This window comes from Colletotrichum fioriniae, assembly GCF_027942845.1.
Source record: "Colletotrichum fioriniae strain IMI 355084 chromosome Unknown scaffold_3, whole genome shotgun sequence".
NCBI lineage: Eukaryota > Fungi > Ascomycota > Sordariomycetes > Glomerellales > Glomerellaceae > Colletotrichum > Colletotrichum fioriniae.
In genome coordinates this window covers 3,296,646-3,564,196 of record NW_027076839.1, presented here as the reverse complement: position 1 = coordinate 3,564,196, position 267,551 = coordinate 3,296,646, and the positions used below count along the sequence as shown (strand labels likewise).

Sequence of the window (267,551 nt, the reverse complement as noted above, 5' to 3'; positions counted from 1 at the left end):
TGCCCGCTGTTCGCCAGTCCACTGGTCGCGCGGCGGCTTATGACTTTGCCGAGATTGACGGCAATGCTGGCCAACCCCATCATGGCAAGCCGATGGTCGAGCTCCAAAGCTAGTGGGACAATTGTGCTCGACCACCGATGACGCATCATGTGAGGGACTTCCCCGTGCGCCCGCGGGGCACTTGGCTTGATGCAACGACCTTTTTCTTCTCCTAAGCGACATCCGACGCGATATTGGTTGCGACTGCGGCGGGTTACATAATACCACGATTGCGAACACAGCTGGACAACAGGTCCGGCCTTGAGACGCAACGACTGATCGACCGCCGGCAACTCTTTTTACACAATGTTTTAGACCGCCCGCGCGGTCTGTTGACGACACTGGACGACTTGACGATACCAATGACTGGTTTCTTACTCAGCCTTTCACTACTTTTCGGTTGGCCCTAGTCGATTTTGTTCTTTTTTTCTCTTTACTACGCGGCCAGGTTGTTTTGGCGTTGGAGGAAGGTTCCTCTAGAGGGCAAGGCAAAGAAACCTTGCAGACGATGGGCGTGGCTTCCAGGAGCAACATACCAGAACCGAAACCAAAAGCAAGCGCGATACGTGGAGGTGTGGCATAGATGAACAGGCACAAACTATGATGACTGCCTAAGGGAGGGTTTGGGACAAGGCAATAACTTGTGTATGACTTATAATTCTTTGGCAAAGGGGGTGGGATTTGCATTTTCTATGTACTGTTACAGTTCAGCTAGAGGATCAGCTGAGATGGCCACAATGGATGGCGGCGTCACGGTAGTTGGGTCAGTAAGAAGGCAATGAATATCTTGACAGTACTTTTGGTCCATTGATCGAGTGTGTTGACTGTGATGAAGGCCACTGCTTGTAAACATTGGCTGGACGCACGAGTAGATATCACATTAGCACTCCCATCCTAAGTTAGTAACTTACATGGGACGTTGAAGTCATCCAATACCAGCAATTGTCGACATTGAAGATAGGTACAGCTCCCTTCCCTAACTGACGGCAGCTTTGATTGGATAGTTCGTCAAGCTGCCCAGCGTGCGCACGCCAGCTAAGGTATAGGTACCTTACCTCACGACGTACCTTGGTATGGAAGCTTGAGGTGCCCCACTCGCTTACACTACCTTAGAAGCTGGTGGCTGGTTCTCCATGTGGCACTTGCACCATGGGGTAGCTCCGCAGTGCGCCAGGCACTTTATTGGCCAACAGCTCAATTGACGAGGCCGTGGCCGCGGTGCGAGGGAGGTCCCTTTTTTCTCCAAGGCATCGGTGGATCGATTGCTGTGAGGCCACCTTGCTGTTGTCGCCTCCCAGTCTTAGACTGTCCAGTCTGCCTCTGTTTCCCATTGCTGAATCACCCACCTCACGCACACTTTTATTTCCCGCCTACACTACCGTACCTGTCCAACCTGACACCTCAGCGCAGACGCACGCGATCTGAGTTGAATTGGGTTTGCCCCAGCCCCCCTTCCATCTGTCTCCATCTCCATCTTCCGTCTAACACTTCCCATCTTCCTTCTTACCTCCCTCCTCCTTCCCCTTCCTCCCCCACTCCAGTCAACTTTGCTTGCGATCGTTGAATTGGTCACGTCGCATCCAGTTGATTGCACCTCGTCGTCACTACAATGGTTTACCTCAAGTCCTCGCTCTTGGCCCTTTTGGCCCTGCCCATCTCCGGCGTCTTCGCTGCCGAGGAGGCCCCTGTATGTAATGTCCTCGACATCTGGAGCTCCCCTGACGCTCATTGCTAACCATCACCAGGTCGACACCGACGTTGTTCCTCCAACCCTCAAGGCTGACATCGAGACCACCTTCCCCGATGCCGACATCTTTGGCGTGAAGATCGTCAATGGCCACCCCACCAAGGCCTTGATCGAGTTCACCAACAATGAGGATGCGCCGATTCAGGTCGCCATGGTTGGCGGTACCCTGTCTTCCACTCAGGAGCTCCCCGAGGACTCCCTCCCCAGTGACAGCATCATCCGCAACCTGACCGCTGCGCGCTACGACCTGACCATCGAGGCCGGCGACAAGAAGGCTGTTCCCTACTCCTTCGCTCTCGATGCCAACCCCCAGGATGTTCTCCTCCAGCTTATTGCTGTCGTGAGCAACTCCAAGGGCGACATCTTCCAGGTCCAGGCTTACAACTCCACCGCCGCCATTGTCGAGCCCCCTACCAGCATCTTCGATCCCCAGATGTAAGTTCTATGACCAGGGCGCCGCCATTGAGGTACGATGACAACCGCTGACAACTCCTGTAGCATCTTCCTCTACCTCTTCCTGTCTGGTGCCTTCGCTGGTACTCTGTACTTTGTCTACAAGACCTGGATCGAAGCCCTCTTCCCCCAGGCTAAGAAGGCCAAGTCCTCCAAGAAGGCGCGCACTGTCAGTGTCACCGTGCCTTTGGCCGAGGCCGACACCACTGGTGTTGCCTCCTCGACTGGCAAGAGCTACGACGAGAGCTGGATCCCCGACCACCACATTAACCGCCCTGTCGCCAAGCGCGTCAAGAGCGGTGCCAGTGGCAAGCTCAAGAAGGGCGAGTAGGAACGTAGTACCTCTACGAAGCGAGCCGCCTAAGAGTGTGGATGCGTTGGACAAGACAGCAACAATGCAATCACAGATTGGCAACCCTGAAGAACCCAACAAGCTGGGAAAGAGCTTATCGGATGTTCACATTGAGTTGATGTTGGAGAAGGAAAAACAAAAGTACTGTACAATAGCTGCATACAAGGCAAGAAGCCGATGTTGGCGACTCCTGTAGGAAATACTGGAACTTTGTTATCGCCTTGAAGATCCATTTGCGAACAACATGTGAACGGCATCTTGAATGTCTCTCATCAATTGACGTCATTTTACTCGCAAAGCAACGACAACAAGGGAAGGATAGGCTGCCAAGAGCTTGTTGCAAACCATTGTACGTAAACCAAGCTTTGTGAGAATTGTGTTCGCCTATAAGCTTGCCAACTCTCAGCATAGATGTGTTACTCTCAATCACTTGGACAAGGAAAAGCAAGTCTACCTTGAGTGATCCGACCTGAGACGCGTCCAATTGAGGTTTCAGGACCCAGATCTTACCTCAATACGGTCAGAACTCTGATTAATTGCGCCAGAGCAGGGACTGGAGTATTCTTGTTCATGGAACCAGTGGAAAGTGCCATCGTGACTCGCAATCTTTTTGAATACCAAAATACAATGTTTTGGGAGAGTTTGGGCCATTGCTAGATTATCTCATTAAATCTAGATGCATCTGCATGGTTCTTGGTGCAAGAGCTTTCAGTCTAAAGTTGGGTGGTCCTGGACTCCTGGGAGGCACCTACCCCAGAAGCGGGTAACTACCTTTGGTGCTCAACGAACCTAAGGTGGTAGCTTCCCCATGAGCGCGAGAGTGACGCGCAAACGCGCTTTCCACCCACAAGGGTCGCTTCTACGGTATGTGCATCGGACCTTAATTGCACATTTGGAACTTGCTCCTTCTTCTCTCCTTCACACTTCACTCTCTCCCAGACTTTCTCGCGAACCCCATTCTCTTCGATCATCGCAGAGAAGAATTGTACAGTACGTCGAGGGGCTTTTTCACGACCTTTGATTTCTTGCGTAATTTTTCCCCACATTTTTCTTCTTCTTCGCAAATAACTTTCGTTCGACATACACAATCTACAATGGCGCCAACCGTTGAGGAACCCGTAAAGCGCGGCCGCGGCAGGCCCCCCAAAGCCGATGGACAGAAGAAGACTCCATACGTCCCTACGGGACGTCCTCGTGGACGCCCAAAAGGCAGCGGAGGTGTGAAGAAGACGGTCGCACCCACCACCACTGGCACCAAGACGCGCGGAAGACCCAAGAAGGCCGATGACGCGACTGCAGCTACCCCCAAGAAGTCTGCTACACCCAAGAAGGCTACACCAAAGTCTGCCGGCGCTGGCGGTCGCCGTGGCCGCCCTCGCAAGTCTGACGCCGCCGCCACACCCAAGGCCGAGTCTGCGAAGAAGGGCAAGGCTGCCAAAGAGGAGTTGCCCGCTGACTCCGACTCTGAGGACGGAGAGGAAGGTTAGCTCAAGATCTCTTTCCCCCCGGCTCGTGTACGAGTATGAACGTCAGCTCACTAATACATGAAGCACAGGAAACTAAGGAAGACGCCGCGATGAAGTCGCCCTCCGACGCCGCGGACTCTGCCGAAGAGGTGCGTCCCTGGCTGCCATCGAGAATGATACGAGGAATATTCGGCTGACCACGAAATTTTAAATCCACAGTAACACGACGGACGAAAGGGGAAGACCTTTTTGCTACATTTCGCACGGAATCTTGGGATTTTTCGTCTGGCGGACACTGGGGAAAACACAAGAGGGCGTTTGGGGTATCGCTTCCAATTTGTTTAGTGGACATGGTGTCGATGATGGTCCCGGTTCTCTCCCGCCTGCAGACCGCGCGATACGCGAGACCCTGACCGTTACTGATATACCATGCTTTTTGCTGAATACGAGACTATTTCGTCTCCACCCTTCTATGGTTGTTGTGAAGGCGCAACCCTCCATCTCTGGGCCGAGATTGTTGTGCTGCTCCACGCTTTGCTTTTTCTCATCCCCCTATCCCCCCCTCGTTGCGCTACTGTGTATCGCATTGGTTGTCTAACCGTCTTTATTCCTTTTTCCACTCAACGAATTCTTCTGAGAGGTGCTCCTTCAGCTTTGCAAACTGGTTTTTGAAGTTGGTATTGCACCTCCAGCAAACCAGGTCCCTTTTCATGAGGTAGCCCTCGTGGCCGGGATGACGCCTGGGATCGTCCGGGGCCAGTGGGAAATCGGCAACATCGACCAGAAAAGGGGTATTGAAGGAGTTGTAGTGCTTTCGATGCTTCAAGCACACGGAATACATGTCTCGCGAAAGTACGTGGACGTGCAGATGGTTCATGCTCGGATGCGCATGTATCCCGGTAATGATCTCGCCGTGCCAGTCACGGCCCTTGGGTAGCTCGGCGCCTATCGGCTCCACGCGTCCGTCGAGGACGGCTTCTCGCTCTGCCTCGGCCTTGCTGTCCTTTGCGAATCGCCGTTGTAGCTCTTTGGCTACAAGGTCCTTCAGCTTCAAGACCTCTTGTTGTACCGTCGCTAGGAAGTTGGGGTCGTCAAAGGCTTCGAACGGGTGGAGGAGGGTGTGCTTGGGGGATCGAGGGAGTAACAGCGTGTGGACGCTAGCTTTCGGGTACAGGTCGTTGATGGCGACGAAATCGTCATTGTGGTAGATTACTCGCGAGGCCGGGAAGGTGGATGGGTTCTCGATATATACGCCGAGGCCATCGCGGCTTGTGTGAGGGGGCTTATTGCGAGACGAAGAAGCCTTGGGGGGTTCTGGGGTCGATTCGGGCTTGCGCTTTCGTGTCATGAGCTCTGCGACTTGGGGGCGCGCAAAGATTAGAATGCATGCGAGGTCTGGGGGAAAGTTTGTATAAGATAGCTTACAGGCATTTCGCGGCTGTGCGGTTGTGGCGGCGGTCCCTTGGATCTCACCTTTCGTGATGGCGTCTTCGGGATCCGAGTCTGTGCCTGCCATGTCTATCTTGCTGGTGGGAAGTTGGAAAGCTGGGCGTGGGAGGAGGCTTTGCGTGTCGCCCAGAGTGTGCACTGTGTTCAATGAGCCATTCTTTGTTATGAACTACTGTGGTCACAAGGATTCCGTAGCTTAAAAGCTGCTACTAGCGCTCACGCTGCGACCAAAGGCTGTCTACCTTGAGTACGGCAATAAATGCGAATGTGAATGTGCATCAGGCAGATTGGAGATGCGGCTGGACCCTTCAGAGCTTCAGAGGGACGACGACCTGGAGTTGGGGTTCATTATAATCGAGGTACCCACAGCGGGGAGCTGCAGGAGGAGCCGTGCCCCTCCATCCAGTGCCAGCCGCAACAACGTCAAGGTCGCTGAGTGGCCACTGCAAACCGCCTCTGCAACCGCTAACGGCAAGTGGCTTTCTGCAACTGGACTCCAACAACCAACCCAATCGACCTGGGAAATCCACGGGCAAATAAAATTTCCTGGGTGCTTTCAGTGACATCGCAACGAGCTCAGTCGACGCCGCCCCATCCAGTTGATCTGAGGTGGCTCACGATCAACCGACTGCTTTCTCGTCTTCACCGCCGACAGGGTTTTCCATGGCTCAGACTTGCCCTTAGACAAACACCTCGATACGCCACCAAACCATGGCACCGCCTAAGAAAGGCAAAGCAAAGGACAAGGCCGCCGCGCCAGCCCCAGCGGCGCAAGCAGCCGCATCGTCGTCCAAAGATGGCTCCAAAGGCAAGAAGACTGGCGGTCTATCGCTCATGGAGCAGGCCGCCGGCCCAGCTGCCAATAAGCCTACCGTCAAACAGATCATTGGCGGGTCGTCATGGACCGGAAAGCTGCCGCAGAACCTCTTCAATGAGTACTGCCAGAAGCAGCAGTGGGAGAAGCCCGTCTACGACATGCGCAAGACCCCGGAGGGGTATGCCTGCTTCATCACCCTCAGCGCAAAGGACCCAAAGACGAAGGAGCTCATGACCCTGGACTCGTTCAAGATTGCGCCGGATTTCAAGCATCTGCTCACCAGGCCGACTGCCCTGGAGGCGAGACATGCCGCGGCCACGTATGCCCTCTTTAGGGTGTGCAGCATGCAGAACAAGCACATGGTGCTGCCGCCCGACTACAAGTCCATGTGGAAAGATTTCCAGGAAATCAAGAAGCAGGACGTCAAAGATGGAAAAGCGTGGATGTACGACGCGGACCCGTTCAAGACTCTCATGGAGAGGAAGGACACCAAGGCCGCGGCTGAGAAGAAACGCAAGGAGGCGGAGGCGGCCAAGGAGAAGGCGAAGTCCATGCCTGGCGCATCTGGGTTGGCCGGCGCAAACGCTATGAAGGGCTGGGTGACGGCGCCAAAGATTGAGATGGGCAAGCGTTCACGAACCCAGGTCGAGGCGCTGGTTCAAAAGTATGTTGTTTGGAACCCAAACAAGATTCAAATACCAGCGGCTCAGAAGAAGGCGATTGTCGACGAGCTCAGCAAGCTGGGATTCCGACGAAGTCACGTTGAGGAGGCCACAGAGATCTGCAAGGATCGTGAAGAGACGCTCGAGTGGCTGTTGATTCACGTTCCCGAGGACGATCTGCCACGATGGGCACTACCGGAGAGCTATGCGGCGGGCATCTCAGTCGCTTCCATGGACCTCAAGAAAGAGGCCGTCATTAAGCGTCTCTCGGAATCGGGTTACGCCCTCGACCTGTGCGCCCGCGTCCTCGAAGAGGCTGGCGGCAGCGAAGGCCGGGCAGCCGAGCTCCTTCAGCTCCGTCTATTGGGACAAGTATCAGGAGACGAGTCGCGGTCAACTGCGGAAGATCTTCTTCCCCCAGGTGTCTCTGCTGATGAGCTGTGGGAAGATGAGGTTTCTGCGATGGAATCTTCTTTCGGCGACCTCTTCAAGAAAACATCAGCGGACATCATCCAAGTAAAGCTTGAAAAGGTCAAGAATGCAGGGAAGCCGGTAGAGGCCGCCGTTCAGGTTCGCAAGACGCCGAATTACCCTGCTCAGCTCAACTTTGCCGTTGTGGCACCTCTTCCGGCACAGATTAAGCTGTCGATAATCAAGCAGACGATTGGGTATCTGGACGACTCTTACTGGGAGGAGCCCATGAAGGTCTTTGTTGCCATTGACTGGATCCAGCAAAATATCAACGACATCATTGAACGGCCCGGGAAACTGTTGGATATTTCAGCAGTAGCCTCCACAGCGTCCGAGGTACCCAACGAAGCCCGGTCGCAGAGAGCCTCGAACAAATCCCAGAGAGCTCCTAAGCCAATCTCGTGGACACCTGATGAACGATCACGAGACGATTGGTTGAGAAGAACGGAGGACCCGGCTTGGGAGAAGATGATGTCGAAGCGTCAAAAGTTACCTGCGTGGCAGGTTCGTGACAAAATTGTTCAAACCGTCGAACATAACCACGTCACCATCATCAGTGGTGAAACTGGTTCCGGAAAGTCAACGCAGTCGATGCAGTTCATTCTGGACGACTTATACAACAGAGGCCTGGGCAAGTGTGTCAACATGCTGGTGACACAGCCCAGGAGAATTTCCGCGCTTGGTTTGGCCGACCGTGTGGCCGAGGAACGGTGTAGCAGAGTCGGAGACGAAATCGGTTACGCTATCCGCGGCGAGAACCGTAGAAGCAACAACACAAAGATCACATTCGTGACGACTGGTGTGCTACTGAGAAGGTTGCAGACTTCTGGTGGAAAGATTGAAGACGTTGCGGCGTCGCTGGCAGACGTCAGTCACATTGTCATCGATGAAGTGCACGAGCGTAGTCTGGATACAGACTTTCTTCTGACCATTGTCAGGGAGGTTATGAAGACGAGGAAGAACCTCTTGAAGCTGGTGCTCATGAGTGCCACGCTTGATGCCGCATCTTTCAACTACTACTTCACCTCACAAGGCTTGGATGTCGGCATGGTGGAGATTGCTGGAAGAACGTACCCTGTTGATGATTTCTACCTAGACGATATTATCAACATGACGGGCTTCAGAGGTGACATGATTGATGGGGATGGCGGACGAGGCGACGCCATGGGCAAGGTGATTCAAAAGCTGGGCCATCGCATCAATTACGACCTTCTAGCAGAGATCGTACGGGAGATTGACGCGGATCTGTCTCATACGGGCAAGTCGGGCGGAATTCTTATCTTCTTACCCGGAGTGGCCGAGATCAACAGGGCGTGCGGCGTTCTGCGGTCTTTCTCCTCGTTACACGTTCTGCCTCTGCATGCCTCATTGGAGACCAAAGAGCAAAAACGGGTCTTTGCCAGTCCACCGCATGGCAAGAGAAAGATTGTTGTTGCCACCAACGTGGCGGAGACTTCAATCACAATTGATGACATTGTGGCCGTTATCGATAGCGGCAAGGTGAAGGAGACTACATACGACCCCGTGAACAACATGAGGAAGTTGGAGGAGAACTGGGCTTCTCGAGCAGCGTGTAAGCAACGGCGTGGTCGTGCTGGCAGAGTGCAAGCCGGCAAGTGCTACAAGTTGTACACTAAGAACCTCGAGCAACAGATGGCTGAGCGGCCGGACCCGGAAATCAGAAGAGTACCGCTAGAGCAGATGTGTCTGTCCGTACGGGCCATGGGTGTGAGGAATGTGGCCGGGTTCCTCTCCCAATCGCCTACGCCGCCTGATAGCACAGCCGTTGATGGCGCAATCAAGCTCTTGCGCAGAATGGGTGCATTGGACGGAGACGAAATGACGGCACTGGGTCAACAACTAGCCATGATCCCCGCCGATTTGCGATGCGCAAAACTCATGGTGTATGGTGCCATCTTTGGCTGCTTGGACGACTCGGTCACCATTGCCGCCATTCTCAGCACCCGCAGTCCGTTCATGTCGCCTCCGGATAAGCGCGACCAGGCCAAGGACGCGCGCATGAAATTTTCAAACGGAGACGGCGACCTGCTCACCGATCTCGAGGCTTTCAAGCAGTGGGACGAGATGCGCGGCGACGGGGTGGGACAGCGGCAGCTTCGCAACTTTTGCGACGACAACTTCCTCTCGTGGCTTACGCTCAATGACATATCGGCAACACGAATGCAGTACTATTCTGCCCTCGCTGAAATCGGTATCGTCGAGACGAGCAAGTCCGGCGCCGCTCAGAGCCAAAGCAAATCCGGCATGACGCTTCTCCGCGCGATCACGGCTTCGGCGTTCAACCCGCAGATTGCGCGAATCCAGTACCCCGACAAGAAGTTCACCAGCACGGTTTCCGGTGCCAAGGAGTTGGATCCGGAGGCGCGGTTAATCAAGTACTTTGCTCAGGAGCAGGGCCGAGTGTTTGTGCATCCCAGCAGTACGCTCTTTGGCAGTCAGGGGTTCACTGGTAACGCCTCGTTCATGTCGTACTTTACTATGATTTCCACCAGCAAGACATTCATTCGAGATCTCACACGTAAGTTTCTATTGACAACATCAAAGGCGAAGATGACCGTGCTGATTCTGAAATAGCTTTCAACGCCTACACTTTGCTGTTGTTCTCCGGTGCCATCAGTCTAGATACGCTGGGAAGAGGACTGGTCGTCGACGAATGGGTGCGCCTTCGAGGCTGGGCGCGGCTGGGAGTCTTGGTGTCGAGGCTCAGGGGCATGGTCGATGACGTGATTGCGATGAAGATTGAGAATCCCGGGTTGGATCTCACAGACAACGAGGTGATCAAGCTGGTTGCGAAGCTGATAGAGCTGGACGGACTAGACGCATGATAGAACGGACGGTATGCCGTACTTTTTTGTGGATTATTATGCTGGCGCAAATATGGAGGGGCAAAAATAGAGTGAGCAACGCAACACACCACACGTCATTGCGTTCCCACATTTTTATTTTATTTTATCTCGAGTACCTTATTCAAGCAGAGCCGATGTTGGGATGTTCATTCCACGCAAAAGACGCGGCCGAAGCAAGGCCGCGTACAATGGCTGGCCGCGTTGTCCATTACTCAGGCTTGATGTTATATCGTAAGTGCCCGTCTTGAAAACTCTTCATTTGCCGCGATGAGACATGGTAGTTGTCTGAAATACGGTGGATTACGAACGTCTCGGGTTCGGTGTGGTCTGAAACTGGACGATTTTCTGCTGCAACCCCACTTCCAGGTGGTTCAATATAGGTGAGGTTACTTAGTCATTCGACGGCTTTTACCCGTCACGTACGTTTCCTCTACCTTGCTCTCAACAATACCAGTTTCCTTGAAATGAATTCTTTCAGAGTGAGATATGGCTGTCAACGGGCATCAAACCTTTCACGACATGTGGATGAGGTTACGGGTAGTGTGGAGTGGGCTGCGTCTGCCCGGAATGGATAGGTGCATAGAGTTCGCGGCGATCGGCGGCCGGGGGCTGCGGGGCCGGGGTGGGACGCGGGGTAGGTAGCTAGCTCGGCACGCACGCAGGGCAGGTGCAACGACCTCGAGGTGGCCCCCCCAAATCTGCAACGGACTCTGTTCGCAACAAAGCAACAACCCATAGCTCGTGCGTGCGTCAATCCCTCTCCCTCTCAACAGGGCGCCTGGCTTTTGCTCCCCAAAAACCCTTGCAGCCTCCGGACTTTTCACGCCTGCACAACGACGCCGGTGTTGCAACTTACCCCCCCGAGACTTTCTGTTCCGAATGGCTTCGACTTGTCGGCTGTACTATTGAACTTTGTCGACCTCATTTCCCATTTGTCGATTGTAACGCCTGACGTGCCTCAAGTGAGCCGATAGAATGAAATCCACGACACCGCGCGCGAAATGGACCTCCCTGGTCTCGATGCTGGCGCCGCGCATGGTCCTGGCGGCATTGCAGCCTCCGTTTATCGATCCGAGTAGCCTCCCTGACACGCCGGTCTTTAGGGGACCTTGGGAACGATACATAAAAGCACCAGCGGACAAGACCCATATCGTTCCGCATCGTATATGGGATGTGGAAGGGAACATTACGACATCGGGGCTGGAGGCCGTGGAGGTCGGTGTCGACGCGGGACGTACGTTCCAACACGGCATCACTATTGGGCCTGGCGGGATGTTGACGCTTGAGTTTGAGGAGAACATTGCTGGACGGTACAATTCTGTGCCCGCTGCCCTTTAGAGCGCACCTCCCCTGGCTAATCAATGGCTGCTTGACAGTGTATGCTTCGATGTGTCGTCCACCGGAAACGACCCCGAAATCTCCCTGGCGTACTCCGAGTCTTCATTATATGCCGGACCGCAGCCGGACACCACGACCGAGAAGTTAGACCGAGACCTGCCATTACATTTTGAATTTGACGATAGGACCGGCACAGTCTGCGTAGGCAAGGACTTCATACGAGGCGGCTTCAAGTACCTCACATTGACGATGCCGGAATACCCTGTCCTGACAGATGATCGCTTCGTGGAGATACCCCGGCCCCAAGGTCAGGCAGTGCTAGGAGAAGATGAGAAACAAGTGTCTCTTGAAGGAGCTACCGATAGAGACCCGTACAAGAAGCCTTGGGTTATGCTCAAGGGCCTCTGGGTAAACTGCACCGCCTTTCCCTCGCAGTCGAATGGTCGTGCGTATTCGGGCTACTTCCACAGCTCGAGCGACATGCTCAATCGTATCTGGTATGCCGGCGCGTATACTCTCCAACTCTCGACAATCGACCCTCGAGAAGGCTCGGCCATCATCGACTACAACCGCGACTGGGACCACAACGAGTCGCCGACGGGTTCTTGGTACTCCAACTTCACAGTCGCAAACGGCACGGCTGTCACGACCGATGGCGCAAAGCGCGATCGCGTTGTTTGGCCCGGCGACATGTTCATTGCGGTACCCGGTATTGCGGTCAGCACGTATGACATGGTAGCTGTCCGTAATGCCCTCAACGTACTGTTCGACCATCAGTACGCGGACGGATCGTTGCCATGGGCCGGCCCGCCATTGGGTCTTCACGACGAGTTCAGTGATACATACCACCTGCACACTCTGCTGGGCGCCTACAACTATGTCAAGTACTCTGGCGACTTGGACTGGCTGGCAGAACGCTGGCCGGCCTACATAAAGGCTCTCAACGTCAGCATCGACAAGGTCGACCACACCGGCCTTCTCCACGTCACCAGCGCCGCAGACTGGCTGCGCCCAGGTATGACGGGCCACAACCTCGAAGCCAGCGCGATCCTCAGCGCTGTCTTAGAGAAGAGCATCAAACTAGCAGAGTGGCTCCACGACGACAGCCCCGCGGCACGTCCGCGAGGAGTCTGGTCGGGCGTGCGCCGCGCTCTCAACGCCGGCATCCAGCAACTCTACTGCGGAGACACCGGTCTGTACTCGGACAATATTGGCCGGCGCAGCTGTCGCGGCCCCGAGCACACCGACCCCCAAGACGGCAACAGCTGGGCCCTCATCTCCGGTGCTACGCCGCGCTCCCGACGTGCGGTCGTATCCGAGAGACTACGATCCCGCTGGGGCAAGTACGGCGCCCCCGCGGTTGAGTTCCCCAACGTCATCTCGCCCTTCGTCTCCTCCTTTGAGCTCCTCGCCCATGCTGCGGCTGACGAGCACGACTCCGCCGTCGAGCTGATGCTCCTCGAGTGGTCTTACCTCCTCGACGGGCCGGGCTTCACGAACAGCACGCTAGTCGAGGGCTTCATGGTCGACGGCGGTTTACAGTATCCAGCCTACAGGTCCGCAGCCCGCAATTCTCACTGCCACGGCTGGTCCTCGGGTCCCACGAGCGCCCTTACGTCTGAGATTCTGGGGATCCAGCTCCTCGCGCCTGCCGGTGGAGAGTGGACCGTCCGCCCGCACCTTACAAAGTGGCTCAGCTTCGCGAGAGGAGGGTTCGCGACGGCCCAGGGCGTCTTTGAAGTCAAGCTCACCCGTGTCGTCACGTCGACATCCTCGGCGGCAACGAACCAGCAGAAGCGGCGGAGGGGTCAGATCGTCGAGATTACCGCCCCAGGGTTCACCAACGGGACATTCGAGTGGAGTTCTGCCTCGCTCAAAGTTGACGTTGAGGGTGGCAAGACGATGGCCTGGATCGCGTGGGAAGACGACGGGTCGGGCGTCGTCGTGGAGCAGCTCGATGTGGCGTTGGGCAGAATCGAGGCGTCTAGTGAAGAGGAATGGCACCGTCAGAGCTTCATATACCGCGACGATGTCCGGTTGGTCTTTGATGAAGCGTGGGCGCCGCCGCAGATGGTTGAGAGGGAGGCCGGTGTGGTTGACTGGGATGCGCTGGAAGCAAACTACGTCAAGTCCCTGCGTGAGGTGTCGTGAGATGATGGTTCATGAGAGAGGAAGCATGCTCTCTGTACAAGTACGTTTTGCTTTGGTTCTTTCCTCGCGAGGGAGGAAGAACCCCCTTCTATCTGTACCATGTTAGGCTTGATGAGGTACGGGTCACGACGGACGGATGGACTTAATGTGCGTATGAAACTGGGAAATCGGCAAAGGTCACTGGCGTTTCTGTACAGTATCTGTGGCTTCTCTTTTTTGTGATGCCGATAGTTTTGATTATTTGGCATCTACTTTAGGTAACTTTGAAGTACCTCTTGTGAAATGAATGATGCAGATGCGAGCCTGCACTGCTGCTTCTTTCTGAAGAAAATGACATGATCCAACCCAAACTCCTATCCACCTCAGTGAGTGTGAGAATTCTGCCTTACTTTTTCCCTGTCTAAATCCAATTTGCTGTCCAACGCTTTGAAGATTATCCCTATCTTAAAGAAAGCCATTCCTATGCTCTCGTTACATCTCAGTAAGGAATGGAGGGGTATCGATACACTTTTCCGACTCGTTGATGAGAGATAAATCCCGAACCCCAGAAACACACGACCGCGAACAACAGCATGATGGTGATGCTACAACGATAAAACTCTTCATCTCTAGTAGAGCAGCTCGCCGCTGTCGACCATGCGAGAGAACTTATCCTCAGGGTCGACAAAGTGATACTCCTCGCCGCGAACGACGCGGTCGACCTCCTCCCTGACAAACGGGAACACGTCCTTCCACGCGTTGCGGCCAATCCAGCAGTCGAGGTGTCCGTACCCGGGGACGACACGACGGCGATACTGGAGCCCGCCGCCGGGCCCGTCGCCGCCGTGCGAGCCGAACGTGTCGCAGAGGATCTCGTACGTGCGCTCCGTCGCTTCGGGCGTCAGCACGGCGTTGTCCCGGCCGACGAAGAGCATGACGGGGACGCCGCGGAGGCGGCGAATGTTGTCCGGCGTCGTGAGCGGGCGGAAGAGCGGGCCGTTTGTCATGACGTGGCCCTCGGAGCCTTGCTTCATGAGGAGCTGGAGCTGCGTCATGTTGACGCCGCCGAAGAAGCGGTCGATTTGGCGGTGCGTCGCCTCGTTGAGGTTATTGTGATTCCAGCAGCGGCCGAAGACGAGGGTGCAGCGGTGGCAGCTGGCGTTGTTGCAGATTTCCTTGCGCTCTTCGGGGTATAGCCTTAGGGCCTCGTTGAGGGCGCGCTGGAGGAAGCTGTCGTCCTTGGCTGTGCTGCAGGAGAACCAGTTGCCGAGGACCATCTTGTATAGCTTGTCCATGGGGATGGGGCCTACCATGACCTTTGCCATGTTGAGGGGCGCCCAGATCGGGTTCATGAAGACTTGGCTGCAGGTGATGCCGTGGACCCAGTTGGAGGGGATGGTGCCGTCCAGGAGACCGGTGGAGAAGGCGACGCTGCCCATGCAGTGGGCGATGCAGTAGACCTTGTTCTCCTTGGAGTTGCCGTCGGCGTACTTTTCGCGGATGTACTCGATGCAGGCCCGCAGGTCCAGGCGGGCATCGTAGGTTGTCCAGTTGTTCTGGGCAACCATGAGCTGGCCGATGCGGTGGACGGCGATGAAGACGCGGTACCCTGCGCGGGTGAAGTAGTTGACCGCATTGTACTTGATCGTGGGCAGGGCGTAGATCTGGTGATCGACTGCAGCACCGGGGATCATGAAGAGGTTCTTGGTCTCAATGCTCGGGTTGGTCGGCTCCCACATGTGCATGCGCGTCTTGACGCCGTCCCGCGCAACAATGACGAAGGATGCCTTGGGAGGAGTGTCGTTGACATACCCGTTGTAGGTGACGCTGGGATATTGGAGGGGGGTGAAGGGCGCCAGGAAGAGGGAGAGCGACTTGCGAGTAAAGTAGGTGAGGAAGCTCGCCGCGCTGTAAGCCTTCTTGATGAGACTGCTTCCCGTGGGAGTCATGGTCATGATCTGAGAGACAAAGTCGGCGAACTGGATGTGCATGATGCCCTTGGCGACGACCTTTCCGCGGCGCCACGGCTCGTCACAGTCGTGGACGGCCTCTAGGTCGCGATTGTGCTCAGTGATGGTCACATAAAGCGTACTCGTCGCCTTCCAGAACTGCCAAGGGGCCAGGGCGACGGACGAATCGACAACCTTGTATCCATGGAAGTGGTACTTCTCGCCGTGGATGCCTCGGAGGTCAAAGTCGTACGTCATGTTGCGAGTTCCCGGTGCCTTCTGGTCGAGAATAAAGAGGTTGAAGTCACCTCTCTGGACCATAAAGGGAGAACCGCGGAGAGAGGGACAGACAAAGGTACCCGTTAGCATGGCAGAGTGGTCGGGCTCCTTGATCATGGACTTCGTGTTGAAGGCCTGAACACTGAGGAAGAATCTGGCGCTCTCGCAAAGACTCTTGGCTGCTCGGTAGGCCAACTCGTAGGTGGCCCGCTTATCAGTCACGAGCCCATCGTCGCGGTGTACGAAGCCAGACATGACTTCGGTGAAGCCGAATCCTCCAGCCTTGGACTGGTCGGCATGGCGGATGAGTGAGCTTGCCTCGTCAATTCTCTTGATCTCGACTTCAGTCTCTGCCGTCTCGTGGGATTCTTTGGGGGCAAACTGAGGCTCCCCAAAGAGGTCCAGGATACCGTTCTCGTTGGGGTGAATCTTGAGGTTTCTCCTGTGGATGTGAGCGTCGACGGAACGCTCGGCCAGGGCTGTGATCGTAGCGAAGGGGTTGACACCAATGGCACCGGGAATGACGGAGGCATCAGTGATGATGAACCCAGGGTGGGTCTCGTCGTCGTCTCCGGCGAATACCTCACCAACATCGTTGGTGACACCGGTAGCGCCGGTATCATCGCGGGCCATACAAGCTCCACTGAGAGTTTCGTCAGAATAGTTCACAACTGGATCAACGTCAAACTTACCCGATAGGATGAACGGTCACTTGCTGACCTCCCATCAGGGCATCGAAAGGGTTCTTGACAAAGGTTCCACCCATGGCCTGTGTGGCCTTTGCCAGCAAGTCGTTGAGTTTGCGAACGTGGTCGCTGCGGCCAACCCCGAGGAACTCAAGAACCGGCTTATCATCCTTGAGCGTAAGCATGGCCTGGCTGCTGTCATGAGACATGACCAGATAGACCTGAGTGTTATCCATCGATCCGCCCTGGCGATACGCGCCAAACAGATGGCTTGAGTACCGAGCAAAGGCGGAGCGGACCTTCTCCTGGAACGGCTCTCCAGTGGCTTCAATGCTTCCAGGCATCATCTCCAACAATGTCTGAAGGAACGGTGTCAGAGAACGAGGAATGGCTCCCTCTTGGATAACATATCCGTCAAGAGGGTTCTCGTGTCCCTCACGATCATCAATCACGGAGTTGATGGTAGGTCCGATGGGGTTATACGGGTTCGGGAAGGGCTTCCCGATGGCGTTCGCCTCCTCGTCCATATTATATCTGAGATCGCGATCAGCTGCATATTTCTCATAGTAGCAAGGTCCAAACTTACCCAAAGGCTAGCATATCGCCATTGCCGCTCATGTTTTCGCCGACGCGGGGACTCAGGGGCAATCCCATCTCCTTGCTACGGAGGAGGATCTCAGTGCTACCAATAGCACCGGCACCGAGGAAGACGCACTCCTTCGCGTGCACCCACATCAAGTCTCCGTGGAGATTGGCCTTGAAGTGACCTCGGTTCCGGCCGTGCCAGGCGAAGAAAATGAGGTAACCTCCGATGCGCGGGTCGGCCTTCTTGATGAAACGAACTTCGCTCTCGCAGAACATCTCTGCGCCCCAGTTCCAGGCATCGGCCAGGTAAGTCACCAATGTAGTTGTCTTGGAGCCATCATTGACACCGGTGCAGTCCTGGCCGGTCAAAGCTGATGGGGACATCTCAACACCAGTACTGTTGGGACCGTTGCGGAACCTTGTTGTTTGAGGGACCATCTTGAACTTGTCGGACATGCCAAGAGCGGCGGCCTGCTTCTTGAAGAGGTTGACTTTGGGTAGTTCAGGCCAGTCGTCTGGGTACTGGGTTGGCTCAAGAACATCGCGAGCTCTTTGATAGACTGAGTGACTACGTGTCAGTGATGTGACAAAGATTGATACCAAATGCTATAGGTTGATTGACTTACACTTCTCCAGACATTTTGGGTTTTCCCTGATGGACTTGGGCCAGATAGGCATAGACAAAGTGGCCTCGTTCGCTTCTAGAAAGACGTTGGCGTTCATCAGACTCGTGCCACCCAGGCCTGTCATCAATTAGCAACAGATTCTCAAACCCAAGTGGGAGAGAAGTAGTTACCATTGCCAACGATAGCGTTCAACCCCTTTCCGAAGATCAAGTGGTACATGCCAGTCGGGTCACCCCTTTCCACGGTTGTGCTGGGTAGCCAACCAGGAGCAAACTCGCCGGAAACGTGTACCTCGTCAAAGGCGTCGAGAACGCCAGTAGGATATTCACCAGGCCATTTCTCCTGTCCTCGCTCAAGTACACATACAGACTGGCGCTTGCCATTGGCATCTTGGCAACGGGCGAGGCGGGATGCGGCGACAGCACCGCCGTACCCTGAACCAATGACAACGACATCATAGCTGCTGCGCATCAGCTCGACCGGCTTGGATATGCGAGGATATTGTCTTCGAGCATCGTCGGCATATGTGCGGATGTTGGCGTAGCTCCTTGATCTAGGGGCGTTATCTTCTTCGTGGATTCCGAAAGTCGGAATTCTGTGAGATTTGCTGTATCTGATACCATTGGATGGGGGTTCCTCTTGATAGGATTTTGAAGACGCTGTCTGCGGGCGTGAGTCTGTTGAAGCAGGCGAGAAGCCGGCATATCTTGGTGTCGAGCCGTTGTGGCCGTTGTGACCATTGGTGCCGTTGCTGTCCAAGTGGTATCCATTGGCTTTGGACACATTAATATGGCTGGGACCGGACTCAGTGCCGTTTTTGAGGCTCTCTGTAGTAGCCATTGGAGCCATGTGTGTGGCGCCTCTAGCGCTGGTAAATCCAAGCGTGGATAAGGTCAGGGTATACAAGACTCAAAAGCAAGTTGACGAGCAAGTGTGAGAGTACCGAGAAAGACTCTGCTGGTTAGGAAATGCCGCCAAGATACTGGGTTGATGTGGTTGGTGAGTGAGTATGGTCTGAGGATAAGAGGGGCTTCGCCGGACTCTATATAGCAACAAAACAGAGAAGTAGACACACGCTTCAAGGCTGAGAAGATGAATGCGGATAACGAGCGCAGAATGAAAGGCGGAAGAGAGAAATGGGCATCACAGAGAAGATGTAAGAATGCTTCATTGGGGGATCCACGGCGGGCCAAGCAGAGGGAGATGCGCCGCTGCGAACTATTCCTAGTAAGAAATCCCACACTAGTCTATGTAGATACCTAGACAGAGAACCCACCCCAGTCAGACCAGGAGGGAACACCACCGTGGATGACCGGGGTCCTGGGAACATCCTTGCCGACAGGCACATGGGGATACTAAGTCACTAGGTGCATTGGGTGCGCTACGAACGAACGAGCCCGTCGAGCCGGCAAGGACCAGTGCCGGATCCGTCATCGATTGCAAGTGTGGAGGGCATACTGCACGAGAAGAAAAGGTGACTGTTGATTTCGAGCTGAAGCCAAACCAACACGAACATCTCAGAGAATGCATTGGCAGCATGTGAACTATGGTAACTACACTCCGAAGTCGAAATTAGCAAACTGAGCCAAGCCAGGGCCAACATAGTTCGATATCTCTGCTATCTGGTGTCTCGGGCCCAGGGCACGAATCCGAATTCATTCATGCTTGCACTTAAGTTGGAGCGAGCCGGTCTAATGAGGCTGGCTGGAAAGCCGGGGCTTGAGACTGAAATCCGGGCCCGGGTTTATCAGGCTCTGAGTAGGCAAAAAGACAGACAATAAGGGAAAGCAACAGAGAAGACCGCAGTCTCGGCACGAGCTGAGGTCCTGAAGCCGGGCAGCAGAAGATGGGGGATGGAGTGAGGGTGAGACTGAGGGCTCAGCGCCATGTTTCTCGAGGTGTGAGTGGGTGGTTGCGCCGGCGCAATAGAATGCAGAGCTGCAGATGTGCAGAAGGCGTTGCCGAAAATAAGAGTAGCGTCGTGCGGATAGTAATCGGAGTAGGATTGTACTGCGTAGAGGAGGAGGGCTGATGGAGAGTCGGGCTGTGACAATCACTTCTTAGTGTGCAGCAACTATTGCAGAAGATGCGAGACGGCATGAGTCTATTGGCCGGACCGAGTCTGTCATGACCAGAAAAGAAAGAAGCTGCCTCTTGATGTACATTGTATTGGGTGGTGCCATTGGTGTCGTTGATGGGGTTGGATTGGGCGAGCTGAATGCTAGGAGCAGTACCTACCTACCCTACCTACCTCGGTGGACAGGAGGGAAAAGTGAGAACAAGATACGTATGCGTACTCCGTACTCACGCTGAAAAAGAATACCTCACTACCTTACCTTAGGTACCTTGTCCAGGCTCAGGCTAGCGGAAAGATGGATCCTGAATGGCCGGTAAAGACATGTCTCTTGGGTCGCTCTTTGCGTGTGCGCAAACGGGCCAATGAAATTGGTCAAAAGTTGTCTCCCCTTCGGCTTTAGCCAGGCGGCCGTTCCCAGTGGGAGGGACTTGAAGGAATACGTACCGTGCCGTCGATTTCTCCACCCGACGGAGTGGTTGCCCGTTTGGAATTTGACCTGAGTGAGTCCCGTCCTTTGCACCCTTGCCCCGCTTATCTTCAACTGGCAGCCACTCCAGGGCTCAGCCGAAAGGAACTTCCGCTTGGCACGTGCGTCAAGTATCTTTTTTCCCAGACCAGAACAGACCACCCTTCCCGAACAATCAATGATTGCCTAAAGCATCCTGGGGTTAAGGATGAATTCAGCAACAGGGAAATGCTACCATGAATTGAACTTTACCCTTGACTGACCCCAGGCAGCCACAATCGACATCAAGGCCCCGGTCACAGAACTTTTCAGACCCCTTCTAAACATGACAACCGCAACCGTTGATGTTGCACGCTTTGCGGCTCAATTCTCCTTCAAGACATGAGTAAGATGGTAAAGTTTTACAGACAACAACAGATCCAGGCAATTCAGATGTTCTCAATTAAGTCAGCGCAAGTCTGAATTGGAGCAAAATCGGCTCCCGAGCCGCCCGTCCCCCCACATGAAAGCTGAGACAATCGAGTGGTGGACTTGACTAGCCTGGTCTCAGTCCGTTCCGTTCATTCAAAGAATGAGATAGCCATTTAAACAGAGACCTGCCAAAGTCTTGTGCGACAGGATCGCCTTACGAGACTAGTCCGTGTCCCTACCCAGATGTGTTGGTGCAAGGTGAATTCGACATGACAGGGGTCGGGACCTCGGCTGGACATTGTCCACGATAGGGCAAGGATTTTCATGCTACCAAGCCTTGGCCTTGATGAACATGAGGTATTGTCCTCTTCGTCTCCTTTTGCATCTTCTGCAAAAGTTTGCCGACTCAGAATTTCATACTAGACAATGACGATGTAGAAGTGCATGCGCCGCAGAAAAGCATTATATGAGGCGAAGTACGAGAATAGGCAAGACTAACATTGGCTATATGCAGCTTTTTCTCCGGTCGCTAGCATAGTCATTGGGAAGGTTTGCCTACTTCATTCATGTAATTGAGGATGCAAAACAATGATTGATGCCTGACATGCGCCGGCCACTGACATGCTCGATGGGGTTGGCATGCGGTTCGAGGTGACAGAGCAAAGGGCAGTGAACCGGATTCCAGCATCAAATTGCACTGACCGGAATTGAGGCCTCTGTACGGAGTATCGAGTGGGTGACGAAGTCCGAGGCTCCTAATGCCACAATCTCTGCCCACATGTCTCGTCTGACTGTGTTCTAATCCATGATCAATGTCACCAATAGTCCCCGGTAACTGACTGCGTAATTTGGTAGCCCGTAAGCTCGCACCAACAACGCGGGCCTGCGGCAAGGGCCCGTAGTGGATCCTGGTCCGGCCCCCCTGCGGGAAGGTGGTCGCTGCGCCATCCGCTACTGCCCCGCTAATGCCATCCCGACTCGGCGGGCCCCACTCATAGCCCATCGGTGCCTTCCGAGTCTCATCAGATGTACGGAATACATGTATCATGGCCGACCAATCTTTCCAATCAGAGTGCCCCCGACACCCCAAGGCAACCGTCAGGCTGAGCTGTGCCTCTTTCATCTTACATCCAGCTTTGCGGTCGAGTTGCATCATTCGTCTCGGTCATCTCCAGCTCCGTATTGCTGCGTGCCTCGTCTGCCTCGTCATTGGTAGATCGATAAGACATCAACGGTCAGCAATCGTGCGATGAAACATATGCCAGGGCCGAGTCTCCCGTCATTGTCCAATATCAATTTGGCAGTCCACAAGTCAGCCTTTCAACTCTTGGGTAGGGCTGAGTTCACTGCCCACGCGATTGCAGGCTTACTAGGCAGGTACATCAGACGGCCGCTGCTGCAGGGGTCAACCCATCAGCGTCTGGCCAATGCGCCGTAACGACTTACAACGACGTCGGTGGCCTCGTCGCTCGCCAGTTTGTGCGTCGCCGTGGCCCGATGGCATGATGCAAGGCCCGATCGACAGAAGCGAGTGTCAGAGCGACGCATACCCAGGACAGCGAAAGACCAACTTCCTCCGTTCTGTGCAGCTCAGTTCCTACGGCTGCAGTACGCATCATGGTCGCAAGACGCGAGATGCACTGGAAATGGTACGTTACGATGCACCTCGTCCAGAGACACATTTCTTACGTCCGTTAAAAACGCCTTCTTCAACAAATCCACCACTGGAAACACGCGGTATTTATAAAATGACGTTAAATAAAACACCATCAACATGTTGTGCTGCGCGGGATGTTGCCTGTGGTCGAATCAACGTTATCGTTGAATCGTTCCACAGCAGGTGAAATCCCCGGAAACTTCTCTTTCCAGCACTCACATTATCCCTATCTGAGGTACCTTGGGGAAACACAATGGACATCGACGATAATTGTTGGTGCTTCTCGATATCTATTTGGTCAACGTCAGCTCAGCGATGCGGGTCTGGCGCACGCAGCCCATCTCTCGCCTTGTCAGTGTCACCCAGACCACCTAGGGTCGGCGGAGGCATTCTATATCATGTCTTACCTTGAACGAAACGAGTCGCCGACCATGCGTCGAAATCAAGGTCTCAAGCCACAACCGAAGGCCATTCACCCGTCGTTGCACTGCCAGATTCAGATGGATGGATGCTTCGCAGCCAGCAACGTTGTCCTGGCACTCAAAGTATCGATTATTGACAGCCAGAACGCAAATTCGGGCCGTCTTGCTCTCGTCGAGCATGGTGTTCAACTCTTCAAGCATGTCATCGAGCTTCGGCCCCTACGGCCCACGGCGGAAATATGCCGCTACGAGGTTGCCCGAGAGACCCTCAGACGTGCCTGGTATATGAGGTCGACCTATCAGAGTATACTCATATCGCTAAAGCAAGATCTCACATGGTGATCATCTTTGAGTGAATAGAACGACTTTACTGGCTTTTGTCAGATGGAAGAAATATCAACGGCACACGAACCGGCTCCTTGCCGCAATTGAAAGTGGCTTGATGGTGTTCACACTGGTCTCAGCATCTTCTCTCGTCAGCACCTTCTCTTCACACCCATTCAGACTTCCGCCCTTCCCACTAAAGTGGCGCTCTCTGAAGGATTCGGCTTATTCGAATCCTTTAGTCGGCACTTGGAAAGATGGCTCTTAAAGTATACCAGTCTGTTGAGATTTCTGCTCCTACTTCACCGAGGCCATTCATCACTTAAAGAAAAAGTAGTTTGCTTATCAAAAAAAGTAATTGGTATTGATTTAACTCAGGTATCCCTGCCGCCAACGCCAGCTCCGAAATACAAATAGACGTTACACCGAATTTCAAGGTCATCACTACGTCTGCCCATCGTCCTTAGACGTGGTTGCCGCCACTCGCACCAACTTTTCGTTTTCCTCTTCCGAATTGCCGGTTGAGAACGCTTAGTTCCACCAGTCACCCTGGTCGTGCATGGCACGGGCAACCTTGACGAAACCGGCAATGTTGCTACCAGCGACCAAGCTGGGAAGCTCAGTCTCACCACCCTTGACGTACTCCTTGGCGGTGTTGAGGCCGTTGAAGAAGGCAGCGGTCATGATGTCCTTGAGCTTCTGGTCGACCTCCTCGCGGGTCCAGCTCAGGCGCTGGCTGTTCTGGGCCATCTCAAGGCCAGAGACGGCGACACCACCGCAGTTGGCAGCCTTTCCGGGAGCGTACCAGATGGCCTCGCCGCCCTTCTCCTTGCGCTGAGCCTCGAAAACGTCGATGGCCTCCTGGGTGCAGCCCATGTTGGAGCCCTCGGCGATGGCAATGCAGCCGGCGGCAATGAGAGCCTCGGCCTCCTCCTTGGAGACCTCGTTCTGGGTCGCGGAAGGCAGAGCAATGTCGACCTTGCCAACGTGGGTCCAGGGACGGGCACCCTTGATGTACATGAAGGAGCCCTTGTGGTCGAACTCAGTGAGAGACTTGCGCTGGACCTTGAGGTCGGCAATGTTCTCAATCTGCTCGGGGGTGAAGGCAGCGTCACCCTCGGCGACGAGGCAGCCCTGGGAATCGGACAGAGAGACAACGGTGGCACCGAGCTCGATGCACTTGAGAGCAGCGTACTGGGCGACGTTGCCGGAACCAGAGATGGCGACACGCTTGCCAGCGAAAGAGCCCTTGTTGGCGTACTTGAGCATCTGCTCGACGTAGTAGACAACACCGTATCCAGTGGCCTCGGGGCGGATCAAGCTACCACCCCAGGTAAGGCCCTTTCCGGTGAGGACACCCTCGAACTTGTTGCGCTCCTGGCGGTAGGTACCGAACAACCAGCCAATTTCGCGGCCAGAGACACCGATATCACCGGCGGGGACGTCGGTGTCGGCGCCAATGTGCTTGCTGAGCTGGCGCATGAAGGAGACGCAGAAGCGACGGATCTCGTTGTCGCTCTTGCCCTTGGGGTCGAAGTCGGAACCACCCTTGCCACCACCCATGTTGAGGCCGGTCAAGGCATTCTTGAAGATCTGCTCGAATCCGAGGAACTTGAGGACCGACAGGTTGACGGTGGGGTGGAATCTCAGACCTCCCTTGTAGGGACCGAGGGCCGAGTTGAACTGAACGCGGTATCCGCGGTTGACCTGGAGCTTGCCCTTGTCATCCTCCCAGACGACGCGGAACTGGATAACGCGCTCGGGGATAGAGACGACCTCGAGGGCGGTTCTGTACTCGGGGTTCTGGGTGAAGAGGGAGGAGTTCTCGAGGGTGCTGACAAGCTCTATAGATGGTGTTAGTCTTGTTGTTGGATGTGATGTGTAAGAATGGTTGTAGATGGCCACATACCGTTGTAAGCCTGCTGGAACTCGGGCTCGGTGGGAAGGTTAGACATTTTGACGGTTTAAAGGTATGTTGTATATATAAATGGTGCTTCAAGGTTGTGTCTCTGAGAGGTGAGTTCCTAGTTCGTCTGGCAGAGAGAGAAGCTGATGAAGTTCCAAGTCGAGAAGATGGGGGAGAGAGGTGCGCCCGCAAGATTATATACAAATCTGAGAACCCCGTCGATCGAAACGAGAGCCAAATCGAATCGAGTAAGAGCTCACAGGCTGGCAACGGCGAAGCGTGTCGTTGCCCCATGTCCCCCCCGGTCATCTACTCCTCCAAGCTTCGGGAGCCCCTTCATGGTGAAGGTAGATGCAGGCGGGGACCAGGGACTAGCGTGAGAGCAAGACATGTCCGGCTCGGCCGTGGGGGGCGTGGACGGTGGAAAAGAGAGAGATAGGACTCCTGCTCTCTCTCGCCTCTCCTCTCACGTCTGAAGCGCGTTCATTCGGCGCCAGACCGACAATTTGTCGTGTCCCATAGCTAACAGGAAATGAAAAAGGGCTCGGGTGAAACCCACGCGGGTTGACGTAAAAAAGACTCAGCGAGCCTAGGCTGGATAGAGTGCCGGGACCGGGCCCGGGTTTTCACGCTATGTGGCCGGCGGGGTCCTCTCGAGGTCCCTTCATGCAGCTCTCTGATTTGCTGCCGAGTGTCAATTATTCACGGCCATCACAAAGAGACAAGAGGGTTTGCGCTGCCGCGCGAGCGGTTGCGATCCCGGAGGCGGCGAGGCGAGCAGGCATCTGCTGGGGCGGAAACCAGTAGTCCGCAACTGAACTGCAGGGGCGCAGGGGTCTCAGGGATGGCCCGGACACTCCATTGTTCGGGAGAGGGAAGAAGACATGCCCTGGAATGCGTGAATGTCCTCCATCGACAAGCCCGGCGCGCGTGTCCTAAACAGGCCAGAACCTGGGGGACGTCATCCAACAATTGCAGCCCATGCCCGCGACCACCCCCCACCGCTGGCACATGCTTCCGCATGCACAGATTTCTTCTGTGTCTTGCCCTGCTTCTTGATCTGTCACTGGGAACAAGAGACCCCGTCAAATGTTGCTGTCATTGGAAATGTCCTTGCATGCTGTGGCGTGCCACTTGGGACAAGAGCCGAACTGTAGTCCTATCGAGCGTCTCTTATTGGTTGCCCTGGTGTCGAGATACAGCAAGGTAGATCAAATCTTCAAGTTTTTCTCAGTTCCTTCTAGCTTTGCGACGCTAGAAGCCCATCTGTCCCTTCCCTATTCGTACACTCTCTCCAAATCGTCGATGCTGGTGCGGCAGCGCTGATGGCGGCACTAGAGAATTATCTGGGAAAGGGAAAGGGGGCTTGTCACAATTTGGCCCATGACGCAGCAGGCGTCATGTCTTGCATATACCCATGGGGGTGGGTGGTGGTTTGTTTCTTTCGTTTCTCCATTATGCCACTCGAAGGTTCAGAGATAAGGAAAAATCGAGAGACGAGGATTTGCGACAGGTTCGACACATGTGAATTGATCATTGCAATTCGTAAGGTGTGGTGAGTGGTTGGGACTGGCACCCAGGACCACACAGAAGCAGGCTAGCATGAACGGGAGATAGATTGACAAGAAAGAAAGTGTCCGAAGAACGGCGCGTCGAATTGCAGTTCCGCGATCGGAAGTGAACTGAAAGTGCAATGTACGTGAGTGAGTGAGTGTGTGTGTGTGTGTGTGTGTGTGTGTGTGTGTGTGTGTGTGTGTGTGTGTGTGTGTGTGTGCGACAACGAAGACGGCGACGGCTGGGCTGCCGTCGGTGTAGTAGTGAGTGAGTGGTGCAGCGCTGCAGTGGTGACAGACTGAGCTGACATGCGAAAATGCTCAGCCGATGGAGTCGGAAAGTGCGACGCAACCCGATACAATGCGCTCCTGTCCTCGCATACCTTGTCCTTACCCCGCCGACGTCGCCCCTCCATGTTGGGTTGGGTTTCTGCCCCTCGCTTCTGAACTCCCGATTCCCGAACCCGCTGTCGCGTGTTTTTGTTTTTTTTGTCGTCTCTCCTTGGACTAGAGTTCGAGGTAGACCAGTCCCCTGAAGACAACCTAGGCAGGGGTTTCTTTCCTCCGGTGGTTCTCCGGGGCCATCTTATTCTTTGCCGCCGTTGCTGGAGGAAAAAAAAAGGAGGGGTTAAATATGCATCCATCCGTACTATTTCGAAATCTCATCTCGGAGCTGAGTTGTCTGAGGTAGTTCGGTTCGCAGCCTTACGGTGCGTTGGATCGCTTGGACTGTGTTGACAACTTGACGGAAAGAGCAATCCTCGAGTCTCATTCGATGGTGCATGCGTTACATTCCAAAGTCAACAAAACCACCACCGCAAACAGTTCAGGGATTTTGCAGCTCCGCTATGGAGGATGCTTTATTACACACAGAGAACAGAGGGTTTGCTCGGCACGTACGTAATAAGATGGCTCTGTGAATAATGCAAACCACGGTATTGGTTACCAAGATGGCAATTTGTAGTTGGTAATATGACAAGCCCAGCTGCATCGTTACTAGAAAGCTTAACCTGTTTGGTGCATCTTTTATCTATATTGATAGATCTCGCAGCTATTGATATCACGAACTCTCGAAACCACATACAATACACCTCTGGTTGAGAACCTTTGTGTGCACCTTGGTAGGTATGCCGACGGGAGAAGAAGCACAGTCAAAACTCCTCGGCGTAACACAGTAAAACCAAGAGAGATTGATAACCTTGATCCAAAAAAGAATAGCGAAGAGGGGGAAAAAAAAAAAGTCCCGCGTGGAGAATCCCAGCCAGCTTCAATCCAAACCCCGACCCGAGCGGATGACCGACCGACTGCGGCGACAACATCTAGGGAGTAATAGAGACAGACCAGGAGTGGGAGTCTAGAGTCTAGGACGACGTGTTTCCATCCATCTGCCCATCTCATCTCATCTCATCTCATCTGCCCCCTCCCCTCCCGAAGCGCTCCCAACCAGTCCCCGCCGCCGCCGCCACCAAAACCGCCGATCCAGCAGCTGGGTAAGGCGGCCTGAACCTGGCTCGCCGTGTTTGCCTGGGCAATGGTATGAGAGACAGTGAGTGGCACGCACCAAAAAGAGGGCGGCGGCTGCTCCCCCAGTTCTCACGTCCCGCTCATTCAGAGAGCAGCCGCCGCCCTTCCGCTGCCGGCGGCGCCCGGGGCGACCGACCGTCCTAACGAACGAACCACAGCGCTTGCCCAGCGGTGCCCAATTCTCTTTTACTCAATTCACACACACAACCAGAACTCCCTCACTCGTCGCCTGCCAACCTCCATACTCCGTACACATCTCCGATTCCCACAACGGAACTTGCCCATGGATCGAGACACTTTTTTCGGTGGAATAATGCCGCAATCTAAGCTCATCTCTCTTGCTTTCTCCTCGTATTATGGCCATATTGGGACTACATACAGGACCACTCCTCCCGATTTTTCCCGACGTATGGAGGATGCTTCTCCGTCTTTTTGAATATCATGTTGCATCTTGTTTCTCCTCCGTACCCTTCCTTAGCTTACTATGTTAGACCCATTCCCTGCCTCCTTGTGCGGAATTCGAAATTCTCTTGGAACCCATATGGAGACCAATGAAGAAAAATAAAACAAAACGAGCAAACGCCGTGAAACGCCTACCCCGAAATAACATATCTGCCTGCGTAAACCTGTACACCTCCACCCTGCCGCTGCATCTGCAGCTGCAGAATCTCAAGGTCGGCTCTTGGGAAAAGAAAAGCTTAGCGTCGTGAACCCCCCATCCATACCCCCTCCATGTTCTAGGTATCCCACTTCTTGGCACGCCTTCTACCAAATGGCCGCCTGGTCAAAGTCGAACCTCTTCAGCTCCTTCCCTGCATCTTCCAAGTCCTTCTTCGCCTTCATACGCATGTAGAAGATGGGGCAGTCCTTGCTACTACAAATCACTTCGCAGTGCATGCTGCCCTGACACCGCTGGCACTGGGTCCAGAGCCGGCCGAACCGCACCTCGAGATCCGACGTCTTGTCCAGTGTCTTCTTATACAATTCGCCGACCCGAGGCGCGCAATCCGAGCACACTGCCCCCGCGCTCTCCTCCTTGCCTCGGAGTGGTTTCTTGCATCCCATGCATGTTTGCGTCTTCTTTGCAAACTTCATCAGACCTCCGACGGCCGGCGCCGATACTGCAATCGTGCGCGTATGCGCTCCCGTAAGCAGCGAGTTCGCCTTGGTCTCACCCAGAATGGGCTCGAAGATTCTGCCCAAAGGCTTCGCGAGCTGGTTATCGAGGTAGTAGCGCGTGTCGATCGGTACGTTGTTCTCAAGGACGTAGATGGGATCCTCGGATTTCTCGTAATTCTTTGCGCCTGCCGCACCCTTGATCATCACGTAGGCAACTCGATCACCTAGACCTGGTGCCGAGCCTGCATCACGCTTCTTCATTCTCTGAGCCAGCTCAACATGAGCCTGTTTGGCTGCGTAATCGTCTTTGGTGAGCGCCTTCGTAATGACCAACTTCGACATATCAACCTTGTTTTGCAACAAGTCCGCAATCGTGTCTTTGACGTAGCTGAAAGTAAAGGTTAATCAACATGGTTCAGTAATCAGACGGTGCAAACTTACTCTTGCGCTCCCTGGACATCTTGGTCGATGAGCATCATTCGAAGCACCTTCTCAATGACGGTTTGTACAAGCAGACAATTGTCTCGTCGAACCGTCTCAATACCCTTCGTATCCATCTTGTCGTACTTATTGGGATTTGTCCAGTATAGGCCAGCGTACCGTTTCTTGTTGATAAGCAGGTATGGGTAGTACACCTTTTCGAACTCCAACTTGATCGGCTTGACGAACTTGGAAGAGACGAAGCTAGCAGCTTCTTCGCCAAACTTCATGGCCTCGGGAAGGTCCTTGGTGCCAAACTTGACCATGACAGAGTCAGTGTCACCATAAATGACCTGAGCGTCATGTGTGTATCCATTGGCAATACAGTACTTCTTCTCAACCTCCTCCTTGGTCTTCATAATCATCTGTCGACCAAAGGCTGTTGTGCTACTGGCGATCTCGAGACAAGGCAGCTTGCCAGTTGTCGCACCCGTGAGTCCGTAGACGGAGTTTGCACTGATCTTTAAAGCCAGTTGTCGACCGTTCAGCACTGCCTTCTTGAAAGGATCTGTTTCTCCAGCCAATTCACGCTTGGCCTGCTTTCTTGCAGTCAAAAGTTCCTCGAGAATCTGAGCAAGAAGACCCTTCCTTTGTTTGATGGTAACAAAGGTGTCGCCGTTCGGGGTGACGATGTAGTCATCGTCTTTCTTCAGATCAAACTTTTCGATGGCCTTCTTGTTGACCAGCGTTGTATAACATAGGTTGTGGGCCTGCATGATACTCGGGTACAGTGAAGCGAAATCGAGGGTTGCGATAGGCACGTCGTAGTATCCTCGGGTCGGCTCGATGACCGTGGCACCTTCATACTGCTCATCGCTACCCTCAGACCTCATATTGGGAATAACCAGCTTTTGCTCGAGGGCTTTACGGAAAAGCTGACTGATGAATTTAACCTGCTGTCCTCTGGAAAGCAGAAAGTTGAACGGAATACCCGTGACTCTCGCCATCTCGGTGTAGTTTTCAAGACAAGATAGCTTGTCCATGAGCCGCTGCGGGAGGTATGCGTCCTTCAGACAGTAGAGGGCGAGACGTCGACGTGACTCGGGGGTACCGTTGAACAACTCTGTGATCATGGTGTAGTGGACATCCTCCTTTTGCTCTCCCAAAAATTGGGAGCACACAGAGTTAAGCGTGTAACTTCGAAGGTGGTGGTCGCGTTGGACAAGCTGCAGTAAGTCGAGTTGCAACCGTCCGTTGGTGTTGGTAGCCTTGCTGTCGCGGTTACCCATCTGTTTACTGGAGAAGTTTGTCTCCTTGGCTCTGGAAGGGATGCTAGGGATTCGAGACCAGTACTCGAATCCTCCAACCTTCAATGCCTTCGCTCTGTCGAGAAGGTATGGAAAATCAAAGTTGGCAATGTTGTATCCGATAATGATATCTGGGTCGACTTTGATGAGGAACTTCTGCCACTCGCTGAGCATCTTCTCCTCCTTTTCAAACTCGAGAATCTGCGTGGCGACGATAGGACTGGTTGTGTCTAAGCAGAATACGTTCCGCACGAAGGGCTTCTTCTCTCCGTATCTTGTCACAACGTTCGCAATCTGGATGACGGGGTCGTGTGTCGCCTCTGGGAAGATGCCCTTACGTCCAGCGCACTCGATATCGAACGACATGATTCTCAGAGGAGCCATCTTGGACCATTCTCCCACCGGCTTGTGAGCGATCAGGTCGAGGTAATTGATCTCGGCTTCGATTTGGCAGTTCGATTGTCGTTGAGACTGGTGCAAGACCTGATATTTTGATGCGGGGGCTTCAACCCAAGACATTCCGAAAATCTAGCAGAAAAATATTAGCTTCGTCGAAATAGTCGATACCAGAGCAACATACCTTGCAGTCAACCATAAAACGGAGGACGTATTGAATGTTGTCGAATGTCATGATGCCACCATCCATGCCCTTCCACAGACCCTTCCAGTTGGCATTGCCCGACTCAATCGTTGTCCGAACTCTGGCGATGAACTTAGGGTCCATGACAGTGACCTTGAGATAGGGGCTCTTGACATTTCCTTGGAAACCATAAATGTTTTCCCTCATCAGGAAAGCCACTGAGTGGATACAAGGCTGGTGCTGTGCTACTTGTGACTCGAGATAGGCCTTGAAGGCATTGCAGTCTTCGGGTCGGAACGCCACCGGGGCAGCGACATAGAGGTAGTGTTTGAAGTCCGTGACATGCAACATCACTGAGTGGCCTTGCTCGGTAACACCAAACAGCTTAACTGTTGCTCGACCGCCATGTAAACTGCCCTCCTCGGCCTCGATTTGCTGGAAGGTCAGGTTGTCCCTGGCCGGGTTGAAGTCGACAAGCGGAGGTCGCTCCCATGCTTGGTCCTTTTCGGTATTGTTCTGCTTGAGTTCAGAGATATCCTGGCTCAACTTCTCGAGGACTTCTGATTCGAAGGCGCTCTTGGGTTGACTAGAGCCCGGGAGGTTCTTCGCATTCTTCTGGGATCCGACATGGCGGGCGGGTGAGGACGAGAACCCTTCGACTTTGCGTTTCTTGAGGGACGATGGCGTCGACGGGATGTTGCGGCGGGTGCTTGGTGTCTCCCCAAGCACACGCTTTTGAGGCAGCACTGTAGCCATTGTGGTGATCTGGCTGTGGTGGAAGAGTTGTGCAGAGTGAATCAACCAGACCTCATAGTCGGGTGGATTTGGGGGATTTGGGGGGTCGTTAGGTTGTTGCTATGGGATGGAACTTTCAGAAACCCATTAACGCGAAGACGCGCTTGACGTGATTGACGTCGACGTGACTTGACCCACTCTAAAGTGGCTGATGGAAGGCGCGAGCTGATGACTAAGGCAAGTGCACTTGGGTGTCTGAGACGCGACGTTAACGCCAAAGACGGGAGGTGCAGGAGAGCGGGTACTTACCAGTTTATCTCCACTCAAGTTCAGGTACGCCCTCCAATATCCATAGTAGTACCTGAGGTAACGTAGACCGTGGACACGCTGAGGAACGGGACAAAGTTGGGAAATAAGCTCACCTTCTGGTTTATTCGATTGTTTGTTTACTAGGGTGCCTTTCCAGCATTTGTTGTCACTACAACACACTCATCATTCGGATTTCTTTGCCCTCGGTCTTTATTTTCTAACTTGAGCGATGCAATGATGTTTATAATGGTAAAACCTAATGACCGGAGTATGGTCGGAAGTTTATCACGAGGGACAATGTTGATGAATAATTCCTCGCAAAACCAACTCTTGATACTTACTGAATAAGGCTAAGCTACATGTGAATATCAAGTTGTCTATAACTACAAGATGTTGGAAGCTTCTATACACGACAATATGCCTCCAGAGATGACTGGTTACCTGTTATTGCATTCTACACATGGTCCCGGTTAGCTATCATGAACTCGACAATATTAGCGGTTCAAATAGAATAACAGAGCGACACACAATCTCGCGAGGCAAATAGTCGCTCTTATTCCTTTGTGAAGAAATAGGAGAAAGAGAGACGAGTTTGCTTGCAGCTGTCTTCAGATATCCATTCTGAGAGGCATCAACGGCGGTTTGTCACGACCGCTCAGCTAAGCCATGCAAATAGGATTCATCAAGAGATTGCTAAGAAACATCGTGGTCGTGAAAAAAAAGACAAGCAAACTTACTCTCAGTCAACATCCGAAACATCTGCTTTGGCGTGGTAGGACAGCAATTTGACGTAAGGCGACGTAACGGGGTATCTTGGTATTGCGTCTGTGAGCGGGACCGTGGCGACTCACTTACTTTCTCATCAGCACAGGCAAGTCATTAGACACACAGGAAACCATGGGGAAAGAGCATTCATTTATGTATTCATATTAGGACCGGGTCAGGTTTTAAATACGTAAACCTCGTGCAGCCCATCGAATGATATGTGCGGGGTAAACCAGGGGCGACAACACAACGTCCGAGGACGATGCGACTATGTGATGCCGAGACGGTTGGTCGGTCAGCGGCAGCGAATAGAAAGAACCCTGGTAAACCCCCGCAGCGCTATGTGTGTGGCTCTACCTGTGAAGACGATGTGTCTCTGTTGGACGTATGGGAGAGGATCCTTCCTTCTTTTTTTCATAAAATACCCATCGTGAACCGGACGCCGTCGCTGAGCAATGCAAATCATGAACCACCCTTGCCAAAGTCCATAAACCAGTGCAATGCAAACTCTCGTAGCATTAATTCGGTCGTTCCTCCTATGATGTCAACTCATCATGATGAAGTGATCTTGAAGTTGTCAAGCTCGCACCAGTTGTTTACAGGCTTTTTGTAAGTTAGCAGATGATCGTCAGCATGTGTTATCATATAACTTACAATACAACTGAGGTACTTGCACCAGCTGCAAGTGTTGTGGTAGATGTAGAAGTTATTAAGCAGGACAATGAAGACGATGATGACGGTCAGCAAGAAGCCAGCTCTGACCAACCACCATGCCCACCAGAGTGGCTTCCTGCCCTTGAAGAAACCGATGGGATTCTTCAGGAACGGAGGCGGGCCACCTTGATTGGGGGTGAGGTGCATTGACGCGTATGACGGATCCTCAGCGCCAAGTCTCCGTCTCAAGGAATTGGGCGAGTGCAAGACGCAGATGCCGAGCGCAAGACCCATCAGGAAGCCACCGATGTGGGCAAAGTTGTCGAGTCCTGGCAGGAGACCCAGTACGAAAGAGATGACTACATCCAACATGATGAACATCAGGTCCTTCACAGGGCTGCGGCGGTCTTTCCAGGAGTACAGGAGATCGAGCAGGGTAAGAGCGATGACGCCGAAGAGGGCGCCTGAAGCACCCGTCGACGCAGCCATAACACCGGCATAGTTTGCTCCCATGACGTTGCCGAATATACCTGCGCTTACATAGACCAAGAAGAAGCGAATCGAGCCGATAGCTATCTCCATCTCTTTTCCTATCGTCATTTGCAGAAGCAGGTTGAAGCCAATATGGATGAGGCCTGCGTGCAGAAAGATGGGCGTGATGAAGCGGAACCACTGGTTAGGTTCCGGTGACTGGTTGATGTCGGTATAGGTTGGCTCCGGCACACCTCCAAAGCCACACAAATCGCCGAGGCCGCACTGGTTCGAGGGGTTGCTGGCATCGCTCGAGGTCGAGTTCGGGCAAGGCCAGGTGATGGGCTGGCCGAGATCCTGGATACCCTTGACGTTGTGCATGCAAGCAACGTAGCGAGCACCCATGTTGATCATCACGTAGGTCGAAGGTCCAATCATAGGATTGAACGAGGGCTTGGTCATGATGGGCGAACCAGTGAGTTGAGCTGTGTTCCGTTAGTACATATGCTGTCAAATTTGACTTGCTGATTCGGCTTACCATTCTTCACAATCTCAGCGATGAAGACCGCAACCTGAACCAACGTGAAAATGTAAACCACCCACGGAATGCCCTTTCTGTCGGCACCGAACATGCCCAGCTGACCGAATCCAACCTTGTTCTTGTCGCGGCGACTCTTTGAGCGACGAGATCCCGCAGGTGCATCGTAAACATGGTCATTCTCGTTCATCTCCACATCCTTGTGCGGCTGCGTCGGCTGCCGGCTTTGCAGGGGAATTTCGTCGGCCACATTTTGTCTGCTCGAGTCTGGAGAAGTAGAATGACCGTAGTACGCGGTGTCCGGCTGGGCATAGGGATTCTGTTGGTGGGGATCGTGGCTGTTGTAGGCCGCCTGGCCGTGGCCTGTGTAGGCGGTGTTTACTGTGTTCATCGTGTTCATGCGTTGGGGTTGCATGTTGTTGGTAGTCTGAGGATGAGGGCTCTGGGGGTTTCCGTTGTGGCGAAATCCGTCCTGTGTTGAGTCTACGGGATAGACATGATCGTCAAAGACGCTTTCGAAAGGGGATACGGTATTGGCGCGTGGTGGTGGTGGTTGACTGGCGCCGGGCGCGGGAGGTATTGAGCTGTAGGGAGGAGCGGGTGTTGAACTGGTTGAGGGAATGTTGTTGTAGGCAGCACCGCCGTAATAGGGAGCAGGCGAGGGAGAAGCTCCTGGAGGGGGTAGCGGTTTGTTCTGGTAATAGTCGTTGGCGGCCATGATGTGTGCTGGGTCGGCGAATGCCAATTACGAAGGGATTGGAATTAAGTGAGACCAGGGGAATGGGAATCTGGGCGAGGTCTCGTCCTTTTCTGAGAGTCGAAATCTCGCTTGGAGTGGCTGAACTAGGTAGGCTGAGGCGGGCAGCGAAGGCAGGCAAGGCAGGCAAGGCGAATCGGACTAGTGCGAGATGGAGAATGGCTCAGGTACCGACCGGAAAGGGATGGGACGCGGAGAAATGTGACAGCGGGAGTGTTGAAATGAGGTGTGTGTCGTAACGTAGTCGGGGGGTCGTGGATATTTGTTCGATGCAGCGTTTTGGCGTGGATCGATGAGCCCGAGCTAAGCCTGGAAGACGGATGGAGTGATTGAGTTGAGGTATGGATACAGTGCAGGGTGTCCGTGAGCGCGGTGGGTCGGTAACAAGCAAATTAAGCCCGACTTAGCCAGCCTCTCTGAATGAGACCAAGGTAACCGGAGTAAGCTGAAGCTGAGAGGGCAAAGCCGCAAAGGAGAAGTGAGAAGAAGGTCGTAAAGTAATTGCAGGTTTCCCTCCAAGCGCGCGGTAGGCGAATTATGAATTAGCGGACTGGGAGAATGCCTGTGCACTCAACCTGAGCTACACTACTTCGGATGACCGGGTGAGTAGAAGATGGTTTGGGTGTTTGGGTGTTTGAGTGTCGGAGCGCAGAAAGGAGAGTTCAGTTCCTGTGTGACACCTAAGGGGTTATAGGGGGCAGAACGAGTGAAGGGAGTGCCACCTTAGGCTCGTATGTCGTCGGTCGAGGGATGGATCTAGTAACAGGAGCAGGACACGTTCTCACGACACGAAGGGGGGGGATGCGAGGAGGTTATTTCTTTTAAACAGCCCAGCTTTCAAACGCAAGCCTTCCTGGTCTTGTTTCTGTTTTCTGCCCAAGCCCGCCAAGTGGGAGGCAGAGTACCTTGCGGCCTGCGCTGCACCAACAACTACACCGGGTTGGATCCATAGGTACGTAAGATACAGAGGAGGAACAGCAATGTGGTTGGCAGCGAAGAGGACCCAAAACACTGCCCGCCTCTCAGACTCGAGGCCTCTCGTGAATGAGTGGATCACGGTGACGGGGAGTGTGTGGGAGGGAGGTGGCCCAGTGAGAGGTGAAGAGGGGGATGCACAATGGCACACCACCAAACGGGAGTCTGAGCAGGGTGCAGTAGGCTTGCAGTAGTTCCGGCTTTGAGGCTGTGTCAGCAACGCCAGCCTTCTTTTTCTGCATCTTCCACTCTGACCTGAGTCTTTTCCCCGCCAAAGGGGACCGTCGCCAGTCATACATACCTACCTTACGGTACCTGTGTTCGTACGAAGTATCCGTACATCTAAGGTACGCATCGGACATTTAAGCCTGAGGTAAGGTGAGCAAGAAGCATGATAAGGTAGCGAGTCACCGTGCCTTCTCAGGGCCTCCTTCCATTGCCTTACGAGGCACGATGCCTACGGAGTACAAAGGCCAAAAGTGACAAGGCGGCTGCCATTCAGCAGCGCATGTGCATTAGCACACTGGCGGCCCTTTGTGGCAGCGGCACACGTCGCGGTACGAAGACTCGTGGCTGCACCTCTGAGTTGTGCTATGTTTGGAACGGAGACCCACAAGTTTCAGATAGTTGCGTAACCCAGCCTGCCGACCCCCGGCGTGGCAGGTGAGCTGTGAGGTAACTCGACCAGACGGGACCCTTCGTGCCTTCTTCCAACGTCCTTTCTTGCCTGTGTATTCGTACCTACTCCGTAGAATGTATCCGTAAGGTACCTTTCCACTAATTCCAACTGGGCTCGGAACAGAGCCACATCTCAACCGAGGTCGATATGCCCGCCACATCTCTTCTTCTTGAGCTCTTCCATAAGCCTCTCGCCTCTGTTCTGCGGGCTTCACGGCAGCCTACTTTGGGATACATCTATCAACCTCAGACAGCAAGCCATCCATCCACCTCACTCGCTGATCCGCTTAGGGAAGGCAGGATGACATGATGATCAACTGTCAGCACTCGAAACCTTGAAAGCCCGCCCCAGCAGCTTTTTGCAATCCTTCCGATGAAGTGCCCTATGGCCAACGACTGCCGATCCATGCAGTGCATGCAGACGACGGGCAGCATCCTGGCAGCCTGGCTCCGACACTCGCTCCGTAGGACGGCCACAACCCCAAGCCTTCAAGAGTCATGACCCTGGAAACCCTCGGCGATTCCACAGCGTTGGGGGAGCAACACCAGCATGAGGTGTTCATTCCATTATTTCCATCCCATCGACATCAACGCCAACTGCCTTGCCGCCATCCGACAAGGACCGGCCTGGCGGGGCACGAAAACCTTCCAGTTTCTAATCGGCCTCTCCTTGGAATAAATGGCAAGAACCCATCCCGGATATCCGGGGTCCCCAATAAAGCTCTCCAATGTGCCTTATTGATGGACCCCAAGGACATGACCGACCGGAATGTGGATTTCGCAACACCCGCTATAGAGCGCCTTCCTAAAGAATCTGCCCGACACCGTGGGTTCGTTGCTTCTCAGCCTCCTTGCGCTCGACTCTTCCTGGTCAACATCGTGGCACCTTTTCATCATTTCAAGCCTAACTACGCGTTCACGAGGATTTGGTACAAGAACAGAGAAGACAGACACAGGATGGCCTTCCAGCAATACCCGCTGTTGTGATAACGGAACTGATGCATGTCAGCTGAGCTTCCAACAGTTGCTGACATTCAATTACATCGTCTTTGCGACAGTTTGGACGAAAAACCTGTGCCAGATCGTCAGCTCACCTACGACGGTTGCGCACTGCGCAGGTTTGGGGCACTTACGACAAATGGTGGCTTAGAAAATGGTTACTCGTGGGGGCAAGCCACATCCACTATCGGAGACAGAAACACGAGAAAGCGCCCAAGCCCATGAGATGACGTACTCGGGCAACATTCGAATCCTCTTTTAAAATCTTTCTCGTGCTTTCCTCTTGCGAAGGAGGTGACGCTGGATTTGACAGCACCCTGCCAGTCGTTTTGGCATTCCCCGAGCCAGCCCTATCCAGAATGCTGGCTCAGGCTGGAATCATTGTCCGTGCGCTGTCGGAGATTGGGGGTCCTTTCGCCGTGCGTGCGGCGCGACTGAGGTCCCTATGATGGCGCCTCCATGACCGTTACGACGCCACACGCTATCACGTGTCGATAAGATAACAGAAGGAAAAAAGACCCCTGGTTTTATCAACTTTTTTTCTTTTTTCCTTCGCTTGGGGGAGCTTTAATTAGCAAGAGGGTCGTTGCGCAGAGTCTCCAGAGTCCTTCAATTGCGCGAAAGATTGCCTGTAGCAAGCTGAAGATCCAATTCACACTATCTTTCGGAACTATGAGCAAGAGAATCCAAAATGCGGATTCCGACTCCGACATGGAGGACGGTGGCGCCAAGCTCAATGCACCCACGGTTCGCCCGACTCCCCGAGTCTTCAGCTGTCATGATTCTAACCCCCACCTTAGGAGAAATCAACCGATGCCATGGATGTAGATGTCCCACCAACTCCTGCCGACAAGAGACAGGCAGCAGCCATGGCTCGCGCCGAACGAGCTGCGCGTAGAAAACAAATCCGTGAGGGGTTGACGCCAGGAGGCTCCCAAATTTCTTCCTTGGCCAGCACGCCGAATCCCGAGTCCCAACCCGCATCGCCCGCGCTCAAAGCACAAGAAAAGAAGACGAGGGGAAGGAAAGCGACAAGAAAGAGCACGAGCATTGCTGAGAAGGAAGAAGAAAAACCACAGGACAATGCGGTCACAGGGACCCCCGCCGAGACCACCACAGCAGCAGAGCCCGCAGAGCCCGCAGAGTCAGAAGAGCCAGCAGAGCCCGTAGAGGCCACAGAGCCAGCGAAATCACCTACGCCTACTCCTGCAACAGATGTCGAGCCGCTTCCCTTCGTGATCGATGTGAACCCCACCAAGGGCAAGATCGCCGACAACACAAGCGTCTCCATTGCCGGCGACGCCACATCCATTGCCCCCAGCTCGGCGTTCGGCGGCGACAGTCAAATCGGTGGCCCCAACCGCGCGGCGAGGCGGCGGCAGATGCAGATTGACAATCACCGAAAGACAATCAAGAAGGAGCTCGGCATACTCGCCGAGTCGGACGAGCGTGCGGAGGAGGTGGACGCGCTGCTCAAGACCTGGGTCACCGAGTTTGACGAAAAGACTGAGGCGCGGGCGGCCAAGAAGAAGGCCAAGAAGATCGCGTCAAAGGGGAAAGCAAAGGGTAAGCCTTACTCAGGACGAAACAACAAAAATGATGAGAAGCAGAAGCAGATAAAGAAGCAGAAGCAAAAAAAGGCCCTACGAGACCGGCAGGGGGGCAACTAGGAGAGAAATTGGCCGACCTGCGGATCGATGGGCCCCCGCCGATTCTGGAGAGCAAAGACGTCGTGAGGGAGTAATGGATGTGTGATGAAGGGGAAAGGGAAGGAGGATACAACAAGACAAAAGTATATACGCATGCATATTGGCGTCTAGCGGGTCAAATGGGAGGAGAATATCTCAATAGCATATTGAAAGCCGAGCTCAAATAACGGCATACCGGCCACGCTTCGCAAGATGGGGACATGGCCGTACACGTCACAGATCGCAATGTCCAGACCTTACTTGTGTGATGGTGCTCAATATTAGTAATGTACAGCCAGGGGAGATTGTCACCAACCCATGTATGCTCCAAACTGCAAACCTTCAACGCCTTTTTGCTAGACTCCCTACTAGCCACCGTGTGTACCTGGACTTGAGTCGGGCGATTTCCCCTCCAAATCCATTACTTTTTGTTCTTGGTATCCCACACCGGTCGTCACATCTCGTCGGCAAACCACGCCCATTATTGCTTCTTCTCGCTATCGTTCTTCTGACCCTGCTCCTCCTCCACCTCCTTCTTCGCGCCGCTCCAAACCTCGGAAACCTGCTCGGCAATCAAGTCGCCCAACCCTTTACCCTCAGCAAGCGCTTTGGCGTGCTCGGCAGCCCTCTTGGCCTCCCAGTCCTCGGGCTCGCTGCCGTACCACAGCCTCTGCGCGAGGTTGCGCTTCTTGAACTCGATGGCGCGCATCTGCTCCTCCGTCAGGCCCTCGCGGCGCATCCGCTCCTCGCGCAGGAGCTGCTTGGTGCGCTGCGCCTGCTCGGGCAGCGTCGTGGGGAACATGCGGCCGAGGCGGGACTGCATGCGCTGGAAGAGGGACTGGCCGCTGTAGTCGTAGATGAGCTGGTTGCCCGAGGCGGAGAAGCCGGTCCAGAGCATGAAGGTGCGCCAGTCGATTCGGCGCGGGGGCATGAGCATGATTAGGGGGCAGAGGACTACGCCTGCCCAGGCTGCGTTGGTGATGATTTTCGGGGTCGGGGTCGGAGTTTGGGCTGGGGCTTGGCCCGTTGGTTGTGTAGAGGCTGAAGGCATTGTGTGTGTGTGTGTGTGTGTGTGTGTGTGTGTGTGTGTGTGTGTGTGTGTGTGTGTGTGTGTGTGGTTGTGATGGTTTCCGCGATGAAGATTGTGTCGGGCTAAGGGGGGTCGGAAGCTGCTCGGGTCGGCGGCTGAGCAAGTCTCCTCGCGATTTCGATTGCTTCGACGCTGTGTTTGTAGGTGGTCTTCGAGTTCGGGACGGAGATTGGTGTCGCAAGGTAGGTGGGTGATGCCGGGTGTTCAAGTCAATGACGATTGATGAAGCTGTCTGTTGCAGGTGCGAAAGAGAAATCTCCCAAAATTTTAGAACCGCGCTAGGCCCCGGCGCCGAAAGTCGAGGTGGGGCCGACCCGGGGCTCCGGGACACACACCACCTGAATCGAATACATGCACTTGGTTTGCATGAGCACTCGCTGGTACCTAATGAAACCTTCGAAATGGGGTTTAAGCAGTGAGCAGTGAATACAGATGATCTGGTGAGATGAATTTGTTTCAATTGTCAGTGACGGATTCTTGACATGGGCAGAACGCCTTCGATTACGATTCCATGGAGATGAACGCGACGATCTGGAGGATAAGTCCAAAGTTGACATAGAATAAATAGAGGGAATTGAGAGTAACACGGTGAGCTATAAAGCCATCTCTAATTTACTCCCCGACACTCCTTTCCATCTAGAACACATGGGAAATTCAACCTCTTTGACAATTTTGGATAATCAAGCATATAACTAGATAGCTCACTCACTATTACTACATGCATCGCTTGGTTATTTGATTGCATAGTACGGGTACTTTTCAGACATGACTGCGCGTCAGAGAGAACATCTGCGTGTCATTGCGCAACGCTCAATTTGCTCACTTGCCCAAATTGGAAGCGTCCAAAATCGTTTGCACTTTTCTCCTCTTTAGATCATCACTGGTTTGCTTCATTATCGTCGAGATATGACCTCTAATTAAACCTGACCCCAAGAAACGCCTCCGAACATGCGACACAAAAGCCAAAATCCAGACTTTTCTAGTTTTCCTACTTTTGAACTCCTCCGGATGCAGATGCGTGAACAGAATCCAAGATAGCCTCCTCTTCCTGCCACAAGTGCGCGCCCGTCTCCTTGAGCAACTGCACGCACTTCTCCTTGCCCATCTTCTCGGCGAGGTAGAGCGGCGTGTTGTTGGCCAGGTTCCTCGAGTGCACGCTGGCGCCCCTCGTCAGCACTTCACGCAAGATGTCAATGTTTGGGCCGACGGCGGCCAGGTGGACGGTCGTGTTGCCCGCGTAGTCGGCGGCCTTGAGGAGCTCGTGCTGGGCGTCGTTGTCCAGGATCTCCTTCACCGTCCGGACATCGCCGTTTCGTATGGCGTAACCGAGGACGGTAAATGCCGATTCTGACGCGGTTAGTCGCGCTACGACCGAGTCGAGTGAGCCAGATGGATGCGAAAATACCGGAAGAGCCATTTCCGTCATCTCGCCACGCAGAGACTGCGACATTCTCGCGCTGACCTGGGCGGTGGAAAGGCTGGGGATGGCGAGAAGGTAGGACAGCTTGGTGAGGGCGGCCTCTGCTGTGAGATCGAGACCGAAGATGACGCCGGCGCGGCCGAGTTCGGTTCCGGGGCCGTAGACGGGAGAGACGAAGCCGCTCATGCACTGACTGACATTGACAACAATGACACCGCGGTCCACGGCGGCCTTGATGACCTTGGTCAAGCTGCCGTCGATACCGCTGGGAGCGTTACCCATTCCGAAAGTCTCAAGGATGAGGCCACGTAGGTCGGGGACACGCAGGACTGAGTCGAGCATCTCTGGCCTGATGCCAGGGAATACTCGAAGACAGGCGACGTGAGCTGTGTCGAGATGCTTCGTAACCTGGAGCTCGGCGATTCTAGTGGGCCTCAACACGATGGGCCAGTTCACATCAATACCAAGCCCATTCACCTTGGCCAGGGGCTCGCAATTGGGGCTGGCAAAGGCCTCGAAAGCGGCAGATGAGACTTTGCTGGTTCTGTTGCCGCGGAACAGCTTGTGGTGGAAGAAAAGACCGACTTCAGGGATAACAAAGGTTCCTGCGATGATGAGCGAACCGAGGAGGTTGTCGACGGCGTCGGACTGGAGAGCAAAAATGGAGGCCTGGGAACCGGTGAGGATAACCGGCTTTCCCAAGTCAGAAAGCATGAATGACAGAGCCGACGCCGTGTACGAAAGAGAGTCGGTTCCGTGCAAGACGACGAATCCGTCAAAAAGGCGGTAGTTTTCCCTGATGGTCTGGGCAATTTCTGTCCAGCCCTCCGCTGAGATGGAGCTAGAGTCCAGCAGAGGGTTGAATTCCAGTACACCGTAGCGAATGTGACGGGAGTAGGCGCTTGGTGGTGTTCTCAAGCTGTCGATCATGATTCTTTTCCCATCTTTGACGGCCTCAAGTTGGACTACGCATTGTCAGTAAAACTCATCATCCATACTAATTATTTTGGCAATTAGTGCTCCAGTCCAGCCGCGGCTTGGGAAGATATGCTCTCAACATTTATAAGAAGCCTTCGTGAGAATGGGCCAGGGCTCTCAACATGCGAAGGAGGCAGACAAGTACTCATTTCTTGACCTCCGTGTTTCCTGGGGACGTGCTGTCTTTCAGAAAAACCTACCAGGAGGGGAGGACTTGTCGTTGAATGAGGGCCGCGGGGCCATGGCATCCTTCAAGAAGCCTCCGATGGGTTGAAGTCCGTCGGCGGTAGGCTGCATGCAGATGGTTCCGCCCGTCATGATAATGAGGACTCGAGACTCCGGGTAGTTGGACGCCGGTAAGAGTCTCTCGGCGGTAGGTTCGAAAGCCATTATGTCGGTGTTTCCGTGGTGCGGAGTTCGAGTTTTGTCAAGTCGCGAACAGCAGTGAGTGAGAGGAAACTTGGGTGTCGTCCAAGTCGAGACTTTATCACGTATCGAAGCCTCCACAGATGGGTATAGTAAATTGAGGGGCACGGGGTAATGGAGGGGCAAGAGCTTTTGTATGGAGAGCGAGGCGATAACAGTTGGCCAGTGTCACGCATGGGTGGTGCAAAATTTTGTAAATTTTGTCGGACGGAGGAGTCTGTGAGAGACTGTGACGGGCGGGCAGTGATGGATGATGAAAGCACGCGAGTGGAGACTGATGGCGAGTCAATCAAGTCATTTGTGGCATACATCAGCAATTTAAAGGCAGCTAGAAGAGCCCTTGGTGGCCGGTATACGGCAACGGCCTGGATGAACCTGACAAGAGCTGGCTGACATTGGGTTTTGCTGCTTGACCGAAGCCTTAGATAAGGAGGAACAAGGGAATGCGGGCAAATATTAGACATTGCCCCTCGCACTTGACGGTACGCCTTATCGCGATAAGCCAAAAGTTGTTGCAAAACTTGGGCGAACACCAGCGTAGAGCCAAGTATCGCGGGGCAGAGTTGATGGGACAAAAGCCGATAGCGGATGGCGGGCAGAGTTTTGGAGGGGTAATAATTAAGTAACAGAACGGCCACGACAGCGGCGTGACCATTTCAAGGAACCAGGCATGGCTGGCTAGACTCGACGAGGGTGTGAGTCGCTGACCACGGCGCAATTCGTGTGGGAGGACAAGAAAAAGTACCTAAGATACTCAGGTAGAGAGGGGGTGCTTTATGTTCTATGGTCGTTGTCGATTTTTTTTTTGTGCCAAGTTCGGCCCAGGATGAAATTAGATCTAGCATTTGCTTGATGGCGAAGAAATCAGCCTAAAAAAATGCCACAAGTTGCTTGCAGAACTTCCCTTCACCTTCAGACGATGACGCACGTGCGTGGACTAGGCCAGAATGGACCTGCCACTTTTTTTTTAAACGACCGAGTGCTCAGGTACGTTCCTTTCCTCACGGTCCACTGTTGGACACGCTCGGGAGGACCCACAATGCAGGACCAGGGATTTTCCGCGACCTGAGTTTGCATCATCGCCAATCTGGAACTTGATTGAGATTCTGCCACAGACACCGCCCAAACACCAACCCATCCTCAGCCACCTGGGCAGGTGAAATCTAACAACCACAGAAGCTCTTCGCTAGGTACCGACAAAAAATACTTAACTTTAGCATCTGTATACGCCGGCTACGATTATCCCCGTGGAACCCTGGCGACGGCTAGCAATGCGACCTGTTTAGTCGTTCGCCCTTGATCCCATCTGTCACCAGAACTTCCGATCGAGCAAGCCAGTCTTTCACGCGACAGGCGCATCTCGCCGCGCTTCGCATCCATCATGGATTCCAGTGCGCCCAACGGGGGCTTATCGCCTCGGACTTTTGCGATGCAGCACCAGCGTCCTCGGGCCAGTTTCCAGGGATGTTCACGAATCTCCGACTACGAACTCCTCGGGAAGCTGGGTGAGGGTACTTTCGGGTTAGTCCGCTTCCAGGCCTTGCTACTCTGGTCGCGTTACTGATGTACTGCGCAGTGAAGTTCACCATGCGAGATCTCGCAAGACCAATGCTCATGTCGCCGTTAAGAAGATCATCATGCACCACGAAAAGGATGGCGTACGTGTGATTCCCGTTGCCAGACAGCCAGCGCATCTACTGACCGACCTTCGACAGTTCCCCATCACGGCATTGCGAGAAATCAAACTTCTGAAACTGCTCTCCCACAAAAATGTCCTGCAGCTGGTGGACATGGCTGTGGAGCACCCTCAGAGAGCCAGTAAGTCGCTCATGCTCAACTACCCAATTCGCCAGCAGCAATTCCTGACCCGAATTGTGACAGGCGACAAGCGCAAGCGCCCGATCATGTACATGGCAACCCCGTACATGGATCACGATTTGTCGGGTCTTCTCGATAACCCTTCCGTCCATTTCACCGAACCGCAGATCAAATGTTACATGCTGCAGCTCCTCGAGGGATTGCGATATCTGCACGACCAACATATCCTACATCGAGACATGAAGGCTGCCAATCTTCTCATTAACAACAAAGGCATCCTCCAGATTGCCGATTTCGGTCTGGCAAGACACTATGAAGGGCCCACGCCCAAGCCTGGACACGGGGCAGGAGAGGGGAAAAGGGAATACACCGGCCTTGTCGTCACTCGGTGGTACAGACCCCCGGAATTGCTGCTTCACTTGAAACGATACACAACTGCTATTGACGTTTGGGGTGTTGGGTAAGTGTCAGAATCAGCGCATTTTTGGCACCCGGTACTAATGATTTGGCAGCTGTGTCTTTGGCGAAATGCTTGTTGGAAAGCCGATTTTAGCTGGTGAGAGCGATACACACCAGCTCGACATCATTTGGGATCTGATGGGGTCGCCCACACCGGAAAACATGCCTCTTTTCCACACTCTTCCTGGTGCTGAAGCAGTAACCCCACGCCCTCGGCCTGGCAGCATAACCAACAAGTTTAGAGAGTACGGAACCGGAGCAGTCTCTTTGCTTAAGGAGCTTCTCAGACTCGACTGGAGAAGTCGCATAAATGCCGCCGATGCGCTCAACCATCCATACTTCAAAATGGCTCCCATGCCAGCCGAACCCGGAGACCTACCCACCTTCGAAGACAGTCACGAACTAGACAGGCGAAAGTTCCACGATCGTCAGGCAAAACTCCCACCAGCGCCCAAGGGAGGCACGGTGGGCATGGGCCCCGAGGCGCACGGCGCAAATGCCGGTTTCAATAATGCCGATGCTTACAACAACCGCAATGGAGTAAATGGGCGCAATGCCAATGTACCGGGAGGTCACAGAAACGGCGGCGATGAACGCCGACCAGCCTGGCAGCGCGACAACAGAGGCTTACCCCCGCGACCGCCCCTACCCGAGTATGCTAACGGTGGCCCTATGCCGCCCCGTGATGACTACCGGGACAGAGACAGAGATAGGAGGCCGAGGAGTCGAGGAGGAAGAGGTCCCGATGTAGACACGTATATTCCGAGCTACAGAGACGATGTTCCTCCACGACACAGAGACGACCGGCCTCCTCGCGACCGACGCCGCAATAGTAGAGATGAGCGATGGCACGAGCGAGACTGGGATCGCCGGACGCGGAGCCGCAGTCGCTCTCCCATGCGGGAACGGGACGCGTACCGCAGATGAAACTGCGGCCTGTACAAAAGACAGTATAATATCGAGTGGCAGGACAGCTCGGCGAAGCACTGGGACAGGCGTTTGGGGGTGGGAGCATAATTCCAAGCAAGGCTGGCATATAAGTGATTCCCCGGTAATGAGTGCTTCCCTTCCCAGCAGTAGTGGTTTATATGAAGAAAGGCCGAATTACAAATTCAAATCTCTGAATCATCGTCGTCCTCCTCATGAATCGTTTGCGACCAAAGTCCAGGAGTTCGCCTCCGTCTCTTTGGGGGCGGCTTGTTCAACAACTGCCAATCAGTCTCGTAGGATGATGAGTCTTCTGTTTTGCCAGTCCCAGGCCGCTCTGACAAAGGTGTCCCCGGCATTGGCGTTGCAGAGAGAGAACGAGACCTCTCATCATGCATGCCGAGGACAGAGGTGATGATGCCTGATGTGCAAGCCATAGTCAGGCCAGCCAAGATGCCGATGCACGCACCGCAGGCCAACTATAAGGAAGGTTAGTATATCAGCAGTCCAATTCTTGTGTAGGTAAGGCAGGAAACCAACAAAGGTGTAAAGGGGCTGTGTTGTGCAAGTTAGCGATGCTGTCAACAACATGCGTTTCAAGGGAGAAAGGAGGAGGGTCTGCTTACCTGGAGGCTGGCTATGAAGTCGATGACGGATTGGCACCATCCCAGAACAAATGTGGCCATGAGTAAGAGCGGCGATAGTAGTATGAGGATGACGTTGATGAAGAATGCCACAGGCTTCCAGGCTATTCTTGCGGGCCATGTTGCGATGGTGAACACGCCAGAGGCGTATGACAGTAGGGCCATGATGTGAGGTGTGAAGAAAAGGCCTTTTGATGGTGGTACTTCGATTGACGTAGCGTTACAGGGGTAGCTCAGTGTAAGCTATACCTGGAGGAAAGAGTATCACTGATGGATCTCCCAGCATGGCAATTGGGTGAATTCACGATGGCCTGGGACTCGGGAGAACGTTGAAAGAGTGGAGGTAAATGCTGACTGGGGAGAGATGAAGCTTAAAATCGAGGGGCGGTGGATTCGTGACACGGGTGTTTAGTCCGCGATGTGAGGCCGGTTACATTCCAGCCAGCCTTTTCGTCCAGAAACCCGGGGGTTGATGTTGATGTCACGGTGTGCGTGGGCCAGCTGTGGGAAGCACGGCAGAGAGTTGCGTTGGTACCTGCAACAAAAGTTGGGTTGAGCTCAAGCTCGAAATTGGAAGGAAGTAATTACCAGCTCCTCCAGGTCAACGTTGCCAAGCAGGCAGGTAAAGGTAAGGTCATCGATCGGACAGCCGCTTTCAGAGGTACGGAGCTTGACTTCATCAGGCCAGGGGGGGAAGGAGGATGGATGCAATTTAAGCCTATGCGCATTGACCAGCTGGAGGTGCCGACGAAGCACACGCCATTCCTTATCGTTCCCGTTTTGTGATGATTTGGCTCATGATGTCTGAGAAGTACGGAATATTAGCTGACTTCACAATGAAGGAACAAATAAAAGACGGCAAATTGAATGCCACTAGATGCTAGAGGTCATTTGACAGGTAAGCCGAAATCCAGCTACTGTAGAGAGATGACGGTAAGGCCGACCGGCAGGGTGACAGGTCAGGTCTGTCTGCGAGTTGCACAATGATGGGCTAAGCGGAGGCCCGCCGGTACTTGGTTCCCCATGGTCCGCAATATGCGATATGGAGTACCAATCATGTAGAGCTTATCTGGCTTCGGCTACATCTGAACCCCCCAAATCCAAGTGGGAACACACCACCTGCCACCCCTCCACACTCTCTCAACTTCGCCTGGTATTGAACCACCTAGGTAACTCAACCTCTCATCCAATCTTCGAAGCAGCAAACCTGCCGTGTTCACTCTGCACATCCTCGCCCTATCACCAGCGAATCTCCGCTTCATTCTTCTTCGCAGAGCACAACAACCCCCGACACTCGCCGTCGTCGCCATCGACCAGCATTGACTCAATCTTTCGAGAATGCGATAATTAAGTCGCAACCCCGCGTCTTTGCTACATAGGTATCGTCGTGCAATCCACGCCTTACCTAACCTGGATCGCACAAACTCCAGTCGCAGCAGCTACGGATACCTTGGCCCGACGTGGAAACATTGGGTCCCGACTACCCCCCGATTGTGACTGCCCGCCGAATCGCTGCATTGCGCTCTTCTGGGCAACGCTGCCCTCGCGCTTTCCACTGCATCGCTGCCGTAACCTATCCCGCAACCCGCATCGCCTGCCGTGTGTCCGCCCGACCTCGCCGCTTACCCTTGAAAAAAAAAAGAGATCCAGGACTTACCTTAGGTTGGTCTGGCCAGGTTCCAGAACTGCGGACTGCGGACTGCCTGCCCACCTACCCCCAGAACGCAGCGAGACCACGCTGTCGTGTCCCACCATACCTACCCTACGAGCGGATCTGAAAGAAGAAACGACACAAAATGGGAAACAACCCCTCGTCCTCGTCCAAGCCGGCCACGCCTGTCTCATCACAGGACTCTCCCAAGCACCACCACCACAAGAGGGAGTCCAAACACATCATCCCGCCCCGGTCTGCCGAGCGAGTTGCTGCCCCGCCTGAACCTTCCCTTACCCAGGCTCAAGGTTCCACGGCCACAAAGGGCCCCAGGCCTCTCCAGGCCATCCCGATCTCCAACTTCACCACCGGCTCTCCCTCGTCAAACTCGAGTAACTCCGCTCCGCCGCCGAAGCCCCCAGAATCGAAGAACGTCGTCCGCGATGCGCCTAGCAAGCCCGTAGACGTCCCAGCTGCTGCCGCGACAGAATCCTCCTCCCTCAGATCGCATTACTCTGCCCACATGGTTGAACCACCGCTGGTTGGGAACAGCAGCGTCAACGACATGTCTTACCTGACACGTCCTCCGCGTATGCCACTCCCCATCGAGGAGGAGATTCACACTCCGGGTTCGCCCATCATCGCCCCGACCGACGCCAACGACGCTGGTGTGGCCGAGGTGGAAACCCTCGAGGATGGCATGACTAGGAAGTCCTCGGCCTTGAGCACAAATACAGTCGAAGAGGAAGATGGCGAAGAGTTGATTGTCGACAAGACGCGGCCAACGGTTCCTACTCGTCTCGAATGGCGCAAGGGAGGAGGCAAGGTCTACGTCACAGGAACCATCTTCCAATGGAACCGCAAACATAGATTACATCCTGTGTAAGTTTCAATCTTGTGCGTGTATGGGCTTGAGTCTCGGCTGCCACCGTTACACCTGTGACTCTCCAGTGGTCTAAGATTCTAGCCTCTTGGTTGCCTTACTTACATCAAGCCCTACGTGCCATGACACAAGCCGATGCTCCCATAAACACTGAGCTGACAATATGTGTTCAATAGCGATGGCCAGCCTGGCGTGTTTGCAGCCACGATTCACATTCTTCCGGGAACACACCATGTTAGGTTCTTGGTGGACGGAATCATGCAGACTTCACCTGACCTGCCAACAACCGTGGATTTTGGAAACAACCTAGTCAACTTCATCGAAGTGAGCGCAGATGACATCCCAGCAACAGCACCCGTTGAGCCTGGAAAGGACGGCGTGGCTACAGCAGCTACCATTGACAAGGGCGGCCCAAAGACCTCGGCATCGCAAACTGATGAGCAGCCCAAGGCGCCTAGGGGCAAAGAAGTGCCTTCGCCCAGTCAATACTTCCACCAGATACCCAAGTACTTGGTGGATTTTGATCAGCCCGAAGACTCGCCAGCTTACCAGTATGCGGTTACAGCTATTGAAAAGTTGCCGACACCTCCGAGCTTGCCAGGGTTCTTGGGTAAGCCCATCTTGAACGCCGCAGTTCTTATGAAGGACGACAACAGTGTGCTCAACATGCCCAACCATACTGTTCTCAACCATCTTGCTACCAGCAGTATTAAGAACAACATTCTGGCTGTGTCTGCAACTACACGTTACAAGAACAAGGTATGTCACCTGCCGTGGCACTCAACGTGGTCCATGACTAACAAGTCATATAGTATGTTACGACGATCATATACAAGCCCACCACAACAGACGAGTGATTTGAGGCTCGGGGATCATACCGAGGAGTTCCGGCATTGAGTAGCGTGCCTGCCCTAAGTGAATAATCGTCACCGAGCTTAGAGTGGTTGCCTTGTGGAAAGAGGCAAAATAAATGAACAAAAGAAATCAATAACAGCCAGCTTATGCCGCATTGGCAAATGGCATTAGTCTCTCCATTTGACGAATACTTCGTCTGTTCTAAATCTTTGTGTGCATGAACTGTCCTCGAGGGACGTCCTGAAGCCGGTCTCGTACGCCAATAGGCCAGCATGAGCAATCATGATGCCGTTGTCGATGCAGAAGCGCTCGTCCGTTGCATAGACACTACCGCCCCTCTCTGCAGCCATTCCACCCATCATCTCTTGTAGCCTCTCGTTACAGCCGACACCTCCCACAATCAATACCTGATTACTGCCAACGTGTGCCATGGCCCGCTCCGTGATCTCGACCAACATGGCAAACACTGTCTCTTGGAGCGAAAAGCACAAATCAGCCGGTGTGAACGTCTCCTCCCCCTTGGCCTGCGCCGCCTTCATCTGGCCTGCTAGAATATCCGCATAGGCAAGGATGCCCGAGAAGGAGCAATCCATGCCCTTGACGGCGTACGGCAGCTCCAGTAACCGCGTCCCCTTCTTGGCCAGCTGCTCGATATTGTATCCCGGCGCCGGGTCGTTGCTGATCTCGAGCGTGCGCGCAAAGCGGTCGAGGCAATTACCGACGGCGATGTCGAGCGTCTCGCCAAAGATTCGGTACCGCTGCTCAGCGTAGGCAATGACCTGGCTGTTGCCGCCGCTGACGTACAGCACGACGGGGTTCTGTGCGCCGGTGATGGTACGGCCCATTTCAATGTGGCCGACGCAGTGGTTGACGCCGACGAGGGGCTTGTCCCACAGCAAGGCCAAGGTGCGGGCGGCGACGGCGACGCTGGTGAGGGGCGCGCCCATGCCGGGGCCCTTTGTGAAGCAGACGCAGTCGACGTCGGCGACGGCGACGCCGGCCTCGCGGAGGGCGCGGCGGGCGATCTGGACGAAGAAGGAGCGGTGGTGCTTGGCAGTGTCTTTGGGGAGGAAGCCGGTGCCCGGGGGGGAGACGAATGTGTGACGGATGTTGGAGAGGATGGTGGACTCGGTGCCGTTGTGGAGCATCACGCCGATGCCGAGCTTGTTGGCGGAGCCTTCGCAGCCGAGGGCGATGAGGCCGCGCTTTTTGGTCATGTTTGCTGTTGTGAGCTTGGAGGGGGATTCTGCGGTCATGGCTGCGGGTGGTGGTGGTGGTGGTTGCTGTTGGTAGTGGTGTTGAGGTGTTGGTGGGGTGTCGACGTCGAGGTTTAGATCGCGGGGCCTCTTTGGTGGACGGGTTGTGGTGTCGCTCATGGGGCTGGACTTTGCCAGATTCGACCGTTGATTTCACCTTCCCTCTCCACAAGCTTTTAAGCCTTGACTATCTCAAAAGATTATTCCAGTTCAGTGAGCTTGATGATATTTCCTTGTAACTCTAAAAATACGGAAAATTCATATAAATAAAGGGAAGTATGGCGACAATCCGCTATCTGTCGCAAAGAAAGAACAGAAAAAAAAGTTCGATACGAGCCAATGGAAAAATAGAAGTTGACGTAGGAGGGGTAATCCCGTTGGTGGGATGTCCATGTCGGTTTTCCAGCAAGAGAACTGTGGATGGGTAATTATGGGTCCCAATTCTGGTCCCCTGTCCACGGGCCCAGAGAGCAGAAGCAGAAGCAGAAGTAGAGGCAGAAGCGCGGCTGCGCAGCATACCTTACCTAGGCGATCCCTCCGGTAGAGCTGCCACAACGGTTCTTGACACACAACGCCGTACCGCACCGGACCCTTTTTCTGCCTTTTGCGCAAATGTCCACGGGTGAGCCGCCCTCCTCCCCCCCCTCCTCTACCTTAGCCTACCAGCCTTCCTGCCTAGGTGTAACCTCCCGGCAAACGCCGCCCGCCTCACCTCAACCCCAAGACAGACGTCTGTTCTGTCTCCTTCGCGTCTTCCTCAGCTTCTGTGTCCTTTCCCCCTCGAGGTTGAACCTCACTGACGAGATACACGACACTTCTATCTTTCTGGTCTAGAATCTAGGCATACTCAGAGCCAGTATTTTTCCATTGACCCCCGTTGGCGCACCGTTTTTATCGCTCAGAAACACAAACCCACCCCCCGGTCAAAGGGTACCTTTCTGAGGCTTCCAAGAGGCACACACATTTATCCCCACACCCACCACCGTGCAAGCCTCGACAAGAAAGAAAGTGGACTCCCCCTTCCCATTCTCACTACACAATTCTTTCTCTCTTCTTTTGCTCCAGGATATTTCCTCTCGCGCCCCTCTTTCTGCGGTCGGTTGCTACAGATATTCTCAAATTTTCCCTCATTCCCCCTCTTTTGTGCCATTTTCTTTTCCAAAGCCCTCTTCAGGGTCCCTCCCCCAATCTTGTCCTGTCTCGTGATCGGCCGAGGGATCTGCGGGCACAGATCAGCCGAATCGGGGGTGACGGGAGAGAGAGAGAGTCTCTCCAACAAGACAAAGGTCGACCTGCTGACCTACTTCACGACTACCTACCTCACCCACAATTCCACCGTCTTTTTCCACCTGAACAAGCTGTGAGGACTACTGCAGGTTTGTTCTCGTCTCTTCTTTTGAGGGAAATCCCAGAAGCTGTTCAATTTCACCAACCTGCTAACCCGTGGTTTTTTGTCAGCCAGGTACCTACCCCCAAGCATAATGCCGCGCCTGACCACCCGCTCGTCGCAAGCTCTCTCCGAGTCACCTTACAAACCACCACTACCTCCTCCCTCCCGACACATCACAAGTTGAGGCACACAAGACCTCATGAAGCTACCGGTCCTCTCTCTGTATTAACCACTACTCGCTGCTTCAAAGCACGGCAAAGCGCATCGAGTCGCCGAGCAGAGTCAGACGCCGCCAGCCGCCGGAAGCCGACCTCGATCGTCATCTCCGCCAAGATCCGGCCCACCGCGCCCATGGCCAACGAGAACAATCCCTTCCGCTTCCACACGAGAGCAATAGGCGATCAAGCCACCGATAGAAGGAAGGATTGAAGTACATTATTCATCTTTCTTTATTGTCTTTGGGGAATCGTCTATTCCCCGGCCGAGGCTTTCGTCTTGGTAGACCACGACCACCGGTCTCCAACTCCTCTTCTTTTACATTCATTTACTTTACATGAGAGCCCTCTCAACCCAAAACGCCACGCCTAACCGGCCGCCCTGCCTGCCCGCCTGCCAGCCACCAGGCCCTTTGTACAAAACCAGAAGACAACCAAAACACCATGGGGGGTATACAACACACGTCATCCGAGGATGAGGAGTAGAGATCGCGCCTTGAAGGCCAGACCGTCTCTCATGAGGGGGTAGCAGCAGGTTGAGCTGGCGGAGAAGCCTGAGGTGGCTGCCGCGGTTGCTGCGGCGTCGCTTGCGGCTGTGGTTGAGCCTGCTGCTGCGGCGTCGGAGGCTGCGGCAGTGCAGGCCTGCCAGCCGCTCCCGCTACCTGCGGAGTTGCTTGGCCGTTGACCATGCCCTCATGCGGAAGTTGCCGGCGCTGGTACACATATTGCGACAAGGGGATCGTCGCGCGGAACTTCAAGGCTCGCGTGTCATATGGGTCCACCTCATACACCTGCGGCTCGTCCTCGTCGTCTTGGTCATACTTCCACCGATCAGTATACTCTTCGCCTTCCACCCTCGGCGGAGTTGTCATTCCACTCATTCCCCGACGGTCAATCCACAGTCGACCCAAACGGCCAATGCGTCGGCGGAAGGCTGCTTGGCTGCTGGAGGGCTTCTCCTTGCCGCCGCCTGCTGTGAACTGGAAAACCGACATGTCGCTTCTATCAGTCACAGGTTCGGGTTCTTCATCGACGTCCATGGCATCTGACTCGGAAGATGTGGATGCAGGCGGCGTCATCAGATACTGGGTCTTGGCAGGACGGAAGCTGGCCTCCATGCGTTGTTCCTTGACCGGGGACAGGGGGTCTCGCGTGAGGTCCACATGGTTCTGGTTCCACTTTCGGTGGTTGTGGACCTTGCTTTCAACATCTGCGCGCAACTCGTTCTCCTTTTCAGCAAGCTTATCTGCCAGCTGCAACAAGTCTGCCTCCATGGATCGACCATCCGGTCGCACGGCAATGCGAAGGTGATTGCCAGGCGGCTTCTGGAGAGCAGGCGCCTCCACGGGCTTCTTCTTGGGAGGCTGTGCCCAGTCAGCACACGTCTTTGGATTTCCAGACGATGGTGTCAGACATACCTTGTGGTTGATGAGGTCGTCGTCCTCGGTTTTGATGCCGAGCTTGACCTTCATTTCCTTGAGTTTGGCTCTCTGCTCGAATATGGCCCGATCAAAGGTAAGTAGTTCACGTTTGAGCATCTCGCGCTCATAAGACTGAATGATGAGCTGCCGACCATCTTCGAGTTCCCTGCGAAGTCGCTTGAGTTTCTCGGCGCTCTGAACGTCTCGTTGCCGTGTCTTTCGCGTCTGTCTGGCCTCACGGCGTCGGAAACACACATATGGGTCGGCCTCGTCACTTTCCTGATGCGTTTCGAACTTGACGCTGGGGTGAATAGGTTTGTTGCCGAGCGTCTGCCGGCGCGTTTTCCAGTGCTCATAGACGTGCTTGGAGTGCGCCATGAGCTTGTTGCCACCGAGCGAGGAAAGGGAGGGCACCATCAGATCATAGCCAACCACTGTGTTGTCTATGGAAGCGAATGGAGTCTGTTCAGACGCTGTGTCTTCGAACACTTCCATAATGCGCTCAAAGTCATCTTCTGACAGTTGAGAGGCGACAGTCTTCTTGGTAGCATTGTACTGCTTCAGGAACTCATCGTCCTCAGTTGTCATGTCATATGAAACGCCAATGCATTCTTCGACAGTCTGCGAGAAGCGAATGAAAGAGGTAGGTTGCTGAAAGTTACTGGGGTAGAGTTGATCATAGTTGATCTGACTCTCCTGAGGAGGCGGGACAGGAATTTCTTGGTCATTGCTGGTGCCTGCCTCTTTAAGAATTGACTGGAGATGGTATTCCTATTGATTTGCGGTCAGTATGTGGCTGTTGTTGCTCTGGCGAGCTATAAGTGAGAAGTGGATAAGCCGGGGGTGCCAAGGCATATCACATGGTGGGTCACGTGATATCTGGCTGCGATATGGGCGAAGATGTGACTCACTGTTTCTTCGGCGGCTTCGACTCCGGTCGCGATTTGAGTCTCGGTAGTCAAAGATTCGTACTCAGCAGCATCGATATCGGTCTCTCTGAGCACAGGAAGAAGCGTCTTGACGCTCAACTTCTTGACTCTAACTTTCCTGGTCGACATGGTGGCGGGTGGGGGTCGAAGGCCAAAAGCCAGCGGAAAATCCGCGAAAAAAGTCGATCAAGTCATACAAGAGGTCATGCGACGTTGATTTTTGAAGTTTTGACGGATAAAAATCGTGGTTGTTGGCTTTGGATTGATGGTCGATCTGTTGCTGGCTATGAGGCGACGTTGATTTGGCGTTTGGCGTGAAGAAGAATTTTCCTGTTGCGCTTCTACGCAGTAAGGTAGGACCTTTCGGGTTGGATTTGGGCGTTCAAGGTACCGTGCAATAGTAGACGTGCTGTAGAGGTACTTTAGGACGCTCGGGCCAACAGAGATGGATCGGAGTTGGAAAGCAAAGACTGGCCGACACGTCCCATGGAAGTGACTGGCACCTGCCCAAGGGGCGCCTGGAAAAAGGGGAAGCTACTAGTCACGTGCTTTTCCCAATCTGTCAACATCAATCAGAAAGCAGCAGAGCGGTGCTAGGTAGCAGATGTGTAAGTGACATAAGGTAGTCCTGTCTCTTGTTCGACACCGCCCAAGTCTGATGTCTAAACCGATAGACTATGCATCAAATCTCAACTCATTCATTTCGTTCCATCCTCCCGAAACTCAAATGTGGTGGTAATACATCTGACACTTCGCAAGCCCGTTCAGGTCGTACGTCAGACAATGAGATCTAGAACTGGCCCGTGCGTAAGCACGCTGTGGTGGGCTCCGGTACAGCTGCCCGAATCCAATCCGGCGCCTGGTCGCCGCCTGGCCGCCGCCTGACTCTACTTCGACTACCTGCCGCACTGCACCTTGGCCTTGTTCCTGTCAACCTCCCTATTCAAGGCGAACCCCACACGGCGAACTAGCGAAGTCGAGCTTGACACAAGCCCACCCAACTGCGACGACCCTGGAATATTTCCTGCCAACTACACCGTGCACCCGTACAGCTTTTAGTCGAGTCCGATATCGAGTTTCTCCATCATGGGCAACACTACCAGTACGGTGTTGGACAACATCGTCCAGGGGTCCAACTGTGAGCCCCTCCCCCGCAGTCGACTTCTTTGTCGCACAGACTTCGCTGTGCTGGAGCTGACCGGTATGCAGTCGACAGAGAGGAAGTTGACCGTCTGAGGAAACGTTTCATGAAGCTGGACAAGGTATGTATTCCCTATGGTCTACTTGCTTTCTTTTCCATTGCGCTCATCGGCGACCCGTTTGCCACCAGAAGACAATGTCGCTGACCCTTCTTCCATGCAGGACAACTCTGGCACAATCGAGCGCGATGAGTTCCTCAGCCTGCCCCAGATTTCCTCCAACCCGCTAGCCACGAGGTAGCCATAATCCTTCCGATGCAATACACTGCGAATCACGTTACTAAAGCGATCTCACACAGGATGATTGCGATCTTTGACGAGGATGGTGGTGGAGATGTCGACTTCCAGGAATTCGTATCAGGCCTCAGCGCCTTTTCCAGCAAAGGCAACAAGGAGCAAAAGCTGCGCTTCGCCTTCAAGGTGTACGATATCGATCGCGACGGCTACATCAGCAATGGCGAGCTCTTCATTGTGCTCAAGATGATGGTTGGAAGCAACCTTAAGGACCAGCAGCTGCAGCAGATCGTCGACAAGACCATCATGGAGGCCGACTTAGATAAGGATGGCAAGATCAGTTTCGAGGAGTTCACCAAGATGGTGGAGAACACGGACGTCAGCATGAGCATGACTTTGGGTAAGCGCACTATCCGAATTGCGTGCCTTTTTGGCTTCAAGTCGTCTTGGCCGGAGGAGAAGCTAACATCTGTTTCTAGACACGTTTTAGAGTTGAACACGGCGGTGGGCGAGCACATCAGGATCATGAGACATGAATTGCAGCAATCATTATTCGAGGTAGAGATAAACTATCCCCCGGAGCGACACCACGGTCGTCAAATGTGCCTGGATTGCAATATCCGGGTTTAAAACAGCGTTTCTCTGTCTGCTGCGTCCAACTATGCTAGTCTATTGAAACGCGATGACATCCAGTGGTCTCTATGTGTCGATGACGCTTGTGAACAGATACAAAGGCCTGAATTGAGGCTGAAGACGATAATGTGCATGTACACATGAAGTTTTCAAGCAAACCAGGCCCTTGTGACCGCGTCGCAGCTAGTGCGGTGGCTCGAAACACTGCTACTTCTTCTGCAGCAACATACTTGATACACGAAGATCTGTCTTTTGTCTTTTGTCGGTCTGATGTAGGCACATCAGCCCTTGTCGCCGTATATTCGTCGCACGATGCTTGAGCCTCTCACTTATTATGTGAAGAACTGGATCGCAATAAGCCCAAGGCTGTCATCACTAGATTCCATCCTTCAGTTGGTACTTTCGTTAGAGCCAACCGGGTTAGGTTTCGTACTGTAAAGCTAGCCGATGGTAAGACTAGCCGAAGGTTAAGAGTAAAGTTGGACGTAGTAACCCCCTATTGGGCGACTGGGACTACTTACAGATCGGCTCAAGAGCATGAGGGTGAATCCCATGTCCACTCTTGTCCATATTGTGTTACCAGAGACACAGATTGTATACGAAAGTGAGCCAATGTTTCCCAGACCCGGATGCAGGGTGAATCCGAGGAGACATGCATTGCCAGTATATACTATGGGCATTCACGTAAAGAGATCATCGTAATAAACGACTACTTACAAGCCCCTTTGATCAACTTGAAGCCAATGAAACAGCAAGCAGTTCCCCAGGGTCGTTATATCAGCTACCGTTCTACGTGATATTCGGGATGTGTCCCTTATTCCCATTCCCAGTGTGGAGTAAATACAATTTTGGACTGATTACAGCCTAGAACTGTCGTAGTATGTCCAAACCCTTTTGATCATGGCCAGAAGTTCAGTGTTGTTCCGAAGTCGCGATGGATCCTGAGGTAAAACCTACCTCGCACGAGTAGTGAGTAGCTCAGTACTTCAGGGAGGCGATTCGAACTCAGGTATAACAGCCCATTTCATCGTGGTCCCAAATCGAAACGTGCTATCATAAAGCCTTGATTTGCGAATAGCTCATCTGGCGATCTAGATCTCTGTGGAACAGGGCTCTAAGATTCTAAATCAGAAACAAATGTCGTGTTGATCTACATCGAACCGTAGCGAGTATCCGACGGGTGAGACGACCATGTCAAAGACGACCACGTTGGCACCCACGGCCAGAACTCGACAGTAATCCCCTTCTTACCCGTGATGAAAGGCATGATGAAATACTTGTGGTATCCAGTTGGATCTGAGCTGTTAACGTACATCTCCAGTCTTATTCAGAGGGAAAGAGAAGGCCTTGTTCTTCTTGCATCAACACGGCAACAGGCACCATTATTAGATTACCTAGTATGACCCTTGGCTGTGCCTAGGCATCGTACGTGGTTATCACATCTAGCTCGAATATGCTCATTAGAGACAAAGGTGTTCTCAATGACCGACTACTAAGATTTCCAAAGACAGCCACATCGAAATGACTACGATGAAAAGTCGCGCGCACGGCGCAATAGAGCGTTGCTGGGCAATGGATGGATGGAGGAAAGAACACTCGATAAGGTAGTCCGTCATTGCCACATACGTTGCCACCCGAAGATGTACCTTCCTTCCCTCGGCAAGCTTTCTAGCCCCTTCCAGCATACCCAATTGATCAATGGGCCGCCTTGTGCCTCTGGGTTTGCACTTTTCCAAACGTTCCGTTGACAGCCCAAGTCTTCTTCATGCTTTACCTCAAATCACCACCTGTCATCCCAGTGCCATCAGCTTTCGGCGGATTGCATGAGGCGGCCAAAGTATCCGAGCTTTTTTTTTCAACATTACAGCAATCAAGCTCATTTTCGGAATGACTGCATGCTAATTCTATTCCGAGAAAGACGGGCATCGCAAACGAAGCAGATCTCAAGGTCTTCCTCTGATATGCCCAACTTCCGACAACACATCGACATTTCACTACGAGGAGGTCGTCTGCCCACAGTCATTCGCCAAGAGATGTCGATTTTCAATGGCGTTGGCAATCCATTTTTCTACTACGAAAGCCCATGGATAGGACGAAGCACGATATACCAATTGTCCCACTCCGATCGAAAGTATCCAGCCAAATGTCGGTATCACAAGGATGACATCACATCCAGAGCATGCTTATGTCGGCCGTCCCGATACTACTTGACTCTTTTTGGACAGGCGGTCAAGCGGTTCATCGAAACCAGACTTCTATAACGAATCGACTTACACCCACGCCAGACCTGTCAAAACGAATTGCTCAAGACGGAAAAAAATGCCTGATACAACTGGGCGTAGCTAAAATAGGGTTTACCGAGGGAACGGTTGGCGGTAGCATCCGGTCGGAAGGGCGTATGACAGTGAGCCCAAGCCAGGTACAGACTTATTAAGAGTCGACATGGTGTCACTATGCTCCACGTAGTTATTTTTGAACTCCCGACAGGACCATCCATGTCTTGACTGCTAATTTGTCGTGCCTAGGAAAACCGAGTGCACGAAATTGCAGCCAACCAAGCGTAGGCTATCCAGGCTGTCACGTATCTCACACACCATTCCACATCTTCCGGGTCAAACAGATGACAGCTGCTCTTACATCGTGTACGACGCTGCTTCTTATGCGATTTCTGATGCAGCTGCTTACCGCCCATGGAAAGGCATGCTATGTGCAACCAGAAAGGCAGGGCTTCAAGTCAAACCTCTCTGATGAGCCCAATGTGGCACTCTCCGAACTTACTGGACAAGCCCGCCAGAGACACGAATATTGTGTCCTAGGAAGGGACGAGCTTTGAAGTGAAGCCGGACGGGGTGGACCCACCGAACCGGGGTCCATACCGGCTTTGCCGGGTCAGTAATCGCTCCAGCGGGTACACGGAGATGCGGAGTGTTCAACTGAAATGATGCCGGATCTTTGAACGAGTGGTCGGGGCATGTACAGGTACAATAGGCAAAGCTCCACCGTGTTGATTGCCTACATGGATGATCAGATCATGTCTGTCCACCACCAGGGACCTCTTTTCCTTGTCTCCAGCGAGTCCAGCCCATCCTGTTGTGGAGCCACAGGGCGTCCGGGAAAGTGACAGATCAGATTCCCAAATCAGTTCAGAGGAAAGATATGCAAGTCTCAACCCTGCACCCCCAGTCATTCCAGCCATGGCACTGGAAATTTAGGGCGGAAAAGGGGAGGGCCAGAAGTCGAGTGAGGGTATGCTTGCTAACAGTTGGTGCTGCTAGACTCCTCTGGGTCAAAGCAATGTGGCAATGTAGCCCTTTTCACCTTTACTCCCAAGCCGGCGCCTATTATATCATGCTTGAACGGTCAGACACAGGATATACCCGAGATCTGCGTCTCTTCCCGCTACTTGGATCCCGCCCGCCATCTAGAGTGCTGGGCTCGAGGGGCGAGACGCCTGCTGCCACCAAGTAGGGATGGGCTTGCTCGCGCACCCAAAGCTCAGAGACAAAAACAAGACGCTTAATATCCCATACCTAGTTCCGGCCGAAGGCGTCGACTGGTAGTTTACCATCACCGAAATACTTTCCACCTATGGTCCAAACGAAGCTCGATCCCTTATCGACACCCAGCAGAAGCAACGTATTCGGTTTACACCGGGCTCCGATTGCCATATTCCTTGGTAGATAGCCTTGCTTCAGCACATGAACAAGGATAGGAACTCAGCCGTGTTTCAATATCTCTACACCCTTGCTGGCAACACAAATACATACCACCACCGCTGACTATGCCGCGATCTGCAACTTGGTGCCCCGTCCCTCGGGGATCAGAGACAGCGCCATACCAACTCCCTGTTCCACTCCGCCTCGAAACAAGCCTCGTCTAGCAACAATCTTATTGCTTGTTCCAGTCTGGTCGTCCCGTGCTATGGAACAATACCAGCCAAGGGCTGAGTTGTTGCTAAACTCAGATATATCCAGGTGTCTTCTTATGCTCACGCTTCAATATGTCACTGCAAATAAATCAGTGTGTGCGACCAATAAGCAACAGCGCCAATGCGCACGAACACGAATGGTCCCAAGCAGCCGGACTCCATGATCCCCCACTCTTCAGAGACATCAAATAAGACTGAGCCAAAACCCCGTCTCCAAGCATTCGACCAGCCTCATGCAAGGTCCTGGTCACTTGTCATATCGCGGCACTATCCTACTCATATTTGACCTATCCGTTGCTAGGATTCAATCATTTCTGGCTCTCAAGGTTGGTCTCACCGAAACAAAAATTGATTATCCGGCTTTTGCAGCATGTACGAATACAACTTGGTGTTACAGATTTTTGGCGATCAAGACTGCCGGGGACCGCGGGGCAATCCGGTCTGTAGGACGACGTTCTAAAGTCTATTGAATTCGCAAGCCTCGATCCGTTTGTCACTCTGTTGCGAGCTGGAGGGGCTTGGGTCCCGTCTTGCAGCTGCGAGCAAGTGTGAACAGGCGGAAAGTGGGAGGCCACACTTCCAGCCATCAACCTGCATTAGCTTTGTCAAGTTGCAAACGCCCATGCCGCCCATAGTCTCACAACGCGTAAGTAGGGAACGGCTGAGCTGACTTGAGAAAGAAAAACTTGCGATGCCCTGCAGAAAAGCTGTCCTGCAGATGTCGCTTCCCGCGGCCATTCACAGGCCACAAACGGAATCCCGGGAACATGCGGCTGACTTACTGGCCCACCGATTTTGACGAAGGTTCTTGTCTGACAATGTCATAAGAACAAGCCCGAGCGTGGCGACCTAATAACGACAAGCCACACGCCCCGAATGCCGCTGTCTCTCTCATAATCACTGTCAGGTCGAGATTGCTGCCTGACCGTAGGGCAACGCAGACAGGCGCTCGGAGGCTGGCCTGAGAGAGGAGCCGACAGGTTTCCGTGTAAAGCTAAGATCGGCCTACTTTTCCAGGGTCCAACAAAGCTTCTCAAGTTGCGGAGAAGAGTCACGTCTCGTCTTTGGACTGATAGGCCCAACCAGAGGTTCGATGCGGTCTGGACTTTGCAGTAGACTTCTCTCCATCTTGCGTCACTAGCCTCCTTCTCCAAGGCGGGAGATCGGCGCAGATTAACACGGTCGTCATCTTCAGACCGGCCAGTCAATCTTGTTGGTAAGGCGCATACACCGCCTATCACAGCCAGCCCTAGACAGGCCGATTGGGCAGGAATGACTTTTGCGATCAGGTGCCACCCCTCCCCCTCTCTCCCACGTCTCCCTTTCCCTTCATCCCTCCCCCTCTCCGACGTCTGCCCCGGACTGCTTTCCTCCAATCCATTTGCCCGGGCCTCCGAGCCCGCATTTCTCGCGTGGCGGCGGCGGTGGGTCAGGTTGACCGCCGCCCACCCCTCTCCCCCGAAACTGCGTTGTGGTGTGTGCCCGCCACTTGATCACCCGCATGAGGCTTACAAGGCCATGTTCAAGGGACCTTGCCCGCATATTGCCCATAATTGTTCTTATCAAATAAGCGTAGGGCAGAAAGATCGACGGTGAGGCGCCGGCCGAGGCTAGCGCTTTTTCCAACAACCACAGATGTTCAACGTCCAACAGTCATCAAACGCCGAGCTGGCCGGCTATTATACCAAAGCGAACAACCGGGAAAAGAACACAGCTGACTTGGCTGGGCAGAAAGCTGGGTTACAGTTCCTTCGCTAGTTGCTCTCTCCCTCTCTCTTTAATTTCTTTGCACATCTCACACCCTCCGGGCGTATCTTGCATGCTTGCACGGCATTTTGGACCGGCATCTGGTGGCTTCTAGGCTGCCTTGCTTCGCATTGCGCATCATTGTTTATGCATCATCCGTCTCTTTTGATTGATGGTAACAAGGTACAGACAGGTACGTGCGTACATACATACAGCTGCCGAAGTTACTTCGGGCAGAAGAAGAACAAAAAAAAAAGGTCCTAAAAAAACCAAAAATAACTGACGAACAGGGAGAGAAGAAGAACCCGAAGAAACGAGTAGAAGAAACAAGAACAAGAAAACAAGAGATGAACCCCACCACCCAATTTTTTTGCGCAACGACGCAAAGCTCGTGAGAGCATCCAGACCTGATCTACTACAATACCATAGGTATACATGATTTCTACAACAGGGAAAACAAGAGAGAGACATACACACGTACATACGTACAACACCAACCCCCCACCCCCGCCCCCCCCATCCCACACTCTCTCACACACACGCAACTCGGGTGCCCATTTCCTTTTTCTCTCTCCGAGGTCTTTTTTTTCATTCGTTTTTGTGTCTCATCCCTTCGTTTGCGAGTATCCGGCCTCACGTTTTGAGCGTTGTCTGGTGGGCCATCTGCGCCGCGCATTTCATCGTTCGTCATTCCTCCCGAGTTGCTTTCCTGGTACGCCCATCTATGACCGTCCTTCCGTAAGGTTTCCCATCCCCTCAGGTTTTTCTTTACACCACGTACACCCCTCCCTACCGCATATGCACACAAACACGCCACCCCCTTGGCTTGGGGGGAAAAAAAGAGAGGCCCAAAATCCGCCACCCACATCTCTCTCCCAGTCTTTGAATTCCTCTGTCATCTTAGCTGGTTGTACCGCCGTTCCCCTGTCTGCGATTTGATCTAGGCAGGTTCAGCCTAGCCGAAGCTTGGCCTACAAGCACAAGGACATGGGCATCGGCAGGAGAGCGGAGATATCCTGCAAAGAAAAGAAGAAAAAGAAAGAATCAAGAGATGTGTTAAGATAAAAGAGGAAAAGAAGAAGAAGAAAAAATAGAGAAGAAAACCACAAATGGTTAGCCCATTGAGGATGCTGACATAGATACCTGATGCCTGCCCAACCACCTGTTGGAATGCGTGAGAATGATGATGATAGCAGTTATCCTCCCTGAAGAACTCCAAAATCCGCGTAACATCGTGTTGGGTCTCCGTCTCTCGTGACAAGACGTTTCCAAATGCCGAGAATGTACATTGGGGGGGAAGAAAAGAGAAGGAAATGAGGCCGCCCACAAAAGCCGACCGCCCAGGCGCCACCATGAATACGTCTACGGGCATCTAGACAATTTCCCTGAGATGCACGTTTCTTGGGATTTGATCTCAGGGCGAAGCAGCCGACTAAGCCCCAAGTCTTCCTTTTATCTGCTCCCTTGATGAGAGCCGGACCCCGTTTGAGCTCCGCCGCCGCCGTTGCCACTCGACTCTTCGTTTGCCTCGTACTGGTCGAGACAAGCCTCGATAACTGGTGATGGAACTGTCAGCTTTGATGTCTTCCCTCACCCGGACGTACAAGGTTGGGATCGTGCTGGGGCTTACTCTCTATGATCTGCTGCTCCCACACTCCGTATTGATAGTCGACCAGACCATGCCGCTCAATGCCGTCGCAAAGCCGGACGAGCTCTTTACCCATTTTTTCCAGGCCTTCTTTGGGGACCAAGGTCTGCGATCGCTGCAGCTGTCTGCCCGGCTCCATCAAATCCTTCTGCATCTGGAATAGTGAGAGCCACGCGTGATTGAAGTCGTTCCAAAGTTTGATTCGGTCTCCATGCAAATTTTGGTCGTCTAGGTTGAGGCCTGTGAGTTATCATTGTGTTAGTAAACCTGACCCAGAAGAACCCGAAACTCCAATCCATAGCTTTGCGCGAGTAACAGGGCAGAGGAGGGGGGAAAATCCAACATACCGAGATCGACAACCTGCGTCAGGAGCCAGTTTGACACATCCAAGAGCGACTGGCTGGCGCTTTCGAGCACACCGTTGCGGACATTTTGGAAGACACCCCGCAGCGCAGACTGGTATTCCATCCATTTTTCTTCCAGACCGCCCGTGGCAGAATAGTCCTGCTCTTCCATTGAAACGTCGGCACTCGAAGTCTGCTGTGGCATCCCGCCCACGTTAGGGATGTTCGCCTGGTAGTTAGCCATCTGTGGCTGTTGGTATGCCGTAGCCGTGGCGCTCGCCGGTTGCGCATGGGGAAGGTTGGAGGTTCCTGTGCTACTGCTCGGGTCATTGGAGAAGTACGACGTCGACACGTCTGTCGGCAAGATTGGGGCAGCTGCAGGCTGCCGTTGAAATTGCGCCTGGTTATCGTAGACGGAGCCCGTCGCACCAGTCAGGTTGTCGTATCCCATCGTCATGGCCGCGTTGTATCCTCCAAAATTCTGCGCCGGACGGCCGTCCTGGCTATATCCTGAGGGGTAATGCATCGTGTTCGTCGCCATGGGCGCGTTGAAAGAGCCTGCTACCGGCTCTTGGTAATTGTACGTGCTGTAGCTACCCGTGCTTCCCATGCCTCGCGCCTGCGAGGGTGAAGTGTTGAGTGGCGCTGGCCGGTTATATCGCTCGGTCGAACCTGTAGCCATGGTGCGGCGCTGCTGCAAAGGGTCTTGTTGCTGTTGTTGTTGCTGTTGTACGTTATATCTTGGGTTGGAGGTGGGATGCATGGGCGCTTCATTCTGCCTCCGACGGCGATTGGGATCATCCATCCCACGAGGGGTTTGGTCGCCGGTCGGCTCCGAGGGCAAGCCTACCGTATGCGCCGGCGGCAACGGAGCTGGCGATGTGTACAGTAAGGCCAGTTTGAGCCGTCGGACCGGTCACAAGACCGTCCAATTGTCGTGTTGGAGTCCGTTAAACGCTACTGCGTTTCTCTCTATCTTGCCTTGTGTTCCTCCGGGACTAGCGCGTCGAAGATAGCCAGGCGGTGGCGTATAACGAATTTTCTTTGCCGACGACAGAGGACAACGCGGAGAGCTGGTTCCTCCAGGTATATATGGCTCCGCGAAGCAGGACGAGTAGTCGACGTGTCGCGAAGTGAAAATAGAGAGAGAGGTCTAGACTCGACCAGGCGGCACTGGCGGATAGTAACGTCGCGAGCCTTAATAGTGGCGTAGTAAGGTCGGTGCCGATGGATTGCAAGATGTCAAAAGAGACAAAGGTAAGGAAGCGTTGACTTGGACCTGGGGATCGGAGAGCCTGATGTGTGATGCCGATGTAGGGTCTGTCTGATGTCGAGCCGGGCAAAGGGCAGCACGGGATGGGCTGGCAGGTTCCTCGGGCGGCGGGTAATAGAAGTGGCTTTTATGAATTGAATTGGGAGGGAAGACGGCGGATAGAGTAAAGGATGGGGAGAACAAGGAAGTTAACTGTTCAGACTTGCTTGTCGCGACCAGCTCGGCGAAGCTAGCGCCGGTCTACTTCATGCCCTGACGCCTGAAGGTTCGGGAAGACTAGACGAAGACTGGCGACGAGTCGTTGGTGTCTTGTGAGTCGTCAGAGAAGTTTAGATTTTGGTAAACAAAAAGCCAGCGAATGGGGTGGATATCGCGCTGAGTTGTCAAACTGGTGTCAGGTTTGATACCAGGAAGATCCCAGATGGCGCATGCACCACGATGTCCAACATTACAAGCCGGTCCCTGCGCGATCTGCTTGGGCAATGAAGCCGCACCAGGGTCTCAGCGACCACCGAGTCGGCTTGACGCAAGATGCGATTCGTCAGAGCAAGAGCAAACGTCGGGCGGACCGATCTGGTCTTGAGATGAGGTTGGTGACCCGAGGCTTGAGCCTTGAGAGGCTGTGCGGCCGTGTGCTGGGTTGGGGGATATGGGGCTTGTGGTGAGGCTCGTGATGTGGATGGACCAAGACCGAGGACCACTTTTACTGCTCGTAGCTTAGTGCTGCGAGGCTAGACGCGAGTCTATGTAGCCTTGAAGAGGGGAAGGGGGTTCTGCTTTTGCCTGACAGGGAAGAACTGGGTAAGCTTGTGACGATGAGAGAGATGTTATGGGGCGGGTTCGGGGTGTTGGTGTGGAGGAAGACGTGAACGGTAGTCTCGGGGTTGGTCTTATAACATGGGAGGGATGCAGATATGGGTCGATGCCGGCAGGATCAGAATTCAAGGAAGGGTGTTAGTAGGGAGTGAGGGGAGAAAAAAAAGTAATAAGAGGGCAGATGAAAAAAAAAGCAACGATAATCCAAAGAGACCTGGACTAAAATGGGGGTAACTAGGTACGTGGGTGTGAGTGAGTGAGTGAGTGACATTGATACATGGAAAGAAGTGTGTGTGTATGTGTGTGTGAGTGTGCGCGAGTGAGAGTGAGGCCCGGGAACTTAAGGTGAGGCGGGAAGACAAGCAGCTGCTGCCAGAGTAAAAAAGAAGAAGAGACAAGCAAGCACTTGCCTTCTAATCCAAAGGGGAACAGACCAATGATGGAAGCCAGGAAGACCAAGCCCAGGGAAGTCTGTGCCGGGAGGAGGGGACGGATGAGACTAAAAAAGAAGACCCGAAGCCAGTGGCAGAGACAATGGCGAGCGAGAGGAGCCCAACAAGTACCACTACCGGTCGGTTGATTGTAGTGTAATGCAGAGCAAAAGAGTAATGAACCCGGCAGAGGGCGCCGTGGTCGAGGAAGTATCCGTTCCGTGGAGTAAGGTAGGGCAGATTCAATCCAAGTGCGGCTAGATGGCCCCAAAGAGAAACAAGCTGGACCTCGTACCGCGCCAGGAAGACCCAGATGTAATCTAAAAGTGGTTTTACCTCCAAAAAAAAAGTGAAGAGGCCGAACTGGCTCAATGCCTGCCGACGAGTTCGTCTTCTCCAAAAGGATTGTCCCGGTCCAAATGCGCGTGGCAGCCCGGCAAGAGAACTGCGGCCAAAAGAGTAAAAGTGCGGCACCGGCAGAGTAAAGTAGCGACCGTAGCGCAATGGAGCTGCGAGATGGAGCCTTGAATCTGCAATAAGCTACGGATATAGTTGTAGGACGACGTCGAGAACCTCGAGCTGGATCTGGAGTTGGGGAGATGAGGTTGGAGCTGACACCCGGCCGAACGAAGCAAGTTATGCAGCGATCTGCAAGGCAATGTCGAAAGATGGGGGTTCCCTGGTGGGCAACCGGCTGTCTGGTAAAGAAGGCGTAGTGGACAAGAATGGATGAGATGCAGGCGACAGATGATTGATGGGTGTGGACATTGACGTGGGTGTGAGAGACTGAGTGTGAGTGGGCGATCGAGTGTCTCTCTTGCAATGGAGGGTGGGCTTGTGCTTGTGTTGGCGCCGACGATGGATAGAGGCAGGATAGGCGGATGGCAAGGGGGTGTGAGATACGAAGACTTGGGTGAGGTAGTTGTATCTGTATGTATCTTTTTTCCCGATTATTGCTGAGTGGAAGGGCAAGGGAAGAAGAGGAACGACTTTGGAAGCAGGCGAGTAAGACCTGAATTGGTTTGAGTAAGTCAGGACGAGTGGCCGCGGCCGCAGTGCGTCCTGTAACACTTTACGAATATCCCGAGTAAGAATGACGAGACAAGGTGTTTGGAGACAAGTAGATGGAGAGAGAGAAGAGCGCGAAGGTGTGTGCGCGTATGTGTGTGTGTGTGTAAGAGAAAGACAGAAGAATCAAAGGTGGTAGGTAAGAGTGAAGAGGCTTATGCAGCAGAGCCAAAGCCAACTGGCTCACACCCCATAACCGGGGCTAGTTTGCGAGCACAGAGTCAGGTCTTGTCAGGTGCCCTGCGCTGGGTTCGCCTGCAGGACTCTGGAATGTAAAGGCGCAGAGAGCTTTGGATTTTGGTATGGTAATCGCAGGTGCGTTATTGTTGGCAAGAGTTGGACGGTATGAGCTGGTAGTCCGGATGGTCTCAGGGTAAGTAAAGCTTGATGAGGAGGCAGGGTGTGAGCTGAGTGGAAACAGGCAGTAGACGATTGCCGATTGAAGTGTCGATATACTGAAAATAGCGGCAAACGAGCGGCTCTCTTGTTTTTCACTTCCTCGATCTGTGAGGGGGACGAGTATTGGGAGGGAGACAAGAGGTATGGCTCAGCAGAGTGTCTCGAGAGGATAGACGGACGGACAGACAGACAGACGAGAGATGAGATGGGATGGGCTGGATGAGATGGAAGCAAAGCAGCCGGCCCAGCCAGGAAAAAGACTGCAATGGGGGTGTGCTGAGCTTGCTTGTTGGTCCCCTTCCCATTCTTCCCACCCCTTCGTTTTCTCTCGTCTGTTTCGCGGCAGTGATGGGGTTGCTTGAAGCACGCCCTTCCATTCTCTTTCACACCCCATCGGGGGCAGACCTATGGTACTTGCCTATTTCACCTCATGTCAGTTTGTATCGCTTCATCGTCACTGGCTTTGCTGTACCTCGTTTTCAAGCCGTCTCCTACTCTACTTGATCGGGCATCGAGTCTCGAGAGAGTCCTGGCATGGTTGGATGCCACTATCCCTTTCATTCTACAATTCTGCTCTGGAAAAGTTCGGCCCCGGTGTCTGTAAAAGTCAATGTGTCCGCCCACACTGTGACCCGTTTCGTTTCGATTTTCTGCTCAATGTCGGGCGGGTCTGAGCAGTTGGGGTCATCGACATGACTTAATCCGTCGTCTCCTCTTCTCAATAATATCATCTATGATTTGAGTTCCTCCGATTGGGGCCGCAGGCATTCGGGTTACTGATGAAGCTGAGACAAGAATATGGCTGACGGACTGAATGGATGATTGAGGGAGAGACTGATACAGAGACCCTGTCCTGCTCTACTGCTTTTCCCTCGGTGCGATGCCAATGACGAGCCCCCTGGACGATGGGCTGGAGGGATCGTAAAAGTTAAAAAAAGTCTGTGAGCACCCAGATGGCTGGATTTGGGGGCGTTGTTTATTACCTCTCTGAGACAAGCCCAGTGACCCTTGTTCGTACTCCTTCGCCTCCCCTGGCTGAGAGCCAGGGGGGAAGCGCACTCCAGCCACTCTTCCACACAATTGCTTGCATTTCTTTTGTGAAGCACTTTTGCCCTCTTCTTTCCCCGGCACATTGTTTTCCGCCGAATGGCCTTGTCACTCACTGAGTCCCATTAGGAACCCTCGAAGCACCGTACTCCTTAGCCTGGCCTCGATGGTTTCTGTCGGTAGAGCTTCAGACCCCAGATACAAAGCCCTTCAATGGTGAAGCGAGGCGATGCACTGCCGATGCCGAATGACGTACATACATCGTCGTAGACACCCACCTCAGTTTATGGCGGAGCAACAGACTGATCGTCAGCTTCGGAGCGGAGAGGAGGGAAAAAAAAAGAGGAGAGACTAGGGAGAGCATGACAAAGCCGTCGAATCTCTCACACTTCAGATGCTCGAGACAACGATAAACCATGCTTCAAATGTCTCTCGCCCTGGCTGGCAACCTCGTTGACTGTGAATTCGGAACTTGAAGCACATCGTTATGCGAATGGGGTAACCGTTAGCCGGTACAGAGCAGCTGGCCCAGTCCCAACTTAACTCGATACTTGAATCGTGCAGCGACTGCATCCCTACTAAGGAACTCGACTCGTTATGGCCTCTAATTCCAGCCAATAGCCAAGCCCCTGTCCACTGGACTTCGAGACGCTTGTTTGGCCTTGGCCTCTGATAATATGCGTCAAACCGGTCTTGGATAGCGAACGTGAAGCTCACAATCAAAGCCCGATTTCTCAGGTTTCAGAGTCGCCAACGAAGCCAGCAGGAACACCTTTTTCGTCGCGATTCAGTCGAACTTGGGGGAATAATACCGATATGCAACGAAGCAAATCGAGCCGTCTCGGATTGGGGGACACACTGCACGGTGACTGCAGATTTCGTGTGAGGAGGGGGAGAAATCCCAGACGGAAAATGGCCCGAGTCGGCCCCCAAGAAAAATTGGGCTAAAAGGAAATCGGTGGAGCAATTGGCAAGTCAAGACCAGACAGGAAGAGGCTTCCGTTCCCGCGTGTCTTCCATTGATAGAGTATTCGAAGCCAATGGAAGGCGAGAACTGAAAATGACAGGCTGCCATTTGGAATATTGGAAAGGGGGCCAGCCAAGTTGACGCACAAGGACTCGAAACCCCCTTTCGCTGACGAGTGCGAACAGAACCGAATGGTATTGATAACCTGACCAGACCCAGACCAGGTTCGGCGACTTGGTGAGACTCGACGATGCCCAATGGGTGCGGTGGTTGAAGCCTCACTTTTCGATTTACCGGTCTTGGAGGGACATTTCCTTAATTGCATCCGAGTATTCTTTCATAAGACGAAAGGGAAAGCGGCACGGACGTTGACACTTTCATTTGAGAAAAATATTATGCAGACAGGCCTTGGAGTACTTGATGAACGTGCATATCTGTGCAGTTCTCGGTCAATCGCAGCCTTCTTTTTAGGAGCAGTACTTTGCATGGTGCGCAGGTGAAGAGAGACAGAGATATTTGAATCGCAGGTATAGGTACCTTGGTGGCCGCAAAGTGAACACGCGTTGGCCTTGATGGAAGACAAGAACCATGAACCTTGCGTGAATGTCGAGCCTGCCAAGGGGCATATGGGTGAGTGCTAGAAAGGATTAGACGGGGAGCAACTTAGCAAGTGAGGTCGAAGAGGTCGACGCAAGACCCCGGTCAGGTAGCCAGGGTTGCAAACCTGGGCTCTGTGGGTTCCTGAACGAGTGCCGGTGCCTTGCTTGAGTGGTTCGGAGTGTACGGAACGCGGCAATGTATCTGTACATTGTGGATATGGCTGCTCTAACTGCAGCTGCAAGGTTGGAGGTCGCCCCCCTCTCCGGTCCCCTCCCCTCTTCTTTCACTCGGGGCCCTTTTGAGGAGGAGCCCTAGCGATCCAGGGATCGTGCCTGAATGCGACATTTCACACATGGACGGGCAGGCCTGTGAATGGCTCCCACTGCTCTATTGCGAATGTTGCAGAGGTCGAGAAGGTGGGGTTCGCCTGGCAGCGCGATGCAGCATCTGGCTGGACGATGACTTCGGTTGGTCTCGTGTGGAACTCAGCCTAGAGAGGTGGTGTGAAAGCTTCTCAACTGCTTGCTTCAGGAACAGGAGCAGATTCCAACAAGCCTCGCTTGGTACTTGGCTTTCGGCAAACGAGGAGGAGGTGGGAGGTGATGAGCACCTGCATTCGGAGTGTCCTCTGTCATTTGAGATTGCATTAGTCGGAACGCTCCCTAGACAGGGCAAAAACGACTAGACCTTGCCTTACCACCAAGTTCCTCCCGGTAAGGTTCTGTGCCTCCCCTTGGCAAGGCATGATGTGTCTGTAGTTGTATTGTTCATGGGGTCGTTTGTCGAGCTTGGGTGTGTGGCAGTGGTGGATGTATCCGTACGGAGACCTCGAATGAGCATGCTTTCCACCAAGTCGCAGTGCAGCACCCAGACTACGCATACGCAATACCTACCTCAGCCCGAGTACTTCGTATTGCACCTTAAGGCTCACGGCGGATGAGGCGAGGTGAGGTGTACCGTGTATGTACGGAGTATTGGGTGAGGTTGAGTGAGGGTCGAGCGCGCGCGGTTCGGACGTAGGTTGACCCGGACGTATTCGCGTTGCTTCCGCGGCGTCAAGACGCAGGGGAACGAAATTGTGGTCTGGGGCTCAGTGCTCACAGACGTTGTGAGATGCTGCGATGTGGTGGGCCTCACATCTCCGGTGAAAAACATTGCGGTTCCGCTGCGGATATGCTCCCATTGCCAATGCCGTGCGTGAGCCTGCATTTCGGGGGTTCGGATCCACATTTCGACGAGATTTCATCACGACGACTGTGATCCAGCGTAATGAGATGTGAGAAAAGACGTCCGAGTGTTCAAGGTCGCTTCAGCGCTTGTACAGTATCCGTATCCGTAGCATCGTACCTCTACACACCTAGATATGGAAATTGGCTTATAGGGTAAGGTAGATGACGGTCATTGCAGTGTAAGGTGGTGTAGCTGACAGAACCGAGCTCTGAGCTTCTGTCCCTTCCATTTGGGGGATTGAGTGCCTTGATGCAGGGGATGTACCTCCCCAATAGGTATTTGGACGTATACGTATCTGTTGACGCCTTACGGGCCTCAGAAATATCGTGCCAACTGAGGCAGGAAGTTGGAACGACGAGGAAGCTATTTCGGGAAAGAATATCTCAGCGCACCTTCCACACTTCACCCCATCCAAGGGCGGGCAGTAAGGTAAGGTAAGTGTAACTTGCAAGTACATCGGTACTACCTACCTACCTAATCACCCGACGAAACCAGATACAAAATACTTTGATTCATGCAATGTGCAATGGAAAGCTCCCGTCCGCCGCGCTTGCACTTGACTTCCACTTCATCATTGCTTCACCGGGTAAGGTACACTCAAGTTAGGAATAGGGAGTAGACATGAAAGGAGACGAGCAAAGATATCTGGATCAAGTGCCGTCGGGTGTACATATCACGCGCTTCACACCACCTAAGGTAAGGTAGACACGGAGTAATAGCTTTAGTTCAAACCCTCGAATGCCCGATAGGTCTAGCGGCCCATGGGTTTCCTGCTCTTCTCCAAAGTCAAACGCTGCGTCCGGCTAATGCATTCTATGTGCCACCGTGGGACTGGGGCGGAGTTTCTCCAACACGATTAATTTTCCCTCGATGTCGTTGGAGTCTTACTCTTGACATCCGAACACCGTTCCTCTCCAGAGTCCATTGACCACTCATTCTGCCGCCCATCGAGCTACTCTGCTCCACCACACCACACCACACCTGACACGCTATTACACCAACACCTTCACACGCCGCCGGCCTTTCAATACCACCTACATCGTGTCTCCGTCCCGACCTTACTCGGAGTCTGTCCTTCTGCCCCAACTACCTTACCTCACGCTAGTACTTACTACAGACGCAAGAAACAAGGCCAAGACGACAAACCTTGGACCAGATTAAGCACGTGTGGTTACAGTGTTGAGTGCCAATCAAGCGCTTGCCCACACGCCTTGGGCAGCACGAACCCAACTGCCCAACCAGACTTCTTGCGCTGGGACGCTCCCGCCCACTTCTTCCTCCTCTTCCAGTCGGGTTGATTGCATTCCCAACCTACCTAGCTCAACGGGGGACCAGCTGCCTGCATCCAAGGCTTCTCAAGACTCAAGGCACGGCTTACGGCTACCTGACCGCAGCAACTTAAACTCCGGATGCAAGGCACCATGGCACCGCGCTGGAGTCTGGACAGGCAAAGCCTGCGTAAAGCGCGCTAAGAACGTCCAGAACCGCGCTTAGGTATGCCATCTGCGTTTGCGGCATCGCCTCAAGGTGAGGTTGGCTGACGTGGGGAGTCTCCAGCAACCTTCTCGACGCCTTACCTAAGAGGACGTAGCAGATGGTTTCAACAAAGCAGACTCACCTGCTTTTCAGCCGGCGTCGTCCCTCCAAATTCCCGACTCGTCTCCCGAGGCTTGTCGGAAACCGTCGGTCTGTAATGATACAACCTTGGTCCGCGAATTTCCTACAGATAACTGAAGGCCCGAATCAGCGGAGATGGGCGTCGCGCCATGGAAACTGACCGCCAACGGTTGAACTAGAGGCGCCCAATCGCCGTCTTCGCTCTAGTCGACATCACGTTTGTGTCCATCTACACATACACCCTGAAGCATGCTTCCAAGGTGCTTGGTAGCCACCTTCGATTGTAGTGTGGCATAGCTAGCGTGTGCATGTGTGTGTGTACCTCACCCCTCCTCCAACGCTCCAACACTTTCTTCCTCGGCATGGTCTGGCCCGTCACGCGGCCGTTGGATGTTCTTGGGGCGATCTCAGCCTCACACAAGGCGACTACCGTCGATCATCTCAACCGACGCCTGGTTGATCCCCGGAGCCCGCCATGAGATGCTCACTCGCCAAAAGAAAGTCAGCCCGCAGAGAGATCCTTCCCCAACCTCAGTCCGATCTTCCTTCCTCTCAAGCACATGGCCTCAGAAAAGAATGTAACGTCGGAGGGTGTTTGGAGCACACGTTGGCAGCTCGAGCTCAATAGCCTCGTTATCGCATCGTCTAGCATTGTTCCGATCTTGCCTCCCTCCCCAAACCACTACCCACCACCCCATCTTGTCGTCTCAAGCTGCCATCACCGCCTCTGCCGCTACCGTTATTGCGCCTCGCCCACCGTTCGATTGGTTCAGAACCTTTGTCGCGCCTTCCTTGCATCGGGATATACGCCCCATGTTCTCCCACGCTCTTGTTCTTGTCCAAGACACACACGGCAATAGTAATGGATTGCTCATCTCGAGTGCCGCCTTGCCTGATGCGGCGAAACCAGCCGACTCGTGCTGTCCACCATCTCCAGCTTCACCCTCCGATTAAACCCATTACCGGAAGAACAAAGCCGTCACCGAAAACGGCCACCAAGGGGTGAAACCAGCTCCACGAACCTTCCATTTACTCGTTCCATGCTTCTAGAAACCTTCGGAGGACAGGACAGGCCCGAACGTCTGTGCTCTCGCTGTCGTCTCCTTTAGGGGTTACCTTGTGTGGGAAATTGAAACAAGGCCCTCGGCGGACGCACTTCTGCAACGTTGGCAATAGGGGCGCCATTACTAGCCTTGACGCCAGAGATGTCAACGCGTTTGCTCACGGACCCCTCTAATAACGTCCACATCTTCAACCCGCCCGCAGCTTTACACAAGTGCCAGCTTGTGGTCTATGATTCTGGCCTGATAATGACACACGGGGGCTACCTTCACTCTCTCTCAGACCCGGTTTCAATGCGCGCCGAAAATTCTTTCACGGCCGCTCCGTAAGGTACACGTACAACCGTTGTAAGTGGTCATTGCACGCGCTAGTTAAATGAACCGTATCAGCCAAAAGACATCTCTGTCGCGACAATAGCTACTGCCACCACTGCGGTCAATGACGCCAGCACAGAGAGAGGGCGGCCCAGAATCGCACTTCCGAATGTCGATCCTAAGCATTTCATCACCAATTTCCAGATCCTGGCATTGAGCTATCATCTAATAACCGAACTAGGTGTTAGCTCTGACTCTTGCGTTGCTCCATGGTTCAAGGTCTGGTGCCTCTCGATTGCAGTTGGGATAAGGACAATTAGAATCGAAGACACCACGTTGCTTCTCCGCGAATTGCATGGACCAGGTATCAAGACATGGTAGCAAGAGCGTTGACGCTAAACCGACCGCTTTCTGTCAACCCGTCCAACTAGTGTGTTGCCGGACATGATTCCTCATCTCTCCATGTCTGCAATTCGCTTTCCAGCTATCAAGCGTAGCCGGTAATACCGATGGCAGACTTGTCTAAAGCTCCAACATCTCTGGACCCGGGCTGGTATAAGGTGACTGCAAGCTCTGCCGAGCAGGTAGACCGGAGTTGACCGTGTCCAAGCTGTGTCCTAGCTGTGCCCTAGCCGCGTTATTCCTTTGCGTAATTTGGGCTCACATAATACGAAGTAATTCCCCTTGAGAGGAATCTCGCCCGCCGATATGGGATATGAGGCAAGTATACATCATAGGCTGGCATTGTAAGAGCTGCCTCTGTTCTATGAATACACGGGGGTGGTAGTACAACAACAAGATGAGAACATTGCCTGGCGATGCCATCATGAACGCCACACATTGAATGAGATTTCTATCTCTTGACCCAGGCGGGCATCTTTCTGGCCTTGACATGACCGTGCTTCTTTCTCTCAACTTGCCTAGGATCGCGGGTAATGCAGCCGGCTGTAGCGTCGTACTTGTCAGCAACAAATTGAAGATCACTCTCACAATTGGAGTTCACTTACCCTTTCTTAGTATCGGCTTGAGAGCTGGTTCGTGGACCAAGACAGCCTTGGCAATTGCCAACGTAAGAGCCTCGGCCTGTCCGGTCACACCGCCGCCTTCAACAAGTGCCCACACGTTGTACTTGTCTGTTCTCGCAGTGCTCCGGAGCGCCCAGATGGCGCTCTCACGATCATGAACTCTGCCGAATGCCTCGTTCAGAGGTTTGCCGTTGACCAGCATCTCTCCAGTGCCCTCCACCACCCAGGCGCGGGCGCTCGACGTTTTCCTGCGACCAACGCCTAAAGCGCGTCCATATCTGTCGAGAGGCACAACCTTGGCCATGTTCTTGTACGGATCGATGTCGCGTTTGAATTCCTGCAGAGCTTCTTTGACCTCGCTGGGCATCAGTCCGGGGTGGATCTGATGCAGCCGTTTGACCATGCTAAGAACTTGGCTGAAGGGCATCGCCTTGACTGGTTCTCCAGTGGTCTGTCGGTAACCCTTCAAGTTCCTCCATATTTGTCGTGGGACCAATTCCGGGGGCGCCAAAGGAAGGTGCTGGTATCTCTGCACGAGAGCAGAGAGTCGGATATAGGCGTCGTTAAAGCGAGGCTCCCTGGAGAAGTAGGACGGCGAGACGGGTAATGGGCGAGCCTTCTCAATGCCGAAGAAGGGCTGCTCGGGAGGCAGATCCAGCTTTGTGTCGATTTTGGGTTCGCTGTTTTCAGCTTGAAGATCGCTCGTAGTCGACATGCTCTTGAAGCTCGATTGCAGGCTCGATCGTTGCCATTGAGGCTTCATCGACTGACCCTTTGCCAGTTGGCGCAAGCAGAGTGTCTGCTGCAGGCCATGGCGTAAGCTCGACATTGTTGTGGGACCTCGAGCAGCGCCCTCGTTGATGCGGTTGCTGTCGCGATATCGTGAATTGGAGACAGCCTTGAACGCCAATAGACAGAAATCTTTCCTAGCTTCGTAGCTGGGCTACGGCAGAACATCGGATGATGCCTGAGTCACGTGGTGTGGCGTCAGCGCCACAAACGCTTGGACCCTTTCTTGCCGCACTTTACCCCTCACACACAGCAGCTGGTTGCCCTGGCGTTCGAGCTGCCGTCAATCGAGCGAGGGGCTTTCGGGCGGCGGGGCACTGCGGTCGAAATTTCATTCAAAAAAATTACTGTCACCCTGGCGGGGATCCCGAACTTTTCTCTCTCCTCTCTCTTGTCCATCACATCACGCACCTTTTGATACCCTTCCATCCCTCTCGGTCAAACAACTGATTCAAGATGGCGTTCGGAAAGCTCTTCACCTACCCGGTAAGAATCGAACCTCCAAATCACTTTTCAATCTTCACCGTCTCCAGGAATCTGATCGCTAACGAACATCGTCACCCCTCCAGGCTAACCCCCGCACCACGGCCATCCGCGCCGTCGCGAAGGCCAACAACGTCGACCTCGAGTTCATCGAGGCTGACCCTACCAAGCCCTCCGTTGAGCACCTCAAGGCCAACAAGCTCGGCAAGGTCCCCGCCTTCCTTGGCGAGGATGGCTACCCTCTCTCTGAGTGCATCGCCATTGCCATCTACAGTACGTTCTGAGTCATACCTTGCCGGCCTCTTTTTTCAAAAGCCCGCGTACACACAAACACAACATTCCACGATTCGCGATATGATGATCAAGCTTTTTCAAATACAGTTATCCCTGTCTGAATTTCTTTGTTGACATAGTCTAAATTTCTGATCCTACCAATGGCACCGTTTACTTTTTTTATTGGAACACCTTAAGAAGCAGGAGCTAACGAGATGCTGCAGTCACCTCCCAGAACGAGAAGACCACCCTTCTCGGCAAGACCAAGCAGGAGTAAGTACACCGGAAGCGTACCTCTCTCTCGTTGAGCTCTGAAGCACGAGGCTAACAATTATCTACCTAGCTACGCCTCCATTCTCAAGTGGATGTCCTTCGTGAACTCCGAGGTCCTCCCCCCCATGGGCGCCTGGTACCGCCCTCTCCTTGGCAAGGACCCCTACAACAAGAAGGCTGTTGAGGACTCCTCCAAGGTCGCCCTCAAGGCCATCAAGGTCATCGAGGAGCACCTTCTCAGCAACACCTACCTCGTTGGCGAGCGCATCACTCTCGCTGACCTCTTCGCCGCTGGCATCATCGCTCGTGGCTTCGAGTTCTTCTTCGACAAGGCGTGGCGCGCGGAGAACCCCAACGTCACCCGTTGGTACCAGACCATCATCAACCAGGACATCTGGACCGCCGTTACCGAGAAGCAGGAGTTCCTCGAGACCCCCAAGCTGACCAACGTCGCTCCCAAGAAGCCTGAGCAGCCCAAGAAGGAGGCTGCCCCCAAGCCTGCTCCCGCTCCCGCTGCCGAGGAGGCTCCCGCCGCTCCTAAGCCCAAGCACCCCCTTGCTGAGCTCCCCCGCGCCACCTTCGACCTTGAGGAGTGGAAGCGTCAGTACTCCAACATCAAGAACCACGATGAGGCCATGCAGTGGTTCTGGGACAACGTCAACCTCGAGGAGTTCTCTCTCTGGAAGGTCAAGTACAAGTACAACGACGAGCTCACCATGACCTTCATGTCCAACAACCTCATTGGCGGCTTCAACAACCGTCTTGAGGCTTCTCGCAAGTTCATCTTCGGATGCGCTGCCGTCTACGGCGCCAACAACGACTCCGTCATCGAGGGTGCCTTCGTCATCCGCGGCCAGGACTACAAGCCCGCTTTCGATGTCGCTCCCGACTACGAGAGCTACGACTTCGAGAAGCTCGACCCTTCCGCCCCCGAGACCAAGAAGTTCGTCTCTGACTCTTGGGGATGGGAGGCCCCCATCACCCACAACGGCAAGGAGTACCCCGTTGCCGACGGCAAGGTCTTCAAATAAGCGCATCGCTCAATGGAGTGATCCAAAATTCATGGCTTATGGCAGAGATGAAATGAGTTTACGAATAGGCTAGGAGGGTGTGCAGATGATGTTATGGACCCGAAGAGGAATATCCTGTGCGCAATGCCCACGGCTGTGTGCCAAGTTACTAGGTCTGAGTCACTAGGACGAGGCAGAAGATGCAGGTTGTTCCTGATCAAAATCAAAAGAACACTTTTCAATTTCACTACGAGGCTCCACGTGCATATTATTGAATTGATTGTGATGCTTCCATAAGCTCATGCTAAGGGGTATCTCGATGCTACCAAGTCTGTCTCCATGTCCTGTGCTTTTTTCCAACCTGGCATATGTCCTGACTCTTCCAAAGACTCTTCCTCTGCTATTTCTCTACGCTAAGCCCTGCACATTACCCTCTTGCTGTTGCTCCAGCCTGTATGCGTCGTTCAGCTGGAACGGATTCGTGCGCATATACGCGCTGACATCCGACTGGTAACAGAGCTGGTTGAGGTAATCGTGGACCTGCGGCACCACGTAGCCCGGCTCGCTGGCGTCGCCAAAGAATTCGGGGATCTGCAGCAGGTTGTACGGCTCGCTCCGCGCCTTCTCGAGCGAGTCGTCCACAAGAACGGTATTGGTCTGGTCCCACCGGCCGCCGTACGCGGCGTCTGGGTGCGCCGCCTGCACGTTGGCCTGGGCCCAGACCATCTCTAGACGCTTGTAGACCTGCACGCGGAGCTTGAAGTCGGCCTCGGAGAGACCAAACCTGTCGCGGCCCCAGACGGCCAGGACGCGGCGGCGGTACGAGGCTCGCTCTTCCTGGGTGTCTGCGGCGCCGAGGCCGCCCTTGAGGAGGAGCTGGTCGCACATGGACTGGACGTTTTTCGGCTGGGCCGAGGACCAGACGACGACGTGGAAGGTGTCGAGGCAGTATTGCAGGAAGCGCTTCGCGTGGGGCCGCTCGACGAAGCTTGCAGCGTTGCGACGGTTGGGTCGGAAGAGGAGGGTGCCGTTGAGGTCCATTACGACGAGGATCGGTCGAGGCGTGGATACGAGGGTCGGCGGGAGGGATGCTTGCTGGAGATATTGCGGCGTCGGGTTCGGGACGCCGCCTGAGGCGGCGCTGGGAGCTATAATCTTATCACGGTTGTGCGGCACCGCGGCTCTGTTGAGACAGAGAGAATGTTAGTCTTTGCGACAGCATCGGAGGAGAGCAATGGACCGCAAAGAGACGGGGGGGCCTAAAGACTGACGCTTTGCGAGGTCCCTTTGGGACTGTGGGTTGGTTTCCGGCGGACGATTGCTCGGTGAGAGGGGTCGTGGAGTTCGGGGCGTAGGGAACGTTGGCGGCGTTGCCGAGGCCCGGTATCGTGAAACCATTACTGCTCGGCTGCTGATTCGACGGGGCGGCCATGGCCGGGGCGGGTTTGGCCCACCATTGTAGGTCGGACATGCTTTTGTGTGGAGTGTAGACAAGCCTCGAATCACGCGAGGGAGTCGTGGGAAAGGGAAGGTAAGGTTCGGCGTTGTATTCGGAAATGGTGTCTTTTCGAGGGGAAGTCGCGGGGTGGGCGACCTGAACGCTTGCGCGCGACGGTTTTGTAGAAGCAACGTTGGTGGATCTGTTGCGATCTTGCGAATATCCGGGGAAGAGAGGGTTGCATGGATGGATGGGCTAGATAATGAAGTGGGAGGGCGAAGTCAATTGAGCTGAATGCGAAAACAGATTGGTCAAGCTGCGTCCGTAGTAAGTGGGCGTAGGTCGAATGTACTGTTCGGAGCGTATTCAGTGTCTTTTTTGTCTTTGATGCGATTAGTGGAGAGGAAATTGTTCTTTGCTGGGACATCACATAGGTTGAAAGGACTGGAAGTTTGTGAGACATATGTTATCGATAAGTTGCCGCTTCTTATCGATACGAGGTCGTTGGTCACTTAGGCCCACTGAAAAGTTGCTTTGAGGTGTGGGCGAGTCGCTTTCATGTGAGTTCTGACCCTTCATACTACGACCATATCACAAGTGCACCTTTCAGCTTCACAAAATCAACGAAAAATAAGACAAAATGCTGTCCGGAAAGAGGAAGCAAGGGTTCTCAGGCCTTCAGCGTCGTGTGAAGCCTCGCAGAGAAGCGGAACCTGAAGTCGATGAGCAGATCAGCAGTGAGCCTGAGGAGATGGGAATGGATGGAGATGAGTTGAGTGAGGACGAAGAGGGTCCGGATATGGAAGAGGACGATGAAGAGGTACTCACTCCGAGTCATAGAATTACTGCACCCTTTACTAACAGCTCAAAGTCCGATGCCTCACCACCGCCAAAGAAGTCAAACATCGACATCTCATCAGTGTCCTTTGGCGCCCTCGCAAAAGCCCAGGCCTCCATGCCCTCAGCCAAACGTCGCAAGCGCGGCGCATCACCTTCAGAAGACGACGACTCCTCAGACTCGGGTCCGGAAGAAGTCGGCAGGAAACCCAAGCACGGCGCCGACCACGTCAAGCGCTCGAGCAAACACGCCCCGATGGAGCAGTCAAGCAAGAAGCCCGTCTCCCGCCGTCGCGAAATCATCGCCGTGCCCAAGATGGAGGTGCGCGACCCGCGCTTCGACCCGATGAGCGGGCCCGTCGACGAGTCCAAGGCCCGGAGGGCGTACGCATTCTTGGACGACTACCGCAAGGACGAGATGAAGCAGCTGCGGGCCGAGATCAAGAAGACCAAGGACGCGGACAAGAAGGAGGAGATGAAGAGGATGTTGCTGTCGATGGAGAGCAAGATGAAGGCGCGGGAGCGCAAGCAGCGGGCGGACGACGTCATTCAGGAGCACAAGCGCAAGGAGAAGGAGCTCGTCAAGGAGGGCAAGCAGCCGTTCTACCTCAAGAAGTCGGAGCAGAAGAAGAGGTTCTTGATGGATCAGTTCGCGGGTATGAAGAAGAAGCAGGTCGACCGTACGATTGAGCGGAAGAGGAAGAAGGTTGTCGGAAGGGAGCGGAAGGAGCTTGACAAGATGCAGAGGAGACCTAGGGAATGAGCGGACGTAATCAGCATGCTTTGATTCGAGTTATGAGCCCCTTGAACGTATTACGGAAGGTCTTTCATTTTGTCTATAATCCTCCCTGCATTGTGTGTCTACACATTGATCGTACAACTATGATACAACATGATACAAAGTGGATTGAGGGTAGTTCTTCGTTTGCCTCTTCTAAGCATTGTATCCATTCTTCTTCAGACTCTCTTCAAACATCTCGCGGCATCTGACTTTGCTGCCGAGCTTCGCGCAAAGCAGGAATGCACCGCTCAGCTTACGATGCAGACTGTAAGTCTCCTCGGGCGGTGGCGCAAGTCTCTCGCGCAGCATGACGGGGATAAGAGCCTTGACGCGCTCTGTGATGGTTTGGTCGTGGAAATCGTAGACCTCGGGTGCCGAGCCGAGGAAAGGCTCCGCCAGGGTGAGCACCGACTTGACGTGCGCGTCCACCATGAGCTTGCTCTCGTGGCCAGTAAGGTATCCCAGACTCTCAGACAAACGCTTGACTTCGTCCCGGTCGGTCCTCGAGGCCGCGGCAAGGAGCTGAACGTACTGCGTAACGAATTCATCGGGGTACTCCCGGGAAGCACCAAAGTCGAGAAGCTCGAGCTTGTTTGTCTCCGCGTTGTAAAGAAAGTTTGTCCAGTTAGGGTCGGTCTGCATGAACTTGAACTCTGTGATCTCCCGGAGACAGAGACGGAGGATCTGGGTGCCAATCCAGTCTTTCTGCTCCTGAGTGAACGACTTGACTCTAGTGACGCCCACACCCTCCATCCAGTCCATGGTCAGAACATTCTTTCCACAGACTTGCAGATGAACGTCAGGCACAAGGAACGTATCCGGTTCATCGGCCAAGAGCTCCTTGTAACGGATCAGGCACTGCGCTTCTCTCTCGTAGTCGCATTCCCATCCCAGCTCGAGCCGCGCGTTGTCAATGGTTTTGTTTAGGTAAAGGCCCTTTGGTAGGAGCTTAGTGGCGGTTAAGAGAATGCCCAGGTTGTCGAGGTCGGAATTGATCGAGTCTGCGACTCCAGGGAACTGAATCTTAACCGCGACCTTACGACCACTTTCCTTCAAAGTAGCCCGGTGAACTTGGCCGATGGACGCCGCAGCAATGGGTTTCTCCTCAAAGTCCTCAAACAGCTCGCGCCATTCCGCGCCCAGGTTGGCCTTGAGGACCTTGTCTCTCTGCCAAGACGGCATGTAGTCGGCACGGTCCTGTACTCTCTGTAAAACCTCCTGAATCGGTCCCGGGAGCATCTTGGTATCCTGGAAGCTCATCATCTGGCCCATCTTCAGTGCAGCGCCGCGCATTCTCGACAGCTTCGCGACAAGCCTTTCCATGTTGCCAGCACTGAGCAGTACTGAGCCCTCACCGCCACCGCCAAATGCTCTGCCGATGCTCTCGGTGATGGCACCACCCATCATTCCTGCTGCCAGACCGCCATAGTTCCAAAGTCTGCTCAGGCGTGTGGCGGGCACGCTGGATTCCCTGAGGGCGTGTGCGGGGGGTGCTGTTGGGTCGACCGCAGCGCCCAGGATAGCTTCGACGGGAGGTTCACCCTTAGATACCGGACCCGTACATACCGGGCCCGTAGGAGCAGCGGCAGCAGACGGAGGCTCTGAAGGTATCGGTGAGTTTTCGTTTCTTAGAGCTTCGCTGTTGACAAGTTCAGGTTGAGGGGCGGTCTGAGAAGTACTTGGAGCACTCTCAGGGGTAGCTAATTTCTTTGCCTCGCCATCCTTGGACAACTTGGAGAAATCGACAAACTCGGGGAGTTTCGTGGGTGGGAGCTTCTTGCGGTTACCGAAGTCAACCTTTGGCGGTTCTCCATCCTTACCCAACAACTTGGCGGCTCGGGTGCTATGGAAGATGTTGACGTTGACACCCTGGGGGAGGTCGTCTGCCTCTTCAGAAACAGGGGCCCCGTACGGAGCTGCCGGCCTGCTCACTGGAGACCCTGTGGAAACGGTGTTATCTTTGGGCCTTTGATCCAATGGCGATGCGCCTTGGAATGGAAAAGCTGAAGGATTGGTTTGCCTCAGTTCAGAGAGAACCGACCCTGAGCTTGGTGAGATACGGGCTGCATTGTTGATATTGGGCTGGAAGCTGCTTGATGTTGTGAGTGAGGGATGACTGGGTTGTGATGTCGACTCCTTGTTTGACGGCGGCGTCTCTTTCTCAGTTGGTGACTGAGCTTCTGGGACATCGGAGGAGGCCGGAGCTTCTGCTGCGGCGTCGTCTCGTGTGTGCTGAGGTGCCGTGGGAGATTTGCGTGTTAAGCTGGAAGCTTTAGTGAAGCTCTCGAGCTGTCGGCCTCTCAGTGCAACATGTCTGGAAGCGACAGAGCGCGAAGCGCCGAGCACAGCTGCCAAATCGACAGCAAAATCGGCGAATCTCATCGGTAAAACAGGTTGTCCAATTATGCTACACGCATGTCTTTGTGATGGTCCTTTGACATATGGGTGACCTCGCGGCTTTCAGGAAATGCTGGGATTGTCAAATCGTCCTCGTCATGGAGGGAAAATTAAGTGATGGGTGTATGCATATAAAGGGAAGGAAAGAAGATAGCTCCAGGGAGCTTTAGGTAGCACCATGCATATAACGGGGTAACACACTAAGCCACATTTCTCCAGCTACCATCCATTTCCGAATGGACCAATTCCGGCCGATGATCCAACGGCACTACCTCCTTTTGCATGCAAACCTGGCCACTGTCTCATTGTATATGCTCGTCTTTCACATTTAGAATGCTTTTTCTTCTTTCTGTGCTTCTCGTAAGCTATCCTGCAGTGGTATCTTTAGTCTATCCCTGGTTCCTCGTCTATGGTCATTATTCGTATTAATCATTTTGGCGTCGATTCACTTGTTACTGAGGCGCCGCCCTTTAAAAGTGAGCCTCTTGCCCGCATGGGTGTCGCCTTCAAGGACGAACTTTGCGGACTGCCTGGCCTTGGGCTGCCTATCTTCCCCCACAGCCTTTGGGCGGCAGGCGTAAGGCCACCCGAAACCCGCGGACTCGACGGGAACTTGGGCACCGGGGTTCTGTCCAACTTTCCAGTCAACCCGTTCTTCACGGATTCTCTCTTCGAATGCGCTGCGCGCTCAACTAGACGGTGATGCAAAGTCTCTCGCTTTCTGTGTTCTTGCAGCTTGAATGGATTTGGCGTAGCGTCACCAGGACCGAGGTTGATGACGGGCACAGGGAGAACTTGGTCGTCGTCGTCGTCTTCGTCATCCACAAAGGCGTACCCATTCACTCTTGGCGTCTCTCCACCTCCTACGGCGCTCGAAGCCAGGTCTTCTTTGCGGGGTTTGCCAGCAATCGCGTCTCTGACAGCAGAAAGCGTCGGGGACAGAGCTCTCTCTGCGATTGCTGGTTGCGGTACCCTCGTGTTTTGATAGTTGATCGATTTAGGCGGCATCATCGATTGGGCCTGCGCCTTCTGGGCTGGGCTCTCGTAGTCGTCGTCCACGCCATCCGGGCCGAACATCAAGTTGTTCTTGGGGTTGGCGTTCCAACTGTCCGGTCTCGCTGGCCTGTCGTCCACGTCCTTGATGGCAAGTCTGTCCCTTTTCCACCCATCGTCCACCAGACTCCTTGTCTCTAGTAATTTGGCTTCGACTTCTGCTTGTTTGATCATCTGTTTTGAAGGCAATTTGTTCCCTCGCCAGATCCATTCGTACTTCTCTGCCTTCTTCTGATTTTGTTTATCCATGAGCTTGTAAAAGCTCTCATTGTCTTCGCTGGTGTAAGTAGCCTGGAAATTGGCCAGGCTCATATTCGTGTCCACGACTGGTTTTGGCGCTTCGGATACTGTCGATGCCACTGATGCCGGCGTATCTGCGCCGTATGCGGATGGCGTTCGTCCAGCGTTGTTGAAAGGCATCGGCCTTTTGACCCTATTCCTCCCCGGCGTCATCACACGCTCCAGCCTCTGGCCAGCATTGGAAATCCATGCCTTGTCTTTTGATTCGAGAGCGTCGAGGTACTCTTGCTGGGTCTCGGCCTCAAGGAGTCCGGGAAAGAAGTCGCGCGCAATGATCTGCGATAAGGCGTCGGTATAAGTGTCTTCATCTATGACCTTTTTGGGGCGTTTGATTTTCTTCGCGGCGGGCGGTGGTGGCATCAGTTCGAGGTCGGTCCGCTTGCGCACAAGCGCGGTTGATGTGCGTTCTTGAGGCTCCATCATTAACAGACTGGGGCCGGTCAGGTTGAGAAGTCTCTCTTGAAAGGGTTGTAGATACAGGGGGAGTGCGCCGTCAGCGCCATGGGTTAGATGTCGCGTCGGGAGGTTAAAGTTGGATCGACGGTTGAGGCCAATCTGAAGTCTGAGTTGCGCTCAGGTTCGGGTCCGAGTGACGTGGGGCGGCTCCGATTAGCGATAAGTTTAGACTCGCGTGTGGCGATTATGCAACTATCAAAGCTACGGGTACCTCAGGCCTCCCCGTCAGTCCTCTGTCCTGAAGGGGTCCTCTACCAGGGTACATACGTACATCAGGCCCGGAGGTGTAAGTCGTCCGTACTCCGTTAAGGTACCTTCCCAGGCATCCATAGTGGCAGATGGAAGCTCATTCCTCGCGGGAGTGGAGGGAGGAGGGGCCAGACCACGGCAGCGCCCTTTCAGCGCCCCTGTCGGACTCCTGAAGTGGCAACTCAGTGCCACCCCGCTGCAACTGTATCGCACCGTGCGGTAGTAGCGCACTGTTTCCTGTTAGCTCCGAATACTGAAGAGGGTTTAAGGGCCGAACCGTCGCAAAAGGAAGCTTTCGAATCCGACCCAAGCCCGGCAACTTCAACCTTCGAAGAGCTTCTGCTGCATAGCAAAATTTGCTACAACCACCTCTTCTTTCCCGCCCCCAGTTTTGCGATTTGACTTGGGAAACCGCACTGGAATCTCACGCCCACGGAAACGACAACTGGATTTCCCACTGTTTCGTGTGCGAACGCCAGCAGGAGAAACCCCTCCATCGTCCCTAACCTGCGATACGGATACCCCACACTTTGGTTCTGCAGTAGAGCACCGTTGCCGCCGCCATGTCTACGCCAGAGGAAAAGGCGACAGCCTTCAAGAACGAAGGCAACAAGGCCTTTGCTTCTCACGATTGGCCCACTGCTATCGAGCTCTACACCAAGGCCATTGAGCTTAACGACAAAGAGCCAACGTTTTTCACCAACCGCGCTCAGGTTCGTTGCCCCTCGCTGCGCCGAGGCTGCGAAGTTAAGCTGCTCGCGTGACTAACACAATCTTGACTACGAGTAGGCAAATATCAAGTCTGAAGCATACGGCTATGCTATTGCGGATTGTTCGAAGGCGATCGAGCTCAACCCCAACTTCGTGAAGGTGGGCAATCCCGGACACAGCCAACGATCCTTGTTTGCTGACGTCGGTACTACTTTAGGCATATTTCCGCCGAGGCCTTGCCCAAACCGCCATTATCAGACCAAAGGAAGCTCTCGGCGACTTCAAGAAGTGTATAGCACTCGACCCGAATAACAAGGATGCCAAGTTGAAGCTGGACGAGTGCAGAAAGATTGTTCGCAAGTTGGACTTCTTCGCTGCCATCGAGGTCGGTGACGAGCCGTCAGCTGCGGAAGGCCTCGATCTTAGCACCATCAGCGTCGAAGACGACTACGATGGTGTCAGATTAGGAGAGGAGATGACACAAGAGTTCATTGACGACATGACGGAGCGTTTCAAGAATGGCAAGAAGATTCACAGGAAATATGTCTACCAAATTATCCTGGCCGTCAAGAAGCTTGTCTATGACGAGCCGACCATGGTGGAGATGAAGATTCCTGAGGGCACACAACTCACAGTCTGCGGTGACACACACGGTATGTTTCTGTGCATCTCCTTTGGTACCGAGATACTTACTTATAGCCAGGTCAATACTTTGATCTGATGGAGCTTTTCCGTCTCAACGGAACGCCCAACGACAAGCACTTCTACCTGTTCAACGGTGACTTTGTCGACCGTGGATCATGGTCTTGCGAAATTGCTCTCCTGCTCTACGCATACAAGTGGCTCCGACCTAATGCTTTCTTCCTGAACCGTGGTAACCACGAGACCGACGACATGAACCGCGTGTACGGCTTCGAGGGCGAGTGCAAGGCTAAGTACAACGAGAGAATCTTCAAGCTCTTCTCAGAGAGTTTCTCTGCTTTGCCTCTGGCAACTCTGATCGGCACCAAATATCTCGTGCTGCACGGTGGTCTGTTCTCAGACGACAAGGTCACTTTGGACGACATCCGAAAGCTCGACAGACACGCCCAGCGCCAGCCTGGCCAGGCGGGTCTCATGATGGAAATGTTATGGACGGACCCCCAAGAGGAGCCCGGCCGTGGCCCGAGCAAGCGCGGTGTTGGCATGCAGTTCGGCCCCGATATTACCAAGAGATTTTGCGAGAACAACGGTCTCGAGGCCGTCATTCGCAGTCACGAAGTTCGCATGGATGGCTACGAGGTGCAGCACGACGGTCGTTGCATTACTGGTAAGTTTATATGCTCTCTCATGACCGTCCTCGATCTGGAACTGACTCTCGTAGTGTTCTCCGCGCCAAGATACTGCGACTCCACCGAGAACAGGGGAGCGTATATCAATGTCGGCCCCGACTACAAGCTCGACTTCAAGCAGTTTGACGCTGTTCCTCACCCGGATATCAAGCCTATGGTAAGACATATCCCCTCCTCCATTGCTTCTTCTGCCGCTGACCCTCCACCTTCAAGGCGTATGCCCAGAGTTCTCTCATGTCTTCTCTGATGTAGTTTGATGATATGCGGATGATGGTCCCTAGGGTATGAGAAGGTATAGTTTGCATCCGCAGCATACATGGTGCATGTGATCGGCGCATATAAGGGGCTGGGTGGCAGCGTGGGTTTGGCCATGCGGATAAATCGGAGTTCTTGCCCTGCAGGCGCCCACCATAACCCCGAATCTAGAATAATACGACGGTTGGGTGTTTGGCCGAAAAAAGCTGTACTTTTTCTTTATTCTCCGTAGCTCTACCAAGGTGTAGGTTCATGACGACCAAAGCTTGTCTTGGCCATCGGTGCCGACGATAGCGCCCAAGTAGTCAGAGCACTGCTTCACCCGGAGAACTTGCCGGATTCCCTGGTCCGAGACGCCTGCCCACGCCGTGATCGCGGCGGCGAAGGGGCTAAGGTCCTGTCGGGGTACGCGCAGCCAGCACTGTGCCCCCTCGACTTTGAGTATGTCGATGGGAATGGCGGAGCCTGTTGCGCCTAGGAACTGGGCGAGAGCGGCGTTGCAATACGAGCGTACTTGAAGATTGTCCAGTTCCAATGCCTCTTGTGTTGTTGGAGACTCGGAGATGAGTTCTAAGTGAGTGTAGGAAAAGGTCGGAGCCTTGATTGTGCATGTGAGAAGCTCGTGAGATTTCTGGCCCGTTGCGCGCGGTGTGCTGGCGGGTGCTTCGCCGGCTGATGAGTGTTCCGTCGTCATGTCGGCTGTTTCCCTCTGGTCGATCAAATGAGGTATTTCTTAAAGCTTCTCTCACAGATTATGGGCTCTGTGAGTTACTTAGACCAAAAAGATGTGTGAGAGGCGGCAGGAGAGAATTTCAATGAGAGAGAAGAGTAGCATGTAATGTGATTCGAGCATGGGATCGAAGCAGCTCCGTAGGTGGGTCAGCGCCAAAATCAATCATTATCCATGTACATGTATACATGCATATACTGCATAAGACACTATAAAGCCTGGGCCATCAATGGAAAACACCGATGCCTTTCACTCAAGAGCCCCACATTTGACATCCAGCTGCTTGAGGAACTCCAGCCATAGGTAGCCTCCCTTCGCCAGAAACACCTTTGATCATTGACGAAGCTCTAGCTTTTGCGACTTTCACCCTCGCTCCTTCGACACACTCCTCAGCCGTCCACCCTTCTCCAACACCGAAGACAGAATCTCCGATCGGAAAGACAATCTCAAAAAAAGGAGAAAAGAAAAATGTCGGCCGATAATTTCGTCGCGCCCGGTCAGCAGCGCTACCTCCGCGCCTGCATGGTCTGCTCCATCGTCATGACCTACTCTGTACGTCCACAGTCAACTTTGCCTACCCCATCATCTGGATGGAAGGCCTCAGGGGAAAACGATTCATTGCACGGAGTGATTAAGGCTAATATTTACCCCTCCAACCTAGCGCTTCCGCGACGAAGGCTGCCCCAACTGCGAAGACTTCCTCCACATGGCCGGCTCCCAGGACCAGATCGAGAGCTGCACGTCCCAGGTATTCGAGGGCCTCATCACCCTCTCGAATCCGAAGCGCTCCTGGGTGGCAAAGTGGCAGCGCTTGGATAACTACGTGAGGGGGCGTCTACGCGATCAAGGTCTCCGGTCAGCTGCCCGACGAGATTCGCAACACGCTCGAGGAGGAGTATAGGATACACTACATTCCGTCAGTAACGCCCACTCTTTTGGATTTTAATCTCTCGTGCATGGATACATTGCGTGGAATCGGAAAACAGGGAACGTTTGGTTTTGGGTACACTTTTGACTGACTTTGATAACAGGCGCGACGGAACAGAGACGGAGGTTGATGCTTGAGATTGGCTGCGAGCTCTTGAACAATGTGTATTTGTTTTTCTCTTTTCACGTACAAGGCGTTTTACGGGGAGTCAAAGATGGTTGGCAAGGAGTCAGGCAAGACTCTATTCAGATGAATCAATTCTCAAAATGGTATCTAACAGTACAACCCAACTCTTGCTCATGCAAGTCGTTGAACCTGCTTTTTTTGTTACAATGCGATGCTGCCCTGCTTTAAACCCAAACGCCTGTCGATAGGCACAAAACCAATCCCTAATCTAAAGTTGCAATCACCGCTGATCCGTCCTTTGCTTCTTGAACGCAAACCCGCCAAATCCAGACCCAGACCCAGACCCAGACCCGTCCCTTGATCGTTTCCCCTTCTGCCTCTCCATGTCCTCTTTCATAATCCTTTCCGCCTCACTCATCTTTTTCGGCTGCTCAAAAGCAGACTTCTTCGCGCCGCCCGCCAGCGCGTTCTTCTTCGCCTGAGCAAACACATTCTTGGTCTGAGGTTTCGCCGTCATCTTCAGCGATAGACCGCCTCCGAGAGACGGCTTCTCGGCAGGCTTGTCCTCTGTCTTCTCCAACGCCTCTGTATTCGTCGCTGTAGTCGAGGCCTCGGATTCTGCGGACTTGGACTGCGCTCCCGTCCCTGTCGGGTTGGACTCCTTCTTCGCCGTCGCAGGCTTGGTGCCAAATGACAACGACACCTTCTCTCCTTCTGTCCTCTGCAACCCCCTCTCCCGCTCTTGTTCGTCATCAGGCTTTTCGCCCCTCGCCTCGGCCGCCTTCTGCGCCCTCTTGATCTGCTCTCGAATCATCATCTGTTCCACCTCCTCGTTGCCCCGATCCTGCGCCTCCTTTCTCCTCAACGCCTCCTGCCTCTTGAGCGCCTCGGGCGAGTTGTCGATCCACGCAATATGAATACCCTTCTCGTTCTCCTCGACGCGACAGATGCCCTCCCGGCCCAGGTGCTTCGCAAACTCGGTCAAGCTGGGCCACTTGGTCGCGTTCATGTGCACGTGCTCCTTGTTGGCAATGTACTCTTGGTAAAAGTGGTTGATCTGCACCTGCTTCTCGCCGTGCCCCGTGCGCAGTAGCTGCGTGAAGTCGCGGAGGAACTGGTTGCTGTACTCGTTGAGGAACTTTTTCGGGTCCTCGCCAACGACGAGCATCTGCCGCACGTGCGACTCGGACTGCGTGTGCATCTTGAAGCCGTTCTCGTCGCGGCATTGCTTCTCGCAGACCTGGCAGTACCAGCGCAGCCGCTGGAGGCCTTTGCTCTTGAGCTTGTTGCTCAGATGCTTCGTCGAGCCGACTTCTGCTTTTGGCATCTTGGGCGATCTTGTTTTCGGGGCGTTCTTCGGTGGACGGTTCTGAAGATGGAAGAGGGTGGTTGTTTTCGAGGTACGATGGTAGGATCTATATGTCGTGGACCGAGTTTCGATAAGTGGCGCGTGTGGGATTCGAGGTTGGATGCAGTTATGTTGACGGGAGAAGATCGTCGCAAAGAAGCAATGAGCCTTTCCAGGGTCAGTTGTGGATCTTTCCTGTGTTGCTTATCTTATCAAAATTGACAAGGGTCTGCGCCCACCTCATGAAAGATGGAAGTGGCGGGGCAGAGCCGTGTGCGACGGTCCCTAGAATACTGTATCCCACTTCGCCGAGGTCGGCCTGGCGAGTAAATATTTACGTCTACCTGGTTACTAGGGTGGTTCTTAATTGTCGGATATTGCAATATTGACAACTTCTTGTCAAGTAATTCTCATATCTCCAAGTCTATGAGTCGACGGCGTGTGGATAAGATTGATTGGCTCCGGACCTGATTTCCAATTTACTCCCAGCGCCTTGAATTTTGATGCCAAAGTTGACCTAATCATGTGCATTTGATATATACCTCTAGATAAATCAAGGGAATCTTGTCTTTTCCAGTCCATACTCTTCGTTCTTTCTTCTTTTCTGATCCAACAATGCAAATTCATGCGCCGTTTTAGATGACCCGACCCACGGAAAACTTATATACTACTTCAATCCAAAGAAGGAGAGCTCGCTTCCACCGCGCGCAGTTGAAGCGCGCGGGGTATTCGGGGCGAGCGTCCTAGTCAAGGAAAGTGAACAGATTTGTGTGCAAGATGTTCATGGCACGAGTAGCGTCACGGGCGTCAATGACGCAGGAGATGTTGATCTCGCTGGCACCTGTGTCGAAAAGTTAGCAAACGGCTTCTCTCGCAACCCCTTGCCCCCAAGATGGCTTACCCTGTGAGATCATTTCCAAGTTGACATTGTGCTCGCCTAGCGTGGAGAACATGCGACCGGCGATACCAATCATGTTCTTCATCTCCGCACCAACCAGACTCAGGATGGCCATGTCATGGAGCACGCTGACGTCGCCACATTCCTCCAGCTCAAGCCGCGCCTTGTCGAAGCTGCCGCCCTCTGAATTTCCGGCGTGGATGGCCATGGACACGTGGACCTCACTCGTGGAGATGAGATCGACAGAGATCTGGTTGCTGTCGAGGATAGAAAATACCTTTGCGAAGAAGCCGTGGGAGATGGACCGCTTGTTGGAGTGCACGTTGATGACGGAGATCTTGTCCTTGATCGTGACAGCCGTGGGTCTCTTTGGCTTTTGGACCAAGGTCGGGTCTGCGGGTGCTGACCGTTGGATCTGATGACCGGCCGTGAGGACGGGGTCGGGCACGACGATGGTACCGACTCCTCTTGGGTTCTTGACGTTCTTGATGCGGATGGGAATAGGGGGCGAGGCGTGAATGACCTGGTCCATGGTCAAATGGTGGATGACCTCGGAACCGTAGAACGTCAACTCGGCCGCCTCAGACGGTGTGATGGAGTGCAATAGGCGGGCCGTGGGAACCTTTGTCGGGTCTGCTGTGAAGATTCCATCGACCTCCTTCCACACCTGTAGCTCATCCGCCTTGAGGCCGACTGAGCATAGCGCCGCGCAGAGATCCGTGTAGCCTCGGCCAATATCACCATCAATCAGGCTTCCGGGGACGTTGCCAAAGAAGCCAGTGACCACGGGGACTCGCTCCTCGCAAGCCGTGATCTTTTTCCGCAATACCGCTGCGGCTTCCTGGTAGAAGCCCTGGCTCAGACGAGCCGTGGCATCATAGTGGAACGCGTCACTGAGATCCACATATTCCGCGGCGACGCCCTGCGAGTCTGATTAGCGGCATTTTCGAGACAGTGGAAAGCCATGTTCATTCCGTACCAAGTCCTTCAGCAATGCGGCCATGAACCTGCAGCTGAGTTTTTCACCAAAGCTGATGCATCGATCCTTTGATCTTGAGTTGACCTCGAGGTTAAATCTCCTGGCTGCTACAATATACTCGACCAGCTCTTGGCACTCATCGCGGATCTCCTGTTCCAAGGAGGCCTGTAATTCTGGGTTGCGCAGGAAAGTCTTAACCGCCGATACGTGGTCTTTGCAAATGTCCTCAATAAGACCCTTGGCCTCATTCATGAGCTCATTCTGTGTCTCTTCGGGCGTCGTGGGTGCCGCGATGCCCTTGAGCTTGTTAAACACACCAAGGAGTCTTTGGTGGAGGGGGGTCAGTTGAGAATGAAGGCTTGGTTGCGTTTCTGAGTGACTCACCGGCTGGTGGTGCCCTCAATCTTCTTGCCCGTGCTTCTTGCCGAGCAGACGACGACGACCTTGTTGTGGGAAAGGCTTGCTCTAAAACACGAAAATGTCAGTCAGGTTACAACCCTACTTGGGAATTGTGTGTTTCGTACCGGACAATATCCGTGGCGATCTGTCGTGTGAGGAAACTGGATCAGCCTCATGCAGCAATCGCGACTTTCTCACTGGTGAGTGACAAACCTTGTCTGGAAACTTTCCAACACTGGTTCCGCCGAACTTCTGCACCACCCAGCCATTGCTGGAGGTATTCCCTATCGTTTGACTACTCATGGTGTATCAATGGCTACGCGCAGAGCCTAAGGTGGTCGGTTTGGGGTATGAGTGCTTAAGGCGGGCCAAGAAGGAGGGGCACTGTGAGTGTTGCGGAAATGGGAGTGAGAGGAGGGAAAAAAAATAAAGAATGGCGACGGTTAGACTGGGACGTCAACCCTCTCAAATCGAGTGTTTTATGTGAGATGCGTCACACTGCACGGCGTATAAAAAAAAAAAGAGAAAGTGGTATGACAGGTGCAGGGAGTTTACAGAGTGGGAAGAGAGAAACCACAGCTCGAATGCGGTGGAATTGCTATGTTCAAGGTGGTTTATGTTGCGGTGGATTAAACCAAGGCGATGAGGATGGGACGAAAGTGGGATGTGGTGGAGCGACGAAATCGGCGACGCTTGTGCAAGTTGCAGCGTCCAAATTTTTGCGTTTCCGGAACATCGGAGGCGGGCCCGAATCTTCTCACACTACAGGTGTGCGTACCTACCTACCTACACAGAGAGACCTTACAGATACACTGCTGCAAGGTCACCAAACAATGACCGATGTACATTGGTCAGCTCTGCGACTTAAGGTACCACGAGCCTTAGCACTGCCGTTCCTCGGTCAAAAGGTAATAATGAATGGGTCTTGAGTTTTGGAAAACCCGGGAAACCCTCCAACGCATAACTGCCACGCTGCTGCTGCTGCTGCTGCTGCTGCTACCTATCTGTATCCATACGGTCTCTGCCCAAAGATCCCCTGGCTTGACTTGGCTTCTGCAAAGACCTGTATGAGCGAGGGCTCTGAATCGGGCAGTGTGTCCGCGGCAGCCTCTATCCGTGACAATTTCTTTGTCTGAGTCATACGCGGTATCGGTGCTTCACTAACCCCTCTGAAGAAGGTAATTTGACACCAATATCAAACTTGTCCGTCTCTTCAACATCCCGGAAACTCTAGATAATAGAGTACGGTTCCAAGACGACCATTTGGTAATCACTTGTGAACCCCACGGGGCACTCGCTGTGTGCGTCCGCTCTGGTGGTCTCTTCAAGCCTCTGCGTTGTCGCTGCCGTCTCCCGTCCAGCCACTCCACAACGCGGTCTCGCAAAGAGCCTATGAAACCTCTGCCAAAGAAAATCTTTAGTTACCGAATCCTGGCGACCGCGCGGGGATGGCGAATCAGGGACCGGCCGATGACGAAGTGACAGACGGGGATCCCACGCCCCCAGTGAAATAGCCGCATTTGACGCAACTCTGCATGCCACCTCTCTGTTGCCGCCGCAACTCGTGACAACCTAGTTTTGCTCAACAACACCTGGAGCCATTCAGGGTCTTGGGCAGTCTTATCAGACAGTGGGCAAAGGCAACGTGGAAATACCCTGCCAAGCCTTGCATGCATGCATCTGCAACTCATCGAAAAGGGGCACACATTGTCTGCTCAAAGCTCTCCCAGTATGGGTCGTATTACCACTAAATAAACGTATAAATGCAAGTACCGTTGCTTTGCCCAGAACCAGAGACAATTGGTATAGCAAACCCACGAGAACCAGAACCAAATGCAAATGCCGACCTCGATCGTCACGCACTTCAAACACCGACCGCAAAAAAACAGATCCCAAACCCCGTCTAGAAATGAACAGGCGCAGTACCCAATGACTTGTCCCCACCAAATGGTCTGGACTTTTTCCGCGCTCATACAATCGTGCAGTCGTGCCATCGTCATCGCACTGTTGTCGACAGTCCTCTGCTGGCATCAAGCCTCTACGAGAGACCGTCTGACAGGCGGCTATCGATACATTACACCTGGTTTGCCAGGTGCGACTAGATTTCGATCTCCTTTCGTCATTGTTGCAACTCAGCGTTGGCAAGCAACGCTTGATTGACCTCCGAGTGCGAGAAGGTGTATTTATCCATGGGGAAGTCTTCCTCCGGTGTCCTGATGCCGATCCCGCTGTCGTCCGGATTGTTTCCCGCCGACATATCCGCAGAGTCGACCTGGCCCTGACTTGTTGATGGTGGGAACGGCGCCTTGTCTGGCTGTGCTTGAGGAAGACTCGAGAAGTTAAAGTCCTCGCTGCCCGCGCTGAACCGAGAACCTTGGCGATTCGACTCCTGCGCTGCCGATTGAGGGTTTGCCACGGCTGCTGAAGCACCCGACGTCTTCATTTGAAGAAACCCACCCTGCTCGGCAAGGAAGCAAGTCATCTCGTCGATCCAGCATTTGGTCACCCACCACGAGCCGAAACTCTTGCCTTGAGCCATGGTAAGATCCCGCATCACAGCTGTGCCTACTCGTTGAACGGCGTAGACAATCTCAGTGTGCGACGCGTAAGGGAATCGTATCGGGAGGGACTTGAGGAACCCAACCCAACGCTCCAAAACATTTTGTCCGTTGGGGTCGCCTGTGCTCTCGACGCCAGGTTGGCGGCCGTTTCTCAAGGCGATATCGCCATAGACCGTCAAGCACTCCACCTCCCAAGGGACGTTCATGGGGCTAAGGAGATCACGCAGTTCGGTGACAAGCAAGTTGACGAGATCATCCATACCACGTGTGGGTACACACTCCGCCACCTTGCGCACACGCACCATCGTAATCCAGTCGAGATACATCTGATCGCGGTTGGCCGGGTTGGACAACATATTGGCTGCCGCATGAGCAGTAAGGTTGACTCGCAGAGCTCGGTCCAGAAGAGCTGCAAAGATGGTTGCCGGTGCCTCCTTGGCTCGGATAACGTGGTGCGGTTGCCCCTGGAACGCCTCTCGAATGTGAGGTACGAGGCGCTCGGAGATGCCGCGTAGCGTATCGAGTACTGGCTTGGGCACGACTTGAAGTGTGAGTCCAGAGATGATTCTCAGCATGCGTTGGTACAGAATAAAGTCACATTCCTCGATCCAGGGAGCGAGGCTCGGGTGGCCGAGGAGCTTTTGAACGGGCATCGTCAACGTGCCCTGGAATGACGTGTAAAGATGGAAGAACGTCTTCTCCTTGCAGTAGCGAACACACTCCACGAGGGAAGTGCAATGCGACCTGTACAGAGCAGACAAGCTCTTAGCAGCATCTGGGTCAGTTCCACTTGGGAGGAAAGGCTCCATCCGGGGTAGCGCGAGAGGTTCGTTAGATTGGAGAAGCAGCTCATCCGCTTCCGACGGGAATGAGAACTGTAATGGGGTCTTCGATGCCGATGAGTCTAGATGATCCGCGCTGGTCACATTTGGATGGCTATAGAAGCTATGCGACCTCGAGGTGTGGTGCGTCGCTTGAGCTGGGCTCTCTGGCCGCTTCGCAGCGTCGGGTGATGGCAAGACGGCAGTGGCAGGCTGGGCCTTGACGGGTGCCGCGCTGAAGCTTTGAGTACGGGGGGGTTCGGAGATAGCCACAGGAATGTGAGGCTCGGGTTCGCGGAGGTCAGGCTGGTCATCAACCAAGCAGAAGTTGACGTAGTGGTACTTCGATTCTCCTCTTACGCCAAGTCGCCTCGTCTTCAGACCTGGGAAGAGTACGCGAACAAGCTTTCCAAAACTAGCTGGGTTGAGGACTGTGATTCTCTCGGTGGCACAGCGGGACGCGTAGTTGGCATATACGCGGCCTCGAGGCACAGATCCCTTTCCCTTGGTGCATACAGAGTTGATCCAGAGCATAGCAAAGACTTGTCGGGTGCGTTCGGAGTTGGGGCCTCGCTCATTGCCGTGCAGTTCGCCGGCAACATCTTGCAGACCGCGGTGCTTGTTGGCATTGAAGAGGTGACGCATCTCCAGCTCGTTGTTAGCGCTGGATCTGGCGGAGCTAGACTTCTGCATGCCCATAGCTCCAACCAAAGAATCGCCGTCTTCGTCACGATCTATCATTTGGCTGTCGTCGGTGAAGCTGTTGTTGGCAAAACTTTCGGACGGCAAAGGGTGTCTTTGCATGGGATGTTGCTGGAAAGACATTGAGTGGCCCATGTGAGCACTGGACTGGCTCATGGAGGCACTCATTCCGGGTGGCATCGAGTATTCGCGGGCGTTCTGCATCTGGGTAGCAGCTGCGTGGAGCATCATCTCCTCCGGTGTGATCCGCGACGCGGGTGCGAGGCTCCTCTGTTGTCTTTGATCGTTGTTGACCCATTGTGCCGAGTACAATTCGGGCGCGTCGGCAAACTGTTGTTGTTCCATGGTAGGTTGCGTTGAGATGCTGTGAACCGAAGCAGTCGAGGCTCGAGACTGAGGTCTCTTCTTAGCCCTGAGGGCCTGGGCGAGATGGTCTGTTTATATCAGACCGTCAGTCAAAAAAATCACACAGAAAGGAATGCTCTTGTTGCAGTGTAGCAAGCCTGGCGAGGCTATGGATCGTACCGTGGTCCATTGATCGTTGTCTGTCAGCTTGGTGAGGATGTGATGTTGTTATTTTGCGATGAAAACACACGGATCATGCAGGACGCTGTTTCCAAACAATGAAGAAGTCAACGTGCGCCGAGCAAGGACAAATGCGTGAGGAGAAAAGAAGATGCGTCGAGGTCGAGAGAATAATCCAGAATCCCTGCAGCCTTGAAGAGCGCGGTGCGCCGTGGTGAGCGTCGAGATCTTAAAGGACGTGGTCGGGGGGGAGCAGGACCAGAAGCAGAGTGTGGATGTGGGAAATGTTTTGGGAGGCTTTCCACTGTTTTGTTGACTTGACAACCAAGGCTCGGCTGGTCACCTCCACTCAGGTCTTGGAACAACGGATTGGCGTGGCTGGGCGACTCACGTGATGAGAAAGGCCAGTCATTGCAGCGTGTAGGAGCATCCTTCCATGGCAGCGGATTGGATGGTTCCAAAACAACCTGGAGCAGCCAGTCCCGTAACAGCTTGGTCGTGTTTGTGTTTTCCAATTGGCCAGTGCACCCAAAGAGTCTGTGATGTGGGGTCTGCTTACTTTGTCTGTTTCTGGCCTTTGGTGCTCTGGCGTCGGTACGTATAGACGCTACTGTGTTCCAAACACGCGGAGAAGCCACATTCAGATCTGTCCACTCAGCTTCAAAGAGCAACAATACCTTACTCCGTACGTGCTCACTCTCAAGGTGTATCCTGCCTTGGCTGTTAGGCATCAACACAAGAAAATCATAACAGCAATGCACCTCAGCCAAAAGCATCCGGGTCCGAGTCTTCCCCACCTTCGCTAAAGCAAGGGAGCTCGGGTGCTCTTATCTTATCTCACCGTAAGGTAGGTTAGGTGCGGACCGGCGGTGGCATCCCGTACATACCCACCATACCCTACCGTGCCCGCCAAAAAAACACTCGCTGGCTGAAGACTGAAGACCGAAATCTGCGAAATCTGACACCATCCGAGCCATGGCCACACAAAGTACCCGCTAACACGAAGGACATGGATCCCAGGGCAAAGTTGCCCAGCACACAAAGTCGGTTGCAACTAGGAGCTACAACAAGCTGCGCCGTGCTCACTTCGTCTCGTGCTTGTGCCCCTCTCCAAACCCCCATTAGCCCCAACTGAAGTTCGACGCAAAGGCACCCAGACCATTCCTACTGGCCAGATCTGCACACGTTACGTCGTCATCCGGCCTTTTCCCTTTCACCTGCTAATTCCAACACAGACACAAGGTTACTCAACCCCATATTCTCAGTAATTTCGTCAAGAACCTTACATTCTGACATCGTCAACAGCATCTTGCGGACTTTTACAAGCTATCCACATCGCTCATCAAACCACTGTCAGTTTCCGCTGCCCGCAACGAGTCCTTTGGGATCTCTTTTGTTGCAACCTGGCCTGGTCCTAACCCTTATCATAGCGCATTAACGCACAGCTTTTGCTACCCAACCAAGCTCCTATTCAACCGTCAATATGTCTGCCCAGGATCGCGTCCAGAACTACATCGGCCAGCTCGACCGTGAGGTAACTAAGCCTTCGCCAGCTCCTGCAAGACGTTCGTGACACTTTTGCTGACTCGGGTGTCTGCGATAGCTGTCCAAGTACCCCGCCTTGAACAACATCGAGAAGTCGACCAACGTTCCCAAGGCCTACGCCGTCATCGGCGTTGCTTCCCTCTACTTCTTCCTCATTATCTTCAACTTGGGTGGTCAGCTCTTGACCAACTTCGCCGGCTTCGTCATTCCCGGCTACTACTCCCTGAACGCTCTGTTCACCGCCAGCAAGCAGGACGACACTCAGTGGTTGACAGTATGTTGCAACTCTTCCCCGCAATCATTGACACCCGAACCTTGCTAACATCGATTCTAGTACTGGGTCGTCTTTGCCTTCTTCACGTCAGTTCCTCTCCGGCCCATCACATATACTCGAAACTAACTCGTATACCATAGCGTTGCTGAGAGCCTTGTGAACGTTGTTTACTGGTTCCCCTTCTACTTCACCTTCAAGTTTGTTTTCCTGCTGTGGCTCGCTCTGCCCACCTTCCGGTACGTTCCATCCTATCCGAACCGCGATAGATTCCGCTAACTGGCGATAGTGGTGCTGAGATCATCTTCAACTCTTTCCTCTCCCCCATGCTCGCCAAGCACTTCTCCGGTGCCTCCACCGCTTCCGGCCTCCGTGCTCAGGCTGGCAAGGCCGAGTAAGCGCGGCCCAATGCCAGCTCATCAAACAGGTCGATTGCCTTGAGAGATCCGCCTCGGAAGAGTTATACAGCTGGCCCGGCTTCATCCCAGTGGTAATCGCAAGCTAGTCAAATGGACGTTATGCAGCGACCTAGAGCACAAAGAGGACGGGATGGAGTGGCAAAGGCTAGCATTACCACACCATAAGACAACGGTGATGGCTCGTTTAGGTTTGGGCGGGGGCTCCAGGAACGCGAGAGCCACGACGAACGGTTAAACAAGTTCCTGTTACCCATTTAAAGTTACTGTAGGCTATGGAATACGGAGTCAATGACTTCTGTAATGGACTAGAGACAGTACATGATGCTAAGAAAATATCGTGCGACATACGTTGCCACCGTCTCCCATTGAGTTCGGTTCCTTGGTGAAAATGTGGAAACATGTCACAAGCGTTGTGCGGGATTAAGAGTGGTGGCTTCGAGACAAAGAGATAGTCGAGATGCCATACATGTTTCTTTTGTCATGGGCAACTAGAGCAGCAAGCCGTCGAGTGGGCATCCTGCATCAAAGCTGCTAGACCCTAACATAGACCGCATACCAACGCTGCTGCTCAGTGTCGTACAAGACCGCCTCGCATGGGTAAAGTCGAGTCCGAGATTGTGGAGGTCATAATAGGAACCATGATTCGAGCATTTCTCATACCAGTCGGCATGTCATTGCTGCTGCCCGCTGTCATCTTGTTGCCCCATTGACGCAAGAGTCCGGGTTGGAATTGCTGCACGTCACCGGAACAACTCGTCGGAGGCAGCCAGGTGACATATTTGGGGCAATCTACAGCGTTCCTGATCCCAGGTCCCTCGGCCTCTTTTCGCTTTTTTGTTGCAGAAAAGCGGTTCAATCAGCTGGCCAGGCCTCATTTTGAGCCCGCCAGCGCAAGATGTGGTGTAGCGTGAACTCTGACCAGCGAGTTCAATGCCTGAGTTCAATTGAGAGACGGCACGGGAGAGTGTGTAGCGGGCCGGTGCCAAGTTCGACGCCGCCTGATCCATGAGCCCAAATGCCAATCCGCTGTAAGCAACCTTAGCCTTAGCCCTTAGGGGGGGTTTTCAGGGACCTTTGGCGACGGTAGCCCCAGCGGGCTGGCCGAGGATCCCGAGACGTGGAAACTGGAAAGGGGTCCCCCACACTTTCCGGGTTGAACCCCCTGTTCCTACATCAACTCTGCGGGATCTCCAGCGTGTGTTGGCCGTTTAGAGCCGCCTTGGGAGGGCGTGTGCCTGTAGCCCGCCTCTCAACTGTTTGGGATGTGAAACTCGTAAAACGACAAAGGCTGTTTTCCCTCCCTTTCTGAATTCTCCAAGTCCAACTCCGCCATACCTCGACAACCTTCGTTTGCCCGTTTCTCGTCGACGGCCTTTCCCGACCATCTAACCTGTTTCGTAGCATCGTTTCCGCTCGACAGGCTGCACGCAGCACGACGACATTCGCTCCGCCGATATACGCGCTTTCATGGAATGAACTGGTGGATACAGCCAATTTGCGATCAAGCACAACGACATATCGACCCTCGCTGAGCGTAACCAACATTCCCGCCAACACCCGGATTCACCGACCCGCCGGCGGGAGCTTACCATAGCGAGCGGCGTCTCGGCAAGAAGAGATCCAAAGGCATCTGCCCCCGGAGGGCATGTCCACACAATGCAGCTCAGCCCTCTGCAATCGCGACTGGCGGCCTCGCTGATTGCGTCGCTGCTGCTCATTGTCCTCTATTATCTTCTGTCTACGCCCACCTTCGCCCTCGCTGCGGAACTTAGCGGCGCCACACAACCAATTCTTGACGACGCCCAATTTGACGACAGACTCGAGCAACGAAGCAGTCTCGAGCCAACATACGAGCCCGAATTCACTGCCTTCGACCGCAGTATCATTGGAAGAGCACCTGCCGGTGTCACGGGTCTAACGAACAATGTCAAAGTCAACCGCAATGTCCCGGGGAACTCGACCCAGAGTTTTGTCTTTGAGGCTATCACGATCTTCGCCAACTTCTTCGATGGGACGGACGAGGCGTTCATGGTAGAACCTCGCGAAGGCAGCAATGAATCCATCTCACCGGAGCTAGTCAGCATCGAAGGCATCAAGCCAGAAGACGAAGAGCGCGGCCTGCGCCGTAGGCAAGCTCAGGGAAGGACCGTGTACATCTCAGCGACCACGTGTATACAACCACAGCGTGCGGCGAACAACACGAAGGAGGATGCGCCACAAATCACGATGTACATCTCAACGTCTCAGGACAACCAGACACCTGGGCCAGGGCAGAACTCTACTCTACAGAAGGAGGTTGTTTTTGTTGAAGGCGCGGCAACCTTTAGCGTCAATGCGACAGGCGACGTCTTTATTGGAATAGGCGCACCCTCAAAGGATACCGACAAATTCACGGGAGACTGGAACTTTGATGTCGCGGCGTCGACGGACGATTTCTTCCACAGCTTTGACGGAAATCCCTCTGAGCTTCTCTGGGTCGACAGTGACTCCAGCGCTGCACTCCTGACGACGCAGAACTTGACGACCTCCCAGAATGAGACGTTGATTCAGGAGATCATGGGGTCAGGGCTCCCGTTCATTATGTTCGTCGAGAACCGAGAGCAGCCCACAACTAAAGGCGTTCGACGTTCAATGTGTGGGTTGGAGAACTACGCTCAAATCGCCGCGAAAAAAGGTGGCAAATTTGGCAACCTCGCCAGCACCCTTATGACGACCAGAGGCGCCGGGAACCTACCCAAGCAGCAGTTCTTCTTCAACGGGCTCAACGCGAGTGCTCTTTACTCGGGCATCCTAGTCCGCACGAGCAATGCATCTTCGTCGAGAAAACGTCAAGATGGCGCTCAAAGTGGCGGCGGAGGAAAGGTTTTCGAAGCGACGCCCTTCGAGACCAAGGATGGTATGTACACTGCCAGGGCAAGAGTGCTATCAGTGACTAATTCTATGTTTAGGAGAGAATTGCAAGATCGTCACCGACCTGCAGTTTTGCAATGAGACGGAATACGCTGTGCCCGCGAACTCTAACAAGATGAATATCACTCAGCTTGCGCAGTTCTACGACAACTATGCCAGGGATATGTACGCCAACTTCCAGAAACAGCTTGCCCAGGTCGCCTGCGAAGCGCCAGCAGTACAGCAGTACTCCCTTGCGCGAAACTGCTCCGACTGTGAGACTGCATACAAGAAGTGGCTCTGCTCGGTGACAATTCCGCGATGCGAGGATTTCACGAGTCCTACCAACTTCTCCTTAGTCAGGAACGTGAACCAGACATTCCCAAACGGAACTCTCCTACCAGTCGCCCAGCAAGAGTTGTACCCCAACAGAGTCAATCAACATTCGAGAAACCCCCTCATCGACGAGATGGTTGAGCCAGGCCCATACAGGGAGATTCTCCCCTGTGCCTACCTTTGCTATGACTTGGTACAAAGTTGCCCCGCGTCGCTGGGCTTCAACTGTCCCACTCCAGATGATGACATCTTCAACTCGAGCTATGCGGAACAGGGTGATGGTTTGACCTGCAACTACCCAGGCGCCGTGCACAATCCCTCTGGATCTTCATTGCTATCAGTTTCATGGGGTCTACTATCGGTTCTCATTCTTGGTACACTCAGTGCAGTCATACTCTAGGTGGATGAGCAGGGGTGACAACACTGACTCCGCAGAGGGTGTTCATTTTCAGTAGATTGACGGCCGACTTTTGTATAATGGGTAACGGGCACGACGGGACAGTGTAATGAGGGTTTTCTGGATGAATTGCATGGCATCGGCGTTAAGACACGACGTCTACTTTGAAGGTAAGGACAAAGACGTCCCTGCGTATGCTCATGGCTGTATTAGCCGTGCTGGGAGAAACTGTTAGAGGATTAGAATATCAGATAAATCTTGCAGACCTTTTTCGCTCTATCTACATTTGTCCGTGAATTTTGGAAATGACCATCTTGATGGCCTTGCAGGACGCTAGGAACCTGCTGATGGTAGAGCACAGTATTATACACTCCGCATATTGCTCAGACCCAACCCGAGCACGTACTGAATCCTTCATAACAACTAAGAGACACTGCCTCTTAAGTGTCGCTCACGCACTTCGCAGTCAGGCCTCGATGCCGCCTTGCTGGGAGATGTAGAGAATGGGTATTGCTCATCAGCAACGCCATCTCTCCCGCGACGAGGGTGGAAGCGATGCTCTGTTTCGCCCATTCCGGGCGTCCGTCTCCATTTCTCGTTTCCACCTCCGCCGTCTTCAGCCGATGAGACCGCAACTAATTCCGTGTGCCCGCCTCTGATTCGTCTTAAATCTCTTCCATTCGCACTCCTCATGCCTCTAGGCCTTCCTCTCCTTCCCTGCCTGCAGCTCTGCGACCCTCGCCTCGAGACCTTCAATCTCCTTACTCTTCTCGCCGCGGATTTCGTCCTGTTCAAGCTTCGTCCAGGTCCAGTAGGCGATTTGATATGTGAGGGTCGCCATCAGAAGAACTTTGAGGACAGGCCGGGTAAACGTTTTGTAAAATGTTCCCTGTTTGTTTGTGGTTTCTGTGTCAGCTTGTCGGGGTTCTGCTGGCAGAAAAAGGGTGCAACAGCTGTCGCAGAAGGAGCTCAATGGGTCTGCACTAACCACAATGGACGGTCTCTTCTCGCCATCTACTGATGTTGAGTAGAGCCGCAATGCTGCGCGGGGCATCTGTGCTGTGCGCTGGGTGCGGAGAGCTCTGTTCAGGATCATGGTGCTGCTGCGCGCGGCCATGACGGGCTGCGGTCTCGTCGGGTCGGTCGTCGCTTCGTTGCAGTTCATGCAGTTCTGTATCCCGGATCGTGTGATGGGGGGAGACACTCGCAAACTCTTTTCGTTTTCTGGAGAGAGTGGTCGCAGGTTTCTCCGTAGGTATCGTGGTTCACCCTCGGTTGTAGCTTGTGAGGTCCGTCCGTTTCCTATGAGCTCCCCGTCTTCGGAAGACTCGAACAATTGCGCTGCGCCGCGCCGCGCCGATCTGTGGCGGTGCGCGTATCCCCCGCATAACCCGGCAGCGCGTCGACCGCCCTGAGGCATTGCGGATCCCGCCCTTGCCTGTGGCACAGGTGGCATTTGATAATGCGCCTTCTTCCAGGGTTCAAGGTACCTCATTCCAAGGTCCCCTTCTGATTGAGCGCCGCATGGGTTTCGGCACCCCTGGCCCCGAACAGGCAAAGGCCCCGTACGTTTTTTTGACGACACCATGTCCCGAACAATCAGAGAGTATTAGAGTGGAGGTGGTGGTGGCCGCCTAGAGGTCCTGAAGGGAGAAGAGCAATTCCCGTACGAGCCCGGTACGAGGGCCGGTACGAATGGTACATGAGCTGTGGAGGGCCCGCGCTTAGCGGGCAAGGTACCTAGGAAGCTAAGGCAGGTGAGTACGGAGTAGGTAATACGGCAAACCACCTTTACCACCTCCCCTCGTGGTAATTAGCTTCAACCGCTCTTAGCCCGAAAGCTCCCTCGCGCAATCTGTCCCTTCAACCAGCTTCCCTTCTCTTCTCTCGACACAGTTTCGACAACAATCCGCCTCGCACACACGACCAAACACCACGTCTACCACTACCTCTTCCAGCGCATTATATAACGAGTCAAACTTCGAAACGGAATAACCGAAAAAAGGAAGCAAACCACCAAGGAATCGGCATCGAGCAGACCACATCGCCGCAACCCCTTCACAACTTATCCACATACATACATACATACATACATCACCACAATGGTATGCAACCTCCAACCCAGCCCTCGCCGCACCGCCACATTGAGACCAATTGTTCTTTACGGCTTCGAGCTTGATATCTAGAGTACAATAGTGGCTCAATCACGACCTTACTGACACTTCTTGATCCATAGGCGCAAACACCCCAGCAGAGACGCGCAAACGCAAAGTTCGCCAAGGACAACGAGTCCCGCATGGGCAAGTCCGAGGATCAGATCAAGAAGCGCACCAAGGAGGCCCCCAAGTCGCCCATCTCCCCCATTTGGCTCAGTGAGTAGTCCCTATTCGCTTTCCGTTGCCTCCCTTTGCGATCAGCCGCAATTCCCTTCCCCACCAAAAGGTTGCTAGTGGTGTTTGGAAGCAATCACTAACAAATCCTCTCTCCGTAGTCCTCCTCGGCTTCGTCGTCTTTGGCGGTATTGTCTTCGAGGTCCTCTCTCGCATGTTCGGCTTCTAAGTTGACCCGGCCGATGTTCGTACTCAGTCACAAAAGCGAATGAGGGTGTGAATGAGACAAAGTCCGCAGAACAGGGGGGGGCTTCACGAGCAACGTGGTTTCTCGGTCCACGCTCAGTTCTTTCGAGCAGGCCTCCTCTGTGGACTTGTGCTCAAACACAATCGCAACACCGCAATAGTTGCAAGGGGAAGATGCGGTCAGATAAGACGCAGCTCAGTCTCCCCTTGGCATCAGAGACAGAAAAAGGGGGATGTTCATTTCCTGGAACACTTGGAGAGATTGAGCCCATACCCCAGACAGTACCTTGCTTCCAGTGGCGGGAACAAAGTCTGTACAAAAAAATGCCACACGTCGCTTTCTTGTCCTTCGTCGTGGGAAAGCAAGAACACCTGGTTAACGGCGTACTGTATTTGAAGTTTCCCGTTTATTTCATTTTCTCTTCCTTTCAGAGGCAGCTCGTTGATAGCAATCTCCTCGATGAAAAGCAATTCACTTTTTATTTTACATGAAAAGACTTTTTGGGTTCCCTATGTGGTCCTGACCATACGGTCTCATCAACATGAACGCCAGAACTACCAACAGAGCCATGTGAATACAGCTTCGGCAACTTGATGTGTTCACACCAGCTTCCTCATTTTGAGAAATCCCACAGCTTAAGCACCAAGACCGCGACGCTGGCCGCCAGCATCGTACTTCATGTGCACACCAGCCTGGAACTGCTGCTCGAGTTCCTGGGTGATCTTATTGATATCACGCTTGCCCTTGGCTCCGGAGGCCTGAGGAGCCGCAGCTGCAGCGCCCTTCTTTCCACCACCCAAGAGACGCATGAACTTCTGCTGACGGTCTGCGCCTCCTCCCAGGTGTCCGACGTCCCACTGCTCGGCTGCAGCAGCAGCGTTGTCTGCAGCAGGTGCCTTGCTCTCCTCCTTGTCCTCCTTCTTCTGCTTCTTCTTATCTTTCTTGGCCTTCTTGCTGGGGGTCTCCTCGGCAATGGCAACACCACCATCAGAGTCGTCCTCATCCTCCTCTCTTGAGCGCTTGCGCTTCTTGTCAGACTTCTTGGACTCCTTCACCTCTTCCTCGATCTCCTCTGCGGCCTTGGACTTCTTGCTCTTCTTCTTGTCCTTCTTCTCCTTCTTAGCGTGGGTTGGCTCCTCGGGTTCTGCAACCTCTTCGGCCTTCTCCTCAACCTCCTCCTCGACCTTCTTGCTCTTCTTTGACTTCTTCGACTTCTTAGGCTTCTCCTCCTCTTCGTCAACCTCCATCTCCTGCTCCTGGGTGATGGCTCTCGCCTCGCTTTCGGCGCGGAGTTGTGCGCTGGGGTTTGGTGACTCGGGGTCCATGTCGACATCCTCGTCTTGTTCAACAGCTGCGCCGCCCTTGGTTTCTTCCGCCTCTGAGTCGGAGTCGGAATCGGAATCGGAATCAGAGGAGGACGACGACGACGATGATGATGATGATGATGATGATGATGAGTCCGAGGAGGTATCGGCTTCTGAATCGTTCTCGTCGTCGTAGATCTTGAGATCCTCGTTGTCCTTCTTCGCAGCCAGGGCCTGCTTCTCCTCTTCCTCGGCAGCGTTCTTCTACGAAACCGCAGAGTCAGTAATCTGATTCATGTGGATTGGGTAATCCACCCGCCGCAATCCTATCTCGTGGACTTACCGCTCTCTGTTCAGCCATGACCGCGTGTCTTACGCGCGCCGCCGCGGCCTCGGCCATTAGCTTCTTAGCCTGAGCCTCGAGCTTATCAGCCCGTCTCAGCATGCGATTAAACCGCTTCTCGTCCTTGTTCTCCTTGCGCGCCGCCTTCTTGGCCTTGTCGGCGGCCTGGCGAACTGGATCCTGCCATTTTGCGGCACGCTGGACGTTGGCTTTGCGCTCTTTCTTGGCCGCAGCCTTGAGCTGCTTCTTTTCCTTGTTGGCGGCCGCACGTCTCTCGCGCTGGTTGCGCTTGCGCTCGATTTTCTTCTCTGTGAGGATTCGAAGCGGTTAGTCATGTCGGGTGCAGGCAATGTTGGCGGGCGCCGGCGCGCAAAGCGGCCTGGGTTCCATGATGGTATTCTTACCCTTGCCCTCAGCCTGAGCCTTCAGATCCTCGGCGCTCCGGATCACGGGTTCTTTGATTGGCGCCATGTCGTCCCGATCTCGTTGCGATTCGCAGTCTTCGGGGGTTTCGGGTGGTGTTGCAACGGCCTAGCCGATTGTTCTTCCGGCGTTTGGCAGAAGTGGCTGGGTCTTTTTTTTTTCTTTTTTCTGCCGGGCTGCGATCGACTGGTGGAGATGCAATGATCAAAAAAATTCTGGGCGGCATCCCTTTCTGCCAGGCGGTAAGAGACAGCCTTGATGCTAGATCCCTGCAAGGTGGGGTTCACGATTTTGTTCGATGGACCAGTCCGGGAGGTACGTACTGATCTTTGGTCCCTGGAAGCTTTGACCTGCCTTAACCGGAGGGACGGGACAGAAAGTCAGGAACTAGACTACGGCCCCTCTTTTCCCGTACCGCCGAGCACTGCCCGATTTACCGGCAGTATGGTGCTCCAAGACTGTGGAGAGCATTTCTGGTTGTTCTGGAGCTGTATACCTTTACTTGCCTCAGTCTATGGCCACCTCATGTTACTATCGTGAATTTAGCCTTTGCAACAGTACCTTGTTCTTGTGAAATGTCGTGTTCCTGGCATTAGTCACCTCTCTACCTACCTAGTACACTACCGCTGCCAGTCTCACACGCGCAGCCTGCCTCGACGCCTCCTACGAAGCTTTAGGCATACACACCATCAGCCAAGGCTGCCTATCGCGAAACACTACAACTAAGTATGCGTAACTTACGCCAAGACCTGTTGTCACGCGCTCCGACTTACACGAGATTCAAAGGGTTGTTCAGCCCCGGCTTTAGATAGAAACTGCCGTGTCTCGGCGGTACTCTGGAGGATCTCCATGCATGCTGTACATCATTAGAGACATTTTTTTGCACCAGTGTAAACTGTCGGATTCAGACGATGACATATCTAGTGGCGGTAGACATTGCGTCCCGGCTTCGCAACAAAAATAGGGGAACAGGAGACGCCTTGCTTGAACTGATTTCCCACCCACAAAATCCGACTTTTTTTTTTTGGAGATAATTAGATACCAATCATTTCAATTTTATATGTTCAACTACGGCATTCAAGAAAGTTTCAGGTAAACCAAGCTCACTACTCACTACCGCTGCGCCCTATAGCCCGGTCAACGTTTTCCATCTTCCTTGCTTCTATGGACTCCAGAGCAGACTTTCCCTCACTTGGAACAGCCAACTGCGTGTGAGCGGCACATGCAGCGGCGACGATTACGCCCTCAAGTTTGCCCCAGAGCAAGCCAGATCTAACACGGCTTTTTTTTTTTTGGCTTTTTTTTTCCTTTTCAGGCAGAATAGTTGAAAGTTGTGAGAGGTATTGCCATTGAATACATAAAAAAGGCGAGAGTGATATCTAATACAGGACCCGTCTTGGTGAATCTTTACTGTCATATCTTTCGTCTACCATTAGATCCCAGACCCCGTTGAACTCCATGCTAAGAAAGCCAAGGAGTCGTCTATTCCTCCGTATTATTACATCCATTATTCATTCATTGCTTTTCATGAAAAGGGATTGAAAACAAGATGAGTGGTGTAAGTGAAAAAAAGAAGAGCAGGCAAAAGGAGGAAAAAGTGTAGGGTCCATCCCGTGAACGAATTAAGAATGTCTTACGCGCCCCACCCCCCCCTCCTTCTCTCATCTTTTGTATGCTAAATCAACCCATCCCAGCCCAAACGCCTGTATCTTCGTATCCAGAGTGTTCCAGGAATCTCAATCTAGCGCCTAAAACTTGTCGTCAGCGGGAGTGAAGTCAATTCGGTGGGAAGTGTGGATTTCGCCTTACCGTCTGTGATGCCCCTGATTCACGTCCCCGCCCTGATCATAATCCAAATAATACGGCGAGTCACCTCCATAGTAGTAATCCTCTCCGCCACTGCTCCCGTAACTCGCAGGCGCCGCCGGCTGGTACGCCTCCGTATAGCCGTTGCCGTAGTTGGTCATGTAATACGGGTCCTCCCTGACATAGTCGTCGCGGCCGCTGCCGCGTCGGCTCTCGTGCTCGTGGCCGCGGGTGATGACGTGGTTCATGTTGATGCTGCCCCAGGGAAGACCGGACTCGGCTCCTTCTTCCGCGCCGCCGCCGCCGCCTCCGCTGGGATCGGAGGAGCCCGAGGCGATCTCATACGTGTTCTTGGCGTTGGTCTCGTTGTCTGCGTCGCGGTCGGCCTTTTCTTTGCTGTCTTGGTTCTTCTTCCCTGTGATTGTGTGTTAGTCGGGCTGCTGCGTTATGTTCCCTCCCCGTTCGAGGGCTCGGGTTCGGAGAATGGAGATAGGACGTACTGAATTTGCGTTGAGCCAGCCGATTTTGGATGCGGCGGCGCTCCTCGGGGTCTGTGATTTCTGCCCAATCGTCGTTCTTTGACTTTGACTTTGATTTTGAGGAGTGGTGCTTCTTCGAGCTTGGTTCTGATGATTTTGAAGCCTTGGATGACATGTTGTGACTGTTTTCCGGGCTTCAGAATAGGAAGTGTGGTGTTTGCTTCGCGCTTAAGCGGCGGCTCCTGAGAGAGCTGCGGTCACTTGGCCGTGAGTGGGTGCCAGGTGTTGCGAACCTCTCGCTGAGAAGTGAGTCTTTGAGTTGAAGGGTTTATTTCACAGCAACACGAGGCTAGCACGGCTGCTTCGTCCGTTAGAAGAGCTTGCCAATGGGTTTGACATTTCACACTTACAGTTTAGTTGTACTTGTATTATACAAGATGTTCCCGTGCGTGATTGGCTTTAAGACTGACTTGGTATAGACCAAGTAACTTTCAGAAAGGAAAACGGGTGTGGAGTATCAAAGGCTTGTGGGGGAAGGTAATGGCAGTATTGTGAACAGGGTGTAAGTGTAAATCTATGTGATATTGCCTGTCTGTACTAACAGCATCGCCACCAAGCTAGGGAAGAAGCCTCACTCTTATATCGAAACCCAGAATTTCCAGGCCACACATCAGAACAAGCCATGCTACCTTGGACACAGGAAGCGTTCGTACCAAAGATTGGTAGCACCCACTTCCAACGGGGGGGTCCTAGACAGCCTCACGTAGCGAGTAGGGCAGATTCGAAAGCAACCAAGACGCGGTCAGTCGCCCGTGGCTTCCGCGTCGTGACGCAGGAGTATGCAAGTCGCCATCAGGGAATGTGCAGAATAAGATTCCCAAGTTCAAGCACAGACGGGGCGGAACACCCCCCATCTCCCTCCTCCATGGGTCTCATCAAGCCGTACCCGCCAAAGGGGCGGCAGACTACGGGAAGGGAGTGCGAGAAGTCCACGACACCGGGTCGAGTTACGGCTGGGGGGGTGTGGCAACGGCAACGCAGCAGCCGCAAAGTAGACGGGGCCGGGAATTGGCAGGGGGCAGCAAAGAGCTGAGGTGGTTGGCAAGACTACCTTCGAGACCGGGATGTTGGTAGAAGGAGGAAGACACAGAACGTTTGACGCGCAGCAGAGCATAGCACGGATCGGTGAAGCCCGGAGGAGGGTGGGTAATCCCCGGGGCGCCGCTGAGAACGATCTCGGAATGGCCAATTGGAAGCCATTGGGATGGATGCCTACGTCTCTGGACACGAAGTACGATGAGCCAGTGGGGATAGAGATATTGGACGTCCAAAGGACAGAAGTCGCAATGACTTCCGCGCGTCAGCGGGTTCAGAATGTGCCATTGATCTCATAGGGAACCAGTCCAAGCCAAGGCGAGGCAGATGACCAAGTACTCGAGGAGGAGGGACCCGCAAGTTCCACGTGGAATCGCTCCGGTAGGTAAGGCTTCGAATAGAGACCGGGGGCCGGAGTGGGGCCTGGAAGAGGCCGGAGGAGGAAGAGATGAGATGGGGCAGAATAAGCGAGCAGGGCCCTGGCGACATCGAGGACGATTGCGAGGGCTCTTCGTCTTCCAAACTACGTATTGAAGGGGGGTAGCTTCGTGAAGTTGGTACGTCAGGATTTACGTAGACAAAGACAAGATTCTCACCCAAAATCAACTTTGATAAGGGGTGAGTGGATTGTCACTCTCGAACCAAGCTTTCGCAATCTGTACATGATTGAGGGTACATGCACCTCTTAGCAACGCAATGAGAAGAGCTCAAACGCGCTGGAGCAGCTTCCACCAACATCTCGCCGAAAGATTGGGGAATCGACAGCTCCAAGTTTGCCATCAGCCCTAGGTGGATAGAGTGTGCCCATTCGCCCAAGAGCAACGTTGTTACTTGTGCCTGACGTGCGTGTTAACCAGGGGTGGTGTGCGGGGGGTTCGACCTGCATGGCATGCGAATACAGTTTAGCTAGGTACTCGCGGCCGCGTAGCTGCGAGTTGACCTTGATTGATAGGACACCTCTCGCCCGGTACTGGATGCCACACCCAATTCTCGATGAATCGAGGCGTCTCCCGTGCAATCCCCCAACTCCAAACCACTTGGTCAGACAATGGTTGAGTGCAGCCATAGCAAAACCTGGGCGGGACTTGCGCCCGTCACCCCAGCTCCTCTACCAAGGCAGGCTTTTGGACGAAGGGCATCTCGAAACTCGAATTTGATGGTAGAAAGAAAGGGTGTCGTTGTCCATATGATCGATGAGTCGTAGCGTGAGCTCCGTAAAGACGAAGGACAGTAGCCGATCTGCCGCCTTTCGCGGAGTTTGGAGTTTGACACCCTCGTTTTGTCAAAGGTACGTGAGTGCTGACGAAACGGCATGGCGTGTAATTCGTTCGCGTCTGACAGAGGCTGGCCCTGGTGCGCCAGACAAATGAGTCACTCGTAGAGACTTGGCTCCGTTTTTCTTTATTCCCGTTTGACATTGGTCTCTTGTCTGGACGAAGGAATAAGCGACGGCGAGCGTGCCTAGTGTACGGAGTACGAAGTAGCGTTTTTCCAATCCTTCGAGACGCTGCCGTAGGCGGCCCAGCTTCCGAAGGAGGGGAGCGTGCCCTGCGTGCGAAACATTCCGACTTGCCTGCGGAACGCTGAGGATTAAGCTTATTGATAGACCCAGGAATTGCCTCTAACGGCCCTCACAGAAGCAATGTTGCGAAAACCACTCGGTTGGTCCACACCCGATATTAGACCGTCGCGTCAAATGTATTCGTACGGCAGGTTTCTGCCGTGGCTTTAGTTGCCCTCGTGACCGTCAGATCCTGAAAATATCTCAATTGATCAATCAAATCGCTGCGTTATTTCTCGTCCTGAATGTCAGGTGTCGTTGAACGGCAGGCTGGCGCTGGGCGCGTGTGCAGTGTAAATTCCCGCTGTCGGGTGTTCTTGGGAAAAGCCAAAATCCTCAAGGCCACTTGGAAACTCAATGGCTGGTCTGATTGTCTGGCGTGGGAAGCAACGTTTGATTGGCTTGATGTCATCGAGATGGGCCACGCTGTCTCCTTCCTCGTCCGTTACCTAGGTATTGAACAATCTTTCCCCCCTTCATTTTCTGGTTCTGTAGTCCGCAACTCCTTCTCTTCTTCATCTACTTACACTCTGTCTGGTCATGTTGAGAAAGACCCTCGGGGCAGTAGCGTGCAACATTGTAAACATAAGGTAGGTACTCGATTTCATGATAGCTAACGGATCAGCCAGGAACTGGGTAACAGTCATCCTTCCAGATTCCACCATTTCGGTTTCTCGGCCAGTGGAGATGAACTACAAAGTACCTCAGATGAACTAGCTGATGAATTTAATTCAGAGAAGCATGGACCTTTGCTTGCTGTTGACCACGAATATGTCATCATTGCAAAGCGAGCTTCTGGAAAAACACCCCAGCAGTTGTTTAAACCCTTATTTGTTGGTGTACTTCGTAAGGCAAGGTAGACCGCTGATTTGACAGATTGCGTGGCTTAGCTGACGAGTCGTCTGCAACCCGGGAACTTGTGCAGTGGACTTCAACATGGGAGCCCAGACCATACTATCGCTCTGGCGGAGATGGGCGGGCGGTTGAGCGGGACTGATTACGCCGCCATCGTCAAAATTGCTGTGCTATTTATCCGCATCTACTTAACCTTACTGCTGGGTCGTTGGATCCTAAAACTGCGAAAGCAGAAAAAATCATATACCGCGCGAGCGAAGCGGCCGATGTGACAATATTGCAGATGAGGTGTCCTTCCCAATCCTCGATGACTCAACGTGGTGTCCCACGAGCTCGGTCTAAGCCGCGTAGCTCCATCTGAGGTATCTGCCTAGGAGGCTTGCATTGAAGCAACCATTCAGAAAACGCCACAAGTCTAACAGACTCGCTCACGGCGACCATCATAGCAGGATGGTAATATTTGGGTAGTATGGGTATCTGCCCTTGGTTCACATGCTATGCGAGCTCCTTTGCTCAAAAGGGTCTAAAGGAGGTTTCTGCCTGAAATTTGAAATCGGGGTCTGTCACGATACCAACTCTTTCACAGGACGACAGCGTGGCACCTGGCACCCTCTCGCAGACATGCCAACTCTTCGGTGCCGCAACCGGTTCCCGTACCCGCTGATAGGTCTGTCAGTCCGCCAGCATGTCTCGTGGTAAATACGTTACAGTAGGCGTTGCTGTTGGCGTGGCGCACGATGAAAATAGCATGGAGTCGTTGCTACACCATCTATGGCAGCTTCTTTCGAGGTCTATGCAGGTGCATACAGAGAACTTGCCATCAGAAAGGCGTATCGTATTACAAGGTGCATCATGAAGGATAGGGACGTAGTGGAAGGGTGAGTATAAGTGCCGTTCGCATCGAAATATTACCTCAGAGTTCACAAAGCACGTCGCAGACTTTGAGGATTTGGATGCCGGGTCAAAGCCGCTGTCCAGAAGCCAAGGTCAGCGTGGATTATCTTCGGTCAACAAAGACGGAAGCTTAAATGCTGGCAGTTTTCTCGGTGGTTCATGTCATCAATTTAGAAAGCAAGTGGTATGGTTCATCCAGTATTAATTGGGTGGTGGTTCCTAATTGAGACAGCTCTGAATTCGGTCATCACCTTCTTTCATATTGCCTTCAGCATGTCGGCACAACTTCGCAGTACACAAGCTTGGTACTACAGTAAGCTCCATAGTAGTGCAAGAGGGATGGCCAAGCAAGAATAGCCATAAGTGCAGTTGTCGGCGCGGGCCTGCCCCGTTGGACTAACATGGGCATGCACCGACTCTCAACCTCGCGAACAGCTAGTTGCTACGCCGCGACTGAGCATCACTAAGGTAGCCATGGCATACGACGAACATCAAAGCTTCGGTAGCCGATGCAGTATTGGCCTCGCCCGCACAATCAGGCAGAGGGTGTGTAGACCACCTCACATCTGATACTTTCTTGCCGTTAGACTCATTCGGTATGCAAAGCTCTACGTATGGCAGGTCATACTATCATCTACCCCATATTTGCAAGTTTGGTGGTTGCAAGTCCGCAGAATAGTGGCTTCAGCCTGCATGAGGTTGACTTTAATACATGTGGTTGAGCACAGGGGCTGCCCGGTTGTAATCCACGGGTGGAAAATGCCTTACTGATAACAGAAAGCGCCTTGTGCTTGGCACCTAGATCAAGGAGATGTCGGAAAAGGGTTTCCCACCATTCTCACAACTCTGGCGACAAACACCGTTAAAGTTAACTTTGACACAGTTGCTTGGATTAACGCCTCAAATGCGGTCCTTGTAAGCATCAACATACGACTGGTATGATTTGGGTTAGTTAGTTCGAGGTAGAGCAGCCACGTTCAGCCCTACAGAAGGAGCTCTTCGATCTAGTTGTGAAATCGATACCATCCCAACTCTCGGGGTTTCCCTTGCATACTATCGAGGAAAATTCGAAGGTTTCGCAGGCGTCGTCTACCTGTTCATCTGAAAGCTATACACTTGTGTTGTTGTTAATTCTTAATGATGAGATTGTAACACTACTGACACCCGAACCCTGCTTGTTGTTGCATACATTCTGTCGAAAATCCCAAAGTCGGTATGAGTATTATTTCTGAATATGAAAGATAGCGTAGACTGACGGTATTTGAGCGCTTCGAGTTTAGCATATGCTATCAACCAAGTGGCAAGTAAATAATTGACGACGTCTGTTGATGTACAGCACCCGGAAGCCCACGACGATGATGGCGACTCCGACAATGAAGGAAGACAACGTGTGACCATCAGAATCCTAACCGTAGTCTTGAATCTCTCACATCAATACTTCCTAGATCCATAGTATGCGTGATGAACTTGGCTTGGCTAGCTAAAAGCGTAAGCAACCTGAAAGTTAGCCCGATACCTCGCAGCGACTCACCCAGGAGTCATGGTCTGAGAATAGAGAACTCCTGCGTAGCCGCAGTCTTCACCTGTCAAGTCTGTCTGACCATCGCTGCCTACATGTTACCGTGGACCACTGACAAGGGGCTAAGCCATGGACTGGTTATGGAAGGACTGGGTGTTTCCCATCTTCACATTTCGACAACGGCATCTCCGCGGCACCCTTGTGACCCCCATGACCGACCGCCGCTGGTCGATTTGCAAGACCAATGCAAGTCTAATAATGGTCGTTCACGATACGCTGTCGGTGGTCAACGTTCAACTCTGATGCAGTTTCCCCCCAGTGAGGCCAAATGGGAGCGCAAGTTATTCTGAGCTTTAGACGGTCAGACGAACAAGTCATGTACCTTATGCTGTAGCTCATGCGCTAGCAACAGGTTTGCGTCGCGTTTACGAGCATCCCTTTCCAAAATAGAGCACTGGGACGAATCGGAGGGAAAGCTGCTCGCCGACAAAATCCCCCAATGGAACAATCACACTGTCACGCTAACAATAGAACCGGAGAGTATCCAAAAGATTTGACTTGAAGACCCAGACAGTCAATGATCGCTGTCCAATTTTCAACCTCGTATCGTACAAGATCTATGAATATAGTACAGTTGGTGGTGTCAAGTGGTGTGAGGCTGAAAAACGGGACAGTCGTGTAACCCCTAATCAATTTATCGTAGACCTTGAGCTTCCCTCTCGGCCTTGCGCGCGGCAATGCGCTTCCTGAAGCGAGTCTCTGCCCTTCTGCGCTCACCTCCGTCGACCTTGTGACCCTGCTTATGCTCCCACATGCCCTCGGACACGACGACCTTTGCGCCCGCGCCGGCCTTCAGGGGCAGTGCGCTGGGACCAGAGATCGTGTGCGAGCCGCGAACCGTGTATCCCGACGGTCTCGTGAGCTTGTCGATGGCGGCATTGCTCACGTCGGTGCCCGCCGGCACGTTGACGACCAGCTTCTTGTCTGTCTTGGGGTCGCGCACGACCTTCAGGAAAGCCTCTCCGTTCTCCACGTGCTTGAAGTCGCCGCCGGCACCGAATGCACCCTTCCTGTATCGATCGAGCCAAGTGAGGAGGTAACGTCGCGTCCGTGGCGGTTCCAAGCCGAGCTCTCTGAGTTGTGTCGAGGAGAGGGTGAAGAGAGATTCCCATGTCGGGAACTTGTCGACGTGCTGGCTCAGGCCACGGCCGAGAACCTTGAGGAGGGTCGGGACATCGGGCACGAGGGGTATCGGTGACGGAACGGGGGGGATTTCTCTCGTCTTACGAAGCCATCTTGCCTGGCACGTCGGCGCGACGGGTGCCTTGTGGAGGAAGGGGCTCAGAAACTGCTGGATCCGTGGCGCTCTCATGTTGACCTGAGGAAGAATTAGCATCAATTGGACGTCGTATACGAGTGTTTTGGGCTAATTGGCATACTGTATGGACAAGTGAGCTTCTCAAGCTAGATGCTTGGTCAACTTGGAGCTTGCGTAGGTGAGGTCGTCGAAATCAATGGGTCTCGCGATGTTCCTCGACTGCTGTCTCCCAATTTTTGTTCCGACGACGCTAAGGATCGGGATAACTTTGCCTTAGGTAAGCTGATCAGCTCGAATGGATCGTGGCCTGTGCGCATGATCTTGACCGCCTTCCATTCTGGCCATGATCTGTCACCCATGCTTCTATGGTCCGCCGAGGTTTGTTCTGCCACTGAAGCTCCGCTAAATTAGGTAGCAGTGCCCCTCCATCTGTCGCGCTAAAATCTGGGCGACTCTTAATGGATGGAAGGCAATGCGACGCGACTTTGCCTCTTACTGCCTGCTTATCGATTAAGCTAAGTACCGAGGAGCTTCCTTCCTTCCATGTCCAAAGCGCATATTGCGCTTTACCTTGCTCAACTTTGCCTCCGATTTGTTGTTCTGAGAGACAATACAATCACTACATACCAGCCACATTCTTATTTCATCCACCTTCCCGGTCTTTCCTGCTTGTTCACACAGTTTCGACAAAGCAAGCATGTTTCCAACACATACTTAAGGCCCGGTGAAGTCGTTGATAAGAGTGTGAGCAACACTGACCAATATCAACCATGGCTCGCACAAAGATGACGGCTCGCCGCGGAAAGCCGCTCCCGAAGACCACTGCGATCTCATTTCATGGTTTGTCGACTTTCACTGAGAAGCATGCATATTCTGACTAATATTCTTAGAACCTTGGCCGGTTGACTTTATTCACCAACTGCAGAACCTCCCGTCCAACGATGAGGCTCAACCTCAAAACCATGATATGACTGAACCGTCTGCAAAACGATTGAAGCGATCACATGAAGATATGAAAGCGCTTCTTGTGGCCGATGAAGAACTGGAATTCGTACGAAAATGCCCCGAAGAAACACTTCCCTTTACTCGACAAAATGTTGGACCCCATTTGCAACTAGTCAAAGATAAATCGAATGAGTTTGGTATTGCCTCTCGCACCAAACTGTCAGCGCCGTGGATCAACATTTCTGTCACAACCCATTCGAATTCCATCAACCAGCGTCTGGCAGCTTGTCTGTATGTCTTTGCCCAGAAACGGAAGAAGACTCATGGCGAAGGCGATGTCTGGGCGGAAGTTGATGTCGCATTGCGCCCTCAAGGAGACTTTCTCTCCGTCGTGTTTTGCTTCAAGATCTATTGGAATGAAACAAAGACACCATATAGCTGGTTGCGATCCGCAAATGAGCGCCAAGTTAGCCAGAGAGTCCTCAATACTTTTCTACATGACGAAACCGCCTCAAGTTCGACACAACAAAGCTGGTCCCCCTTGGACTTCTACGAGGCAGCTCATGTACCACCCGCCGACGACGAGACCGCGCTTTCAATCGATATTCCCGAATTGACGGCCAAACTTTACCCTTACCAGAAGAAGACAATACAATGGCTTCTCGGCCGGGAAGGGGTTCGTTGGAGGAATTCAAGCACGGAATCAGTCTCAGACATTGAGGAGCTGCCTGTTTCCCTGGGTACTGATATCGCACATAGCTTCCGCAAAATTCGAACTCAAGGGGAATTCGGACAATTGTTTTACGTCAGCGATCTGTATCATGTCGTCACTACCGACTTGACGGCTTTTCAGCAGGCAGAGCGGGACATCCGGGGAGGTATCCTAGCTGAAGAGATGGGCCTTGGCAAGACTCTTGAAGTCATCGGCCTGGTCACGCTTCATCGCCGACCGCCAACCGATAGTCACATTGTCACGCAAGAGGGGGATGAGCTTCTGACAACTGGGGCAACTCTGATCGTCACGCCAGAGTCACTAAGAAACCAGTGGATCGCAGAGCTTCAACGGCACGCACCTCATCTACGAGTCAAATTCTATCCAGGGCGCAAGAATGTCAACCTTGATACTGAGGATGCTCTTCGTGCTGACTTGGCTTCGTACGACGTAGTCATCACCACATATCCAATCTTATCAGCAGAGGTACACTTTGCTTTGAAGCCCCCTGACAGATCTCGGCGCCAAGAGAGGAAGTACGAACGTCTGGTGTCGCCTCTGACGAGAATATCGTGGTGGCGCGTCTGTCTTGACGAAGCTCAGATGATTGAGGGTGGAGTGAGCGGTGCAGCTATCGTCGCAAGAGTCCTTCCTCGGGTCAACGTTTGGGGCGTTACTGGAACACCGGTCAAAAACGACGTCAAAGATCTCCACGGTCTGCTCAGCTTTCTGCGCTACGAGCCCTATGCATCATCTCCTCAGATTTGGAAGGCTCTGACGGAGTCACACAAGCCTCTTTTCAAGTCTCTGTTTGGCAGCATTGCCTTGCGCCATACCAAACAACTTGTTAGACACGAAATTACTGTGCCGCCACAAAAGCGATACGTCATAACACTGCCCTTCACCGCCGTGGAGGAACAATACTATGGCGAGATGTTCAAGACAATGGCCAGAAGTTGTGGACTAGATCTCCTTGGTGCCCCTGTGAAGCCCGACTGGACACCAGAAAAGAACGAGGCTGAGATGCGAACGTGGCTTAACCGTTTACGACAGGCAGCTCTCCATCCTGAAATCGTTCAGATACGCGGCACTGGTCGGAAAGTAGGACCAATGCGGACAGTCGACGAAGTCCTGGATGCTATGATTGAGCAAAGTGAGAACGACATTCGAGCTGATCATCGGGCCTACCTACAAGCTAGGCTTACACGCGGTCAAATGCTCGAAAACAGTCCCAGGGTCAAAGAGGCTCTCGAAATATGGGAGAAGGTCAAGATGGATGCCATGGATCTTGTCGCCGAGTGCCGGCAGGAGGTAAAAACTGCCGTGGGTACCCTACCGGGAGAGATTTCTGCCGCAGCTCGAGGCGGGGACGATAGCGATCAAGGCGAAGGCGACGAGGGCTCGACAAATGCTGTCGTTGGAGAGGCCCGCACAAAGCTTCGGCATGCTCTGGAGGTACTTCATAAGGCCACATTCTTCTGTGCGAACGCCTTCTTCCAAATCAAGAGCAACACGGACATGACTGAACCGGATTCCGATGACTTCAAAAAGTACCAGAAACTTGAGGACGAAGAGTACAGCAAGGCTCAGGAGGTCCGACGAGAGATTCTCTCGGAAAGTCATGCTAAAGCGATGTCGCTTATGAATAGTCTGGGACGCCAAGCCGAAACCCAGTCTTTTGTCGAAATCCCGGAACTTACTTTGAGCGGGCCGAAGGGACTGGAAAGCGCCCCGACGCTTGACACATTGGAAGAACTATATGGTGTCCTCAACGAGCAGGCAGATCGCATTGACGAATGGAGAGAGGCTCTCATCGGTTTGCTCTGTCAGGCGCTGATCGACGAAGAGGCGGAAAATGAGGTCACTGGTGAAGAGTTCACCGACTCCACGCAGATTCAAGAGGAACTTATTGTTCATGTGCAAATCCTGCGCGCCGCCATTGCTGACCGCCAGGACGCTATTTCAGGGCTTGAGAATGCGTTGGTCAGGCATGAGACCAATGTTTCACTGACTGCCGCAGAGAATGGCGAGGGTCCGGCCCCAGAGAAGTTCCTGGCTCTCAATGAAGCCAGAGATTCAGTAAAGCCGTCCCCAGTCAGGCATGGTTCACTTCGTCGTGCCATTGCTGAGTTACGAGCTATTGCCTCGAGGCTACCAAAGGATGGCGGCGGTCGGGCAAGCCTCGAGCACGGGATTGTGACCAAGCAAATTCAACAAACACAGGCGAATATCACCGCTCAGACCAAAGCGGCCACAGCTTTGGAACGGGAGACGGACCGTTTCACATGCGCCATGAATGCCAGGGTTGAGTACTACCGACAACTCCAGGCAGTATCAGACAGTGTTGCCCCCTATGAAGGCCCCAACGATGGACCGGCCGTGGCTTCCTGCATCGCGAGCGAGAACAATTACCGCAGAAAGCTGGACTCTTCCAAGGCGAAGCACAGATATCGTGAGTTCTTCCCGATACATACATCTCGATTGACACTAACAATATGTCTTTCTAGTGCTGAATCTCCAAATGGACGGCGGAAAGTCCAATGAGCCCCGGATGTGTATCATATGCCAGTCAAACTTTACCATTGGAGTTCTGACAGTGTGCGGCCACCAGTTCTGCAAAGAGTGCATGAAGCATTGGCATAAGGCTCATCAGAATTGCCCTATGTGCAAGAGGAAGCTTCGACTCACTGAACTCCATGATATTACTCTCAAGCCAAGAGAGTTGAAGTTACACGATGAGACCCCAGTTTCTGCCTCGCCTGGAGTGAAGAAAGATGAGGCTGCCAAAACTAATGGCATCTACTCCCGTTTCAGTACTGAAAAGCTTGCTCAGATCAATGATATTGAGTTATTGAGGATGTCCTTCGGGACAAAGGTTGACTCGATTGTAAGACACATACTGTGGCTGAGGGAATCGGATCCTGGTGCTAAGTCTGTCATCTTCACCCAGTAAGTCCGGTATCATGAACACCTCTTTGGATTTGTCTACTCACACTTCACTTTGCAGATACAAAAGCTTTCTTGCAATTCTGGGTGAAGCATTCAACCGCTATCAGATCGGCTTCTCCGCAATCGACAGGCCCAGCGGTATTATGAAGTTCCAGAATGATGCTAGCATTGAGTGTTTCATGCTCCACGGCCGGGCAAACTCCAGTGGGCTCAACCTCGTCAATGCCAGCCACGTCTTCTTGTGCGAGCCGCTGCTGAACACCGCGCTCGAATTGCAGGCGATTGCTCGTGTAGACCGCATTGGTCAGAAGAATGAGACAACCGTTTGGCTATATCTGATTGAGGGCTCGGTAGAGGAATCGATTTACAACCTGTCGGTCAAGCGACGCATGGAACACATGGGCCAGAATTCCAAAGGAAAGTCCAAGGAGTCCACTCCAGAGGTCCAAGAGCCTACTCTGGAGGCTGCGAACACTCTGGAGCTAGAGCAAGCTCATCTCAACCAATTGATGAGCAGGGATAAGAATGCAGGCGAGGCGGTTGCGACTGACGACCTATGGGAGTGCCTATTTGGGCGTGTGTCCCGGCGAATTACATCGAGCGTTGCGGAGGAGATTGTTGCCGAGGACTAAACTGTCCATCAATCTACGGAGCAGAGAGTTAGGAGGTGTACTGTTTGATATTCGGAACAACGAGGCAACGCAGGTTATGTGGCGTTTGGTAGACATGATTTTGGGGGACACTGGTGGTGGTATCAGCACCCATTTGTGGGTAGGAGTTCTGTATGTTTGAGTATAGATGTTGCGTTGTGGCCCACTACTAGGCTAGGTAGATTACAACACAATTCACTTTCAACACCTGACACTCAATGACCTAAGAGCTCTAAATTGAGTGATTGCCAGCTTTCCAAACCTGGTCGACCTGATTCAAATAGACCATATGAGGCCCGTCTTCTAGCGTTGAAGAACCCCAGAAGTTGAGTCACGGAGGTAAGTTTAAGGTAAAGTACCTTACCTCAAGCATTTAGGGGTTTCGTGGCTCAGGGGCCCACCACAACTGGCGCCAGGTGCTGCGGGGACCTTGTTGGAGATAATTAGGTCATAATTGAACCCCAGGCTGACAGACAGGCAACCAGCATCGAAACCATTGTACAGCATTCCAACCACAACATCAGCAACCCCGCCTGAACTTCCCAGCTACAATTCGGTAGCCTGATCATGCTTTGAAAAGCCTGACAGCCGCCTCGAGGCTACACGCGACCAAGATTGCACCCCAGATGCACCAGCTATACCCTTTACGCCAGCATGTATAGGTCTCGAGGGACTGCCCCTCAGGGGGGCGGCATCCTCGGCGCCTTGAAGGCAACTGAGATGCTGGATTCGAGGCCGACGCTCCCAGCAGGTTCGCTCCTCTTCCTAACCAACAAGTCGCAGACAAGCTGACAATGGGTAGAAATCCTTGTCGCCATATTAGACTACCTCCCCGTGGCAGACCTGATGCAAGTCGCTCGAGCGTCCCGACGAATGCAAGAAATGGTATACGATGATACAAGATGGGTCACTCGATTGAAGAGCATGGGATGCTGGGATGAGAAAGAGGCGAGACGTCGTTTTGAAGACGCTGTGAGGAGGAGACGAGAGGCGGCAGAACGTGCAGCGAATGCAGCCAACAACCAGCCAGGCGCCCCAGCGAACCACATGGCACCGAAACCCACGAGTACGACCTTGTTCGATGCCACGTTAGAAGAAGAGCGCCGGAAGCGCCAGTCTGTCGCACCACCTATCGATGGATTCGAAAAGATGACGGTGGGGGCCCCAGCGCCGAAGGACCCTTTCAAGGACCCTGAGGCACTATTAGATGTAATCAAGAGCGCCAAAAGTGTGAGGGGACACGCGAGGGAAGAGTACGGGAAGATTTACGGCTCGTTGGCGCCTTTCTACTTTGACCTGGCAAGGGCAAAGAGCCATACGGATCCTATCGTTTTCCAAGTGTTCAGAGACCCCGAGCGACAAGCCAAGATGCTCTCGAATCTGCAGACATTTGCAAAGAGCGACTGGGCACAGGGCTGGAATCAGAGGGAGGAACGACTAATGACTATGACGAGTATCTTTGAGAGCGCTGTGCTACGGGAATTCGAACAGGGTTACGAGTCTTGGGATGTCGACAACAGGATGAAACGGTACGCTCATGTGCTGCACGCACTGAACGGTGGCAATGCCGGCACTGAGCTTTTTGTGCAAAAACACCCCATCTTTAGCGATGAGGACGTCTTGAGGGCGAATGCAGTGGACTGCATCAACCGGGCCAATCCAGACGACATCAATCTGGAGCCGTCACGAATGTTCTTTGAGACCCTATTACGAAAGATGAACGAACAGGCGGAAGTTATAGAACGGGTCTTTGCGAACCCCGACGTTGTGTTTTGGGAGTTGATGGAGAAAGTCAGGGAGGATATCATCATGGATTATGTCACGCCGCTTTTCGACGCTGCGCATGACCGGAACTTGCAGGCGTATCTCAGAGCCGTTGCGGGGGTTTTCGAGCAAGGCATGCTTTTCTTTCAGTCACTGACAACGCCGAAAGCCTTCAAGGGAAGTCTGGAGGAAAAGGCAAAAGACATGATGCTACGAGTCTTTGAGCCACATCTCGACCTCTACCTACAAGAGGAGCTTGACTTCTTTACGCAGCACGCCGAATCAGAGGTGGCAGAGTGGGAGAAGAAACTGTCGGAGCAAGACGCCTCGGTCGAGTCGTTCTACATGAGCAACTTCAACAGGCAAGCGGACAAGAAGGACTTTTTGAGTTCCTTCAAAAAGGTCGTCATGATGCCGGTTACTGTGCTGCCTTCATTTGGAACCTCGGCGAAACCCGTGACACCAAACGGCACTGCTGCTCTTTCACCAGAGCCATCGAGGCCGCACACGCCCAGCCTGGCTCCCGGCGTAGATGGAAATGGACGGCTGAGTCCGCTGCCCGAGAAGGCACCGACTGACGAATTAGCGGCCAAGGCAGCCCTCATGGCGTCACGGATGGAGGGTATCAAGACGCTCTTCAGCATCGAAGTGGCACTCAACCTGACACACGTCGCCAAGACGAGCATGGCGCGAGCATCTAGCTTCATCAAGCTGGGAGGCCAATACGGCGAAGAGGCGCGGGAACAGTGCGAGACCATCTTCGTGGTGATGCTCCGCATCCTCGGAAACAGACACGTCAAGCCCGGCTTCGACAAGGCCGTGGAACACCTCTCGCACTACAACCCACGAGAAGTCAGCGACCATAACCAGTCCGGCGTCGCGCCCCTGGTGACCTTTATCGAGCTCGTCAACGTGGGCGACCTCATCTCCCAGATGATTGACGTCTTCTTTGAGCAGCAGCTCGCGGGACCCAAGATTGCCGACAAGAACGACTTCCTCGACCCGTCGGGCATCGCCAAGAAGAAGTGGGAGCAAATGCTTGACGAGAGCGTCGCGGCGGGGCTGAATAAGGGCATCGACGTGCTCATGGACGAGGTCGAGTACCTCCACGGCACGACGCAGCAGCCGACGGACTACAACCCCACCGAGACGGGCGGCATCCTCGCGGACCCGGGCCCGACGCCGACGGCGCAGCGCATCAAGGAGCTCGTCTCGGCGCACACGCGCATGCTGGTCGGCAGCACCGACAAGTCCATGCTCGACGTCTTCAACGGCGAGGTCGGCCTGCGCCTCTTCACAGCCGTGTGCAAGCACCTCAAGCGCCAGCGCGTCAGCACCGAAGGCGCCATCAAGCTCATTGCCGACATGAACCTCTACTTTGAGTACATCCGCACCCTCAAGAACCAGGACCTGTTGGCGTACTTCAAGGCGCTGAGGGAGCTGAGCCAGATTTACCTCATCGACCCGCGTCACGCAAAGGAGATGGCCACCATTATTGCCGATGGCGACCGCTTCGAGGGCGTGTTCCGCGCCGAAGAGGCCTACGAGTTTGCCCAGCGCCGGGCGGATTGGTATCAGGTCAGGAAGGATGTCGAGAGAGCCATGTACGGGATGGAGTGCTCGCTGATGTGAACAACAGGAGAGAGCCAAGATACTGGACGATGCAAATGACGAGAAAAAAAAAGAGCCTTGATGTTTTGTGGAGTTCAAAAAACTAGAGCTTCCCAGAACCGTTGGGAAGAAAACCCCCTTTAAATAGCCTGTCCTATCCTTAAAAGAATATACCCCCTGTCCCTTTACCCGTTTGCCTCTGCCGTAACGCCCATGATGCTACATACTTTTTTTTGCAAGTGTGGAAAGAATTCGTAAAGACCGCGTGGAAGTGCAGATCTAAGCTCCAAAATTGAGCTTACGAGCCACCTTGGCGCCCCTATCCTCGTCAACCATACCGGGACGCCGCTTCAGGTCAGCGCCCATCTTTTCCTCGCCACCGCCTTTTTTGGGCAGGTCCTCCTTGCGTGAGGGCTTCGGCTCCGTGCGCCACCAGTTGTGGTTCAGCATATCTCGTGCGGTAATGCGCTTCTTGGGATCGAGAATGAACGTCTTCATTAGGAGATCGACACCCTCGGGACCCACGGTGCCGAACATGGCCTGGTAGAAATCCTTGCCCTTGACGGGCTCGGCATCATCCGGCACTGTGTAAGCGGGAAGCTTGGTCACTCCTGGCCAGTTGTCCTCTGTCGGTGTACCGACGGCACGGCAGATGAGGGAGATCTGTTGAACCTCGGTCTCGGACGGCATGTACGGCGCACGAATAATGAGTTCCGCAAAAACGCATCCGACGCTCCAGACGTCCACGGCGCCGCTGTAGTGTTTCGCGCCAAAGAGCAATTCAGGCGGGCGGTACCAGCGCGTGATAACCTGGTTCGTCATGACCTGGTATGGGTCCGCAAAGCTTCGCGCGAGACCGAAATCGGCAAGCTTCACCTCACCGTCGGCGGCGATCAGCAAGTTGTTGGGCTTGATATCGCGATGCAGAACAAAGTTTTCGTGACAGAACCAGACACCGCGGGTGAGCATGCCCATCCAGGCCTTGATATCTGCGGCACCGTAGCGGACGTTGGCTGTGTCCTTGATGAGCATCTCGAGGTCGCCCAGGGGCAGGTATTCGAGGACGAGGTTGAGGTTCTGGTCCTTTGAGGAGAAGACGGAGAGGAGGGAGATGATGTTGGGGTGCTGGAGCTCTTGGAGGTGCTTCAATTCGCGGACGGCGTCCGGTGCCATGCCTTCTTGGTACTCTTTCTGGACTTTGATCTTCTTGATGGCGACGAGAGAGGAGGTATTCGATCGGAGATGGCCGAGGAAGACGATGGCGTAGGTACCCTCTCCGAGTTTCTTTCCTGTGGGCAGTGCTTGTCAGCGAGGCCCTTTTTATTGCGCCATGCGCCATCTAGTCCTTTTGTGATCCCTCGACGAACCTTTGACATATTGCTTCTTCTCGACCTCGTTCATTTGCTCGGCGAGATCTAGAGTCGGGGCTGTCGTCGGGACGGGCGCCGCCTTCTTGTCCTTGGATGGCTGCGGGGTGCCATTTCCTGAGGAAACCTGAGCCGACGACACATTACGGAATGGCGAGCCGATAGCCCCCGCTGGCTTCAGCGCGTCGGCAGGACGGACGACGAGTGGTGATGCCGACATCGTGGATGGCCGTGGCTGATGTCGTCGCGATGCAGTCTTGAAGGTGATGGAGGGACGAGGCGACGGCTGAAGTCAGTAGGTAGTAGTAGCCTTGTCAGGCGTACCAGATGGTGATTGGCTATAGGTGCCACAGCTAGAATCAAGCCACATTACGGAAGGTGCGCCTCTCCCGAGCTCGAAACCGGGGCCGATTGGTTGGTTGGTTGGTTCCCAGCCAGTTCTGCATCATTGTGCTTTTTGCGGCAGCATACGCGACTCGACCCTGAAGCTCTGTGTGTGCATTTCGACTGAATTGAATTGCAGCAGACTTCGGATGACAGAAGACAAGTGTGTTAGCCGGAGGAAACCTCCGCGATGCCAATCGACATTGCAAAGTCTTTCCATATCTTCAATGCTCCATCGAACGCCTTATTGCGCAAAGTCACATAATGATACAACATCACCAGATCTTAGTTGGCTGTGTTTTTTCCGCTATCGCACCTTGCGCTCCTTGCGCCATCTTCATACGCGGCGCGACGATCATTTGAGTGACATGGGTGCTGGACGCGGAGCGGAATTTACTATGGAGCGGTCCCCGAACCCACCATATTCCCTAGAGCTGATGTATCCTTACGAGCACTTTGTATTGGGGAAACACCTAGAAATTGCGGCGGTGCAGCAGAACACATGCCCAACTCGGATGGATCCGAGATGGTGGTGTTGTCAATTGTTGGTTTGCGGACATGGTTGTTCCCCGTCTCTCCGAAAGATGTGGCTGCCAAGGCTGAACATGCACAAATGAGTTCAAGGCATTCCCTTGAGGCCGGGTGTCAATAAGAGTACGCAGTACACAGAATCAGTCAGCAACCAACCGAGGTGGTGTGGAAGACTCAGAGAATTAACGTGTGGTCGATTCATTGATTCCATTCTGATTCTGCTTCACCGAATGCAGTGCCGGTACCCATAGCAAGGAAGACAAGAAGATATAAACTCAAATCAAAGAAACAGCAAGTGAGCAAATCAGGCAGGTTGAGAGCCCCGATAATTTCCCTTAAGCGCTTAATCCGGCCAGACTCGCGGCGAATCGCAGCTTTTGCGATAGCGAACCTGCGGTCTAAAGAGTCTGAGGGTCGGCCGCGCCACTACGTCATCCCCTTGTTGACTTGCTCTCCTCGAGACCAATGACATGTTACCCCCACAACGCGCGCCCCGGCCGGGAAGCTTGCGCACCCAGTGTCCGCTCCAAGTGCCGATCGAATCCATGACTTCAGAACTTTTTAGACTACCTCTACACGTAGGTAGCTTGCAAGGGGCTGCCGAACGATATTGGCCCAAAAATTACCAGAATCTACATTACTCCGTAGACTCAGAGAAAGAGAGTGCGCCCGACCGCAGCAAGCCAGCCCGGACCCATCGGGCAACCAACATACGGGTAACGGGACGCCGATGACACCTCTTAAGTCCGCATACCCGACCCCCGGGGACACACCTCAGTCCATTCTGCTCTCTTTTCTCGACACACTGTCCAGGCACCGCCCGATGTTTGACGTACGCAGGCATCTCCCGCATAACGTTCATTAAGGACCCCCTCCCGCGCGCTCCCTTTCGCGTACGATACTTACAGCCAACGACATAATACCTACCAAACGTGATCAGACCTTCTTTTCGAGGTCTCTTCTTTTTTTTTTCTCCCGACTTCAGCCCAAAGTCTCGTGACACCTTCAGGCTCTGCCACGAGCAACGTTTGCGACAGTGAACACAACCTTTTTTTTTGGTAAGTGATGCAACTGCAAGTCCACTTTTTCTTCAATCGTCATACCTCGTCATCACCACTCCCAATTGGCGTCGTGAGCCTATATGCAGTACACCAACTGTGCCCTCAACGAACAGCCTCCTTTGGACATCGTGAATTCTTGGCAACACAAGCTGACACCCTCCCAGAAAGAGAAAAAGAGAAAAGCACAAACGCCAAGGCAAACACATACACATCCGCCCAACATGAGAATATTATCATACTGGATCTTCCCCATCATATCGGGTCTCGTGTGGCTCGGCATGCTCCTCGGCATGCTCCTCTACTGGATCATCGACACCCACCGCACAATCTACCCCTCCATGTCGCCGCCCCAGAGCATCGCCTACATCAGCGACGTCGGCGCCTACTACCTCAAGCCCCTCTTCATCACCGGCTGCGTCCTCACCACCATCTTCCTCGACCTCTCCTTCTTCTCCGACCGCTGGCTCCGCCACAAGGGCCGCCTCGTACCCAACACCTCCATCGGCGAGAAGATTCTGTATGGCTTCACAATCTTCTTCGCCATCATCGGCACCGTCGGCCTTATTTGCTTGAGCATCTTTGACACGTACCGCCACAAGAACCTGCACCTGCTCTTCCTGCTCTTCTTCATGGGCGGCTACCTGCTCTCGGCCATTTTTATTTGCTGGGAGTACCAGCGCCTGGGAATCAAGTACCCGGACCACACGTACCTCGCCGCGTCCTTCTGGATCAAGCTCGTCTTCATCCTCGTCGAGATCGTCCTCGCCATCGCCTTTATCGTCTGCAACTTTAAGGAGATTTACAACGCCGCCGCGATCCTCGAGTGGATCGTCGCGTTCATCTTTTCGTTTTACATCTTTTCGTTTACCGTCGACTTATTGCCCGCGGCCAAGACGAGGAACAAGGCGAACCGGTTTTCGAAGCCGGGGATGAGTCAATGGACTGGCGCTGGACCGGGAAACTTTTAAGGAGTCTAGACTGACTCTTCTAAATGGGAATGGGAACGGAATGGAAATAGGATACGATGAAAAAAAAGAGACAGATAATGAATCGGTGGGAGGAGTAATCGCGAGCACGACGGAGGCTTCGTGTTGTACGAATTGCATCTGCATACCCAGGGGGATAAAGATTATGAACAGCAGGCGTTTTGGGGCGTAATCCATTTTTTGCGCATATTCTAGATTTACAGTAGCATCACAAATCCGTTGCATACGTGCGATTCGATTCATTAAACATCCCGATTTTCTCTATCTCCATACTCAGCGACGCAATGGAAAAAGTCAATTGGCATGTAGGTCGGCATGGACCTACTTCCGTGCGTATGCATACCGGTTGCTTTCATGCCATCTCAACATCGAATGGAAGGATACTTCAAGTGCCTCGAGTGTAGTGCATGGACAGGAAGCTGCTCGTCCGCCATGATCAGCTTGCAGCCCGTCAGACGGCAATCTGATGGTTGAATATGACAATACTGTAAATCAGATACGACTGTAGCTGAGCAGCCTTGCATTGGAGATGTTAGATACTTCATAACTGTGAGCTATGGCACTTTTCGGGTTGATTTTCTTTAATTTGAACAGAAGAACTAGAAATGCTATTTAACATACGACAATCGAGAAGCGATGTGATATCTGTACGTTGAGAATGCCTCAACCATGAAATGCACTCCGACGCTCGTCGCTATCAGCCCCTATTCCCATCCCTGTCTAACTGAAGTATTCCTCCAGGGTAAGTTCCATCCATAAACGCCATCCATTCTAAAATGAAGAAATGGCCGTTCGTTACTGAAAGTGCCAATCTATCCCAATCTATTCCAGATTCTCTCGGAACCGCGAATCCCTCGTCGGGCTGTGCGTCTTGTGCGTATTCGGATCGCGAATAGCAGCCGGCGGCGAGACTGGGCCATCGAGCTCATCGCTCGCCTCGACAAAGTGCTCCGACTCGGTATCAGAGCTCACGGGGCTCACCTCACCTTCCTGTGCCGCTGCCGACCTGGGCGTCGCGTCGCTACTCTTGCCGGCGATGGCGACTTCTCTCATGCTGGCCGACCGCGCATCACCGAGACTGGTCGCACTCTCGCTGGCGAGTCTCGTAAGCGCAACACCGCCGATGAAGCCGCGCTCCTCGGCACTCTCCCCGGCCGCAGACCGGCCCCGCGGTCGTCCGAAGCGCGACTTGAGCCAAGTTTTCATCTTGTTCGTCGGCGAGCCGCTGTCGCTGGGTGAGCGAGGGTTATCGCTGCCGGAACTTTCTCTGTTTGTATTGATGGCCCCGGGCTTGTGCTGGCCTGCGCGAGTGGTGCCCTGATCGTCGCTCACGGGTGAGATTTCGCTAGGCTCTGCTGCGACGGCCGAGTCGCCCGGCGTGATCTCGGGGACCTTGGACTTGCGCTTCTCCTCGGCCTTGACAGCCTTTTCCTCTTCCTTCTTGGCCTTGAGCTCAAGCTTCTCACGATGGCGCTTCTCCTTTTCTTCCTGCTTCTCTTGCGCTGTGATTATGTTAGTAGTGGATTTAAGCGCACAAGGGAAAACTGCAACATACCAATGACCTTGCGGTTGATCTCCTTAACCTCCCTGTCACGCTCCTTGCGCTTCTCTTCGTCCCTCTTTTTGGCTTCTGCCTCCGCCTTGAGCACCTCTTGCCGTTCCCGCTCGATGGCAGCCTTCTCATTGATCTCGTCAAGAACGGGCTGGACTCTCCTCGTGGCAATCTCGTCGACTGCCGCAGGATCCATAAACATGCCACCGCCAATGTCTACCTTACCCCTATTCACGTTGGCAGACTCGTGCTTGGCCATGGCAGCCATCTGGGCCTTGGCTTCCCAGTCACTCTTCCGATCGCTCTTTGAGCTGGGCGCCACCATACCGGTCTCGGCTGAGATCTTGTCGTCCATGCCCTGTAGGCGGGCCTTGACGTTGCGTTGGGCGGCTGCTAGTAGGGCCTCGCGATCCTTTGTCCGCTTTTGCTCATCGACCTTGGTCAAGTTGGAGGAGAATATGGACATTTCTCTTCGAATGCGCTCAGATTGTTCCTTGTCGTGGCTTGCGTCGCCATCGCTTGAGGATCGCCGTCTGAGCTTACCCTTCATAGTAAACCTCCGCTGAGGTGTGGTCTGGGCATTGCTGCCGTAGTATTCCTGGTAGTCCCGGTTCTGGTGATGCTCCACATGAAGTTTAGACAAACGTTCTTGCGCTAGCTTGTATGCCGCTTCCTGGAGGTTGACATAGGGTTTGTGTTGAGTGCCGTCGGGGCTGGTCTCTCCTGCAGCTTGGTGGACTCGTGCCTGGTCGACCATTCTTTGCTGTTGGCTGTACATCTTTTTCGCCATGGCCACCGCAGAGGCGTGGAGGACGTCGGCTCTTTTCTTCTCATCTTCCTCAGGTCCGATAGCGGGCTTAGAGGTGAACATACTCCGAGGCAGGTTTGTGTACGGAACTGAGCCAGTGTTCTCAGTGGGGGACTTTGGCTTCAAAGAAGGGCTGTGAGCTGCTGTGGCGGCACTCAAAGCGTTTGCAGCAGCTCGTGATTCTCCGGGATAGGATTCCTTTGGCACGGGGGTCGATTTAGCTCGTGGCCTCGTCCTCCTGGACACAGGCATGGCATTCTGGGCTGCTGAAAGAGAGCCAAGGCCGGCGGCGGTAGAGGGTGTCTGGGTGGGCTGTCTGACTGAGCGGCTTTGTTTAAATGCCTGGTTCGCAGCGCTGCTTCCCCAAGACTCAGTGGCAGATGGAGGAGGGGTCGTGTTGGTGGTGGACTGTTTCTTTGCTGAAGCGCTGGCCAGCAGAGCAGCCTTGGCCCCGGCAGAGCTTGAGTTTGGTTCCCACGATGGTGCCATTTTGTAATCCTTTGCGAGCATAGCTGCGGTTGATGCAGAGTTTGACTTTTCGGGTTTCCAGAGGTCGATTGATTTTTGATTAGCCCAACCTAACGATGCGGCAGCTCCGGCAGCAGCTCCATCGGATTTCAGACCGGGGGATGGAAAGCTGGGTAGATCCCGCGGGTCGGCGTACTTTAATCTTCCCGAGTGGGCTGCTACATTCAGGGAAAAAGAAGGATTTATGATTAACACAGATGCTTTCTTTATTCGGGCCACTCCAAATAGAAACCTCGTATTCTGCAGGAGAGGGTGAGGTAAGGTTTCAAGTTACCTGTGGACGGTACCTGGTACCGTGTTTCCGCCATGCCTGTGCTTGACTTTTGCGCCTGCTGCGGCTGCGGCTGCGTCTGCTGCGTCGCTGTCTTGGAGGAGCTGGCTTGCATCATTGCCAGCCCGGAGCCGGCTTGGTGGTATCGATCCCGGGAATATCCACTTAACCGCTGCCGATGCCTGTTCGTCACAGGGCGACTGTACCGTAGCGAGGAGGGTACGGAGGAGTAGCGAGGATGTATACTACAGGGAACGGAAGGTCGAAAAGTGGGAAAGCTCGCAGCGGATTTGCGGCTTACACGCGGGTTGAGGTGGACGCGTGAGCAACGCCGTAGGTGGATTGATAACCGAAAGTCGAAAGTCCGATGTTATTTCTGGACCTGTTTACCCTTCCACGAGTGTCGCAAGAGGAAGTCGTATCACGAGATGAGATGAGCCCCTCGTCGTACTAAGGTAGGGTATACTGCAAGAAGGATGCGCCGAAAACTGGGAGGTCAAGGAGCTTGGATGCTTGGGTAAACCAAAGAGCAGAAAAATTGACCAGGAACGACGTCGAGGCGCAGGCGGGGGCTCCCGAAAGAGGGCATGCAAGTTATATCATACAGCCAGAAGCAGATCTTTCTGGTTCAAAGGAGGGCACTTGGTAGGGGGAGGGGGCGTGGGCTGGTGGGAAGACTCCCTTCGAGACTGGCGGCGCGGCGCGAGCGAGCGAGCGCACGATGAGGTAGTAGGTATGCTTTCCAGCCAAAAACTGGTGAGCGGGAGCCGGTCAATGATGGTGATACGGCGTGCGCAGTTAGTGCTGGTGGCTAGTCATAGTGAGCTGCGACGACAGCAGCGCCTTACGTCATGCGGGGTCCCTTCCCTTCCGTTTCGGGCGTAGCAGCCTGCCATCTAGCACCTCTGCCCCTGTCAACATCCACCACACCTCCCCTCCCCAGCTCTTTGAATTGGGTACTCCATTTCCCTTTGCGAACGACCGAATGACCAGGTCCCCCGAGATATTGGCAAACAAACACACCACTGGGCCACTGACACCACTGCGACATACATACAAGCCAGCATGGCCCATCGTCCGCTCCGTTGTGGCTTCGGTCCAGCACCCGCCCGTCTCTGGAGTCGGCCAGTCCGGACCCTGTCGCGCTGAGTGGCGGATCGGGTTCCATGCTTTGGATTGGGCAATGCGACCACTCAGGTCTGGAGCGTGAGCTACCCAAAGTCTAGGCCAACACCTGTGACCTGGATCATCGAGCAGATGGAGGCTAGCCCTGTGGTGTGTCAGTTGTCCATAATCGGATCTACCTCTACACCTTTCACCGAAGTGACTTCGAAGCCCGAGATGCCGTCCGCGACGAAGACGACAAAGAGGGCGGCCAGGAGACTCGCGTACATAGTCAAAGACTTGCACGGGGTCCCAAGTCCGATAAAAATCAAAGCCAGCAAGAAGCCCGAGATTCAGGAAGTGCGAGCTCTCGGGGGGCTTGCTGTCTCGCTCGAGCTTTCTCCTTCGTTTGATGGAATGGACTGCACAGTCAGCCACATTTCGGATTGTTGATGGGTGCGTCCTGCAAGCTGCTGAAGGCTGAAGCAGCAGCCCCCAGATTTAGCTTCAACTTGAGACGTTGATTCTCCCATCTAGCGCAGGCAGCGTACATCAATCCGATATCACAGAAAGCAAGCTGTAATCCGAAAATCTAGCAAAATGCTGGTCACGCTGCGGTGGCTTTGATAGACCGAAAACATTGAATGGGAGCAGCAAGAAGACCGAGCTCTCTCTCCTGGACTTCACAGCCCAGACCGCTCACAATGCGCGAGTTCAGGCCGCAGTCGCAATTCCTGCGCGCAGATCTCTCTCAATAGTTATTCACCCATCGGTGACATCAAAAGACAGTCTCCGCCTCTCTCGCACCCCGATCTTAAGCTTTTTGGAGACGTGCAGGGATCTACCAGCCCTGGCCAGGGATCCCAGCACGTCCAACCTCACCTCGGCTCCCTATCCGTCATTAGATTGGCGGGCTGGGACTGGGAGCCTGATGCCTATGGTGAATGACGGTAACGATGGGAAGAGGGCCCTACGTCGCTTGCACGTTTTCCATTCCGATGCTCCGGGTTTCTGTTCGACGTGCCAAATCGTGGCGTCAGCCCCCCCTTTCCTAAACATTTCACACCAAGAGCTGCTTGCTACCTTACCACACACACAGTATCACACCCACTGCACCTTGCCGACCATCCTTCCAGCTGTCTGTACAGATTACGCGCCGTCGAAGCTGCTAGCCTCCAGCCGTTGACTGCTGACCGCTGGTATCTGCAACAAGCGCTCTCACTACCAAACTCCCTCTGAAGCTCTGATATTTGAAGTCATGGACAATAGGGGGATCACGTCTGTCCTCAACTTTCGTGATGTCGGCTCAACGGTGAATAAATTTCTTGGGAGAAGGTATGTCATTTCCAAGCTATTCTACCCTTACCGGCACTGCACAGAGGCGTTTGTAGTGAGCCGAAGCTAACATCCGTGCGTTTTGCTTGTCAGACTCGTAAGGGAAGGCTTGGTATTTCGTTCTGCCAGACCAGGTATGCCACGCGACTCGCACAATCTTCGCAAACACGCTGATCCTTGGTGCTAAATCTCTCAAGACGATGCCACTTTGGCAGACAGAAAACGTCTCCGCGACGAGCTGGGCATCAAGGCGGTGATCGACTTGCGCACGAAGTAAGTGCATGTGTTTCCACCCTTAAAAACAGAAAGACAAAAAAGGATCTTCCTGTGGAATGCAAGATCTCGCACTCTGATCAGTGACTGACGACATCTTTAGAACCGAGCACGTCAAGCAGGCGAAGAAGCGCGAGGCCGATCTCAAAGTGCCCACCATTCTGGAGTCCAATGCTGCACTAGCCGAGCCATTCCAGATCTCGGGTCTGACGTATCACGAGATCAGAATCACTGGCGGCAACTTTGAGTGGTTCTTGATCAGACAGGTATCTTGGTGGGGTTTGTGGTGAGAAGTCCTGGCTTCCTATTCAAAAAAATTCCAAAGCGGCTGATGCGTGATGTGCAACGTCTAGCCGCCTCATCTGCCTCTTCACTCTCGGCTACCGCAATGAGGGCATTTCCATCTTGTCTCGGGAGGTAATGCTGCCGCGTGGCCTGGTTGGTTTAGGCCTTGACACCCTCGATCAATCTGGTGAGGAGATTGCAAAGGTACGAGTGAACCATTATTGGCAGTTTGGTGCGGGTACAGGTATCTAACGAGCTTTCATGCGTAGGCTCTCAGAGTATTCATCGACCCGGCGACTTCACCGACTCTGGTCCACTGCACACAGGGCAAGGATAGGACCGGGCTGATTGTCAGTCTCGTTCTGTTCATCCTGGATGTACCGCTCGAGGCGATTGAGCATGACTACATGCTAACCAGTGGTGCGCTCGAGTCCGAGAGAGAAGAGAGACTGGCCGAGATGAGAGAGATTGGTCTCACAGACGATTGGTTCGAGACGGCGCCTGACATGATTGCACGGACGGCTCGTCATCTCGACGATGTCCACGGTGGGCTCAACGGATATCTGGATAAGATCGGTTTCGGCCAAGCCGATCGCTTGAAGCTTCGGGAGCTGCTGTTGTACTGATCCAGCAACTGGAGCTCAGGGGGGGTCTTGGTTCGTCACCCAAGCTCCGTACCGCTATACAATAGCTCATTGGCAAACCTCACTCGCCTTAGATTTCGAGTGATGTGAACTTTGGCTTTCTCATTTCTTCGTGAACCGTCCCTGCATCCAGCATCGGTACATCTTGAGCTTACGAGCCCTGTTGACAAGCATGCGCCTGTCGACACCAAGGTCATCGACGTTGAATTCAACCTTGGCGTCGTCACCCGACGCTTCTTGTGTCTTGCCGGACCAGATTCGCTCGAGCTCTTCCTTTTCGAAGAAGTACACTCGAGTGCCGTCGCCGCGCACGTAGAAGTTTTCATCGAGATAGCGTCCCTTCTTGAAGCGCACTTGGGCAAGGTCACCTCTTCCATAGTCGCGGAAGCAGACCTGGCCACCCGGCTTGAGCAGACGGTGGACGTTGGTAACAGCTTGGTTCCATTGATTGGGAGCCAAGGCGGAGAAGATAAAAATGAGTATAGCAACGTCCACAGATCCTTCTTCCAGTCCGGGAGGGAGCTCTTCGCTCGTAACGTCCCAGACGTCGGCTTGCATGTGGTCTTGATTGTAGGATTCATGGGTCCGCATGACCTCTACGGCCTGCTTCGAATAATCACAGGCATGGACTCTCAGGTTTGGGTTCTTGTTGGTTGCGAGAATGGGAAAGGCGGTGTTACCCGCACCGGCGCCTATTTCAAGAATCGTCTTCTTGCCAGCGTCCTCCTTGGTCACCTCGGACAGGATAGGAAACTCTTGCTGCAGCCATTTTCTGTTCTTGAAAAAGTTGGCTGTGTTGTTCTTGTAGAACAAATCCCACATTCTTGCCGGGTTGTTGTTCAATCTGTCTGAGGAGTTTTGTTAGCAAGCTGTACCAAAGCAAGCGGTCTTTCAAAATAATGGGTATTGATAGTGGTGTAGTCAGATGGGAGCGAAAGACTAATTAAGGAAGTTTTCATCATAGAATTCAGATGAACTATGCGTATTGCTGGGGTATCATCATAACACCAGGGTATTGGGAAATGGAAATGCGAGAGATGTAAACTTACTTTTGTCAAAGTCGGAGACCGGAGACTGACGCTGCATCTCGTACTGCTGCTCAGAGTACTCCTTGTACACTTCGTCAGTCTCGACATGGTCCCAAGCGTTGAACTCGAAGACATCGTCCTGCTCGCCCAGCAAGCGACTGCCAAACTGGAAAGGATCGCTCCTCTTCTGGTTGAATTGAGGATCATGCGACCTGTGAGCCGCAGGCTCTTCCCCGGTTGCAGGCTGCGAGATCTGGAGCTCTGCCGCTTTCTCGACGAGAACTTGCTCGTCCGCCCCAGTGCTCTCAGACGCAAGAGACGCCATCTCACTGGTGTGAAGCCGAGACGAAATTTTCGACAGGTTTCACGACCGGTTTCTGTGTGGGCGGCAGCCTGGCTCTCCAATGTTCCAAGTGTTGGTTGGCAATGGAGGAGTGGTTGAGATGAAGAAGCTTTTGGAAATTTTCTTGCGCGTCGAACTTTTTGTCTCTTAAAAAAAAAGTCGTGGTGGGACCTTCGGGGTGATGAAGGGCCGCCAGCCGATGCGACCAATGCACGGATGTGATGGACCCACCCGCTGCAACCACCATTCGTGGTGATTGCTTGGTGGAGTGGAAGGTGTTGGGGAAGGAGCTTGGAATCGGTACGTACCTAAACTAGAATGGTTCGTGGATTGCGACTGCCTCCCATGCCTCAGGTACGGCGCGGCCAACTTAGATAATCCTCAATTAACGTCTACCCGTGGACGATACCTGGTCGCGCAACCTCCATCATCTGCCTGTAATTGATACACTTCTCGTTCGATTGATACGCACACCGGCAGGCTTGCCCGCAACGATGGCACCTTCCCTCATCCGCCCCCAGGGCCACCTGTCCCCAGCCGAGGCCCTCGAGCTTGCCCAGAAAGCACCTACGATTCTACGTAACAACCCGACAGCGTTCTCATCGTCCCCCCTTCTTTCGCTATTCTCGGCCTCGGAGACTCCCGAGATATGGACTATCTACGAGAACCTCCTTCTGGCATGCCTGCGAACGGGCGACAGCCAAGCAGCACACCAGTGCCTCGAGAGGCTTGTTATCCGATTCGGCAACGAAAACGAGCGCATCATGGCCTTCAAGGGCTTGGTGAAGGAGGCGGAAGCTGATAATGATGGAGAACTTGCACAGGTACTCAAGGAGTACGAGACAATACTAGGACAGAACGCGACAAACATTGTCAGTTACTCACCCACCATAGTGTCACGGCAAACGCTGACCTTGACAGCCTGTTGCGAAACGTCGCGTCGCCCTTCTCAAGTCGACAGGAAAGACGTCTGAAGCAATTGCGGCCCTCAATGGTCTCGTCGACTTCAACCCTACAGATGCCGAGGCGTGGGCGGAGCTTGCCGACTTGTACCTCTCACAGGGGCTATACTCACAAGCTATATATGCGCTCGAGGAAGTGCTCGTGCTGACCCCGAATGCATGGAACGTGAGTGTCTCGTGGAGTCGAGCCCTGACTGTGTTTCTGGCTGACCACGACTAGATGCACGCTCGTCTCGGAGAGGTGTTGTACATGGCTGCGTCGGCCTCTGAAGGCTCTTCACAGCAGCAATTGGCGGAATCAGTCAAAAGATTTAGCCGCAGCATCGAGCTCTGTGACGATTATCTCCGTGGCTACTACGGACTGAAACTGGTGCGTGCCATAAACGCGTCATATGGACCGACAGTTGGGACTGACATGCTCTTCAGGTCACGAACAAACTTATCAAGGAACCGTCAAAGCCGTCGAGACAATCAGACTCGGAGGACTGGACCCTTCCTGACGTCGGTACGTTACAGAAGCTCAACGAGCTAGCAACGCAAAAGCTGGCCGACATTGTACGCCGAAACGGAGCGCATGAGAGGCTCTGGCAAGGTTACGATGAATCGGAGGTGGCAGCAGCCCGAGATCTGCTCTCGAAGGAGTCAGTGGACCTTGTGAGATGAGCACCGCGTCATCCGAACACGAAAAAGCAAACGATTCTGGATTCTCTCATATCGTGACTGCAAGGTCACATTGACGGATTGGCATGCCAACGGGCGTGCTTCATGCACATCATTTTAAGGCGAGCAGCCATCATCGGTACAGGCTGTACGTCAGAATTAGCAAGCAATCGGAACATTCAAATCAAGTAGTTAACGAAGCTGTGCCTGCAACAAAACGATCACGTGCTACTGGCAATGCGTGAGTATCCTTGGCCGTTCGGCCAGCCAATCGCGGACACGTCGCTCAACATTGGAACACGAAGATACTTTCAGCGAACAGTGGATCGTGTTGCTCGGCGATATTGTGGCCGCAATCGATATCAGGACGAAGCTTGGGAGACTCTCTAGCTATTATTGGGCAGGAACAAAAGCGAGTCTGGTAGTGGGAATGTTTCACACATAGGCAGAGGCCGCCGCCAATACCGTCGAATGAATTATCTACCGCTCTCTTCTATTGCCTTGAGGTCCATCGCTCCCGTCGCGGCCACACCCGCAGTCGTGCCCAATTGTCGCAAACTGACATTCACTAGGTGGCAGGGCTGCATGTCATCCGAGGTTCCAGGCGAGCCGTTGGGAGCCTGATGGGCAGGCGGCCCACAAGATGCGCTGGCAGTGAGTCAGTGAGTTGATCCACGGATGGATCTCAGGCACCGTCATTCGGGACCCTGGCTACCTATGCAGAACAGAGTGCGCCAGCGTCAAGGTTCAAGACCCGTCGGGCAACGACGAAGCGTTTCGGGCTCGAAGGTCGTTGGCAGAATGGACTGACGAGATATACAGGTGCCAATCAAGTTGCGTGGTTGCCTTTGAGGTGTCACGTATATATCCGGGCAGTGCCATGTAAGTAAGCCGAAGGCAAAAAACAAGCACTTGTGTCGGTACCAAATTCTTTGACCGCCCCTGTTATCCCCGTATTTTCTCGAGTTGTCTGGCGCTCTAGACGACGAGGAAAGAAGAATAAGCTAGAAGTCGAGAGACGCCCACGAGATACCTACCACAAGATACCTACCAGCGATTCCGACCAGTCATTGCAGAAGACAAGCGTTGTTACACAAACGTTGTTGGTCCGCTCGAAAGATTACCGCCGCCATTTTTGGTCCCGCCTACGCTTCAAGACCATGTCGTGTATTTCAAAGAAGATTACTCCTCGAATTACCAAGCAACTAGACAAGACCAAATACCAGTCACACATCATGGGAGAAACCACCTGAGGATACAGGAGCGCCTAAGAATACTTTGCCCAACATTGTGAAAACTACCACTGTTAGTATCGCAGCTGAGACTTTGTCGATGTGTTGTCATGTGAAGCAGGCTGCGTGATTGATTGCATAGGACTGCTACCGAAGACGACGGGCATGGAACGGCAGAGGGGTCCAACGATTCAACCATGGTGGAGACTTCCATCGCTGAAGGTATACTTAGTACCTAACGCCGCAGAGGACGGGAGGGCGGCTGGGTACGGTACCTTGATTATGACACAGAAGTGAGCGGCGCTTCCAGACAACAACCAACATGGAAGGCCGAGAATACCAGAGGAGGCTGCGGCGCTTCCTAACGTCGAGTTCACCTTACCCTACCTACTCACTGCGGCTGTGCTCCGAGATACGGTGAGAGATTTGGGCGAGTAAGGAGACGTGAGGGTTGAGGGGGGCGGGGGCGGGCACAGCTGACTGACGGCTGCCTGGATTCCAGTTCATCGAAGTCGCTGCGAAAGACGAGCTACTGAGAGTGCAGGTGCAGGTGGAGATGAAGATGGAGGTGGAGGATATTACAGGTAAGAAAAGGGCAGGATTAAGGTAAGGTGAGGTAAGGTACGTTCATCCTCGACTTCCTACTGGTCCTCGGAACGGCGCAAGCCAAGTCGATGAGCCCGAATGTCCGGGCATTGGCTTTCGATGGCCCTAAAAGCAGGACGGGATGTTTCTGCACTAGGGATTGCGTACCCAAAGCAGTAGGTAACGAGCCTGTCGACACTTTCCAGGTTCCATTTGCATTGTTGACGAGAGGTGATGACCTCCACTGAGGTGCGATACCTTACCTTAGAGCAGAGAGGCCTCGTTGTCGCCCCCAACCCTCATTCATCCCTCACACCCGTCGTCGCCCGTCCATCTGCCCCTCCTTCCGTCTCGTCTCTGTCTTCCTCCTTCTTCCGTCATCCAAATAAATACTTTGCGCCGCCTCATCCAGCCTGCTCACACTCACACATTCTGACTGCCGATTTCTCTACCCTGTATTTCTTGTCGCCGTTTTCAGCCTCCCTTTTTTCTAACACTGCAATTCTACGCAGCAACAACGGCGTCAAAAGATACTCGCGCCATTTTCGACGGACAAAGCATATACTCCGTATTACCTCAATCGGCAGCCCCACCAGCATAAACGAACGTCTAAAGAGGTCCGTCCCGCAACGGAGCCACGCTTCGAGCACGTTCCTCACCGAAACATTGAACCACCACAAAAAAAACAAAAAAAAACAGACATCCACTCTTCCCGGCCAGAACAGTCCGGCGCAGGACGAGCTCAGGCACGGCGCATTGAGAACTGACAGAGCTGGTACTTTGCAGATGCCTGTGGGTAGGTACATTCTCTCGGTACCAAGTCACAGTATCTCCTTTCTTCCTGGCCTAATTGTTTACCAAGCCTATCCGAACCAACCTCAGGTCGTTCCAACTATCACCCCGCCCAAGAGAGCAACCTAAATCAACACGAAGGAGAAGAGCACCATACGAATTACTTCGTGCTCTCTCTGTACCGCATCCCAAAAGAGACGACCCTTTGCGTCTGATCTGCCATCGCCCGTCCCCGTCAGGTCTCAGGTCTCAGGTCCTACCCATCCCTCCTCAAAGGTGTCTCAAACCTCACCACACCACCACCACCAAAAAAGGGGAACCAAGTAAACAAGGTAAGTGAAACGTTAGCTACGGTTTCTATCGCTCTTCTGGTCTCGCTTCAACTTTCCTCGCGTCTCTACAATTCCTCATCATCCCACACCCACATAGCACTCATCCTTACGCAAGTGTGTGGTGTTTTGTGATTCTTCATCTATGTTTCCGTACCTCGACTTGGATTGCAATTCTGTATCTGCATCTGTGTCTGTATCCCCTGTCAAGAAGCTGTCAAGTGCCGGCTACCTGCAGGCGGTCCGCAGGGCAATAAACTGTTCGTTACCTCGGCCAGCTACCGACGTCGGTTGTGTTGTTTACTTTACATTTTACCCCTCATTTTATTGTCGTCGTTGCCAGTACTATCACTGGTGATGGTCGATGTGCCTGTCTTGTGCAAGTAAGGTACAGACAGCCACCCCAGACAACAATTGCCTTGGAGGCTTAGCCAACTATGGATCAGCTTGTTGGTGGCTGTCTGGACTCACACACAATAAGGTAGCGTAGATGAGGGGCAACATCGCGAGTCCATGACATACCCGACATTGACAATTCTATGGCCGACACAACCCCCGGCCAGCGGAGCAGTGCTCATTGCTGGCAGTCATTGAATGACAATCGGCCACCCACTTTATTCTGTTAGTCGATTGGATCTGTCGTCCATGGGCCTTGGTCCATCTCCCGGGGCACCCAAGTGGGACAACAAAGCAAGGGGGTCGAGACCGTCGGCCAGCCCAGCACCCATCCCTTCCTCGTGCCCGCCTGGCGCCTCTCTAGGTATTCCCTTCCCTGCCCGTCCCCATACGATGGATGGGACCGATGAGTGCCTTTGATGCGCCATCCTCTCCCCCCGTTTTCTCTGCCCGGCGATGGTCACGGCGTTTGCGATGCGAAGATCAGGGCTTCTTCTTTCGTTCTGGCATCTCGGATCACTGAAGCCTGCCTGCCTGCCTGCCTTCACCAACCACAACTCTTGGTCGATTTGGCTTGTGCCCCGGTTGATGATTGCCTCCCACCTGACCCTCTCCCCAGGTCCCTTTACCAGTACTTTCCTTAGCCTGTACGGCCTGAGAGCGGGCTGAGAGGATGGGATGGGATGGGATGGCGGGGTTGGGTTGGGCTCGCCCTGGCTGGTCGTAGTGACCGCCAGAAGAGCCATTGTGTTTTTTCTTGGTGCACATTCGCTTCCCCTCCACCCCCTCCCCTCCCTCCATTCTCCATGCCTATTTTATCATGTCTGTGTCTGTGTGTACATTCCACATGATTCACCGGAATGTGTGCTGATCTGAGACTTGTAGCTTAGGTGGTATCAGTACCCAAGATAGCCTAGGCATTTTGCTTGGTACTGCGCTCTCCCATAACGCGGCACTACGGACGGATACGCCTTCCAGTAACTACTCCGTAAAGTACCTAGTGCTTGGAGCTCGAGGACTCGCCCGCTGTGTCGACCGTTGCCCGCTTTTTGGTTTTGCTCTCACCGACAACCCCCGTCTGTCGGCTACCGGATCCCTGAAGACCAACCGCTTGATCAGGCAATTGAGGTGCCCAGCACGATTCCCTCTCCTCCCGCTCCGTCCAAAAGTGGGACGGGTCTCTTCCACTTGGTCGGCACTCTCGCTCTCTCTTGACCTCTCGACGGAGCAAAGTACTTCTGCTGTGGACATCGCATCGCATATCGCAGCGCAGCGCAGCACATCACATCGCATCGCCACCCCAACAGGCTTTCTTCTCTTCTCTCTCTCTCTCTTTAGGGTTCAGAGTTGCCAATTCATACCGACTCGTCCAGACCTGGCTGCGGCTTAGGTTGTGCATGAGGTGTACTTCGTCCCTTGGTGCTCCTTCTTGAACCCCGTACGCCTTGGCTTTGGCCTTGTCTACCTAAAAGGTTGTCTTAAACGGAGCGGTCGACTAGACCCGCAATAGCTGCCCAGCTGCCACAATTTTCCTTGCACCCAATCGCGCTTCTTTTTGCGCCCAACTGCACGATCTCGCCAAATAGCAGGGGGCTTCCCTGGGTACATTCCCAAGCCCACGAACGAATATCCACCCACCGACTACCGCCCTGCCCACCCCTCAATTTTCGCAAACCGTCCGTCTCGTCTCGACTCGTCCTGCAACTCAGTCCTTCGCACAGAAACTTTGTTTTCTTGAAGTCTGCCGCTCGCCGCCGTCGCCTCTCTTACCGCTCTACGCTGCTGTCATCTGATCGCTTTGCTTTCAATCTTAACCGTCAACCCGTCCTCCCTTTCCTTCTTCCGCCACCAGTTCGTTGCTTGGAATCCACCCACCCTTGTGCGAATTGCGCCAGGACGAACGCTGCACCCGACCTACACACCATTACATTCGAGCCCTCGACACCGAATTCCTGTCGGTTTCCCATAGAGGAACCCTGACTTTCGCCTACCCTATTTCATCCCACGTCCTCGCTCGATTCACCCCTTTGCTCCGACTTTCTTGCGAGATCGTCGTGAGTAAAGGGTCTTTTTCTTCGCCACAGACTTCCTCATGTCGTCCGCGTAAGTTTTATATTTTCAACTACGCCAGGGACCAATCGACTTGGTGGCTTTCACCATACACCAGTCCACTAACACAACCGGAAGACGAGCTCACCAATATCGACGCCCGGGTCATCTGTCGTCCGCGCCCATAGCGTCTCGATCCACCTCAGCAAGTGAAGACGAGTCGTACTACCAAAGCAGCCACCAGCTCCACCACGAGACTGAAGGTGTCAGCTCCTCCGAACACTCAGAAACAGATTCTTCCTTAGCAGACTCCGAGGATCTCGAACCAGACGACTCGGCCTCAAACGACGGTGCTCCCGGATACGCTCGTCCGCCGCTGCAGCAACATCACCAGCAACAACATCATCAGCGTCAACAACACGCAGTTCAATATCGTCAACATCACATCCCCCAACCCACTGCTCCTCCTCCCGGCACATCCATCCAATTCCCGTATCGGCCCGGTCCAGTGCCGACCCCTACCGAAAGCCTGGATTCTAACGACGATTACGCGTCCCCCTTTGGTCCCCGTTCCGGCTACGGTCACGTACCGGCGCCTGGCCATGGGGGGCATCCTTCCTACTATGGTGGTCGTAGCGGCCACCCGCAAGCTGGCTACCCTCAAAGTCACGTAGGCGGCTACGGCGCCCCGAGTCCATTCGGCCATCCGGAACCCCGAATGTTGGGATATGGTGGTTACAATAATCATGCGTTTTCACCAATGTCGAACCACAGTGGGCAAAGCTACTTCGGAGGAGAGCCTGGACGGTACGATATGATGCCGTACCAGCAACAGCACCCGCCGGCCCATTACAACCCTCACGGCTATCAACAGATGCAACACCACATGCAGTACATGGGCGGACAATTCCCTCCCCCTCCCCCTACAGAAGCACCGCAACCGTCAAAGACCCCCGCACCTGAGCCGCCACCAAAGGAGGACCCTGAGAAGAAGAAGCTTCAGCAAGAACTCGAACTCTTCAAAAAGATGCAGGCTGAGAAGGAGGAACAGCAGAAGCAGAAAGAGCTGGAGGAGAAGCTCCGGAAGGAAGCAGAAGAGAACATCAAGCGACGAATGGAGGCCCTGAAGGAGGCCCAAGAGATCGCCCAAAGGGAGATTGAAAAGGCAAAGATTGAGGCCGAAAAAGCTGCTAGAGAGGCTATTGAGGCTGAACGCAAAGCCGAGGAGCAGAGACAAAAGCTTCACCAGGAAGCCATGGCCAAGGTTGAGCGTGAAGCCAGGGAGAGGTTGGAACGCGAGTTGAAGGCCGAAGCTGAGCGTAAGAGGCTTGAGGAAGAGGCCCGCGTCAAGGCCGAAGCCGAAGCGAGACAACGGCTCAAGGAGGCAATCCAGGCTGAGGCCGATGCCAGAGCCAAGGCCGCCGAAGAGGCCGAAGCCAAGAGAAAGTGGGAGGACGACATGCGCAAGAAGGCCGAAGACGAAGCCCGTGCCAAGATGGAGGCCGAGAAGAAGGCAGCTGCCGAAGCTGCGGCGGCACAAGCAAAGCTCGAAGCCGATCTCAAGGCAAAGGCTGAAGCCGACTGGATAGCCAAGGTTGCGGCGGAGAAGAAAGCGGCGGAGGAGGCTGCGGCGGAGAAGAAGAGGTACGAGGAGGAGATGAGGTTGAAGGCCGAAGCCGCAATCGCTGCCGAGAAGAAAGCGGCCGAGGAGGCCGAAGCAGCCAAGAAGAAGTATGAGGAGGAAATGAAGGCCAAGGCCGAGTTCGAAGCCCGTACCAAATTGGAGGCTGAGAAGAAGGCCGCCGAAGAGGCTGCTGCTGCCGCCGCTGCTGCCAAGAAGGCCGACGAGGAGCTCAAAAAGAAGTACACCGAAGAGGCCAAGGCCAAGTACGAGGCCGACAAAGACAAGGGCAAAGACAAAGCCCCCATCAAGTTCAAGGATGCCGTGGGCAGGAAATTTAGCTTCCCCTTCCACTTGTGCTCAACCTGGACAGTACGTTTGCTTTCCAAAAACTTCCCCCTTATCACTGGCACCAAATTAATCTTGATTTAGGGTATGGAGGAGCTCATTAAGCAAGCTTTCATTCACGTGGATGTCATCGGACCACATGTACAAGAGGGTCACTACGACTTGATTGGTCCCAATGGAGAGATCATCTTGCCCCAGGTCTGGGACAAGGTGGTCGAGCCAGACTGGACCATTGAGATGCGAATGTGGCCCATGGATAAGGCGCCTCCGCGCATGCCTATGCCGCCGCATGGCATGCCGCTCGACCCTGCCACCAGAGAGAGGATGGCGCATATGGCAGGCATGAGGCAACACGGGCATGCTCGAATGGGTAGCTTCCCTCCGGGTATGGCTCCTCCAGGTGGCAGGCCCGCTGGCGGTGGCGGCCCACAGCCACCTCCGCCACCGGGCTGGGTCCCTCCCGGCGTACGTCCCGGCGGTCACGGCATGCCTGCCAACGTCGTCACGGTTGAGCCCGGCAAGCCTAAGCACAAATCCAAGCCCAAGGGCTCGATGCTCAATTTCTTGGCCGGCGGTGGCGGAAAGGCTCCCAAGAAGAAGTAAATTGCCCCTAACTATTGATTGCCACGCTGGTGCTGTGCGCTAACAGATACATAGGAAGAAATGATCACCAGCGCGCATATCGGAGATTTCCTTCAACTCTAAAGACCTGTTACGATCACACACACTCAACGAATTTGCTGGGCTGGGGGGTCTTTATTTGTTTTTACATATGATACCTTGTCGCGCCTTTCTTTTCCACATTATTCAGATTCCCGTCAGTCAGATCGAGCCTCCGAAATGCATCTTACGGCAACCACGGTTCATTTCGACGATCTTATAACGCATGTATGCCGGAGTATGAGCTGCGTGAGGACGGCCACACCTTTTTCCCCAGAGAGAGAGACCGTCCATGTTTTGGCGGAGCATTGCATGCATCATGGGGGCAAGCTAGGGGATACGACATTTTTTTCGAGGCATGGCGCAAAAAGAGGAGGACGAAACTGTGAGGCCCTTTTGGTAGATGTTTATTTCTTGTTTTATTCTTCTTGCACAGATAGCTATGGTGTAGTAGATTATTGGCGACGAAAACGAACATTGCACTGTTTTGTATATTCACTTCTTGACAATGACCTCTGATTGATTTTTACTTCTCAATCCTTTGCCATGTCTTTATTAGTCTACATGTTGTACAAATCTTCTACAGAGCTTCTTGCAGAGAAGATCGAGTAAGGACCCTTTATAGCCTAGGAGTACCCAAAACCGCCTTTACACGTTTCTGGAACGCCTCAATCATGACGCCCGCCACCTTTTCAGAAACCGCAGCGCTGACGGCCGAGTACAACGGATTCGCAAACTGGAACCGAATCACCAGATCCACCTCGGTGCCCGTCCCGGAGGCAAGCGGCCTCAATTGCCACTTTGTCACCAAACTCCTAAACACGGCGCCGCCCTCGCCTCCGTTTCCCGGGCTGGCGCCCTCCACGTCCGCGCCGCTGATCGCCTCGACGCTCTTGCCGGGAACGCAGTGTAATCTGCTCGTGAACGTCTCCTCGAAGCCGCCCCAGCCGACGCGGAGGTCAGCTTGCGTCGGGTAGCGACGCCCGCCGTTTGTGGAGTCGGGTTCGGACCAGGCTGTCACGCGGGATGCGGCGCAGTAGGGGACGAAGGTCTGGTAGGCGTCCACGTCGGAGATTACGTCGTAGAGTTGGGTGGAGAGGTAGGGCATTGTGCGGGTTGCGGTTAGAACTTGCGGGGTGGTGGAGGGTGCGAGGTTTGGAAGGTTGAAGAAGGGTCGGCGGGAGAGGGGGTTGAGGAGGGTTCGAGAGGCGAGAGAGGTTCGTAATGGGGCCGGGAGGCGGAGGAGGGGTCTTGCTGTTGCCATCTTGTGCGGTTTGGTTTGGACGTCGAGGGTTTGGAGGTGGGTTCGAGTATGGATTGTTTTTCGAGGTTCGATTTCGAGGTTCGCGATGTGGTTGTAGAGGACGTGGAAGGCCGGTATTAAGTCAATGGGTTATGTTTTTCGTTTGTAGTGTACAATGCTGCCGATGGAAATAGTGAAGAACGAGTGTGTGGTATACAGAGACCTCCCGCGAGGTTCTTGTTGCGCCGTCCGAAATGCCGAGATGCTTGAATGAGTTCGTCCCAAAGAAAAATGTCGTGGAGCTGGGCGCAATGACGATTAGAAAGAAGCTGTCGGTCGGTGTTAGTGGGATTGGGTTTGCGGTCTGCATCGGCCGTACAGTGCCCGATAGGGCGGGAAGCTGATAGACACAGTACCAACCTAATAGGTCGAGGTCGTGGAGCCCCAGCACATCATTATCGGGCTGGGCTTTGGTGGGGTTTGGATTATCGAGCAGCAAGCACCGCTACAGCACCACAGCTCTCTCCACAAGCCAAGTTGGGAAGCCACAGCAAGCCCGTCATCAACCGTCCCGCATATCCTCCGACTTCTGACATCCCTTGAATATTATCCCCAAGGAGACGGTGGCGGCAACGAAGACGACGACGACAATACCACCGGAGCCGACCTCCATCCACAATGTGCCATAGAACGCGGAGTACATGACCGAAACCTCCCCCAATACTTCGCTCCGAAACTCGATACCTTTTGCCCTCTCTAGGCTGCCTTCTCCCCCCCTAGCGTGGGGCTGTTGTCATTCTCAAGATGTAGGTCTCTCTCTTGGGGAGGTGGATGACGTTCGCCAAAACAAGAATAAAGTCACCACACTCTGCGCCGCAAGGGAGCTTTCAGCGCGCTGACTAGACCGGACGCATACCCCAGGTTCGAGAAATCCCTCTACGACCTCATTAGAGGCTTGCGAAACCATAAAGGCAACGAGCGCGAGTACATACAGAACAGCTTGAAGGAATGTCGCGCAGAAGTTCGCGGGCAGGACATGGGTGAGCCAGACAATCCTCCCCCGGCTGGGGGTTTAGCATCTTTGGGTAACAAGAGAGAACGGTATGCTGACTTGGGACGTTTCTCTCTCTGCTAGACGTCAAGGCGACGGCGCTGCTGAAGCTGGTCTACCTCGAAATGGTTGGTCACGATATGTCGTGGGCCTCGTTCCATGTCCTCGAGGTCATGTCGTCGCAAAAGTACCACCAGAAGAGGGTTGGGTACCTGGCCGCTGTCCAGAGCTTCCGACCTGATACTGAAGTGCTCATGCTTGCTACGAATCTTTTGAAGAAGGTAATGCTACCCGTCCCATTCTTGCGCCCGAGGAGGGGTTGGGGGTTGTTAGATAATACACACAGGACGAGTGAGACTGACAACTGTGCTTCCAGGACCTGTCGTCGACACAAGCGACCACCATCTCCCTACCAATGGCTACGCTGCCGCACATCATCAACCCTTCCCTCGCCCTCTCGACCCTCTCCGACCTTCTCCCGCGCCTCGGTCACTCGAACCCGGCCATTCGCAAGAAGACCATTGTAACGCTGTACCGCCTGGCGCTGGTGTACCCCGAGACGCTGCGCGCGGCGTGGCCCAAGATCAAGGAGCGGCTGATGGACAAGGACGAGGACCCGAGTGTCACGGCGGCCATTGTCAATGTGGTGTGCGAGCTGGGATGGAGGAGACCGCATGATTTCCTACCGCTGGCACCCAGGCTGTTTGAGCTCCTTGTCGATGGCGGTAATAACTGGATGGCCATCAAGCTGATCAAACTTGTATGTTTGGCTGATTTGGTTGTGCTGCTATATGGGTTACTGACTGGGTGTAGTTTGCGACCTTGACACCATTGGAACCTCGCCTTGTTCGAAAGTTGCTGCCGCCCCTGACTGAGCTGATCCGGACGACACCAGCCATGTCGCTACTCTACGAGTGCATCAACGGCATCATTCAGGGAGGCATTCTAGGCAGCGCGGACGACGTTTCAGGCAGAGAAGAAATTGCGACGCTTTGCGTGAACAAGCTCAGGGGCATGATCATGGTGGACGGCGACCCAAATTGTGAGTCCTGACCTTCCAAGGGTAAACTTTGAAAAAGCTAACACGGGCTAGTGAAATACGTTGCATTGCTTGCGTTCAACAAGATCGTCGTGACACACCCGTTCTTGGTGGCGCAACAAGAAGATGTCATTCTTGAGTGTATTGACAGTGCTGATATTACCATCCGTATCAAGGCCTTAGACCTCGTTCAGGGCATGGTCAGCAGTGACAACCTGGTGTCCATTGTGAGCCGTCTGATGAAGCAGCTCAAGTCATCTGCGCCTAAGAGAGACCGACCAGGGGCACCCCTTGGCCCAGACACAGGAATAGACTCGGAGGAGGAAGCAGAGGTCGAGATACACTCACCGACCAAGGCTGAGGAGGAGCCACCACTTCCCGATGACTACAGGAGCGACGTCATCGGACGGATCCTAACGATGTGCTCGCAGAACAACTACAGCAGCTTGACGGACTTTGACTGGTATATCGACGTCCTTATCCAGCTTGTTCGCATGGCGCCAACGCCACGATCGGTCGAGACCGAACTCGACTCGGTCGCTGCGTCTGGAAAGTCAACCGCCGGAGACGTATCAGGAAGGATTGGAGACGAGCTGAGGAATGTCGCGGTAAAGGTTCATGCGCTACGAGGGGCGGCGGTCCGGGCGGCCGACCTCATCATTCAACAAATGAATGCGGACACACCCGCCGGCCACTCGCTCTCGTCAGCATCACTGAAGTCGACCTCTTGGTTGGTTGGAGAATACGCAAACCAGCTGGCATTCCCTGAGGACACTCTGGGAAACTTACTACGCACATTATCTCGCACAAATATCCCCGATATTCTTACGACAAGTCTGCAGGGTGTCACAAAGATATTCGCCTATATTGCAGGGAACGAAGGCCAGCCGTGGACTCCTGAATGGAAAACAAAGATCTCGTTGCTCTTGGCGCGCGTCATTCACACGTTGGAACCGCTTGCTCTTCACCCGAACCTTGAAGTTCAGGAGAGATCCGTCGAATTTATTGAACTTTTGAAGCTGACCGCGGAGGCGGCATCTGGTCAGGCGGCGTCAACTGAGGATACTCACCAGGATCCTCCGTTGCTGCTGACCCAGGCCATTCCATCTTTATTCCAAGGATGGGAGCTCAATTCCGTCGCTGTTGGAGCGCAACGGAACGTTCCCATGCCGGAGGGATTGGACCTCGATGAACCTATCCACCCGAACCTGGCACATCTGCTCGCTCAGGCTGATGTGATACCAATGGAGGCTAATGAGGCGGACGACTTTGAGGTGTACTACCATCAGCGTCCGGCACCTACCAGCATATCCTCTTCCGAACCAGCCATCAGCAGGATCGCCGACGTTCCGGCAGAGGAGGTTGTCAGCTCGTACCAGCAGCAGGCAACGGAAGACAGCTACCTGGACGCAGACATCGTGGCCAGGAGGAAAGCCGAGCGCAATGAGCGCAACCGCGACGACCCCTTCTACATCGCCGCCCCTGACGCGGCACCTAGGACGTCGACCCCGATACACAACATTCTCCAAAAGGAAAACGGCCCAGATCTTGACATAGACTCTATACCGATAATGCAGTTGGATCTCGACAAGCTGGGCAGCTCGGCGCCCGGGCCCACATCTCCCATCAACCGACCGCAACCGCGACCGAGGCAGAGGGTCGTCATCGCCGCGGACGAAACACTCGCCGGTAGCGGCGTCTCCACACCGCGCAACTACGAGTCGGAGAACAACTCGGACAGCTTCACAAAGTCGCGCGCCAAGAAGCTCCGCCAGGGTCTCTTGCACGTCGACTCGTCCACGCTCGGATCCCTGAGCCTCGAGGGCGACGCGGCATCGTCCAGCAATGCGCCGTTTGACTATGAGCGGCAGCAGCGCGAGGAGGCAGAGATGGCGCAGGCGATGAAGGAGGTCGAGAGGCTCCGCCTCGAGATGCAGCGCGCCAACGAGCGCATCCAGGTTGCGCAGGGCGTCGACGTTGCCGGCACGGTGGTGAAGAAGAAGACCAAGAAGACCAAGAAGACAGAAAAGGACGGTGGGGGCGGCGAGGGGTCCGCGGTCAAGACGAGAAAGAAGAAGAAGAAGGCCGCCGCCGCTGCAGTCGCCGACGGCGGTGCCGCGCCGCCCGCTGTGCTCTTGACGGACGACGCGGAAAATAGTGCCGGTGGCGGGGAGGACAACGCGCTGATACCGCCTCCCGAGACGGCTGTTGAGGGGTCCGGGGAGGGCGGCTTTGATGCTGCTGGTCCGCCGGTCGTCGTGCCCAAGAAGAAGAAAAAAAAGAAGACGACCAAGATGGCTGAGATTGCGGGTGATAGTGGTTGAGGCAGGCCAGTCGTGAAAGTATGAGATGAGAGCGAGACAATAACTCTAGCATGCATAGTAGAACAAAAAAAAGGTGCAGTGATGAATAACATACGACCGATTAAGATTACGGATGCCCGTAAAGAACTCGTGACCAGCACAGCATGCGACTTGCGAATTGGTAACATTGATTCCCCCCTCTACTATCACACATACACATCACACAACAAGGCATCCTTCATTTCACGTCATAACAAACACATCGGATCTTTAAATGGTCGAGGAGTACTCCCCTCTTCTCTTGTCAACAACTCCTGGCTCTCTGCTCCTCCTTCCCCGGCACTTCCAGTCGGGTCCGTCCTTCTCTCTCATCATCCTCTTCCTTCTCTCTTCTCGTGGGTTTTGTTTACGTACAGACATGATACAAAGGGGACACTGAGGAATCGCTTCCCCAAACGTCACCGTCGTTTCGCGTTTCAAACCGCCAAAAAGGAAAAATCAAAACCAGCCAAAAGTGGATTTCCCCCTTTTTTTTCATGTTGCCCTGCAAACCCGCCGTCCGTAGCACATAGTCCTTCCAGCGTCCGTCCACACGTCACACAACAAAAGGGGTGTAGTTTGGTTTGAAGAAAATAGACATTAAGAAAGGAAAAAAAAAGGGAAAATCTCAAGGTCATAAAGAACAAAGAGGCATGGCTTAAACACGCTTGCTTCAGTCATCCATGGGCTTATCCTCGAGTGTCACTCCGCGGGGCGCGGTGAGGGAATCGCGAGGAGTCGACGAGCCGCTGTCCGTTCCCGCGCTAGGTGCGGCTGCCACGTGTCGGTCCAGAGAGTATCGAACACTGCTGCGTCCCAGACTGTTGCGCTTCTCAACGGGCGATTCAAGAGCCTTGATTCTGGCCGCGACCCCCTCCGCTGCAGGCGCAGGCGCCGCCGCCGATCCATTGGTTGTCGTCTCCTTTGGCGAGCTGGTTTCGCTGCCGGGAACCTCGAGACTGGACCTCTTGGCGCCAACAACGCTGCCCAAGCTAGAGCGGTGACGATCGACTGCCGACGCAGGTGGGCTCGTCTGGATCGGGAAGCGAGTCTCAGGGCCACCCGTGCTGCGGTCACGCCTGTGACCACGAGGGCTGGGAGCAGGACTTGTTGCGCGACCGCGGCTGCCGGCGGCCTTCTCAAGCAGTGCTCTATTCCGCTCTTCCATGTTGGCTCTCCGGTTGCTCTCGTCGGTGCTGATTGCGCGGGGGCGATTGTTGTCTCTGATCGATCCGCCATGGCCAGCGGTAGACATACGCTTGAGTTCGCTGAAGATTGCGTCTTTGTTGTTAAAGAGGTCCCGAACGAGTCTGTAAGCGTGCTTCTCTTCCATAGTCAAGGAGGTTTCCGTGCGAGGACGCAAGATACAGGGCGCAATGCCCGTAGCCAAAGACGCGATGTAAGTCTCATCAGCCGAGGTAAGGTCGATTAGGCGGGTGAAGTGGTTCATGCAAGCGTCAAGCGTTGCGATATTAGTAAGACGCATTTGCGAAAGCGTCTGTTGCAGCACAGGTACGCGAGCAGAATCATCTTCCTGAGTTTGGGTCTGGTAGATTGTTCTGACAATCTCGTAAACATGAGAGGAAACGAGGGAATCTGCACAATTGTTAGTCCATGGCTTCTACAAAACTATTGGGGGTCCTCTTACCGGGCAATTCGAGGAGATACAGCTTGAGCAGAGCCGCAACAGTTGGGATATCGAACTCATCAAAAACTTCGGCCGCAACGGGCTTGCCGTCATTCAGCTTGCCACGGAGCTTGTGGATTTGCTGGAGTGGAACATCGACCAGCCACACATTCCTTCTGGCCTCGTCACCTTCGAGGTCAGGGTAGTGGTTGTCGAGGTAGGTCAGAATGGTGGTGACAATGACAGGCACTCGCTTCTTATCCGCGCGCGCTCTTGCCTCGAGATCCACTCCGAATGTCTGCTCGTCGACCTTGTTGTAGTAGTTCTCGTACACCACCACCTTGGGAATGAAGCTACCGGTCCGGTAGTTCTCCAGTAGGTATCTGAGGTCCCCTAGGGGCTGCACGGTCTCCTGGAAGAGCATCATGTGGTCCACAGCAGATTGCATGCTTGGAATTACGTTGCTGATGGTACCGGAAAAGTCCAGGATAACGGTCTTGATGGCCTTGAGACGATCCAGCTCGCAGCGCTCCAGGAAGCGGAGGTGAATGAAGATGGTCTCCTCCAGATCGCAGCGCATCTCGTCCAACTTGCGCACGCCACCCTTGTACTTGTCGTCGGCTTCCCTAGCCTCACGGCGCAATCGCTCCGGCGGGGTCTCGTTGGGGTGTTGGTTGTTAAGGACATTCCAGTTGGCAAGGTATTCGCTGACGGTTCCGACCACAGGTGAATCAGATGACTCGGATGCGGGAAGGGAAAATGTGCGGCCAAGAGGCGACTTCTTATCGGGGATACCGGACAGCTTGAAAGCCTTGGGACGCCACTGGTAGAACATCTTGGAACTGTTGGCGAAAGTGCTGCCGACGTTGCCAATCAATCTCAAGTATCCATTCGAGATGAGGTCCTGTCCAATTCTCTCGGCATAGCTAACGCTCGTCGTGTTCATGTGCCTCTGCAGGTACTCGACAATGTCTGAGCCAGCCGATGTGTTCTGGTACGTTCCGAGAATGGGCACCTTGGTCTCCCCGAGCTTGATGGTGTTCAGCATGTGCGCCAAAATCTTCTTGACTTGGTCGGGCTGGTAGATCTCGTCGCCGATCTCGATGGGCTCGTCATCGTCTTCTTGGGGGTGAAGCTCGGGCTCCTTGTTTTCGGAGACCTTGATCTCGGGAATGTTGTTCTTCGGGCTGTTCTCGGGGTCCTGGAAGGCCAGCTTGGTTTCCTCTTCGATATCCTCAACCAGTCGGCACTTGTTGAAGTAGGTGCTCCTCAGCTTCTTGACCAACTCGGCCTGCCTATCGTGCGCCTTGATGCGAGCTTGCAGCTCATCCTGAGAGTCCTGGATGCGCGACTCGTGGGCATCGCACCAGCGCGAGAAAGGGTTGACGACCAAATCCCGAATGTTCTGAGCAATCTTCTTGTGGTTTTTGGCGCCCTCTTCCATCTCGGTCCGAACACCATCGAAGGCCTGTGATGAGGATTAGCACGAGCCTCGGGAAAGCTCTCGGTGGGGACGTTGTGCGAACCTTGCGAACGCTGGCACCATCGTCTTTCGAGAAGCCGCCCTGGACTTTGTCTGCGTTCGGTGCAATATCTCCTAGTCGTTGACTGTAAATCTCCTCGGCTTCGGCACGCATTCGAGCGACGGTCAGGACTTGTCGGTTTTCTTGGACGCCTTGCTGCAACTTGCTGAAGAGGACGCCAAGTCCTAGCGGGGAGATGCTTAGCCAAAGCGCGAGAGGTTGCAGTAGTGCATTGAGTTGACTTACCTGCAGCATAGTCGCTGGACCAAAAGGAATCTTCGAAGCCCGGCATGATGCCTAAAAGCTCCTACCTGTCGCGGACAATGATGCTGTGTCGATATGGGCTAAGGCTGAAAAGTTTGGCGGGCAGAAAGAAAAGGAGGCGGCGAGAGATGTTTCGTTTAGTCGTTATGCAGGAGGCGGGAGGTGGGAGGGAAAGATGGGCTGGTATTTTCGGCTCGAGATTAGAGACGCTTTTCTGGCGGTTGCAAGAAGCGAAGGAATACGTCAGCCGCGATTGAGTCGGCAGTGCAGACTGTTCTTGGAATAGACAGTCGGCAACAAACAAAACGAGAGATAAAAGAGACAGGTGCAGGAAGGTGAAGTAGAAGCAAGATGCTGTATTGTTCGTTGTCGTCGTCCTTTGTCAGGGGCACATGCCAGTTGGAGGAGGAAATTTTGGAGAGCAGAAATGGAAAGGCTTTGGAGTGAAGGTGATGGTGGTCAGTGTTTGCTGACAGGTTCAAGGTTCAAGGTTGAAATGCAGGTTGGGGGGGCAGGAAGGATGGAAGGAGAAGCTGCTTCCACTTTGCACTTGCCGCTGCTCTGCTCTCAATGCTCTACCTTACGTATTCCTTCCTCCTGGCTCCTGCTGCTTCTAGATTACTACGAATAGGAACCTGGATCCATACTGTGCGTCCAGCTGTGCGTCCCTCGGTCTCCGCAGGGCCATCAGTGAAGCTTTACGACGTGCGGCACCTCTTCCCACTCCATCATCCACCTCCTGCAGCCAACCCGGTGACACGGCATCACACGGCATCAACCTAGATCAAAGGTCAGCAGCATGGCATTCTCCTACGCATACCTTGTGCCCATGGAGGGCTCCTCCTCTGCCACTGCCAACAATCAGCCCGACGAACCGGGGCTACAGAGACACTATCCGTAAAGCAGTCTAGCAATGCTGCAATGGCAACGGTCATTGGGGCCTTGCTTGCGTGCCCTGCTTTGGTCCTTCAAGTTTGAACTTGGAGACGTGGCATTCCATTCCATTGGTCCCCTGCCTCATGACGAACGATCGAACGAAAGCTGGCCCCTCAGGCGGCAGACCCTCAGCCGGGCTCACTGAGCGACTCGGGTAGGCCTGGGGAGTTGGGACCTTGGCCGAAGGCCGATGATGATGGGAGGAGCCATCTGAAGCCAAAAATACATCATGCTCCAGCCACTGCCCGATCTCCACTCATCTCCTTTACCACTATGTGACTGGTCAGGGCCCCGATTCCCCCCCGTTATGCTCCATTCAAAGCAAATGACCCTGAATGAGGCAGCCAAGCAGAAGCAAAGCAGAAAGGTACCGATGTCAGGGCAAGGACAGCTTGTGTGAACCCCCTGCATTCGTCTCTGTTGCAGAATGATGGGGCTGTTCCCAGCTGGACTGGAGAGACTCGGCTCATTCACTCACTTGCGAAGCGAACCCCAAAGACGTTCTCAGCCCCCTTCTCACAGGGCTGACCTCCCAAACCAGTTGCCGCCGCCATTTTGGCGCCGTATTAAGCATCATTCTCACAATTTATGCAGTCCAGGATCAGGTTTCCTCGCCTCTATTCAGAGGTGATGTTTCTGAAGACGTCAAAATCGGCTACTGTCTTTGTTCACTTCTTTGTTGCCGGACGAGGCTTCCCATTGACCAATGCCCCCGTAAGTTGAAACTGAAGAGAATTATTGCCGATCACCAAGCCCCTTCCTCCAACCCCTGAGCCCCATCATTGCCATTGGGACGGTTCCCCAGACAACAAAAGGCCGTTGTTAATAACCACCAAGGCCTGGTCTGCGGCCTACTAGCGAGGACGAAACCCAACGGTTGCCCCATTCAATCCGTAATCTTCTCTGTCAGGCGTTACCCACAGAGCCCAGTATATGGGAATTTCATCGCTGAGTTGGCTGGGGTAAGTCCAACTAAACGCAAGAGCCAGCCATCATCCGAAGTTGAAAAGTCATGACTGGGAGCTTCCCGTCTATGAGGCCCGTTCCCGAAATTCTAATCCACAAGCCCACTCTACTACAATCAGTGCTTGTCCCTACTCTCGGGTCTTGATGCACTGTCCTGAAGCAAGAAGACTTATTTATCCAATTATGTATTCCACTGTAGACTTAAGAGACCTCGAAAGCATAACTTTTCCAAAGAAACAACGACATTTGAGCCATGGTTCACGCCAGCCAAAATCCTATGACAATTACTGGGCTGACATTCGCGCGGCTTGCTGAAGCTCAGAATATTCGTGATAAGACTAAGTTTGCTGGATCTACCAGAAACCGGAGTACATACTATGATCGGTCTGCCTATCAGTTCATGTCTTGTCAGTAAACACCAAAGTGCGGGGTGTCAATGAACGTTGCTATTGGGACCATAAGAAATTATCATACACGTCTTCAATAGAAACCAAGGACAGTCCTCAGATAAAATGTTTGGGGTTCCTAAACGGTCCCTTATCGCCAGGATCAAGTCGCAGATAAGAGTCTCACGCAATCGGAGCTCGGAGCTTTGACCCCAGGCACTCCCTCTGTGACGTGATTCCTAATCAACCAGACGAATTGTAACATGCCTATAGTCTGAACCCCTCGACTTCCCTCTAAGTAGGATCATTGACTTTCACAACAAGGCAGTTTCGAGGCGGTCGTCAAACAGCCTACTGATAGTAAGTCGGTTGAGTTCATACGAGATTACCAACTCGTTACTTTCACTTGATAATGGTGTAATTGGGCAAGCATTGCTGACGGATAACACAGCCGTGAGACACAGACCTAAGATTGCAACTCACCCAAGTCACACCCGACGCCATGGATGAAAAGAAACAACTCATATGTGACGAGACTCGCGATGAGGCCCAGCTGCCTCCTCGCAAGAGCCCGTCTCCTGCGAAGAAAGCCGTTGTTGCTTGTTTCGCCCTTTGGCTCGTGACACTGACCTTTACGGTCCGTCCTATGAAGTCATGCTATCATCAAATGAGAAAGCCATGGGGTGTACCCCTTACTGTCGAGGAGAGGGCTCACAACATTCTATCTCATACCCCATTGATCGGTGCGACCACTCTGCGCATACTGTACGACACGATGAGAAGTGCTGACTGACCTTCTTTGTAGACGGCCATAATGACCTCCCTATTCTCGTCCGAGGATTCTTCAACAACCACATCTACGAGAAGAACTTCACTGAGCCTTTTGAGAACGGTGGTCTCGTTGGCCATGTTGATCTGCCCAGACTCCGCAAGGGCCAGAACGGCGGTGCTTTCTGGAGCGTTTACACTCCTTGCCCTGCCAATGGCAGTGACTTCTCCGACGAGAATTACGCCGAGAGTGAGTCTTGACCGTTCAAGTGACCTGAAATTTATAACTCTTAACACTTGTGACCGTAGGCGTCCAGTGGACTCTCGACCAAATTGATCTCATGACCCGCATTAAGGACTCCTATCCCAAAGACTTCTCCTCCAGCGCAGACAGCAGCACCGCTTTGAAGGCATGGGAGAAGGGCCAGCTCATCTCCCCTCTGGGCGTCGAGGGTCTGCATCAAATCGGCAACTCTGTCGCCAACCTCCGACGCTATCATGCCTTGGGTGTCCGCTACTCGACTCTCACACACAACTGCCACAACAAGTTCGCCGACGCCGCGCTGCTCGAAAGTCCTCTGCGCAAGGCCGAGCCTCTGTGGCACGGGTTGAGCCCTGCCGGACGCCGGCTCATTCACGAGATGAATCGCGTCGGATTGATTGTCGACCTCTCCCATACAAGGTAGGTTTCGAGGACCCCTTGATCCCTACAGAAAATGGTTCATAACAACCCTCACAGCGCAGAGACACAGATTGATGTCCTCGGGGGCAAGGACTGGGAAGGTAGTAAGGCGCCTGTCATCTACAGCCACAGCTCCGCGTTCAGCGTCTGCCCGCACCCTCGCAACGTCAAGGATGACGTTCTCAAGCTCGTCAAGGCGCGTAACGCAGTCGTCATGGTCAACTTTGCGCCCGACTTCATCTCCTGCGTCGACTCCGGCAATGAGAACGGTCTGCCCACATACGTCCCCGCCAACGCCACGCTCGACCAGGTCGTCAGACATGTCCTGCACATTGGCAACCTGATCGGTTTCGACCACGTCGGCTTCGGCTCCGACTTTGACGGAATTGCGTCGGTACCAAAAGGTCTAGAGGACGTGTCCAAGTACCCGTACCTTGTTGCCGAGCTGCTGAGGCAGGGTTTGAGTGACGAGGAAGCGGCAAAGGTCGTTGGCGGAAATATTCTTCGCGTCTGGAAGGAGGTTGAGGCGGTTGCCGAGAAGCTGCAAAAGGACGGCCAACCTGTTCTTGAGGATGATATTGCAAGCCCGAAGTGGTAAGGGTAGTGAACTGGAACCTGTATCAATGGGTTCGCATACACGCCCAAGTTAGTTTCGGCTTGTAGATAAGACACTGGGTAAAACTAGAAAGAATATTTGATAGTACAAGTGGTATAGTTTTCATAGTCATACATGTTTGGGTACACCACAGACCCGTCTATCCTGTACATTCGGTGGTCATCCAATGAGCACCACCTCAAAGTTTAACCCATTCGCCCTTCAGATACCAAGTCGACAGCCACCATAGCCGGCGCTTACCATCGTCTGTTCGCAGAGTTGTGCTTCCTGGCCGACTCGATCTGGGTCCTCGTCCGCTGTCCTCTCACGGGGAGGTTCATGGCGTGTCTTCTTCCTCGGTAGCTTCCCATATCCTTTAGTCTCATGACGTTCTGTTGTATGATCTTCCGCGCATCGCTTTCTATCGTCATTGTCGATAGCTCTGCCGTAAGGGCCGTGACGGTTTTCGGTGGTAGAGCGCCGACTTTGGACATGGGGGAGATGGAGTATTTGGCCAGAATGCGGGATGATGTAGTCGGTCCGAGAGCGAAGAAAGACTCGAGCGCCTTCTGCAAAATTTAATAAGATGGTTAGCATCGTCGGATGAGGTATTGCAATTGGGTCGTAGTCGTTCGCAGGCGAAGGGGTTGCCGTACCTTCACGAGCTTTTGCTCGGAAAAGTTGACTCCTAGAATGAAAACCTGTAGAGGGTCAGTCAGTTGCCGCTCCAGTATCTGTCACAAGGTATTAATCTTACCATTTTCTACAATTTATGACCAAAGTCCTCGAAAAGAGTGTCACTATTGTCGCCGCGGCTTGCTCCGGTTCTTTCGATTGATTATGGAATCGCGAAACTTCGAAATCATCGACGCACTCACGGAGAGTCGGCGCCGGAAAATAGTGGATCCAATTGCAACGCGGCGATGGCAGGTGCTGCTGAACGCAGTCCACCTCAGTGGCTGCCCGGCTGCATTGATAGCACTAATCCGCCCAGAGGGCGACCCTTTATGCCATGGACGCATCCACTTCCACGGATTGCCTCCCCCCATTGGGCAGTTACGGCGACCAGGGTCCGAGCTCGACTTCCTCATTCGCGTGCTTCAGAGAGGGGAGTTTGAAACGTAGCTCTACGGTTCCGAGGGTCCCTCTATTTAACACACTGTCCCTTCTGGCGATAACCTCTCCTCCCTTCTCAGACGGTTCTCACTTGCATCCACACGAACTGAATTTCTTTCCCAATTGATCGAGTTCAGTGCCCAGCGTCCATCATGTTCAGCATTCAGAGACTCGTCTCTGCCCTCCTCCTCGCCGGAGTGGCTCTGGCCTTCTTCGCGCAGACCGCTGAGGCTGCCAAGGGCCCCAAGATCACCCACAAGGTCTACTTCGACATCACCCACGGCGATGAGCCCCTCGGCCGCATCACCATGGGTCTGTACGGAAAGACTGTCCCCAAGACTGCCGAGAACTTCCGCGCTCTCGCTACCGGCGAGAAGGGCTTCGGCTACGAGGGCTCTACCTTCCACCGTGTTATCAAGCAGTTCATGATCCAGGGTGGTGACTTCACCAAGGGGGACGGTACCGGTGGCAAGTCCAGTGAGTTGCTCCCCGTCTCGAAAGCTTCCTTGGTATTGGATGATGACTGATGATATGGAAATTCCACAGTCTACGGCGAGAAGTTCCCCGATGAGAACTTCAAGCTCAAGCACTCCAAGAAGGGTCTCCTGTCCATGGCCAACGCCGGCAAGGACACCAACGGCTCCCAGTTCTTCATCACCACCGTCATCACCTCGTAAGCATACCCTCCCCGACATATATCAAGGCAACACATCCACGGAACTGCGCTAACCCCATAGTCACAGTTGGCTCGATGGCCGTCACGTCGTCTTCGGCGAGGTCCTCGAGGGCTTCGACGTCGTCGAGAAGATCGAGCAGGCCCAGACCCAGCCCGGCGACCGCCCCGCCAAGACGATCAAGATCGCAAAGAGCGGAGAGCTGGAGGTGCCCCCTGAAGGTATCCACGTGGAACTCTGAGCACGTACTGTGACAACCCGTCGTCCCTCGCTGTCTCTTCGTTTTATCACCAACCCGACACTTTTTACACCATTCCACCTTAACTCTTCCCGCTTATGACCTCCCGAAATTGATGAAACAACACACAAAAACGTACTTGGTTTGCTGATGGCTACGCCCCCCTCGTTGCAGGCGAATACGGCACTAGCGAGTGGGCGTCAGGCTACTCCAACGAGGATACGCCGCTGGAGGTGGGCTCCGGCGAGGGCTGGTCCCTAATCCAGAAGGGTCTCTTCGGTGGTGTTGTTGTTGCTGCGATCGTCGCCTACATCAAGTTCAGCAAGTCCAGGGCCGCAAGAGATGTCGGCTACGAGAAGACCATGGCGTAAAAGGAGATTTGACAAGAGGAAGCGGGCTTCGACTAGGCAAAGGAAATACAAGACAACAAATGCCAACTAACAAGAAATGGCCAACATATGCGTATGCCAACTACATCCAAATGTGCAATTTTTGTCGTGATGTTGAAAATATCGTCTCTACATCTTGCGTCCTCTTGAAGCGCAGTCCAATAGCTGAAGCGCACCCATCCCAAAGCGCATCACGTGTGGGGTACCAAAAAAATTCCGTACTGGTCAAACCTCAACCCAAACACCCCTCTACATTGGAATAGCGAAAAACCCACGTTACCTGACGCCCGAAAGACCAAAAAGAAAAAGAATCATGAAGCTGCTTAGTCTCAACTTTCTGACCTGCGCGGTCAAGGCCTGCAAGTCCTCTGCGGCCTCGTTTCCCCTCCACCCCAAGGACGCAGAGCTGGCGCAGGACGACATCGAGGTCAACCCCCAACTTCTCTTCAACGTCCTGCCCCGCTTAGACTGGGCCGCTCTGCGAACGAACGCAACTGAGGTAAGGCCTTTTTTTCTTCTTTAGTTTATTTCTATCTCACGTCCTGTTTTCCCTCACTTTTGGTCTAACGTATGAGGATGTCCTGTTTCCATACACCATTCAGTCTCATATGTCTTTTGTTTCATGTACGTGCAAGACCAGAGCGCTGACAGTCACACCTTAAAAGCTGGGCTTCCCCGAACTCCCTACGGAGCCCCCCTCGGCAGAGCAGCTCGAGGGCGACGAGACGATGCTCAAGGAACTGCACCACCTCCTCATGGAGACGCAGATCATGGAGGGCAAGCTCGTCTGCGGCAACTGCGGACACGAGTACGCCATTCGCGAGGGCATCGCCAACTTTTTGCTGCCGAGTCACTTGGTCTAAGAGGCAGTGCTCCGGTTATGGGGACCAAGTTTAGAGAGATGATGAAATTTTTGATTTGAGACGGCCGACGAGAGGCTGTAGTAGGCGTTCATGGCGTTTTTCTCCTCTCACAACAAGCATGGAGGCTCTCTGGTGTGGGAGGAAGGGGAGGTGGGCGGCAAAACAGAGGAAGATAAAAAGATCCATTTGTTATAGAAATACATTTCATGCCATTTGCGAGAAAAACACTACATTGGTCTCTACAGACCACAGGGCCCCTTTCCTGTGCTCTCTACCATCATGCCATTGATTCCTCCCCCTTTACTCGAAACATGCCTATCAAAAGCCAGCCGATAACTCCCGACGTTCTCAAATGAAATACACTGGTCGTTGAAGGAGGTACTCCTGCAGAGAAATGCCTTGAGGCTATTTTGATACACTTCTACTGGGCCTTCTTGTGAGCCGCAGGGCCGTTCTCCTTCTCGAAAGCACCGTACGGAATCTCAAGGCTGGCGAGAGCCCTGATACCGACACCAAGAATGCTAAAGAGAACAATAGTGGCAATGATAGCGTGGAAGACACCTGCTGTCGTGTCAGTCTCATTCAGAGCATCACGAATCGACGAGACTCAAATCACTTACCTGGGGAGAAGAAGACGTATTTCTCAAAGAGAGGCAGCTTGCTCCACTCGGTCTGGTTCTCGGCCCTCCTGACATGTCGCAGGCTCGCCTCGTGGCGCTTGAGCTCCGCGTGCAGAGGCTCGGTGGTGAACTCGGCCTCGTAGGTGGGCTCCGAAGGGCTGGCGAGGTAGATGACGGTGTACGAATCCGATGCGTTGCGCAACTTCTCGAGGCGCTGGCCCAGGACGTGGTCGTTGTCGGCGAGGGTGGCGGCTCTCGCATCCCGTCCAAGGGCAGTGAGCCTGGCCTCCTCGACCTCGACGGTCTTGCCCGCGCACGACTTCTTAATGTAGTCGGCCAGCTTTCCGATGGGCACCTCGCCGACGACCTCGCCGACGCTGTAGACGCCGCGGGCGTCCTTGTCGGAGATTGCGCGGCACAGGTTGGGGGATTGGCAGTCGCCGCTGTCCGGGTTGCGGATGTCGGCCGCGTTGACGTTGGGCTGGGAGACGAGGAGGTAGCGGTCTGTCGGGCAGGAGGAGAGGAGATCCTGGACGGCCTTGACGATCTGGGACTGGGTCTGAAGCTGGGCGGGGTTGGACTTCGCGAACCTAAGGGAAAGAAAGGCATGTTAGCAATGTTTAATGACGAAGATAGAAGGAAGGGTTCGGTGGTTCGTGACGTACTCGGCGGTCGAGAGCATGATGAAGGGCGACGAGTCGGTGAAGGCCTGCACCGAGGCGCACAAGGCCATGAGGCCTGCTGTTCTTGATAGACGCATGGCTGGTTGATGTGGTTGAAAGCTTGCCCGTTTGAATGCGATGGCTAGCCTTCGTCGTGCTGCCAGGAGTTATGCTGCGGATTAGCTCCAGGGACGACGTAGCTTGGATACATGCGTCTATGCGGGCTCAACGTAATCAGCAACCGCACCAACGCCCGCTTAAGTACATTTCCCCAATCGCCACCCAACAAGGCCTCTCCAGGTAAGTTTCATCAAGGTGACTACCTGCCCCGCCCCTGCATATCGTTTTACAAGAGCGATGCAACTGCTATGTCGCCTTAATTCATTAAACGCCTGTCAGTGTATTCAACTGTAGCTTTTGAGGCTTCAACATTTACGTTCGGATGGACTTAAGTGTCAGCATCCTAATACAATTTACATCAAGGATGCCTCTGAATGCCTCCTTGTTTCAATTTAAAAATCATATAGTGTAGTTCATTCTCAAGCTCTTCGAAGCCTTTTAGGATTTCATGCATACTTATGGAAAGGATTTATCCGTGCTGAGCAACTCTCAGTTGTCGAGCGATAGTTACAAGAGACTCCCGTCGGGCCGTGCAAGAAAGTCAGGAATTGGGCCGTACTCAGATTCAATAATCGAGATACAATTGTGAGAACTGGTGAGGTGTAAAATAACCATCTGAACATACATGGCCGCATCAAACATACAGATTCACGTGGGCGGAGCTTCATGAACCTTGAAACCCCCAGTCATCGTAGTAAATGTGAGCATGTCAGCATGCACGGCAGTCGAGAAATCATGCAGTGAAGCCCCCTCGGGATGTCACCTGCTGGTCTCGCTGACAGATGCACGCCTAGCGGGCGAGACCTGACGTTCGTTCCAGCGCATTTAGCTCTTCGGCTTGGCCCGCGTCAGTGGGCCCTTACAGAGGCTGCAGCGGCATGGACCTGCAAGGCTGCCAGAAAACCCCCCATTGATTAGTAGGATCCAAAAATTTCACTGCGCCGCCAGAAAAAAAAAACCACCACCACGAGCCAGTCAACAGTCACCATCATCGACACATTCAACCAAACAGCCACAATGTTCGCCAAACCCCGGCCCAAGAAATCCGTGCTCAGTGCGCCCCCCTCGAAGAAGAGAAAGGCGGTGTCCGCGATCGAGGAGGTCAACTTCGATTTCGACGCACGGGAAGACTACCTCACGGGTTTCCACAAGCGCAAGCTGCAGCGGCAGAAATGGGCACAGGAGCAGGCTGCTTCCAAGGCGCGGGAGGAGAAGATTGAGATGCGCAAACAGGTAAGAGAGGCAACCATAACCCCTCCCCGTCTTCCCTTGCACACGCACGCGCATGCTGCTGCCTGCACTTACTTGTCGCATGAGCTAACATAGTTACTACAGATCAGACAAGAGCGCCAACGAGAAGTCGAAGACCACGTTAATGCCGTGAGCGCTTTACTCAAGGAGGCCCAGGAGGCAGACTCGGACGGGAATCAGGAGATCAACGGATCAGATTTCGAAGAATGGGACGGCATCGACGAGCCGGCCAAGGATCAGACAGATATTGTGGACTACGAAGACGAGTACATAGACGAGGACCGCTACACATCGGTCAAGGTCGAGGCCATATCCGTGACACGAGACGGTCTCGAAAAGATCCACCAAGACGGCGACGAGGAAGACAACGACAGCCAAGACGAATCCAAGGCAGACAAGTCGGCATCTGACCAGCCGGCAAAGTCAAAGAACCGGAAAGAGTGGCCCAAGAAGCAGAAGAAGAAGTTCACCTATGAAACAAAATTAGAAAGGTCACTGGGAGCGAGGAAGGCAAAAGCCAAAAAGGCAAGATTCAAGAAAGAATAGTTGAAGGAGGGTATAATATCTCGCATTGGTTGCTGCAGCTGCTTGCCCAAGGAGTTGCCTCACGCCCAGCGTGGTCCGAGGTGGTTATGTGTAGATTCCCGTCATGTCTGTGTCTGTTGAACAAAGACCAGGGGGCATCTGACAGAACAAAACTCTTTGTTGGCCGGGGTTACAAAAAAAGGAGTAAAAATAAGGCTGCTATAACTCGGTCGCGAACCGTCCCGTCATTTGCATTCCACCGCTTGTTGGGATAGCTAAGTCAGATCACCAACACAGTGTCCCAAGCCAGGAGTCTATCATGTAGAAAAGCCTTGCATAAAATGGCACGCGCAACAAGGACCTTAGATGTTGCCAATCTCGGCCTGGAAGTCCTCGAGCTCCTTCTGGACCGTCGCGTACTTCTTGGCCATCTCCTCGTACTTGGATTCCCACTGGTCGCGCTCCGACTCGAGAGCCTGGACCTTGCGCTCGAAGTGGCCGGCCTTGACGTCGGTCTGTCGGAGCCTATGAAAAGACGGTGTAAGTAATAAGTAATGCATCGGTCGGTCGTTCGGTGGGGCGGGCTTTAATGAACACGATGGGGGTCGGAAAGTGAAAAGGGGGTTATCATCGATTCGGCAAACAGGGTCCAGAACGTACTTCTCGTTGGCTTCCCGAAGGGTCTTGTCCGCCTCCTCGGCCTCCTCCTCGAGGAGCTGGAGTCTGCGCTGAAGAGTCTCGTTTTGTGTGCCAGTGCCAGCGCTCTCGTCGGCAGCCTTCTTGAAGTCCTTAACTGCAGTCTCAAGCTTCTCGACTTCGCCCTCGAGCAGACCGTTCTTGTGCTGCAAGGAGGTGATCTCCTGCTCCTTGGACAGGTTCTCCTGCTCCAGGGACTTGACCTTGGTCTGAAGCTCCTCAACCTTGGCGGCGTTGTCGTCGGCCTCCAGACGAAGCTGGTTCATTTTCTGATTGACACCGTCGTCGTCAGCATCGATGACACGACACATTGGGGATATCTTACCCCTCCAGACCGCCGGTAGCAGTCGGGTGGGGCCAGAGTAAGAATGGCAAACTTACCTCCTTGATACGGTCCATGATGAATAGCTGCGAGTTGCTTTGACGTTGTAGTAGAGTCGGTGCAGGTTGATTGCGATAAGGAGAGTTGAAGTTGAGAATGGGAACGGGATCGGTGGATGTGGGATCGCAGCTGTCGGGGATGGAAACGGGAGGAAAGGGTGTGAGGTGTTGAAATAACTGCCCCTCTACATGCAAGTCCGCTCCATGCGACCTGTGGCGGACCACCCAGAGCAGCATGCCAGCAGCAGCCAGACGGGCCTGGTCTTCACACACTGAAAGGAAGCTGCAATTGGATTAGCTCAGACGCGGGCGGTGGGGTCAGTCAGGTGGGGTTGGGCTGTGGCACGGTGCTTCACTGCTTTCCCACCTAAAGGCTAGAGGTGAACCTCCTACGGGGGTTTCCGCAGGGTCTGAGCTTCTTTTGTGGTTGTCCCGACAACAGCGCCCCAAACATACGGGTCCGTTTACGATCTCTATCGCCTCTCCAATCCATGACAGACTCTGAAGTGAAAGGATTGATGACGACAATACAGCAGCACGCCACCACCATACAACACGACCAAAGAAGACACCGAATTTACGACAAAACCAAAAACCCCTCTGGCTCTATGCAAAATGCTGGCCCTTCGTGACGAGAACGCGGTCAACGCTGCTCAAGCTGCTCGCTTTGCTCCCGGAAAAGGGCAGCTGGCTCCCAAGACCCCTGGAGCCCGATACCCAAAGACGCCCTTGAAGATTCCTCTCAACGACGAGAACGCTGTCGGAGGTGCCAAATCCATGCTTGCTGCCAAGTCGAATACCAATGGGAACATCCAACTTACGGCAAAAAAGCAGAACCTGGTCACTCCTTCTGGTAACGCTCCCAATTTGGTCGTATGAGGTATCAAAGGTGACTGACATCCTTGACAGAGACACGAGCTCGGGCGCCTCTCGGGAACAAGACCACCAATGCAAAGGCTAGGGCCACCCAGAACACCGGAGGAAAGGATGGCGAGAAAACCCAGACGAAACCCACGACGGCCAAGAAGCTGAAGCAGCGGTCTCCCAGTGTCGGCCCTCTCAAGCTTGAGGTCCGCAACGATCAGGCTGGTCCAGCCGAGGAGCCTGATGTCGAGTACGCACCTCCTACCGTCAAGGATCTGCCTTACGAGTCGGATGTCCTCTCGAATGGAGATCTTACATTCGAGGGACTCAAACCCGAGAACATGTTTAAGGGATACTACAACCATTTCTACAACCCCATGGGCGAGGATGGAGTCAGGCTTCAGGATAGGCAGCACCAGGAGAGGCTTCAGAAGGCTCTCAGGGAGAGTGACGAGCGTATCCTCCGAGACATTCAGGAAATGGATTGGTCCGTCTCCGACGTTCCTGAGACTTCTGCCATTTCTCAGCGAAAGGCACCGGCCCCGGCTCCTAACCCGGCCGTCACCAGGAAGGCGGTTGCAGGTGCTCCTAAGTACCCGCCCACGATTACTTCGAGAAGAGCCGCGTCTGCCTTGTCAATGTCCACCGGTAATACCATCAGACAGAAGAAAGTGGCCGAGCAGAAGCCCGCGGGCAGGGGACCAATTTCTTCGATACTTCCGAGGACCAGACCCAACAGGCCTGCTGTGGCCCCAAAGTCTTCGGTCGTTGAAAGCGCCGTGGGAGAAGCCGTGTCGAGAAACACACTGGGCTACACAAAGGGTCGCTCAGCCTCTTCCTTTGTTAGCGGGCGCCCAGCATCCGCCGCTGCGGCTCGGTCGGTCTCGACAGACGCGAAAACGACCCTAGCTCCAAAGATGACTATGAGACGCGACGCATCTCCCCAGAAGCAAAGACAGGAGGCCCGGCACGACAGCGAGGAACTCGGCAAACTCCAATTTCTATCCATCTTCGACCCTGCCGTCGACGACGAAGATGACGGTGTCGGCAGTGCGGGTCCACGAAATGAAGAGTTCGAGGATGATGAGTTTGAGATGAAGTTGACATTTTAACCGCTCAACTAGGCTGGTGGATGGCGTTTGGAGATGACTACCCTCATTTGTAAAACAGCAGGACGACCGGGGACTGGGAGGCGTTTTTGGCTGGCATCATTGCCCACATGTAAGACCCGCGAGATCAAACGGGCGATCAAAGACTGTGTTCGCGATCAGGGCTTACAATGACTGTATTTATTTACTTTGTTAGACTCTGTATCACTTATAACCCAGCAGGGATAATTAACACCAGGGAGAGGCTTTGTCTTTCATAGCAAGCCACAGCTGCCTGCATCTATGACTTTAACTTCAATTCAATGATTTGCAGTTTTCAATTTCGACTGGCATTCATGTCCTCACGTGCTTGCGGCCTGTCAAAACTCTCGAATTAGCAGCCAAGAGTGGTGTAAACAAGGAGTGTATCTCTCTGACACAGTGATTGGAAGATATAATTATTGGCATGAGGTTAATCAGTGACTCCATTGGTTCGGCCATGATGCAACAGGACAGTTTCTGTGGTGCCCCTGTCCTTCACGTCCTTGTACAGCGAGACGCGAAAATTGAGCAAAGTGGAAGGTCTGGCGACGCGCCTCTCTCCGGTGCCAGCTGTCAAAAGAAGCAGCTTCATCTCCACCCCAATTATTGATTGTACTCATCACCCAGAATTTGCAGAGGAATACTTTCTCTTACACCGGTCCTCGTAACGCAGGTCCCGTCTGAGCATCCATGCGTAACGGTGCTCCCTCGCCTTGTTCCGTGGCTGGTCTCCGCTAAATCGCATCCCTGAAAGGTTTGGACACTCTTCAACCTCCAACTTTCTGACCTCACTGCTACATTTTCTTCAGCCTCATATCCGTCAGTCGCATCGCACGACTCATCCGGCCTCATTTGCAAACTTGTTGGTTGATCGCATCGACCTTGAGCCCCTTGCGACTGGGAACTTTCCTTCCTTGAATGACGCAGTCGGGCTCCTTGCCCTTGCCATTCACTCGTGTTGGTAGCTACGCATCGGTCGCGTGAACAGCGACTCCGCGACCTCTCCTCCCGCTACACCGCTGCGGCCGCCGTCTTCGGCGATGACCTCTGTCCTCTAAGATCATCCGACACACAAGAGACGATGGTTGGTGGCAGGCGAGAACGGTGAAAGCTGAACAATCTCACGATGACCCGCCAATCTTCGGCGAGCTTCGCGCAGTTCTTCCCTGCAGCCCCCCGCGTCGCTAGGGACAGAGCCAACGAACGAGAGAAGGCAAAGGCTAAGGTTCAAGACTCGGCAGGTGGCCTGCTTAGCGGCTCCAAGAGCAGCGGCACCCCTTCGGTCAACGGCATAACTGGAGAAAGGTCATCCACGGCTGATGGCCTACCTTCCGACACCTCGCAACAGCCACACGACGGTCATGAGTCGCCCCTAGGAGATACTCTCAACGCTGTCGGATCTGCGAGCTCTTACGCGAGTACGGGCTCATCCGTCTTCAGTACAGCTGCGCGACAAGCTGTCTCCAGCGGCATATCTCATATCCCTCCATCCAGCGGCACGCCGCTCACCTCCATTGAATCACCTTCATACTCAGGCAATGCTGCCTTACCGAAAACGACTATGCCACAAGCACAAAACACCGATCGGGGCGAGGCAGCGGTCTCTCTCAATACCCCAACATCCCGCCTAAACAGCTCACTCCCGGAGCCATATCCTCAAATTGAGCGCATTCCTGCGCGAGATCCCAACCGATCGCGAAAAGGCATCAAGTGCACATATGATCCCTTCAACGACCGGACCCTATCGAAGCACGGCAGAAAAGATGCCAAGCCGATATATAAGGAGTTTGGATTGGTACGTACAAATAAAATAAATCTGGAGGGGGAGGCGTCATCTTTTGTGTGTGAGAGCTTTGGCTAATAAACTGAGTAGGAAGATGACGCCCCCCCTCCAGACCCTCGTCTCGCCAAAGGCGGGCGATTGGGTTATATCAACACCGACTTTCATCTCCCAAAGTCCCGATTGCGACAATCGCCATATAACTTGAAACCATACACCTATTGTCCCAAGACGTCAATTGGTCCTGGGCCGCCTACACAGATTGTCGTTACTGGCTTCAATCCTCTCATCACCTTTTCAAAGGTGACAGCGGCCTTTGCCTCGTTTGGCGACATTGCTGAGAGCAGTAACAAAATGCATCCTGAGACGGGCAGCTACCTGGGTTTCGCAACGTTTCGGTATAAGGATGGGCATCCTAGCAGATCGAGACCCAACCCCATTGTGGCCACTGAATCAGCGCGCCGAGCTGTTAAAGCCATGCACGGGCAACGAATCGAGGCAAACACAATTCGAGTCGAATACGATCCTGAGGGAAAGAAAAGTCGCCGCATGCTTGAGGAGGTCTTGCAGAAAGACAGAGTTACACGAGATGCCTCTATTGCAAAGGCGCCGCCGACCGGCCCTCGAATCGCGCCCGAAAAGATTCCTGGGCCACCACCCATGGCACCAAAAGGTCCTTCTTCTCACAGACAGGCCGTGGCTGGGGTACCTGCTTGGGTTCCAAGCCAACCGAAGATGCACATTGCACTCGAAGAGAAGGTTATCGCGAAGCAGCTTGCAGGCGAGCCTTACATCTTCGTTGCGCACGAGCATGTCCCAGTCATGGTTACGACCATACCTCACATGAAGAAGCGACTCAAGGCATTCGCCTTTGAGGACATTCGCATTGACCGAACGGGATACTACATTCTGTTTCCCAACTCATTTCACGGACGCAACGAGGCCTCGAAGTGCTACAGAGCAGCCAATCATACCGACTTGTTTACGTACAACATGGTGATGCAACTATCGCTCCCGCCTTCGACAGGCCAAGATTCCGAATCTGCAGCTCCGCCACCACGACGGCGAACCCCCAGCCCCGAGCGCAAACGCCGAACGGATATACGAGTGCGCGAAGATAAGGACCGTCGTCGTCGGGAAGAGGAAGCAGATCTTGAGGAAGAGAAGCGACAGAGAGCTAAGAACTTTGATCCGGTCCTCGAGGCCTGCGAAGTGGTCACCCGAGAGCTAGCAGAACATTTGATCAAACATATACGGACAAGAGTTGCGGCTCCTGCTCTGACTGGCTTTCTGGACCCAGCAAATCATGCAAGCAAGCGACGAAAGCTCAACTTGGAGGACCCAGCTGGATCTGTTCCGTCTGTCACCATCGATGCCGGCGATGAGAGCCCTGGAGTTAGCACACCTAACTCTGGCGCGGATCCAATTGAGCGTCGCACAGGTCGCCTGGAAATCGCAGCTCTGCCGCGTATCCGTAAGGCTAAGGCTACTGCCCAAGGAGCATCACGCAATCATGGCTTCACAGACCCGTTCTCCCGCAAGCGCGCAGCACAACAGAGCCGTGGTGCCTTCCGATCATTGCACCATCGTCTCAAGAGCTACGACAGCGATGCAGAATCCGATGATGAGGCCGCCGTCAGGGAGTCTCTGGCGAGGGATACTGAAGAGCCTGACTCTCGACCCCGTAGCCGTATGAGCACAGACGACGACGTCAAGGACGAGTTTGCCTCCTGGGGTCCCGGCGAGGAGGACTCTATGACTGAGGCGAGCTTCGCTATTGGCGATGGTCTAGCCTCGACGAAGAAGAGGAAGCTCGACCTAGAGATCCAATCGGCGATCAAGCGTCAGAAGAAGTCTGATGAAGAACTATTTGGAGTCAACTTGGAGGGCGTCGAGCCTGACTTGCTGGCTTCTTCAGAGGCCACCCCCGATGTTGATCTACTCGAGACACAGAGCAATCGCTCGGAGACTCCTGCGCTATCAGCTGCCAAGGGGCTAGCAAAGAAGCAGAAGTCAAAGAAGAAGTCCAAGAGGCAAATATTCGAGGAAAGGGAGGCTTTGAAGAAGCAGCAAGTCCAGGTTCTCACAGAGACTGAAGAAGAGACACCAGCTCCTGTTAAACCCCTGCTGGAAGAGGTTGAGACCGAGGTTTTACCAGTGGAGAAGAAAGAGGAAGAGCCAGAGCCGCAAAAGGCCAAAGCAGATCCCTCGTTATTCACTACCACGCCAGCTCCAGCCCTCGGTCTGTCTGGTGATTTCAGGCTCGATATCTCTGCATTGCAAGAGCTGTCATTATCTGCGGCTGACAGCCCAGACATATCGAAACTCAGGAAGAGGTTTACTGGAACAGATTTCGGAGACCCGCTTCTGTGGTTGTGGCGGCGTAATCGTGTTCGAGAGCTCAACTCTGCCACTGGATCGGTTGACCAGGCTGTGGGCATCGACGGCTACTATGTACCCAACTCCACCGGCGCTGCACGAACCGAGGGTGTCAAGAAGATCCTCAACGCCGAAAAGTCCAAGTATCTACCTCACCACATCAAGGTTCAAAAGGCCAGAGAAGCACGTCAAGCGCGGTACAATAAGGACGGCAAAGACGCAGCCATTGAAGCTAGCAGACTTGCTGTAGCAGAAAAGGCCGTGGCGAAGGGCAATTCGAGAGCAAATCGTGCCAACAACCGTCGTCATGTCTCTGCACTCCAAGATGAAAAGAAGATATCGGGCGACTCTGACGCGTTCAAGTTCAACCAGCTTAAAAAGCGGAAGAAGCCTGTCAAGTTTGCCCGCTCTGCTATTCATAATTGGGGTCTATATACGGAGGAGAATATCAACAAGGATGACATGATCATCGAGTACGTCGGCGAGCAGGTCAGACAGTCAATTTCGGAGATTCGGGAGAAGCGTTATCTCAAGAGCGGCATGGGCAGCAGTTACCTGTTCCGCATCGACGATAACACAGTCATCGACGCAACCAAGAAGGGTGGCATTGCTCGCTTCATCAACCACAGCTGTATGCCCAACTGCACTGCCAAGATTATCAAGGTCGACGGAACCAAGCGCATCGTTATCTATGCGCTCCGCGACATTGCTCAACGTATGCTACCCAAGTTCGATCCTCTTTTTGTGTTTTCACGTGAAGCTAACATTGCGCAGATGAGGAGTTGACATACGACTACAAATTTGAGCGCGAGATTGGCAGCTTGGACCGCATCCCCTGCCTTTGCGGTACGGCGGCGTGCAAGGGATTCCTCAACTAATCTCGATCGGTCTTTCTGGTGTTATCGGTGGCTGGGCTGCACCATTAGGATGCATTCGCCCTTTGTATTTCTCAGGCCAAGTTGCCTGCTGGAGTTGGGACCTGAACTCATTTCCTTGGTGGAGGCAGGCATCTTGCCGCCTCTGATTTTCATCACCTCAACGCATACCCATTTGGATCTGTCTCCTGCGATTATACTATATGCATAACAACCAAGGCAAAAGCGAATGAAGACGAAACTTTTGGTGGAGGTGGGCGGGAACGGGGAAAAGAAAACTAGTGTATCATGATTCACTTCGAATAGCTGGCGTTTATGTTGGGAGGAAAGGGGGGCTTCTTCATCAACTCACTTAGGCCTGGTAAAGCCCAGAGCTTTGCATGGAGCCCGAAATCTGGTGGAGGATGAAACAAACGATGAGGAAAAGGAATGCCTCTCGACAGTGAGCGAGGCAGAGAGCCACGCCACCCTTTCTAGGTAATCTGGGCGTATATCCGCACACAAACACAACCACAAATGTACATATGGCGGAAAGGGGGATGTGCTGATATTGAGAAGAGACTCAATCAAGGCGATAGTACTGCTTATTTCTGATGCTCAGGCCTTGCTTGCTCATGTGCTATGTTTTCTTTCCTTGTGAAGTTACCGGTGCTGTCTTGAGGCTGACATTCCTCACAAAGGCGCTGAGGGGGTATAACGGTCCGCTGAATTCCATGTCGTACCTGGTGTGGTAGTCAAGTCAGCATGCCGGGGGGTAACAACTCCTGATGTGTGGATATCTATAGGCTTACCAGTAATTGACGGCCAGGACGAAGCCTTCTCCGTCTTCTGGGCAGGACTGAGAGACCTTGTGGTACCACATGGCGGGGAGGTAGAGCATGTCACCCGGCTCCAGCGTGACGCGGACGGGCTCGGGGAGGTGAGAGTAGGGCGTCGCGTTGACATGCGGCTGTTCCGGATCCCACGTCGCAAAGGGGATGGTATTTGATGTTGCCGTTTCTTCTTCTTCTTCTTCTTCTTCTTCTTCTTCTTCTTCTTCTTCTTCTTCTTCTTCTTCTTCTTCTTCTTCTTCTTCTCCTTCTTCTGCTTCATCGCCTTTGGCGGCCCGGTCCATATTCAACACCAGCTCACCATCTTTTCCTCCGCGACGAGAATACGTCGCCGGCGCGAGGGCCGTCTCGTTGACGCAGGGATGGCAACAGGGTGGGAGGAGAACAAAGTGTTTGCGACCGCGGACCTGGACGTAGATGTTTTCGTAGTTGTCCTTGTGGAGGGCGGTGACGGAGCGGGAGGCGCCGATCCAGAGGTTGATGGCGTCCGGGTCGCGGTCGAGGGCGATGCGGGCGAAGGGGATGGAAGGGGGTACGTGGGTGAAGAGGGGGAGGTATTCGTTGCGGAGGTTGTCGTTTTCTGGGGGTGGAGTTAGTTGATTTGAGACTCTATGAGAATGAGTGAGGTTTGGATGCGATTGGAGTATTTTCATTGTGACTGCAGTATGAAAGTGTTTACATGAAGACAAGTGAGGATGAGAGTAGGGTGGTGAGAAAGCTGGAAGCGTGGGAATGACATACGTGTTTGAGCATATCTGACTTCCGAGGCCGTATCTTTACTTTTTTCTTGGTTGATTACATAGTTGAGAAACTCTTCGAAGTCCTGATCCTCCTCATGCGGCTTCGCGAAAACGACATTTCCTTCATGGTCGGTTGGAGCGTCTGCATTGCTGCGTGTGAAGAAACCGTGTAAGTCGAGGATCGTGAAAAATCTCACCTCCATCCAAAATGAGGAGAAAGGGCACAGATTTTTTTCTTCAAAACTCACCCAAAAGGTGTCACGGCAACATTCACAGTCTGATCTTTAAACATGCGCAGCAAATAGTCCTTATCCCACGTCTTATTCGACTGCCACGAGGAGGCCGCGCCACGGACGACGAAGGGGGTGTTGCGGGCGACGTAGCGCATGAACTCGAGGGGGCTCGGCTCCTCGTCCAGTTCTTCGATGAGGGCGCCGTTGAGCTCGTTGTAGGTGGTGATGAGCTCGGCCAAGGGGTCCTCCTCTGGGACCGCGTGGTCTTGTGAGGTCATTATTCCCTTTGCCTCTGGTTGGGACGGTGATAGTCGGCCGCTCACTCACTCACGCTTTGTACTGAACAATGACGTAGGTACAGATGGTGAGTGTAAGAATGAGGTGTGTGTGTGGTTGCATGACTAAGGTTGCAGCTGGAGCATTTGCGAGAATTGCTGCGATGGGTCACTTGAGTGCGAGGTTCCCATAGAGTAGTTACCTGCCATTGGGTGTCAACGTTGGACTTGATCTATTTTGTTTTGAACTGTAAATTGAAGCTATCAAATACGTTTAAGAATATCGAATGTCTAAATTGATCCCATGCGGTTTAGATAATTTGCAGTCCCATGTCGTCCAACTCAAAATTCCGCATCCGCGCACCCGCACCGCACCGCCCCGTGTACGCGTGCCAGGCCCCAATATCCCGTTCGCATTCACAGCCGGCGCAGAAAGCGTACCCCGGAATTCGGGCCTACCAAAAACGCAAATAAGAAAGAATGCGATGCTCCCTCCACGTGAGCGCAAGGGTCACCTACCATTGGCATTGGGTTTGGTGAAGATACCCGGGATTTGTCTGCCGAATGCTGCCCGGGCACGGGAATCAAGGGGGGCACGGGGGGTTAAACGCGGGCAGGGCGGGAAGGGGTCCTGTTGTGGGATGGGACTTTGGGACTTAGGTTGGGAGCACGAGGCACGCTGCACGAGGCACGCTGCACGAGGGTCCCGTTCCTTACGGGCCCTGGAGGGGGAGGGATTCGGGAAAGGTGGTGCCAACCGCACAGGGCAAAAGGTAGCGGAGCCAATGAGGAAGACGGCGCGAGTGGGAAGTCAGGCCACTTTGAGCGTCCTCATGGCCTGATTATGATGAGTCCCGGTGATTCAGAGAGCTTACCACGGCCCATGGCCCACGCAAGGTGTGATTAACCCGTGTGTTTGCTTTTGGCATTTGCTGCTTGTCTTCATTTTTTGGGCTGGCGACTGGTAGTCTGGTGCTGCGAGATTGCCCATCTGATTAATTATAGCTTAGGCAGATCTGATTCTGGGTTGGCGGGTGCAAATGCTGGCCAGGGCATTTTGTGGTATATAGAACGGCCTGTCCCTTTCTTTCCGTCTGCTTAGAAAGGTTCTCTGACAACTGTCTTACACCCAAAAAAAAAAAACATCGTGAGGTTATACACCCACAGCTTCTCTGCTAACAACATAAACATCAACATCAACAACCCAACGCCACAGCGACGGCCCTCATATCAGCAGCCACCGGTATCGCTACCAAGGATAATGGGTATCAACCACCTTTCAAGGACCTTGTCAGCCGGTCAGCCTTCGGGCACAAAAGCCTCGTCATCATATTCTTCGATCATCTAGCTCCATCGCACGTCGGCCCCCCAACTCCAATGAGGCATCTATCATGGTCGATCAGGCACCCGAAAGCAGCTCCCCTGACGCGAAATGCTACCCGGGCCACACTTACGAACGTCGAGCTCGCCACGCGACTTTTGCTTCACACACGACACATGCCAGACTGTTCTCGCCAGAAAGCATCCGCGTTCCAGAAGAGCGGGCGATGACAGTGCCTGGCTGTCGCAGCGCCAATCGAGCTCACGGACCTACACCTCTCAAGACCGATTTCTTTCACGCAAACATGGGTAAATTCCCACCCAAGTGTCACGGTCCGTCCACGGGCGGGATGATGGGAAACTTCGACGAGCATGCCCGCTAAAACATGGGCTTCGACCCTTTCGCTTCGCCGGTTCCAGCACAGTCATGTTTCCAGGGTTCTTTGAGCTTGACCCTTTTGAGTGGCATGTTGCCGAAGCCCGCCTAGGAACTTGACGCTTGCAAACCGGCCTCGGGCCCAGTTGAACAGGATGATGGCCGCTCCGAGCTACCCCAACCGAGCGTACCACCACGATACGAGGTTGGAAAAACCACGCAGCTTGACTTACACGGACACACATCCAACAATATTGCAGGAAACACGGACGCCCGGTCCCTTCCAAACAAGCATCATTGAGTTTTCCCCTAGGGCAACTTGGCTGCGGCGCTGCCTGACATTCAAGCGAAGACGAGACAGCAGGTGTCCTCGACGACGTGAAGGAGGGTGCCACGACTCGTGAACGGCGAATCAGCAAAGAAGCGCGCGCCAATGCTCCAGCGGCCAGTTGCTCCAATCCGTGTCCTTCCATCATTACCAATGGAGCCTGACCTGGCTGGCTGGATGGAAAACTGAGAAAAAGCCACCACGTCGGCACCATTATCCGACTGTGGAAAGATGTACGATTCTACTGGACGCCAAGACGAGCCGCCCTGCCGAACCCTTCAAGAAGTCTCCGGTCGGCCCAGAAGTTCCAGGTGGCCCAGTCAGGACCTAGAGAATGAGGAAAAGGAAAAGCCGGGGAGAAGAGCGGAAATGTGACACTCTTCTTCAGTTCTGGAATGTCGCAGAAAGCTTATCAAAGGTCTGATGTTTGAGACTCTACGCATCACTGGCACAGGGTGTTTGTGGGCGGCTAGCCAGAAGCAGCATTCGCAAGACGTTGTCCCTCACCTCTCACTCAAAGGTACAGTAAGGTGGGCGAGAGGGGCCGGCCATCCGGAGTGCTTCCCTCGGAGACACAGAGCGCAGACTTGTGGAAGCCAAAAGGTGCAAGCCAGGTGCTTGTGCTTGTTTCCCTGTCTCTTTATGAGGTGTCTCGAGCTTTGCTTTCATCTCAGGATCCCCCAAGTTTTCCGGCTGCTGTTTAACTTTCATCGACCCAAAATAGGCCCCAAACCGCCCCTCAACTTTATTTTCTTCTCCATTGTTTGATATCTACTGCATACCCGTGGAAGCTTTCCATGTTTTCTGGTCCAGATCGTTCTTCCTCTGGCTGCGTCTGTTTCCCCTCCTCTATGCGGCATGCCATCCATTGGTGTGCCGACACACCGACGCACACCTCGACTCGATACCTGGTCCGGTGGTTTTCCTCGAGAAACCTAACCGTTTGACGTGTTGCTTCTTCTTTGACGCAGGCAGGGCATTGGTTGGTCAAGCTACGGATACCGTGGTAGCTCATCACTAGTGGCCCTCACCCTCCTGCTTCTGTTGCAATGGAAGAAGTTCTTCCCTGCTCTTGGATTTGTCTCACCATCCAAAGACGTGCAGACGTCAGCGCCGGTACCCAGTGGGACGGGGTGTCAGGTTTTAGTGGGACGATCCCCCTATCAGACACCCCAGAGCTGGAGCAGGGACGGTCTCCAGCTTGGCAGTGACGCCAAAACGCCCCTGGCTTGGCCCCCCCTTGCGCTGGCACGCAGTCACTGCTGTATGAGGTCCATGGCTTTTCTTTCCATTCTATTGCCTTTACGGAGTGCTGCTTGCAAGTTGCAAGTAGCTAACAAGTCGTTACAGTCTACTCCAGGTCTCAGAGGCACTCCGAGTACCGAAACATCAGGGCGAGCAGAGTCATCGATTGTCGCTCCATCTTTCCCCCTTCCCCCAGACTCAAGTGCGTCTACGGTTACTTCATTCTTCGACCCTGCAGGTCGCATTTTGAATCTCAGGTTGAGGATGTCTGTCTCCTGTGCGCGTTACAGGGGTTGAAGAGCGCAAGTCACCTCACATTGTAGGGAAAGTCGTCCCATGTTCCCCGACAGATGCTGCCACCAAGCCACCACCATCGGCAGGTTCCACGGTTCCACCTCCCCCCCGAAAGATACCTGCCCAATACTCAGTAGTGTACCGCCGTCTGCCGGTCTAGCTACCTGATCCCTCACCTAAGTCCTAAGGTGGCCACTATTTGTGCCAAGTATCCAAGGTGCGAGGTGAGGGGAGCGCATACACAGTACTCCGTACCTTTACCTAGAGGCTAGAGGGCCACTCCGAGATTCTAGCGCGGTACGGCACGGTACGGACACACAACTAGCCCAAGGAACCTTCTACTAGCTGTGCCTCACACTCTCAGCACCAAACGTCAACCGCGCACATTGCACCTCACCCCTACCTCACATTGGATCGCACCTTTCCTGGTCCATCTGGTGGTGTCGCTAGTCCTGTCTCTGTTCACGTCTCCGTCTCTTCCAGCTTACCACCCACTTACCACCACCACCCGATCGATCATATCGCCGTACCTTAAACTACCACCACCTACGAGGGTACTTGATCCTTTCCGAACGACAGCACTTCCTCTATTTCTCTCTCTCTCTCTCTCTGTCTCTCTCCTCTCTACGCTGGGATCCGCTCAGAAATGTTTTAATTTGTCTTGGCCGCATATTATTTCTCCGCATCCCTCTCGTCTCGACCAAGATTGCATGCACCACACCACCCAGCACCGCATCGCGCCGCACTGCAATCCCATCGAACCACCCATCCACTCACACCGAAGCAGCGACTACAGTCGGCCCTCCGGTGAACATTGACCAGTCTCCTCCCAACCTACCTGATCCGCCCCTCCTCCTGCGACTAACACAATCTTCCACAACGTCTTCCAAGCCTTCGCCCAGCACCAGCGCGACACTAACAATTAGTCTTGTCCTGGCGTTTTTTGGGCCCCGTCGCAGCTGCCCGCCGCCGTCGTTCCATTATTTCACACCTCGACCGACACCCGATCGACCGACCAAACGTGGAACCCGACTGACCACGTCCCATCCCCGTCACGCTTCCACGCAACCTCTACATCAGTCGCCCACATCCCTCCACCAAAAGACCCCTAATCATTGCAGAAGCTTCCTCTGTACCTCTCCCCCGCGTTGAGAGTCTTCCTTGAACCAACGATCCCCCGGTCGGCGCTCCGCATGTTCGATTTCTTGGACCGTCACAACTGAACGCTCAGTGTCGAGTTGAATCATGAGGACGACGACTTTCACTTGCATAACGACGACGACAACAACCTTACTGTCCTGTGCAGTTTAACACTGGATGGATCACAAGCTCAACTAAGCAGCGTCCGCTTCTGCAACTCTGCAATTCCACCTCCCAATTCTTCTGCTGCAGTCGCTGCAAGTCTACTTGCAACCATCGCCGCAGATGATTTGGTATCTTTTGTATCCTTTGCGAGGGTATGGATCTCTTCTTTTCTCCGACCGAGGCTGGTGCCACTCATCATGGATCAGCCCCATTGTAAAATGCATGTCCTGACTGACCTGCCCTCAGAACGACGGAAGCTCCAGCCCTTGCTACGAACCATCCTCTCCGCCGAGCCTTCGCGCGATACGGTCGATATGCCGCGAGACACGTAGTCACGACTCTCATCATCTCCGTCACCGTCGCAGCGATCCTCATATACCCCTTTCCGTTCCTCTACACCTCAGATCTAAGCAATGGCGCCTCCAACTTGCCCCATCATGTGTGGACTGCTGCGCAGCCGCTCAAGGAAAACAGCACCGAGTCTGACGTAATAATGCGCTCCATTTGGGTTCACGGCAGCTACATGAAAGCATTGGACCACGACGTGTTACTGGGCGCGCTTGAATTGCAGGATGAGCTCCTGGGTCCCACCAAAGATTTCAGCCCACGGCGGCCCGTAACGTCCCTTCGGGCCCACGATCCATATGCAGATGCAGATCTTGCCCCTCGAGACCGGGATGCATTCCATGTCGTCAACGGCCTCACCAACCAGTCGTGGTTCTTCTCTTCGCCACTCCAGTACTGGGCCTGCTCCAATGAACGCATAGCTTCCGACTCGGACATCATATCTACCGTTAATGCGCGGAAGACGCAACCGACCTCGGTAAATGTCACTCTGAGACACTCAATAGTCTTCAGCGGCAAGCGCTTCGAAGATCGAAGACTTCTGGCCGCCGACGCCCTCGTTATAACGCTGATCCACTTGCGCGATTCCCCAGTCGGTCGCCAGTGGGAGAGAAAGGCCGAATTGCTCGCAAATCGGATGAAGGACAAGTGGACAGCTTACCCAGCTGACGGGAAAAGTATGGACAGCCAGCTGTACGAGTTCCAGTTCATGCCCATTTCCGTGCAAGACACGGTAATTCTGGCGCTGGCATACGGCCTTGTCGCTATCTACTTTCTCTACAGCCTTTCCAAGTTGCGGGCGGTCAAATCCAAGTTTGGCCTGATAGTCACGGTCTTTGTCCAGATTATCGTCTCCATCATGTCAAGTTTTACTGTCTGCGCCGTTTTCCGAGTAGACTTATCCGGAATCCCGCAAGCGGCATATCCGGTCGTGGTTCTCTCCATGAGCCTCGAAAACATTTTCAGACTTATCAACGCCGTCATCTTGACTCCCTCGGAGAACAGCACGAGTAGTCGAATTAGTCGTGCGTTCGGAGAAACGGCACATGTTGCGCTGGCCAGCTCGGCACAAAACGTGCTCATCTTATGGGGACTGTCGAAAGTGGTATCACCGGGTGTGTCCGCCTTTTGCACATTCGTGGCCGTTGCTATTGTGTTTGACTTCTTTTACTCATCGACCTTCTTCCTTGCTGTTCTCAGTGTGGATGTGCGACGGACAGAGCTCAGTGACGCGCTTGCAAAGGCATCACTGAAAAATAACAGATATGGGCAGGACCAGCTTCCAGCAAAAAGGAGCTGCTTCGAGGCAATGCTTCAGGGCAAGATTGCTCTGTCTACGCGCATCGCGGGTACCGTCATCATGATCACGTTTGTTTTGATTGCTCAGTGGCACTTTTTCGAGAATGACACCTTTGTCCGACTGGCGCGTGGGATATTCAGGATCTCCAGAGACACAGTCAGCTTCAGCCAACCGAAGAACTCACTGCTGCTCGACATTCACCAGGCGCGCAGCCCAACGTCTTGGCTTCGGCTTCAAGACCACGAAAGCGCTCGCGAGGTTATCAACGTCATCAAGCCTAGATCCCACAGTTACATCGCTCGGGTATATGACCCTCTAGTATTCGTCCTCAAGGGTGCGGATCGCACACCCGTCGCGCCCGAGCGCCCACTACTCCCGGCTCTTTATGACTTCATCGATCATCACCTGAAGCACTTTCTCGTCACCGTGCTTTTCATTCTGTCCGCCGTCCGTCTTCTCATGAACTACCTGTTATGGGGAGAGGATGCTGAGTCGAGACGCAACGACGATATGGGAGATAAACCCCTTTTGGCCATTGAATCTTTACCAGAGGCTCATTCCCTGGATGTTGCTCTGATGACTTCGTCATACGACGGACATATTATTTCTGTCGGTCTGGACCGCTCAATTCGTGTTTGGGATGTCAGGTCGGGCGTGAGAGACTACTCGCTGGCCGACATCGAAGCACCCCCCGAGGACCCCTTTCCGGTACAGGCAGTTGCTACGGACAAAAAGTCTAGCTGGTTGGCCTTGTGTTCCCCCCACAAGGTCTTCCTATGGAACTTGGTTGAGCACCGATGGAGCCAGCCGATTCCGGTTGATTTGAAACTTCAGAGGAACGAGAAGCCTGAGGGATTCTTCTTTGGCACGCCGAGTTTTGACTTTACAAGCCCACTTGTGATCGTGCGACGAAACGGAACAATGATACAAATTGTTCCTGGTCAAAATGAGCCCATGGAATTCTCCATCTGCAAGAGCCCTTTGGTCTCGGTTCGTCCACTCGTACAGAAGATCGCACCCACTGGCACCGCGCAGCTGTCTATTCTAACGGCATCGAGAAAAGGCTGCATACACGTCGCGACACAGCAGCGAGACGATACTTGGATCTCGCAAAGTCTCGACGTGCACACAGCCGATGACCGCGGAGCATCCCAGGTAGTGCCGCTGTCGGCACTCGGCTCGTTTCTTGTGGCGAGGTCTAACACAGTTGACCTGGTTGATGCAAAGACGAAGGCGCTGCTTCACACTTTTGAGACGGATCCAATTCAACCGCGGTCCTTGAGATGCTTTCACTCGTCACGAAGAAAACCTCAATGCGGTTCGATTGGGCTTGTGTCATTCGGTATCGCGTACACACATGCGGAGAAAGGCGACTGCGTGATTCACACCTTTACACCAAAGGAAGAAGGCAACGTCATTTGCTTCCGCAATACGAGTTCGCCGCCCAGTCGCAGCTGTAGTGCGTGGGCTGAGACCATTGAGTCGAAGAGGGAGATTATTAATCCAGGGACATGGGAAGCTCTGCCAAACGGGTTCCTCGTGGGCGTCCGGAGGGAAGTGTACGATGGCGGATCCAGCAGTGGCGAGTCGTCTCCAACAACAACCGGTGGTCTCCGTCACAGGATGTATCAAAGGATAGAGAAGCGACCAAACAGATCGCAGGACAATTGGGAGGTATGGGTGGCTTCAGAACTGGGGCGGGAGGAGATCTACGAAACAAGGCCCCTTCATGAAGACTACGAGATGGGTTCGCATCTCATTATTCCGGACCTGGGTCCTATTGTCAAGGTCGGCACGGCATCGGTGGCGGTTGCTTTCGGCAACATTATCAAACTTATCACGGTTGGACACCAGCATTTTGAGGATCTGGCCGAGAACGAGACGGGGGAGTCTCTGCACATTGGCAGCCGACGACGGAAACCGGCAGCTGTTACGCATGCCCGGATGAAGGTTCCGTCATGGATTTAAACTATAAGCGGGAGTCAACTTTGGAGGAGAGGTTTTTGGATTGGAAGGCAATATTTTTTTCATCTTCTTTTTATATACCCATGATCGACAAAAGGGAGTTGGGATTTTTTTGTTTACTATTACTTTGACATAGTTTCGAGATGATACCCCCCATCATGGGAAAGAGGGGGCCAGAATTATAAGATTCCCCATTTCAGCGCATTGTTTTTGGTCTTGGTGGTGGCTTCGTTCCGTCAAGCCTCTGCTGGATAAATTAAGGCGAGAAACCAATCAGTCGTGACATGCTAGTCCAGCGCCCCCCACAGTTGAAAGAGAGGTAGTGCTTCTCTCAAGTCAACAACATGGTAGTTTCGAATGCCGAGGCGTTGCATGATCTAAGGTACCTACCCGCGCAAGATAGGCCCATACTCGAAGAACAATCCACCGCTGAACCACCGCTTCCCTTACCCCAAACAGATTCTCCTTTCGTTTCTCTTTCCATCATTTCATTCAAGTCGCCTTGTATGTGCAGGTTCCGTGGTCCATTGCCAACCACCAGGCGCTGGTGCTCTTCCCGATTGCCCGTCATGATCCGCCAAGTGCCTTGGTACTACCACATACGACCATACCCATTGGAAAACTCGGGATCCCGTCCGCTCTCCCATAGATAAGCCAATGAGGGCCGGATTAGTAGTTGGGTCGGTGACGACCAGCGAATACCTGGTGTTGTATGTTTTTTGTTGAAGTTATTGTGGATGGTGGTGGTGGATATTCATCGTGATGTTTCGTTTTTTGGTGGTGCTGTTGTGGAGTTGGGGCGGTTGTGGGGGTTGGTGGGGGCGTCGGTGTGGGGGGGGTTGGACTTCGGACGTTGGGAAAGGGGGATTGATGGTCAGGGTGTTGTAGTAGGATATATCAAGGTCTTTCTTGATTTTAGTTTGGGGGAGAGAAGTGTCTCGGTTGGCTTGGAGTGTATGTGAGTTGGGAAGGGTATTGTCACGTTTACTCTTACACGCAGCTAATTAGTCTGGGCCTGCAACGTGGAAGAGAAGTCGATTTGATGTAACACGTACCTTTTTCTAGCCATTCCTCTTTGGCTATGAGACTGCCGTATCTTAATGGTTCATGTACCATCTGTCAAGCGATATCGGGATGAGAACGGGTTCACGCGAGCAACGAGCAGCAGAAAGGTACGATAACGTGGACTGTGTGCCTTGTTATCTAGCCTCTGGCTTTCTTGGCCTCGATGTACTATTTCTAGACTATTCAGGGAAACCTCGGGTGGGTAAATGGCAGCGAGGTAAAGGCGACCTTGGACTTCATACTTGATAGGACCAAGGTACGTTTCTTACATGGCAGAACCCAGGTTCCTTGGAATGGTGTCAGAATGCAAGAGACGGCAGGTTGTCTCTATTAGACGATGTCTACCATCTGGAGAAATTTGTGGTATAGCTCAGGCATCGCATTTGTTGAGTTGCGTGAAGCGGCATTTACCGAGAGTTCTCAAATATCACTATCTACTTGGAGATCTCCTTCAGCCTAGGTGGGTGTCCAGCTCTAAGCTAGAGGCACCATGGGAGTGTAAAGGAGAGTGGATACAGTCAAATTTAGGCTGCTGTATATTTCAAAATGTGCCAACTATTGACATTGGCAAGGAATTTCTACTAGGTCATCAGCCACCTTGAACACCGCATCGAGCGAGACCTTGCTTCGTCGCTCTATACTGATTAAACAAGTGAGAGCAAAATCAGCTAGGTACAACAACATCAAAACGGGTCTACGAAACACTGAGGAAAAAAAACACATGGACCAGCATTGACCGAAATGGCAAAAAGAGTTCACCCCCCCCGGTGCTGAACTGGGGGCTACATCTCCGGCGCTCATGCTGGGGGTTTTATGGTGCTCATTCTGGGACTCGAACTCGGGTACTCTTCGCTAAGCCTGTCGTCGAGTAGGCTGGTTGGCGTATAAATTGGTTGTTGACCATGAACCACTCCACCACCCAGCCAGTTTGACCTGACCCCCGACCTAGAGGGCGCCTGCTGGCTGGTGACTGGAATGAGATAGACGGGGCCTATATGGCCTTGTTCGTGGTCAGATGTGAAAGGTACGGAGGAGTGTGAGCACCCTTCTGCTCCTTCCGGATCGGACTTGAGGTACTTGAGGCAGGTAGGATTTTGTGATGCCACCTAATAAATATATAGAGACGGCTATCTGAACAAAAGAGACACCAAAGTCGTTTGTTTGGCTTGATGACTCGGGAAAAGACGAGCGTTATGCTTCATCGCAGTGAGAAGGAAGGGGCCACCGTATCGCCAAAAGCTCATAGTATCTTTATTATCTATCCATATCACCCATCGTCTCTTTTTCCCCATCCCTCAGCACAATTCTGAAAGCAATCAATCCCGAATACTCTAATGACGAAACAGAGAAGGATGATGCCTTCGTTATACTAAGAAGACTTCTGTACTGGCATATGCTGATATCACAACATATCATATATATGCCGTTGTGAGTAGCGATGTGTAACATTGACACATCTTCTTTGCAAGCAGCTAGATGAAAAGTTTGATCTAAGCCCAAGATTGGTAGAGCAAGTGTGAAGAGGCCAGCATCGGCTCAGCCGGAAGCCTCGCATGAGCGAAAGGCCGCCAGTGATGATATTGAAGTCGCGTAGGTTTTATATGGCTGGATTGGGCCAAGATTTGCGTAAATTGCATACCATCGCCATCATCCGTCAATGCTTGATCCACTTACAGAGCGGCGCATGGTTATATGTTTGGAAGATGTTATAGGCACACAGAATTATGACGGTCATGTCGAGTTACTAAAACATTCAGCACACCGTGCAGGTCTCAAACTTTTGGGTTGTGATTTTCAACTATTAAGTGGCGTTCTCTAGGAGGGTGTATCCCGCACTCTCTATTCTCTACATCTTGACTTTGTCTACGTCGTCTGATCCCTTTCATCGCCTGCGAGATGCCTATTCTGACCTCTAAACTTTTTCACCTTTCACAACCCATTATTGACGCCGAACACAGTGACTACAGATAACTCCAGAATCCAAAGAAGGAAAAAAAAAAGCCTTGAAATAGCTTAACGTCTCTGTAAAAAACTCCAAACCTCTACAAAATGACCACCATGTCATTGGGAAACCAGCCAAATGACAACCTCCTAACCCGCCTCGGTCTATGTCATCAATCTACGACAACAGCCCATTACCCATCGAGCTCACTGATACCGCGGCCTGCGGCACGGATACTGATCAGGGAACCAAGTAAAGCACTCCTCACAGGCGTCGTCAAGGCCAATGGTCTGCCATACCTGCCTCTTGGCGCAGGGTTTCTGAATGAGGCTCGCGGGTTGGCAGAAGCGGGCAAACGTGAAGGAGAGGTGCTTGCACGTGAAGGCGTGGGCGTAGTATTGGCACATTATGAGCTTGTAGTTGGCGTAAGTAGTGGTGGGTGAGTACTTGAATATGATGTGATCCGGGAGAAGTGGTTGGTCTCGTGCCTCTTGAGTGTGCTTGAGACTTGGCGCCTGGACGAGTAGCTTTTCTAGTTGACAGATTCTCTTCGACTTGTACGACTTTGCGATTGTCAAGGTGTTTCGGCAAAGTTGCAGCTGAGAGGGTCAAGAGCAGACTTGGGAACGAATGTTGAGGCTGCCTTGTAGGTATCTTGACAGGCATGTAAGAAATGAATGTAATTATGTCGGATCAACGACTACAAGACCCAAGAGATTGAAAGCACAATTGAGAAACACAGACCGAGAGGGCATCTATTTGTAGCCCCCCCCCTATCTTGCAAATATAACAACGTCAGTTCAGTTTGCCTTCGTCGGGCACCAAACCGCAAGCTACGGCGTCACCTCGATCCTACCAGACAACACCGCTTGAGAAGCTGTAGGAAGCCTCCTTCCTCCCCTTAACCTAGATGGAACTCGAGCCGGAGGCGAGGTACACCAAAGAAGCCCAAAAAAAGGAGGAAACCAAACCCAAGCCGAAGCACCGAGATCTACGAAATCTGACAAGCAGGACGCGCGGGCCGCGGGTCGTTCGGAAGCTGCAACGTCCCGCTCCGGGAAGCAAACGGTGGTTACCGCGGCCAGGAACCAGGAACCAAACGACGCAGAGTCTCAAACGGAATCTTTTGCTCTGATTCGAGAAGAAAGGAGAACACCAGGGGGGGGGGGGAGAATGCTTGTCATTCAGCTTCATATGTTGTCCGAAAGACAACTGGCAAAAGGGTGTGTTGCACTGTCTGATGAATGCATCCACGTTCCAAAATGTGTGCCCGACAAAACGTCATGATGTCTCTCGCGCTGTAATGAGGCAAGTCGACACGACCAAGGGGTTGCAGAATGGCTGGCTTATCTTAAACCTCACCCGGCATCGAGGCTGTGATCGTGGCATATAGGGCTACAGGCTCATGATCTCAGAATCGCAGCGTAACGCAGCTCAGAAGCGAGTTCGACCCCGAGTGAGATGACGAGGTCGTACAGTATTGTGGCGGAGTGCGCGACGTTGAGGCTGGCAGAAAGTACGACGGCCGCTCACGCCTGTGTTGACAACACACACCGAGAGGATGCGTTTGTACTGCGACCTCAATTCATTATGTTGAAGACACGTACAGAAGTTGGTAGGCCATGTCACAAGGCACGCTTACACCTGTAGTCTTTGTCTGCACCCACTTACACATAGTATCGCTCGCCACCCCGGAAGAGCTCGCATCATATCTTGACACTTGACAAGGCGGAGTGGAGGTGGACCCATCAAGAGACAAGAAATCGTAACTCCAAGATGACATAGATGACATAGCCGCAAGGAACTGGAGGCCTATTCTTCACCGCCTGTTCTAGTGCTGCCTGTTGCTGCTGCTGCTCACTTCTGCAATGGTCAGGCCGAGCTTCAGTATGTAAGCGGTATGTTGGGTTTCTTAAATTCCTAGAGATCGAACGCCATTCGGTGAAGAATAGATACACAGGGTGGACTGAGAAGGAGGGGCGGCCGCATTGATCATGGCCAAGCGTGAGGTTGGTAATGGGCCATATGCTTGCCAGATCCAGGTTCATTCTTCTAGTCACTATAACAATCCGCGATATTCATCAGCACTCATGTGTTGGCGTGGCGTAACAGTGCGAGGTATTCCCTGGAGCGCTGAGATGGAATTGCCTTACGCGGAGTTGTCAGGCGCAGCGAGGCCATTGACTTATGCGCTGGCACCATTGAGGCCTCTGGGAGGCCGCACATAAGGTCGGCGAATCGCGACTGCAAGTACCAGTAGGGGGATTCCTCACTCTTTGGACTTTTGGTACAGCGAAAAAAGAGGTGGCTGGGATGCCGAGAGTTGAGTCGAGCGGAAAGGGGACGTTTTCCCTGCTTGAGAAAGCGCGCCGCGTTCCGTTGGTTAGATCAGAAGGCGATCAAGAAAAGTTGGACGCTAAGCCGAGAACAGACTAGAGCGACCCGGATAGAAGCTGGAGGGGCCACTGCCAAACGCTGGTGGGTCGAGTAAGCGGTACGTACCCTTTTTTGGTGGAAACATCGTGGAGCACAACTTCACAAGTTATTCCACGACGGACGACTTGTGCCATTTAACCCAGTCTTACTCGTACAAGACGGCATTGTGCAACCTGAATCGGTGAATACACCACGATGTCCGAGCAGCATTTGTTTCGGGACGTGGGCTGGGTAATCTGAAACCCCCAGACTGACAAGGGTGAACAGTCGCACGGGCTATTCATTGCTATTCGAGGGCGAGGGCGATGGAAAGGATATGGTACTCGATAGTCGACATCCGGCCACGTTGTGCGCCTTTGGGCCCCTTGCTTTGCCTTTGCTTGCGTATCCGTAGGCTGCATCAAAGACTCTGGGCACAGCCAGAAGCAGGCTTGCGTGGGGAGCATACAACCGATATCGATTCGCCGGCAGTGGGCCACCAGAGCGCATTGCGCATTTGCGCCTGTCTGTGTGGGCGCATGGCGAAGTCTCAGAGTGACACGAAAGATAGATTCCGACAAGGGAGGAAAAGCAAGCAAATCAGAAATCTAGGCTGATTTGTGCGCATCAAGCGAGATAGCATCTCCCGTGTCTCAGACCGGCGTGGTATTGTTGATATGACGGGAAAAGTGTGAGAAGATGGTCCGGAAGTGAGGATCGTGTAGCGTCGAATTTGGTCGTCTTCGTCGCAACAATTGGAAGAGGCTCCGGTCTGTCTCGAGGGCCGAATAAGACATTGTCTACGTATACTCGTAGTGATAGAGGGTTTTAGTCCGGCCGAGCAAGCTGCTGGTCAATGAAGGATACTCGAAAGTCGAAAGTTGAGACCCCGTGAACCCTTGGGGTAATTAGTTAGCTAGTCGGCTTGTCTCGGAGCGTGTTCCCGCGCGTTAGAAGGAAAGCGCGGCGCTATCGCGTCGTCGGCGTCAATTCAGATCAGAAAGCATCCTAGACCTAGGGTTCAGATGAACGGCGCTTGGTCCTGTAGCGCGGTCATGTGGAAAGCTTGGATGGCGAGTGACTGGCGGGGCAGAAGCACGTCGCAATGCCTAGAGTAAGAACGGATACTCCATACTCGTAGGATAAATCAATGACTGAGGTCAAGTCAGCTTGGCTGCCGTTTGTCCGGAGAGCGGACTGGAAGAGGAAGAATGCCGATGAGAGGAAGAGAGGGCCGGTGGAGGCGAGGCAAGCAGCGCGAAAGAGTGACCAGGAAGGATTCCCGTCTTCGCTCCCACCTTGGTGATGTGTCTGGCTCATTGGGCTTGCCGTGCTGGGGGCCTGGGGCAAGTGGGCAAGTTCGCAATTGAATTGCCAGCGCCAGTTCCCATTTCACAGTTCAAAAGTCAAGCGGGCCGCAGGGATCACGCTTTAGCGCGGACATCTTTTTTACCCCCCGTGTCCCCGTCCAAGTTCGTGGGAAACTGTGCCTGAGCTTGGCTTACGGATGGGATACCTTGACTTGCACACTTGCAAGCCTTGTTCCCACGCTGTTTCCTGCCTCCGTCCAGCTCCAGCTTTCCAGCCCAAGCTCCAGCTCCAATTCCAGCTCCAGACCATCTCTTTTTTCCCTTTCTCTTCCTTTCTCATCGCTCGGTTGAAGAACCTTACCTTTCCATACGAATACTTGGCTTTTTCAGCCCCAGCGTACCAAGCAATTCAAAGCTGATGTCACTCGCGCCCAATCCAACACCCGTATTCACACTCGATTCCACCGCCGGGGTTACCACCTCAATCACCATCAAGCCTTAACTCACACGGTGCGCGCGTCTTCCGAAGGGTGGACAACTCATCTTGCAGCATCTTGCCCCCATCATCCAACCTACAATACCCCGACTTCATTCGCTGCCTCTCGCCTCTGTACGACATCGCCCACGGCCGTCATTGCTGCTCCTACTTCTCATCTCACCTCATAACCAACCGACCCCTGGTGTCCAAAGACTCCATACTCAGGCAACCTATCGCGCAGCCACCATAACCTGTACGGTACCTGTTGGGCGACTTCGTCATTCATCCGTATCAGTACCTCAGGAAGTGCCTCCATTCCCAGTTGGCCTCGGTTCTCCAAGCTCTACACTACCTTACGGCCAGACCGCGCAGCAGCTCTCGCAAAGGCCCACACTCGTTCATGCACAATACGACCGTACGCCCCAGTCCTCTGCGCCTTTGTCTGCAAGCTCTCCTTTAGGGCACATATAACCTGCAGCTACCTACATTACCTTACATTACATTACATCGCCCGAACCCGTCTCAGAACTTACCTGCATCGCTGCTGTTCCTCAACTCGTCCTCAACCACTGTCGAGATGCCTTCATAGCCCGACATCCAACACACTACCTCGTCACACCTCAATTCCACGACTGTGACTGCTGCCAGCCGTCTCATTCCGTCTGATTCCATTTCGCCTACTCCCATCTTGACGTTGACAGACGTTTGGCACCTAGTCCCGCCCCCGCAGCCACGCCCACGCTCACGTCCACGCCCGCTCTTCACCGCCTCCTACGCCGGCATTACCCTTTGACACTCGTTTATTCTCCCAGGGATCGCCCTCGTAGCCCATCGGGTTACCTCTGTCTACGCCTGTCCTCAAAAGGTTTCTCGACGACAATCGACCCAAGCATTGAGCGTTATCGTCATGCTATTTGCGAAAAGACTACTCAATCATTCACCTTCTCACTTGAGCCTCATCCCGCTCTCACTTGAATAATCGATTTCTGCGCCTAGCAAGTTGCCAATTGGTCGACCGATCGGACTCCCTCACTAAGTACTTACTAGTAATGTATTATACCTGTGAGTACTCATTTCTTCCAGATTACACTCAATGCGATCGGTGCCCGTAGTCACTGACAACCGGCATAACTCAGTCTCACCATCAGGCCAAAGATAAAAAAAAAAAAACGTAATCGGCTTGTTCTGTTCCCCGGATATCTTCTCATCCTCGAGCTTTCCGCAGCTCTCATAATTGGCTCATTCACTATTGCCCGCGGCTCACACTCAGCCATTGCCTACGCCATTCTGCTGAGCGGCTCTGAATCAGCACAGAGAACGGCACTCAATTATCATTGGCGAAATTCCGGCGAATCCTAGCCGACTTTCTCGCTCTGGGCTTGCCCCTTGTTCATCAGGACTACAGAATCCGTAATACTCATCTGCGCCATCTCATCCGCCGCAGACGTGCGGACAAACTGCTCATGGCTTCCTCCGAAGTTGACCAGAAGTTCCTCGGAAAATGGGCAAAAACCGTCGAAACTGACAATCCCCTCTTGTCTTCAATGCTTTACAAGATCCTCGGACTCTCTCTAAGCCTTGCAGAGCAACTGGTCACAGCGAAGAAACAGCGTAGACCCGATGCCGCCCGCGCGCCTCAATCTCTCGACCTCATTTTTCACATCATATGGCTTTCGAGAGAGGGCCTAGTGATGCTCCAGCAATATGTGATTCCCATGGTGGGAAACCATACAGAACTCCGGGTATTGGCGTACAAGCTACGAGCATCGTTCTACCACATTTTCGTCCTGTTTCACAACAAACCTGCAGTGTCCACCATGGGCATCGCAACTCCGGACACAATGGCCGGATTGACCCCACCAAGGTTGGACAAGGGCAAAGGACTTGCGAGGGAGGATTGGAACTCATCCCAGGGCTCAATACAGCCCACACATGCCCTCGAAGGCGGTCCAGTGAACCCTCCGCCGGGTTTCGCTCCTCGAACCGGCTCCGACCAACCCGCCGCTTTCCTCGAGCCGCCGAGAGATTACCTCCCCGAAGCGCACAAGTACTTCAAGGAGGCGATTGCCCTAGCTGACCAACATCTCTGGGGATCGCATTCATTACGACTCTCCGTCAAGACTGAATACGCCGCGTTCCTCTACGAGTGTGTGCACGACGCTGACGGGAGCCGAAAATTGGCCAAAGATGCTATATCCGAGGTCTATGAGGCGACCGAGGGCATGGATGACGACATGTTTTCCGATGCTTGCGAGCTGGTCACCGTCCTGGGCAAGATGATGAAGCGAGGGCTTGGGTCGAGCAACAACACTTTGACAAGAGGAACAAGTCCTAGTCCAGCTGCACCTCCAGGAACAACTATGGCTCCCGGCATGGAGAACCCCATCTGAGCGACGGCATTTTTCAATGGTGGCTATTCTATGACTTGGCCAGGAGGTACTCGATTTCACTCGATCTCCGATCACGGGATTCTCTAGAGAGGTGCAGCTTGGTGAGGGTGGTCATATCCTCCTGCTCCAACCGACGGCGAAAGCTATGCTCGGGATGGGCACAATGACCCTCGTGGAATGCCTACACCGGGTTCCCCTTATTCAGGCTTCTTCGATGTGCAAGATTCAGCTCAAAATAACTACCGCTACAGCGATAGAGCGGAGTCGAGCAGGCTGAGGCGGGCATTCTCGAAAACTTTGAGCGCACACAGCATCTCAAACGGCGCATTGGGTGGCACATAATATTACAGCAGACCCCCTTGGATGGTTTCCAGGGCTGCTTACCTGTACTTATATCTTGGATACGGCGAGAATGGGAGGCGAATTGATCAGGTAGGAGTTTTCTACATGCGCCATGTAAGATGGCTACTTTTTGTTATAATAGTAGATTCCCATTGATACCCCATCCTCTGCGGTGGCTGCCGGTGGTGGTAGTCTGCACCTTTTTTCTGTAGGAGCTTCAAAATTTGGGCAATTCTCTGCAAACTGAAATGCTGTAAGATCCAACTGAGACCATTCACAACAACAAAAAAAAAAATTAAAAAAATTTGAGATGCAAAGCAGTTCATGATGAGTATCAGCTATGAAAAAGAGCAAAGGATGGCTGACTGGATATGGAAAAAGGATCCCTAGTCCTCATATGGAGAACTACCTTATTACCCAGAGACCGCCCAAAACACAAAAACGCAAATTACCACCCCATCTATCCATTATCCCGAAACCCCAACCCCAATTTTTGATATCCGATAACCCATTCTCATCCGTCTAAACGAGTTGTTCCCAAACCAAAGTCACGATCAAAGTCTTGTAGACGAGAAAGGTGAGGTCGTAACCTTCGTCGTCATCATCATTCGTCAGTCGTTACTCCCCTCGAGCCAGGTATCTCATGAGGGGCGCGTTTCGCGAATAAGCGTAAGAAAAAAGAAGAAAAAAAGGGGGGGTATCAATCCTCGTCGTCATCGACCAGAGCATCCTCAGGAGCGTCCCGACCCTCGTTGGGGTCCAGCAGATCTTCGCTACCGGCCACCGAGGAAGCCCAACTCCGCACGCCGGCGGCTTTGCCTCGGTCCTCTTCGGCCTCGCATCTCGACTTGATCATGTGAAGCGGCACCATCCGGCCAGTGGCGTTATAAAAGTTGGCCTGCATCTCGAGCCACTTTGTCGCTTCTCTGTTGGACACCACGGCCGCGAGTGTCGCGTCGTCTCGGCGCTGCTGTCTGTCTGCCGGGCTAGGTGCACGTCTGTTGGCGGGAGGGGGAAGCGGTCTCTTCCTCTTGTGCGATGCTGCCGGCGCGGGAGGGTAGAGCGCCGGGAGAACGTGGCGGCGGATGTAGCGCTCCTGACCGGCGAGTTCGCGTTTGTATTGAGCTTGAGGATCGGCGTCGTTGTCGTCTGCGCTGGTAGCGGAGGACGTTGACTCGGAGGCCGAGGAGGTGTCGCGGAGGAGGTTGAAGCGGTCTCGGTAGGATGAGCTCGGGGTCTCATCGTTGGTGTCTGAGGTAGCAGGCTTTGACGAGTCCTCTGACGGGGCGGGCTTGGCGGGTTTGCCTCTCTGTTTGGGCTCCTTGGGCTTGGACTCGGGTTTCTTGCCCTCGGTGGCTTTCACTTCCTTGGAGGATTTTTGCGACTCTTTCGGTTTCTCATCAGACTTGGGGGTCTCCTTGTTCTTCTGCTTCTGCTTCTCGGCTTTGCGCTCCGCCTTTCTCTCTGCCTTGGATTTGTACTTGTCATCGTCTGACTTCTTTGCCTCATCTTGGCCCACATCGGTTTTGGCATCGGCCTCGGTACCGGCCTTGGATTCGGTCTGGATGGTCTCTCCTCCAGACTCTGTCTGAGCCTCGTCTGCGGATTTGGCCGAATTGGCAACGTTGATCTTCAATACGTGCCAGCGCTTTTTGACCTCATTCTTGCCTCTGTTGATTGCGTTCCCGATGGAAGCCCAGGTCTCACCACCCTCTTTCATGCTGATGATGAGGGCATCCTCTGAGGCTGTCCACTCGCCCGTGGTTGATGACTGGGCACCAGTAGAAGCGTCTCCGCTCTTTGAGGATGCATTGTCGGTTGTGCTCTTGTCCTCTGAGGCTGTCTCGCCAGAAGCTGGAGATTCAGCTACCTCTGAACTGGCGGCTTCTGATGTGACTACAGAGGATGTCTCTGCTTCTGTGATCGACTTGCTTTCTGTGTCTGTGTTCTTACCCTTCTCGTTTGTCTTATTCTTCAGGTCGACCTCACCGTCAGCGGCATCTGTGCTGACCTCCGAACTCACAATGCTGGTCGACTCCCCAGATGTGGTTTTGTTGTCAGGCTCGGTGAGTTCCTCGACGTCGAGATCTCCAAACAAGTCGACGAGGGTCATGGCATCATCGTCGGTTACTGCTGTAACGGAGGATGTGCCATCGTCAACCACGATGGCAGCCTTATTGTTAGTTTTGGTCATTGCGAAAGCATAGGTATATTGACTCGTGGAGGGTTGAAGAGGTGAAGCTGGACTGTGTGTTAGAGAAGGATTTGAAGAGGTGAGGTTCGCTGAAACTGTAGCTTACTTTTTGAAGTTCGGTCTGCCTGTGAATACTCTGAAAACCACAAAGTTGTGAGATTGGAGGTCGTTGCTTCTGTTCTGAAATATTGCAATTGCCCGATCCACGGTGTTCAATTCGCTGAGAGTGACAATGTCCGTTCGTTTTTTTCCAGAGAACGAGTTGGTTGATGATGCGCTTGAGATGTCTGCGTGTGAGGTCGATCGGGTGTTATCAATAGAATTGGTCGTGATGTTGTTGAGTAAGTTGTAGGTAAGTCCAGGCTTTGTGAATGCGGTTGAAAACGACAGTGTAGTTGCGGTGTTCTATTGATAGAACTATCAATGAGATTGCCGGACGAAGAAGCACAAGCCGAGATTGCCACGAGGTGGTGCCTTGTGAGAAATCTAATGGATAGCTGAAAGAAAGAATAGAGGATGAGGTGTGTGGAAGAGTTTGCCGATTGATAAGGTAAGGTGGGTAGGTGAAAATGGCAAAGGAGGCAGGAGCGAGTGATCACCAGAGGGAGGGGTTGGAAATCAATCAGGAAGCTACGATTTCACCAAAGCAGGGAGGAACAACGTTCCGTCATTCTTTCCCAAGCAGACAGGCATGCCCTCCCAAGCGTTGGTTAAGTGAGCAATTGAATCAGTTCTGTAAGCCAGGTAGAAAAAAAAAATAGAAGAGAAATATTCTGCTTGTGGCTGTGGTGAGCACGAACCCGAAAATGAAAACCTGAAGCTGGCTTTGACGGCCAAGATGGGGCAGGAGGATCTCCTTGAGAGCTATTAATACGGCTTCATCAGACTGCCAAAGTGCCAAACTTCAGCTTAAGCGGTTGAATGGGTCCGACCAATCAACGAGCATGAATCATAGGTATGAGAAGTGTGTGTATGCAGCTTTGGTCATGGTGGGACGAAGGGACGAAACGTCGCGGTTCGGGGTCCCTTCTCCAAGTTCCCCCTTCCTGGATCGCAAAGTATCCTCCGGTCTAGAACAGGCGAGACCGGGCGGCAGGGCGATCTGCCGAAGCATGGAAGCACGGCGCCAACGGGTTGACAGGTTATGGGTCCTGTCGATCTACATGCTGAAAATAGGCGTTAATTGTGCGACGTGCCGAGTGTGATATTGAGTGGGAAGTTTGGCAGAGCCATGGTCTGTTGCGTGGGGGAGGAGTGGGATGTATGGGAAATATCAACTTGATGTTAATGGAATGAACGACAAGGTCCGGGGATTGGTCCACGGCACTGAGGTGACTAACTGCGTAGGTTGGGGAGCCTCTGATCTTTGATGCAGGTCCGGGACGGACGATAAGGTACGTAAGGTACGTGAGCGACGGCCAATCATGCCCCGGGCTTACTCATCGTCCTGAACCCGCCGCCGGTGGTTGCATTTTTTTGATTTCGGTCTCTGAAAGGGCGACTAGCAGCTTTCTCTCTCACTGGCCAAGAAGTTCTCGCAAGGCCTGAAACAGCAACCCATCTCTTCCCTCACCAGCCATCACCGTTCAGACTCACTCATCCCAACACCCCTCCCGTCCAACACACCCACCATATCCCATCTCATACTATCACATAATTATCGCACACACCAAAAATGGCAGCGTCGTCTTCACTGCCCGATCTGCCACCCAATTACCTCAAGGCCCTTGAGCTGATCGACGAGGCCCACAAGCAAGACCCCAGACCATCGTCCGTTGAGTCGGTCCCTTTTGAGCTTCACTATGCCCAGAAGATGACGCGCTGGCTCGCCGTGAGGTGTCCGGCGGCCCCTCCGGTCCTGCAACTGGCCTGCCGAGCCCAGCATTTCAAGAGGTAACATTTCGCAATCAAGCATTCTTTTCTTATTATACCTTTTTTACCTTTTTCTGAACAAGCAATTATAAGCATCACAATGTGCATGTTAAGCATATCATGTTGATGAATAAGACCCCCCTTCCCAGTCATAGTCAATCGGCCTCATTTTCTGACTCATCTGATTTGCAAACCGTAGATGGGAAATCCCCCGCAACTCATACCCAATGACCCGTCCGGGCTACCTCACCTGGCGCGCGAAGCTCAAGTCTCAAGCCGCCGCCCAAGTGGCTGAGCTCATCTCCTCATCACCCGACATCCAGCCGGCCATCCCCCAAGAGGACGTCGACCGCGTGGCGGCGCTCATCCGCAAGGAGAACCTCAGCAAGGACGAGGAGACGCAAGTGCTTGAAGACGTGGCGTGCCTCGTTTTCCTCGACGATCACTTTGACGACTTTGAGAGCAAGGAGGAGGTTGACGAGGACAAGATTATTGGCATCCTGCGCAAGACGTGGGCCAAGATGAGCGAGGAAGGGCACGCGCTGGCGTTGAAGATGAATCACAGCGAGAGGGCATTGAGTCTCATTGGGAAGGCTTTGGCGGGGTGATGTTGAGCGAGCTTCACATGAGAGGCTTAGGTTTGGAGGGGTAATTCCATATGGAAAAAGAAATAAAAATAATTCTCCCACCATGGGACCACCACAACCCACAACCCACAACCCAATGCGATATCGGTGATTTACAGTGACGACGGGCTCTATATCCGTGCATCTCTAGCGACCGAGAAAATTCCCCCGCCGGCCCTGGGGGTGCAATCCACCCCCGCCTGCATGGGGTGGCCATCATCCAAGGGCAATTGCCAGAGTCGCATCAAAAGGGAAACCCGGGGAGGACGGCACGCTGCAGCCCCACCATCCCGAGGGACCCTCTCGGCGCAATACCGCCCGAAATCGACTACCCCCTTCGGCCCCGGGACATGTCAGACTACGCCTTGGCGCGCGGCCCGCGACGACATACAAAGACGGTGATGCAAGACTTCACCTCTCAACATCATCCCTCCTTCTTACGCCCTCCTTCTACCCATCTCACCTATACCCCTATGATAAGAACATGCCCCCTCTTACACTGACGCCCGCCGAGGTATCAAAACATAATCACCTCGACGACCTCTGGCTCGCCATCAACGGCGCCGTCTACGACTTCACAGACTTTGTCCGCGAACACCCAGGCGGCATCGCCGTGATTCTCAAGTGCGCAGGCAAGGACGCCACAGAAGTCTACTCTGAAGTTCACGGGCCCAACCTGGTCAAGTCGACCATCCCCACCTCGCACCACAAGGGCGTCCTACCCCCGGGAGCCATCATGGCGAAGCCTCAACCTCACAAGTGGCCACAGCAGCAACAAGAACCGTCCCACAAACAAGACAGCCAAACACCACCACCGCCAACCATGCCCTCAAAACCTCCCCTCACCACCCTCATAAGCGCCCACGACTTCGAATCCGCAGCCTCCACCTCCTTCTCCCCCAAAGCCTGGGCCTTCGTCTCCTCCGCCGCAACAGACCTCCACACGAAAACCCGCAACGCGAGCCTCTACTCCCAAATCGGCCTTCGCCCCCGCGTCCTCGTCGACGTCGCCGCCGTTTCCACCGCGACAACCATGCTCTCCCACCCGATGCGCGCCCCCATCTTCTGCCCGCCCACCGCAATGGCCCGCCTCGTCCACCCCGAAGGCGAAAAGGAACTCGGCCGCGCCTGCAAATCCGCCGGCGTCCCGCAGTGCGTCTCCGTCTCCGCCTCGTTTCCGCTCGAGGACATCCTCGCCGCCCAGCGCGAGCACAACCCCGCCACCAAACCTCCCTACGACGTCCCCGTCTTCTTCCAGCTCTACGTCGACAAGAACCGCGCCAACTCGGAACGCCTACTGCGCTCCGCCCAAGCGCAGGGCGTAAAAGCCCTCTTCCTCACAATCGACGCCCCCATCCCGGGCAAACGCGAGGCCGACGAGCGCGTAGCCTCCGACGAGTCCCTGGGCTCCCCCATCTCCGGCGCCCGCGCCGTCAACGACGCCAAAGGCGGCGCCCTCGGCCGCATCATGGGCAGCTATATCGACGCCTCGGTAAACTGGTCCGACATTGCCTGGCTGCGCCGCACCGTCCCCGGCCTCCCCATCGTCCTCAAGGGCGTGCAGACGTGGATGGACGCCGAGCGGGCCGTCGAGGCCGGCGTCGAGGCCATTGTCCTCTCCAACCATGGCGGGCGGAGCCTCGATACCTCCCCGGCGACCATCATGGTGCTGCTGGAGCTGCAGAAGAATTGCCCGCACGTGTTTGACAGGGTCGAGGTGTACGTGGACGGCGGCGTCTCGCGCGGGACGGATATCTTCAAGGCCTTGTGTCTTGGTGCCAAGGCCGTGGGTGTTGGGAGGGGGTTGCTGTACGGGCTTAATTATGGTGCCGAGGGCGTGGAGCGATACATTGAGAGTGAGTATTTGTTTTTCTCCTGTTTCCCGAGTCCCATTCGGTCTGGGCTTTCTGGGCAATGCATATACCGTGATATATATGACGAGAATGCTAACTTTCTTTGTAGTCCTGCGAGACGAACTGGAGACAACAATGAAAATGTGCGGCGTCACAAATCTAAACCAAGTCCACCCGGGTTTCCTCAATACCTTGGCCGTGGACCACCTTATCCCGGGACGACAGGGAAACCCAAATACACCCTGGCGCCGTGACTTACACAGCAAGCTGTAATTTGATTAACGATCATGAAACCCCATGCACTAGCAGTGACATGTCTCACGACATTTCTCGGCAATATTTTGGTTGTATATATCTCAATTGCATCAGAGAGGGTTCATAAGCCCATTGAGGCCATGTAAAAAGACTTTGGGTATTACATATACACATAACGATAGTTGCCCCTCCCTCCAAAAAAATCCTGCCCAACATCACTGCTGACTCCGCGTTCACAACAGCATTCGAGAGCGTGAGCTTCGTATCCATCCAAGCACCTCCGCAATCATACTTGAAAATTAAATCCATCATTAGACCAAACCGCCCCTCAACTGCGCTTTCCCACCTTTGCCTGTCCTTGTCCACGTCGACAGCCCGCTCAAGCCAACTCACGCAGCTCATTGTCGCCCCTGTGAGCAGGCAGCTCAGAAGCGAAGCTCGACTGCTGGTGATGCTGCTGCTGCTGCTGTGGCGCAGGCGGCTGTCCTTGAGCGGGAGGTGGTGCGTTGTAGTAGCCCCCTTGCTGCTGCTGCGGCTGCTGCTGAGGAGGATACGTCCCCTGCGTCGGGCTGACGCTGTTCTGAGAGGGCACATACTGCGGCACACCGGACTGGTATGTAGGCGACGGGCTCATGGGCGGCGGGCTGGCGGGCGGGCTGACGCCGTTGGTGCTCTGGTCGTAGGATCCCGTGGTGACGTCGTAGTGCTGCTTCATCATGCTCTGTCTGTTATTGTTGTTATCCACGGGTGTGAAGCCCTGTGGGTAGTGCCCTTGCTGTTGCTGGGGAGGATATCCTTGGGGCGACGGCTGCTGCGTTGGCGGGCCGGGCTGCTGGTACATTTGCGGCTGTCCCTGGTTGGGCGGCGGGGGTCCGACGTAAGACTGGTGGGCGGCCTGGTTGTTGTTGTTGACATTGTTGGTGTCCTTCTTCTTCTTGCGGAGGAGGAAGATGATGCCGAAGACGATGAGTGCAATGGCCGCTACACCTCCGACGACGCCGCCCACAATAGCGCCAACGGGAGTGGACGAGCCGCCGCTGCCGCCACCACCACCGCTAGAAGTGCTAGTAGTAGCTGCCGACGTAGCAGTGGTTGACGCGATGCTGCGAAGGGAGGTTGTTGCCGGCGCTGTCGTTGACTCCTGAGTGACGGAAGAATCTGTAGGGTTTGCGTAGACGACAATCACTTCCTCAGTGGCGGCGCATGCATAGAGGGTATAACGGTTGAACAACGAGCCCGAGTAGATGTAAGTGGCACACTCGGGTCTTTCTGAGGCAGTACTGAAGGGTCTTGTATGAGACATGGTTCAAGCAGCAAAAGGAGAGCGACAGGATAACGTACCAGAGTTGCATACGAGTGTCACCACTGCTGGCGCGACTCGCTGACCTGGATGGGAGACAGCTCGTGGCAATCGTAGTGCAATCCGTGACCGAGGAGGAGCTACAACATCCAACAACGGAATAGAAGCTGTTGATGACACAGGAACCAGTACCACAGTAGATGGAGTTGGCTGGAAGAGAGGTCAGCATCCTTCACAAAAGCACCAGTCTCTGTCTATCAAAAGGTCGTGTACTTACTAGCCTCTCCAGAGATGTAACCACAGGTATCGTCGCCTCTTACACGCTTGGCCAGCTTCAGGTCGACATAGCCGGGCTCAGGCGCCGCAGTGGGCTTTGGACTGAAGCCGAGCTCCTCCATGTTCATCGCAGCAATGGTCTGCCTGGGTGGAGACCAGCTTGGGGTATCGTCCTGCCATCTCAGCGCCTTGGACTCCACGCCCAGGTACAAGCAAGCAAGTGCTCCGAGTTGAATGAATCTCCCCATGTTGAATCTGTAACGATCTGTTTCCTATGTGTTTACAGAATAATATGATGTGGAAGAGAAGTGCGAGAAAAAAGGGGGGGGAGTGAGGGATAAGAAGAGAGACGAGGGCTCCAGAGAAGGATGTGGGAGAAAGGGAGACAGAAACAGCCAGCCAGGCAATCCCAGCTCGGGCTGAGATGAGAAAGTTACCGAATAGAACGCGCCCTGCGGGTGAGCCAATAGACCATGGCGTCCAACAACGCCAATGAGGCTCAAAGGAGGGAGACACCAAGGGTCCAGCTCCAAGTCTCCTGCACTTGACCGTTCGTATCTTGGCCCGGGGTATAGAGGCTGGTTGAGATTGGACCATGTGGAAACTCCGCCTCGTGCGGTGCGGGTATGGACCGATGCGCGTTGGTAGCGTTGTTTGACCAGCCTGGCAAGGCAGACAGCCAGATGATCATTCCAAAGCCGTTTTTCTTTTCTGAGACCTGGTTACATATCTAGTCGACTCGACTCAAGGGGGTAGATCTCATGTACTTTTACACCTCTTTGTGCTCACTTACATGGAGATCACTCGATCCAATTCGTGTTTCCCGCGCAGCTCCATGCGCTTCCGACTCGCGGCTCGGGGGCTCACTGACAAAACCCTACGGATACGGACTGTAACCAACAAACAAGGCTTTGCGCCCTATGTCACGACAACTCATCTTTGGTGTTGAGCTTTTGGCGTGATAGCGGTGTAGTGGAGTCTAGCGGTGCCCAAGACAAGACTATCAAGGCCTTTAGCCCGAACCGGAGAATGTGGCTTGCAGCTGAAGGCAGACCTCAGTCCAGCTCCTGGTCAACTCGCCAAAAACACCCAATCAGAAATCGGCCAGCTGAAATGCGTGCAGCGAGCTTGATTGACGATCTCGTGTAATTTTTGCCGAAAACCCCGGACGGGTTGACAGGCCCCTGTTGGCAACGACTCGGACAGCCTTGAATGTCGAAAAAGGGTTCCGTCGCGCCCCGCATTGCTCTTGAACTAAGGGTCTCCCGCATCCACAGCGGAACCGGAGTCTTTGCGCGGAACGCGCCCAAGAAACAAGGCATTTTAGGCAACCTTTGCGCGCCAGGTGCTTTTAATTTTATACAGTCGCCTAGTCCCGGCGATGTTCGGCCGGCACGCCGGCACGGACAACAACGACGGGACGCTCAGTTCTGTGACGGCATCAGGCAGAGGAGTTGGACGACAGCCTGCTTGCCAGAGTAGCCGAGACTCCATGAGAAACCTTGAGATGCTCTCATTTTGAAGATGAAATGACTGATTCTTCGACTCTTGAAGCTGAGCCGAGCTTTTGTGGCTGGCTTGGAGAATTTCTGCTCCTCATGTAGCCAATCCGGGTGCTCATGTGTATGTGATCTATCAGAAAACATAGTTAGCATGGTATGCTTATACGGAGTAGATCGCCATCTCGTTCTCCAAAATAAGGCCTATGAAACAAGCAGAAAACAAGTAGAGTCTTCTCACAATATCTCATCAGGAATTCTCCAAATGATGGCCTTAGTGAATCGCCGAATGGTCTAGGAAATTGGGATGCTCGTGGTCTGATATCGAGATCATATTTCAGCGTTGTCTTCATTCCGTTGTGACTTCGGTGGAAATAGTAAACACACGAGGTGATTTGCTACGGCTATCTGCAGAGTCAGTTCCAACCAACGCTTGACAATTTTACCGCGTGGCAATGAGTCGCGATTCGAATACTAACGTACGACCCGGCAAAAGGTCGAGCTGTCGATTGGAATGATGAATACGGTCACTAGAGATCAAGTGTGGCTATATGGAGCGGCGGACTTTCAAAACTTCCCACGATCGTTCTCTCCTGACGCGGGATGCGGCTGATTTTTGAGCTGCGAAGCGGAGACGACGTTATCAAATCGAAGGCGCTTGAATCCTAACCCTGAATTACACTGTGACCTACTTTCTCATTGAGAAGAAGTGGTCAAGGCTTGGAGTGGCTCCACGATCATCTCTTTGTACATGATCCTCGCTAGTAAGGCGATCTGAGTTGGCATCAAGGAACGACCCTTCAGCTCGTGAACCGGACCACGTCACGGACGTCTCTTCTTTGAATAATCCAGCCGATCATCGGATTCTCTGGAAAGATACCAAATCGTCAAATTCGATATCAGTATTCAACGCCATCCTGGACGATCCATACGCCTACCTTGCGAGGCTATCGAATGCCACAGTAGCTATTCGGGACGACGCAGTCTACGAAGCAACATCATGTTGTCAGCCACAGAATTTGACGCAAATTTGTCAGAAACTTCGATGACACCTTTTAACAAAGAGCGTCTGAATCGGTGAAGGAGCGATGATGAGCACCATGTACGACTCCGGCGGACCAACATAGGCCGTAGCCTCTCAACATCCACGCGAGATGGTAACGTAAGTTGCCAAACGTTGGAGAATCCAAGGAGTATCTGCTGAAGAACCGAGACGGATCAGCGTGCAGACACGCAGCTGGATAAAGGATGACAATGTCGGGTCCAGAAGCTCATACGAGTGCTACCGTGCCTTTGCGGGTCTGGTGTAATTGCATGTGAGCAGGAGAACAGTCTTGGATCCCGTCGCATTTTCACGATTAGCTTTCTCTTCGTGTCATGCGGAGTTTATTGCTTACATTTGCTCGGCTGGGCGATGTCGCGAACGACGGCAAGTCGTGGATACGGTGACTCTGTGCAACTCGATGGTTATTCCTGGATTTCTTCCATGCTACAGATGAAGTCAATTAGGATCCAAAGTAGCCCACCATGCTAAGATCAACTCGCGAGCAACTCTCAGCTTCCGGGTCAGTTCGTCGCCCCTCGGAAATGAACTGCATCCCGGTTAGGATCCTCTGCTGTATGACACTCGCACATGATGGACCAGTTGTAACAGACCGAGTCCTGCAGGGGTAACGTCATGTCCTCTGTGAAACCATGACTGATTAATCGTACCACTGTGACATAGTTGAAGCATCTCACAGGACACAAGTGAATTGTGGCCAAAGCTACTTGGACTCTGTAACGATGATTACCTGGTCTGCGCAATATCCGCATAGCCCGAGACAATGAGTCTAGGGCCGAAATTCGAGAACCACTGGGCTACAGAAGAGGTGCGTGAGTTTCCAGAGACTGTGCCAGACGCAGGCAACGAAAGTTGTTGGCATAGCTGTAAGTTCATTTGGAGATAATGATGTGGCTCTCTTTGCCTTAGAAACCGTGGTTCGTATAATTAAGGTACTGGTCTGTGATTATGCCGTGGATCTCAGTGGGGTTGGCGTCAACGGTCCCGTTTCCTTCCAGCTTTGTCTGTCTGACCATGCACCATGGCTGACAGACCGTTGTTCGAGGGAACGGTGAAAACATCTGATCACGCTAATGGATCCTAAGGTGCCGGTCCCTGATGGTGCGAAGTTCCGCTTAAACCCGAAGGCGCAGCGATAAGTGGAAGCGATGGCTGCTTGTCGATTAGGTCGTCCATATATTCCGAGACGTAGTTCGCAGAGCCTCAAAGTTGAGATGAAGTGTGCAGGGTTGGTAGGTTTCAAGAACCCGACGTCAAGCAGGGGCCAAGAATGGTGGCCAACTCACCAATCTACAGTCCAACCAGGATCCCTAGCCGACACGTTTGAGGTAGAAGATCGACGACCGCTGTCTATTTCATATCCATTCCGAAGAAGAATCCTATTTGTGATATTAGCGCTGAACATATGCCGTACATATTCGATCAGAAGCTATGCTAGGCGTTGAACTCAGCTTCTCGCGAGTGAGTGATGTCGGAACGTAAAGCTGCATCGAATGCACTGGACCACCTGGTATTGGCCGTTATTTCCGATGGAACATAGCACACATGCTGCGCATTTTCGAGCCGATCTTTGTCGCACGCCACATGAAAGATGGTGATGTAGTACATGCAGACCCCAAAAAGCTACCGTCTGACTGGAACGATGCTGTGGCCAGATCCGGTACCCCGAGATCTCAATAGGCGCTGCCGTTCTGTGCTTTGCATGTCGCACCACTAAAGGCCGCTAGCTGATAGCCAGGGTTGGTAACTAAGTAAGGGAAGTCGGTGAGGGCTGGTGGCCGATCGTACATGAGGAATGGCGGCACTGGCTGCATATTCCGAGTACATCCAGCCGGCTAGCTGCATGCCTCTTGCTCTACGGGGACGCTGCTCGCCAGAACTGCTTTTTATCGATCTAGACGTATTGTATCCGGTTGTTCGAGAGGCTGGATGTTTAGGCATGGTGATAGAACGAGTGGTTGTGGCAGTGAGAACAACAGTCAAATCGATGTACTAGACCGAGATTTTATAGGGACGTCCTTAGCAGAGCAAAGCAAGATTGACGTATCGATCGAGGCGTCTATCAGTATGCCTCTTGGCAAAAACGGAATCTTGACGTATGTACTTTTTGAAGTTCTGCCCACTGTATGACGACAAATCCCACTGGTCTTTGCCGCTTTGGAATCGCTACATGCCACAATGATGGCGCAATGCCCGGATGCTCCTCGAGGGTAACAGGGACCAGAGCCATGGTAGAGCAAAATGTGGAATCTGCAAGGCGGCTGTCTAATGCTCCTGTAGATCGTTCCCGTGATGCTAAGCTGCTCTGACTCGTAGCGCCATGCTAATCGGTGGATATCAAAGAGTATGTTGTCTCAGCCGACTGGTGCGGTGGTTGTCCTTTACATCCATCTATCCATCTATATTTGTCAAGGTGCAGGACGTGGAGAGGTGGCACTGGCCGCCCCCACCAGTCGGGCAGTATCACAAATGACGGGCGAGAGCTGATGCTGGCGAACTTTTGCTAGGCTTCGGCCATGAATGACCAAGCGTTGCTAGTTGGGGTCGGAGAATTAAATCGGGAACCATCGCTAAAGCAATAGTGCCACTAGGTACTCTGAAGGCGAGGTGCTAGGACCTGAAGGCAGCAAACTGGCTCGCTTTGGAGTTTGGACTGCCATCATCGCATCGTCGATAGCCGAACCCAAGGGTACTTGGTAGCACGCATCTAAGGCTCTCATATTCCTAACTGTTCTCGATGAGTGGCCTGAAGGGCACCTGCGGCTGTCCCCGAACGAGTGTGGCATGGTAGACTGCTCAGTCTGGGAGGAACGTGATGGATGACTGGAGTTGAGGGAGGCTAATGTATTTGGAATCGGGTCCCGTTGGAGTGCCGCACATTGTGGAGCTTGGCTCTGACTGTGAATCGGAACAAGGACGTGCGGTAGGGGAGTATGGGGTGGCTCGGGGGTTCGTTGGTTGGCGAAGGGGATACTCTGAGCCCCGGCCGGTCAAACCGGATTTGCGCTGTCCAGAGAAGACGAATCGAAACATTGGGACCGGGCAGATGACCAGACGGGAGATCAACTTGGGGATGATCCTTCAGAGACAGACAAGTTGACAATGTCTCGGTCGACTGAGCCACTAGTTCGTCCAGCTTCCTGCTTAATCCAATGAGCTCGTGTGCTTCTGTTCCGAATGTCTATAGCAGCACGAGGACGCACCGAATCAGACAGATCAAAGAGCCCTTGGCTCAACGATACCTACTGCCCGGATACAAGTAAGAGGTAATGAGATGGCGGCTTGAGGTCGAGCATCAGGTTGGCCCCAGTCATTCACTTCTCGGCCGGAGCAGGGGTTGAATCCCTGCAAACACGCACGTCTGTCGCTCACGGCTTCGTCCGCAGTCCAAATTGATGTTCTCGTCGATGTACGAATACCGATATACGCGTTTCTGGGCCGAGATACAGCAAGAAGCCGTGCTGTGCAACACGATCTTGTAGGCGAACTCTGCTAGATCGGCGGGATCACGATGACTTACGAAATGGAACCCATCGATACAGCGGTGGTTGCTAGAGCAAGTAACCTTTGTCTGGGAAGACCCGAAAGGCAATTGAAAACTCGACCTCATTTGGAAATGCAGACCTCGCAGATCGGTGTATTGGTGATAGATGAGTTGTATATCTGCATCTGTACTCCGAACTGATAACATCACAATGTCGGCGCGTGAGGGTCGAAAGTACGTATCTGGGTTGGTGTACCCAAGCCGTTGTGCCTTATGTAACGGGTCTAGGCTTAGCTGCGTTCCCCACGCCTGCACTCGACCGGAAAATGCAACGAAGTCTGCGGTTCGTTGGGCGCTTGGAGAAGAATCTTGCATGCCTCAGTGCGGGCTCGACCGGACGCGCCTGACCTAGGCTATTGCATGATCCGCTAAAATGTTTAAGCAGCTGAGAAATGGGGTCGGCTTTCCGGGGCTTTGATGCCGCGCCCGTGACGGCCCAGATCACCAATATTGTAGAGCGCCTTCATGGTCGTGAATTGATATTGGTCTGGCTCTGCCCCCCCCCTGGGCTTTTTCATTCGTTACTTTTTCAGTGGTGCAAGGGCAGCTGAAAGACATCGTCATTGAGTAGTCGCCCGCGGCGGTGATGTTCCCAAAATTGTCCTGGCGTGAGACGCAGCCGGGACTGGTGGCTTCGTTGGCTTGCACCAGTGACATCGTCTTAGCCTGGCCGTTTGCTTGCTTATTCTGCGGCGCCCATCGATCAGTCTTGCTAGCCGACCACTGGCGTGTGGTGTTTCCCCAAGAATCTAGACGGCTTGTGGCGCCCATGAAAGTCAAGTCCCTCGAGAGAATCCGGATGACTAAGGAAGCAAAATGGTTGACGAATATGCGACTGGATTGGCCCGAGGATGGCAAATACAATGAGCATGACATACGGAGAAGGCTCGAATCGGCGAAAGGGCCTTGCGCCGGGCGTCTGGACAATCCCTTCCGCTATCTCGCGGCTCGGATGCTTGAATGCGTGATTGCAGCCATTCGACCGAGATGAAGACGGTTTTGATGAGAAGAGAGAGGGCTAATGAAACCAAGGGCGGAAACGACCAAAGATGGTTTGGGTGCTTCAAGCTCGCTAATACGCATAGGCAGGCTCTCGGAAACAAGAAGGGGACTGCCTACCCTGCTCGAGGTGGTAGCCAAGCCAGGCAAGATCCAGTCATGATGTCTGAGTCGGATGGAAGAGGCGAAGAGAAGGGGGGGGGGAATGCGTATGACCAACGACTGACTGGTGGACTTGTGTCTCGATTGTTCTTCAGATTTCTTCTTTTCTTTTTCCTTCCTTTTCTTTGCAGTCGTCCAGGTGGCAGGCAGGGGCTAGGGGTGAAGTGCAGAGAAGTTGAGAAGGCCATGGTTGGCAGTGAAGGGGTTGATCTGGCAGACGGCCGCGTTCTTCATCTCAATGCTCAGTTGCCTGACTGGATCATGGACGAAGGTGGCGTGTGGTTCCCGTCTGTTCGTGATCTTGTTCCACTGGAGGTGTAAGACACGGACGTCGAACACTGGGATGGCAGGAATTCCGCGGTACCTGAGATCTGAGCCTGCATCTACGTCAAGACTTAGGCAATCGGACAGCGGAGAAGGGAGAGCCAATGGATGTCTCGCCGAACAAACAAACCCTCTACCTTGGCTTCGGGTACGGGATTCCCGTGTTCGTGCGAGAGGCAGAAATTGCCATGGCGGATGGGACAAAGTGTGCAGATGGAATGTGTTTGGTCATTTTCAAGGTTGGATGGAAGGCAGGTGGACGTCTGTAACCTTGCGCAGCTGGTCCATGGGTACGTATACCTAGGGCTAAGGTGCCTACCTACCTTACCTTACCTAGGTACCTTAGGTAAGGTTGGTACGTACTCAGCTGGTATATACAGTAGATGGCCCGCCCGGGCTTGTTGGTCCGACCGGGGGATGGTGTCAGTGGATGGTACGCACTAGGTACGGTACGCAGTATCGGTAGGTAGACAGGTAAGGTGAGGTAAGAAAGGAAGGCAAGGTCGGCACCTTCTCTCATTTCACGCCCCTTCTTGACGTCGATTACCTCAATGCAAAAGATCAGATATGAGGACTTGAGTTAAGTTACCTCAATTCAAGGGAAGGCAAGCAGCTACCTTATGCAGTTAGTATTTTCTTCCTCTTCTTTTCAACCAAGTGCCTTTACTGCTAGGCTTCAGCTAATAGATTCGCCTTACTAACAACTGCTAGGGATCCCACCCTTCATCTCATCCCACCTCATGGATCGTTTCGTCCAATGATCTCATTCCCGGCCTCGACTCCGGCTGAAGTGCTTAGCCTTGGCACCCCTGCTCTGCGTCTACCTTACCTTACTTCCTCACAACCCTCCTGGTTCTCACCTCGTATCGCCGACGACAAAGTTCAAGCGAGCGTTGTCTCCCTTTTCGAGGAACGAATAGTTACTGACAAGATTATTGCAGATCCGGCATGGGAATCGTGACAGGACGATGGGAATTTCGGTACGGAGTGTCCGCACAAGCAGTAATCTCCATGGCTGGGGTTACCGTGATTCATGATTTCCGCCCGGGGTTGCTCGAGTTGAGAACTGTACGGGTACGGATACAGTTACCTAATTTCGATAAACCTCTGCCCGTTTCCTCTCAATACCTACCTACCTTACCTTACCAAGATGCCTTGGCGGCCACTCTCCAGCTTCTTGTTCTACGGATACAAGTGCGAACACTCATTATGTGAGACCACCGCGGGAGACACTTGTCGATATTTCTGGTTTCCCGCCCCTTGGTCGGAATTCCCTGCCATCTTGTCTATGATCTCTCATCCAGTTTTGTCTCGCAAGTCTTGTCTCTCCTTCTTCAAATCCCCCCCCACTACTAAGTTTTAACAGAGTTAGGTTGGTGGCCGAGAATGAGATGGAAGGCCCCATTTCCTTCCGCCAGCCGCCTCTACCTATGTGCGGATACCACCTACCTACCCAGCATCTCCACTCGCCATCATCCGTGCCACCCTTCTCTTCCGACGGCGGCGAGGACAACGGACAAGCCGGCGCAAACACTATTTCCACACTGTCACGGAGATGCAGAAGCAGACGCTCACGCAGGCGTAGAAGGGTAGAGCAGACCCTGAAAAGGGTCGACACGGACCAATCACCCCCACAAATACCTTACCCAAACGCCTCCGGGCTCGTCCCGCCTCTCCGTCTCCTCCCTCATCCAGTCTTCTGGTCGGTGCTCCCACACCTCCCTGGCGGAACATTCCATCGTGCACAATATGAAGGAAGTTCCTGTAGGTGAGTTGAGGTGAGGTGTATCCGTATGCAGATGCAACCACAACCACGACCACCAACAACACCTCACGAAACCATACCGGTGCTTGTGCCTGCGCCTGCGCCTGCGCCGCGCCAACCAACATCACACGCCTCTCTCACACACTACTTGACTTCCTGGACCCATTCCCACTTATCTAGCTACGCTATCAACGGGATGGCTACGCACTACTTGTCCCCCAAACCTACCGGACAGCCTAACTACCGGGCTACCGTGCCTAGGTAAGGTACCTTGCTGCCAATTCGCACCTCAGGTACGGACTACAGTACTTCCTTCTTCTTCTGTTCTGGGCTGTCATCCCACCTACTACGCAGTATACCTATTTTCATTCCGTCCTACCTGAGGCAGTTGACCTCACACGTCTCTATCTACACGCTCAAGTTCACCCGGATCACGCACCCATACATACCCATAGGCCCGAGTGGGCGGTGGATGAGCAAGTAGACAAACAGGTAGCGGTACATGTCATGCGCGGACCGAACATACATACCGACCTGACCTGACCTGACCTGGACCACAACGACCGCCGCCGCCTTTTGCTTGTTTCCGCCCCGTCCCTCCTCTTTTCCCCCTTGTATGCACGCATGTATGTATGTGTGTGTGTCTTCTGCTCCTCCTCCTCCTCTCCGGATTGGTGTGCCGTGTGTGCAGACGCGATCTCGACCCAAGTTGCGGTAGGTAGCCATGTCACATTTTGATGTAGGTACCCTCTCCTCGGCTCTGCCCCTGCTGCACCTAGCATGTACCCTCCGACCACCTCATTCCGCTTCGTTGCCATACTTTTTTTTTTGTCCCTTTTCCCTTTCTCTCTCTCTCCTACCCTTCCTTTCCTATCATGTACCTTATTCTACGGGGTGGGCACCCCGTCCATCTTCCTCAACGTCAAGCACCACCTTAAAAAGAGAAAGGCAAGGCAAGGGAAAGAAAAACAAGGGACCATTTCACTCACTCGTACATAATTTTTTCCTCCTCTCTTCCCTTCCCCCCGCCCTCGTACGGATACACGCAAACTTCTTGCACACTGTCCAGAGTATATTAAAGTCGGCCGGCGTCCCGTCCCATGTTCCATCGTCGACGTTTCTTTCGCTCGTCATATCCCGTGCTCTGACAAGCCCTGGACCGAGAACCCTTATTCCGTTGGGTGCTGTCATTGCTTCTCCGACTCCATCTCCATGCAGGTCTGGCTCCGCATGTGGTCCTGCTCCTCCCTCTCCTCCCCGTCCCGCATGCCTTCCTTGCCTGATCAGCGTCAGATCTGTGCCTCCAACCGACCTTCTTTCAAATTCTCTGCCAACCTCCGAGTCGACCCTGAGACAGAAGACACAGAAGACACAACATCGCAACCAAATCTTGCAGCCTCGTCGGACGCCGTGTTATTAGACACATTCACCTACGGGGTTGCATCGTCCGGCTGCTCTGTTGTCTTTTCCATCTGAAGCTCTCGTACTCGCCCTCTCCGCTCTCCTCCCGTCGCGCAAAAGTCGTTGCCGTCCTTTTCTCCGGCTACCGCCTGCCGCTCTCTGGTTTTACCGGCGTCTGGTACCGCCAGAACGCGGCCACAAGCACCCAATTCGCCGTCGTCAACGACGACGAGGGCCAATTCCGGATAAGGCGCCTGCGCTCGCAGCAGCCTTTCTCCCTTCTGTCAAGGACTCATGGCATACCACCACTCGAGCGGCTCATCCGCAGCCTCGGGTTTTGAGTATGCACAGGTAGGCCACGCCTTCACAGGTCACCAGAGTGCTCCTCCGCTCAACGGGCCCCCTTTTCAGCCGTTCCAAGAGTCCCAATTCGACATCTTTGAATGGTATCCAAAGTTCCAGTCATGCCTCCGCTATTTCTTGGATCATGCCCAGTACAGCGGGCCCATTCAGGCTGTGGCAGCCTTTGTCAACATTCAGCTCCCGTTTCAAAAGGCCCACAACCCGGTACTGTCCTCCAAACATACCGGTCCCAACTCCCCCGCCGGGCCCGGGCCCTCGACCCCGTCCACGGCTCGAGCCGCCGGCAAGATGCCAATCAACGCCCAGTTGCCTTCCTCTACTCATGCAACACTGACGCCTTACATTCGACGCTTGGTGGCGACCGGTTTCGATTATCCAGCCGTGTTACATGGCTTTTTCGGTGACGACTGGGTCGGCGGCATCGGCCCCATGCACGAAGCTGAGCGCCGCAACTACATGTTCGCCGCCAAGAGCGACACCTGGCTCAAGGTGAAGTCACACTACGACATGGACGGCGAGCAGCAAGTCCCCTTCCTTCGGCCCTTATCAAATGTCACCGAAAAGGAAATTCAGAGTGCGGAAACCCAATGGAGCGAGTGGCTCGCCATGCAGGATTGGATGTTGGGACCACGGGCACCGGACCAGGACCAGGAACAGGAAGTGAGGATCAAGCAGGAGGACGACTAGAATCCAGACCGAAGTCACGTCACACTTTTACGCTGGGAACGGCGGCAGCAGCGGCGGCGACGGCAAAGAGGAGGAGGCATTTTGCATTTCGCAGGACAGCATTCGGCGTTTTTTCTTCCTCCTTCGGCTCTACAAACGGCGGTACGAATACACATGCAGGCGCAGGAAGAGCTGTACGATGTCGAAAGAGGCGAGAGAGCAAACGGTTTCTGGGAGAAAGAAGAGGGCGGCGTCCGCATCCTTCCGCCTCACTTGTCAAGATCTCATTCAAGCTGCTGTAAGATATGCAGCATGTGGTGCTCGGTACCAGACTTTTGTTATGCTTTTTTTTTTTTTTTTTTCCAGCGGCGGCATATTCTCATGATTCCCTTCCTCCATGGGTAGAGGCGCGCGTACAATGGTGGTCGGGGGCAACGTCATTTAGCCATGGTGATCTTGAAGTTTTTTCTCGTTGTAACGACTTTTTCTTCTCCTTCTTCTCAACGATATGATAATGCACAAAAAAGACACACGATGATGCACATTCATGCCAAGACATTTTACACACATACGCAGATCCACCGTGAGCCTTTTTTTCCCCCCCATTAACACATTAATGCGCCTGATTTTCCAGCCATGCTTTATTTTAACAAAAAGGATCGCAACATCGTCACCCACCTCGCCATCTCGGTATGGGGATGATGTGGTCGGCAATGCACCGACGGTGACGTCTATTTCTTCTTCTTGGCTAGCCTCTTTTGCGCCCTCAGGTCCTTCTTCATTCTCGAGTCCACAATCGTGTAACGGCCCTTGACGCCCTGGGACGACCCTGGATACCGCGGTTGGCACCTATACCAGTTGTTAGCAAATGTTGAAACATGTACGATTCTTTTGATGGAGGAGAAAAAGGAGAAGAGAGACTCACCCCTGGCGATAATCAGAGTAGGCTTGGGTCTCCTCTTGACCTTGCCGGCCTTGGCCATGAGCTTGGCGATGCTCTCGGCCTTTTCCTTCTCCGTCATGCCCTCCTCGTTGGCGAGCGAGTCCGACTTCTTCTTGAGCTTCTCGAGGCGCTGCGCCGTCTTGAACTTCTTGCGCGCCTTGGCCTCGCGCACCTTTTTGATGGGCCGCGCGTTGTAGGCGCGCAGCTTCTCGCGGATGGCGGCCGCCGCGGCCTTGGTGATGGGCTTCTGCTGCTTGTCGTGCTTCGTCTCGTCGTCGATGAACCAGTCGGGGAGGCCGTCGCGGTCCTTGAGGGCCCACTTGTTGAAGCCGTCGTCCATGAGGTCCTGTTTGGTCTTTTCGCCCGTCGCGAGCTGGTGGGCGAGCGTCATGGCCTCGGCTGTGATGATGTCGATGTCTGGTGTCTTGTCAGTACAAGTTTTCTTCTCTTCATAAGGGGTTGGACAATAGGTCCAGGGTTAATGTAGTGAAGCTTGACTTACCGAGTCTGCCGTCCGGCCGTCTCTTCTCCTGGTTCTCCCAGTCTTCCTCTTGGTTCTTGACGACCTCGAAGCCGGCATCGTCTTCGCTCTCGGAATCTGAGCCGAAGCCGTCGGCAGCCTTTTGCTTGGCCTCCTTGGCCTTCTTCTTCTTCTCGTCCTTTGCCTTCTGCTTCTCCTCAGCTGCCTTGGCCTTTTCTTCCTTTGCCTTCTTTTTGCCCTCTTTTTCCGTCTTGGCCTTCTTCGGTTTCGGCTCCTCTTCAGCAGGCTTATCGTCGACGCCCCAGTCCTCGTCGTCAACATCTCCCATGTCGATATCCTTGAAGATATCTTGCCCGAAGAAAGCCGATGCGCGCTTCGACAAGTTGCCGTTCTCGGCTGTGCTATCCAGGTCCGTCACCAGGGGCTTTCCGCTCTCGCTATTGTCTTGGTCGTCGTCGTCTGAGCTGTCAGAGTCCATTTCCATGTCCTCATCGCTGTCGCTCTGTTCACCGCCCGAAACACCCTCCCATTCGCCGTCCTCGTGCTCCTCGCGAGCTCGCTTGGCGCGCCACTTGGCATCGGCCGCGGCCTTGCGCTCCTTGAAGTTGTCATACATGCCGTCCAGCTCGCGCTCGAGGCGGTCTTCCTCTGGATCGCTCTCGGAGTCAGAGTACACGATACCGGCTTCGGCCTCCTTAGACTTCTTCTCACTCTCCTTGAGAAGCGCCATCTTGCCGCGGGAGATCTTGTTGATGCCGCCGGCCTTGTCGGCTGTCTTCAATGCGAACATGGCGTCCGGGCCGAGGGGTCCGGCCTGCTCCATGCCAATGTCCATTGGGGCCGTCATGTTCATCTGCATGCGCACAATGTCCTTTTGCTTCTTCTCGTTCTCCTTCCTCCTCTCCTTCTTCTTCTTCGAGTCGTCCTTGTTCTTCAACGCCTCCAGCTCCTGTTGGATCCGCAGCTCCTCGTCCATTGACTCGACCTCTGCGACCTCCTCGCCCACCTGATCTTGCAGGGACTTCTTCTCCTGTGTCGTCTTCTTGGTCGGAAAACCGAAGATCTCTCTCACCTTGAGACGCCATTTCAACAGTTGCTTGAACTCTTTCCTTCCGAGGACCTTCAAGTCTGCGCAACTCCGGCGGATCTCGTCTGTCGTTTCAGGGAGCTTGTCGAGCGCGGCCAGCGCCACGTCTCCGTTGGCCGGCTGGTCAAAAGACAGCTGGTTGGTTTGACCGAGAATTGCAATGGGGTCGGCCGTTTGGATGAACTCGCTCGCCGATACGACCTTGTGCTGTGTGTAGTCACCCTCCTCGTAACCCTCACGCTTGCGCTTCTTCTGCTCCGGGTTGTACACCTTGGCCTCGTTGTTGGGGGTCGCGTCCTTGAGCTCGGCGAAGACGGCACGGGGGTCGAGGAATCGGGGATCGATGCGCTTCGGAGCCTTGAAGCCCTTGCAGACGACGAAGATTTCGGCAGATACATTTCTTGAGGAAGGGGGCTTGGTCGCCTCGACCTTTGTGAAGAGCTGGTTGAAGACCCACAGCAGGGGGTTATAATCCTTGGATCGGAAGACCTTGGTGACAAAGGTACCGCCCTCTGCCAAAAATTCCGTCGCAAGCTTCATCGACTGCAGCACCAGCTCTGCCTGGTTGAACGAATCCTGGTTCCACGCAGTACCGACGTTGGGCGCACCATCGTGGAGAACACAGTCTGCCTTCCATGTCTTGAGATGCGACCGGATCGTGGCTCGACATTTCTCGGTCGTAATATCGCTTTGGAAGGTGATGACCTTGGGAATTGGCTTGATGGGCGAAAGATCGACACCGACAATCAAGGCGCCAACGGGGCACGTTTCCGCTGCAACTTGACACCATGACTGAGAAATGTTAGCAAGGAAAACTTTGCGTTTGGGTCATCATCCACGAGGAGTAGCTTACACCGGGCGCAGCGCAAAGATCGACGACGACCTTGCTCTTCTCCAAGAAGCCATACTTCTTGTTCAGCTGGATCAGCTTGAACGCTGCTCTGGCGCGGTATCCCTTCTCCTTGGCAAGCTTGTACCACTTATCCAAACGTCCTTTTCCGTGCTTCTTCTGGATCGCCATCTTGTTTGGAGGGCGAGGCCAAGTCGAGATGCACGGGGAATTCTTATGAGAGTTGGGAAGCTCTTCTGCAACCAAAGGGCGTCCTTCTCTGCAGAATTATCGAATTTCGGACCCGCCCCGCCGTCTTGACTTTCGCAACGTCCCTTCTCTCAGAATTTTTTTAGCGGAGCTGCAGGGGAGCGATAAGAATCACGTGGAGATACAATTAGCGCATGTCAATGTGGGGTGTCCCGCGCTCGGTTCATCAGATGGAATGCCAATTCCATTAAACATTCTCAGGTGGGTCTCCGCGTTCACCACGCGCACCGCGACGTTGTCGCGTAGAGAGCTGCGCTAGGGTCAAGAGGGAGTCTCGATCGGGCAAGTAAGACGTCAAGAGCTTTACCTACCACAATTAGATACCTTGTTCCAACCCTGACTGTTCAAACTCGGCCATCACCACCCCGCCTGCCGGACCACACGCTCTCTTTCTCTGTTCTCAAAGACGTTTCTGTCTGTTGTCTGTTTCTTTTATACTATTAGGTAGCCATTGAGTCTAGAGCCGAATCGTCATCGTCATCACCACTACCTCCTGCTCCTCCAGCGTCATGGTCTACCACGGCGGCATGGCCAGTCCGCCACCGAGCGATGGCCTCGTTCCTGCATCGTCTCCCACTCTCCCTTCCTCCCCGCCGTCACGGATGTCTCGAAAGGAAAAGAAGAAGTCCATCCTGACGCCCCGGAAGTTTCGTCGTTTCTTCACCCCTCGCGGAATGCCCTCACAGATATCTCGGGAAAGACCAGCCCTTGGCGAGCTACGCAGTCCAGCACTCAACGTTCAACCGACACCTCCACGATCCAGCCCTCACTTCAATGAACCGATATCACCCACTTCGAATCACAGCAGCAGTGTGCTTTCCCCTTTTGGCAGCGAAGATGGTCCCAGGAAGCGGAAACGGAGCGTTGTCAACGCTATACCCATGAAGTTGCCACAGTCAAGCCGCAGCTCAGACACGAAGCGTTCAAGAACTCAACCGGAGGATTTGGAGGAAGATTACCCTCTTGGCCGAAGTCCTATTGCGAGATCATCGTTGCAACAAGACGAGAACGCTCGGTCCGAGGATCACCCCATGGGTTCGCCTGAGATGCTCTCGCCCTCGACTAGTCGAACGGCAGCTCTGGGCAGAACGTACCCGACAGGACCTCAAGTTACACCAGACGAGTTCGCGCGGAGGCTTAGCTCCTTGACTGCCAGCAACTTTGCGACCTCGGGGTATGAGGGTCTTCGGCCTAGGTCTACGCTGATTGACTACTTCAAGTGCAACCGGGCAGGGATTCCCGCTTCTAGCAGAGGAAAGGCTATTAAAACTCTTCCCAAGCTTCCTCTGCCACCAAAGGATGATCCTGTATGTTTGATTCCCCACGATTTGCTCTGACTAGACTAACATATCCCAGATTGTTCCGGAGTACCGGCCGCAACCCGTGTTTAAGCTTCGCAACCGGGGCTTTGGTGCTCAACTGCTGCTCCGCGAGCAAGGTAGCACACCTCGCCCCGGGCGTGAGCATCTCGAGTATCCTGCATTTGGTGAGTTGTTCACTTTTGCAGATGACGATGGCTTGAAACTAATATCGACAGACTCGAGGGCAAGTACGGCATCTTTCTGGAGTCGAAGCACCGACGTCCACATGTGCAACGCGCATCTGACACAAGCGAATACCATTCCCTTTAGTCTAGCAAGTTGTCACAGTGAGTGTCCCTGTACTCTAGTCCTTAAACTTGTACTAAGCCTCGCAGATGCCCCAATGACGGCAATTGGTGACGAAGAGGGATTCATCCGCTTCTTCGACACCACCACTACCCCCTTGGGAGCGGCACCCCGTACCAAGGTTGACATTGTCATCCAGGCCCATGAGAATGCCATCATGGACCTCGCTTTTTCAAACGACGATCTTCGTTTGGCGAGTGCATGTGGTGACCGCTCTGGCAAAATCTTTGACGTCATGTCGCAGACGGTTGCTGTAGAATTGAATGGCGGTCACTTTCAATCCATGCGCCGTGTCGAATTTCAACCTGGCCAAGCCAATGGAAACGTTGTAGCCACGTCGGACCGCGACGGAAAGATCCAGATCTGGGATCTGCGGTGTTCCATGGCACCGGCCGCTGCCTTTTCCACCCGCGGCCCGGAAGGTATCGTGCACCGCGACAGAGACCGTAACCCCCTGTGGGCCCGAACGACCAACACCCTTGACAATGCTCATGATCGTACGATTCATGGTGTCACATCACCGGCGTCTGTCACGGCGCTGCAGTATATGCCAGAAGGTCGTGAACACCTGCTTCTCTCCGCATCGGAGGCAAATGCCTGTATCAAGCTGTGGGATACGCGGTACATAACCCCGCGCAATAAGGAGGCAGTTCCCCTAGCCGTGACCGCCGAACCGGCAACCCATCGCTGGCGGCCCTACGGTCTTACTTCTCTCGCCTTGAGCAGTGACGCGGCCCGCCTGTACGCGGTGTGCAAGGACAGTACGGTCTACGCTTACTCGACCTCGCACCTCATGCTCGGCCATGCCCCCGAACTCTCCCTTCGGCCTCCGCGCCAAAGGGCCGGCTCTGCTATGCAGGGTTTGGCCCCCTTGTACGGCTTCAAGCACGACCTTTTCCACGTTAAGAGCTTCTACGTGCGCGGTGCCCTCCGCCCTGTATCAGCTTCCGGCAACGAGCTTCTCGCCGTCGGTAGCACGGATAAGTGCGCGGTCGTTTTCTCCACCGATGAGCGCGCCATGAGGGAGTACTGGGACACGCAGAGCCATCTTCCAGCAACGGAAACCATGTCCACCTCGTCAAGCGCAACTACATTCTCGTCCCACGCAAAGTCTGTCAATGCTGGCGGAGCTCAGGTGCCCATCATTCGCAACGGCACGCCCCTCATCCGCGGCCACCGCCGCGAGGTGACGGGCCTCAGCTGGTCGAATGAGGGTAAGCTCGTGACCATCTCGGACGACTACATGGTGCGCCACTGGCAGGAGGGCAACGACGACGGCGGCCGTGGTGATGGTCGCGATGCTTGGGAGCTGCGCACCGGAGGCGAGTTCGGCGGTAATCGGCACATGGCTGGTTGGGCCGACGTCGCGGACGACTGGGATGAGGACTGCGACTCGCACTCTGAGTGTTGATCCGAAAACTCAACAAAAAAGTACAGCAAAAAGAAAAAACGATGGTGAGAAAAGAAGTATGCATCTGGATGGGGTCCTTCTAGACGACCAAGAGGTCAGGAGTTGTTTCCGTTTGATAGGTCGACTTCACCGTCTGGCCCATTTTTGTGCGGTTTGTATATGCGCGGATAGGAGTCATCTGGATCGGGGCGCGTTGGGAGTTTTTTTTTTTTGAAAGCATTGATTTGGACGGGTTACAACTTGAGAGGACAAGAGCAAAAAGACGGGGGGATTGAGTTCGGATTGGCTTGGCATGAGGATTAGCATAGTATGGCATCGCATCACTTTGCATTGCACTGGACGGGATTGGACTGGATTGAGGGTTTCTAGATACCATAGCACTCACGGGGTATGAAGTCCCTTACACATAATGAGACATGTCACAAAGCAACGCTGGGTGGACTGGGAAACACGTATGCCACCATAAGGGAGACTTGGTTCGGAATATGCTGTCTGGCAGTCATCTATCTAACCTTTGAAAGTCTTGAAAGTCCGTCACAGACCATCATCTTCTGGTATGCCATGTCGTAGGGAAAACAAAAAGCCAAAACACCTTGGAAATGCAATAGGGGGGTATCGTATATCTATCCCATGCAGTAGGTATCCTGGGTAGAAAACGCTCCGAAACGCCGATGCCGTCATGCTATGCTGTCGCAATACCTTCCTTCACTCTCCCCCTGCTACACGCTCTTTACTCCCGCCTTTTTTGCTAGAAAAAATATACTGACAATCGCAGCCAAGCCTGCCACGATGATGATGTTAGATATCAAGGACGTGGCAGAGCGTGATAGCTGCCCCTGCCTAGACGTCACGCCCCCTGCAAATGGCGCTGCGTTAGCCGCGCCGTCTGTCGAGAACGTCTGAGTCTTATCCTTTCTGTTTGGCACCGCAAGCTTCGGCTCGAATCTCATAGACTTGGAGGCCGGGCAGCATGCTGGGGGCTGCTTCTCCGAGTCGCTCAAAGCATGTGACTCTGGAGTCTCACGTGTCTTCTGCCTTGTATGTTTGGAGAGCCACGAATCGGATTTCTCGCTGTCCTCAGAACTCTTCGAGGCCATCTTTTCCCTCTTCCTGTCTCGGGCAATGGCTACACTGTCGCGCAGACGACCGCCTGGTGCCAATGATGCCCATGATTCCAAGACGGAGGGGCCATGTTCCAAGTCTGTGTCGCACACATTGTCCAGCTGGCCAACGAGAAGTAGCATACTGTCAAAGATACAGACGGCCTCTTGGACGATGTCGTGCCTCTCGTGGGGTGTCAGGAGATGCTCGGATTCCGCCAACCGTTTCTTAAACTCTTTCTTGAGGTCCTCGCCGTCCAGTGCCGTCGCAAAATGGAAGAAGCTCAGAGGTAGAGAATGGCGCATGTGCTTTGCGCCGACTTCAATCTTCCCGCGGTTGTCACCCCGTGCCATGTTGACTGGTATTGTAGCATGAATAGCCGTGTCTAAGGATGGCGTACATTCTTGACAGGGTATCTCCAAGGGTGGAATGGGTGACGGCGTCTGCTCCCAAAATTCTGAACCCGCAGACTCGAGGGTGGCTCTGATGAAACGCCCGCCAGCAAAGAGAGCCATGAACAATATGTACGAGTAGGCCATTAGGACGTGAGGCTTCTTCTCAATGGTGCGCCTAACGTGCCTTGTGAACTCGGCAAGCCGTCCTGATTGAGAGATGGCTGCCAGTTGCTCATTTACAACGTCGGGGGACCATCCAGTGATGGAACTGATATCGGCTTGCAGACGACCAGAACGCATGAGTCCAGGTAGGTACAGCGACGTCAGTATCGAGCGAGTTCGCTCGCATAAAGCAGGTCGGTGTCGTAGGTTTGATTCAACGTTCGAAACCGGTGTAAGCTCAGGCTGGCTTAGTTTACAGTCGTTACCGGCCTCGCCAGGTGTGGAAAGTTGTGGTGATTCTGCGATGATCTTCCATAGTGACTCAAAGGTGTCGTAGATGGGTGTGATATGAAGGAGGCCAGAAGCGTAGAGTGATGGATCTGCCGCGCGAGGCGGGATCGCCAAGGGCAGGCGAGCAATGATAATCTTGTTAAGCTTTGCATGGACAGATCGGGTCGCGGCGGCGATGGACTCGGCCAAGGGACGTTGCGTATCTTCGGCCGGCGTTGCGGCTGGCGAGGTCATCGTCACGGGCGTCGGGGCGGCGCCGTTTGTTTGTCAAGCCTCCCGTGAGGGAAGTGCGGCTGGTGGCTTCTAGGAAACGTGCGGAGATACGAAATAGGGGCGTGGCGTAGAGGGTGTATTCGTACAGGAACCAAGCACCCCTCGTCCAGATAGGTGAATAGTAGGATAATGAATGCTTGGGGTAACGCAGGTTCCGAGGTGATGCGGTTGATAGTCGAGGGTCAAAGTGTACCGATAGTATGGTAGATAGGAGCAGAGACAGAGGTGTAGGTAACCAACCAGTAGTCCTAGAAGACTTATTGTCTGCTGCTGCTCCTCCTCGAGGCCTCCTCGGCGAATTCAAGGCGTAATGCAAGATAAAGTAGAATGGCCTTGGAAGGGGACAGAACGGACGAAAACCACAAACGGAAGCGGTAGCGTCGATCCTCAGTAGGTGGTCGAGGGCAGTGATCGAGTAGGGAGTGTGTCTCTCTCTTTTCTTTCCCTGGGAGAGGCTGAACCAGTGGCAGTTGCGCTTTGGGTAGGTAGCAACGGCTAAGAGAAGTAGCGGGTGGCAAAGACGGAAGGGTACCGACAATATGGAGAAGAAGGCGGCAGCGTCAGAGCGTTCTTTCCTACTGGAGCTACGGATACCTTACCGGTATCTCTCTCTGGCTCTGATAAAAGTGGTTGCGCCCCCGAGCCACCATGCGATGGGATGTGCTTTGCTCTTTAGATGGAGGAGTGAGACTTTCCTGGGAGCTTGGGGTTTTCTGTTTCTTCTTGCGGCCGAGGATTCGGGTAGGTCCCCAAGGGTTGGGACCTTGGGACCTTGGGACTAGTGTTGTCCGGAGAGATTCCACTTTGATTGGTATGCAAGCTGGGAAATCAAGCAAGGTATTGAAGAGGCAAAAAAGTTTAAGATCCAAAAGAGCCGGGGACAGGAGAGCAGGGCCCGGCAAACGGGGTTGGAAGAAGCTAGTCTCGGCGAGACGATGTGGACGAGAGAAGCTCGAAAAGCTGTTAGTGCGCACCTCAAGCATGGAATCTTGGGGGGTCAACTGGGCTACTACGTCCAAGATCGCATCGGGTGTTAGCTCGAGTCTGGTCTCGATGTGACAGGCGCAGGTGCAGGTAAAGAAGTGAAAGAAAGAGAAGATGTCTGAGATGGAGATCGGAGTTATCTGTTGCCTCGCGGGAACTATGCCCAAAATTGATGTGATCTCTCTGCGCTTTGTCGCATCGCGTCAAGGTCTCGTGGACATGTAGTACCTTAGGTGTGCCTGACCAGCTTACATAGCCTTGAATCATATCAGCATACACATCAGAGGAACATCTGTAGAACCTCAGTATGACCCAGTATGAACTCCCCGCCACGGCATGGCAAATTTCACCCTTTTGCTCCATGGGAAATCCTCAAGAGAAGGAAATGGAAATGCGGTTTGGGTACCCTGCCGTGGAGCGAGCAAGCAAACAAACGAGGGCGAAGAGGGGGCCCGGCGGGGAGGCGAGGGTTGTGGAGGACTTGGCCAGGGGTCAGGGGTCTTTGGGTCCTATGGCTTTTGATCATTTGCGGTCTCGCCCCGTAAGGTGCCACTTTTATCCATCGGGCTGGATTCCCATCGAACATTTTCCCATTGCTACGCTGCCTGCGTCGCTGCATGCCCGACATCTTTGCACAGTCAAGCAGTCCACTGTGGCTTGCCATTTCCTTGTTTCTGGACGCTCTACAGATACAGATGGTTTCTTCATATTCATGCCTTACACGTTTCTCATCTTCATGAGTCCAATGTCTTATGTCTCATGTCTCGGTCTCCGAAAACCTGGAAGGCGGGTAAAGAAGAACAAGTAGCTGGCAAGACTAACGAGACACGAATATTTTGCATATGCACCCTTGGACCCTTTAGCTCGTGTACTCCGTGGGCTCCTCCTCCATCACGGATATGTACCATAAATTAGACCAGTGAATGGTGACTGGACCTTCTGCAGGAGGAAGCGCGCCGCGGCGATCGGCTTTCCTGCGGGGCATCAACTCTGGCAGGTCCCCACGATGTCAAGCGCCTTTCAGTCTTGCTGCCCGCGGCGCCAACAGGTGATCCCTCCTCTCTGTACCTGCGCTTCTAGTACCTTCCAAGTTAGGTTACTTATCACATTGTCAAGAGCACGGAGTATGCCTTACGTCCTTCCAGTTGTCGCCAACTATCTGTACCTCTTTGCGCATCATGTTTGTTTATGACCCAGTCGTATAGAGTCCCTGAGAGAGCTCCTCAGACTATCCCTTACGAACTGCTTTCCGATATTTTCTGCCCACCTCTCAACCTCAATGTAACCCAAGAGTCCCAGGCCTTCCGTGATACCGCGCATATCAAAGATGCCAAATCTAAAGTCACAGCAAACTTTCCCAATTTCCCGCAACTCTATCTATCACCCAAAGAGCAGGGGGAAAAGCAACCAAGGATCACTGTGTCACACAGCTCAAAATAATTCTGGAGACTTTAACTACACTACTAAGCGGCGAATTCGATTGCGCGGCTGTCTCCATGCGTCTGCAGATCCCCCCTCTCAAAATCAAGGAAGATACAAGAAAGAAAAAAACCCCGTGCATCGCATTTCACTCAAATCCGCCATCGGATTCTGCAAAATCCCGTCTTGTCATGCTCGACCGACCTTCCCAGTCTTTCCAAAGTCACACCACAGCTGCAGTGCCTTACCATGTTTTACCTCACCTTGACCTCGGCGCGCTCAACCTTTCACCTACCGACCTACCAGTCACCAGAGAATAACCCCGCGGTTCACCTATTGCGATTTCATGTCTCCACCGCAGCTGCATCAGTGTTTCCACCCGGGACCACCTATTTTTGCTTGACAGCTCTTCCGAATCATCCGCCTTGGTCCGCGAAGACGGGCTTCGTCAAGAAGTAATCCCTTTATTCAAGACTTTCAAGGCATGAGTCACGCACACGTTGAGTGGCACGATATGATGCAAGTCGATCGTATTAATGAAGAGACTGAGCAAAAAGCTCAGACTCAACAGCGTTCCAGGTGGAATCCAACAATGGAAGAACCCGTACCCTGTGTCTTAACGCCGTGGCCCATGCAACACGTCTAATTCCCCGCGCCTCTCTCTGCTCTCGCATTACAACTTCGTGTCTATTGGAACATCTTTTTTATAGTTGCGAGATGCCCCGGGATCCTGCCTCGGGGCTCTTGTCGCTCGACTCGTCTTCGTGGCTCTCGTTATTGATGAATAGAAACGAGATGAGCACCACAGCCGCGCCGACCCAGTACACCCAGCTGGAGTACTGCGAGTACTGGATCATCTCGCCAATGAGCGACAGCGGGATCGTGAGGGACAAACCGACCGTCACAACTAGCGGCGTCGTGAGCAGCATGGCGTATGCCCACGACATGTCGCTGATGAAGGACGACAGCGAGTTGCCAATGACAATAGCCCAGATTTTGGCCGTAGGAGGGAATGAGAACTGTGACAACCTTGATTAGACACTCAAAAGCCCATGAAGATTTTGGGGGCATGCGGTGACTTACTGGCTCCATCCCCGTGAAATGCAAGATGAAGAAGACGGGCCAGAGGAACACCAAGTTAAAGAGCCCAACCAGACCAAAGAAGAGCGGCATATTCACCCGATCTTCATTACCTACCCGCCTCTTCATCACGGTCACGTAGAGTCCGTAGATGATGGCGCTCACAAACGCCATCAGGTCCCCAATGGCAATCTGCCCCGTCGTCTTGTGAGGGAACGACCCGCGGTTCTCGTCGCTCGACCCGGACAGGTCCACCGTCGATATCAGCACGATACCCGTCAGCGACGCCAGCACGCCAATCAACTTGCGCGCCGTGAACCCCTCGACCCCCATCACGGCGCAGAAGACGAGCGTCCACACGCTGCTCGTCGAGTTGAGGATCGTCACGCTCCCGACGCTCGTGTACTCGAGGCACGCCGACGCAAAATAGTTTGCAAAGAACCACAGCATGCAGAACTCGAGACTGATGACAGCAGTCTCCCGGAACGTGAGCCGCTCCACCCTCGTCGTTGTCTCGAACCCTTCCATCTCCAGGCTCGGCTCGTCGTCGACCAGCAGACGCTCCCCGGCCACCGTATCTTCCTCGTCCTCGGCCGTCTTGAGGTCCTTGCCGTACCTCTGCTCGTTCCAGACCACCATGGCCTCGCGTCGTAGACCCTCGATGCCGTGCTGCATCAGGAACCGCACCAACATGGGTATCAGAGACACCGCAAACACCGACGTATTCATATACACCACAAAAAAGGGCTTGTCGTAGGAATGATCTGAAAAAATGTACTGTGATCCCTCGCTGTCAGCTTGCACCAGTCCACACCAACGAAAGCAACACTGTCAAAAACTCACGGATGCCAAAAAGTTGGATATCGTCCACAACAGCACCGTTACAAGCAGCAGCGAAATGCCTAGCGTTCGCCTCGCAACGCCGCCCAGTCCCATCTTCGCCTGCCACCCAGACGATCGCACTGTCGATCTCGACCTATTGGTAGACGCAACCGAGGCGCTCAGCCTGTCGGTGCTCGAGAATGACCTCCTTGGAGGACGGTCATGATGATCTGGTGGTGCCAACGCGGCGGGCAGCATAGGCTCGCTCGGTGCCATTTTCGTTTTAGGTGATTTCGCAGTCTGTCGTCGCGCGCCGTATCGTAGGTAGAGAGAGGGAGATAGGTAGATATCGAGGAGGTGTTGCGGATTCAGGGAGGGCTGTCCGCCTTGAGGTAATTCAAGGTCGCTGTCGACGCTGTAGGCATTTGACCGCAGGGACGGGCGAAGAGCAGGGCGAACTCTCGGAAAGTCGTCACAGAGCAACCGCGTTCAGAGGGGAGCGGACGGTGGCCGAATATCCCGTCGCTCGACTCGGCGCATGTGTAGCACGGCACGGATATGCCGTATGCCAACTGCTTCTCGGGCCGTCGGTTGAAGGCGATGACGATTATGGAGCGATTCACTGGAGACCAGCAAAAAGACCCTCAACAAGGCGAACAATCGAGGAAGCCTGCGAGCTTTCTCTGATGCGGACGCGTCGTCCGTTATTTTTTTTTCCGTCGCTGGAGCGTTTACTTTCAAGGGATTCGTGTCAATGTGTTAATTAAGGGTGTTTCTTCAAGGTTGAGTTTCAATGGCACGGGCGAAAACGCCCCCTGTATTCGTCCCAAGTACCGGCAACCAATAGTGGTGGGTCGATCGCGTGCCACGGCTTCCAGTCTCAGCCTCCCTCCGTAAGGCAGGTAGCTAAGGTAAGTGAGCAAGTGAGAGGAGTCTCTTTGCTGTAAGGTACTTACTAAATCCTACGGTACCTAGAGCATAACATGCAACCTCCTCTTCCTCTAGGCTGCCGCCGCTGGACAAAGCCAAGCATGACGCCGTGCATGAAGCTTACAGAGAACACTGGTTGCCAGGCCGGACTTAGTGCCGGTTTCCAGCCTTGAGGCTTTAGTGTAGCCTCGGATCCATTCTTCTAAGCGGAGTCTGATGACGGACGGCAAGAATGATCCGTCAGCTTGGACTGGTGATGAAAACATAATGGAGTAAATGGCTGTCCTCCGGTGCCCCGCGCCTGTCAGTTGAAATGCAATGTTGTAAAGAGGCATCCATTAACCGGTTGCGGATACTCTTTCCCAGAAACGATTACTCAAGCATGGTCGCAAGCGTGATAAGTCATTCACGACACAGGAAGCGAATGGTTATTGGAACCAGACGAATGAACCCTTGATCAAATTCAATAATAACCTCTAAACACCTTTCGCACCGGTGCAGGATATGCAACATCAAGCCAAGGCCAAAAATGGATATGTGGAAAGGCCCTTGGACTAAACATAATGCGAGTCGGACAGGGTCCTAATACTGTGTGCCGCCCTAGTCCTCAACTCGCTCAACAACAACCGACTGCTTACCCAATAGCAACTTAGCAAGAACATCCGTCCCGGGGGTTTTCGATGGGGATGTTGATGACGTCCTGGTAATCACCGCTGAACTCCTCGGACTCCTCCTGGGCCAGAGCGTTCCGTGCGATAACTAGTTGATAGTGTCAGTACTCGTCGTTACGGGCGCTCATGATGCTGCACCAACCTTCGAATGCCTGCTCGACGTTGATGGCCTCCTTTGCACTGGTCTCGAAGTAGGGAATACCGCCCTTGGACTGGCAAAAGGTCATGGCGCGTTTGGTCGAGATCTACAATACGGTTAGCCAACTGTACCGAGAACAACCCCTATGGCACACTCACCACTCTCTTGCTCTCCTCGACATCAATCTTGTTTCCGAGAACGACCTGGTCGCACGTCAGCCTCGATTCGAACAATCCAGCGCTAGTCAGCCACTAACGAATGGGAAGTTGTCCGGGTCCCGCGGCGAAGCCTGAATCAAGAACTCGTCCCTCCAGCTGTCCAGGGCATCGAAACTCTTGGAGTTGTTGACATCGTATACGAGCACGCAGCAGTCGGCACCACGGTAGAAGGCAACGCCCAGAGACTGGAAGCGCTCCTGTCCTGCCGTATCCCAAAGCTGTCGTCCATTCGTCAGCACATGTCCGGGTTGTGGATCAGTCGTTGTGTTGGTCTAATCCCACCTGCATCGTCACCTGTCGGTCGTCGACGAGAACCTCGCGCGTCAGGAAGTCGGCGCCGATTGTAGCCTTGTAGCTTGCACTGAATTTCTTGTTGACCTGGGTGAAACCTTCATGTCAGCGCCACCAGTCTCCTCCGGTGGTTGCTTGATCCACGGAAACTCACATATTGGTTCATCAGACTCGTCTTTCCGACACCGCTATCGCCAAGGATAATGACCTGCACGAAAACAACATCGTCAATTATGCCGCGCCACTGTATGCTGCAGCGCTGGGAGGGGAGAGCCCACCTTGAGAAGGACCTTCTTTCTCGATGACATTTTGAATGGATTGCCTCGTTGGAGGAGTATGTAGAGTTTGGGATGCTCAAAAGTGTCGGCGTCAACAGTCGGTCGCTCTACGTAGTGTTACGAAAGTTTCGGTCGCGGGTTGGGTTTCTTATCGGTTCGGACGTCAAGGTGATCGAAAACGGACCGGTGTCTTGCGGTCAGGGGTGGTTGGTTGGTGTCAAGTGCAGGTCGATACGCAGTAGATCGATGGACGGAAAGTCATGGTGGAGGTTGACAGGGAACCAGGCGGTACTGAGAGCTCCCGTCACATTTCCAGGTTTCAGCCTATCAAAGAGCTGCCTCCAGTGCTGGGTCTAACCAGGAAGGGCTCTGAGTGTCGACCTACGCAGTATCGTCAGGTGTATTGCCGCTGGTGTCATTGTGGCTGACGTAACGACTCTGGCGCTGTGAGCGCTGTAAGAATGAACTGCTCAATGCACTGTACCTTCCTAGATGAGGTGCTAAACTCAAGGCGCTCCCTCCAGCCACACTCCTTCTCAACGCAACGACGGTCCAGGCGAGTGGAACTGAGCTCAGCAAGAGCACGACCTCACTACCTTGTGACCTTATGCTCAAAACTCCTGCGAGGACCAAGACCTCTCCCGCCTCTGTCTTTACCTTACCTAGTCGCACATCACATGTATGCTTTGGACGAACAACATACGAGACTACGTCTGTAGCCCAATATGCGCTGATGGGACCTTGGACACACATCTCACCCGATCCTCATGGCGGATGAAGAAGATCTCCTGACCAAGGTCCACGGCCTGAGCGACCTTGAGCTCGCCGCCTTCTTGTGCCTGGTCAACCGAGAACACTGTATCGTCAGCACTCCGCCCGTCGCCCTCAATGAGCTCATCGAGGAGCTCCAGCTTGTAGGTCCACCTGTTGCTGCCGTCCCGTTGCCCACATCGCTAACCTGCCTGCAGATCGCGACCAAGACCTTTGGTCTGACGTGCGCCATCGTGGACTGCTCTCCGCAGACCACTTTGGAAGACTTTGCATCCTCCATCCTCATGGCGCAGTCGCCCACAGCAACCAGATCAGGCTCGCCCCTTCGCACGCGCAACGACTCCTACTTCTACTCCCGCGCCGGAATCTCGCCGTTGACCGCCGTCAACGCCTACAGCCCAACCGGCCCCGGCGGCGCAGCCGGTTCTTCCATCGCCAACGTCATCCTCGCCCGGAACCTAGACCGCGCACCCAAGGCCGTGCAGATTCAGGTCCTCGAGCTCCTTCGCACCCGCCGCATTTTCACACGCACCTCCGTCCAGACCGCTCCCAAGCAGTTTCTTTTTGTGGCTGCGTTGGCCGCCGAGAGCGGAGGCCAGGCTCACGTCACGCTGCACCTGAACGATTACTTCTTCATCGCGCACTGGCACGACCCAGACGATGGTTTTGCTAACCTAGATGAAGCATACGACAAAGCCGACGATGCCGAGACTGCCAGCACCGAAAGCGTGGTGAAGAAGAGCATCCACGAGGAGACGATAGCGGTCAGCGAGGATCCCCTTTTAAGTGAAGGTGTATGTGAGCTTCATGGTGACGTCCGGTCTTTTGGAGGGCTAACATTAAGTAGGACATTGCATCTTTGGCTAAGCTGAGCCGGGAAGTCCAGGTCAACGTGGACGTGCTACGCTATCAAATGAACATTGTGACGTATTTGAGGATGCACCGCGCTGTTGCCGGCGGCATCGAGCCGATTGCAACGAAGCATCTCGACCAGCTACTGAGATGCCTCGCCCCATTGCACAGCCTAGACTTTGTGACGCCGGCTCTTGTTCACTTGGCTATTAGGAAAGTCTACCTGCATCGGATCCGGATCGTGCACGCAAAACAGGAAAGGAGCATGCAGTGGGGCAGCCAGCAGGAAGCCATTGAATCCATTCTTGAAGGCGTGGGCGCCGAGGACGTAATCGAAGACGTGATCAACATGGTGGCAGCACCGCTTTGAAGGCAAATCTGGCTGTTTGTCCAGCGAGTGTGGTTGATTCTAATCAATGGCTACGTCTTGACGAGTCTTTATCCTTGATACCCATGGGAAACCATTCGAGACATGGAACGCCCGCCGTCGATGCGTGTACTGATGCATTTCCTGCATCTACCTTGTAACGTTCGTTGGTCTCAAATACACTTATTCGTAATCGAACATGCCCATTTCTGTCGTGGAATTAAAAATCTATAATACTACAAGCCAGCCAACACCAGGGGAGGCTTGCGCAATCTTGTCGCCAAACGCGTCACCTATTTAGTTGACCTGGTTGACTCTGCACTTCCAGCCGGATCCGGGGGAAAGAAGAGGCAAGCTGTGACATGTTAGCTTCTGTAAACGTTCTTCGCGATGAATGAATTCTTACCTAGCACCAAGGCACCAGCCCAATTCGTTACCCTTGATCTTCTTGGCAATCTTGACCTCACGATCAATAGGCATCTCGTAGCCGGTGTGAAGAAGAGCCATCATGAAGTTGAGGTCAAGGCAGTGCTCAGGGCGGTCCTGCAACTCCTTCATGGCACCGGGAATGCTGGCAAAGAGGTCCCAAGACTTCTCACCACCGCAAACAGAGTTGGCAAGGTCGTGCATCTCACGCAGGGTAAAGGAGTCGGGCATGCCGAGCGGCTTAGTACGGTCGTAGAAGTAGGAGAAGATGTAGACGTCCTCGCGGCCAAAGGTCTTGGCCAATGATGGCTGGTGGACACCGTTGAAAGAGCAGGGCGCAAGCTTGCAGCTCTCTTCCTTCTTCAGAATCTTCTCGGCGAGGTTGCGGCACTGAGCGGGAGCGGCCTGGGAGGGGCCGGTCATGTTGAAGGTGACAGTCTTGCCGAGGGGGTGCTTCTCATCGAGCTCAACTTCAACCTCTCTAACCATGCCGGGGGCAATGCAAGGGTGGATGATGGGCTGCTTGACCCAGCTGTCGTCAGACTTCTTGCTCTCAAAGATCTCCTCAATCAGCTGCTTGTGCACGGCCTTGCGGGCGCTCATCAAGCCATATCCCAGATGGGAGTGCTGGTAGAGCTCGAACTTCTGTCCACCAAAGGCAAGGTCGTATTTGTGGTCGCCCTCGGCGAGCTTCTCCGGCATGCCTCCGTCCGCAGCTCCCTTGAAAGTGGGCTCAAAGACAATCTGGGTCGAGCCACCGCCGAGATCGAAGACGGCAGCGGTGGGGCTCTTGTCAGGGCCGCCAATCTTGCCGAGGAGGTAGTTGGTAGTGATCCAGGCGTAGACACCCTCGTCGGCGCCGTCCATGATGGCAACTCCGTTGTCCTCCTTGGCAACGACGGGAAAGGGGTACTTGGTCTCGAGACGGTTGCGCACAGCAGCAAGGATCTTCTCGGCGTTCTCAGCTCCGACCATGCGTAGTCCAGCGGTCGCTTTCACCGCGACAGGACTGCAGGACTTGAGCTTGTCGGGAACGTTGGTCATGGCAACGTCCATCAGAGCGTCGAGAGAAGCGGCAGCGGCCTCGGGGTCGTCCTTATACTTGCTGAGACCACCAACTGACTTCTCCGTCATCTTGAACTCCTCGTGCTCCAGCTCGGGAGTGGCCCCGCAGTTGTTGAACTTGTAGACGTGGATTCTGGATCCAGTGCTCCCGGCGTCGATCATCAGGACGTACTGGACGATGGGCTTGGACTTGGAGCTGGACTGAGTGCACTTGTCGGTGCCGTACGAGGCATCGGCAGGGACCTGGCCACCAGCGCCACCTTTCGATACTGCTGTAGATGTATTAGCCTCAAGTCGATCTGATGGGCTTCACTAGGCCATTGCTTACCTCCGCCATTGTAGACGTTGACGCCTCTAGGAGACAGATACCAGAAGAGGAAGACGACGAAGAAGGCGATAGCGCCCGTCCTCATCCACCTCGTCTTCTGTGCTTGAGACATATCTCTCAACGCCGTAAATAGGCCAGTATTCCGTTGAGCGGGTGCAAATCGACCAGGTTTTTCGTGTGGATCTCGCGCGGGTTGCTTCGTCGGCAGCGACACAGATGTTCTTCGCATTGGTCGCTTGTCGTTGGTGCTTAGGGGAACACAGAGTAACGCATTCGAGGTACAGCGGCGTCGAGATGGGACAAAGGAGTGGACTGGGCTGAACCGAGGGCCGATTACGAAAGGGAGCAGCACGGGGCGACTCGAGGAAACAGAAAAAAGGTGCGGATGGCCGAAGAAAGGAGCGGACGAGATGGGATGGTGGCACTGGATCCGGAGAAAAGTGCAGAAGTCGTATATGTAGGGAGACGTCGTCCAAGGGGGGGTGAGGAGATGCAAGGTACGGTTAGGCTAGGTTGGTCTCGAAGGGGGTTCGATGGCAATTGCAGATTTTCTCTTTTCTGAGAGGTCATCAAAATCCAGACATCCCTGTCTCGAGCTGGCAGTTTGCTAATCTTGGGTGCATAGGTGCGCCAGCGGGGACAACGCGAGTCCACTGAAATGTTGAACCTGGAGGCCATCCTCCTGTCGCGTTCACCTTAATGGCCGGCTCCATGATTAGGGGGCGGGGCCACTGACTCCCTGCTACGCCCCCCTAAATTGCGCAGTCGCTCCTTCGCACGGCACCTCACCCAGGTATTAAGGCAGGGCCCATTTGCCAGGCATGTTCTGATCATTCCTGATATGATCAGCTTGCGGTCATGGCACAGCTGGCATTTGAGCTTACCTAAGATTACGTACTGCAGTGCACCTTAGCATTAAGGTAAGGTAGATAGGTATCTTATCTAGATGTACTGCGTACCTATTCGTCTTATCGATACGATGGTAGATCCTAAGCCACGTGTGGCGCTCGCTTCATCGGATCTGACACTGTGACCGCACCCTGGAAGCTTCTCGTCCAGCGACTATTACGACTACGTCTTGTTGCCTCCGGCTTAATGGTAGATTTGGACAACCTCCAGAGAAATAATTAAGAAAGCCAGGAACGAACCTTCTGCCATACACAACTCAAACTTTACTGTGTACCATTCATCAAAGATCCGCTCTTCGACTGAACTGCATTACTTTCAATAAGGAAACCAGATCCTTAACTAGACCGAGCGAAGCCTCTCAAGATGGACGTGCATCTCTTAACGTACGACCTATCCCGCGGGCTCGCACGGCAAATGTCCCAGGGCATGCTTGGATTTCACCTCGATGCGATCTATCACACATCCATTCAACTCAACGGACGCGAGTACGTCTATGATGGTGGCATCGTTGACATCACTCCGGGTACATCTCATCTTGGCCAGCCTATGGAGCGCATTTTCCTTGGGAAGACAGAACTACCCATGGAGGTCATCGAAGAGTTCCTAGACTCATTAAGGCCGATCTTTACAGCCGAGGTGGGCTCAACATATGTTTGAACTGGCAAAGACTAACATTTCACCAGGCCTACGATCTCTGGAGACACAACTGCAACAACTTCTCAGACTCATTGTCTCAGTTCCTGCTTGGGAAAGGCATCCCAGAGCACATCATCAAGATGCCCGATGCTGTACTCAGCTCTCCAATGGGCAGGATGCTCATGCCTCAACTGAACCAAGTCATAAATTCCAATAGACAAAACGGTTCGATCCTTGGTATCCAGAACAACTCAATCCCTCCAGGATACGGATCCGCACCACAGCCCACAAAACCCCAATCAAACATTAGGATTGCGAGTAGCTCACAGGAGCTAGACGCAGCCCTTGAATTTGCGAGAAAGTCTTGCGCTGTTGTTCTCTTCACCTCCGCTACATGCCCACCTTGCAGGGCCATCTCACCTATATTCGACGAGGTGTCCGCAGAGGCAGGTAGCAAAGCTACATTTATCAAAGTAGACGTGGCCCAATTGACGCCGCTTCCCGGAAAGAACTATCCTCGAGCAACCCCGACATTCATCACGTATTTGCACGGAGAAAAGGAGAACGAATGGGCAGGCGCTGATCCTGCTGTTCTCCGAGGGAACGTCCAGCTCCTGTTACAGATGGCTTGGCCTCGGCATCCTCACGAGTCCCTGAAACTACCTAGCTTCTCCAACCCGAACTCAAAGCCAGTATTGTTCTCAAAGGTACCACCACTGGCCAAACTTCTGGGCAAGATGGGTTCGGCAGCAGATGAGCCAGCCGTGCAGGCAACCAAGCAGTTCATTGAAGCCCGCGATAAGCAGGGCGCCGCGGCCGCAGTCCTACCGAACCTAGGCGAATTTTCGGGATTTTTGCAAAGATCAGTGCAGACGCTACCCGTTGAGAATCTTTTCACCATCGTCGACTTGTTTAGATGTGCGCTCGTCGACGCAAGGTTTAGTGGCTACTTTGCTGAGGAAAACGGGCACCCGGCTGTTTTGGCAGTTCTCAAACTCGTCAACTCACACAGCGACTGCCCATACGCCTTACGTTTGGTTACCCTGCAAATGGCGTGCAACTTCTTCTCCTCGCCTCTCTTCCCGGAGGAAATACTTCGAAACGAGACGTTGAGAGCACCCGTCATCCAACTGATATCTTCGAGTTTCCTAGACGACAGCCACAACAATGTTCGTGTTTCCGCTTCGTCCCTCATGTTCAATTTGGCGCTTTTCAGCAACAAAGCGAGACGTGAGAAGTCTGGAGACGTATTACCAGACGGCGACGCGGTAGAGCTGGCTGCGTCGGTGTTAGAAGCCATTGGACAGGAGGAGTCTTCGCCAGAGGCACTGCAGGGCATGCTTCTTGCACTGGGTAACTTGGTCTACTGCACACCAGGTGACAGTGAAGTCTCGGACTTGCTGAGGACGATGGATGCGGAGGACACGATCCTGGCCAAGAAGAAGCAATTTCCAAATGAGAAGATCATTGTAGAGGTGGGCTCAGAGCTTCTGGGCAAGGGGCTTAGACGGCCGTAACTTGGTTGGCGTTGGTAGCGATAGAACACACTAGACTGCGTGGCGTTTGGTATAGGTTGGGCGTTGACACCGTCAAAGAGTTGCCGAATATACACTAGACTTTTGTTTGCACGGCGATTTGTTTACACAAACGGAGCACGAGTGTCTGTCATCTGATTCTTCCACAACACACCGGCAACGACGCCTGTTTGCGCATCTTTGTGAATGGACAAATCTTCCTCTGCCTCGAAAAGCCCCCCCAAAAATAATCACTTCCTCACTTGAATCTCTTTTTCTTTTTCGCCTTTTTATTTGCCAACAAAAAGCAGGTCGACGACACTTTCCAAGATACGTACTTGCAACCCCCCCTGCGTTCCTACCCCAGGCGAACAACACACCGCATAGCTAGTGTGGCGTCACTGCCCTGGCAACTCGGCCCCACCCAGCTTTCCTCCTAATTGGGTAACCGAGTAAACAAGCCCGACCGCCTCATGTTGGGATGTGGGCTTCGCAACGGCAACGATACCACGCAATTTTTGAAGAATTGAAGCAGACCCTTCGTGGATTGTCTCTCGATCAGCGACTGCTACCGCCAGCGGTTTATGAGATGCCGGCTCTCTACTCGTCTGCTTCCACCCCGTCTCTGCGGTCGCACGATGGACCGGTCAGAATGGACGGGGGAGGCAATGTTCGTGTCGTTGTCCGAGTGCGGGCGTTTCTGCCCAGAGGTATGTTGGAGGCTTTCCGGTATGGCGAAGAAGAAGAAGAAGGAGACTAATGGAAGAAACCCAGAAATCGAGCGTGGTGCCGAGTGCCTAGTGGAGATGGACCCCATCACCCAGCAAACGACGCTTCTCGTGCCCAACGACAGCGACCCTGCGAACGCGAAAGCAAAGACGAGAAAGGTTATCGAAGAAAAGAACTTTACATTCGACAACTCTTTCTGGAGTCATGATCTCAGCGACAAGTATTATGCCCACCAGGAAGACGTTTACAACAGTCTGGGCGAGGAGTTCCTTGACCACAACTTCGAGGGCTATCACACATGCATCTTCGCCTACGGTCAAACAGGTTCCGGAAAGAGTTACACAATGATGGGAACGCCAGACCAGCCGGGCTTGATTCCTCGAACGTGTGAGGATCTCTTCGAGCGAATCGAATCTGCGCAGAACGAGACGCCCAATATTTCCTACAACGTCAGGGTGTCGTACTTTGAGGTCTACAATGAGCACGTCCGGGACCTGCTTGTCCCGGTTGTGGCCAACCAGCCGCCGTACTATCTCAAAATCAGGGAGTCGCCGACGGAGGGTCCGTACGTGAAGGATCTGACCGAGGTTCCTGTCCGCAATCTCAATGAGATTTTGCGATACATGACGATGGGTGACAGGTCAAGAACCGTGGCCAGCACCAGAATGAACGACACGAGTAGTCGCAGTCACGCGGTGTTCACAATCATGCTCAAGCAGATCCATCACGACATGGAGACGGACGAGACGACGGAGCGAAGTTCGCGTATTCGCCTGGTCGATCTGGCTGGCAGCGAACGTGCCAAAGCAACCGAGGCAACCGGCCAGCGGCTCCGCGAAGGCAGCAATATCAACAAGTCGTTGACGACCCTCGGACGAGTGATAGGAGCTCTTGCCGATGCCAAGGCGGGTTCGAGGAAGCGCAGCAAGGACGTCGTTCCATACCGAGACTCAATCCTCACATGGCTGTTGAAGGATTCGCTGGGAGGCAACAGCAAAACGGCAATGATTGCTTGCATCGCGCCGTCGGATTACGAGGAGACTCTGTCGACGCTTCGTTACGCAGATCAAGCCAAGCGCATCCGTACGCGTGCGGTTGTAAACCAAGACCAGATCTCGTCGGCGGAGCGCGATGCCCAAATCGCAGCCATGGCGGACGAAATCCGCGCCCTTCAGCTGTCTGTATCGGAATCGCGCCGGCGGGAGAAGGATACCAAGGACCAGGAGGAGAAGCTCGAGGAGTACCAGAACCACGTAGCTACGATGCAGCGCATGATGGAGGAGCGTAGTCTCGTCGCCGAGGGCAAGATTCGTAGCCTGCAGACGGAGAACGAGGCCTTGCGGCTGCATCTCAAGCTCGCGCTCGAGAGTCTCAAGAACCCGATCCCGGCCGTCACGATCAAGCCGCCTGAGGTCGAGGAAGCGGAGGACGAGGCTCAGAGGGCCAAGTCGGCGGGTCTCGAGGGCAAGGAGGAGAATGGCGAGGACGCCGAGTCATTGTACGACGACTCGGACGACACGGCGTACGACTCGGACGTTATGGAGGATAATGCCAGCGACATGCAGGAGTACATGCGCAGTCTGCTCAGCGATCTGGGCATGTTCCGGAGAAAGATTGGAGACGACAAAGAGCGCTGGGTCGGCGAGACGCCGCCTGCGGGAAGCAAGATGAACTTCTAGGGTTATTTGTTTGAGGGGGTTCGATGAGTGAGTTGCGGACGAAAGAGCTCGGCTATTGATTGTTACGAAGCGCCAAGACGACAATGGTAAGCATGGTGTTTTGGGAGTCCTTATTCTTCGGGGTTTACTTTGTTTAAGGGGGAGGGGGGAGAGGATCCATAGTTTGCAGTCAACACATAGTACATGGCACATCAAAACTCTCGTATAGGGTCGACAACTTGACACCAGTGACGATAACGCAGTGTGAGCAACTGGTTTCCTCTGCCGGGACACGTCACGATTGAAACCTGCAGGAACACGATACGGCCTGTCAGATCTCACGGAAGGTGGGCGGGTGTTCTTCGCTTGTTACCATTGATCTCAAACAGGGGATCCGTCCTGGCGGTGCTTCACAAGTCAAGGTGCATGGAGCAAGGCGCGGGAGGGCCTTCTGGGACCGCTACGTGCCGCTTGCGCTATCTCCAGAGATATATGGTCAATTGTCCCATCAGGATTACTGCGAATTGGGAATGCGCTGAATGTCGAGAGCCGAAGAGGGATGTCGTTGTTAGAGTTAGACAGGGTTGGTTGTTGGTGACGGGAGTGCAGAGAGACAAAAGGCAGGGATGAAGCATCCGGAAGAGACGACGGCGAAGCAAGCCGGTGAACTACTTTGTCAGGGGGAGTTTCGAGACAGCGGTTTGGTTCTTTCAATGGCGGGCAACGTGCTCCGGAAACCGTTGGCCATCGAAACTTTGACGTGTGTCTTGCTACCCGTGTCGAGTGTCAAGCTTGCCAGCCCTAGGAAGCAAATGTCCGACGAGGGTTTAGAGAGTTGGATGGACATCTAGGTAAATGGCTATCGTTTGGGCGTGCCAATTCCAGAAGCTCTCGCAATCGCAAATTCTGATAATGCGCTCGATTTGTTATGGAGATTGGCTTTTCGCCCCCTCTTTTTTCGATCAACATATTTGGGCTGTTGAATTGGGCATTGGATGAAGCTTGGTGTTGTTTCCTGAGTATAGTTCGGGTGCAAATGCCATTTGGGTTTTCAGTTTTCTTCGCCGGGGAAGCTGTCCGAAGCAGGTCGCGATCAATTGACTTGCCATAAAACTTTTTAATCGCCACGAAAGACCGTGAGGAGTTAGTTTGCCGATCAACTCGTGGTCTGTCTATGACGACGGCTCATAGCCATATGGTCCTGTCTGCCGTGCTTTCCGCGGATACATTCGTGGGAACCGACACGTCTCGGATATTTGACGTCGGAGCTTTCTGCGATATGCTGTTCCCGAGATCCATCTCAAGTTTTCTCCCCTATTGGCTTTAAGGGGTTCCTGTTCGATATGCGAGTGATTTCTAGAGGATTGCCAAAAGGGCGAGGAGCGCGAAGAGAGATTGAGTGAACGGGCTGTAGGTTGAGCTAGGCGTCGAACCCGACTCTCGAGCTTCGATGTGTGCGAGTGGTTAGAGAGCGTGCATTAGTGTGACTATGACGAAGTTTCCGAGAGTCAATTGATCTTGTGGATGCATCTCATTCTCCGCTCCGTTTGATGATGTTTGCTCGAGCAGCTCAGACGTTGAATGGGATGTTAAGGGTCATAGCTGGATACATGGGGACTGAGGTATCCGGAAGAATGTGCCTTCTGCCGCAGCAGTAGATACATTCAGGCTTGCAGGTGATTGTCGCAGTTTCTTCCATTTGCAAGATGCTCTTTCTTGACCATTCATTGACAGGCAAGTGCTTATCAAGGTAGGGAAGGCATCTGGCCTCGCTCGGATCAGCTCCTCTTCGACAACTTGGAAACTCGCGGGGAGGTTGCGTAACTTGCGGTTTCCAACGAAATCTGCGCGTAAGGTACCTTGCATTCCCATGGCGGCACATGCCTCCTTCCTGGTCCCTGTTCCTGGAAGCTGGAAACCCCCTGCCAGGCGGCGACCCTGCTCATTTACACCACCTTCAGGAACCGCCGAACCGAAAGGAACAGCTGTATCCGTATGAAGTACGGTAACGTGGGTAATAACCTTCCTTCTCGAACGTGGACCTGAACATCCGGTCTTTGCTCCCCTTGCCCACCCTCGTCGCCGTGACTTATCACTGGCCGCGCCGGCGGCTGGATGTTTCAGGGCGGTAAGATGTTCCCACCAAAGTTCTACCATTCCTTGGGTTTTTTCCTCTTTCTCTAGGCAATGGATCGACTACTGTGACACCGTCCCAGCCGTTCAAGTCACTCGTCGGCTCTGAGTTTGCCAAGTTGCCAATGCCAGTCGGTTCCAGCGTCTCCAGACACCACAGTCAGATCGGGACGGACGGCCGTGACGGCTGCCGCGGAATGTCACCTTAGGTCCGTACCTACCTTACCTACCTAAGGTACCTACAGGCTACGGCAGGACCGCAGGAAGACGCCGTTGCCGTTTCGCCTGCGTGCCTCATGTGTGCAGCGGCAGGTTCCTTCCACCACCACCACCACCACATGGGCAGCAGGAGCAGGAGCGGGACTCGCGCCCGAGACGTCCTCATTCGCCTGTACCTTGCAGTGTACATATGTATCCTGTACGTACCCGTGCAGTCAGGCTGGACTGGATAGGTTGTGCACTCGGACGGTTCGTGTACCGTCCCGTCTCCTTTTTCCCCTTCCCCCTCGAGACGCTGACGACTCTGACGAGAAGTCGAGTCTGGAGTCTGCTCACTTCTCACTTATTCTCACGGCCCTCATATGCCATTGTCCAGAAGACCAAGGTGCCCTGTCCTGCTGCGCTTCAGACCTCAGATCTGGGCCCTGGAGTGACTTTGGACCGGATTTCGAGGCTTCCTGCCCACTCTCTCCGATGGATCTCTCAGACTACCACCCTTTACTATGTAATTATTCTGTATCCCGCCTTCAGCAAAGATACCCTGCCCTTTGGGATCGCTTGGATGTCGTCTTGTGTTGCGGCCCTAGGTTTCTTGTGTTCCCTGTGATGCACCCTGCAGAATGTATCCGCCGTTCCATGCTCTGAAGCACAAGAAAGAGGAGCACCATCGAGGTATCTTGAGTATCGCCGTGATGAGAGATGGGATGAAATGAGATGGACAGCCTCTTGCTTAATACCCCTACCTCGCCGCGGACTCGTCCCTGGGTCTCTTCCTCCCCTTTCTCTCTACCGCCTCTCCCTCGGTCGCCATCCTATTGTATTTTTTTTTATTTACAATTCTTTGTCACCAACTCCCTGGATACGACCGTCGAGTCATTCAGAGTTGCAAGGAACTCGATTTTCAGCTGCTGTCGCCAGTCGTCACGCCTTGTTCTGTATAACAGGTATTTTCTGGTCCACCTGTGTCGCTCTGTCGCGTCCCTGGCACTAGGTAATTGACACTTGGGAGGAACACCACCGGGCGTCAAAGCAAGCTGCGAAGACAAGGGCATCTGTTCCTGACAATCAAATCTCCCCTCCCCACGCCATCTCGCTGTCTGATCTGCCAATACGGATTCTCCTTACAGGCCACGGATACATACGAACAGGCTGTATCTGTATCTGTACTCCCCCAGACAAGCCCAAGAAACCCACCAAACCGGTCCTTTCATTGGCGATTTCCAAACAAGCCCAAGCCTCTCTCTCTCTCTCTCTCTCTCTCTCCACGTCTTTTCCTACCGGGCCAACAACCACGTTACCACACATACGCAAGCCAAGTCACCAACCAGCATACTGCAACTAACAACGCCGGCCCTCAGGCACTTAAACGTGCCCCGTCCCCCGTCCCGTCAACGGCCTGCCCACTTCTGCCCCTCGTTGCTACATTAGGCACCGCCGCACTCCACCGAGCCAACCAACGACCAGCGACCCAAAAAAGCAAGGGCACCTCAGTCTACCTTAGCAGCGTGTAACTTGTCACTGTGTCCCGTCCGCCGTCCCTCTTTCAGGTGCCTCTCTCGGTCACGCCTACCCGACCCCCGATCCCCGACCAGGTCCAGCGAGCAGCGACGCAACATACGACCTCAACTTCACCTTCAACAGGACACTTGCCTCACGACTTGACGCTCGACACCTCTTTCCGTCCTCTTGCTGCTGCGACTTTCCCTACCGTTGCCCTTTTTTTGCATTTCCTCCTCGATACCCCCTTTCCACCGCCCTCCCAACCACTTCACACGCCATGGCCGCTAGACCTGCTCTCTTCACCCGTGGCCTGTCGGGGCTCTCCCAGAGCACAACCGACCCCAACTCGCCCAGTGTCAGCTCCCCGGCCGACCAGCGTGATGATGCGAAGCGCAACTTCCTCAAGGCCATGCGCCCTCTGCCGACACAACACTACTGGAATGTCTACTTTGACAAGTGAGTGCTCCTCTCGAAATTACCTCAGTGTCTGTCCTCAGGCGCATGTACCAGATCTTGCGCAACCCCGCCCCCACCACCCCTGAAGCTTTCAAGACTAACTCCCAATCCTCACTGCTCCAGACAAGCAAAGGACCAGCAAAAGTCGGGCAACGATGAGGAGTACAAGGTGCAGCTGGAACAGCTTGGCGCGCAGATAGAATCCGTCCAGGACTTCTGGAAGTACAACAACAACACACCCGTCGACCAGATCAAGATGCGCGAGTCCATATACCTCTTCAAGCAGGGCTTCAAGCCTATCTGGGAGGACCGCCGCAACATCAACGGCGGCGCCTGGACCTTCCGCGTGCCTAAGAACATTGGGCCCGATGTGTGGACTCGCGTTCAGCTTCTTGCCATTGGCGAGAAGCTGCAGAGCGTACTAGACGACAGTAAGTCGCCCTCTCTACCATCTCTTTTATCTCCTTCACCACAAGCGCAAGTTAGCTAACCCTTGACTACCTACAGACGACCAGATTTGCGGCGTTGGTCTGTCCGTTCGCTTCAATTCCCACCTCATCTCCATCTGGCACCGCGACGGCTCCAAGCAAAAATCCGTCGATGCTATCCTCGAATGCGTACTCGAGGAGCTCCCCGCCGAGCTGCGCCCCAAGGCCGATAACTACTTCTACAAGCGTCACCAGGACCATGCCGGCTTCAAGGCACCCCCGGAGCTCCAGGTCGTCATCGACTCACAAAAGGCGGCGGCTGATAAGGCCAAGGCTGCGGCCGGAGGTGCGCCGGCTTAGAAGGCCGGTAGCGTCCCTCCGCACTCTGCCCCCTTTTAAGGCCTTGCTAGGGTCTGCGAGGGTCTTTGCTGCGGTTCCGAGGCTAAATAGCGTGGCCTCCGTATGAATCCCTCTTCCGAGCCCTTTCTCTTCTCTGCACAAAACGCAACCCCCATTCAGTGACGGACGCAGCGGTGAGGAGGAACCTCACTTTGTCTTAATCTCACCTAACATACGGGAGTGGGAATTTATATGTGTTTTGATTTGTTGGGCAAGTCAGGTTAAGTCCGTACTTAATCTCAGGCCACGGTAATTGGCAACCCACCAACACACAAGTAACAAGGCCGGAATAAGCATATCTCACGGGCGTTTTCATTCGACCTCTTGTTTTATCAGCATGGAAATACAAACTCTTGGGGGTGGTGAAGATATCACACCCTACGGATGCCATATGGGCTGCAGAGATCAGATAGAATCATCATTACCACCAGTATTTACCAAAGTGTCCCAGATGCTGCAACATGTTGCAGCTACTCGTGTAGACTGTGAAGCTTGAAGGCGTCAGGTACAGGTTCCAACTATCAGAAGAGAAGTAGCTCGTAGATGGTGCAAGCGCGCCCGAAACAATCAAAGGAAAATGCAATCGCCGTGCCTCCCAAACGCCAGCACAATGGGGTATAATGCAGGACCAAAGCCCGCCGCAAAGGTCACGCAGCCTCTTAACGTCCAACCAGTCAGTGAGGTAGATCGATCGCGTGCGCGCGCGCGCACAATCACCGCCAAACCCCAGCCCGGCGCATAACCTCCTCAAACTCGTCCCTCCTGACCCCCTTGCCCACGCCAGCGCCCCCGTTGGCCTCGAGGATCATATCCCGCAGCACCTCGTCCTTGACGTCCTCCCTAAGCACGGCAGCAACCCTCTTGAGATCCGCAATCGTTATGACATCCCTCGCCCCAGCAGAACCCGACGCCGAAGAACCTCCAGCCCCGGCCCCCGTGAAGAGCCCAAACGCCTCCTCCACCTCCCTCCTCCTCGCCTCGCCTCCGCCCCGCTCCTCTCTCTGATGATACTTCAACGCGCACACGGCGAAAAACGGCTCGTACGCGACGAAGCCTTCGCCCTCGGGGTCCAAGATGTCGACGAACTCGGCCTGCTCGTCGCGGGAGGAAGGTGGGATGCCGAGGGCGACGAGGCAGGAGCGGACGTCCGAGGTGGGCATGACGCCTTCTTTGGAGTAGCCTTTGAGTGGTTCGGCAAACAGGGAAAAGGCCTCGCGGATCTCGCGCTCTTCGTGGGCGGAGATGTTGTGTTCTTTTGCGAGTTTGGAGGCGCGGGGGCGGGGGACGTCTGTTGTTGTTGTTGTTGTTGAGGAGGAGGGTTTTTGGGTTGGTGGTTTCCGTTTTGCGGGCTTTGGGGGTGGCGTGTTAGTTTAGTGTGGTTGAGGAATTACGAAGAGGATGGTGGTGGCTTACCATTTTGGGTTATTTTGAAATGGTGTTGAGATGCTGATTCTGTGTTTTGGGGGAGTTTGGTTGGCTGTAGGAGAGGTGGTGGGCTTTGTAAATGTGGTCGTCGCAAGCACGGGTAACGGGAGGCAGGGACTGAGAGCTGGAGGTCAATGACGATGGATGCGCCGGGACGAAAGAGCGCCGGGGGGACGCGTTAATGGGCTGTGGAGTCGCGCTCGTACAGTGCGCCAATAATGTGCGCAAAGTTTCGCTCGCACGATAGCCCGCCCCGCCGTTGTAAAAAAAAAAATTCAACATAAAAGCTCTCGCAAGGTACGGCACCCCTTCTTTCTTAACCATCACAATCTCACGACACTCACTCATCGTGAGAGATGTCGACTACCTCAACCATGACACTCCCCAAACCAGCTCTAACGCTTTGCGATTGAACAGAGAGACCGACGGATAAGCAGGTTTATTCACTGGATCCTGTGCGCAAGCTTCGCTCTCTGCTTCACTTCCATCGCCGATCACAATCTTCAAAAGACCTACGCAATGTGGTCGAGAAGAACATGAGTTGACGGATCTGTCAAAACCGCCTCCACACTTTACTGCAGGTCGAAGCTGCCCAGAGGAAGTGTGTCTCATACTCAGAGCTCACGGCCCTCCGCGCCGGAACTGCGCCCAGCAATCTGGGATCCTCCATTCTCCATGCAAAAACTCCATGGATGGACTACATCTTACGGCTATTCATGCCCTCTTCCTCCGTGGCGCTTCCTACTCGGGGAGTCTTCCAGCTGCAACATGCCATCGCCACATACGCAAGGCATCGCAACACGCCAAACAAGGCAATCCTCTTTGTGGTTTTTTTTTTTTTGTTTTTTTTTTTTTTTGGTTTTTTGCAATCTTAGTCCTCAGCGGGACGAGACAAAACCCACCGTCTTCAAAATATTGAGACGAACAAGAAAAAAACATGACATGACACAGCTTCTAAAAAATGCTAGAGCTTGCCGCTTTCTTACCCAGAGCGAGCACGTGTGGACAGTGAAGCAAGATTAAACAAACGGGGGCGCGTCGCAGGACGTACCGCCCCTTCCCCGGCTTACACTCTCGCTTCGATCACTTGTGGTTGTCGCGTTTAGGACCTGTGGGAGACATACTCGTGACGTGATGATTTGATTTTGATGGCCTTGATGGTTCTTGTATAAGAAGAAAGTATGAGACGTGATTTGCCATCCCTTTGATTCCATGATCAAGAGACTTGCTCTGGCATCCTGCCTACTTTTACCTCTAGCACTACATTCTCTGGCTTAAACTTTTCCGGCCTCCATCCAAGCAAACCCATTATGTCAAATCTTGGAATCAGGGGGGTGGGCTGTTTCCTCGTCAGCTCTGCTCACGTCTTTACTGCCAGCCCTGGCATCAACAGCCGCGTCCAAAACAAGGCCGGTGCCATGGGAAGAAACGAAGAGAAAGCGGAAGGAGGAAAACCTGGCTCACTTACTCACTTGAAGTTATTCTTCATCTCACGCAACTTATTCATGACGGAAACGGGCTCGCTCTCTCCCGTCACCCTCTGAATCTCAGGGTCCTATTTCGTACCAAAAATCGCCATCAGTCTCTGTGTCTCTCCAAAGTGAAGGTAAAGGTGCCCCGCGAAGCTCCGTGGGGTAAACGGGCTTCAGATAACTCACCTCGACGCGCATAAAGACGTTATGTTTCTATATTTCCAAACAGTCGTTAGCTCATGTTCACAATCTCACACTTCCACTCTTATCCCATCCCATGCCATTGCAAAGGGGGGAAACCCAGGAACCGTGAATCACGTTACCTTTTCATCCCCAATCGTAAACTTGCCCTGCGTCTCCTTGTTATTCTCCGCGAAAGCCTGCAGCTTCTGGATCGCCTCGTTCTGAAGCACCGACGCGGCGAACTTGACGTTGGATTTGGTGTACTCGTGGCCGGGCTTTGTTTTTCTGTCAGCAATCATCCCACTTTCTCTCCCCCTGCTTCATCCCGTTCCTGGGTCATGTTGACAGGGGTTTTGAAAAAAAAGAGAACTCACAAACACGACCGTGTCGTCGGGAAGCGCGGCCAGCGTCTTGTTCAGCGCGCTGTGCATCTCCTCCGCGTTACCCTCGAAGAACTTGCCGCAACCTAGTGGAGAGCAAGGACAGATAAGTCAGCAGAAGAATCTTTCGAAGCTACGCCCCTTCTTCCTCCGATATGCAACCTCTCCGTCTCGAAAGCATCTTCTCTCTCGTGATGAACGAGAGCCTCACCAATGTCCAAGAGGGTAGTAGGAAAGGGGCCCAAGAGTAAAAGCAGAAAGACAGGAGAAGAGGAAACCCACCGCTGATGAAGAGCGTATCGCCCGTAAACACAACCTTTTGGTCACCGTCCTGCATGAACCAGCAGATGCTGTCCTGCGTGTGGCACGGCGTGTGGAGCGCCTTGACGGCGATGCCCTCGCCAATCTTGAACGACTCGCCGTGGCCCGGCGTCCGCGTCACGCCCTCACAGTCCTTGCCGCCGATGATGGGGAGCTTATCCAGGCCCAGTTCGCCTTGCTGTCGTCTTGTCAGTCCGAGAGTGCGCGGTGGAATAGGATACAAGACGGTACCAGCTTCTTGTTTCCGCCCGCATGGTCCCAATGACTACCAGGGATGTCAGATATGTCACAGATATCTCCGCGTTCCGGTTCAACTTCTCCAAGGCCTGATGAAGACTCACTGGTGCGTGTTGACGATGGCGGTGAGGTTAATCTCGCCGCTCTTGATAGCCTTTTGCAATACGGGTGTCACCCTAGAGATTTTTGTCAGCTAAAGCTCAATACGCAACGCAACCGCAATCCAAGATGCTCTACCTCTGCATCCAAGGCATGAACGAAAAAAAAAAAAACGAAAGAAACAACTCACTCGGACGGGTTGGCGGGGTCAATAATGACGGCGTCGTTGGTCTTGTCGTCCTTGACCAGGTAGGCGTAGTTGTTACTACTGCCCACCCCTGGAAACAGGCCAAAAATCTCATATCAGCATGATGGGAACATTCGCTCCATCTCTCCATTCTCACCCTCATTCTCATTCAGGAAAAGAGAGTATCGGAGGATTGGGGCGGAAACGTACACATGGGAATCGACTGGATATGCATGGCGTTGGCGAACGTAAGCTATAATCCTCTTGTATAAGCTTCCAATCTCTCACAAATAGCTAATCAACCCCAAATTGAATGGAGCAAACAGCATAGAAGAAAACCCACTGCAGCTGTAACGGTAGCGAGTTTCTGTCTCAATAGTGGTCTCCTTGCGATGAGGGTATTCATGAAAGGCAATTGTGCGTGTGAAGAGAGAGAGCTGTTTCCTCTGCAGTCAGTTGGGGTGATTAGAGCTGTAAGCTGTTGCGTTCGGGAGCTCCTCGGCAAGTCACGGTGACGTTATTACAAATCCGCGAGGGGGGAACGACAGACGACCCCATCCAATTGGCATCGTCATACCCCACGTGATGTCGTATGTGCATTACAACAACAACTCCATCAGCGATATCTTGATCCTGTATCACAGACGAGATATTTCGTTTTTTGCACATGCCATGTGGCGATGATGGTATAAAAGCTTGATATCCAAAGACGACACCCCGCGACCGGGCTCGACGATTTACGCGACGCCAATAGGTCGCGGCTTCCAAGTCCCCTCAAACGTGGCCCATCCGGTGCCAGCGCTCTCTGAAGCCTCGTCCTCCTCCATCTCGCCCTGCCCATCTGCTCGTCCCTTCCGCACAATGTCTTCTGATAACCGCTGAGCGGCAAGCATGACGGCCTCATTCGGCGGCGTCTCAACAATCTTTTCCAGCGTCGCCAATAACCGACTCTCGTCTAGCCCATCAATCCATTTCCTCATCTCAGCCCTCCTCCCAGCATCCTGCTCCTGCAGAAATGCAACCACGACTTCGCGGCGCACAGGGGCGGCAGACACGGCGGCGGCGGCGGCCACGGGACCGGTCCTTTCGGGAGCCTGGCTCACGACCTCGTTAGGCCCCAGGTGCAGCCAGTAATACTCCCAGATCCAAACCAGTGCTTTGCGCGCGGCGGAACGTAGCTTCGCGAGAGACGGCAGCGTCTCGTGCGTCGCCTGGTGCCGCAGCTCGACAAAGGTCGCCGGCAAGCCAATGGTCTTTGCCACCGAGTACATGCTCAGCTTGCGTTGCTTATCCTGGTGACCATCCAAGAGCCCGGTCACAAACCTAGACGAAAGGAGAAGTGTAAGCAGTACAGAACGATCGGCAGGCGGTGACGGTGGCAGATTGATCAAATAAGGGGTGCACTGTGTACCGGAGTCGGAAAGGCAGGGCTCCCGGAGGCCGGAGGCTCAAGTAAATGAATGATCTGGGCGAGACACTTGCAAGCCCTCACACCCATACTAGGTTCTCGAACCACCGCCCATTGACTACAGGGTGAGAAACGAACTCTGGCATTCCGGATCTGCAGCGACGGGCCATAGGTAGGAGGCCATAGGTAGGAGGCCATAGGTAGTTTAGCATGCCTCAAGCAAGCCGAGCCAAGCTTCCCCCGATGCCAGGAACGTCCCTCAGACCATAGCTCCCAAGTGCGCTGCACCCGCTGACGCTTCCCGAGCAAGGTGAGACGCCCAGATGCAAAACCACGCCGGCTTGCTGGGAAACTTGAAAGGGGGCGTGGGCGTGCTGGTCGGCGCGGTGTGCGTGTAAGTGAAAGCCTGTCTTGGTGAATGTGGCTTCCAGCAGTCACGCAGATCAGGCGATTGTTGGTGGCCCTTCAGACGGGACCCGACTCGGGTAGGGTAGTGAGAGTGAGTGGGCTACGGTAGGGCGCTTCAGTGGTGAGAGGGGGGCGTGTGTGAGTGTGTGTGTGTATCGAAGGACGGGTGAAAATGACAGAAAAGTCAAATAAAGATGTGAGATATGAAATGCGCCGAAATCCAAATGTAGAGGTAACAAAAGAGAAAAGGCGGCCCAGATCCCTGGAAGATTGAGATTGTTTCAAGCCACTCTCAAGAGACAAAACTTCAAGGGCAGAAAGAAGGAGGAGTAGGAGGCGGGCGGAAGACGGAACGTAAAACGCCCCAATTAGACTTTCCTTTCTCTCACTGGCACGCCGCACCCTGAACCTGGAACTAGCAAACAGTCCTTGGGATGATGGGAGGGAAATCAAAAGAGACAAGTGACAGAAGAGGGAGAATAGAGGGAATTCTGGAGGAGACGTAAACGTACCGACTAAAGGCAGCGGCGTAGGCAGCACGAACGGCATAGGTGCCAGCGCCGCCCTTGCTCTCGGCGTCGCTGAGGATGGCGGCCGTCAGCAGGGCCGTGGACTCGACCATGTGCGGGCAGTTGCCTCGCTGCATCCACATGGACACCCTCGCGACGGCATGGTGCTGGTCGCTGCTCGGGGTCGTCTTGTTGGTGTTGGTGCTTGTTGGCGCTGATGGATTTGACAATGGCGTCGGCGCTGGTGCTGGCGCTGGCGCTGGCGCGTGTGCTTGTGCTTGTGCAGCCGTTCCTCGTATCCAAGACCTTGTTGGGGCCTGGGATGCGGCGGCGGCCGCGGACGCTGTTGTTGCTGCCGTACCGCTAGCTTGGGCGGCGGGTGTGGATGTTGTTGGTGGTGGTGCTGCTGCTACTGCTGATGCAGACGCTGGGGCAGCGGGATAGAACTGCTGGCGAACCTTGAGGAGCTCGCGGCGATCGCGCCATGGCGTCAGGATGTACTGCACCATTTTCTGGGTGTGTGTAATGTGCCGGGTGTGTGGTGTTTAACTGCGAGAGAGAGAGTGGGTGTGCGTTTTGGTGTGGTGTCTGTCTCTTTGCGTGCGCTTGTGTCTGTTTGTATGTGTGAGAGTCTGGACGGCCAGCCGCGGGGAGAGTCTTGCTGTAACCAATATGTGCTGGCTTGGTGGTGTGTGATCAAACCTACGATGTATTCAGATCCGCCCTCGTCTAGCTTTCCTTGACCGGGCTGGTGCTGCTGGTGCTGCTGCGCAGACGTGCTATGCCTGCCTGCCTGCCTGCCTGCCTTTTCCCAAGGAGCCCAAAGCCAAATTCGACTCGCGTGTTCCGTCCCGTTTGTCTTTTTTTCTTTTCTTTTCAGGTTTCGTTGCCTGCAGCCTTTGCTCCCGATCCCGTCTGTCTAGAACTCTAGTGGCCCTCAGGAAGCTGACGACTTGCAAATGTTTCAGGCCGTGTGTGTGTGTGTGTCCCCCTCTGAGAAAGAAGTCGTTCGCTTTGGTTTCGTTTCCTAGTATCGCGGAGGGCGCTCGCGGCTTTTTGCGTTACGCTGAAGCTTCTCACGGGTTTGCGGCTCAGAACGACTGGGGCTCGCTCGTTTTCCCAGACAAATACCCGAGAGAGCCGAATGGAACCCGTCTGATTTCGTCCCTTACTCGAATGCCTTTCTAGCCGGGTCCAGTCTGATAGCGGGCCTTGGGTTTCAAACGCTCTGTTGGGGAAAATGGGAGGAGGATAGGATGGGAGGGGGGAAAAAAAAGACATGAGGTTGGAAAATGTTCGGTTTTTGGGACGGGGAACCGCAAAATGTTCACCCAGGTGTGAAAATTCCCCGATTAGTATCGAGTAGCGGCCGCCCGATCTCTGAGTTACACATTACACCTCACCGCCAACCACATTTCACTCACATTCACTGACCCTCCACAACTCACACACTGGACTCAAATTTTACGTATACTCACACGCCCCAAGCTACTTACTCACCTTTGTAGAACAATCCATCCGTCTGGGACACGCAACGCCACCACATGTAACCAGAAGACGCACTCATCTCACTTCACTTCACCCAGTCCAACCAGAAACGCAAATCAGGGGCAAAAAAAAAACAGCATCATTCCATTCCACGCGGTTAGGTATTCGGACTTACCATCGTCTCTACAGGCTGCCCGTAACTGGTCATCAGACGAAGCGAACCTTGAAAATGTCACTCTCCTATGTTGTCTGGCCACAGCACTTCGTATGTACCTTCGCTGTCTCTCATAACGAAAAATCGAGATGAGTTGCTGCGGCGTCTCGTCCTTTGGCCCATCGTCACAAGCCGAACCGATCAACCTGAGCATTCTCCCACGGACTCACTCGGTCCACCGAATGCTGCATGGTCCAACACATACGATTACTCCTTTCAGGCTTCACTCAAGACCTGAGTAGGCAATAATGTGGGAAAATTAGGGGGGTGAATCAGACCCAACACAAATTCGTGGACACGTCAAAGCGTTTTCTAATCTTCCCGATGAACAATGTCTCAACTTTTTACTATGTTCTCATCAAAGTCCAACTGCTCATGCTCATTTTATTTTCTAAAAAACCATTCCCGCGCATTGACAGTTGAACCCGGTAGGTAGACATACAAACACCATCTCAACTTCACAAGACCTCTCTTAAGACAGGGTCTTCTCAATGAGGTAGATGCCGTACTTGTCCTTGAGCTCCTTCATGATGGGATCGTTGATCTTGGAGTTCATGGGCGCCAGGACGCCGCGCTCGGCAATGGTGCCGTTGAGCACCTGCTGGACGGCGACACCGCAAGGAACGCCGACGAGCTTGGCCATGGCCGAGTAGCCCTTGGGCTCGCCGTACTCTGCGAGCGTCGACGTCCGCGTCTCGCGCGAGCCGTCCTTGTGCTCAATCTCAAACTTGTGCTGCAGCATCACCATGTCGCGCTCGCCCTCCTCGAACTGCATCTTCTTCTCCAGCGTCGCGCAGAGCGTGTCGAGCGGGTTGCCGCGGGGGGTAATCTTCTCGTCCGAGAAGACGCCGATCCACCGCAGGCCGCTGAGGATGCGCTGCTTGTCCTCGGGGGACTCGAAGTGGGCCTTTGCGACGATGGCGGCCTCGAGGTCGCTCTCGCTGCTCGAGGCGGCGCCGACGACGGCCTTGGTGGCGTCCTTCCACGCAATAGGGCTGGCGAGCGTCTCCTGGGCGGCGTCCTCGAGGAAGCCAATGTCGACGAGGACCTTGATGAACTGGGGGAAGCCCTGGTAGCGGAGGGTGCCGCGGACAATGGTCTGGGCCTCGGGGATGTTGTAGCGCTCCTTGTACGGGGTCGAGTCGCGGTTGGGGTAGGCGACGAAGGCGTAGCCCGGGTAGATGAAGTAGGGCTTGGCGGTGGCCATGAGGTCCTTGGAGGAGACGTCGACGACCTGGCCGTCCTTGTAGTACTTGGCCGCGTTGCGGAGGGCGAGCAGCACGCCGCGGGAGGACCACGAGAACTTGTAGCCGAGCGGGTTGTCAGAGGCCTCGGGGGCGGGGAGACCGCCGCAGTAGGAGAGGAAGGAGAGGATCTTGCCGCCCTCGCGGTGGACCTCCTCAATGGTCTTGACGGCGTACAGGTGGTCGATACCGGGGTCCAGTCCAATCTCGTTCATGACGGTGATGCCGGCGTCCTTGGCGGCCTGGTCCAGCTCCATCATGGCGGGGGAGACATAGCTGGTGGTGACGACGTGCTTCTTCTGGCGGATGGCCGACTTGATGACGGTCGCGTGGAAGGTGTAGGGGATCAAGCTGATGACGACGTCGTGCTTGGCCACCTCGGCGTCGAGGGCCTTGTCGTCGTTGACATCGAGAGAAATGGGGGTGGCGTGCTTGACGCCCTCGGACAGCTTCTTGGCGGACTCGAGGGTTCTGCAGGCTGCGTGTTGAAGAATCGATTAGTTTTGATGATTCTAGATTTGACGGTCGATATCGGGTGCCTTGATAAATTGTTCTGGCGGGTAGGGAATAGGTGGAGGAGGAATTGGTGGTGGTGGTGGGATGGGGGAGCTTCGTACCAACGGTGACGGGGATTCCGGCATCGCTGAGGATGTCAAGCGTCGGCCGGGTCACGAAGCCCGCGCCGAGCATCAAAACACTCCTGTTGATATCAACGCATTAGCAACTGCAATTGTTTTGGGAGTGAAGCATTCGACGGGAGTATCAGCCTTACTGGGATGCCATATTGAAATTCAACTAGTTTCTTCCGGGTGATGATGGTATCGTGGTTGAACTTGGTTGTTTGCAACTTTTTTGGTTGTTCAGTGTGAGTCAATTCAGGTTCCAACAAATAGCAGCAGCAGCGAACGGAGGAGGAGGGGTAAGCCAGAATGGAAGGGAACCCACCCGACTTGGACTCGAAATTGACGGGAGAGAAGCCGAACTGGAGCCCGATATCTCTCTCAATGTCGTACTGTAATTCGCGATTCGTGACTCGACGGGCGAGGAAAATTTCCAAAGCATCCATGGTGGGGTAAAAAAAAAAGTGAAGGTGCCAAGTCGATCCGATAACGGCGGCCGTTCCCCCTCAACCCCTCACTATTGGATTGGAGTCTGAACTCTGATGGAAGGTTCATTCGCTCGCTCGCTCACTCACTCGCCGCCACACACAAACAGCGACGGGCAGCGCAGAGATGGAGGTGCACGCTCGGTATTCGTACGGATACCTCGCACAGTAGAGTGCCAGTGCCCTGGCGAGAGGAGAGGACTGGATGGGAGACGGAGGGAGGTGGCTGGGTGTGCAGGCAGCTGGACTACACAGTACACTACGGTGAGGTCACCAAGAAAATTCCCAGGGGCCACGGGCGGGGTGTTCTGACCTGGCAGGGCTGGCCAGAACGGCGGGGGTGGGGAGCATCTTCTCTCAGCTGATTGGATAACCGACGTGAAGTGACAGGGGAGACAAGGACCCACATGCAGCTCATGCCATGCCTCGACAGGGGTGCCGTTCGGGAGCCTCTTTTTCGCTTATTTTTAGTGTCCGCGTTGACGATTGCACTTCCAAATTCCATTCCTCTTCATGGTCCTGTCGGTGCAGATGCTGTTAACTCGTAAATTTCAAACTGCATAGCGGCTATTAGGTACTATGACTGATCGATTCACGTACACTAGAAAGGCGACGCGCAAATGGGGTGAACAAGTAGATGTTTGGGTTTCGCTTTACGCGTTTTGATTGTTTCTATCTAAGGTAGGCGCTTTCATGGGCCTTTGCCTTTTGTGACGCCGGGGCCACAAATTTGGCCCATGCTTCTATCTTTGGGTATTTTGTCTTTTCATTCATCATCTCCTCCTCCCTTCTTCGACATGAAAAGAGCGTGTGTGGTGCTCCTTAGCCCCAAAGATCCCCCAAGGCCCAAATTTTTGATGGTACATCTTGTTGATATCATACATAGTCTACAGGTTTTCGTCGTAAAATCATCAAACGCTTGCGCTGGTGTGGTGTTGTAATATGTAAGAGTAGTCCCTTTTTCTTCGTCGAGTCATTAATCCGAATCTTCACCATCGGCGTCGTCCTGCTCATCCTCATCCTCGTCATCGCTCTCGGGAGGCTGCCACGACTCCTCAAGCTTCAGGCCCTTGCCCGTACCCTCCAGGGGGCGGAAAGAGTTGCCCAGCAGCGAGGACATGGCAGAACGAGATGTGTCGAGTTGCGGGTCCTGGTCGTACTTGTCGGGAGCGTCATAGAGCCCCATGCCCACGAGGATCTCTCCCTCCTCCTCGGGCTCGTCGAGGGGTTGATAGGGGATAGTGTCCTCATTTGGCACTATAGGTTGGGGCTGCTGTGCCTGCGGCAGCGTTTCGGGGGTGGGCGGAGAAGTGCTAGTGAAGCCGTGCATGTGGTGCGAGTTCCACTGTTGTGTCGAGGTGGAAGACGGCGTAAGATCCGGGAGCGTAGTTGGTAGAGATGGGAAAGGCTCAGCGTAGCCAGACGCGTCTGAGGAGACATAGGCCGGCGGTGCTTGATGAGGTACGTTCCAGCCTTCAACAGGCAGGTAGTTGGGTCCATCATATCCTCCAAAAGGAAGTGATAGAGGGGAGAATGAGGCAACAGGGGAGGTGTTGCAAGAGTAGGCTGCCGGTGTTGGTGGGAATTGCTGGTATACGTGATAGCTGTCTGTATCGTACCCCGACGTGACAGGAGGGAATGGGTATTGTGCCATGCTCTGAGGGACGGCCATCTTCTGTTGTTGAAAGGTCGAAGGGTGCCAGCTAAGGGGACGGCTCGGTCGTGACTGAGATCCATAGTCGGGCATCGGGACTTGGTCCATGGGCTGCTGCCTCCGCCTCGCCAGGTTTCCATCGTTGACCACAGTCCTCCTCCTTGCCTGCATGGCCGCTGCTGACCTCGGGCTGTTGCTTGCGCTGGTGGGCTTGGCTACACGCATAGCTCCTGCGTTGCGTTGTCCGTTGGAGCCTCGAGAAAGCCTCCGTGACGCCTGGGAGAGAGCCATTTGTCTCGACAAGTCGTCCAAAAAGGTGTCGGTGTGATAGGGTGTGGGAACAGGCCCGGGAAGAACGCCTCCCATGAGTGTGGGCATCATCTTGTTTGATGTGTGCGTGAGTGTATGTATGTGTGTGTGTAGGTAGGTAGTGGGTGCAGGACAGGTATTGTGTTGTGGTGAATAGAGATGATGGGTAAAGGTATGAGAGGTTGCGGGTTGTTTGTTTCTTAACTAAAAGTCCATTGTCGAAGGATATGCGGTGGATGATGATGATATACGTGATATGGAAAGGACGGACTCAGCCCAGGCTATGTATGGACAAGAGGTCATGGTCCCAAAAGGCCCAAGGGATTACATTACAGTAGCGAGAAAAGACATGGGTGATACTAGATCGGTCTTGAAGGATAAAATCAAACCTTAGCTCCAGTATCCGTAGAGGAGCAAGACGTCCAAGGGTGCGAAGTGGGCCAGCAAGTAATTCAGACCATGAACGGTTTGGCATGTGTGTGTGTGTGTGTGTGTGTGTGTGTGTGTGTGTGTATGTGTGTACTTCGTACCAAGAGGCAGCGAGCGCAGGTTGCGTGCATGGGTGGAGGATGGGATGTTGATGGGAGGTATCCGCGCAGCCAGCGCAGGCGGCAGACGTCCCAGGCGTGGCTGGGCAGGGGGGGGTAACGTACTGATTCCGTCTCTCTTCGTGTGAGCGTATGGGGTACCGGTATGGGTGTGTGCTCCGTAAGTGAGGTGAGTGTGGACTGCATAGTATGGGAACGAAGCAAGTGTCTGGGATTCTAGGTACACTAGGTGGTAACTTGTAAGGGGGCGGCCAGCGGGCTGCGTCATATGAGTTGAGCATGGATCATCTCACTACGGAGCGTCGTGCATTTCGGAGTCGAAGCAGAACGAGGCGGCTGATTCCCTTTGTGGCTTCAGGTACCTCTTACAGTAGGTACGTATGTACTCCATGACCGCGGGGGAGGAGGGCCACAGGGGGGGAGGGAGGAGAGGAGGAGGAGGAGGAGGAGGAGGCACTGGGAGTCTGGGAGGAGTGAAGCATGGGACGGACTTGTCGATAGCGCTGGTGTGCGTGTGGGCAAAGCAGCGGTGGGTGTGGATGTGGATGCGGAAGTGGATGAGTGGTTGATTGCCTCGCCTCGCTGGTCTCTCTGCCCTGGTGCTCTGGCTCAGATTGTGTGGCCCTGGCCTCTCTGGCACACGGTAGCGTGTGTATGTACACTGCGAAGTATGGGCACGAGTGGACACACTCCCACACCAGACTCTGGACTCTCTGGAGGAGGGAGGGATGGAGGGATGGATGGATGGATGGATGGATGGATGGGATCACTGTGCTAGGGAGGGAGCGTCGGCGGTGGGTGGACGAATGGAGTGTGGAGCGAACCAGGTTGCGGTGCCCATTCAACTGGACGCCGTGTGCTGGCCAGGACTCAGGACTCGGTGGGTGCTGTGTGACTGTGAGTGAGTGAGTGTCGCGTCTCCATTGTTTGGGTAACAGAACGCACCTGAGATGGGACTTGGAGTCTTGGACAGCCCTTGGGAACGGAGTACGTACTGCCTTCGTCGTCCCCTCCACCTCGCACCGCGCACCGCGCCATGTCAAACCGACCGTGACTGCAGTGCCATGGCGGGATGCAAGGTTCGAAAATGTACGGCCAAGACAGACTGCCTGTGGGACAACGGCACGCAAGGTATCGACCTGGTCAACGGGTGAGCAGGTACAGGCCGGGGGGTGCCAGGGCAAGGCACCTGATTCTGATTCTGATTCTGGGCAAATGGCTGGGTCTTGGGAAGTTGGGTTCTGGGAGGGAAGACTGAGAGGAGGGAGTTTACCACTTCCAGGTACTCCGTACCCAGGTACTTACTGTGGCACCCCCAGATACGGTTCATGATCCATGAAAAGGGGGGGCCTCGCGGGCGGCGGGCGGTCAAGGACGCAAGGAAACCAAAGAGAAGATGGATGGAATGTCTTTGGCCCCAGGAAGAACCGCTCGGCCCAGGCGCTCACGCCGCCAGGTCGGAGTCTGGGACTCTGGGAAAGAGGCTATCCCTGCTTGCGTCTGGTGCAACACCGCTGGGCTGCGGTACCTTCTAGGTTGCTGTTCGCAGGCACTGATACAAAGTACCGCCATCACCTCCTCGCACTCTCCGTATACTAGTGCTACCAGAGAAGAGCGCGCCGCCTGCCTGTCCAGGGACCCAAAAGTTAAGAAGGGGTCCAAGGGAGACCACAGGTGGCGCCGCGGCAGGTCTCGTTTCCCCAACCCTGAGGGTGGTCTTATTGCATTGAGTCGTCCAAGTTCCGTCACCGCCTGACCAGTCATAAGCCGCCATCGAGGATGGAAACACCCCGGTACGCCTAGTTTGAACTGACGGGTCGGATGAGAAGGGGCGTTGCAGTGCTAGCCCGTCGGGGATCTATGGAACCCAGGGGAGAGACACCCGCTCCTGGGACCATGAATCCATAACCGTCATCCCTCCAAGGCTCCAAGCCTCAAGCCTCCTCTCCCCCTAGGCCCCTAGCACGGCGGCGCTGGTACGTGAAGATGGGGATGTGCATCTTGCGGCTTGTTTTGGTGGTTTCCGAGAAAGTGCCACACACCTGGCTGCCTGTCATTGATGATTGAAGACATAATATCCGTATGTACACAGTGGTGTGTGTGACCGATTGACCCTCCTGTGTGCCAACCTGGAAAGGAGGAACTTACATCTTTTTGACCACAACATGCGCTTCTGATACTGAGACGGCTGATGGCCCGCAACATCGTGGAAATGAGACAAAGATTCATCTGTTCCTTGAAGCCTGTCCGCACTGCACTTTGAAGCATCGTTGAGTCGTTTTTGTTTAAAGCGGAGCGAAAAACCTTCTATCCATCGTACGGTCAGTACACCATCCAGGAGGATACAAGGAAAAAAAAAATAAGATGCGGAAAGCACAGACTATGGAAAGCCCACGATCTCCATCGGGTCATGGTCTCAGGGCGCAGAAGAACTTTGAGAGAAGCACGGAGATGGCTCCGCATGAGGGAACCCCTGGTCGGGCAGTACGTACTCGTCCGAGAGAGCAAGCCGGCTGCCAGGTTGGTTGTCGGCAGAAACTTTGCAGGCTATGATGCGATGTATCCGCATGCTTCCATCGCTTCCCCAAAGCCGTACGCAGTATACGAATAAAAGTCAAGCAGCGAAACCCCGCTCCGCGCTTCATGGTACCCGGTTCAGATGGTGAGATACCATGTTGAATTTGTTGTGACGGTTTGACTCACGCCTGCCGACCAGACTACGTTTCTGGCGTCTTCCGGACCAGACTACCATGTGTCCGTGAGAGAAGGACTGTAGTTCCTTGCTGGGCATCGGCATTGACCGTGAGAGATCGTACGGAACGGATGCGCGTGCAATAGTCTACTGGTAGGAGGACGTGCATGCGGAGTCCATACATGGACGATTTCAAGCCCTGTTGAGCGACAGCAAAAAAGTACGAAACGGAACGTTGATTGTTTGCAGCCATCCTTGTGGTCAAATGGGGCGTGTGCCAAGTAGGTGTGGGAGCATCGACTGACAAGCCGCTTTCCAAAAGGATGGTAGGTGGGACGGATGGGAGCGGATCACAGATCTCGTTCAACCGACAGTTTTAGTTTGCAGTTCTGCCCACACACCCCTTGGCCCTGAACTCTGGAGGATGGTTTGCGGAGACAGCGGCGAGGGGCGGTACGGATTTTGCTAGGTGCCTATTCGAAAGCACGCGTAGCATGTGTATGAATTAAGGCTTTGGAATTTAGGTGTGGGTGGTGTGAGTAACGTGGCGCCTTCTTGTCTCCCCCTCCAAGCGTCAATAATGGACGGAATGGAGTCGCAGCTTGTACCCGTCCGGACACCTAGGTAGATGTCGATACAACTGCGGGAGAAGAAGCCAAAGGCCAGGAGATTTGACAGAGTTACCGCAGGTCATCTCATTCCAAGGGGACGGCCGAATTGGCAATACTCCGTACGCCGGGCATGACAGCCAATGGACTAGTCTTATTGTTTCGCTCAGACTTTCTTGGTGAGGGATCCGTACGTACACTGAAAGTAGCTTTGAGATGCACCCGCTTGATTCTTGCGTGTTGCAAGCTGAATCTGATGAGAAGTACCTATGAATCAACCTGAGGCGGTGGATGCGCAAGCCCTAGACGGGAACAGAGTGGTGGCAGCCTGAAAGCCATGGGCCGTGTTGTTGCAGTGAGTGGTGAGTGGGTATTAATTGATGGTTTTTTCTGATGCTCTCCGGAGACGCAGGCAGCGTAAGGAGTACTTTGTTCACACTGATCAGTCATCCCAAGGGGTCCGGCCGAGATTGACTTGATGACCCGGTCATGCAAGCATAAGGTAGGCTTGAGTGGTAAACGTGGGTGTCATCGGTCATGAGAGAGGAAAAGAAAAAGTTGCGTATCCGTAGACGGGTCTATCGATAGATCCGCATCGCGGGCATCGCGGGGGCTTCAAGCTTCAGCCAGTGAGATGTCG

The 267,551-nt window shown here is 53.8% G+C and overlaps 81 protein-coding genes across 81 annotated transcripts in view; 38 read left to right on the top strand and 43 right to left on the bottom strand.

Annotated features, from left to right (window-relative positions):
- Positions 1–113, top strand: part of CLB4 (B-type cyclin) — a gene marked incomplete at both ends in the record, with an annotated part of 2,133 nt that extends 2,020 nt beyond the window's left edge. The window contains one exon of the mRNA XM_053190493.1: positions 1–113. This exon is cut by the window's left edge and continues 184 nt beyond it. Coding sequence (XP_053051902.1) covers positions 1–113 — 113 coding nt within the window.
- A 1,535-nt stretch (positions 114–1,648) lies between these two features.
- Positions 1,649–2,570, top strand: IRC22 (Increased recombination centers protein 22; the record flags this gene model as incomplete). The annotated part of the gene is made up of 3 exons (XM_053190494.1): positions 1,649–1,726; positions 1,785–2,221; positions 2,285–2,570. The coding sequence occupies 3 exons, from the start codon at positions 1,649–1,651 to the stop codon at positions 2,568–2,570; spliced, it is 801 nt and encodes a 266-aa protein (XP_053051903.1).
- A 2,091-nt stretch (positions 2,571–4,661) lies between these two features.
- Positions 4,662–5,488, bottom strand: HNT3 (aprataxin-like protein; the record flags this gene model as incomplete). Its single annotated transcript, XM_065756950.1, has 2 exons — positions 4,662–5,408; positions 5,483–5,488. 2 exons carry the CDS (start codon positions 5,486–5,488, stop codon positions 4,662–4,664), a joined length of 753 nt encoding a protein of 250 aa, XP_065614717.1.
- A 729-nt stretch (positions 5,489–6,217) lies between these two features.
- On the top strand, positions 6,218–10,302 carry ucp12 (putative ATP-dependent RNA helicase ucp12; the record flags this gene model as incomplete). The annotated part of the gene is made up of 2 exons (XM_053190497.2): positions 6,218–9,995; positions 10,022–10,302. The coding sequence occupies 2 exons, from the start codon at positions 6,218–6,220 to the stop codon at positions 10,300–10,302; spliced, it is 4,059 nt and encodes a 1,352-aa protein (XP_053051906.2).
- Positions 10,303–11,710: 1,408 nt separating this feature from the next.
- On the top strand, positions 11,711–13,812 carry N0V96_003846 (uncharacterized protein; the record flags this gene model as incomplete). Its single annotated transcript, XM_065756949.1, has 2 exons — positions 11,711–11,717; positions 11,867–13,812. The coding sequence occupies 2 exons, from the start codon at positions 11,711–11,713 to the stop codon at positions 13,810–13,812; spliced, it is 1,953 nt and encodes a 650-aa protein (XP_065614716.1).
- Positions 13,813–14,420: 608 nt separating this feature from the next.
- N0V96_003845 (uncharacterized protein) lies at positions 14,421–18,756 on the bottom strand (the record flags this gene model as incomplete). Its single annotated transcript, XM_053190499.2, has 5 exons — positions 14,421–16,662; positions 16,712–17,239; positions 17,292–17,850; positions 17,917–18,033; positions 18,087–18,756. 5 exons carry the CDS (start codon positions 18,754–18,756, stop codon positions 14,421–14,423), a joined length of 4,116 nt encoding a protein of 1,371 aa, XP_053051908.2.
- A 5,048-nt stretch (positions 18,757–23,804) lies between these two features.
- On the bottom strand, positions 23,805–25,228 carry GDH3 (NADP-dependent glutamate dehydrogenase; the record flags this gene model as incomplete). Its single annotated transcript, XM_053190500.1, has 2 exons — positions 23,805–25,117; positions 25,183–25,228. 2 exons carry the CDS (start codon positions 25,226–25,228, stop codon positions 23,805–23,807), a joined length of 1,359 nt encoding a protein of 452 aa, XP_053051909.1.
- Positions 25,229–29,021: 3,793 nt separating this feature from the next.
- POL3 (DNA-directed DNA polymerase delta) lies at positions 29,022–32,438 on the bottom strand (the record flags this gene model as incomplete). The annotated part of the gene is made up of 3 exons (XM_053190501.2): positions 29,022–29,763; positions 29,817–31,630; positions 31,683–32,438. The coding sequence occupies 3 exons, from the start codon at positions 32,436–32,438 to the stop codon at positions 29,022–29,024; spliced, it is 3,312 nt and encodes a 1,103-aa protein (XP_053051910.1).
- Positions 32,439–34,043: 1,605 nt separating this feature from the next.
- N0V96_003842 (uncharacterized protein) lies at positions 34,044–35,872 on the bottom strand (the record flags this gene model as incomplete). The annotated part of the gene is made up of 3 exons (XM_053190502.1): positions 34,044–34,094; positions 34,146–35,101; positions 35,155–35,872. 3 exons carry the CDS (start codon positions 35,870–35,872, stop codon positions 34,044–34,046), a joined length of 1,725 nt encoding a protein of 574 aa, XP_053051911.1.
- Positions 35,873–39,235: 3,363 nt separating this feature from the next.
- N0V96_003841 (uncharacterized protein) lies at positions 39,236–40,233 on the top strand (the record flags this gene model as incomplete). Its single annotated transcript, XM_053190503.2, has 2 exons — positions 39,236–39,310; positions 39,364–40,233. The coding sequence occupies 2 exons, from the start codon at positions 39,236–39,238 to the stop codon at positions 40,231–40,233; spliced, it is 945 nt and encodes a 314-aa protein (XP_053051912.2).
- A 499-nt stretch (positions 40,234–40,732) lies between these two features.
- N0V96_003840 (uncharacterized protein) lies at positions 40,733–41,302 on the bottom strand (the record flags this gene model as incomplete). Its single annotated transcript, XM_053190504.1, has 1 exon — positions 40,733–41,302. One exon carries the CDS (start codon positions 41,300–41,302, stop codon positions 40,733–40,735), a length of 570 nt encoding a protein of 189 aa, XP_053051913.1.
- Positions 41,303–42,329: 1,027 nt separating this feature from the next.
- On the bottom strand, positions 42,330–44,129 carry N0V96_003839 (uncharacterized protein; the record flags this gene model as incomplete). Its single annotated transcript, XM_053190505.1, has 2 exons — positions 42,330–43,726; positions 43,940–44,129. 2 exons carry the CDS (start codon positions 44,127–44,129, stop codon positions 42,330–42,332), a joined length of 1,587 nt encoding a protein of 528 aa, XP_053051914.1.
- A 1,417-nt stretch (positions 44,130–45,546) lies between these two features.
- On the top strand, positions 45,547–47,369 carry BUR1 (serine/threonine protein kinase, CMGC, CDC2/CDK subfamily; the record flags this gene model as incomplete). The annotated part of the gene is made up of 5 exons (XM_065756948.1): positions 45,547–45,686; positions 45,742–45,823; positions 45,881–45,983; positions 46,047–46,443; positions 46,496–47,369. The coding sequence occupies 5 exons, from the start codon at positions 45,547–45,549 to the stop codon at positions 47,367–47,369; spliced, it is 1,596 nt and encodes a 531-aa protein (XP_065614715.1).
- Positions 47,370–47,554: 185 nt separating this feature from the next.
- On the bottom strand, positions 47,555–48,178 carry N0V96_003837 (uncharacterized protein; the record flags this gene model as incomplete). Its single annotated transcript, XM_053190507.1, has 2 exons — positions 47,555–47,848; positions 47,996–48,178. 2 exons carry the CDS (start codon positions 48,176–48,178, stop codon positions 47,555–47,557), a joined length of 477 nt encoding a protein of 158 aa, XP_053051916.1.
- Positions 48,179–49,809: 1,631 nt separating this feature from the next.
- On the top strand, positions 49,810–51,404 carry GAL83 (galactose metabolism- protein; the record flags this gene model as incomplete). Its single annotated transcript, XM_053190508.1, has 3 exons — positions 49,810–50,546; positions 50,724–51,306; positions 51,360–51,404. The coding sequence occupies 3 exons, from the start codon at positions 49,810–49,812 to the stop codon at positions 51,402–51,404; spliced, it is 1,365 nt and encodes a 454-aa protein (XP_053051917.1).
- A 165-nt stretch (positions 51,405–51,569) lies between these two features.
- On the bottom strand, positions 51,570–52,778 carry KAE1 (putative tRNA threonylcarbamoyladenosine biosynthesis protein kae1; the record flags this gene model as incomplete). The annotated part of the gene is made up of 1 exon (XM_053190509.2): positions 51,570–52,778. One exon carries the CDS (start codon positions 52,776–52,778, stop codon positions 51,570–51,572), a length of 1,209 nt encoding a protein of 402 aa, XP_053051918.2.
- Positions 52,779–54,778: 2,000 nt separating this feature from the next.
- EPL1 (Enhancer of polycomb-like protein 1) lies at positions 54,779–56,742 on the bottom strand (the record flags this gene model as incomplete). The annotated part of the gene is made up of 2 exons (XM_065756947.1): positions 54,779–56,455; positions 56,596–56,742. 2 exons carry the CDS (start codon positions 56,740–56,742, stop codon positions 54,779–54,781), a joined length of 1,824 nt encoding a protein of 607 aa, XP_065614714.1.
- A 957-nt stretch (positions 56,743–57,699) lies between these two features.
- Positions 57,700–58,676, top strand: CNB1 (Calcineurin subunit B; the record flags this gene model as incomplete). Its single annotated transcript, XM_065756946.1, has 4 exons — positions 57,700–57,751; positions 57,823–57,875; positions 57,976–58,049; positions 58,112–58,676. 4 exons carry the CDS (start codon positions 57,700–57,702, stop codon positions 58,674–58,676), a joined length of 744 nt encoding a protein of 247 aa, XP_065614713.1.
- A 7,129-nt stretch (positions 58,677–65,805) lies between these two features.
- Positions 65,806–67,027, bottom strand: N0V96_003832 (uncharacterized protein; the record flags this gene model as incomplete). Its single annotated transcript, XM_053190512.1, has 3 exons — positions 65,806–65,909; positions 65,984–66,241; positions 66,349–67,027. 3 exons carry the CDS (start codon positions 67,025–67,027, stop codon positions 65,806–65,808), a joined length of 1,041 nt encoding a protein of 346 aa, XP_053051921.1.
- Positions 67,028–78,022: 10,995 nt separating this feature from the next.
- Positions 78,023–79,023, bottom strand: MRPS9 (mitochondrial 37S ribosomal protein uS9m; the record flags this gene model as incomplete). Its single annotated transcript, XM_053190513.1, has 2 exons — positions 78,023–78,114; positions 78,177–79,023. 2 exons carry the CDS (start codon positions 79,021–79,023, stop codon positions 78,023–78,025), a joined length of 939 nt encoding a protein of 312 aa, XP_053051922.1.
- A 416-nt stretch (positions 79,024–79,439) lies between these two features.
- TEF4 (elongation factor EF-1 gamma subunit) lies at positions 79,440–81,043 on the top strand (the record flags this gene model as incomplete). Its single annotated transcript, XM_053190514.1, has 4 exons — positions 79,440–79,469; positions 79,553–79,739; positions 79,964–80,012; positions 80,083–81,043. 4 exons carry the CDS (start codon positions 79,440–79,442, stop codon positions 81,041–81,043), a joined length of 1,227 nt encoding a protein of 408 aa, XP_053051923.1.
- Positions 81,044–81,430: 387 nt separating this feature from the next.
- N0V96_003829 (uncharacterized protein) lies at positions 81,431–82,493 on the bottom strand (the record flags this gene model as incomplete). The annotated part of the gene is made up of 2 exons (XM_053190515.1): positions 81,431–82,205; positions 82,294–82,493. The coding sequence occupies 2 exons, from the start codon at positions 82,491–82,493 to the stop codon at positions 81,431–81,433; spliced, it is 975 nt and encodes a 324-aa protein (XP_053051924.1).
- Positions 82,494–83,100: 607 nt separating this feature from the next.
- RRP36 (rRNA biogenesis protein rrp36) lies at positions 83,101–84,060 on the top strand (the record flags this gene model as incomplete). The annotated part of the gene is made up of 1 exon (XM_065756945.1): positions 83,101–84,060. One exon carries the CDS (start codon positions 83,101–83,103, stop codon positions 84,058–84,060), a length of 960 nt encoding a protein of 319 aa, XP_065614712.1.
- A 171-nt stretch (positions 84,061–84,231) lies between these two features.
- Positions 84,232–86,147, bottom strand: N0V96_003827 (uncharacterized protein; the record flags this gene model as incomplete). The annotated part of the gene is made up of 2 exons (XM_053190517.1): positions 84,232–86,018; positions 86,120–86,147. 2 exons carry the CDS (start codon positions 86,145–86,147, stop codon positions 84,232–84,234), a joined length of 1,815 nt encoding a protein of 604 aa, XP_053051926.1.
- A 757-nt stretch (positions 86,148–86,904) lies between these two features.
- N0V96_003826 (uncharacterized protein) lies at positions 86,905–88,614 on the bottom strand (the record flags this gene model as incomplete). The annotated part of the gene is made up of 2 exons (XM_053190518.2): positions 86,905–88,390; positions 88,556–88,614. 2 exons carry the CDS (start codon positions 88,612–88,614, stop codon positions 86,905–86,907), a joined length of 1,545 nt encoding a protein of 514 aa, XP_053051927.2.
- Positions 88,615–89,096: 482 nt separating this feature from the next.
- Positions 89,097–90,827, top strand: PPT1 (Palmitoyl-protein thioesterase 1; the record flags this gene model as incomplete). Its single annotated transcript, XM_053190519.1, has 6 exons — positions 89,097–89,246; positions 89,323–89,403; positions 89,462–89,897; positions 89,948–90,553; positions 90,608–90,732; positions 90,789–90,827. 6 exons carry the CDS (start codon positions 89,097–89,099, stop codon positions 90,825–90,827), a joined length of 1,437 nt encoding a protein of 478 aa, XP_053051928.1.
- Positions 90,828–92,028: 1,201 nt separating this feature from the next.
- Positions 92,029–92,461, top strand: SPT4 (transcription elongation factor spt4; the record flags this gene model as incomplete). The annotated part of the gene is made up of 2 exons (XM_053190521.2): positions 92,029–92,112; positions 92,222–92,461. The coding sequence occupies 2 exons, from the start codon at positions 92,029–92,031 to the stop codon at positions 92,459–92,461; spliced, it is 324 nt and encodes a 107-aa protein (XP_053051930.2).
- Positions 92,462–92,894: 433 nt separating this feature from the next.
- On the bottom strand, positions 92,895–94,206 carry N0V96_003823 (uncharacterized protein; the record flags this gene model as incomplete). Its single annotated transcript, XM_053190522.2, has 2 exons — positions 92,895–94,029; positions 94,202–94,206. 2 exons carry the CDS (start codon positions 94,204–94,206, stop codon positions 92,895–92,897), a joined length of 1,140 nt encoding a protein of 379 aa, XP_053051931.2.
- A 499-nt stretch (positions 94,207–94,705) lies between these two features.
- Positions 94,706–96,541, bottom strand: N0V96_003822 (uncharacterized protein; the record flags this gene model as incomplete). The annotated part of the gene is made up of 6 exons (XM_065756944.1): positions 94,706–94,803; positions 94,864–95,782; positions 95,840–96,164; positions 96,224–96,298; positions 96,364–96,383; positions 96,452–96,541. 6 exons carry the CDS (start codon positions 96,539–96,541, stop codon positions 94,706–94,708), a joined length of 1,527 nt encoding a protein of 508 aa, XP_065614711.1.
- Positions 96,542–98,357: 1,816 nt separating this feature from the next.
- N0V96_003821 (uncharacterized protein) lies at positions 98,358–100,857 on the bottom strand (the record flags this gene model as incomplete). Its single annotated transcript, XM_053190524.2, has 2 exons — positions 98,358–100,756; positions 100,848–100,857. The coding sequence occupies 2 exons, from the start codon at positions 100,855–100,857 to the stop codon at positions 98,358–98,360; spliced, it is 2,409 nt and encodes an 802-aa protein (XP_053051933.2).
- A 1,473-nt stretch (positions 100,858–102,330) lies between these two features.
- Positions 102,331–103,061, top strand: YOP1 (ER membrane protein DP1/Yop1; the record flags this gene model as incomplete). Its single annotated transcript, XM_053190525.1, has 5 exons — positions 102,331–102,381; positions 102,451–102,666; positions 102,727–102,752; positions 102,807–102,902; positions 102,953–103,061. The coding sequence occupies 5 exons, from the start codon at positions 102,331–102,333 to the stop codon at positions 103,059–103,061; spliced, it is 498 nt and encodes a 165-aa protein (XP_053051934.1).
- A 1,677-nt stretch (positions 103,062–104,738) lies between these two features.
- N0V96_003819 (uncharacterized protein) lies at positions 104,739–106,707 on the top strand (the record flags this gene model as incomplete). Its single annotated transcript, XM_053190526.1, has 2 exons — positions 104,739–105,978; positions 106,031–106,707. The coding sequence occupies 2 exons, from the start codon at positions 104,739–104,741 to the stop codon at positions 106,705–106,707; spliced, it is 1,917 nt and encodes a 638-aa protein (XP_053051935.1).
- Positions 106,708–107,401: 694 nt separating this feature from the next.
- Positions 107,402–107,821, bottom strand: N0V96_003818 (uncharacterized protein; the record flags this gene model as incomplete). The annotated part of the gene is made up of 2 exons (XM_053190527.1): positions 107,402–107,593; positions 107,693–107,821. The coding sequence occupies 2 exons, from the start codon at positions 107,819–107,821 to the stop codon at positions 107,402–107,404; spliced, it is 321 nt and encodes a 106-aa protein (XP_053051936.1).
- A 985-nt stretch (positions 107,822–108,806) lies between these two features.
- Positions 108,807–109,263, top strand: N0V96_003817 (uncharacterized protein; the record flags this gene model as incomplete). The annotated part of the gene is made up of 3 exons (XM_053190528.1): positions 108,807–108,809; positions 108,941–109,076; positions 109,196–109,263. 3 exons carry the CDS (start codon positions 108,807–108,809, stop codon positions 109,261–109,263), a joined length of 207 nt encoding a protein of 68 aa, XP_053051937.1.
- A 653-nt stretch (positions 109,264–109,916) lies between these two features.
- Positions 109,917–111,399, bottom strand: N0V96_003816 (uncharacterized protein; the record flags this gene model as incomplete). Its single annotated transcript, XM_053190529.1, has 3 exons — positions 109,917–110,849; positions 110,929–111,236; positions 111,333–111,399. The coding sequence occupies 3 exons, from the start codon at positions 111,397–111,399 to the stop codon at positions 109,917–109,919; spliced, it is 1,308 nt and encodes a 435-aa protein (XP_053051938.1).
- Positions 111,400–113,156: 1,757 nt separating this feature from the next.
- On the bottom strand, positions 113,157–113,811 carry N0V96_003815 (uncharacterized protein; the record flags this gene model as incomplete). The annotated part of the gene is made up of 2 exons (XM_053190530.2): positions 113,157–113,572; positions 113,658–113,811. 2 exons carry the CDS (start codon positions 113,809–113,811, stop codon positions 113,157–113,159), a joined length of 570 nt encoding a protein of 189 aa, XP_053051939.1.
- Positions 113,812–120,254: 6,443 nt separating this feature from the next.
- Positions 120,255–120,932, bottom strand: FYV4 (mitochondrial 37S ribosomal protein mS41; the record flags this gene model as incomplete). Its single annotated transcript, XM_053190531.2, has 1 exon — positions 120,255–120,932. One exon carries the CDS (start codon positions 120,930–120,932, stop codon positions 120,255–120,257), a length of 678 nt encoding a protein of 225 aa, XP_053051940.2.
- A 716-nt stretch (positions 120,933–121,648) lies between these two features.
- Positions 121,649–126,116, top strand: N0V96_003813 (uncharacterized protein; the record flags this gene model as incomplete). Its single annotated transcript, XM_053190532.1, has 4 exons — positions 121,649–121,718; positions 121,769–124,987; positions 125,043–125,484; positions 125,543–126,116. The coding sequence occupies 4 exons, from the start codon at positions 121,649–121,651 to the stop codon at positions 126,114–126,116; spliced, it is 4,305 nt and encodes a 1,434-aa protein (XP_053051941.1).
- A 672-nt stretch (positions 126,117–126,788) lies between these two features.
- RCY1 (F-box protein: endocytic membrane traffic, recycling ReCYcling 1) lies at positions 126,789–129,530 on the top strand (the record flags this gene model as incomplete). Its single annotated transcript, XM_053190533.1, has 2 exons — positions 126,789–126,885; positions 126,937–129,530. 2 exons carry the CDS (start codon positions 126,789–126,791, stop codon positions 129,528–129,530), a joined length of 2,691 nt encoding a protein of 896 aa, XP_053051942.1.
- A 258-nt stretch (positions 129,531–129,788) lies between these two features.
- On the bottom strand, positions 129,789–131,096 carry KIN28 (TFIIH complex serine/threonine-protein kinase subunit kin28; the record flags this gene model as incomplete). The annotated part of the gene is made up of 2 exons (XM_053190534.1): positions 129,789–130,798; positions 130,877–131,096. The coding sequence occupies 2 exons, from the start codon at positions 131,094–131,096 to the stop codon at positions 129,789–129,791; spliced, it is 1,230 nt and encodes a 409-aa protein (XP_053051943.1).
- Positions 131,097–133,073: 1,977 nt separating this feature from the next.
- Positions 133,074–133,820, top strand: N0V96_003810 (uncharacterized protein; the record flags this gene model as incomplete). The annotated part of the gene is made up of 1 exon (XM_053190535.2): positions 133,074–133,820. The coding sequence occupies one exon, from the start codon at positions 133,074–133,076 to the stop codon at positions 133,818–133,820; it is 747 nt and encodes a 248-aa protein (XP_053051944.1).
- Positions 133,821–134,660: 840 nt separating this feature from the next.
- On the bottom strand, positions 134,661–136,708 carry EIS1 (Eisosome assembly protein; the record flags this gene model as incomplete). Its single annotated transcript, XM_053190536.2, has 2 exons — positions 134,661–135,340; positions 135,394–136,708. The coding sequence occupies 2 exons, from the start codon at positions 136,706–136,708 to the stop codon at positions 134,661–134,663; spliced, it is 1,995 nt and encodes a 664-aa protein (XP_053051945.2).
- Positions 136,709–139,359: 2,651 nt separating this feature from the next.
- On the top strand, positions 139,360–140,620 carry N0V96_003808 (uncharacterized protein; the record flags this gene model as incomplete). Its single annotated transcript, XM_065756943.1, has 6 exons — positions 139,360–139,436; positions 139,530–139,570; positions 139,634–139,709; positions 139,813–139,995; positions 140,063–140,198; positions 140,264–140,620. The coding sequence occupies 6 exons, from the start codon at positions 139,360–139,362 to the stop codon at positions 140,618–140,620; spliced, it is 870 nt and encodes a 289-aa protein (XP_065614710.1).
- A 120-nt stretch (positions 140,621–140,740) lies between these two features.
- On the bottom strand, positions 140,741–141,991 carry N0V96_003807 (uncharacterized protein; the record flags this gene model as incomplete). Its single annotated transcript, XM_053190538.1, has 2 exons — positions 140,741–141,486; positions 141,688–141,991. The coding sequence occupies 2 exons, from the start codon at positions 141,989–141,991 to the stop codon at positions 140,741–140,743; spliced, it is 1,050 nt and encodes a 349-aa protein (XP_053051947.1).
- Positions 141,992–142,503: 512 nt separating this feature from the next.
- On the top strand, positions 142,504–143,634 carry oca3 (Inositol phosphatase SIW14; the record flags this gene model as incomplete). The annotated part of the gene is made up of 4 exons (XM_053190539.1): positions 142,504–142,881; positions 142,931–143,137; positions 143,192–143,341; positions 143,398–143,634. 4 exons carry the CDS (start codon positions 142,504–142,506, stop codon positions 143,632–143,634), a joined length of 972 nt encoding a protein of 323 aa, XP_053051948.1.
- Positions 143,635–149,057: 5,423 nt separating this feature from the next.
- Positions 149,058–151,586, top strand: N0V96_003805 (uncharacterized protein; the record flags this gene model as incomplete). Its single annotated transcript, XM_053190540.2, has 3 exons — positions 149,058–149,068; positions 149,153–151,007; positions 151,068–151,586. 3 exons carry the CDS (start codon positions 149,058–149,060, stop codon positions 151,584–151,586), a joined length of 2,385 nt encoding a protein of 794 aa, XP_053051949.2.
- Positions 151,587–152,262: 676 nt separating this feature from the next.
- Positions 152,263–152,907, bottom strand: COQ10 (Coenzyme Q-binding protein coq10, mitochondrial; the record flags this gene model as incomplete). Its single annotated transcript, XM_053190541.2, has 1 exon — positions 152,263–152,907. The coding sequence occupies one exon, from the start codon at positions 152,905–152,907 to the stop codon at positions 152,263–152,265; it is 645 nt and encodes a 214-aa protein (XP_053051950.2).
- A 1,015-nt stretch (positions 152,908–153,922) lies between these two features.
- On the top strand, positions 153,923–157,300 carry APL5 (AP-3 complex subunit delta; the record flags this gene model as incomplete). The annotated part of the gene is made up of 5 exons (XM_053190542.2): positions 153,923–153,926; positions 154,022–154,218; positions 154,314–154,697; positions 154,751–154,979; positions 155,031–157,300. 5 exons carry the CDS (start codon positions 153,923–153,925, stop codon positions 157,298–157,300), a joined length of 3,084 nt encoding a protein of 1,027 aa, XP_053051951.2.
- A 691-nt stretch (positions 157,301–157,991) lies between these two features.
- On the bottom strand, positions 157,992–160,760 carry rga8 (Rho-GTPase-activating protein 8; the record flags this gene model as incomplete). Its single annotated transcript, XM_053190543.1, has 4 exons — positions 157,992–158,914; positions 158,967–160,413; positions 160,472–160,653; positions 160,715–160,760. 4 exons carry the CDS (start codon positions 160,758–160,760, stop codon positions 157,992–157,994), a joined length of 2,598 nt encoding a protein of 865 aa, XP_053051952.1.
- Positions 160,761–163,522: 2,762 nt separating this feature from the next.
- N0V96_003801 (uncharacterized protein) lies at positions 163,523–165,068 on the top strand (the record flags this gene model as incomplete). The annotated part of the gene is made up of 4 exons (XM_053190544.1): positions 163,523–163,763; positions 163,826–164,038; positions 164,098–164,470; positions 164,528–165,068. 4 exons carry the CDS (start codon positions 163,523–163,525, stop codon positions 165,066–165,068), a joined length of 1,368 nt encoding a protein of 455 aa, XP_053051953.1.
- A 254-nt stretch (positions 165,069–165,322) lies between these two features.
- Positions 165,323–165,825, bottom strand: N0V96_003800 (mitochondrial 37S ribosomal protein uS13m; the record flags this gene model as incomplete). Its single annotated transcript, XM_053190545.1, has 3 exons — positions 165,323–165,634; positions 165,722–165,766; positions 165,823–165,825. 3 exons carry the CDS (start codon positions 165,823–165,825, stop codon positions 165,323–165,325), a joined length of 360 nt encoding a protein of 119 aa, XP_053051954.1.
- A 508-nt stretch (positions 165,826–166,333) lies between these two features.
- CPR2 (Peptidyl-prolyl cis-trans isomerase B) lies at positions 166,334–167,464 on the top strand (the record flags this gene model as incomplete). The annotated part of the gene is made up of 4 exons (XM_053190546.2): positions 166,334–166,658; positions 166,728–166,854; positions 166,925–167,076; positions 167,268–167,464. The coding sequence occupies 4 exons, from the start codon at positions 166,334–166,336 to the stop codon at positions 167,462–167,464; spliced, it is 801 nt and encodes a 266-aa protein (XP_053051955.1).
- A 331-nt stretch (positions 167,465–167,795) lies between these two features.
- Positions 167,796–168,345, top strand: RMT1 (type I protein arginine N-methyltransferase Rmt1; the record flags this gene model as incomplete). Its single annotated transcript, XM_053190547.1, has 2 exons — positions 167,796–167,981; positions 168,148–168,345. The coding sequence occupies 2 exons, from the start codon at positions 167,796–167,798 to the stop codon at positions 168,343–168,345; spliced, it is 384 nt and encodes a 127-aa protein (XP_053051956.1).
- Positions 168,346–168,766: 421 nt separating this feature from the next.
- Positions 168,767–169,725, bottom strand: N0V96_003797 (uncharacterized protein; the record flags this gene model as incomplete). Its single annotated transcript, XM_053190548.2, has 3 exons — positions 168,767–168,906; positions 168,966–169,555; positions 169,631–169,725. The coding sequence occupies 3 exons, from the start codon at positions 169,723–169,725 to the stop codon at positions 168,767–168,769; spliced, it is 825 nt and encodes a 274-aa protein (XP_053051957.2).
- A 1,039-nt stretch (positions 169,726–170,764) lies between these two features.
- On the top strand, positions 170,765–171,544 carry N0V96_003796 (uncharacterized protein; the record flags this gene model as incomplete). The annotated part of the gene is made up of 2 exons (XM_053190549.1): positions 170,765–170,980; positions 171,083–171,544. 2 exons carry the CDS (start codon positions 170,765–170,767, stop codon positions 171,542–171,544), a joined length of 678 nt encoding a protein of 225 aa, XP_053051958.1.
- Positions 171,545–171,885: 341 nt separating this feature from the next.
- On the bottom strand, positions 171,886–172,618 carry TPM2 (tropomyosin-2; the record flags this gene model as incomplete). Its single annotated transcript, XM_053190550.1, has 3 exons — positions 171,886–172,048; positions 172,184–172,488; positions 172,601–172,618. The coding sequence occupies 3 exons, from the start codon at positions 172,616–172,618 to the stop codon at positions 171,886–171,888; spliced, it is 486 nt and encodes a 161-aa protein (XP_053051959.1).
- Positions 172,619–173,215: 597 nt separating this feature from the next.
- On the top strand, positions 173,216–174,576 carry N0V96_003794 (uncharacterized protein; the record flags this gene model as incomplete). The annotated part of the gene is made up of 2 exons (XM_053190551.2): positions 173,216–173,453; positions 173,510–174,576. 2 exons carry the CDS (start codon positions 173,216–173,218, stop codon positions 174,574–174,576), a joined length of 1,305 nt encoding a protein of 434 aa, XP_053051960.2.
- A 1,144-nt stretch (positions 174,577–175,720) lies between these two features.
- On the top strand, positions 175,721–179,631 carry SET1 (histone methyltransferase set1; the record flags this gene model as incomplete). The annotated part of the gene is made up of 3 exons (XM_065756942.1): positions 175,721–176,389; positions 176,468–179,468; positions 179,528–179,631. The coding sequence occupies 3 exons, from the start codon at positions 175,721–175,723 to the stop codon at positions 179,629–179,631; spliced, it is 3,774 nt and encodes a 1,257-aa protein (XP_065614709.1).
- Positions 179,632–180,415: 784 nt separating this feature from the next.
- N0V96_003792 (uncharacterized protein) lies at positions 180,416–181,709 on the bottom strand (the record flags this gene model as incomplete). The annotated part of the gene is made up of 3 exons (XM_053190553.2): positions 180,416–181,038; positions 181,200–181,348; positions 181,447–181,709. The coding sequence occupies 3 exons, from the start codon at positions 181,707–181,709 to the stop codon at positions 180,416–180,418; spliced, it is 1,035 nt and encodes a 344-aa protein (XP_053051962.2).
- Positions 181,710–186,694: 4,985 nt separating this feature from the next.
- On the top strand, positions 186,695–190,187 carry N0V96_003791 (uncharacterized protein; the record flags this gene model as incomplete). The annotated part of the gene is made up of 2 exons (XM_053190554.2): positions 186,695–186,726; positions 186,821–190,187. 2 exons carry the CDS (start codon positions 186,695–186,697, stop codon positions 190,185–190,187), a joined length of 3,399 nt encoding a protein of 1,132 aa, XP_053051963.2.
- Positions 190,188–198,857: 8,670 nt separating this feature from the next.
- N0V96_003790 (uncharacterized protein) lies at positions 198,858–199,784 on the top strand (the record flags this gene model as incomplete). Its single annotated transcript, XM_053190555.2, has 1 exon — positions 198,858–199,784. The coding sequence occupies one exon, from the start codon at positions 198,858–198,860 to the stop codon at positions 199,782–199,784; it is 927 nt and encodes a 308-aa protein (XP_053051964.1).
- A 1,042-nt stretch (positions 199,785–200,826) lies between these two features.
- On the bottom strand, positions 200,827–202,320 carry N0V96_003789 (uncharacterized protein; the record flags this gene model as incomplete). Its single annotated transcript, XM_053190556.1, has 1 exon — positions 200,827–202,320. One exon carries the CDS (start codon positions 202,318–202,320, stop codon positions 200,827–200,829), a length of 1,494 nt encoding a protein of 497 aa, XP_053051965.1.
- Positions 202,321–203,995: 1,675 nt separating this feature from the next.
- Positions 203,996–204,800, top strand: N0V96_003788 (uncharacterized protein; the record flags this gene model as incomplete). Its single annotated transcript, XM_053190557.1, has 2 exons — positions 203,996–204,213; positions 204,392–204,800. 2 exons carry the CDS (start codon positions 203,996–203,998, stop codon positions 204,798–204,800), a joined length of 627 nt encoding a protein of 208 aa, XP_053051966.1.
- A 502-nt stretch (positions 204,801–205,302) lies between these two features.
- On the top strand, positions 205,303–206,944 carry N0V96_003787 (uncharacterized protein; the record flags this gene model as incomplete). The annotated part of the gene is made up of 2 exons (XM_053190558.2): positions 205,303–206,674; positions 206,781–206,944. 2 exons carry the CDS (start codon positions 205,303–205,305, stop codon positions 206,942–206,944), a joined length of 1,536 nt encoding a protein of 511 aa, XP_053051967.1.
- A 361-nt stretch (positions 206,945–207,305) lies between these two features.
- Positions 207,306–208,750, bottom strand: N0V96_003786 (uncharacterized protein; the record flags this gene model as incomplete). The annotated part of the gene is made up of 3 exons (XM_053190559.2): positions 207,306–208,206; positions 208,268–208,312; positions 208,500–208,750. The coding sequence occupies 3 exons, from the start codon at positions 208,748–208,750 to the stop codon at positions 207,306–207,308; spliced, it is 1,197 nt and encodes a 398-aa protein (XP_053051968.1).
- A 10,803-nt stretch (positions 208,751–219,553) lies between these two features.
- On the top strand, positions 219,554–220,309 carry N0V96_003785 (uncharacterized protein; the record flags this gene model as incomplete). The annotated part of the gene is made up of 1 exon (XM_053190560.1): positions 219,554–220,309. One exon carries the CDS (start codon positions 219,554–219,556, stop codon positions 220,307–220,309), a length of 756 nt encoding a protein of 251 aa, XP_053051969.1.
- A 757-nt stretch (positions 220,310–221,066) lies between these two features.
- SPB1 (AdoMet-dependent rRNA methyltransferase spb1) lies at positions 221,067–223,820 on the bottom strand (the record flags this gene model as incomplete). Its single annotated transcript, XM_053190561.2, has 4 exons — positions 221,067–221,137; positions 221,214–221,648; positions 221,734–223,591; positions 223,653–223,820. The coding sequence occupies 4 exons, from the start codon at positions 223,818–223,820 to the stop codon at positions 221,067–221,069; spliced, it is 2,532 nt and encodes an 843-aa protein (XP_053051970.2).
- A 587-nt stretch (positions 223,821–224,407) lies between these two features.
- Positions 224,408–226,976, top strand: N0V96_003783 (uncharacterized protein; the record flags this gene model as incomplete). Its single annotated transcript, XM_065756941.1, has 4 exons — positions 224,408–225,205; positions 225,255–225,384; positions 225,436–225,546; positions 225,595–226,976. The coding sequence occupies 4 exons, from the start codon at positions 224,408–224,410 to the stop codon at positions 226,974–226,976; spliced, it is 2,421 nt and encodes an 806-aa protein (XP_065614708.1).
- Positions 226,977–227,695: 719 nt separating this feature from the next.
- Positions 227,696–229,159, bottom strand: N0V96_003782 (uncharacterized protein; the record flags this gene model as incomplete). Its single annotated transcript, XM_065756940.1, has 2 exons — positions 227,696–228,435; positions 228,541–229,159. 2 exons carry the CDS (start codon positions 229,157–229,159, stop codon positions 227,696–227,698), a joined length of 1,359 nt encoding a protein of 452 aa, XP_065614707.1.
- A 3,146-nt stretch (positions 229,160–232,305) lies between these two features.
- N0V96_003781 (uncharacterized protein) lies at positions 232,306–233,779 on the bottom strand (the record flags this gene model as incomplete). The annotated part of the gene is made up of 3 exons (XM_053190564.2): positions 232,306–232,620; positions 232,685–233,458; positions 233,525–233,779. The coding sequence occupies 3 exons, from the start codon at positions 233,777–233,779 to the stop codon at positions 232,306–232,308; spliced, it is 1,344 nt and encodes a 447-aa protein (XP_053051973.2).
- Positions 233,780–235,082: 1,303 nt separating this feature from the next.
- YPT7 (Rab GTPase ypt7) lies at positions 235,083–236,060 on the bottom strand (the record flags this gene model as incomplete). Its single annotated transcript, XM_053190565.1, has 7 exons — positions 235,083–235,192; positions 235,247–235,349; positions 235,402–235,446; positions 235,500–235,679; positions 235,744–235,839; positions 235,907–235,960; positions 236,031–236,060. The coding sequence occupies 7 exons, from the start codon at positions 236,058–236,060 to the stop codon at positions 235,083–235,085; spliced, it is 618 nt and encodes a 205-aa protein (XP_053051974.1).
- A 737-nt stretch (positions 236,061–236,797) lies between these two features.
- N0V96_003779 (uncharacterized protein) lies at positions 236,798–238,023 on the top strand (the record flags this gene model as incomplete). The annotated part of the gene is made up of 3 exons (XM_053190566.2): positions 236,798–236,944; positions 236,999–237,595; positions 237,649–238,023. The coding sequence occupies 3 exons, from the start codon at positions 236,798–236,800 to the stop codon at positions 238,021–238,023; spliced, it is 1,119 nt and encodes a 372-aa protein (XP_053051975.1).
- Positions 238,024–238,317: 294 nt separating this feature from the next.
- GDA1 (Guanosine-diphosphatase) lies at positions 238,318–240,068 on the bottom strand (the record flags this gene model as incomplete). Its single annotated transcript, XM_053190567.2, has 3 exons — positions 238,318–238,375; positions 238,427–239,783; positions 239,840–240,068. 3 exons carry the CDS (start codon positions 240,066–240,068, stop codon positions 238,318–238,320), a joined length of 1,644 nt encoding a protein of 547 aa, XP_053051976.2.
- Positions 240,069–241,111: 1,043 nt separating this feature from the next.
- On the top strand, positions 241,112–242,901 carry N0V96_003777 (uncharacterized protein; the record flags this gene model as incomplete). The annotated part of the gene is made up of 2 exons (XM_053190568.1): positions 241,112–241,384; positions 241,432–242,901. 2 exons carry the CDS (start codon positions 241,112–241,114, stop codon positions 242,899–242,901), a joined length of 1,743 nt encoding a protein of 580 aa, XP_053051977.1.
- Positions 242,902–243,487: 586 nt separating this feature from the next.
- Positions 243,488–245,306, top strand: N0V96_003776 (uncharacterized protein; the record flags this gene model as incomplete). The annotated part of the gene is made up of 2 exons (XM_053190569.2): positions 243,488–243,608; positions 243,673–245,306. The coding sequence occupies 2 exons, from the start codon at positions 243,488–243,490 to the stop codon at positions 245,304–245,306; spliced, it is 1,755 nt and encodes a 584-aa protein (XP_053051978.2).
- A 4,108-nt stretch (positions 245,307–249,414) lies between these two features.
- N0V96_003775 (uncharacterized protein) lies at positions 249,415–250,381 on the top strand (the record flags this gene model as incomplete). Its single annotated transcript, XM_053190570.2, has 3 exons — positions 249,415–249,593; positions 249,717–250,024; positions 250,101–250,381. 3 exons carry the CDS (start codon positions 249,415–249,417, stop codon positions 250,379–250,381), a joined length of 768 nt encoding a protein of 255 aa, XP_053051979.1.
- A 752-nt stretch (positions 250,382–251,133) lies between these two features.
- GLO2_2 (Cytoplasmic glyoxalase II) lies at positions 251,134–251,836 on the bottom strand (the record flags this gene model as incomplete). Its single annotated transcript, XM_053190571.1, has 2 exons — positions 251,134–251,769; positions 251,834–251,836. The coding sequence occupies 2 exons, from the start codon at positions 251,834–251,836 to the stop codon at positions 251,134–251,136; spliced, it is 639 nt and encodes a 212-aa protein (XP_053051980.1).
- A 1,477-nt stretch (positions 251,837–253,313) lies between these two features.
- On the bottom strand, positions 253,314–254,959 carry GLO2_1 (Cytoplasmic glyoxalase II; the record flags this gene model as incomplete). The annotated part of the gene is made up of 9 exons (XM_065756939.1): positions 253,314–253,400; positions 253,504–253,530; positions 253,641–253,775; positions 253,875–253,966; positions 254,163–254,379; positions 254,433–254,466; positions 254,543–254,614; positions 254,728–254,815; positions 254,935–254,959. The coding sequence occupies 9 exons, from the start codon at positions 254,957–254,959 to the stop codon at positions 253,314–253,316; spliced, it is 777 nt and encodes a 258-aa protein (XP_065614706.1).
- A 502-nt stretch (positions 254,960–255,461) lies between these two features.
- On the bottom strand, positions 255,462–257,558 carry LAS1 (rRNA-processing protein las1; the record flags this gene model as incomplete). The annotated part of the gene is made up of 2 exons (XM_053190573.2): positions 255,462–256,047; positions 257,053–257,558. The coding sequence occupies 2 exons, from the start codon at positions 257,556–257,558 to the stop codon at positions 255,462–255,464; spliced, it is 1,092 nt and encodes a 363-aa protein (XP_053051982.1).
- Positions 257,559–259,223: 1,665 nt separating this feature from the next.
- LYS9 (saccharopine dehydrogenase (NADP+, L-glutamate-forming)) lies at positions 259,224–260,713 on the bottom strand (the record flags this gene model as incomplete). The annotated part of the gene is made up of 2 exons (XM_065756938.1): positions 259,224–260,473; positions 260,710–260,713. The coding sequence occupies 2 exons, from the start codon at positions 260,711–260,713 to the stop codon at positions 259,224–259,226; spliced, it is 1,254 nt and encodes a 417-aa protein (XP_065614705.1).
- A 1,363-nt stretch (positions 260,714–262,076) lies between these two features.
- N0V96_003770 (uncharacterized protein) lies at positions 262,077–263,135 on the bottom strand (the record flags this gene model as incomplete). Its single annotated transcript, XM_053190575.1, has 1 exon — positions 262,077–263,135. One exon carries the CDS (start codon positions 263,133–263,135, stop codon positions 262,077–262,079), a length of 1,059 nt encoding a protein of 352 aa, XP_053051984.1.
- Between the last annotated feature and the right edge of the window lie 4,416 nt (positions 263,136–267,551).